The 279,821-nt window shown below is 32.1% G+C and overlaps 8 protein-coding genes across 9 annotated transcripts in view; 7 read left to right on the forward strand and 1 right to left on the reverse strand.

The window, feature by feature from the left end:
• The first annotated feature begins 24,932 nt into the window (after positions 1-24,932).
• Positions 24,933-51,103, forward strand: LOC129218468 (uncharacterized). Its single transcript, XM_054852747.1, has 4 exons — positions 24,933-25,080; positions 32,231-32,301; positions 39,679-39,860; positions 48,651-51,103. Exons 2-4 carry the CDS (start codon positions 32,232-32,234, stop codon positions 49,140-49,142), a joined length of 744 nt encoding a protein of 247 aa, XP_054708722.1. The 5' UTR covers positions 24,933-25,080; position 32,231; the 3' UTR covers positions 49,143-51,103.
• A 416-nt stretch (positions 51,104-51,519) lies between these two features.
• LOC129218470 (putative ferric-chelate reductase 1 homolog) lies at positions 51,520-133,926 on the reverse strand. 2 transcript variants are annotated; one of them, XM_054852749.1, is made up of 14 exons: positions 133,879-133,926; positions 81,750-81,932; positions 77,767-78,004; positions 77,575-77,686; positions 74,020-74,229; positions 72,821-72,916; positions 71,587-71,740; positions 68,728-68,832; positions 67,668-67,783; positions 65,471-65,557; positions 64,114-64,273; positions 59,122-59,262; positions 58,949-59,037; positions 51,520-53,962 (listed from the first exon to the last, which is right to left on the reverse strand). In XM_054852749.1, exons 1-14 carry the CDS (start codon positions 133,889-133,891, stop codon positions 53,870-53,872), a joined length of 1,797 nt encoding a protein of 598 aa, XP_054708724.1. In that variant the 5' UTR covers positions 133,892-133,926; the 3' UTR covers positions 51,520-53,869. The 2 variants fall into 2 exon arrangements, with proteins under 2 accessions (XP_054708724.1, XP_054708723.1); XM_054852748.1 differs by lacking the exon at positions 133,879-133,926 and adding an exon at positions 99,650-99,713.
• A 13,543-nt stretch (positions 133,927-147,469) lies between these two features.
• Positions 147,470-156,209, forward strand: LOC129218681 (uncharacterized). The gene is made up of 2 exons (XM_054853002.1): positions 147,470-147,537; positions 155,178-156,209. The coding sequence occupies exons 1-2, from the start codon at positions 147,474-147,476 to the stop codon at positions 155,987-155,989; spliced, it is 876 nt and encodes a 291-aa protein (XP_054708977.1). The 5' UTR covers positions 147,470-147,473; the 3' UTR covers positions 155,990-156,209.
• A 10,215-nt stretch (positions 156,210-166,424) lies between these two features.
• On the forward strand, positions 166,425-179,413 carry LOC129218684 (uncharacterized). The gene is made up of 3 exons (XM_054853006.1): positions 166,425-166,513; positions 173,992-174,047; positions 178,159-179,413. Exons 2-3 carry the CDS (start codon positions 173,993-173,995, stop codon positions 178,803-178,805), a joined length of 702 nt encoding a protein of 233 aa, XP_054708981.1. The 5' UTR covers positions 166,425-166,513; position 173,992; the 3' UTR covers positions 178,806-179,413.
• An 8,410-nt stretch (positions 179,414-187,823) lies between these two features.
• LOC129218680 (uncharacterized) lies at positions 187,824-197,239 on the forward strand. Its single transcript, XM_054853001.1, has 3 exons — positions 187,824-187,840; positions 191,547-191,635; positions 196,458-197,239. Exons 2-3 carry the CDS (start codon positions 191,557-191,559, stop codon positions 197,081-197,083), a joined length of 705 nt encoding a protein of 234 aa, XP_054708976.1. The 5' UTR covers positions 187,824-187,840; positions 191,547-191,556; the 3' UTR covers positions 197,084-197,239.
• Positions 197,240-206,754: 9,515 nt separating this feature from the next.
• LOC129218647 (uncharacterized) lies at positions 206,755-213,357 on the forward strand. Its single transcript, XM_054852967.1, has 3 exons — positions 206,755-206,820; positions 210,734-210,830; positions 212,665-213,357. Exons 2-3 carry the CDS (start codon positions 210,761-210,763, stop codon positions 213,261-213,263), a joined length of 669 nt encoding a protein of 222 aa, XP_054708942.1. The 5' UTR covers positions 206,755-206,820; positions 210,734-210,760; the 3' UTR covers positions 213,264-213,357.
• Positions 213,358-225,641: 12,284 nt separating this feature from the next.
• On the forward strand, positions 225,642-233,569 carry LOC129219255 (mite allergen Der p 7-like). The gene is made up of 3 exons (XM_054853582.1): positions 225,642-225,669; positions 229,629-229,711; positions 232,893-233,569. The coding sequence occupies exons 2-3, from the start codon at positions 229,648-229,650 to the stop codon at positions 233,489-233,491; spliced, it is 663 nt and encodes a 220-aa protein (XP_054709557.1). The 5' UTR covers positions 225,642-225,669; positions 229,629-229,647; the 3' UTR covers positions 233,492-233,569.
• A 19,569-nt stretch (positions 233,570-253,138) lies between these two features.
• Positions 253,139-279,821, forward strand: part of LOC129219102 (guided entry of tail-anchored proteins factor 1-like) — a 27,774-nt gene continuing 1,091 nt past the window's right edge. The window contains exons 1-4 of the mRNA XM_054853422.1: positions 253,139-253,162; positions 258,126-258,225; positions 267,109-267,274; positions 277,236-277,303. Coding sequence (XP_054709397.1) covers positions 258,139-258,225; positions 267,109-267,274; positions 277,236-277,303 — 321 coding nt within the window. The 5' untranslated portion in view covers positions 253,139-253,162; positions 258,126-258,138. The remainder of the gene's footprint in view (positions 253,163-258,125; positions 258,226-267,108; positions 267,275-277,235; positions 277,304-279,821) is intronic.

Below are 279,821 nucleotides of genomic sequence, written 5' to 3' on the forward strand. Positions count from 1 at the left end.
GCATGTTTCAATAAATATTTATTATTATTAAAACATTGAAAATAACGTGAAAAAGGCAGGTGTGTGTGTGTGTGTGTGAATTTTTGATGATAAAAACGACTTATTCTCCTTTTTTTCGTCATTCTGTGTAATTATCAGAAAGTTAAACATATGAATCTTTTTAATAGAATAGTCAAAATTTGAACTGTGGGTTTTTATTGAAATTTTTCTGCTACATTCCATAATTTAAAAAAATCTCTTATTGTAGATTAGTAAACGATTACAAAGTAGTTAAAAATGTGACATGACTACATTTCAATATCTTTAGATTTCTCTGAGGATTTTTGATGCTCTTAATTAAAATATCAGAAAAAACGAAAGAAAGCCAAATGCGCAATGAACAAAAAGTGCGAAAGTTCAAATATATAATTGGGGACATTTTCAGATCCGTTGCGTTTTTCGCCTGATGTGTTTTTAGAAGAAAAAACAAACTGGGTAATAAACCAACAAGCGTTTGTCGTCAAGTCCTCTAAGGAATACTATTTACCTTTAAAAACTCCGTATGTTTTCAAAAACAGCGACAGCTCTTTTTTATCAGTTAAGTAGGTTTGCTTTGCATATTTTCTTTAGAAATTTTTGCAAAAGAAAAGACATATTATCTTTTGCATAAAACATAAGCATAAAAACTTCCAGAAGACAACTAAACATAAAAATACATCGAATGTTGCATTTTAAACACATGAAGCCGCATGTGTAAGAAGATCAAATGAATTTAGTTTCTACTTTTGTTTTGCTTTGAGTAAACTAATAAGTTTTCTCTGGAGAAAAAAACACCGAAAAATGTTTTGTAGTAAAAAATAATGCTGTGATTAGATGATATTTTCTTTATAATTCCCACATCTTTGTGTAGACAAAAGAAGCAAAAGTTTTAGAAGGGTTCTCACAAAACATGTTTTATTTAACAAAAAGAGTAAAAATTTTGAACAACGAAAAACTATTTTATCTTTTGAATGCAATATGTTTGATTTAAATAAGGTCAGGTTACAATAAATACATGTGTTAGTTCAGTACTATTGTTTCAGGAAAAGCTAACGAACTGAAAAAGATGTTATAACCCATATACAAATAGAAATATTAGATGTATTGTCAAATGTTTAGAAAAATACTGGACTATTGATAAGTATTTTATTTTTTACTTGCTCCCATTAAAAATTAAAATGGTCATTTTTTTAAGGTACAAATTTACTGGCAAAAAGTAGCTTAATGGATATAAAAGTATTTAATGGAGCTTGCATCAGGATTATTGAAAATCTTTTGGATAAATGTATAAGCCACATATGTAATAGTTTATAAGTAACAGCTGTTTTAAAAAACCTCTCTAAATGTTTTCCAAGCATTACTGTAAAATATTACTGTAAAAGTTTTCCAAGATATCTTTCACCGAATCAGAAAAATTTTAGTTTCTTTTAAATGGTAACAAAAGAATTAGGAGTTTTCTCCAGATTGCTTCTTTTTAAAAACAATCGACATTAAGTCATTTGATGTAACATATCTCTGATAAATTTCAAATCAATTCCTTGCGAACTGTACAAAATCAGCACTGTACATTTTGACTTGTAAATTATCCAAAATAAATTTCGGTGATGGGGATTCCTAAACAATTAAGTTTTAAAAAAGAAAATGGAAGAAAAATGTGTCATAAAATGCGGAAAAACTATTTTCAGTACATTATATGTTTTTTCCCGAACAAAATGTTAAATACGTGAAATACACCGCCAGCTCAGTCATTTCCAGCCGAGGACTGCAGTTTCGTGCTTATTAGCACTCATCAGCCCGGCATAAGAAAGTGACTGAGCTGGAGATGGAAAACCTCTTAAGGAAGCCAAGAGTGCGAAACAAACTGGTAGCTAATATGGAATTAGCAGACCAGACGAGTGACCGAAACAATGGTTCAGTTCAACTCGAAGATTGAACGCGAGGCAAGGCATATACGTGACGCAAGTGAACGAACCATTGTTTCGGTCACTCGTCTGGTCTGCTAATTCTATATTAGCTACCAGTTTGTTTCGCACTCTTGGCTTCCTTAAGAGGTTTTCCATCTCCAGCTCAGTCACTTTCTTATGCCGGGCTGATGAGTGCTAATAAACACGAAACTGCAGTCCTCGGCTGGAAATGACTGAGCTGGCGGTGTATTTCACGTATTTCTGCTTTAGAACTGGCTAATGGGCGGTAATTTACTGAAAATGTTAAATACTTCGTACATGATGGATAGCGATATCCGGGGTTAGATATTTCCCATTTGAACAATCCTTTTTTTATAGTAAGAATTAAAAGCATGATAGCGCTAATTTCAATACTTTTCCGTCATATTAATAAACATCGCACTGGATAAATTTAAAAACAATACTACGACTGAAATGTTTGCTTTCTATGCCACTCTTCGTTTGATTTGAGTATGTAGCTGCTGGAAAATAGTTCTGTACCTTAGAAATTAAAAACATCACATTTCTCTACACAAAATCAAATATGCGTGTTACAGGCAAGAGAATGCTATCTGGAGATGATTGAGACAGAGTCTCTGAAAAGTTAAAATTTATTTTAAGCGTAATTATAAAAGAATAACTGAGCCAAAATATTTTTTAAGGCTGATATCTGTGTCAACGTGATAAAAAAATTTGTTTCTTATTTTGAATTCATAACACTTTCATCCCACTATTAGTTTGCGTTTACGTCTGGAAGTAGGAACGCACATAGGAGAGGGAGGATTTTTTTTTTTGTAACCACGTTCTACTGCTGAAATGTGACCCTTTTTCCCAGAAAAAAAAAAAAAAAAAAAACTGGTTACGTCACTGTCTGGAACTTACAAAAATCCGCGCAACTTTTACAGTCGTTTAAATAGCTCAAAACCAAAACTGTACTGTTAAGTGTTCCTTTTTTTTACAAGCTCTATGGCTCCTTTTGCGTGTGTATATTTTTAATCGCAAATACATATACAGTTGACTCTGTTTAACGACTTTCAATTCACCACAAAAAATCGTTCTAAAGTAGAATGCGTCCTTAAACAGAAAGCCAACAGTATTATATATATATATATCAGGGTGGTCCTTATTTATATGGGAAAAAAAAAAATTCGGAATTCAACAAGTGACGCCCCCTAGTTTTGTGACACTATAATAAAAAGTAACGTGTGCAAAATTTGAGCTCGATCGGTCAATAATAACACGTGCCCCTAGGCCGTTGAACTTTAACACTTTTGATAATTTTCCCACAAATCTTCGAGTTTTTACTTCAGACCCAGTACATCGTTTCTCCTAGGTTTGCAAAATATTTTTACAGTGAGGTAGCACTAAAATTGATCTTTTTAATTACTTTATATCATCTAAAGTTTTTACATTGAATAAGAATGAAATAATGCTTTAGAAACTTTCCTTAATCGTACGCTTTTCTCTATGTATCTCGATAGTGTGTATTTTTTCCCGATAGTCTTGGACAGTCTGTAAAATAAATTGCTTTGTGACTCATATTTGCTAAATTAGTTGTGAAATTCTTCGATTAATATATTGTGCTCCTCTTTCAGTTGTATCATTCACAATTTTCAGTATTTTAACGATCTGTCTTCCCTTCAAATAGCTTCCTTCATTTTGCCGTGAATCAGGATCAAATAGGAAAAAATCTTTTAATATTTGTAACTTATTAAACAGTTTTATTGACTTGTAATTGATTCTATAAAGAGGAAGATCTTTATTACGAAAGTATTCCAAATCATCTATTGTTATCTGAAATTTGTTAAACAGTCATCAGACACGTCTTCCTTATCACAAGCATTTTTTGGACTAGTCTTTTCCTATCTTATCCCCTAAATATCATAAGTGATTTATGAATTTTCCAATCACTGCTTCTGCTGCTTGTTTGTCGTCATTTTGAACGCTACTAGTTTTTCAGACTTATTACATTATTCAAAGGAGCTTCGATTGAGTTGCTGCGAAAATCCATATCTTCATACAGCATTTAATTGGGAAACTGTTTTGTAAAACAGCATTGAAGGGCTTTCTTTTCATGTAAGGTCAATTTAAATTGTTTCCTAAATGTAAAACTTTTCAAACAAAAATTCTTTTTGACACCCATGCGGCTCAAAGATAAGCTCCAGGAACAACATGTCCCTGTAGGAGGAAATTCACCAGGAAATATTATTACAAGTTATGAGAATTCTCTGTAATCTTTCTCAATTCTGCTTTTTACGAAAAATAATGTGTCATCAACTTCGTCTTTTAGAATTTATGTGGTATTTGTACTTGATTGTAATGTTATAAGTTCTGAATGATGGAGATCTTTTCATAAAATTTTGAAGCGCTTAAATAATTGAATATCTGATCTAGAACTAAGAAAGGCAAGAACTTCTTTAAGGATACACTCTGCAGTACGATTTCAAGTGCATAATGATGGCAATCCAAATGTAATATATCACCGTCAGTTTTTGCTCTAAAAAATTGCATACACAATTTATACGGTTGGTATTGCAAGTCGTTGTAGCAAACATTACAGCTAGAATAGTTAGCAATAAAGAGCTATCATCTAAGATATCATATACAACTAAAGAAATATATAAGGAATTCCGAGTAGCTGTTCAATATTAGGACCTGAAGCTATCACGGTAATCCTGTCGGCGTTCTTTTTCCAATTACATCTGGATGTACCTTTGTATCCCAGTGAATAACTACAAAATCTAAATTTAAATTCATGAAATTTAATTTTACCTCTCGAAGATTTTCTTTTGCTCTCTTAAGGAATGTACGATTGATCACTAGGTCATTTGAATTTAAATTTACTGCATCTACATAGGCTATAAATAAATGAACAACATCTTTATCCCTAATATGGCATTTGTCTAACAGTGATGAAAGGCGAGCAGGTATCAATAGTTGTCAAGCATTTTTGCATTGTGGTTGACCAGTTGTAGAAAACAAAAGTTCAACAGGTTAGGATAGATACCCATTATGGTTTCTAAATCTTGTGAATCGCAAGAAATTGATGATAATAAAGGACTATGTACTGAAATAGAAGAAAACTAATTTAAAGTATAGATTTCTACATTGTTCCGATCTATATATATATATTTTTATTTATATTTTAGCTATGGAAAATACAGTATATTTTTATGTTAGGAGTAATCGAGGAATTTTCGAAATTTATGTATAAAAAATTAATAATTGCATAAGCATTTAGGTATGTTTATAACTAAAGAACAGCAAATTGAAATATAATTGCAACTACTTATATTTATAGCATTGAAACCTTACCACTCTCTTTGTCACACCTATTACATACACAGGGAAATTTGTAAATCAACACCCCCAAAGCCTGGAGGAGGCAAATTGTTGTTGTCAAAGATCGTTCATTAAAGGCCTAGGCCATTCATTAATAGCCTATAGAATCCCTTGTGTCCATCTTGATGAGAAGAAACCTTGCCCTGTCGCTTGGTTGGAACAAGCGCAGGAGAGCGGTATGCTTGACTCAAGGCCATTGGTGTACATTTTATTCTCTGTAACATGTTAAATTTTACAGAATGAAAGTGAGAGAATGGTCGGTTTGGAAGTAGTAGCACCTATTGAGGTTCAAATTTACTTTAACTATAAAACATTAGAATATTGTTACATAAAGATGAGAAAATCCGCAAATTTTAATTCGAAACTCAAAGAAGGGGGCCCTAGGGGCACGTGTTAATATTCGTGGATTGACTTTAAATTTTGCAAGGATCATTTATTTGTACAATGGAACAAATTTAGGGGGCGTCGCGTAAAATATCTGCAACTTCAAAAATAAGGACCACCCTAATATATATATATATATATATATATATATATATATATATATATATATATATATATATATATATATATATATATATATATATATATATATACAAAAAACGCCCGATTATCGGCGGTCGGATTATCTGCGGTTTGGATTATCATCGGGACTTCTTGCATTTCTTCTTAACGGTGATGACTTACAATGAACTGACTTTTTTTGTAAAAATTTAAGATATGTACTAATATTATGGTCATTAAATGTTTTTTAAACTTATGATTGTGTTATTGTTCGTTTCTTAGCTCTTAAAACGCTTTTTTGCACTCAATTTTATCATTTTTAGCTGTAATTTAAATGTATGTGAGAGTGTTGTTCATATTCTTTAGCTGTTACATATACTAGTATCGTTTCTTATCTATTATTCGGACCATCCGGATAGTTAAATGGTAACTGTACCTTGCTACCTAATGGAAATAATACACATTTTAAAACCTTAAACTTAAAAACGATTTCAGTTTAAAGTTAAAAGGGCAATAGCACGCAACGGAACTCAAGGAATGTGCTAAACTAAATTCAGTAAAAACAAATCATTTCTACAAAATCAGAAACTAATTCAACTGCACCGGCACTCACTGCACAGAAAAAACGGCGTCTGAACTGCTAAAAAGACATCTCCGAAGAAAAATAGCAATGTAATAAGGCATGGTTGTAAAGATTTGGCGAGTAGAAAAATTAAATCACCATTTGAGATATGCATTCATATTAAGCCATCTTTGGAGCTAAGCCATGTTGGAAACCAATAAAATCTCCATTAACGAGGAATTTACGGTCTCGGCTTCAATTGCATGACGGAGGTTCAGCTTGTAAAATCATGTCCTTTGAGAATTAGCTCCCGACAGCTCTTCCTTGCCATAATGAGATAAACGACATTTTATATGGCCAGGCCCCACTACCCAGTCAACCAGCCAAGCCCGCCGTAGCCTCTAGTGAGCAATTTTACAATCACTGTTTTTGTGATCTGCTTGTCTTTGCTCACCCCTAGCCCATTATTCTTAACTCGGGAAAAGAAAAAGTCGCTGGATTTCGAAAACCTGGAACGATTTCATTATCGCGGGCAAACTGATTTGGAAGTTTCTACGCGAGAATAAAAATAATTTCAAATTAGTTTGATTTCTCCAGGGACAGCGTTTGCCAACGACTGCAGAGACTCACGTGGTTATTTTATCCACAGGTTCAGAAATGTTATTGAAAAAGAATTTGAACTCTTCGTAACGGAGCAACAGCGATCGACAAAAACGGTTTATTTGTTTTCCTGGAAAGGGAATTATTTTATTTTTAAAGTGAATTTTAAAATCCTTAATGTAACGTCTGATTGCAATTTCTAAATTCAAATTTCTTTTCCCACGAGTAACATCCACCTAGTTACGTATTCCTAGCTGTGGAATGCCAAATTTGAGCTAAAAAACAGAATACTGTTGCTGCTGTTTTGCGCATACTTTAAAGCTACTTCGTTTTATAAAGTTTCTTCAAACCTTTACATTGTAAGATCGGAATATTTTAGTTAAACTTAAAGTATTTCTCTCTTTTTGGCCTAAAAAAAGATAAGAGAAGACATAATGGATCGTTAAAATATTTCAAAAAAAAGTTTTAAATAAATTGAACTAATTAATAAATAATCAACAGTAAAAAAAATTAAAACTGCTGTTACGAGATGGAGAAATGGATACTTTCGGTCAGACAGAAACCTCTCAAGAAAAACAGCTCGAATAGAACAACAATGAAATGTCTACCTTTGCGCGATAAGTTAAAGATATAATAACTTTAGTTGGGCCTGTGACAAACACGTTTTGGATCTTTTAAGGAGTTCATTTGTCAATGCGAAAAGTGAGATTTAAGTAGGAAAAACCTCTGACATTTTGGGCATTTAAAAAGGGGTTCTATCCTCGAGATTGTTCACTGCAACTAATTGCAATTTGAACAATGTCTACTTAGTTATTATACTTTTACACTTTATTTAAAAGATATTGGTCAGAATTCTAAGCACTTTACTCTATTTTTCATTTGAGCAACTTTCTTTCAACTTAAAATGCAAAAAAAAAAAAAAAAAAACACAATACAGTTTATTTGAAAACTGAAACAGATATAAATACCGATCTTTGCTTCGAAAACCCATTCGACAGGTCTTTCGTTGTAAAGCAAGTTAAAAAGGAAGAAAAAAAAAGAGAATGAAAAAAGAACATGGGATCTTTCTGATTTGGCTGTTTTAAGGGTGAGCAATTAAAAATCTTATCATTAGCCTCTACGGAAAAAAAAGCAAATTATTTTAATATAAAAATCAATTGTTACTTTGTGATCTGCTTGTCTTTGCTCACATCAAAAAATCACAAAATTACAAATGATTTACGTATATATGTTTGAATTTTTTTTTAATTCAAAAAATAGGAATTTGTTTAAAAGATCAAAATGCATTTTTATTTAATATGCAACAGCCTTAACATTGACGAAAGTAAGAGCTTAATTGTATCAAATGGAAATGAATTCAATGTGTAAATGAATTTGTTACTCATATAAATTAATAATTAATGAGATGAAAGTGATTTAGTTTTGAAAATTATTCTTCTTTTTCTTATTTTTATTATTTGTTGAAAAATGAAAATAATCGAAATAAATTTATCCGCAGATTTAAAACTAACGAAGGTAAGCAAATTATTTAGGGTCATTCAATGTCAAATCATCCAGCGAAAACGTGATTTGACACCAGAGGTTCTCCGTTCTTGATAAAACTTCTTGAAGCTGTTATATACATGGAGATAAGAATAACTGGAAGTTTTTAACTTAATATGACAATTACTTTTTAAATGGCAGCACTTTAAAATTTTCCCTAATTTTTGTCGTTTAGCAAAAATCACATATCCAGCAACCGTTACATACGTACGCAGTTTTCTCTATAAAATAATTATTTTTCGAGATAGAAAGTTAATGTTTTTTGAATTAACATTATTAAAAATCTTAAAACAGCAAAATTGACTTCAATTTCGGACATTGACTTGTGCTCAGAAAGTGTTAAATAGCATTTTTAGCTCTCCAAAACTTCCAAAAACCAATATACTCTTGGAAACTAGATTAAAAATTGTACAAACTTATGCAATAATATTGGTGGGGTTGGGAGTTTTATTCAAGTTAGAGATGATCAAAAGTGTACTTTTAAAATGCACAAAAATCAACCAAAGGTTTTCTCTACTAGATTAAAAATGAAATCAGGCATTCAGCTCCATCAGGGTATGTTAATGAGTTAAATTAAAGTGAAAAATATTAATATATGAGCTTTTTTGATAATTATTTAAAACGACTGCTGAAGTTGGAGAGCTCTCAACTTTTGAGGTTGGATTCTTCTGTCACCCATCAGATATACAGGGAAATAGCCAGTTTCTAGGGGGAAGTGGATGCATTTATTAGCTCTTAGAGGTGCCAGTTTCATCTTCACGGGTTTTAATCATGTTATGAATTAAAATCTTATTTTAAGGCTCTGAGAAGTTTAACTCCGACTCTGACAACGTTTACCTCTGTTTCGGAAAATAGGGAGGGGTAATTGGCGCTAAGTTGAGTTGAGAAACTTTCTTAGCAGTTTTTCAAATATATTCCAACTAAAATCCGATGAGCCAATGACAAGTCTATTTTTCACTAAGCTCCCCTAAAATAGGTAAACATAATCAAGGTCACAATTCAACTAACCAGAGCTGCACTATACAATTATTTCACAGCGGTGTTTTGGAAGTCCAAGCTCTAGTCACCACTCAAAATCTGATCGAGTGAGAAATTTATATTTTTATTTTAGCAATATATTTTTAACTCGATCATCTGAAATTCTGAAATCAAAAACTGCTTTAATCAATGTCGGTTTACTTTTTGCTTTTTTTTCTTTTGTTAAGCAAGCAATATCAGTTTAACGTCACAATTATCAGTCAATTGTTCTGCAGGTGCCAAGATATCCGTGCAATTACATTTCACTTCAGATAATTTTCTCCCAAACCCACTGGTAATTTTTGGGACCCTAAATAATTCTATTTATGAAAGTGCCAGGCATTAATTTCGAACATTATCTAAAGTACGTAGCACATACTTATATTTAAAATTAAAAGTGTATTGTTTCGTAAATAAAATTATTACGATAAAGTGTACAAAATTCTGTTTAATTAATATTATTTTGTATTTTCTAACTTGTATTTCACTGTATATTTTTTAAAACAGTGTGATAAAGTAGAAAACATATGTAGAAGTCTATTTGTGAATGTAAACATTTTTTAGGCCTGAAATAGAATTTCTGTGGTCTTCTGACAAAACTTTTTAAGTACTCTTTTTTACACGGAATTTTAATTTTCGATTTACAGTCGCAAATGAAAGAGATCACCTGAAACTGGCTGTCCGAATGCCTCAGAAACTTATCTTAAGTCTTAAACGTGTTTCCACTTACAAATTTATTTCTGCGTACGGTGTTTTTAATTATATTACTGTAACAATAAAAAATATTTAATAAATGTCATTCAAGTCAGAAAATGCAAAGATAAATTAAAAAGACTAAATTTTGTGAACTTGAACCTTTATAGTTTAACAATATTATCCAAGGCACATTTTGTTTTTCAACTTTAAACATGAATACATAGTTACAAAATAATCACTTACTAAAAATTTTTTTTTCACCTTTAATCGATTTTTAATTTATTAGCAATTTGAACATTAGATTTCTTACTGACGACGTTAACTTTAAAGTGGCATTGTTTGTGTGGTAAAAAAATAAAGTTTCGGAAAGCCATCATAGAGGAAATAAATTTCCCATTGGAGGTTCAAGTGTATTAAAAAAACGAAAACATAAATTTGACACCCAGTCACATTTCGTAAGAAACTTTTGTCCGAAAAAAAAATTAATAGAAGAAAACAAGGGTCAAGCAAACAGTAATAAAGATACAGCTTTAGTCTAGCCACCTTTCACGTGGACAATTGGCAAGCAACCAGTGAAGACAAAACCAAGTGACTGAGTGCAGTAGAGGAGGAAAATGTTCTTGGTTCATAAGATAAAATATGGTTCTGAAATTTGTAAGTTGGTTTTATGACAATAAATTTCTAATAAAAAAATTTTGAAAAAAAAAAAATAGAACCGACTTCAAAATTGCTCTAAAAAGTGAAAAATAATTTTATTCTTTAAACACCATCGATAATGCTTTTAAACATAATTTTTGAAGTTGGCGCAAAAACAAAACGTAAAATCCAGTGTAACCATGCTTCGTTCATATTTTTTTTCAGAAAAGCATCCAAAGTTACGAACGAAACATTTATCTCGCTATTCAAATATGCTGTCATCAATGCATACTGTATGTGATAGTGAAGAAATTGGTCCTGGTTAAATTTATAGTTGTATTTGAGTTATGGCTGTGAATGATTTTATCTATCGTTTTTGCACCAACTTCAAAAATTATGTTTAAAAGCATTATCGATGGTGTTTAAAAAATAAAATTATTTTTCACTTTTTAGAGCAATTTTGAAGTCGGTTCTATTTTTTTTTTCAAAATTTTTTTATTTCATTCTTTTTAGTGTAAATGTAGGTATTTCAGAAATAATAAGAAGTTACCATCACGAAACTTCACATTTTTTCTTAAAAATGCTCTATACTAAAAAAAAAAAAAAAACTATTGACACGCGTTAAACTTTAAGCGATTGGCACTAAAAACTTATCTTTGTTCCTCTCTGGAAATCATGCGTAGTTAATTTAATTATAACCATTTAAGTATTACGTTTTTTCTAACTAAATTACATTCCACAGCATCTAAGTTGCTCATGATGCAATCCTGTATTTTCTTACTTAGCCCCGATCATCTGTTATCGGCATAGATGATAACGATAAAAATACTACAGAGTAGTTGAGTCAAACCTAATGATAGCATTGTGAAGGCTAAGCAGATCCTAATCACTGCATCACCTCGCTTCCAGGTTAGGTTTACCCCTACTATGGAGCAATAGCACTGAAGAAAGAAAGATTTTGATAATTCACATAGGGTTACTATAAATCAGAGGGTTACTAAAATAAAATTATTTACGCCAAAAATGAGACGACAGCGCCAGATTCCCCATTATCGAAATATCCCTTGAAGAAATTTGATGCTTGCTTCAGAGAAGCTATCATTCAAAATTATCATTACAATTAATGTTACTGTTATATGGCACCAAACTTTTATAACAATGAGTTTCATATTGTCGCGTAGATGAAGATAGCGAAGACAATGTGAAAGCAAAATGAAGCGAATACTCGTTAGTCTCAACTCGAGATCTTTATTCAGAACCACGAATGGACGTTACATCTCCTTATATACAACTTGAGAAAGTGCTGGAACTTTCCAGACTAGGAAAGATACAGAAATTAATAGAACATTCGAGAAAATACGGGAAACAGTAGAAACGAAATTTTAGTAAAATTCACTTTGTCCTAGTCGGGATTTGAAATCGGGTCGCTCGTGTGGGAGGCGAGAATTCTACCACTGAGCCACCGTTATCCATGGATAAAAAGTGCGAACTTCGCTACAATATCATTTTAATCATTTAATAGGGAAATTGCATAAAATTTACTGTTTTTTGCCCATAACCTTTTTTTAAAGAGCAAATATGGTCAAACAAAGTAATGGGACCTAAGTTGAGCCATCCCCTATCCATTAAAAAAAGAATCATCAAAATCGGTTCACTAGGTGAGACGCTATGAGTGGACAAACAAAAAAAAAAAACATACATACGGTATGAATTGATAACCGCCTCCTTTTTGAAGTCGGTTAAAAAAAAATTGTTGGGACTAACAAAATCCATTGTGAAAAAAATTGTAAGAATTTAAATTTATAACATGATTAAAACTAGTGAAGAAGAAGCTGACATCTCTAAGAGCTAATAAATGCATTCACTCCCCCCTGTAAATCTGATGAGTGATAGAAGAGCCCAACCTCAAAAGTTGAGAGTTCTCAACTTCAGCAGTCGTTCTAAATATTTAAAAAAAAAAAAAAAAAACCGCTCATATATTAATATCAATATTTTTTCTTCACTTTAGTGCATCTAACTAACATGTCCTGATGGTGCTGAATGACTGATTTTATTTATTAGTTTATTCTTTGATCTAGTAGAGAACATTTTTTGTTGATTTTTGTGGATTTCAAAAGTACACTTTTGATCATCTCTAACTTGAATAAAACTCCAAACCCCACCAATATTATCGCATAAGTTTGTACAATTTTTAATCTAGTTTCTGAGAATATATTGTGTTTTGGAAGTTTTGGAGGGCTAAAAACGCTATTTAGCACTTTCTGAGCACAAGTCAATGTCCGAAATTGAACTCAATTTTGCTGTTTCAAGATTTTTTTTAGTTATTTTAAATGATAAATCTTAACTCTAATTATAAATTTGACTTTACAGTACAATACCAATCAATATGCAAAATAAATAAATAAATAAATAACTCTCTATCTCGAAAAATAAATCTTCTATAGTGAAAACTGTATATGTACGGTTGCTGGATTTGCGGTTTTTGCTAAACGACAAGTTTTGGGGAAAATGTTAAAGTGCTGCCATTCAAAACTTAATTGTCATCTTAAGAAAAAAATTTCCAGTTATTCTTATATCCATATACAGAACAGCCTCACGAACTTCCATCGAGATCTGAGAACCTCGGGTGTCCACCTCTGGATGATTTGACACACCCATTATTATGCGATTTTAAGCAAAAATACTAAATTTTTGACCCAACAACTGCAAAAGAGTTCATTTGATACCAATAATTTATTCAGATGTAATTTTATTTTCATCCACTTTTTGAACATCATTTTTGGTAATAATAAAAAAATCAAATCGTGCTAAAAATTATCTGCCTTTGTATTTCATAAACGTTTGTCATACCTCATTTTCTTATTAACTTGTATACTTTTTACCTATTCACATTAAAAAAAAAATTCAATGTTGACTAAGTTTTGCAGCTTTTTTCTTCTACATTTACACGTTTTAATATTGGGAGAAAAATGCTTCTTGTAGTGGTTCGAGAAAATGACTAATTTCGTTTTCACAATGATAAAACGTTTTCGTTTTATATAAACGAGATGTTTTAGTTCTTTAGAAAAAAAAATCCAATGTCAGGATGGTATATTCCAAATAACATGCAGTTGAAGTCAATTGATCGAGAGAGAGAAGATTTAGTTAATATCTGAAAATTGATGAAGTTAAACAGGAAAATACGCTAGTTCAGTTTTAGATATACTTCTTGTTATGAACTGAAATATTCATGTTGAAAATACTTTTCAACATGATGATGATAAGATCTTCTTTCTGAGAATAAAAAAAGGTAATTTTAGTACATGATTTTTTCATTTAGATAAAAAAAATGGTTGGCGCTCCACTCATTTTTAACATTATTTCTCGTGAAAAAGAATAAAATCGGACTTGATGTATCCAAAACAGAGATAAAAGCAAAAAGTAAACATATTTAAAATATTGGGGGGGGGGGAGAGTTTATAGGAAGAGAAAACATGCCGATCGATTAGTTGTTTCTTCTGTATGTTACCCTTTTTCTTTTTAAACTTTTGAGGCAACAATCTAATTTGAAACAAGAACACCTCTTGCTCGAAAAATATAGACTAGTATGACTCGTACCCATCATTCATATTTTAATATAAACAACTTTTCATCCAATCATACAAAAAATATTTATTTAACTCGTGGATTTCCTTTAAACAATCTTTATCAGAAACAGTTTATGAATCAAACCATGAAAAGAAAGGATCAGCGGATTTGATATTTTAAAAGTATCCTTTGAACAATCAAATGAATTTTAACATCGATGCTCAAAAAAAAAGGGGGGGGGGGATATCCAAACATCTCTCTTTCTTTCTTTTTAATTCTAAAAAGCTGAGAAAGTTAGAGATTCTGAATGCATATTTTAATATGTTTTCTTTCTTTTTTCTAACGTAAAGAATGATATTATGAAAAATTGAACACTTTTCAGTAGACAACATCAGATTCTAGGGTGAACGTAGAAGTATATATCAATTCCGACTTAACAAGCAGTATGAAAGAGGACTGCCTGATTTAATTACTTTAAAGATCTATTTTTAAGGCTCAAAATTTTCTTTAAAATAAAAAGTGTCTTCGTGAAATTTGAGAATTTTATTTAAGAAACTACTAACGTTAAAAATTATTTTCTGGCACCAAAAAAAATCGAGAAAACAATAGAGATTCTGAATATTATTTTTTTTTTTTTTTGGAAAAAGTAGGGATGATTAGTTTTTTAAACCAAAACATATTTTCTTACAGACGAAACATTAGTGAAAACGAACCAGCCGTACAAACGCCGTGATTACTCATGTGGTACACCCGATTTTCTTTAAACATTCGCACCTATGAACGACGCACTTTTATCATTAATAATACCTCCGACTCATACCTCATGGACCTACCTGGATAGTCGATGATAAATTTCACTTGGTGTTTCTTCCTACTAGCGCGGGGAAAACGAATGATTACTCGTCGGTTTTGTAAAGTAAACTTAGCCATTTTAAGTAAATGAAAAATCGGTTACAGCAAAGTACATGGTATTTACGCCTTTAATGGAGTATAACTGCAATTTACGCTAAGATAGATGAAATATTTTCCGAAAATTTTAAATCCATCCTGATTTTTTCCACTTACCACAGATCAAAAGTTTTGAAGCCCTCATAACTGCAACGCACCTCGTATTTTTTCCCTCAAAAGAAAAAGCTACGAACGATTTTATTTTTGATATAAATGATTGAGATTTTTCATTAATTTTTTTTTCACTTAGAAACATTTGAAAATAAAGGAAAAATCTTATGAACAAGCTTTAACTGCCTTTTGCTTTGTACAACTAACTTCAGAAATTGTTCTTACTGTTTTTATTGATTTATTTTTTAAATATTCGAAATGTTACACTGAGAAAAATTTTTGCTGATCTTATCTTTGCAATTTTTCTGTTACATTTGCATATTGGAAATCAGATTACTTGCATTTTTGCAAGTAATCTGATTTTACTTGATTGTTCAAGTAAAATCAAATTTACTTGAATTTAAAAAATCTGATTAAGAGTTGATTAATAGTTGTCATTTATTAAAACATAATCCCTAATAGTTTGAGACAATACATTTTGTACCCCCTACTGATAATAATTAAGTCTTCGTTTTCCATGAAAGTGATCCATTTTGTTTTCAGAAAGTTCATTTATACTTGAAAATGGTATATCAATACCTGAAATAGTTTGCAGCTTAGACTAATCATGACCGACTTAGCAAATGCAATAAAATTTATGCTGCTATGTCGGAAAGTACGCTAGTTTAATTCTGGACTAGTTAGTCGTCAAAGCAGGATGATTGATCCAAATAAAAAAATATTTCTTATCACTCATTTTTAAAGTTCATTTTTAAAAAATGAACATTGGTTTAACTATAGCTACGCTTCATGTTTTACTCCAGCAAACACAAAATCGCGTCCAATGTGTATTTTTCTTGTTTTGACAATTCGAAGACCACATTTCTTTCAGGTAAAATTTCTTTCACTAAAATATTATACACTGTTAAAACTACAGGATGCATTCGGCACCTTTCAGGGGAGAAACTCTTGTTCACCAGCGGCACCCAATACGGAGCCGAAATCGCACCTCTAAATAGGGTGAAAAACAGGCACCTTTTAAAAACTAGACAGCCGGAGTGAAAAAAAGGATCCTTCGGAGAGAGAAATGGCACCCTTACTATAGATCCTCCTCCCCCCTCCCCCGTATTGTGTGCGTTTTTGAATACAGTTGTGTATTTTTTTTTTTTTTTAGTTTTGTTTTGATTTATGATATTCTACGTTTTGGACATTTTTCACATTGAACTCGGTATTGGAAATGATTAAAACATGTAATTACAGCATTTGATCATATTTCAGAGTTTTCAACATAGTTAAGAAGTGCTCATAGCGTTAATTCATCTGATCGTGCTCTAATTCAGTGTTTCTCAACCTCTTTTGACCCACGGGCGCGGTAAAAGCAAATGAAAAACTTTGCGGACCGGTGAAATCTTTATCGTTTTCTTAAAAAATCATAAAATAAATAATACGAATAATAACTCTGGTGTCGTTAAAAAACATGTGAAAAAATTCAGGGTTCTGATGTTTTTTTTTTTTTTTTTTTTTACAAAAAATAATGTTAAGAATTAATAAAACAATAAATATCTACCCCTTCACTTGGTATCAAAGATCTGTCACAAATACGTTATAATTTAAAAACGAGTAATTATTTAAAACATGTGAGAAATTATACATTTACTAAAACTTGACGTATTCCGAAAATGAAGCATAGCTGTACTTATGGATTATTTACATGATGAGCCAAAAATATTCAGGGATATTACAATTACGGAAAAACAAAATCGTTTCATAAACGTTAATCAAGAGTAACAAAATAAAATGCACATAAAGTTTTTCAACAGTTAAATAAAAAACCAAAAGAAAGTTCTAACGCTATCGAGGACCGCTAACAGGAAATGATTCTAACACTTGAATGAAAATGCAAAAAAAAAAAAAAAAAGAAAAAAAGAGCTAGACTGAGAGAGATTTTTTTTTTCGCTAGCTTTCTGTTATGATCTTCGAAGCACAAGAAACATTTTTATTAAGGTTCTTTTGGTGACTAATAAAAGCTGCTTATCGAGTATTCAAGAAAATAATGACAGATATTTTTAGTAGCGTTTTGAATGATGGAAATTCCACGATAGTAACGGTAAACGAGAACTAGAAGACTAACGGTTACTGAAAAGCAATAAATGCACTTTTAAACACTTAACTATGTTTGAAAGCCCTAAAAGCTACGAAGTGATCAAAAGCTGTACTTACTTGTAATTTCGGATAGTTAATCCTAGAAAAGTTGTGTTTTAATCCAATAGTGTACTTCATTCAATGTGAAAGACACACAAACGCAATCATCATTTGTCCGTTATATTGAGGTGGTTGAATGTATGTCTAAGGCAAAAAGCGCATGCGCAATGGGTCTTTCTGCGATTGCATGCTGTTTTGGCTCCTCTGCTCTATTTTCTGGCTTGCGTTGCACCTTCAGGCACTATGCTTTCACCTTAGAGGGAATATTTTCACTCGTCTGGAACCTCTCGTTTTAACAGTGTACTCACAATCTTAGAACGGATGACTATCGGAAATGATAAGTGTCAACAAAAGAAAAGTGTTCAACTTCAGTGACAACCATTTTCAGTTTAAGTGATTAAGTTTAAGTGAACTGGAGAGTCGAAGGAGAGAAGACAGACCCCAATGCCTGGAATGCTAAAGGTACTGATTCGGGCTCCTTAACAAAAATGCTTTTAACAATTTCATGTCAGGCAGACAGCTCTGAAGAGTTACATGATCATTATATAAATAGTATTTATATCGTTATTACAAGTAATGGACAAATACAATATTCTAAAGGAGATTTGCTTCATTTTTTTTTCTTATTTCAGCATTTTAATATTTCACACAAAATTGATCATTTTCAGAAAATCAGTAAAACACTCATTTTGAAATGCGTTTAAATCAATTTCAAAAATATTTAAACGATTTGATAATTTGTTTTTCTATGAACGACTGAAAAACAATATTTTGTTTCGAAATACATTTTGAAAGTTGAGTTAGATTTATTGATAAACGGGAAAAAAAATGTTAAAAAAAAAACGATTTTATGATTATTTGTCTTCCTTGCTCCGCCGAGGGAAAAAAACTGAACATAGATCTCAATCTTAATTCTTCTTATGAAAGATTCGTACCATATTTTATTTTTAAAATGCAAAATATAAATGTTTTAATAATTAATCATCAATCTCAGTGTAAAGACCGGATAAAATTATGAGGACAATGAAATTTTTTTGCAGAAACACGCTACATTTGGCTTACATATCCATTTTATTATTTTGACTTTTTAATGAAATCATATTTCTATTTGAATATAGTTAGGGTGAGGTTGCTATCATAGGGCCGGGGCTTGTTGATCAACCACCCTAGGAGATATTTACAAGGGCTACCCCCCCCCCCCTCCTCCTCACAAACACACAAAATCAACAAATAGAGCTTTGAAAAAATTGAACTTATTGTACGACGTCGTTTAAAAATGTATCGGCATAGTGTCTTGAAGTGTTTGAAGTACAATTTTAAGTTACGTTTGGTGGAAAGTTCTGGGTCTTTCTGCGGGAGTTTTCGACCCTGAAAATTTTTTGTTCGAAGGAGTCAATTTTAAGCCATAGTATGAGTGAATGTTGCAGTTAGCAATCGTTAATCACTTATCTTTGAAAATTAAGGGGGGGAAACTTTTTTTTCTTCTCACAAACTGAAATATTAAAAAAAAATCAATTAATCTTGTTACTTGATATTAAATTCAACATACCTTAGAATTATGTAAAATGATAAAATACGATTTGAAAAGTTGAGTAAATGGCTATTTTCTAAGCAACTGCCGTTTTAACATTTTCTTTAATTGTTTAAGGATAACTGTTTTACTGTCCGATGTCACGCTCAGATTCATTTGAGGCAGTGAGAAGCAAAAGGATGTAAGCGGCAAAATTAAAAAATTGGAGATAACCAGTACAAATGGTAGGTGACCCTTTCTTCTATTTTGGAGCAAGAGCTAGTAGCATTGATAGGTGCTGGTATACAGCGTGATTTAGAAAAACTTTTTAATGAAAGTCTACCCAGGACCGGAACTTTAAAGGCGTTTTATTCAAAACTGGAAAATGTCCCTTTACATTCCTTTGCTTGTCTCACCTGAGGTTTTTAAATGCATGATTTGTATTTTGTTGAGTCGGTATTTATTGTTATTTTTACTTAAGAATTTTTAAGGATCTTGAAATGCGAAGAGTTTCAACTCTTTACGAAATGACAAGTGGTAAAAAGTTACGCCCTTCCAAAATGTTTAGAATACCGAAAGCAAAATTTCTACTTTAAATAAATGCTTCCAAAAAGCAGGAAGAAAAAATCTCTTCTTCCCAGTCATGAAAAATCACTTAAGAAAAAATGTGTCGACAAATCTTCTAAAACTTAGGTATGGTGAAAAGTGACGGAATCAATCTGAATTTGATTGGTTGGAAGATATTATTGCTAAAAAAAGTCCTACATTCATTTAAACAGCAAATGGAGTATGCGAATCTTCGCATGAATATATTGGTTTAAAATTTTGACCAAATTTTGGAAAAATGCCTCTCTAATGGATTATATAGATGATAAATGCATTTGTCCATTTAAACAAAACCTGCTGAACCAATTCTCGCAAAACTTGACAAATATATTATTTTGGTCACCATTTAGTAGTTTAATGTAAAAATGCTGTTTCAAAAATATGTGCGCAGCATTCTTTTTATTAAAAAAAAATTGTATGAACTTGTAAACATTCAAAAAATGTTTCCATCTTCATTCGGTCAAACATATTTTCTTCTCAGTTCAATTAAAACACGATTTCCCCAAATAGCATATGCATTTTTTTTTTTTTTTACTTTTTAGTTCATTGAGTGAAGTGTGCCATCAAATCTTCCTAATAACCAGTGGTATAACTAAACAAACCATAATTTGGGTCTATAGATTAATTTCTTCTTTTTTTTAGTATCATTTGAAAAATTACCTGAAAGAAAAAACATTTTTTGAATTTACGATTCTTAAACATATTGCAAAATCAAAAACATTTTTCTATTTATTTTCTTTTGCACATTAGAAATAAACATTTTCAAATGTTTTTTTATCGATGTGTTTTGTACATACGTTTCTGAAAAAAGACTATCAGCAAAGCCTGATTTGTATTAAAAAGTAAATCTGGTTAAATTCAAGTCCAGAACTTTGACTTCTAGATTTTAATTAATTTTCTTCTTCTTCTCTTTTTTTTAGATAGAATGAAAACATTTATTTGCTGCGAAAGATTCTTGAACAAATATTACTTTTCGCACGCCTAGGTATAATAATTATATTTTTTGCTCAAGAATGTTAACATCTAAGTTCTACAATTGTTTTTCTTTTTATTATGAAAGGAATAGTTTCGCTGAAACTGCTTTGTAATTTTTTTTATTGATGCTGTTAGATGAATGTCTCATTTTTGAAAAAAAAAATATTTTTATTTTCAAAACTTGTTTCATCGAACAAATCAAAAGAGAAGGAGTAAAAGAATTTCATACTTATTATTTTGTTAATCACACATTGTGATGCCCTTATTCTAAACCAAATTGCTTAGTGATAACTGTCCTGCAAGTAAACTTTGGGTTGTTACTTGAAAAGGTTACAAAATGGTTAATGATCTGAAAGGTACACTTATACTTAGATAAGGATTGATTAAATATTTTTTTAGTATATAAGTTGAATATTAAAACATTTGAGAGGTTCTTGAATATGTTGCGGTTTTCAAAAAGATGTTTTTATTTTCTCAAATTTTTAGATATTAACACTTCAAAAGCACAGCAAAGAATTGCTTATAAATTTTACTGTGCTTCTTGAGGTAAAAATATAATTAAAATGATATAATAGACCAGAGGAAAAACACAAATGATTCAAGATTCCTTTGCAGCAAATAAATGTTTCCTGTAATAAAAAGAAATTGCATTTTTATTTAAAAAGTCCAATTAAATTCCAACTAATTTAGAGAATTACAACCGTATTCCTCTTAAAAACCTTAGTTAAAACTGTTCATTTATGAATTAGCAACAGCGTTTGAAGATGCATTTTGAAAAAAGAAAGTCTGAATGTATCCGATAACAGGAAGTTTTCGGGTTCGAAGGTAACGAGGACTTCCTCTTTATCAATATTCTTTATGATATATTTTTTTCCCATGTCTTAGCTTTTCTCCCCAGAGGCAACACTTTTTAAGGATTAGACAAATTAAAATGCTTAGTATTTTCAAATTGTGAATGTTTTTTCTTAAAGCGAGTGTCTGCTTTGGGCATCTATGTAATCAATGTTAAGCAATTAATGAACAATTAAAAGCTATGTAAGCCAAATAATTGACAATGTCTCATTTTTTCTTTGGCTGTTTGAAAACTGATGATTATTTGATTATTATGCTCTGATATGAATAGAGAATCCGTATAAAAATAAGTTGTTCCGAAATACATTGTACGGATATTTTATTTTCAAATTCAAATGAAATGTAATTAAATCTTTATAACAGAGCGAAAATTTAAAAATTTTTATGTGGCGTCATCTAGTAGGCAAGTTGAGAATGAAATGTTAAATTTTAGTAAATTGAAGTTAAATATTTTGAGGCAAATTTTATATAAACAGTCGTATAAGAAAGGAAATAAATAAATAATTCAAAAAATATTTTGAATGCGAAAACTCAAATTATTGTTAAGTATTGAACCAAAATTATATAAAATGCTATATTTTTACTTTATCGAAACCATTTATTTACAGATAAAGAGTGTTAAGACATGCTCCGCCATCTACTGGGGATATCAGTCACAAATCAAACATGTTTGTAAATGTAATTAATTTAAAGCAACCGCTTAAAATTACATTTTAAGAAACAATATTCATTAACAAAATACAAAATACTAATGAAAAAACCCTCAAGCTAAACTCCGTTGGCCAGAAGCGTTATGTGGGCAAGTTTATTAGTTTTCAGAACAAAGTTTTTCGAAAACATTCAAAAAAGTATTAACGTGAAATAAAAATTGTAAAAAAATTGAACAACTAGTTTTTCCAATCAGTTCATAGAAGTATGAGATGTTTTACGGGTATGGGGGGGGGGGTGTATTACTGGTAGTTTATAAGCCGCATAAATGCAAGTGTTATTATACGCTGTAGTGTACTGGATTTTCGTTGGCTACAGTTCCCACAATGCACTGCAGTGTCGGTTTTGACTCGCAGTAACGTCACATGAATACTGTCCATTGTAAACGCGCGCACAACATCTGTATCTTTTTAATGGTGGCTTTAAGCTTGGCCTAAAATCACGTGGAAATTTTTAAGGGCATTGAATTCTGCTGAAAGAGAAAAGTGCTGCGTTTCATGGAAAAAGTTCAACTAAATGACTCTTTACTATATTGGCTATCAAAAAAATTCACTATTTGCATTGCATTTTTTTTTTTTTTTTTGCTGTTCTGTTTTGCTGCTCACAAAATTCATTTTACGTTTTTCAATTTTTCATTCACCACAAAATTCGACTAAAATGTTAACAAGAGTAGACCAATCTGTAAATGAAAACATCCCAGAGAATAAACTTGTTTTTTTTTTCTTTTTAAATAGTAATTTAAAAAAAAATAATAATAAAGTTTGATTTTTTTTTCTTGGGTGAATATGCAATAGTAAGTTGAACACTTACTAAGAGAAAACATTTAAAAAACTGCTGGGTTTATTCCCTAGTTGGTCGTGTTATTTACTGGGTTGGTACCCGTTTTTGTATTTCAACAACCTTTAAAAAACCAGATGCTGAACCTTTATAGTTCTTAAAACTTTTAGAAACTAATTAAATAAAATCAAACAAACTATTTTTACTACTCTGTCTCAAATGCTACAGGTTTTATCGATGTTGATGATGTGCATTTTTGAAAATTGGTAAAACAAAAAATTTTACGTGGTGCCATCTAGTTCGCGAAACTAGAATGAGTTGTTAATTAATCCAAAAAAAGTATTTTTTGAAAAATTTCAATTTTTTCGAGTATCATTGGAAAATGTAAAAATTTATTTATTTATTTATTGTAAAGATTATTTATTAACAATTATTGCGCAAAATCTACTTAAAATATACATTATTGAAGTCATTTGTAAAAATATTATAGTAATATATAATGGTATTAGCTCCTCTCTCCCTCTTTTTTTATCACTTACAAATTTGAAGTTGGTCGGTCAATGACCATGATTGTTAAACGCTGAGATTCGTGAAATAATAACTACCATCTCTGAATGTAGCTTCATCAATTCAATTAGAGATTAAAATTTCATATGTGTCTACGCGTTCTGGTCCTGACAGTTCCCTTCTGCGTCCTTCGTGTGTTTTTACAGCTGAATCTTCCTGAAATGAACTATTATGCGGTGTCATTATTAACAACATTCAGAATAATAATATATACCATGAGTTCAACCAGAGAGGCACAGATGAGGGGGCATGTGATAAAATTGTATAATAAAACAAAATTGTGTATAAATTTATATATACATATATATCAATATATAGCCTAATTTTGCTGTTATTTTTTTTTATGAAGAGATTTTTTTCAATGAAACGATCGGCTCGAAAGATTCCTCAACGTATTGAAAGGTTGCGCACTTCTGCCCTGTATAACGCCATGCTATTTATTTATTTATTTATTGTTTATTTATTTATTAAAAACGCACACTAAAGCACATTACATTGCACACTACAGAGTCCAGTTACAGTGGCAACAATAATATAAAACTAGCAATCAAAACAGATCATACATTAAAAATATTAAAACAAAGACTAATTGCAAAATGACAAGTTAAAAATATCTATGTCACGACAATGAATGTTAAAAAGCTTGTAAAATTTAAAAAGACAAAAAATATACAGTCTCATTTAGTGTACCAGTATACAGGGGGGGGGGGGAGGAGAAGGGACACTTGTTAACAAGGTCCCAAGCCTGAAGGGGGCCCGAAATTTTTAAAATGAGGGGTAAAATATCTGTAGGAACGTAGGGGTAAACTACATGGCGGGGTAAAAGTCATTTGTGACGAGCCCCAAAATTTTTGTGCACGCCCTTGCCAGAAATAACTTGTCTATGTTATCACAAAATATTAATAGGGAGAGGACCATTTTCGGTTTACATTGGAATCCAGTTTTTGGGGTTTAGCTACTGCCCTAGAAAGATTAAATTAAAATTATAAAATAAATTAACGGAAACCTTAAGCTCTATTACGTGAGATGCGTTGATGAAAGCTCCAATAAAGTGAACCCCGACAAGTCTCTGAAATATGTAATCCAGAATGTAAACAAAATGTTGAAATTCCTCTTATTGATTCTAATCGAATATCGATCTACACAACTCCGTTATCGACTATCACTCGCCGCGCATTCAAAAATGACCGGCATTGCCGACGAAGGCATTTAGCAGGAAGTTTAGATATCTTAAGCAGGTACTTAACAGCAAGAAAAGATGGGTAAAAAGAAAAACATTCGTTTAAGACACTGATAAACATAGCTGTCACTACCAATCAATTGAAAAGTGCGTTTGCATCTAGTACCTAAAAGAAACGTCAGATAAGAAGGGAGAGATTGCTCCAGTGCTTAGCAATCAGAAGACTTCCCCGTCTTAAGTAAGCTGATTTTTTTCTGTATTTCGTCCATCTTCTGTTTTTGACGTGTAATTAAAAACATTACTTTTTTAAACCAAGTAATTTAAATTACCTATTTTAAAAACATTCAAAATTTGTTGGTATGGTAAATTTGATAGGATAACCATTGTGGAAAAAAATAATTGAATCATTTTTATGCCTCTGTCAATTTTTGCTACTATTAAAAAAGTGGCATAAGTTAACTGATTAGTTGTGAACACTAAAAGTATAAAGTGTCATTAATATGTATCACTAAGTTATCAAACCTCGATTAAAAATTTAATGTTAAAGCAACAAACAGCAGTACTTACTTTACGGTATGAAATTGTATTCAGTATTGAAAGTGCAAACAGTAGAGTAATAAAAAATGTATGAATTTTTAAAATGAATGACTTCTGTTTTGACAAACCTCTTAAACTCAGGGCGAATTTCATATTTAAAACAATCCTCCTTTCATTACATAAATAATTTTTTGGAGTTTAGTATTAAAGCTGAAACTATTGTAAGAACAAATTGTGCGTAATTTTTATGCAAAAAATTAAAGTATCGAGCTAGATTTTATTCTAGATATTTTGTTATGAGTTTTAATTAATTCAGGAGCTCTGTTTACGTTTCGTTTTGTTATTCATTCTTGATTTTCTAGATCAGCGTTTCTTAATTTCTTTGATCAGTGGAACCCTTTTAAATGCTCCCTTTTTTCGTGGAACTCTTAGCATTTTGTCAATAGTTTGTAGTGGCGTAGCCAAGATTCTGTTTGAGAGGGAGCGCAGGTTCTTATCTCAAAGAGACTATCACATTAACTATTTGCCGTTAAATTGATAATTAAATAAACTTCATTATAGATCATGGTAATTATTGCTAATTGCTGATTAATATTTGTTATTATAAAACACCAAAACACTCTTATTTGCATAGGCTGCGGTTGCCCCAAAAAAGTGGGGGGTGAAAGGAGGTGTGGGGGAGAGACGCAGGTTTGGTGGGCGACACACTCTTAAAGCTCTTAAGTTTTTTCTTCAAAAATTTGGCAATGGAATTTTTACGGCATTATTAATGAATTTACCTTCTTCCAAAAATTTGATAAACGGACTCAAAAAGCGGGACCAGATGGCCACAGAAGATTCCCTCCTACCCCCCCCCCAAAAAAAAAAAAAATCAAAGTTCCATTTTAATTTTTACGAAATAATAACATGAAAAAAGCATAAAAAACAAGCACTTATTAAGTTAGTTTTTTCTTCAAACACGTGAATAGGGAAGTTGCAACCTATTAAATGTTCATACTTTGGCTATTGGATATTGTTAATTGACCCTCAAAACTAAAAAATTCACCATCGCCGAACTTTAAAACACCGTGATTGATTTTTAATGAATTTTTAAAAATCCACGCGCAAAAGTGCGCTTTTCTGAAACGTCACGAGCTTACGTCACAGGGCACTAATGGGCAGCCTTCCGCCGAAGATCCCTTGTTTTCGCTAAGGACATTTTGAGCGCGCTGATATTTTTATTTTTTAGAAATTCAATAATCCTTTTGAACACACTATGGAGACCGGATTCGTTAAAGCACAATCTAAATAATCATCCTCAAGTAACACCAATGAGATATTCGAATATTTCCGAGAGGATGAGAGGTTTAATGTTTCAGAAACGCGAGGAGTTAAATGCGAGGAGAAAGCCTTTTACGTTTTGTCTTCGAAGCACGTCCTTCGGTTTCTCCCCTATCGGAAGAGCGCATGATGTCACTTCCTATGCCATTTGACGTCACAAGCGCTTGAACTTTAAAAAATAATTAAAAAAAACTACTTATCGTATCGCAAAATTTTTTTCACCTATGATGTTCATACATGTTACTCTATCATATAAAAATAAAATTGAAAAATCGAAAACGTCCCTAGGGCAAAATCCCTATGCTGTTGAAAGTGAGAGGGCCTTTGCCCCCTCGTACGAGCAGCCTATGCCTATTTGTGTTTCTGAGTAATTTTAAAAGGGATAAATGACCTCAGAATTTATGCATGAGTCATATGTTTTAAATATTTTCTTAGTTAGGGAAAGAAATACTGATGCATTTTACCTACAATAGCGTTAATAATTCACTAAAATTTACGAAGAAAATGTTTTTAAACTTAAAAACTAAAACGTCTCTTATTTTACAACAATTTTTAAAGTTCTTTATAAATCAGAGATTTTGATGTCATTGTATGTTATGTTGCCTTAAATTGGTCCTCACTCATTAAATGTTAAATTTGTGTTTTCAACTGCTGCCATAGATACTGGGAGAGTGACTAGTATTAATAGTAGAATATTTGAAATTTACCTTAAAAATCATAATTTTAGACAATATTTGTTAATGATGCAGGAAAGGGAATTTGGGGTGTCCCTCCATAAGTTTTTCAACATTGAAGTCACATTTAAACTATCTTTGGGGATATTAGGGAGCCAGTAGCTTCTTCCAAAATTTTTTAGAAATTGAGGTGTTTAAAAGTGAGATGCTTTATGACTGATCTTGGAAAAATTTCGAAGTTCAAACTCAAAGGCACAATTTCAGACGACAAATAAAAGTATTCCTATCGTTTCTAACCCTGATGGGTAATAAAGCTCAGATTAGTTACGAAAGTAAGTAATAATTAGTACACGAAAGTAAAAGTAAATTTATTTTTCATTTTGGGAAAGCGTTTTTATCGATTTTATAAGTGACAAATTTATGAAAGATGTGGAATGAAAACATACAAGTCTCATGGAACCCCTGAGAGAGCTTCGTGGAACCCTGGGGTTCCAGGGAACACAATTTAAGAAACGCTGTTCTAGATAATTAACCTTCGATATAATTTGGTTCACTTGTGAAACACATTTTGGGAAAGCTAAACAGATTTCTTTGCCATACAGGAGCAAAAAATATCCGAGATTACATAATTTCACTTATCATCGGGGAAATATAAAGCATTTTAAAAGAAAATTTTCAAAAAATTAGCGATATTTATGTATTTTAAAAATTAATTTTGTTTTATTTATTCTTTTATCTTTGCAGTTAACGCTATTAAAAATGAAAAGTCTTTAACAGAAAAAATATGAAAAATACATTGCACCAGCAATTACGTTATAATAAGAAACTATAAATAAAAAAAAAATCAATATTATACCACAGAAAAACTATTCAATAGTTTGTAGTATGAATACGGTATTTTTTAAAGTTTAACAACTGCTGACCGAAAGCAATATGACAAATATCTGAAAAAAAACAAGAAAAACCTTTTTTGCTGAACTTTGACAATTAGCTTTCATTCTTTATTTTATTACTATACTTAATGCAGCAGACTTTCTTTAAAGATTAATTACATAATATAAATATCTCTATTAATATATTTTTACCACAAACACATAATGCACTAGAACGTCGATTATCCAGAATTATTTTAACTGGAACCTCGTTTAACTGACGGCAATATCCTTGAATGATACTTTTCTGGTAACTAAACGATATCACTTTACGGTTGCCCAAGACAGCCATTCCTGCTAAAGCCTACGAATTATATGCGCATTTCTATCACTTTTGGATTTTTTTCAACACCACCAGTAAATTTTTGAGACGCTAAACAATTATAGTTTTTAAAATTTCTGTTTAAACTGAGAGTGATCGAATCTAGAAGTAAACTATTTTTTTTATTAAATAATTACTTTCTTAATAAAGCATTTATTGTTCATTGTCAAAGAACAAAAATTGGATTGATCTACATTATTAATAACACAATAATAAATGAAGATTTCTATATCAATGCCTTTTAAAATTTACCTTGCATTATCTTACTTGTGTAACAGTTATTGAACACATTTATTGCTTATAATTATAGTTAATAAGGTTAAAGACGCCGCATTTAGTGGTTGTTTTGTACATGTGCAAGCGTTCAAATCCAGAGTCAACTTTTTAAATGTCCTCATTAATCCAGAATTTTCGATAGACCGATAGAGATCTAGTCCCAATCACTTCAGTTAATTAAGGTTGTACTGTTTCAACTCTTTCTAAGACGAATGCAATAGCTTAGTTTTAAAGAACTATTCATCTGTCTTTTGAGTGATGTAAGACTACAATGAAGTGCATCCCAGTAAAAGCTTTTTTAATAGTGAGTTGTGTATCGTGTGAATTGTGTTCCTTTGTACATGCATCATTGAACATCAATGATAACTATTTATACTTTCGTTTTTACGTCACTCATCTTGTATTTATACTATACTTTACATTATGTTTATCACTTTAATATTAATCTGTTACATTGATGAGTTAATTTTTTTATTCACGGATACAATTGTTATAGAAATATTGATTTAAGACGGGGAATGCCCAGTTCACTCCAGGGTCCTCCGCACTTAAGCTACACGTGGTTTAACCGGTTAGATGGAGATATGAAGACAACTGTTTTTTGATCCAGACCCAGGACCCGTGCAACCCCTGATCCAGCATCCTCGGAGTTATTGGTTTGGAATATGAACTTGAAGGACTTTGTGACGACGTCTTATTAAAAGTGCCCCATTCATCATTGGCGAACACGAAGAACCTTCAACCGACTGGCATTGAACCCTCGACCCTCCAGTTACGAGTACAATACCTTACCGATCAGGTCGCTATAGCCCTCGTAAAATGAGCAAAAGCACGAAGTTGTGATTTACATTCAGATGCTAATCACAGCTAAAATACCTGTTATTAAACTTTTTATTCTACTCCTTCCATCAGTATTCTGTATATTTCTCCTCGTAACTCCATTTTATTGAAAGTTGTTATAGAGCATATTGATATGCACATCAATGAAGCTAATGTTGTCGTAATTTTGTTAAGTGAGGATCTTTTTCGAAAACTTCATAATATGAATAAGGAGCAAGTTTCTTCCGTACTGCATAATACAACTGTATGACGTTTTACGAAATTTCGTATATATTTTGTTTTAAGAAAATTGATTCAGCTTTTTACTTATTTTTGTCAGTATAATGAATAGTTTTAATGCTATTTCTAACCCCCCTATTACTCTGTTTGCATTAAGCATTTAGTATCAAAGCTGGTTCAATACATTTAACACCGGGAGAGCCAAGAAAAGTTTGACAAGCGCGCTCTTCCAACTTCATTGTAAAACTTGATTCTTGTTTTAGTTTTTAAATTATCAGCATTATTTAACTATTTACAAATAAACATTATTTGGATTCAACTGGTTTTGAAGTAAATCGATCTTCTCTTTTGACAGTTTTCGTTTTAAATTCCCTTCAACTATGGTATTGGTAAAGAGAATCGTCTTTACAATGGCCTTTAATTAAAATATTCATGGAACTGAGTTTGATGTGAACCGGATTTTTGGTGCTGGTTTTTGACTGTTAAGGACGGTTCACTTATCGACCGTCCGTCCCGTCCATCCCGTTTTTTGACGTGACGGACTGCCGACGAAAACAGTAGCATTCACACATGGTCGCCATACATCAATCGCGTAACTAAATTCACACACAAGAGAGAAGAGTGCGCTGCTGGCGGGAAAAAATGAAATGTTTTCCTACTTTTGACGGCCATCAGATATCAAGGTTCTTCTGATCGAAACGAGTCCCGTCCAAGATGGCTTGCTGTCATGGCAACCAGCAAAGAAAACCTGTTTCGGGTGGAAAAACTCGGCACGGACGTGACGGTCGGCCGACAAGTGAACAGCCCTTTATAAGTTCGATTCCTTCCAAGTTGCTTTGAGGCTGAGCAGTATCGACCAAGACCTGTAGAATTACGAAAAAAAAAAAAAAAATTCGAAAAATCATAAATTGAACTGATTTTGATACAAACCGCCTCATACATTCTCATACGCATTTTTTCATATTCTAAACCAGCAAATTTTTACTCAACATTGTATTACGAAATTTAATCATAAAAAGAAGATAAGCGGTTTAGTTCCAAATACTCGTATTTCAATGTTTTTAAGAAGCCATTCAAATGTTATTTAAAAACTCTCCAGTTAAAACAAATCCGTTTCATGATCCAAAATTGTTATTCAAAATATAAAACATGAAAATACGCTTGACAAATTTTTTAAGATGTATTATTGCTTTTTAATGCACGAAATTTGCTTGCAGAGGCGTTAAAAGTATGTTCAGCTAAGACAACATTTTTTACTACATTGTGTTGCTTTTGCATCACCTATATTTCGCGCATTAAGCCATGTCAAAGACACTCCTGAAGTTTAGTTCTGTGTAAGAAAATTTCTCGCGTAACTGCTCACTTTGAACTGCTACTATGAGAAAGTAGATTAACGAGATTTTTCTTAATACAGGTATCACGCAAGTACTATAGAGTGTACGGAAGAAGCTACGCAAATTATTTTCTTTCTTCGAATATCTTTGATGTAATAGCATTCCAGGGTCGATGAGTAAAAAATTCATACAGCTAAAAAATAAAATTTTATTTTTATTTTTTGAATTAATTTTTTATTGTAGAAAGTGGAAATACAAAGAAAACTTTTTGCTGTTTTCATTAGTTTTACACGCAACAGACCGTCTTATTGTAGGGAATACCCGATAAATTCCGTTTACATTGCAACCTGCCATTTAAAGCTTGACCGCGAAGAGAAGGTGGATGACCTTGAAACAAAACCTCATTTTGTATCGCTTGTAATAGGTAGAATCAGCCAGAAAGCACCTAAAAGTAAGAGTCGGAGCCTATATATCACAAAATAATAACAATCAACCTATTACAAACGATACGAATGATGTTTTTGATTCAAGGTCATCCGCCTTCTCTTCGCGGTCAAGCTTTACCAACACACACACACCTCCTTTTTCCAAAGGGAAATCCAATTTCCACCTGGTAAGGAGAAAGTCGAAAATATTACCTACTGTTGCACACTTGATAAACCGTCTTTTTGGTTAAGGAAAATGTTCTTTAATATTTGTAAAACCATTGACACATCAGTAAACAGTTCGGTGCTGCAGAATGTTTTTCTACTTCTTTACCGATAATTTCGAGTAAAATTATAAACGTAGAGTAAATTCTAACAAAAGTGTTTTAGTTATTAAGTATCATTGATATTACTGAAATTAAATAGAGCATTCCGCGAGTTCAAACTTTTCTTAATGTTCTCTCTTTTTTCAGAAGTTATGATTTTGAGTATTTCTTTTTCTTTTGTAGCATGTATGATAAGAAAAATCAAAGTTTGCTGATAGTATGTTTCTTTCTGCTTGGGACATTTTCAGTAATAGGTAAGTGCATTAAGGCTAAATTCTACTATAATCCTATCGTGACTTAACATTTTAAAACAAAAATTGCAAATTCATAAAAAGTAACACGAACTAGCTCATTGCTTGCAAAACGTGAATGGATTGTAACTGAACGAGACCACTTTTTGAAACACATTTTATTTTTCCCATACAGTACGAATCTTTGGTATGATGAGCCAATAACATATCCGAAATGAGTTATAAATGAGTAAAACTTGGGATAAAAATTAACGGCAATAAGATTCTTTCAACTTTAGAAAGCTCCCAAAAATATCATTTCAGTCATTTAGAGTTTTTTTGAGTCAATCCAGATAACTTCGCACCACTTCTCGATTTTTTTTCTAAGTCATCTAAACTAATTAAATAGTACCAGTGATGCTTTCTTCTGGCAAGGTAATAAAAATAACATTTCTACTTTTTAAGATTTCAAAATTTACTATAATATATAATATATAAAGTGGTGCTAAGATATACGAACAGGATAGAAGATGCCATGAGCGACTGTATTTGCTTATTTTGATAAAATAACTTTTATATGAACCGGTATGTTTAAAAAACTCGCTAACTCGTGAGGATAAGAAAATTACCTCGTTCGAGTTATTCTCATGAAAACAGTACACATGGCAGACATCGCAGAATTCTTTTAAAACAATTTAAATAACTTCGACCAATTACTCATTTGAAAAATTTGGTTTTCTATTTATTTATGTATAACAAAGTGTGCACAATTAGTACATACGTTATGAAGGGATTTTAAATGTTTTAACCACTTCGTGTAACAGAGTGAACAAGTCACAATTCAAAAACAAGCTTAAAACAAAATAATGAGTCTAACACTTATTTTGACAGTACTTACAGACAGAACTTACAAGACCCCCTCCCCCTTTTGCCATTAATACAAATGCAACAAAGTATATTCAACAGTTCAAATTAACTATCGGAAAGAATGAGTTCGATTTGCTTTGTTGACTAGAATTTAAAGTAACTAACGACACTACCCGATTAAACGTACTTGCTTACTTAATTTTCAAAATGGCTGTAACAAAAAGGAAAATGCGAAAGATAGAAATTGTTAGGATATTAATAAAAAACTATTTTTTTTCAGGATTTTTTTTTCAAGTTGGGTAGTAACTTTCTTTTTGGGATAAAGATATAGCGTAATTGATAATTTATATCTATGTTGCATTTAGCACAATCTCAAATCACATTTTTTAACTCCTGATTCCAAGGTCAGGCACACAGTACTCTTCTTGTTCCAGAGATAAATCTTTTTGAATCCTTTACGAATGACATATGTACAAAAATAGATATATGATTACACATAACTAAATTGAGAATCAATAAAATCTATGATTAATCGGGGATAATTATTAAAATTGATAGAAAAAATTCAGTTGTCTCGGCACAATTTGTACCATTTTCGCAAGAATGATCCTTATATTTTTATAGCAGTGAATTTAGCTTTAAGAAAACTTTTTGCATCCTCAAGAGCTAATTGTTTTTGCTTTTGTGTTTTTACATTTAACGCATGTGCTACTTCTTATAGCAGTACCATCTGTAAAATATGCTTTCTTCCCTCATTCAGGTGATTGGGTATATTTTCTTATTCTATCTAGTAAGATAACTAATTATTTTTGAAAAAAAAAAAAATTAAACGTATCTATGAGGCATTTATCACAGATACATACGTTTTGCGGTTACGTCAACCTTTTACGTTATGTTATTAAATTTGCTACAAGCTGAACAAGAAACTAAGAAAAAATGTCTGATCTGGATAAAGGATCATAGCGTTGAGATTCAAAAACAACAATTTTTAGCTTGGCTAAAAATCAATAAAATTATTGTCCGTTTTTCACTAGTTGAGACTTGGCCACGCCCCCAACACGTGGTATCGGAAGATTCTATATGCGTCTTTTGGGGAGGAGGCTTCAGACCAACACTGAGAAAGGTTGCAATTGGCCATCGTTATCGCGCTAAGACGAGTGTTCTATAATTTTCTAAGAAATTACCTCCCACCTACTTTCCCGAAAAAAAGGTGTGCTACTAAGACAATTGTTCGACTTAAAAGTATTTTAAGATTTGCAGTGTATTTCTATACGTTTTGGGTTAATTTATCATTGATTTTGCGAAGGAAATCCTAAACTTTCTGACTTTCATGCTAAGTAAACATTTTCTGAAAACACGGTGAACAGTTGCAGGTGAAATTGGAAGGAGAATTTTTCCTTCTATTCTGCTGAAACTTTCACAGCTCTCAAACGTGGGTTTTTCATAGGTATTCTAATTATAAATCTCTAATCGCATATTGTTAACTTTGCTGGTCAACCATTTCTCACCTTATTTTCGATCCGATTTTCTTCTTTAAAGCGTTTATTAAATATTACACAGTGCTTAGGGATAAATGAACTACTTTTGCAATATTTCGAACTGTTTTACTTCGAATATAATGAAGAATTAATGCGTTTTCGAATTGTGTTTGTTGTTACTTTGCGAATACGAGTCATTTTTAAAATAATAAGTAGATTTGTAAAGTGAACAAGCAAAAATTAATGCCAAAAGATTTTTTAATCATAACCGCATTGAAAAAATAACAAAAAAAAAAAAAAAAAAAGAAAGAAAGAAAGAAAACGACAGACGATAACTTTAATTTCGAATTTTTCTGAAAATATTTCTCTGTCACCTCATTTTTAGCCCATTTCAAACAGTCAATATTTTGTTAAAAAAAATGTTGAATTGATGTAATCATGTAGAGACAGTATGAAAAAGTATTGAACTACTATTTCGATTTCTAGGCACTTCATTTTTAACCATACACATTTAAAGCCTACGAACAATTTTGGAAGCCTCAGTAGGTAGGTTGCACTCTGTGTGACACATTTCAATACTTTAGTACTATTTTTTTTTCCAATATGGCTTTTATTCTTCAGAAATGAAAAAAGGAACAAAACAAAAATTAAAGCTTTTCACATGCCAATATGGTTATCTACAGAATAATTGAATAAGTGCCTGAAACAACGTTTTATGTTACTGTTTTAACCTATTTATTTTTGTAAATACGAAAAAATATACATGTTTTTTTTATTCAAGTTTTTTCGATTACTCTAAAAGTAATTCAGTTCTTCCAGTACTTTTACGGAACAGCGTTACGTGTGGGGATCATAAAATAGGCCAAAGTTTGTTGCCCGTATTCTAATACAGATCCGAACAAGGACGGACACAAGGGAGGGGCGATGGGGCGACCGCCCCTTCCTTGAGTCGAGATGCAGAACTCTTCCACGGCATGTCTTTGATACTGAAGTTGAAAATTGTTTTAGCCTATCTTCAATAGTTTGACGAAGCTCTTGCTGTCTGGAAAATGAAAGTGTAGCACATATCTTATTCTTAACACATTACTGATAGAGATCTGAACTTTGTATAGGAAGTATTTCAAAGTTCCAAAAACTCAATTTTAGAAGATTTTAGATGATATTAAATAGGGTTATAGGGTTCGAGGGCTCTTCTCAGGAAAGTTTGGAAAATTGAAGTCCCCCCCCCCCAAAAAAAAAGAGGAACTTTAATGGGACACCTTTGATGGCGTTAAGGTAAGGGATGGGGTTTGGTACACTCCTCCGCAATTTTGTAGAAAAGGAAGTCCCTTCTTTTCCCAAAATAACTGAAATGAGACGATCTTTCATGGTGTTTGGAAAGGGGGGGGGGGGCGGAGGTTTGCGAATTTATAAAAGGGTAAGGGTGTGAAATCAATCGCCCCCTCCTTGAATAGTTTCTGGATCCGTCCTTGGCTCTGAATGTAAAATGCGTTATTTTTATCAAGAAACGTTGCTATAGTCAACCTATTCAGTTGTTCAACATATCCCACACTGGCAAGGAAACTGACTCAACCACAAGAAAAAAAAAACAGCAATGGAGAAAATTAAGGTATGACGCAATCGTAATTTTAAGTGATTTAGTCTCAAACATTACAATATGCGCAGTCAACTTATTATGTGATGTTTATTAATTAGTTTTTGAAGTATAGATACATGATGTATACTTTAAGCTCGAAAAATATTCTTCCAAATTATGAAATTTTAATGATGTGTCATTATTGATGAAATTGTTTCTACGCCCCCCCCCCCCCCCCCCCGCACCATTTAGGTGAGCTAACTTTGCGGTTTTTGTGTCGAGAAAAAGCACTAAATTTAGATTTTAAATCAATAGCCGGTACGGTTTTCCCAGATTTTGAATTGTGACACTTTCCTTGCCGGAGTGCGATATGATTCTTTATTAAAAACATACATGATCATAAACAAATTGTGACTAGAGCTATCCAGGAAGGAGGGGGGGGGGACTGGTCTTTTCCTTTAAAACAATTGTTACTGCGATTTTGGTGACTTAGAGCAAACCTAAGGAGTCGATCACAAATGATGTCACGCTTGAAAGGGGTAGGGAGAGGGGGTTCGGGGTTCATGAACTTCGGACAGTTAGTCTCAAGGGGGAAGGAGGGGATTATAAGAAATATGACTTCACATATTTTGGTCCAAATACAAGCGTTCGTTATAGCAATATGTTCATCGAACATTGCGTGAGATGTGACGAGGGGAGAGGCTAAGGTGAAGTGTAACGTCCTTTATGGACAATCCGTGTTTACGTTAGGCTACTGTGTACTGAAGTGTTATAACGAACTTCGTTTCTGCCTCCCCCCCCCAGAAACGAAGTTGGTTACCTCCCCCTCCCCCGCCTTGAAAATACTCGCCCTGGGGTTAGTCGTCATCTCTTAAGCCGGACCCAACCGATGAACCTATAATTTTAAAACAGTATTCAAACCAAAGACACTTTTTATAGCGCATCGCAAATTATTACATATTTCTAAACATTAATATTCATGCAATACTTAGAGAAATAGCCTTGATTTTAATAGTCAATTGCTTTAAATATTTCAGATTGATTTTTTATTGTTTTCTTATTTACTTTTATTTCTCACATGTAAATCCTTTCTGGAACAATTGCCCAGTCCCCGCCTTTGGTTCAACCAAGTTTTTTTGGAGGAGGGGGGAGAGGGGGGGGGCAACTTTTGTTCGAATAATGTTGTCATCATTTTTCAAAAATAACTGCTACTGTAGATCTACTGACTGTATATCCGCTCTATATGATCTGAAATTTTGTACAATCCATACAGATGCATCAAAAAGACCCAACCCGTAAGAGCTACTGAGTCACCCCCCCCCCTCAAGAAAAGGGAGAGGGAGATGGAGAGAGATATTAAGTCTTCAAAACGAACGCAACCCTCAAGCATTTCAATGCCCCAGTCTATGTGGCAATGAAGTTTTCCTGTCCTTCCCCCCTTTTTTTTTTCATCAGCGCACTTGCAATTTCGAATATAGGACGTTAGTGTTCAAAATTCAGAAAGCCTATCCTTAATAGAAATGTTTCATTCGGAAAACAAAATACCTTACTTTTTTTTTGTAAATACAATATTTTTGTTCTGAAATTTTCAGTTTAAAAAGTATAGATTCCCCGTAGACGACAAATTTAGGGTTGTCTCAATTGAAAGCGGTAGCGATCACCCCCGCGCTAAACTTAGCTTTGCTTTCGGGAAGGCGTTCCGAAGTCTCTTCTCCTCATGAACGCACAATAATCGTCGTTCTTTTGAAATAACAGCACTGATAAACAATTCATTTCTTAGGAATTTTAAACAACTTCAAGTAGTAACCGTACCCATAGAAATTTCGAAAACATACATGAAAAGAGAATATGTTCTCCTTTCAGAGACATCCTTTTTTAAATGTATCACGCAATGCTATTTTTTGTCAAAGTCCTTTGTTTTTGCAGACAAAAGATGATGGAAGTGAAACAGTAAAATATTTTTACGTTTTATTTAGATGGGTTGGTTGGTTTATTTATTTTTAATGGCGTAAGAGTCCTTGAGGGCTATACTGCGCCAATTTATTTAGATGAATTTTGTATACATGCAAATATTACAAAACATTGTATGAGTTTATAGAAATCTTGAAATTTATATCGCAAAAGTATTTAAAGGCGAAATTACAAACTAACTACGTCATATAGAATTAAAATAATTATTTAAATATAAAATAACATTGATTACAGATTTTTTATGACTAAAAACTACAATGGGAAAAAATAATTCTTTTGGTAAAGGTGGGGTTTATTTCACACCAAAAAGTAAAATAGCCAACTGCTTTCAACTAACTTACACTGGTCACATCAGTCACATTCTAATTGGCGTAAGAAACGTATCTGGGTCTGGTGAAGAACTACCAGTATTTTAGAAGCTTGGTCGTAAGATATCTCAAATTACAAGTTAAGGTTTGATGTGATGAAAAACGGATTTTAAATGCATTTCAAATGCTTATTTTGAGACTAATTCATGAGCTCAACTCCCAAAAGAAATAACCTTGAAAAATAAAATTACCTATAAATATTATTTTAGATAACAAGTGTGTAGATGCCAGAGATCATTTAAAGGAAATCTATATTTGACTTACTGAAATTTATTTAACTATATAACTGCAAACGGAAGAAAAATGAGATGGGCTTAAGTTGAGGTTAAATAAGAAGGAAGAGACATTGCTCGGATGAATGCTTCCGTTGAGTAACATGTTGGCTAATAATAAACTTATTTTTAATACATGAATAATCTATCAGTTTTTATGAAAAATACGGTTAAATGTGTTTTTTCAACGCCATTCCAAGCACCGTAGAGTCTTTAGATCTTAGCCCAAAACCAAAAACTTCGAGTTTTCATTGATGTTTCTAAAGTGAGTTTAAAAGTAGTGCTCCTTCATATTGAAAATTAATATGATTCTATTCATGAAGTGCTGTAAGATTCCTGGTGTCTTACTACTCCAAAGAACAAAATTTCCCTGGAAAGCTAAAGCGTAGTATCTGAAACTTTCATTTTTTTTTTTTTTTTTGCATTTTGTCATTGTACTTTTGTTTTATTGCAAAAGCTTGCTTCCTTGGTTTCCGCTGAAAATAAAGCAAGAAAAAAAAATATGCCCAGTTCCAAAAGCTCCCTATTGCTAGTATGAAATTCAAAACGCGCTTTTTAAAATATACCCAAAACTAATTCTGCAGATACTGCGCTTTACATTCCCACGGTAGAATAATATATTTTATGCAAATATACTGCTGGTAAAATAAGTTTCATTGCACAATTTTTGGAATTGCTATTGAAATTACTTACAAATACATACACTCTGAAAAAAAAAAAAAACTAAAAAGTATTTTTCTCATTATTTTTATGTAACCGTGAATATTAGCTTTATATTTAAGCGAAAAAAATCGCAATAGAAATTGCAACTTTTCCTCATATATGTAATGAAAGACGTGTTTTCATTGAAATATCTCTTTTTTCTGCAGACTGTGTACAGCATGATCCAGATTTGGAAAAGTACTTGTTAGAAGTCATTGACAACTTTCGTAACCAGATGAAAGAAGGAATACCAGAAGTCAACATACCAGTTTTGGATCCATTACAGCTTGAAGATCTGAATTTGGACGTGCAAGAAAACCTTGCTACAATGAATCTGAAAATCCATCAGGTAACCTATTACGTTAGTAAAATAAAGTTAAAAGCCGTAATGATTAAAGGGCTCATTCAACTCGATCATGTTCCATTCGATCGAATTTATCTACCAGTAGCGTAGCAGCGCCTCTTTTGGTAGATAAAATTGATCGTGGTAAAGATACCAGAAACATTGTAATTTCTGTGCAACAATACGTTCATTCAATTTTAAAGTTTTGTTCATGTAGGCACGACGTTACTTACAAAGCACATCCATACCGAGAGAGAACAAAAGGTATTTTCTGTTTATGCCTTAACAGTCTTTTGCTTATAAGCCAAATGAAAAATGATCACTGAATGTCACGATTAGAAAAACTCATTTCAAATCAAATTTTGGGATACGAACATTCAAACATGTTGTTCAAAGGCAATCGATTTTATTTATATGTTATCAAATTTTACGTGCTAATTTGCTAACCGATTACTAAAAATAACCGAAAAGTTTAACTTTTATTTCGGTTGTGGTTAAATTACTATTAAAATGTGCACTACTTATAATAAAAAACTAAACGTAAGGATAAAAATGTACCGAGGAAAGTACGTAAGACTCTTTAACAAAAAACACGACTTCGCAAATTCTTTTTTCCTTTTTTTCATAGGACAAAATTTTAATATTTTTTTAAAAATATTTCTTTTCGGATCCAGATACGCTGTATTACTTCATTACTGTTAGAAATTTGAAATTAATGCGATAGTACTCAAATGTTTTTAAATATTCTCAATGAGATTGAGTTAGATGCATCGTTACTTTAGAAACTTTATGAAGTGAAATATCACTATTTTTAGTTAATACCGAAATAATAGCAATCATCTCGGTAAATTTTCAAGCAAATGTATTTTTTTTTTAATTTTAAAAATGAGAAATTACAAGTCTTTTTTCCTCTCCTTTTTCATAAAAAGCCTTCAAAAACAAATATTTCCTCAATCTGTTGTCAGATGCACGTGACTTGAAATAAATATCTTCAAATATACTTCTGTGTACTTGGCAACTTTAAGGTAAAATACAAGCTAGCAGCCACTACTATGTTAAGAAAATTGATCTGCAATAACATACCTAACATTATTTTAAAACTTGATACATCAACTCTGCGTACTTGAACAATAAACATACCTTTGCCTTTCTCTACTGCACAGGTCATCAACCTGGGCTCAGCAAACCAAGGGATCCCTGGAATTTTGACAGATGTTTCGCAACTGATCCCTATTTGCCAAATCAAATAGCCAAAATATTGCTAAGACTTTGGTTATTATGAAAAATCGAGTTATCAAATGGAGTTTGTTGCAAAATTAAATATAAAAATACATTTTATTTATAAAACATACTTTTTGTTGCCGTAAAAATATTTCGCAATAAAAAAATAATCACAACACCGTTCTTTTGAATAATTGAAAATGTTTTTATTAATTTGTTTTACTTTAAAGTATTGTTTTCATAATTCTCGTGAAATAAAATTTTTGGAAAAAAAAAAATCCCCCGTGAGCTACCTCAGCATTCATTATCTTATTCAGGTTCCTTATTGTGATTTAAAAAAAAGCATAATTTTTAAATTTTTTGTAGGGCCATGCTTTCGTATCATATTTTCTGCTCTTTGATCACGGAGGTTCTTTTACGAAAACTTTATTTAACTTTGACAATAATACATATATAATGACAATACGATGGATTGTTTTTGATTGCATCATGTGCAAATATGAATTCATGAACTGCTATTTTGTACCTATGTCTACTGGTCTTGAAATTAACTGCTATCTTTAGAAGCTTTCAATAGTGTATACTGCCATGAGCAGGAAAAAAGCAGTAACTGCATTTTTTTTTCTTTTTTGCATTTATGTCATCAATTAATTTAACTTTAACAAAATTGCAGAGGCTTGCTTATTCGGTTTCCGACGAAAAAAAAAAAAAAAAAAAAACGCAAAAAGAGCGTCTAATTCCAACATTTCCCTATTTCTAGTATTGAATCCAAAACGCGTTTCTTCCAGTATCTCGAAAACTCATATCTGCAGATACTGCCGTTTACCTACCCACTGCAATATAAAGGGTGTCCCAAAATTAACGCAAGATTTGAATTTGCCGCCATTTTTGCAATAAATTGTGGGCAATTTTTAAAAAAAGAACAATTTGGCAGCTGAGGGTCTAGGGTTATTACAAATGGAGCGTTTTCGATTCTGTAATGCATTTTCATTATCGAACAATTATTTGAAAAATAACGAAAGTTTGGGCGGGTCAAGCAGTTTACTGTTATTGGCGCTCGATATCGCAATTAGGTAATGCGCAGGTGGTTGTGGGATTGCTGACATAGACGTTTGACTTCAAATAACCCCATAGGGAGAAGTCTAATGATGTAAAATCACACGATCTAGGGTACAATTCATACCACCGAAACGAGAGAGTACACGAACAGGAAATTCCTTATGCAGTGATTGAATTGTTTCGCTGGCTGTATAATAGCATAACACTCCATTTTACTAACCCTAAACTCCCACCTGTCAAATTGTTCTTTTTCCGTGGCTGCCAACAATTCACAGCAAAAATTGTGGCAAATTCAAATTTTGCGTTAATTTTGGGACACCTTTTATAATTTCACACGTATAGAATTAGCTATAACTTAGTGCTCTTGAAATTATCTACAGCATGTACTGATTATAAACATATAAAAGTTCACAGAAATCATTCCTAATATTCAATAAAAATAAATGCAACACCAAGCACACTATGCTACTGAAAAGTGAAATTTAAAGAGGTCAAAATCGCATTGCAGACCTAGATATTTCTAACATTTTTATTCTTGATTTCATACATACCACGTATTTTTAATTAGCAAAGTTAAATTAGTTAACATACAAATAAAATCAAGTTAGTCAATTTAGAAATTAAAGAATTTCTTAAACTACCTTTCGGAGTTACTGCATTCTTTGCTATGACGTTTAAAACCATAAGACTACATTCAAAAAGTTTGCAGTCCTCTGTAGGCTAACTTAGCGTATCTAGTAAAATGTTTTAGCTCTGTACATGACCCAAATAGTTGAATGTGTGATTTATGTTAGATTTTTGATAGTTTCACTTATTTCACATATTACTTTGTAATATAAGAAGCGATAAATGAGTATTTGTCTTTTATATACAATGTTTTTACAAAGTAAATATTACCTCTCATGTTATGAAAACATTAAGTTGCAACTTTCTTTTTATAGTTAAAGGTAACTCATACAAAGCTGCTAGAAAGTGGTAATACATGCAAAGCTATATCTTCGACTAATTCATTATAAAAGTATCAACTCAGAATTCCATTAGATCCTAGATCATATACGTGAAATTGTTGCATACACTCTCATTATTCATAGTAAATAAACTTCTTATGCAAATTATACTTCCTCGAAATTAATGTTATATTTATCATCTGTATCTTTAAACGATTACATTCCTTATGAACTAATATGAAAAGTATCTAAAATCAAACTAGAAGACACATTTTGAAAATATTGCATTCCTTTTACTAACGTACAAATACTAATATTTGTTTTGGTTTCATTAATTTCAATAAACAAGAGATTCAAAAGCAAAATCATACCTTTTTCAATCATTTGATTACGTCATCAGTTTGATTAAAGTTCTTCAGTTTCAATAAATATACGCAAACCATTTAAATTTAAATGCACTATACAACTGTCTTTGTTCTATTCTTTTGATAAACACATAACTATTCAGACGCTTTTTATTTCAAGTTCAAATATTCACTTAAATGTATTCATCTGGTTGGAGGTAAACAACACAAATCTAATAAAGATACATCTTACACTTGGAGCTGCAGCTTAAATTTTGATACAGGTTAGAAATTGTGTCCAGGGTTTCAAATGAATGTCAGAGCTCAGTTGTAGGCTCACAGACACGTGATGCTTACGAAAACACTGTTTGGTCATCGATGCATTGCCAACCCGTATTTTGCATTCCTTACTTCGTCCGACTCTTTATAGAGTATTTCGACATACACCACAGACGCACTTCCGACAGGGTATGGAGTGCCTATCTGAATGACTGGGCGGCCTAAAGTTTTGGGCAGTGGCGAGTTTTTTTATTTGGGGGCTCGTCGCAAAGCATTTTTGGAGGCCCTTTTGTCTATCATAGAATTAGGTAACAATTTTCATTTGCATTTTTGAATCCTCTTCAGGGTCTTTATGATCTTGGGGGCAACTCGCAACTGCAACATGGTACATTCGACACTGGTATTAAGTATGCTTATTAGGTATGCTTTGAACCACTTGTGCATGATCGAAAGAAGAGCAGTACCTACAACTTTACCGAGACTCGAATTCAGGTTCAAAGAGTGGAACCGGTGTGCTCTTCCGCCTATGTCATTGGGGAAGCTTTTCTTGCATTGGATGCTATTGCAGTGCGTCGAATATTGATGTATGCTATGGATACTATTTATTCCACTCTATTTTTTATACATTTTATTGTATCAGTTTTGATCGATAGTATAATATTTGGCAGTAAGTAAAGTAATTTTTTCAAAAACTCAAAATATTAACATCATCACACTATTAATGGTATTAAACTATTGCATATAAACATTCGTTTAAGCTATCACATGGGAGTCTTTTTCGCATTTGTAAACAAAGAATGAGCTGTATGATGTCTTTAAGCGATAAGCTTGTAGCTTTAATACCCCAATTTGTTACACTTCCAATATTTTGCTTAATTCCTTGCAGGACAACACAGGAAGATTTATATCACAAAGAGAACGAAATGACATACTGGACATTAGCGGGAATCGAACCGGTGCACTCATTTAACTGCACGCAAGCAGCTCTCGGGTCTAGTATTTTGACCTCTTGGGCATTTTTTGGAGCTACTACTGCACTATCCCGCACCACACCATACTGGTTTTCTCCTTGTTTATATATATATATATATATATATATATATATATATATATATATATATATATATATATATATTTGCAATTTATCACGAAGGTTAGTGGGTGCTTTGGGCAATTACTTATCTCCTTATATTTTGATTAATAGGGATTTTAATCTTCCATTAATTGATTGGTCAAATGCCGATTATGGTATTAATTCCTCTGCTTGTGTCAACAGTATGTTTGATTTTATTAGTATGCATGATTTGTGTACTATATAATGTGGTAAATAGCTGTAAAAAACTACTTTGGTTTTGGTATTAGGGAATCTGAGAAATATCAGAATTTAATGTATGGTGAACAATGTTTTGACTCACAAAATTATCAGATTCCTTCATACACGTGTTTCGAAGTTTCAGGAAACCCCTTTTTCAATGCAAATAGTTAGCTTTTGGATGAAGAAACATCAGCATTTAAGTTTTTCATAAAGTTGTCCCGCTTTTAAATGATTAAAATCATCACGCAGATCTAATAATATCCGTGTAATTGGGTAACCTATTGATTGCGTTGACAGAAATCTTGTTCCGAAGGGGAATTCCACTGCTTTAAAATTACTATTAATTAGAAATTTTACAGTTGATTATCGAGGGGTGATTGAAATGCTTCAAATAATCACGTTGATCATTTTCATCATACTGTTTTTCTCAATATGATGAATGCTTCCCCAAAAACTGAAGGAAGAAAAATGAGTAACCACGGTAGTTTAGCAAGAAGTTCATCATGTGTATATTAAAAAGAAAAGAAAGCAGCAAAGGTATACGTGTAGGAATTGCGCAATTTATTTTTTAGAGTTTCAGGTACGCAAAGTGAAACCGTAATGCCCCAAGCATTTATTAAATACTATAGAGGAAACTAGGGAGGTTTAACCCATAGGGAGACTTGACCCATGATAATTTTTTCCATGAAAAGGATATTTAGGGAAAATTTTAGTCATACTATTGAATGACCAGTCACACAACAGCATTTTGCAGGGATAAGTCATTTCAGAAGAATTATCAGAGGTTTTCAAGAAATTCAGTGTTAAATAGTACTGCAACTAATAAGTAAATTTTGAATATTTTGGAATTTTTAGATTTTGTCCTCTAAGTTTGAGGGAAATGAATTTTAAAAGTACACATGTTTTTGTCAATTTTCTAGCAATCTATTGGTATATAGTAGTTTTAAACAACTTTTATCTAAGTTGCTAAAAATTTAAGGTAAACAAAAGAAAGCTAACTAGGGAGCTTTGACCCCAAGCTAAATAGAGAGATTTGACCCAAAGACTATTCCTATTCCTATTCCTATTCAAGAGTCACAACTGACTACAACTGTATTATGTCGAGGGATCTGCATACTAAGTGCCTTGCCTCCATTATTTTATATACCGATAGATGGCAGCACCATTACCGGATCGGACAGTTAATGAGAATTTAGAACTAGTCCAAGAGCTAATAGCTACCTAGTACTAGCACCCCCAGAGGTATCGTTTCACTTGGAGGACATTGAGACCACGAGCATATTTAACGTCGCCCAGTCCCCTTTAATGACGACGGTGGGTCTTCGACCAGCGGGGATCGAACCCGAGCCCCTCCGGCCCCACCCAAAGACTAATTTGATGTGTTTTCAATGATTTCTTTCTTTCTTCTTTTTTTGAATAGATAACATATTGTGATTTAGGTCTAATGATTTGATTTTATTCATCTAAGTTGCTAAAAATTTAAGGTGAACAAGAAAAAGCTACTTAGGAAGCTTTGACCCAAGCTAACTAGGGAGACTTGACGCAAAGAATAATTTGATGTTTTTTCAATGAATTTTTGTTTATCAAGAGCTAAAATATTGTGATTTAAACCTTAATGATTTGCAATTTTTTTTTAAGCAATAATTTTAATATTGTGAATATGAAGGGATATTTGTTTTTACGTAAAGAATAACTAAAATATGTTGGTTTAATAAATTGTTTCTATTTGACAATTAACTAAAATACTAATGATTTTTAAGCCCAATGATTTGTTTCTTAATAAAATAACTGAAATATTGTTTAGGTATTAGCTGATAAAGTTTTGAATTAGACTTCTGCTGTTGTGCAGTAAGATTAATTAAAAAAAACTGTAACACTTAACCTAAAGAGTGAACATTAATTCATTCACTACAAGTATTACTTATTAAAGCATAAAACACCATCAAACCTGCGTTTTTGAGTTCAATATCTATGAGTCTTCTTACATTCATGAGCGGAGTCATGTCTCCCTAGGTTCTCCCTAGCGCTAGGGACACTTGACCCATTTCCAGACGTGATGAATATAATTTTTTGTACCATTTCTACTTAAAATTATGCTATTATTTTTAGCCATAATAATGCGAAAAATGGCAAGCTATTTATGTATATTTTTTATTTCGTTTTGACTATTCTACAAAAAATAAATAAATAAATAAAATAAATAAAGAAAGAAAATAAAAAAACAAAAATTGGGTTAAGTCTCCCTAGTTTACCGAATAGACTTTAAGACTTATGGGGAAATTTTTTCTACATTAAAGGAATTTAATGCAGCTGATTCTGATGTGTACCACAACAATAGTTTATACAAATACAAATACAAAAGTGACGACCAGCAACAGGCTCTGGGCCCAGCTAGACTGGTCCTAGTCAATTTACAATCCCCAGTGAAGATCAATGGCCCTCTTAAAACTGTCTACTCCTTTGCTCATTACCACCTCTTCCGGTAAGCTGTTCCAAGGTTCCACTACCCTGCTAAAATAATAATTTTTCCTAATATCCATGTTAGCCTGAGATTTAAATAGCTTAAAACAATGACCCCTTGTCCTGTTTTTAGTGCTAAACTTTAACCCCGTAACATCTTTCGTTTTAATAAATTTAAACAGCTGAATCATGTCCCCTCGGTCTCTTCTTTGCTCAAGACTGCACATTTTTAGCCTTCTAAGCCTGGAATCATAATCTAAGTTGGAAAGTCCACTTATTAGCCTTGTAGCCCGCCTTTGAACCCTTTCCAATACATTAGTGTCTTTCTTAAGATAAGGAGACCAAAACTGAACAGCATACAACTAGGGTTGGAGCAATATTGAAAATAAAGAGTACAGGAAATGATGACGAGATGTCAATCTTTCTAGTCGTTTCAGAAAACCACATTTGAAAGTTATAAACCCTATCCTCCATTCACTGTACAGTAAACTTTGGGGTGATTTTTTTACCTTGGTTTTTCTCTTTTCTAATCTGTTTAATAAGATCAAATTCTACTGTTTGAACACTGAGTGTTTCAATACCGAAATGAGCTCGAACAAAAAATGACATTTTGCATTTTTTCTGTGCGCTCTTCAAATGCTTTTGTTTACATTTTAGAAAGTATTAAAATTCAAACTTATCGATATAATCATAACTACAGTGAAAAAAATAATAAAACTACTGAATTAGATGTATAAGAAAGTATTCGAAGTTTCAGCAAATCTAATGTGCTTGGTTTTCATTTCATATTAATGTATGTTATTAAAGCTTGTAGTGAGTAATGCAACTGCCCGCTTATTATTTTTTTTAATGTCTGTAGTTTTAAATAAGTTTATTACTAAGCAAACAAGAACGTTACCTATCCATTGAAAATATTATATGACGCTCTTTGTTCTTTAATGTTTAGTACCATAAATGGAAAACTGATTTAGTCAATGTTGTCAAGCACTAATTTCATGCTTAACCTCTGGAAAGAACTATAATAGTGATTTTCAAGTTTAGTGAAAAACTAGTTATGATATTATCACAATTTTCTTTTTGCATGATTAATTTAAAGATTTCACTATTATAAGTGATTATATTATGTCAGTATATCTTAACTTAAAAATGAAATTTATCTATTTTCTTTCAGCTTCAAGTTTTACATCTCTCCAAGTTCAACGTGACAAACTTAAAACCAGATTTAGAGAACTTTTACCTAGATTTGAATCTAACTCTTCCGGAGCTTATGGTAAACGGAAACTACAGTGTAAACGGAAGGTTGGTGAAAATATTTCCCATCTACGGTCAAGGGAAGTTCGAATTAAATGCGTCAAAAATTCATGTTTTTGGAATGGGACAACTTGGGTTTGCTGAAGACTCTTTGGAAATGAGGCTACTAAAATTGAATCTTCAGTGGGAGAGTTTATCCCTCTTCATGGAAAACTTTCTAGGAGGAGGAAATTTCTCGGAAACTCTGCAGCGAGTTATTACTGGTGTAGGTAAAGATGTCTTTGAAAGGTACAAACCAATTATATTGGAAAAATTAGAACAGGCTCTTACAAATATAATTAATGAAAAACTACAGGATCCATTGGCAAAAGATATAATCAAAGGAGTTTTTGAAGATCATTCAGCTGATTAGTTTCTTTATCACTTCACAGTTTGTATTTAATGGCACTTTTTGATATGCTTCTAATTAAAAAAGTTCGAATGAATCGGAAATGAATAAAATGAACATCAATGAATTATCTATCAGAAATCGAATTTAAAGTTTAATTTCAAACTTATAATGTAACGGTGAATTAAAAAAAACACATTAAATTATCAGAATAAAGACATAAAAACCGGTTACACATTACCAAAATAGCAAATAAATCCTCGTCGATGCTCGTTACAGGGTTCAGATTTCGATAAAATAAAGAGTTGTGTTAGACGCAATCGAAACGGAGTTTGATAAATGTTTTTAAAGTGTACTAGTAAGAATTATTGCAGCATTGAATGGCCAAAGTAGAAACATGCAGTATTTCGCACAACTAATGAATGATTCCCACTTATACTACCATTTAAAAAGTGGGTAAAAGTATTACATTCACTACTGCTGCGTACGAACAATTTATACCTTAGATGCTTGTCGATTTCATGAAATTTGTTGCGTAGCATCCATAGTTAAATAAACCACGAGAATTTCACATTCCTACTGATTTTATCACGATGCATCAAAACGTCTCACAGAAGTTAAAATCCGTTGATTTTCTTTAGATAATTAACTTTTTCTTTCATTCAATTCTACTAGGAAAATGACATCGAGAGTTCCTGAGCATATTTATAAGTACAATTCTTAACTGAGCACTTCTTAACTTGCAGTTTTTATCAGAATTAACCTTTACATGAAGGAGGGGCATTTGTCACTACTTCCGATACAAAACCGACATTTTTCAATGACTTCATTACCATTTTTTGCTTCGCTTTAAAAATTAGTTTTAATTACATTATTTAATGAAATTTTCATTCTACTTCAACAAATAAATGCACCAAAACGTATTTTGGAGAAATTTTACCTTTATGTTTTAATCCCCAAGCCCCACACAATACTTTTTGTTTATTAACAGTATTGGCTGCGACCACCGCAAGAAACTCCTTTACAGTCGTAAGCCGTCCATTTGCATTTAAAAAACGGTGACTGTTTTTTACTCGGCTTACCCTGTTACTAATTAGCGTGGTGCATTTGTTCTTGCTAAACATTCGAAGACGATAAGTCTACGAATACTATTGATTCGTAGACAATAAGATTTTATTAAAGTTCATTTTTGGTTCCGAGTGGATGCGCTTACGTTACAGCATTTTATAAAGTCTTATAACACAATACTTGCCGATTGTGAAGAAGGTATGTCGAGAACTATATCACTTTTAATTTATTTGGACGCTGAAAGTTTATACTGTTTTCTGTGTGGAAATATTCACTACATCGTCGAATGTCAAATGCAAATTACTTCTGTAGGTAATACGAACTTCAAATTGAAATTTTTTGTAATATGCAACGAACTGGTTGAGTATCGAAAATCAGTACTTGGTAACATTTCTCCACTTTGAAAGTATATTGCACTTAATGATTATCGAGTCCGAATGAAAATGACACATTATATGTAAAGTAATGTGTTCATAATTCCGATAGTATCTTTAATTGTTAATTAAAATTTTATCGTTGAAGTTTCTAGTTTAGCCCTAAATTAAGAAGTTAATGTTTTCCAACTTCTATTATAAAAACTTATCAGCTCTGAATGCATTGCTCGTTGCAAGAAATAAAAAAGAATGCTAAATTTTACTAAGTCTTTTTTTTTTTTTTTTTTGTTAAATTTAACTTTAAGGAATTTTGTGCAGAATGCTCCATACTAGTTTTGATACATGACCTAAAATTCCAAAAAAAGTAATGCAATATCATTATTTAACTGCAGAAATTGACATTACTGTGCCATCACTGTAAGTTCCATTTTATGAATATGTCATTGAAAATACATTTCTAAACATCATATGAAAACTGTCTCAAGACTAACATTATTAATGGATTTGTTGAAATGAATTGCATGTAAATAATAAAATTGTTTTAATCAGTAAACATTATCAGTATTATCTTTTAGTTCATTTAGTGCAATTAACATGAACCCGAGAAATCAACACTTAAGTAATTCCAGAAATAATTTTGCTAGTTAAATTCTTTAATGTTAGACACATAGTAAACCAAAAAAAATTTTTTGAGATGCAAACAAAACTCGACATTTCATCACTGTTGAGTTCGTCTTAACTTTAACCATTAGAAATTATTAACATGAAAAAAGAAAAACACTTTTTTACATTCACTAAACTTCCAATTGGTTATCAACAATAAAAAGGAAGCTTTCATTTCCTTCGGTTACACGAACATAATCGCTCAAAACTTCGCTTTCACCGGTTTTTAATGATATCCAGTTTTACCAGAAAACTATTCATATAAAAAAGAAAACAAGAAAGGTAACAATTTTTGTTTGAAAAGAGTTTATTTTATTGAAAATATACATGTTTTATGTATTTCGAGATCAGAATATTAAAATAACTGAAATAAAATAATGATATGAAAACATCAAGTACTAAAAACATTAATTGATGCAGCCTCACAATGCATTGAGTTATTTGACAATTTAACTTACAGAAAAGAAAATGCTGTTCAATACACTTTACAAAACTTTATTACTACTTATGAGATTGATTTGTTTTTCGAGACTTCTAACGAAAGTAAGCAGCTACGTTGAGAGAATGATAATTTCTTTAACAATTTTTCATTCTTCTAAATATACTTCAGCATTACCTAATTTTCGAAATTTCTATTTCAAGTTAAGTTTGCTACATAAAATCAGTATCTAAGTCCTTCATTACTATGTTCCATGCTTAAATATGATTTCGACACGATTTAAATTTATTATCAATTTAAATAACAATCATAGGTATAAAGCAAGAATAGGTAACAAAACCCTGTTAATTTGATGCTTTTGCTTGAATAAAAATATGTTTTCTTAAGAAGAAATATATAGCCTAACAGCGGTATATTAATGCACCCCACCTTTTTTTTTTAAACTGAAATCTTTTCTGAAAGCCAACATTACAGTGATTTTAAAATAGCATTAGCTTATGATTTAGTTTTGTTCATTAGCTCCAGCTTTCCTTCATTGAATTAAAGAAAACCAATGGCATTTTTAGAAAATACAATTTCGTGTTTAACCTATCACATATTTTAAAAAAAATCCGTTTATCAGCTTCCAATATTTAAATCTGAATCCCCCCTTTTCAAAACGAAAAGCAATACATTGTAAAGAGCAACGCAAACAAAAAATATACATCAGAAAAACAAATGATTTTTTAAAAGTCGCTAAAAACTTGATAAAATTGAAGGGGTTTTAGATGAAGATATGCAAAATAATAATAATGCTTTGCTTTTCTAGTAAAGAAAAGTTTAATAAATTTTTCAACCAACAAAAGAAAGCATTCACGGAATAAATTTTACGCAGAGATGAACTTTTTAGCTTATTTTTAATTTGCAAATAACAAGGCACATAAGAGCGAATATGTATGTATTACAGTAGCGGTAAAATACCTAGTTTTAATAGAAACTAAAACTATAATGTTACATTATTTCTTTTACGCCTTTGACGTTTAGTTTATTACTAAAATTTTGCAGATTTAGTCTAGAAAACAACAATTTAAATTGAGTCAAATTAAATAAATTTTAACACGTCATCAACACTACCTTAGAACAATAAATTGGACAGTCATAATACAGTTTTAAGCAACAAAACGATAAACTTTTACCACAAACACATGAATAACTAAATTAAAAATAATTTATTTACCTCAAAAAAGAAAAGACTGAACAGTAAATATTATTAAATAAATTAAGCGATCGTATCAAGCAAAGCAATCTTCCAATTCAACATGCTAAAATCTCATTTGCCGAATCTATATACTGAAATACCTCATTATCCTTAATGTGTAAAAGCCAGAATTTTGGTTAAATTCTCTTAAGTACAGATTTTCATTAAGTACAAATGCGTGTATCATTAATGGTAAAAAATTGTAATTAAAATCTAACCACATGACAAATATTAACATAGTTGAAACACTGAAATACATTAAAATGATCTCCATTAAGCGCAATTCCTTTAACCTTCTCGACGATCCTTCATTATGTATAATGCCATTGGAAAAGATGAAAATGGAAGGTGTTTTTTCATTGTGAAATATCAGTGAATTTATTATTTTGAAATCGTATCTTTCTTTTCCGCATTATTAATGAATATCACAATGGCTTAAATGTATAAATAAGGTTCAAATTGGACAAGTCATTGGCATACATCATATGCGTTTTCCCGTTGGTAATTTCATAATGGATTTTTAATGAATGAATACAAATTTCAATTGCTTTTTTAAGGATTTTAGAAAACAATTCTATTTTCACAAACACACAACTTATGACAAACTTTAATGTCTATATATACACGTGACAGAGATTCCTTTACATAAAATATTCATGATTCTTAAAATACATCAATTGCACTAAAATTTATATTAAAAGACTGCTCGAAATATTGACTGACTTCAGCAGTCAGAGATAATAAATCACATTCATAAGCAGAATATAAAATGTTTTCGGAATTTCTGCTTAAAAATAAATTTCGGCAAGTAAATGATTTAAAAAAAAGGCGTCTTTATGCTCACAAACACCACAATTTATGTAGTTGCACTGTTAAGAAATATTCCGTTCTTTGTTTGAAGAAAATACTTCGTATGCAAGAAACTCCTTTGGCATCAAATTTTGTTAAGAGTGGTTTGTCAACTTGAAGCTTACGCCACACCAATCAACGCATATAGAGCCAGCAGTATTACAGCTACAAATATGACAAATACTCCCAAGAGAAGCACACGGAACATGTTGGCCTAAAATATGGAATCAAATCAGTTATGCAAACTTGAACAAATTATAATAAGAGCTCACATCAAGTAAAAATTCTGTCAACAAAGCCCTTAAATCAAATAATATTAATGAGAAAATACTAGACTGACTGAATTTAATAACTATTAACAAAGAATTGAACTGGTAACTAGCTACCAATAGTAATATTACTAGCTAGTAATTAGAGTTAACTGAAGTGAATTAGATGAATTGAAGACTAAAAATGGAAAACGCAGTAAGTGCCATAATCCACCTGGAATCTTATTTTTGATGCCCTGTCAATTTTTTTTTATATGGGTTCATTATGAACTTGGGCCAACCAAAATAAGTTACCATCAATAACCTTTGATGGCACTTACTGCGCTCTCCACATGCGGACCCTAACACCGTTATTTTAACTACTCTTAGGAGGGGATAGGTCAATAAACAGTTGACCACAGTGAAACGCTTCGCATTTATTTAATTTTGACGAATATATATATATATATATATATATATATATATATATATATATATATATATATATATATATATATATATATAGGCACTAATGCGTTTTCCAATTTTAGTCTTCAATTATGGAACAGCAAAACTCAGTCAAAACTCAGATTCAGTATTATGCACGTGTAAAAATGCTTATTTTGTTCATTTTAGTAACTGGAAATATTAAACTGTTAAGGGCCTTGATCTTACAACTAAAATTATTTTCACTCGCCATTAACATTATACAGTACACGGCACCTTTTAAGCGTTTTGAAGGAAGATAATTCGCCAAATTACTTAAAATACTGAAATCATTAGCCCCATTTTTTTCTTTTAAAACCAGGCGTAAAAAACTGAATATTTAATAAGCATGCGAAAATTACACAGAATTAATCTTTTTTATTAGTGTAGCTACTACGCGACATGCTTGACCATCCTTCACTTTTGATTGAAGTATAGTCTGGCAGTGATTAGTTGAGGTGGCTTTAACAATGTGAAATTCCCTCTGGGGTAAATAAACGTGTATGTAATTGGAGTCGAGTCAAGTTGGGCTACTTTTGTGGTAGTTTTACGAAAGTTTTCCAACTGAAACCTGCGCCTATAACATGTCGCTAAACTTCTTAAAAAGAAGTAATTACTGTCAAGTTCATATCTCATTATTAGAGGCACACTATACCGATTCTTTTCGAGGGAGATACAAAATAGAAAAATTCAATGTAGTTAGAGAAGATTTTTTAACATTTGAATCAGAAATTATATGCTGCAAACATCTATTAGGGATTCGGAATGGATTTCTTCGTTTATAGTAACTTCTTTCTGGCATCGCTATCTAAATGATTATTAAAGATTTTAGACCAGTCGAACTCGAGTGTTCTAAATGAAAAAAGATTATATACTCTGCGCTGAACTATGATTAAAATGAAAAATAATGAATAAAACACAAATTGTCGAGAAAATCCAGCATGTTACAAATTAGAAATACTAATTAGAAATAATATATATATTGGAAATATATACATATTGTACTTTCTTGACTATTTTTCGTTTTTACTCATAATCCAAATGCTTACTATAACTATCATTTGAATATTGAGTAAAACCCGAAATAATTTAGGCTGAACTGAAAAAAACTTCTAAAAAACAGTGACCTGACCCCAATTTTTTTTAAACATCTAACTGATAAATTAACTGATCATACACCTGACGTTATTTCTGCATGCTATTAACATTACTACAGCCATAAGAGGTTTCTATTTAAGGATATTTTAAGCAAATTCGTTAGTCAAATTAACTTACGATTGAATACAGTAATTAGCTTTTTGCATATACTCCTCATTTTTCTTCAGTAAAATTCATCAATCGAGAAATTAGAATACATTGTAACCTAAATCGCAGCATAAGTGATCAAGTATCAAATGGCTCACTTAAGAAATAGAACACATAAATTTCATTTCTTAAACATATTTTTTTACACTCCCTGAGCAAATAATTTAAAATGAAAATAGCAGTCATGAGCAGGACAAGAAACATTTTAATGAAAATGAAAAAAAGCAATTAAAAAAAGTACACTTTTTCACTTAATTTATTATTTGAACATTTTAAAGAAGTATTTATCTAAACAAAATACTTGCATATCATGTAGTAAAGAATTATTAAATGAGCATAGCATCGAAAGAGAAAATTTCATTCGTTCACTAAAGTGTATCTTATTATTTTAGCGAGAGCAACTATTTTTCCTAAAGAAAATTAACATTGAAATATTTTTCAGTGTCTGTTAAATAGGAAAGTTTCTATTTAAAATCATTTACTAAATAGCTCGCTAATAAAGTAATTTTTTAATTGTTCTACAAAACGTAACAATGCTTCAAAACGAAAAAAGACCAAATACGGCAAGGTTTACCGACGAAAGAGTTTTGGTGTTTCGGTTGAAAAATAAGTTTCGTTTGCTACTACTAGGGGCAGAAGATTTGCCAAATCTTCCCAAAAGTGCCCTAGCGTCAACCCTTTTTGAGGTGCATTATAAAATTACCAGAATAGAAAACTAGGTAATTTGTCATTGCTTTAAAAACAGTAATAAAAGGTCCTTCACCTATGATTTTACAAGCAGATTTTATGCATAAAAAACTGATATTTCGTTCGCATAATCATACCATGAAACTAATTCTTAACAAATACACTGGTGTCCAAAAGTTAAGCATAATTCATAAAATGCGAGAAAAATCTGTAAATTTTCTTAAAATTATATAAAGTTACTTATGGAGATTCATTGATTAAAGAAGAAACAATATGTTTATGCAAAATAGTATAGTCGATGTTGTCATGCGCGAATTAGGTGCGTGTTTCGGAATGTGGATAAAACAGCTCGCACGCTTTAGAGAGTTCAGGCGCGTTTCATGCAATTGCTGAACCAAGAAACATTGGATCTGGTGAAACAGAACTAATAGTGGCACAAAGACGCCAATTGGACATGTTTGCGAAAGGAAGAATCGTTGGAATGCTAGAATCTGGACGATCACAAACTGAAGTGTCTCGTATTCTTAATGTGCCTCAGTGTGTAATCTCGAGACTGTGGCAGAGGTTTTCAAATACGGGAGATGTTACCCGCCGACCAGTACCAGGTCGACCAAGAGTCACAACCGCAAGCCAAGATCGTTTTCTGGCAATTTCTGCACGACGTCATAGGGACAGCTGTGCCAGAGAACTAGGTTCGGCGCTCAGTGCCGTCACAGGAATAACAATTTCGAGGCAAACTTTTTACAGGAGACTCAATCATGTCGGTCTGTATGCCAGAAGACCAGCAGTTTGCATTCCTCTCATATCAGCGCATAAACGCGCTCGTTTAAACTGGAGCTTGCAACATCGGCATTGGAGTATGGGACAGTGGGCTAATGCGATGTTCAGTGATGAGTCGCGCTTTACTCTACAGGGTGATTCTCGTCAGGTAACAATCTGGAGAGAAAAGGGGACTCGTTTCCAACCGCAAAACATAAGAGAAAGACATCACTTTGCGTCAGCAGGAGTAATGGTGTGTGCGGGCATTATGTTTGATAGCCGAACCGACGTCCATATTTTTGAAACAGGCTCAGTCACTGGTCAAAGATACAGAGACGACGTTCTTGAGCCTTATGTTCGCTTGTTTCTAGGTGCTGTTGGTCCTGAGTTCATATTCATGGACGATAACGCGCCATGTCACCAAACCGCTGTGGTCGAAGACTTCCTCGAATCAGAAAATATCCAGCGAATGACGTGGCCTGCGAACTCCCCTGACCTGAACCCTATCGAGCATGTCTGGGATATGCTCGGGAGAAAACTTTCAGTCCGTTCGCTCCCGCCAAGCTCCGCTTCGGAGCTAAAAAGAGTTCTCCAGCATGCTTGGAACTGTTTAAGCCCACAACTCGTTCACCATCTCATAGAAAGTATGAGTAATCGTTGTGCAGCGTGCCTGACAGTCAGAGGTGGCCATACACACTATTGAACTTCAGCATCATCTTTTAAAGAAAAATTTTTGTACAAAGAGTAAACTCCTCATATGCCTAATTTTCATTTAAACTATTTTTTGGGATGATAAAAGTAAATATTACCGTTTTTTTGAGTAGTTTTCTTATTTTGTAACCGTGTTGCACTCGCATATCACGTTTCCCCCTATTTCGATGTATATTTCTCACATTAATCACATAAATAACAATTATGCATAACTTTTGGACACCAGTGTAGTCCAGATGGTTGCTCGATAAGTTTGTGAAAACTCCGAGTTTATCCAAAACACTTTTTATAAGAGTCAATTTTATTATAGGTAATTCGAAAGGCAGTTCCTAGAAAAAACGTAGGCATTACTTTTTTAAATCATGCATATTAAGAGATACAATAATATGATCAAGTTATAAGTGATATGACATGATGTTACAAGATATGATGAAGTTTTAATCCTTTTTCGTAATCAGTTAAATTGGAAATTATACCCCAACACCTACTTCACAGAACACTTTCAAAATACTGCCATTACATTGGTTGAAAATGATTCGTCAGAGCGCATGCTCAAGGCGCAATTCAGTTTTTGAAGTGTCAAACTCATAATTAGCTCATAATTAACCTATAATTAGCTAATATTTAACTCCGAGCACCTACTGAAGTGATCAATAGGAACCCTAATCACATTTCCAAACCTCCATTGCGCCATAAGGTTCTAAATAGTATCGCTTGTTGACACTTGGGTCCCAAACGGCACCGGTGTTTTGCCTTCAGTTTTAACAGGTGTTCAGTCTTAACTGCTCAAGCGTAGCTGCAACTTCTGCCCGCAGATTGATCCTAGGCTCACTCATCTGAACAGTAGCTGTACTTGCACAGTGAAAATAGTAATGGTCTCTCATTTATTCACAGTCGTTTAGGCAATGTAACAGAAGTAATTCCAAGATATTATTTGTGAACCAAACTAAAATGTAAAAAAATCTAGAAGATTCCCATAATTCAAAATCGCATTCAATACTTACTGATGAATTTTTCTCTTGCGAGTTTCCTTGGATATTGTTGGTTGCTCCTCTTACATGGGTCATTTCATTCATTTTGATTTCATTATTTTCTAAAACAGTGATATTGGTTATTATTTCTTTGAAGAAGCACTTTACAATAGGACAAAAAATGAAGAAATAAGTAAAAAAATTACTCTTTTTATCAGATGTCCAGGAATGAAGTTGAAACAAGAAATGAAATATTAAATATACAATGACGAAAATTGCCATAACCCAGTAGAAACTCTCTTTCAATCCTGAAGCTTGCAGTGATCTTGCAAAGAAGATGGCTACCACTTAAAATATAAAAAAAGGTATTTCAGTATACAGGCAATATTTTGTTGCATTTGTGATATGAACGCAACGCAAAAAAGTGCATGTTTTAAAACATTCAGTTATCAATTTCCAATTTATGAAACACAGTGCACATCAGGGCTGTTGGCATTTTGTCCTTGGATAAATCGACTTCAAAATCGGCTCAAAACAAAAGCAAAGGTTGTCATAATCAAGTTTTGGCAATTTTTTTTTTCGAGAAACGTCGTTGTTTGCTTACAATGGTGAATAAAATTTACCTGAAAACTCGAGTCAAAGTCCTCATTAATGAGAGCAATGTGGAAGTCCTGGTTTATCGATAGTGTTTCGTTCCTCTCCCTTAATTTGATGTTTTCGACTCTTCACCGAGGGTTAACAATTTTAAGATGTACTATATCAAATTTTGTGCAAACAAATAATTGACACCACTTCATATCAAATCACAAAATATTTTAAAATTTTTTACTGCTTTGTCTGCGTTTATTGATAAGCTTAAAAAAAACCTTGAGTATTTTTTCAAATGTAAAAAAAAAAAAAAAAATAGAATGTTAAATATATTAATAAGTAAAACATATTTTTATTAATGCATATCGTTATGATTCATTAGAACGCAATTCATTTCTTCTTTTGCATTTTTTTATTTTTTATTTATTTATTTATTTTTTTGAAAACAGATTTAGGCAAAAAAAAAAAAAAAAAAGACAAAAACATGTCATGAAAATAGTTTTTTTTTTCGTCTAATGGGGGCTGCATTTTAGACTCTTTAGCAGACCTAGTGCGATGTCCCGATACGGCATCCAGTCTTTCATGTGCCGCCATTAAAGCATGGATGTCAATGGCACGGATAATTTGGACGCCCAGTTTCCACCAGAAGGAGGTACCTTTAATTTTGCCGAGGGAATTCTAAGCTAAACGAATACTGAAAGGATCTTAAACATGCCACATAATCATACGACACGAGCGCTGATGATTTTCTGCATCTCGAAAATCCACCGACTGGCCACCCCAGGTCAGATCCTGGGTCCACAGACGTAGAAGGCCAGCACCTAACCATCACACCACCAGCCGGCACACCAAAAACATAAAATATACAAAAGTGCAAGTCTCGTTTCCACCGTAAAAAGCTGTGATACCTCCAATAAAACCAAATCATTTGTCTTAGTACCTTGAGAAGTTCTTATTTAACAACTTTGTCATAAATTGTTTCCTATTAAATGATCTTGAAATATTTATAGTGACCATATTAATAAAAGAAATCTTTATTTCTATAAAAAATTTAGTGACTTGAAAATCCAATGCCAACATAATAGTTTTTTCCAAAGAACAGCGATTTGAGTGCTTAAATTTGTGCTTGCTTACGTATTGCTTAATTAGGCCTGCTAGCACTGCATATTACAGTAGTTGTACGTTAAATAGTAGACGAGGATGAAAAGACCATTAGTTATGAAAATAGTTAAAGGAAATTACATTTCATTTTATGTAACTAATTAAGCCTTGAAACCGTAAGAAAAGACTTTTCAAACAGTCAGGCCCGGCTCCCGGCGTAGGCGATAAGTGGAAGGGCTGGAAATTTCATACTGGCAAAATATAAGCAGACACAAGGAAAAAAAAAAGAAATTAAAAACTCAAATTTATTCTATAGTTTTTTACTTAGCAGTTATATTTGCAGCAATATGGGATAGTATGCTCAATGATTTAATATATATATATATATATATATATATATATATTATTAAGACTAAAGGGTGGAACTTGCCAACATTGCCTAGGGCGGCAAAACTACTAGACTCGGCCCTACAAACAGTTGACAAGAGATTGGGCTGCTGTTGCTTCGGTTTCTGAAGACCTCTTTATGCTGAGTTACCACTTTCGGTAAATGGCAACAAAATAAATCTGTTGCAATATTTTTCAGATATCTCATCAACAGCGAGGATTTGTAAGTATTCTACATTACGCTACAACGCAATCAACATATCACTGTCCTCTGAATAAAAGTATATGACAGAATAAGAGCAATAAGTCACATGAATAAGATATTGGCAGTACCACATCGTGTTGCTTAAATTATGCAGAATCAATGACGTGGGCTGAAAATCTGTGGCTAAAGTTTCGCAGCTGTTGCTGACAGATACAGATCAATTTGCCGTACCTATCTAAGAATTGGGGCACTAGACAGTGATAATAAAGCAAACTGACTGAATATGGAATGTCTCTGACGTAGAACAAAGCCATCTCCAACCGAAACTTTTCAGCTATGGCTACTTCAGAAAACATTTTAAATACAGTTGACGCTCGATTTTACGAGCCTCTAAATTATGAACACTCCAAATTTCATGAGCTATTCACTAGTCCCAAACATCTTCCATTTAAACAATGAAATATTTCATTCTTTTTTTTTCAAACTGGTATATTAAAAACTTTTTTTACGAACTCGTTGTAGCTCTTCCCCAAGTACCTCAGCACCAGGGGCAGGACGGAAAGGGCAACACCTTTTTACCCGACTGCGCGTGCGCGACGCAAAGGAGGTTAATGTGTTTATCAGTCTATGTATGTATGTTCCTATGTGGCGTTCTACAGGCTAAACGCCTTGGCCAATTTTGGTAATTTCTACGTCTATCGATTTGTCTTAACCTTGGGAGTGTCACTAAACAGATGACAGTAATCAAAATTCACCATATCAACAACCAGTTGCCATGTTTTGTCAGTTCGGGATCGGCTCATGTTGGGTGTTGCACACTGTGTCGCACCCTACCTGCGTGCGAAAAATGCAGTTAGTAAACAAAAAAATTCAGGCAGCGAAAACTAAATCTACTAATTGGGGTCTCAATGGCCGAGTGGTCTGAGCGATTGCTTCTTCCACTTCAGGCGGTGGGTCAAGGCACCCTCGCTCCGGATGTACTTTTCCCATGTAAATTCTTTCATGTGTTCTTTATATGTATTCTATACAGTATTAAAAAATATACTGTGCGTAACGAAGGAAAGACACTCAGGTTGTAGTCCTCATCCAAATAAACCCGTGCAATAAGCACCAAAAGAAAGAAAGTGTACTAATTCGATTTTCATCTCTAACATGTTGCCTTGATTCAAGGGTCTGAGATTCGCGACGTGTACTTTCTTGAGAGGCATTTTTAGTTTTGCGAGAAAGATTTGACTGACGACGTTTCCGATTTCGCGTCATCATGAGTTATACAGGCTGTTTATATAGCTGTGCTGAGGCTGACTTAAGTTCGCGCATTTTTGCCGAAGGTCAAGCACATGTAGCTTTAAGCAGAGTTACGTCCCCAGAGGGACTAATTATCAGTAGTTTAGACCATCGCAAGTTAGTTAATAAACCTCACGATACAAACTCTCTCAATGAAATGACAAGATTGCGAAATGTACCGTCCTTTTATCTTAAGAACTAAAGTCAATGAAAAATAACTAAAAAATGTAAAATAAAAAAAATATTAAATAAAAGCAAAAAACCAGACTGAGTAAAAACCAAAAAAACTAATACATTTTTCTTTTTAGTTTTTTTGGTTTTTACGCAGTCGGGTTTTTTGTTTTTATTTAATATTTTTTTTTACTAAATTGTAATCCCATATTCTACCTTTCCTGCGGTTTGAATTACTGAACCAAGACTTTTTTTTTCAATTTGGAATGAAACGAAAAATAAAATATCTATTAGAATTGATTGAACAAGCTATAAGAAATATGCGTACTATACATAGTGCATAGCTTTAAATGCATTTCGATTTTTCAAAATATCGTTTTTACGAACTTTTTCCCACATTCTCATTAAGTTCTTAAAGTCGAGAGTCAACTGAATTATACTTCGGGCAAGAATGAATAACGACTCGCACACTTTCAAAAGTTAATGGTTCTGCGCCTCCACTCTTTAAACAGAAGTATAGTGATCCAATTAAGTAATATAAAAATGCGAGTGTGAGGAATGATATTTTCAACGGCTTTGTTCTTCGTTCGACTCTTTCCGAAATTAAGGAGCATAGCATTGGAATCTGAATCTAAGCTGAGAAAATTATCCTACAAATTACGCTGGTTCTGTTTAAAAAGATGAAGGAGCCAGAAATCCCGGAAACATACTTTTTTATTGTTAAAAAATAATTGTAATATTTAGATTTTTATGTGCCTATATTTCAGTTGTTCAACTTGGAGTTAGTAAACTACATCGGGTGAGGTTACAAACGAATGAAATAAGTTAAATAGCTTAACCGATTCAAACTGTTTCGTCAAGTATTTAACGGACTACCAGGGATACCTTTTAATAAAATTATTCGTGTCATAAATTAGTGAAACGTATGAAGAAATTTATAACTAATGCCCGTTATTTAAGCATTTTTAAATCAATTATTCTCTCAGAATAATTGATTTAAACTCTTTTCTTGATTTTTTACTGATAAAAAGTCTCAAAAAATAATCTGCCATATTTAAAAATGGCCAATACAGCACTGACATGCCTAACAATTTTTAGCTGCAGGCTGTTTTATTTAAACAAATAGCAAACTTTCATACCAAAGTTACCACCATATGTTTCCTTAAACATAGCTCTTCCCAGTAACATTTTCATTAATAGAACCTGATTTAAAAAAAAAAAACGCAGTCTGCCCAGTTTTATGTTTGTGTAAACCCTTTATATGTTGACCCTTACAAACCTACACATACATGATGCTCAAATGCAACTTCTCCAGTGCTTATAAAAGTGTAATGAACCAAATATTTTACTGAACATACTTTTCATTTTTACTTTACTCAGTCTCATTAACTGCAAAATTTGATTTAAATAATTATTCAAGCATTGATGATAAAATTTATTTCTAAACATAAGTTATACAAACCTGCAATCAGTTGAGCGGAATTGCCAACAATCCAGTGCAGCCAGTTGAAAATAGGTCGTTTTGGATTATCTGGAGCTGGTCTAAAAGCCGCCATTATAGGCTGAAACAGTCCAAAAGCTGTAGCAATGCACCCTAATATTGCATGCGGATTTTTATTTTCCTATTTCCAAAGAATGGATGAATGAATATAAATTTCTTGTATTTAATTCCAAAACAATATAAAGAAAGCATTGATGATTAAAATAAAATTGCCAAAAAAGAAATATAAAATTTTTAGTTCGTACCATTTAAATTTGCTACTAAAAATAACCTTTTCGTTTTCCGTAAAAAGCACTAAGTAGTGTATAGAAGTTAATAGCTCTCTTAAACTTACACTAAACGAATGCACACATGCAGAAGGACAATGTCGCTAAAATTTGCAACAATATAGATGTCCAACTTTACAGATACCTTGCTTTGTACCCTTGTATTTTCAATTGAGTTTTATTATGTTTACTTATTGCTTAATATTGACACTTAAAAAAAACTATCGACGAATTTTCAGCTGTGATTTTCATTTACCAGGTTTTGTAATATTGTTCATAGGCAAAAGAAACACAGTAAAAATGAGATTCGTACATGAAACAATGCTTTTAAATAGAATATACATAATAGAACTATCCTAAAGGTTACATTGCATTAATATTGTGTGCTATGGCTGAACGACTTCAATCAAATGTAAACGAAATAAAATGAAAAAAAATAAAAATAAATAAAAACTAACATTTCCATTTCTATGCTAATAATAACACTAGGCCAAAATTAGGGGGTAAATATAATTGAAAATGCTAATTGACAATATTTTTAAGATCAAAGGCATATAATACTACTCACCTTGAAGGGAAATCAATATTAATAAGTTATGTCTGTTAAAAATTGTAATTGTTAATAACAACCAGAAACAAATGTACCGTTGAGAGCAAAAAAGATGTAAGGCAATAAAACAAGATTTTGAGTCACTGAATTGCATAGTAGCCACTTTTTGCCCAAAACACTACTGCAGTTCTTTCTTACGATTACTGTTTATTCGTCAATGGTTTAACATAGACTTACTTCGTTTTCTCATGAAGTAGAATGTCGTTAAAACTAATTTCTGATGGTGCAAATGCAAAATTATAGGAAAGATACATTTTTTCTCTCAACGGTAAAAACATTGTGTCTATTTTACTAATAGTACAGTAGTTTATAAGTGCAATTACATCAAATAAGAGCTTTAAGTTATTAGACGTCAAACAGGTTAATGCTGAAGCATTGATTTCCCTTTAGTTAATGGGAAAATTAGTTACTTATTTGATACGAAGGTTTCTGAATTACTTACATAGTTCCATCCGTCAAGATGAACAAAAATCACAATAAAAGCGATGACCACAAATGTTAAGGCTGCAATCATGAGGCCCCGGTGAAGCTGTAAAGTGAAAAATTCTTTTTGATCAAACATGTTTAGCAGTGATAAATAACATGTTCTCAAAAATCATTACATTTCAAAACAGTTTCCCGGTATTAGATAATATTTCTTTTTTTTAGCATTTGATACAATAAAAGGTCAATTATTAAAAAAAATTAATTTGAATTTTGACATCTTGAATTCAAATTATGTTTTTCGCAATCACGAGTGTGTGTATGTAGGCGTGTGTGTTTGTGTGTGGATGGTATGTGTGTTTGTGCGTAGGGATGTGTGTGTAGGCAAGGCATGTGTGTTTGTGTCTGTGTGCTGCATAAGTGTGTGGGTAGTTGTGTGTATGTGTTTGTGTATGTGTATGTGTGTAGGTGTATGTGTGTGCGTGTGTGTGTGTAGTTGTGTATGTATGCGCGTGTGTGTAGGACATGGATGCAACCTGGAGACGACTTTCGCTATAGGAGCAGCATCGTGAGGAGCCGGTCGACGGTGATGGTGCGCAGGGTGGCGGTGGGAAAATAAAATGATACCAAGTCAAAAACAGTCAAAAGAAAGCAATAAGCAATCGTGATTGCTCAAAAATATATGTAGAAGATTTGCTGTAACGTCCCACAAGTAGCATATTTTTTAAAATCCTATTGAAGAAACGTTGGAAAAAGGTTATGCAGAATACTTAGACAAAAAACAACGCTAACACATTTCAAGAAACTTTCGTGAGCTAGTAAAATTGATGTTTTCAACGGAAAGCAAACACTAGATCTTAGTCAGAATGAAAAATAATTTCATGCCGTGTTTTTCTAATCAAAGTGAATTAAAACTTTTATTTAAAAAATATAGTTTCGTTTAATTAAATTATATTCGAAACATAGCCACGCTTTCTTGCTACCCTACTCGTGTCGAGTCCTTTCATACTACGAAATACATTTTTTTTTTCGTTTTGATTCGAGTATTAGACAATTTCTTTCTGTGCTGGGGTGTTACTTTTGTTTGGAGGTAAAAACATAAATAGTATGTGCTTCTTGAAACATCCTGGAAAGATTTTGTTTTAAGAGAGCAGAGAAAAAAAAATGTTTCAGAGATCATTTCAATAAACATCAAATCATTCGTAGAAATGTCATAACTAAAAATCTAATTTTTGCTTTAAAGCGGCTGATGTTCAAGTATGCTTCACAAGGAAAAGAGTAGGCATAAAATTGAATTTTGAATTCCCAAAGCTACTTTTGCCTGGTATTTCTCCTAGAACTAAAACAAATATTCACAGTAGGCATTCAGGATTGTTCTGACTTGATTTAGTTGATCAATGCTTTCAAAACTGATCAAAGGATCAAAACTATTGCTTTTATTTTAAATAATAGATACACATACGAAAAACCCATTAAACAAGAAAAAAAAGTATATTTTAGAAGTAGTGTAACAGCATTAAGAATTTGAAGAACAAAGACGTTTTATTCAAAAAACTGATTACTTCTCCAATTTTTCTAACAATCATTTAGCTTTACAATTTTTAAAACATGAAACAAAGAAAATTTTTATTTAAACTTCTTTTTCTCTTCTGTTTTTTCCGGTTTGTCCCATTGTAACAATGCATGTAAGCGACCCTACTGAACACATTGTGTAAACAAAAATGAAATTCTTACACAGAACCGTATTTTTTCCAAACTGTCAAATAAATCGTTTTTCTTGGGAGTAGGAAAGCTTTGCTTTCGAATTACGAAAATCATTTTTCAATAACATTAAATTCGAACCTTAGGAATATTGTGAAATGAATCACCACTCTTTAAAAAAGACAAAATTAAATTTAACACGACAAACGTCAGAAATACATTTTTTTTTAATTCAGCAAGCATCTTGGCTATGATGGAGTCAGGTGCGAATTAAAAGAACTACACAGGAAGTTAAAAAAAAATATCACGGTATATTTTATCACAAGTAGCACACTTCATTTCAGAAGCGTTTTAAAACGAGCGTCAACGATGTGACAACTATTTGAAAACGTTTATGAAACGTTTAGCGCATTACGCGTACTGCTTGGAATACTACAACAGTTCAATCCTCTACGCGGGAATTAAACTAATTTCTGGAAGGATAAAACTTATTAAAAATTAAACGAAGATCTTACAGCAAACCATATTTTTACTCCACACATAGTTTTCGTCTCCCAAGCAGACTTAAAGTGACGAGCGAGAAGAATGGCAACACTCACAAATCCAACCCATGCTGTGACCATGAATGTACCTGCAGAGAGAAATCACTATTTTTAAATTTAACTAAAAGCAGAACAAAAGCTTTGACCTCGCGAAAACAGTTTTTTAAATGCATAAAACATTTTTTTAAAAATCGTATATACGTCAGAACAATACAATATCGTGCAAAAATGCTTTAAATTTTACTAAAGTGAAAGTTATTTCCAAACTCAAAAAGCTACAGTTAAGGATTTTTTTTACGTAACAGCTTAAAAGTGTCGTGGATGAAAATGTGATTTAATAAATAAGCACATTTGGTAAAATTAATATCTTGTTTTGGTCTCATTTCACTTAAATATTGACACATATCGTTATGACTTTAAACCTGGATAAAGTTCAAGAAACTTGTTTTTAAAATTTCGTCACTTTAAAAGTCTAACTACGCCTGTGTTGGTAGAATCAGAAGAAATAACTATTCCGTTTTTGTACTATTTTTTTTTAAACTTGGAGCATTAATAGTAATAAATCTCAAAAATCTGTAATGAAACCATTTTAAATAGCTAAATTATTGTAATCGAAAATTGCCATTTTTTTCCTTTCAACAATAATATGATTGATACGGCAGATAAATATTTTGTACTAAGAGCAAATTATATTACCCTCCCCCTTTTAAAAGCCTTGAACAATTTTAAATCTAGAAAATATCTGACCGAACTTGAAAGTTGTTAAAAACATTTAATAGATTCTTCCCGTTAGAGTTGGGTGAACTCGAACTGTTTTCGATCTGACTAATATTCGCAACCATGTTTGAAAAAATATCGACCCGTATGCAACAAACCTATTTTTAAAAATAACTTTAAGGTACACAAAACTGATAGGTTATGAAATCTGGATCTTGAAACAGAGCAACTACTATTTTACCCATATTTAAAACAAAACGCTCGAGAAGTTTTGTTAATTTTCAACTAATCAAGTTATTTTTCAAAGCGAACTTACCATGGATTTTAACTGCATCATGGGCTTTTCCTCCTTCAAGCCCTTCAAATGCACTGAAGTTTACTGGTGATTGAGTAAAAATTTTTCCCGAGTGGTAGCTGATTTCTGTAAAACGCATAATTGATATACTTACTACATATTAGGAAAGCTCTTTTTTTTAAAAAATAACATTAAAAAATTAAAAATTCACTATAAATCAAGTATAATCGAATCTCTTGAAATTCTCACAATACTTATATGTTATGAATTGTTATCTACTGATAAACATTATAAACAATCGCTCCATCGTTTCAAAACCGAAGCCTCCGAATACTCATTGAGCACAATGCGGAGCACATACTCGTTATCTCTTAGGATCCGAAAGTCTGTGGTTTATCTCCAGCAGTTGTCATTGTTACTGTAGACGTTCCCTCTCCTCCAGAACTATGTCTAAACTGAGGATGTGGAGCTGCCACCTATAGAAGTCAAAGTCGGATACCATCTCATTTAGGGACTTCATTTTTTAGGAGCAGTTCTCTTCTGCCATCATTTATGAATGAGGCTTGGAGTTTGGCCTTATGTGGCATTAACAACAACTTTTAAAATTTATATTGTTTCCTATTTTCTCTCCGTTGTTCAAGTATTTAAAATTTTCCTTTCGTTAGATTCTTAAGAAATTGTTCCCTGATTTATGCTTAGCCCCTTCAGACCTGGCGTCCGGTATTTCGGATAAACTTTATACAGATGCTAATCATTTAATAATTGATTAAATTACTTTATTTTTTTTAGTTGACCATTTACATTCTGCTTATTATCTGTGCAAGAATTTTTCGCTTTCGGATAGACAACTGTAACAAATAGGGGCTCCGATATGGAGAGTGACTCATTTTTAAAACCGTGAGTTCTCATCCAAAGGCGAGGTTTTTTGTTTGTTTTTTGAAAAATTTATAGTTTTTTATTGATCATTTAAAATGCTTATGTTTTGATATTATTTGGAGAAAATTTTACAATGGAGTTTGATGTTTTCATCATTCTTTTATCTTAAACATGTATTTTTAAAAACGCGTGGTCTAGCCAATTTTACGTGCTGGTCTTTAGCCATTTTTACGTGCTGGTCTTTAGCCAATTTTACGTGCTGGTCTTTAGCCAATTTTACGTGCTGGTCTTTAGCCAATTTTACGTGCTGGTCTTTAGCCAATTTTACGTGCTGGTCTTTAGCCAATTTTACGTGCTGGTCTTTAGCCAATTTTACGTGCTGGTCTTTAGCCAATTTTACGTGCTGGTCTTTAGCCAATTTTACGTGCTGGTCTTTAGCCAATTTTACGTGCTGGTCTTTAGCCAATTTTACGTGCTGGTCTTTAGCCAATTTTACGTGCTGGTCTTTAGCCAATTTTACGTGCTGGTCTTTAGCCAATTTTACGTGCTGGTCTTTAGCCAATTTTACGTGCTGGTCTTTAGCCAATTTCACGTGCTGGTCTTTAGCCAATTTCACGTGCTGGTCTTTAGCCAATTTTACGTGCTGGTCTTTAGCCAATTTTACGTGCTGGTCTTTAGCCAATTTTACGTGCTGGTCTTTAGCCAATTTTACGTGCTGGTCTTTAGCCAATTTTACGTGCTGGTCTTTAGCCAATTTTACGTGCTGGTCTTTAGCCAATTTTACGTGCTGGTCTTTAGCCAATTTCACGTGCTGGTCTTTAGCCAATTTCACGTGCTGGTCTTTAGCCAATTTCACGTGCTGGTCTTTAGCCAATTTCACGTGCTGGTCTTTAGCCAATTTCACGTGCTGGTCTTTAGCCAATTTCACGTGCTGGTCTTTAGCCAATTTCACGTGCTGGTCTTTAGCCAATTTCACGTGCTGGTCTTTAGCCAATTTCACGTGCTGGTCTTTAGCCAATTTCACGTGCTGGTCTTTAGCCAATTTCACGTGCTGGTCTTTAGCCAATTTCACGTGCTGGTCTTTAGCCAATTTTACGTGCTGGTCTTTAGCCAATTTTACGTGCTGGTCTTTAGCCAATTTTACGTGCTGGTCTTTAGCCAATTTTACGTGCTGGTCTTTAGCCAATTTTACGTGCTGGTCTTTAGCCAATTTTACGTGCTGGTCTTTAGCCAATTTTACGTGCTGGTCTTTAGCCAATTTTACGTGCTGGTCTTTAGCCAATTTTACGTGCTGGTCTTTAGCCAATTTTACGTGCTGGTCTTTAGCCAATTTTACGTGCTGGTCTTTAGCCAATTTTACGTGCTGGTCTTTAGCCAATTTTACGTGCTGGTCTTTAGCCAATTTTACGTGCTGGTCTTTAGCCAATTTTACGTGCTGGTCTTTAGCCAATTTCATATGCTGGTCTTGACCAATTTTTTGTCCTCCAAGCAAGATTTTCATGTGAGCGACAAAATGGAAATTAGAAAGAACATGACGGCCTTTGCTTGATGGTGTTATTGATGACTATCTAAGTCTTTCTTCAAAATTGCATCACGATTTCGCTCGTTGTTGTTACTCAAGAAAACTGCCATACACATTACTTATTTGTATGTTAATTTTTGTAACATTGCACCCATTATTAAGCAGGAATTGAATGAGAGTATACAGGCTGAAGGATATTGTTCTAGGTGTGTTTTACTCGCTTATTGCGCGCTCAGCAATGGCAACTGTGACCTGACGTGATAAATAGGTATACTTTGAAACACTGCACAACATATCTTCGAGCAGCACCGTTGGCTTTTTATGGTACTTTTGTTTCACGACTGTTCGGATATCAGAAAATAAAAGATAGCTCTCGTACAAAGGGACCTAAAACTTTATCAGGAAGCCCTGTTTTTTTTATATATTTTTCATAATCAATATGATCGAATTAAGAAACTTGACTTTGGTATACATTTACTTACTTCCGTTACTCATAGGTCCTTTGGCAAGTAGAAGGTAGTAAGTTGTATTGTCCAAGTTGAAGGTTCCTTTATGGGTCCGTATTATGGGATCTGAATTCCACTCGCATGTTATTTGGCCATCAGATATTTCGGATGTGTAAATATCTCTTGGAACCTAAAAAAGTCCTCAATGTCAGTTAAAACTTGCTAAACGTTATCAAAACTTCAAAGAAATGTTTAGGATCAAACTGACAACTTGTTTATATTAATAAATAAAATAATCTGGGCTAGCAGAATTACAGAAAAGTGTTAAATGCATGAAATGCAATACATTAAATCCGAAAAAGAGAATTAACTCTTTACGCATTAACGGTTAAATGCGACTAGTGAACACGGAACATTTTTCTCGCTTTTCCACGAGTCAGAGAAACGTTATAATCTATTTATCTATCCATTATGGCCGTTTCTAGATCAGATTTGAAGCATAACAATCGGAAAAGTTTAAAAAAAAGTCGGATCTACAATAGAAAACTAACATATAGAAGAGACTATAGCGTATGACCTGATGTTACTTTTGAATGCAGCACCATGAGAACATTCTATGCCAGCAGAGAAACAAACTAAATGCCTAGTCATGGTTAATTAATACCACTGAATACTACATAAACTTAAAGTTAATTATGATGAATATTTTAGTAACTATACGAACATTTTTTGCGAAAGTCAGAGCTGATTTTTTTTTTCTGTTTAAAATCATACCAAAACAAAAAAAAAAAAAAAAAAAAAAATCTAAAAAGATAAATGCAACTAACGCCGGTTGTATGATCAAGTTTCTGGGAATATTTCAAACAATATCGATATACTTTAACTGTGAATTAGTCACTTCTAAAATTTAGAACGAATATTTCGTAGTTGAGTCTCGACAACTCGGATCTCGATAAACCGAGCGACTTCAGTAAACTCTGGCAGGCCGCGCGAAAAACTTGTTGCTCGAGCATTCCCCAAGAACCAAGAGTTTACACAAACTCTCCCTTTCTGATCCACAATAAGTAGGGTTTTCCAGTTTCTACTGTAGTAGAATATTATCAATATAATATATTACAATCAGATAAGATCAAAGAATTGTTTTAAAATTGGTGGGGACTAGAATTTTAGCAGAAAAATCAAACAACATTAAAATAAAACACAATCATTTACATTATCAGACGTTCAAAAACTAATAGATAGATTAAATGAAAAGATAATTATAAACTACCTCTCTTGTTCTATTATTCCTTTTGCCTTCATTCCAAGACTGTCTCAAAATAGCATAATTTCCTTCTTCGACACACTCCATTACAGCATCGTCACCCTAAGAAGAATGTGTAGTTCATGAACTGTATACATGCAGTCATTTTCATAGCATGAAAAAGTGTCATGTTTGATGTTTTAAATACTTAATAAATTCCTTCACTCATAATAGCAATGAAGTTTTCAGCACCGTTGGCACATAGTATCTAGTCTGATCTCAAAAGGAATAACCTACATTCTACAGTAGGATTTGTTTTACACGAAAGTTCATAACGGTCAAATGCGGCACATTGATGTTTGTGCATTTGATTTTAAAGCACTGCTGTGATCCATTATTAGGTTATATGTTCTATTATTTACATGAAAATACGTACTTTTATGAGTGAGAAATATTAATCGTTGTTCAATGTTCTAAAATCTAAATAAAAACGCACTGGAAATCTAATTAATAAGAAAAAGAATAGGATTAATTAACTCCCATTGGTGTTTAGTATTAGTATCGAAAATAAGCCGGAATTTTTTTTTACATATGTTACAGAAAAACGTCAGAAAATTGATCATTAAGTGATTAAAGTCTTTTTTTTTCAGAACTTTAGGTGACGTAAGACTAGCGCAAAGGGGCAAAAAATGTTGGGTAAGATTTAAACTAAATTGCACAAGGCGGATTAAGTGTGAGTGAATAAAACTCCTTGTAAATAGTTGGGTAAAAAATGGCTAAAATGCACTTAGACACTTAAGTGCTCAGATTTTAAAATATTTGTCTTATGCTTCCTAATGTTGCCAGAACACAAACTATCTACTCAATGATAAGCAGATCCAAGTCAACCAAACAATCTGCAAGAAAAATATTTAAAAATGCAAATTATTTTTGATATATTAAGATATTTCTTGTACTTTGTACACAAAAGTTCTTTTTGTTATGTACTTTCTGTATTATTTAGGAATTTCAAGTTTTAAACATTTACTCATTTAACTCCTAACGAAGTCCCCAACGTTCTCTTATTTTTTGAACTGTCTAATTGAGAGTAAATTATTTGAGCATTCTCCAAGTTTCCTCTTAAAGTACTATGTAGTAGTATTTTGCGCCAAGTGCATGGCATGCACAAAAGCAATGAATAAATGTTATCCTAAAGCCAAACTTGTGCAGAAAGATTGTTCACATACCATTCTCTGATCCCAGGAAAGTGCCATAGCTACATATGAGTCTGGAGAATTCAGGACTCCTTTCAGTCTAAATAATATCCCGCCGTTGCTCAAAGAATATCCGAGCAGCACTTGACAATCTTCTGAAGGAATACAATCAGATGGATATCCGAAGCAACCTTGTGAGCTGAAGCAATCTTGATACATGGTAGACGAATCCATTTTTTGAGACTGGAAAAAAAAAACATTCAAATCAATTTTTACAGCCTCGCAACGGAAAGGTTTTTCATAAAAATCTTTGTTTTTAATTTTTCTGTAGTATCTTAGAGAGTTTTTATAATAAGATTATTTATAATAAACATACACATATATTTAAAGGGTGCCTCAAAATGCCGTGTAAAAACTTGGCACAGTAAGGTAGAGAAAACGATAAAATGCAAAAATTATAGTGGAACTTTTGGTCGCAAATGTAATGCTGACGCACTACGTGTACACAAAACCAAAAGCTGATGGTTGTGAAACAGGTAACAAATTTATTACACTAAGATGATTTCACACAACATTTAAGTTTAAAAAAGAGTTTTAACGCTATTTATGAAACTGGCGGCCTTTGGCTCTTTATATAAGCGACACAACAATGCAGAAATCGATAAAAGCTTGTGAAAATGGCTCGCCATTGCGACGGCTCGTGCATTGTGACTTATGTGGTACTGCTGCATGCCGTAAATTTTATCGGCAGATTTAGACCTTTGTTACAGACTAAAATTTGTTGCAGATTAAAATAATGTGTGAAATTGTGTTTGTAATAAATTTTTAACCTGTTTGACATCATTCTGTTCCTGGTTTCACGTGCATGTAGCACGTCAGCTTTATGTTTGCGGCCATATGTCCTTATATAATTTTTGCTTGTCATCATGCTTTCTACTCTCCCTCCAAGTTTGTGCATGGCATTCAGGGACACCTTATAATATAAAGTTCAATTTAAAAAAAATGTTCTACTTCAGTGATTTTTTTCTGAAAGATAACCTAAGCACATTTTACGTTCATACTTTTCTTTAACTTTCAACCATCATAACTGTAATGTTAAAAAGGCAGATAATAGGCACTCTTAAATGTTCTGCTTAAAAACTAAATTACTAATGTATCATCAATATCGTTTTTTTTATTTTAGTTGAACAAATGTTTATGTTCTAGGTTGTGAGAAGTGTTATAAAACTATATTAAAAAAATAAAAAATCCTATCAACTGAGAAAGTGCAACTTAAAAAAAAACATTAAAAGTTTCATAATTATTCCATTATTTAGGTTTATTAGGTTTGTTTTTTCATTAAAATATGATAAGCTCGGTGCAAAATTTTGAATTGAATTTCTTGGTACATTTACACGCTTTGTATTGCCTTGTACACCAATCGACTATTTTAAGACAAGTGTTATTAAAATAGTATCAATGTGTGACATATATTTCTAACTCTCTATAATTTATGAATTATAGCATGACCTTCATGAAACTTTGCATCTTGTTGAACTATGATGTAATACAAACATTATAATGCAGTATAATGTAGCACTTTAAATTAAAGAAAGTCACTAAGGTTAAAAATATTTTATAACAGTCACATCAGAAAAATCCTTTGTTTTTCTTCTAGGCTAGCAGTGAATGGTTCGTAATTGTTAGAAAGATGAGAACGTTGAAAAGAACGAAAGCAATTCAGAACAGTACAGTTTGTCTTCGTTGTTTCAAACATTTGAAGGTAGTAAACCCGGTGAGAAAAGACGCAATTAACTGTGTGCAAACGTGTTTTTATTACTGGACACATTATATTTTAAATTTGCACGCATTGTAATGATGAAACGATACTAAGGGAGGCGGTAATTTAATTTATGAATTAAAAGCGTTTAAAATTATTGTAGTTACTGTTTTTGATTTCTTTTGCTCGCCCGTTTTAACGTGACATCGTTAAGAAATGGTGTATGAAGAAAATTTTATTTTGGATAAGTCACTTTTGTTATTGGTACGAAAAAGTACACAAAATGCCCATTTATTCAACTTCTAAACAAAATATTAAATAAATGACGCGAGCCAATTATCCCGCAATTAGGACACATTGGCTCAAGTGATGAAGTGTCAATATTTACCTCTTAAATAATACTTGTTCTTATAATTATCAAATTTTGCAATGAAACTATCTAAAAAGTATGCAGATAGTGTTCTCTTAAAAATGTTTCCTAAATGTTTAGTTCTAACTTTTTAAAAATCAGTCAAGAAAAAAATTGAGCCAACTGACGTCGGTCTATCCTAATACTTAAATTGAAGAGTTACATGTCTCTTGTTTGCAGAAGCTTTTAGAAATTTATAACGTTACTAGGTGAAGCCGTTATAATATTATACCGCCTTGAAAGGGTAAAGAGCAGTATCTACAGAAATGAGTTTTTGATCTATCGGAAGAAACACGTTTTGGATTCCCCGCTAACAATTGTTAAATGAAAGTATTCGATGTTTTTTCCGTGCTTTTCAGCGATAACCAAATACGTCGCCTTGTCTAGGGGTCAGAAATCTGACTGCGATGGGGTTGTCCTAGGTTCGAATCCCGGCTCTAACATGGATGTACTTTTTATCTCCTGTCCTTGTCCTTTCTTTGTGTAAATGTGTTGTGAATGGTTGCCTACCCTATGAAAACGGTACAGTTGGAAAAGTGAAGCAGCGCACCTCAAATTGCCAGCCTAGCTGGCACAAGACAGCAACAGCAACCAAATAAGCAAGCTTTCAAAGATATAGTATAATACTGCCGAGGGAAAGTAAAGCGCAGAACCTGCAAATTTTTCAATTTTACTTTTTTTTGCCTTTCTGTCATCTTTGGTTCTTCAGCTTCACGAGTTTAGAAGAGAAGCCAGAGCGTACTTTAGCTTCACAGTACAAGCTTGCTTATTTGGTTTCCTCTGAAAGTATTGCACGAAAAAAACGTCAAATTCCAACTTTTCCTCATTATTAGAATGAGATCCACAAAATAGTTTCTTCAACTATCTCAAAAACTAATTTCTGTAGATATTACACTTTGCCTTCCCACAGCAAAATAGATAACAAAAATGCAAAAAAAAAAAAAAGAGAGAAAGATAAAAATTACATTTTTACGGCAGAATACATAAATACAAATAAGGACTGATATTTTGAATATGTTAGTGCGAAAATAGCAAAACTTCAAATTTTCACACGTTTAAAAAATGTACTGGCCATTCTTAACTAGTATTTTATAAAATAAATCTGATCAATAATTAGCAAGATATCTGTTCTTTAGTCAAGAAAATATTTATATGTAGTTAAACTTTAATAGAAAGCATCAAATTTCATTAAATAAAATACAGTTTAAAACAAAGGTGTCTACTTTTAACCTCATATTTTAACGCATCATAATGTTAAACTACAAATATCGGTTATTACTATTAATCAGTTATACATCCGAAATAAAAAAATGATCTTTTTAAAACAACAGCGTAATAAAATTAAGTCTTGATAGCTAATAGGCGAAAAACATAAAATATCTTAAAATGTGCGTGCAATGGCTAAGGAACTTCCCCAAACCTGCTTTCGCTCCTTGCTGACCCCTTGTTGGTAATTGGATTCAGCTTTCACCCTTGTCGATGATGAATCGATTTCTGTCCAAAATAAGGCATAAGTTTTTGCGACAGTGGCCCTAGAAACGAATGTCAATTCAATGTTAAGTCCTTAGAAATGAAAGCGTTCAAACGAAATGAATATGACAAATCAGTTTACCTAAAAATTACATCTTCATTTACTCCATTTGCAGGCATCCATTCCGTTACTATTTTACTCTTGGGGTTTGTGTTCACTTGGGTTAATGTATTTTCTTTTCCTTTCAAACAATCGATAGTTTTGGACACTCCGTTCCTGGCAGTAAATTTTCCTTCGACAAGTTTTCTTTTGTCTCTGCTTGATCTTGCTTGGAGGACAAAACCTTCGAACTCTTCACCGACAGGTGACGATATTGTAACTATAAAATATCAATGCGATTTAATTTTTTAAACACAATGCAATTCTACATTAAAAAAGTTCAGTACATATTGGATTAAGGGGTCATAGTACCTTAAAATTATTATTTTTTTTAAATTTAAGTAAATCCTATTTTTCGTTGAAACCATAACATGCTTACTTATTTTGTAACCAATAATTTATTTTAAAATTTTTAAAATATTGCCTACTTTTTTTAGAATTTAAAAAATTTAGGAAATTTTCAACATTTTAAAAACAAAACAAAAAAAAAACCTAAGGGATTTTTAAACTAATATAAAAAAAGCTTTCTGCTAAACGATCACAATCATCATCTCTAAAAAATCTGTGCATTCATTTGCTTTTGTGTTTATTAGAAAATTTCCTGTGATAAAAATGTAAAAAATTCTAATTTTTTTCAAAATTTTGGTTTTTCTAAGTATAACATGCTCTAAACAATTGAGTGATTTTTAGACGCTTATCCAATGCACAGTTTTGTTAAATATACTATCCTAATTGCAAAAAATATTACTTTAAAGCTGTATCTTTATTAGAAAAGAATCCTAAGACTTATGACATGAAAACACAATAAAACGATGATCGAGATAAATCAATTTAAGTTTTTCTTTTGCATAAAAACACATAGCGAGCATGACCTAAAACTACTCATAACTTTTTAAATATTTGAAATAAAGCAATAAAACTTTTCCCCTGTGTTTAGACTAGTGTTTAGTTTTGAAATACGCAATAATTTGTTTTTGATTGTTTGATCATTTTTGAGGTACTGTGTGACCCTTTAAAGTTCTTAAAAGATGTTTTGACTATTTTAACACGTTCAGCACGACAATAAAATGTTTTATTCTCTATGTTCAGACGTACTTAGTACTGAATTTCAGAAAGATTGTTCAGTCACCAGAAACTGGCGCGATTGAACAAAACGCTTGCTCTCCATCCTCCCCAGGGACTGAAGACCGTTAAAGAAACAGGGAACCTAATCCTAAAATGTTCTACCAGTCTCTAGGAACTGACGTAGCCAGAATGGAAAGGATTGGCGTGTTCGACGTGTTCTCTAACAAACCCTAGGTAACTACCAATCAGATTGCAATGCAATCCAAGAGTTGAAGAACACATTGCGGAAATGTACTGTCTAACAAAAGGATATCTGTTAAACCTAGACCACGGAGACATGACGGATGATCTTGAAGCGGAAACATCATTTGTATCATTTGTAATTGGTAGAATTAGCCAGAAAGCGCCGAGTAGTAAGAGGTGGGTTCTCGCTGATCCTATGTATTACAAAATAGTAACAAACAACCTCTTACAAATGATACAAATGCTTTCGCTCCAAGGTCATCCGCCATCTCTCCATGGTTAAGCTTTACCACTCTTTTTAATGATGATGGTAAACACGATGTCGAGGTCCTCCTCAATCTAAATATAAGTCTAGTGTAGAGTACCTCTCTGTTAGAAATATATTGCTATTTTCATAGGGAAAATGATGCAAATAATACTTACGTAAAAAAAAACCTATTTCAGTATCGTAGAAGGCAATTAGAAATACCAGTAAAAACTAAAGTTGAATATATTGTAGTCTCATTTAAAAAGTAATACATAATTATTTTGAATTGAAAACAATCGGAGGAGTTGTAAACAATTTTACGATTTCCAAGAACAGCATGCTTGAGATTTTTCGCGATAATACTTGAGTCATTAAAAAGAAACTGAAATTTTATCATCAAGTCATTTGCTTTTTTCATGATAAATACCAGTCAAAATAGATTTAAATAAGCTATGCATTTAATACTGATTAGATGAGGACAACTGGATAGAACAAAGACAAAATAAACATCTATAATTCCAAAACTAACATTACTATACAGATGTACAAGTCATACTAAAAATAGCCTATAACATAAAATTAAAAATGAACCAAATAATTTAAATTAGACAGCACCTTTTGTTTCAAATATCTTTACTATTTATATAGTAAATATATTATACAATCCTCATATATATATAATAGCTAATTCACTGATCGAGTAACGCTCTTGAAGTCACTAGTAATGAAACTCGCCCCATAAAATGATAATTTGGTAGTATTTTTTGGTAATGCTTGACATGCAGGGAAACGTTTTATTTTGACAAGGCTGAACGGAATCCAGTAACTTGACTGTTTTACTGGTAAGACTATAATTTTAGGAAAATTGAAGAAACAAAAAAATGGTCAACAATGAACGCTATCCACCGGAGTTTAGAGTTAATCCACTGAAATTAGGGTTAAAATTTCAACTACCAAGGAACAAACAGGCTATTGCTTCGTTCAAATGTAGAAGAAGTTTTCACCCGTCATACTTGAGACGGATAATTTTCTAGTATCAAATATCTTCAAGATTCATATTTGCTAACACTTTAAAAAAATAGCTGATATTTCTTCTCAATGATTTCCTGGTGTTAATTAAAACTGAGCTCACGCAGATGATAGATTTCCGGTTTAAAACTGATTTTATGATTTCTTAAAAATGCTTTTAACCATTTCCTTTTTTAATTTAGGCATTCGAAGGTATTGAATACCAAAGCATAAAATATTTAGAGAGGATATTTTACACAGTCTTCCCAATAATTGAGATGATACAATAATTATTTAAAGTAGAAAGAGCTTCTTTGTATGCCAAAAAAAAACCTAAAATTAAAATTTGAAAGGTTCTCGGTTGGTTTTTCAGATTCCTGATGTTCTATTCTGCACCCCTGACAATGAGTATACAAACTTTTATGATGATTCGGGTGAGCAGTTAAGGCGTGAAAAGGTTATAAACAAGCAAACAAACTCGCTTTCTCATTTATAACATTAATTTTATTCATAACACATAATATTTTCACTAAAATATAGTTTTGGCTTAAGCAGTCTAAAGTGCACATGCTTTTTCTTTTAAGTTGCTTGGATACAAAAAATAATGTATAACTTTCCTGCAAATCTTGTACTATCTGTATAATTGTATCAACTCAAGACGTTACCAAAAGCTTTGCTTTTCTTTTTGCAGTCGACTCTTTTTGCAACGCTTAAGAAATTGTTCCGAAGAAATAACAATTTAGTGATCAATTTTAGTACTTATTATCACAAATTCACACTATCATTTTTAAGATTAATAAATGTTCAACGACAATAGTAATGACTACAAAAAAAAGTAAATTATTCTTATTTACAAGATTTTTGATTTTCTTCCTCTATCTTAGAAATTGTATAAGCCAAATCTTGGAATTTTCAAAAAAATCCCAATGACAGACCTGTAGGGGATACATAGAGTTCTGGCTCTGCTAGTCGTTTACGCCAAGCGCACATATGAGTTTCCCGGAAAAATTGACGGTTTATGCAAAACGCATATGTGCGGCAGTAGTCCACGCAAAGGGTTAAAACCATTGAGAAGGGATGAAATGGAGAGAGTGAAGACTTTCTTTATTCAACCAAAGACCCCGAGTCACATGATAAAATTTTAAAGCAAAGCACGGGAAGAAATAAGGTTTCTTTCGTTAGTTTCACGCAAAACTTGTCAACCATTTGTCGTAGTCGATTCACGTGACTTGGAGTCTTAGCCTCAGCTTTTACCACACCAATGATTCTACTTGCTCCCTCCATTTTGTAATTCCTGCCCTAAGGTTAAAACTTCTCAGGTTTCAAATGATTGCAGTGTTCCTGTAAAGTCGACCAGGTACTTTTATTAAAAGTCCATTTAAAGATAAAAGGAAATATGTACCTCTAATCTTGTCCCCAATTTTGGTGGCTGTAACATCATACGGAGGATTACTGCCTTGAACTCCTATACCACTGTGAGACGGCGTCAGGGAGCGACAAGCAGAGAGAGGTGCTCCATCAGGGCGTGCCATTCCATACCAAGGAAGCATCATCAGCACAACCAGTAAAACCGGCATTTTCCAACCTAAAATAAGAAATTAGATTTATTAAAACACGATGAAAATCCAGAAATTTTGTTCAAGCTACGATCTTGCTATGTTCGGTCATACGCAGAGTGGAATTTAAAATAACACTAATTACCAACTCAACCTCTCTTTTCATTTTTTCTCCGTTCTTTTTCTTTTTATTTCTTAATCTCTGAACTAACATCAATGTGCGAAGTCTAGAACGAACTAAAATAACTGTTAAAGCTATGGATATCTTGCACAAAAAAAAAAAAAACTTATTCCAATGTTATTCATATTAAAAGTACATCTGCCCATTTATCAGGAATAATGCACAACCGATTATAAATGTATTAATCACGAATAATGCACAGCCAAATATCTGTATCTCAGAGCCAGACTAACTAAATCACAAAAAAGAAACTTTACAGTAGAGAGGTAAAATGTTTTCCTGGTGTATACAAAAGATGGTACTCCCGCTCTTTTAACACAGGTAAATAATTACAAAGGATTTTTTTTTTAGAATTACGTTCATATAGCTCGATGAGGAAAAGAATTCTATATACAATGCACTATTAAACGGAAAATCACAATTTTTGGACTTACGCTTGTCTGGCTCTGAGGTGCAGATATATGCAAATTGCCAAATGCAAAATTAGTTAAAGGACAGTCTTCCATTAAAATGAGTATCAACCAACTTAAATTCCCCCCCCCCCGAAAGACAACCCCTTTTACAATTAGTTTTGTAATAAGCATTAAAATTAACATAGTATATCAATTTTTGTTTAATACAGGTGAGCCGACACTTTATAATCAAAATGAGAAACATTCAACTAGTAATATTAAAATGTTCCTACTATTTCTGCTTATGTAATCTATACTACCGTGCTAACGACACTGTTTTTGTCAATTAAATTAAAAAAAAAAACATGTTTTATATAGTTGAAAATATTTTTGTTATGAATTTTAAAATTATTATTTAAAAAGCATTTGATCTGAGGCGGCTTTATGCTTCAACGAAAAATAAGGAAAACAAATTTACCCAAGGGTGCTTTCATACACATATTGCAAATTTTAACTAAGAATATTCAATGTTTTTTTTTTCTACAATACAGGGTCGGGCATATCTACCACACTGCATTTGGAGAGGGTGCTGTGTGAGTTGTGGAGGGGATAGGTGGTGTAGCCATGCGTTTTTCATTTTTTCTTTTTTCAATGCAGTAATTTGTAACAAGATAATCTCAGCCAAATGGGAACCAAACGTGAAATTCTTATTGCGCAGTAATAAAAAAAACACCATATCGAATATGCTCCTCCACAACACATTACGATGCTTATTGAGTCATGCCGTCGCTACTAATCGCACATATGCTGCTAATATCACTTTCCACCACCGAAGCCCCACCACAACTTTCACGGCGCCCTCTCAAACAACCAGAGATTTATATGACGAACCCTGTATATTTTGCTGACATTCTAGGAGCCACATACCATTGATAAATAAAAAACCAATAAAAATAAGAAACTTTAAAAAAAAATAATAATTTGAATTCTGAAATTTTGAATTCAAATTATGTTTTTCGCAATCACGAGTTGCAACAGGACCCTACTCATTGGTTACTACCCTACTCGTTTCTAGACACGGCTCTTGTCCCTCCAAGCCTACTTCTAATCTTGAACGGAGACGTGTGTGTTAGTTGTGTATGTGAAGGCTTTTGCGTGTGCGTAGACCTGTGTGTACGCACGTTGGCATGTGTGTGAGTGCGTATGTGTATGAGAGTGCATGAGTGTAGGATATGTGCAAAATAATAATAATTTGAATTCTGAAATTTTGAATTCAAATTATGTTTTTCGCAATCACGAGTTGCAACAGGACCCTACTAATTGGTTACTACCCTACTCGTTTCTAGACACGGCTCTTGTCCCTCCAAGCCTACTTCTAATCTTGAACGGAGACGTGTGTATTAGTTGTGTATGTGAAGGCTTTTGCGTGTGCGTAGACCTGTGTGTATGTACGTTGGCATGTGTGTGAGTGTATGAGAGTGCATGAGTGTAGGATATGTGCAACGCCGACCGGGAGCGGCTACCGGGGGACGGAGTCGCGCCTGCAGGTGATGGTGGGGAGACGGTCAGATGAGAACAATAAGCAATCGTGATTGCTCAAAAACTACAGTATTTCGAAAGGATTAAGTTAAATTTATGTGACGAATATTATAAGTCTTCTCTCCTTAAAACTCCTTGATATGTTTTTAATGCTTCATAAGCATTGATCCACAAACTAACAAATTAAAAATGTTGATATTTCTCACTGTGAATAACTTCATTCTAACAATCGGAAGGTAATTAAATTTAGTTTTATATTAATTCAAGCCCTCTGAATGAATTTTATTTATAAAATTACAAGTACAAATACATCATTTATATTTTAAAAATGGATCCAAATGTCGCGAGACTTTTTTTATTTATTTATTATTATTATTATTATTATTATTATTGAATGAAAACTGATCTGTAGCTTGTTTGATCCGTTTTTATATTGGGCTTTAAATTTCTAGTAGCGTTTAGTTAGATGATGTTTAAGAAGTCAGTATTTTCAATTGAAGAAAAATAAAGGAAGAAAATGCCCGAATTATAATTACAATTATATTGTGCAAACGAATATGAGGATCTTTCTGACTAATCCCCCCCTCCCCCCCATCTGTAAAGAAAATTCTGGCTACTCTAGTTATGGACAATAATTTGACCGCATGAAACACCAAATTGTAAAATTGTAAAAATATTGTTGAAAAAAAAAAGCATGAATCCTAGTCAGTTTTAATGAAACGAAGATTTAGCTATCTGATGCATTTCAAATTAATATGAATCATTTGTTTATGGGCAAAATCAAACCATTCATAAAACGTGGGAAAATTTTTATTTCAATCTATTTTATGTTAATACAGCTCACCGCTAACTTTAAATGTTTCGTTTCTGTGTTTAAATTATTTACAGAAGCATTACAGGAAATTAGAATTTAACGTAATTCACAAACTTCGAGTTCATTGCACTTCTTCGACATTAACAAATTTTTAATTATCTATTTACTGGTTGACGGTAGCTTTCAATATTCGGTGTTAAGCAAGAAAGATTTCATTTGCAAAAAGAAAAAAAAAATCATTTGTTTCAATATTTTGAGCCTTTTTCTCAGCAGCTATCAAGGAATATTTCCTTCCTTGCAGGAAATCAGTTAGTTACTCTGTACAGGAAAAGAGGAAGAAACTACTATGATCGTTAAGTTTTATTTCGCACAACATTTTCCTAAAACTCCACATAACAAAAGTCATTTTGCTCTCAAAGTTTTCATTCATTAAATACATTTATTCAAATTTTGAAAACGAGTTCAAGGGATTGTTTCCAAATGGCGTTAAATCCATTTTTTTCCAATCTTGGAGATACGCGATTTTGTTGCATAAGGTTCATTACTGAATTTAAAAAAATAAATAAATAATTTCTGAGTAACCTATGAATAATAAAAAACTAAACCTCACGGTTGAAAAATCCTGACAGTGAAGCAGAAAAAAGAAAAATTGACTAACTGTTTTGGAACAAAATTGTATGACTTGCGCTCTTTTGGCACAAACAAATAACAAGTAATGCTCTACTTCTGTTCAAACTTCTGTTTTTCTTTCATTTAAATTCGAAAAACTTTAGGTACATAATTTTGAAAACAAATCTTTATTTAAATGCCATTCCTTGATTGTTATAATTTTCGCGTATTTTAGCGTTTAGTTTAATGTTGCAAGATTGCTCATTTTTTCTTTTTCTTTCGAAAAATTTTTAATGAGAACTTCCGCGCAACATATTCCTTCCCGAAGCTTCAACTAATTTCAAAAATACCAGAATTTTTGCATGCCTCATATAGTATATTTATAGAAGGAACGCGCAGGGTATTTTTTCCCGTGCGTTTTTTAACGTGCCCGTAATTTTTTCACGTGCACCCCACGTGAGACATCACGTGATTTTAAGGCATGTTGAGATTGGTTAAACTAGATTTTATACAATTTGGCACAAAACTTACTTGTGATAGTCCTTTCAAAAAGAAAAAACCCCTCGAATTTCACCCTGTTTTCCCAACTTCTACTAATAGCAAATACATCGTTAGACATTTCCTGCACCGGAAAGTCAACTTTTGAAAACTTTGACTTAACACCTTTTGGGGAAAAAAATCTTCATTCAAAGTTTCTAACCATTGCGTATTAATTTCAGAAGGCTTCTAAATACTATTCAATGAAAAACACTTCTTTTTTTCAAAGGTGTAAGAAACGTTATTCGGAAAATATTTCGTAGTATAAAATTTTCAACATGCTCATTACACTATAACAATGAAAAAGTTCAAAATTATTAATTTTCGAACTATCTCTAATGACATCTGCTGATATCGTGCCTGCATGTGCTGGTTAAAAACATTATATATCAGGCATGTCTACTGGTACATTGCTTGAAGTTAGCGAACTGCTTGAAAGCAAAAAATATTTCCGTTCTTATATTTATTTGTGTCTACAGATTAAATTTTATTATGTTTATTACATGTAGGAAAATGCGGAGCAAAGTGAAATGGTTAAGATCACTTACTTTTTTTCAAAATGAACAAATTGGAAATTTGTTTTGAAAATTACAGTGCATAAAGAAAGAACACTATATTAGATAATAAAACTTTAACTGAAACATTTTTTATTTTTGGCACTAAAATTGTACCTTAAAAAAAAGGTAGAAAATGCTCCCTTTTTTTTCATGGGGCAAAGTGAAAAATAAAATATTTTCCTCATGAGATATTTTCTTTTCGATTGTTAGAAATATTTTTGATAGAATAAATAAGTAAATTAAAGAATGGAGGAAGAAATGAGAGTAAAATGAAACAATAAATGAATAAATAAATGCATAAATAAGTTATACATGAGAAAAATTAAATGAATGAATAAAATAGCGAATGAAGTAGAAAATAAGTGAATGAAGGAACAAATAAAGGAATTTTTTAATGAAAGAATATGAATGGAACTAATTAACTAATACGTAAATGATTTTATAAACCTTTTGAATAAGTAAATGGAATGGACTATATTTCACTTTGCCCCGCATGCATTTGACTAACTACACAAAGCATTTGAAATACAAATAAGCTTAATATTAAGCAAATAAATACTGCACCGTATATTAGTAGGTCTCAGTTATAATATTAAAAATATTAATAACAATAACTTTATCATTTAATAATAAAAAAATAATTTTTGACTTACAACGAAATTTTACAATATGATTATCAATTTTTGAAAATTATTTGTATTATGTCATTCTTTAATTTTCAGAGGTAATTTTTTCTTGACTGGAATAGACTACATGTGTTACTACATTGTTAAAATATTAATAGGCAAGTGGCGCTAAAAGCAGAATAAATATTTGAACATTTCACTTTGCCCCGATATTTCACTTTGCCCCATATTCCCCTATTATATTTTATTACTGTTATTTTTAGAATTTTGTAAACTACGAGCTCCTCCCCTTCTTTTTGCCACATTAAGTTGACTCGAATATTTTTTTTTTTTTTCACTTTTCTCTGAAATTTCTACAAAGTTTGGAATCATTATACTAACATAAAATACGAAATAGGTCCCCGCTCTACAAGTTCAACAACAGCACAAGCTACATTACTAGTATATACTTCTTAACACATTCAAACCTGAAACTCTGGTTGAAAAATCCGAATCAAAGGTTGTATGTAAATGCAATACGTTTCTTAACCTTCAACCAGTTGCTGGCACAATAAAAATGGACGCATCAGTTACTAGAGAGCTTAACGCAGATTGGATACTTTAAGCAAGAAGTTTGTCCACGACAAAAGAAATTATTTTCACGCATACGATCATAGATTTTCTAACATCAGCTAAGTCTCTTTCGCAAGTGTGGTTCGGACTGCAAATTACTTCAAATATACTAGTAATTAGCGTCCTAGTGCATTGCGACATAGTAATTTGCGTCCTTGTGCTAGTTGCGTACTAGTAATAGGCGTCTAAAACAGATTTTTGAAGACAAAATATGTCTAACACAAAAAGTAAGCTGTTAGTTAACATAAAAGTGATAAGCTATTCATTAAACTGCTAGGAGTTATTGCAATCAATTGCATTTTTTTTCTTGCCTTATTCTCAAGCTTAAACGTGTATGAGAAATAAAGAATGAAGCGAAACTACAACACTAATTTTCCTTCAAATATATTAAAGGAATTTGTTCCCAAGAGAATCAGCAATTCAAATGGTCAATACATGAAACAAAAGTAGGGAAAAGTTCAAGATGAAGCGCTTAGTATCAAACATATTTAAAAAATATATATATACAATTTTATTTCTTTATTCGTCTTCTCTATAAAACTACAAAAGGTTGTTGAGTTAGACACTATTAATCAGGTCGAAAACCGCTACCAAAACCCCATTTTACTTCAAAACCAACTCAACGCTTTTACTATATAGCCTTCGTAAAGGCGTATGGATAATACCAACATTATTACTATAAATTGCTAATTATTTTTTATTGCACAGGCTGGTTCATGACATACAAGTGAGAAACGCATTTAATTTGAATTGAATAGAAGTGGAAATTTAACAAAAAGTCCTAATAGCTCAAAAACGAGAACAATCCATATTATTTTTTTGGGAATAATACTTAGAAGTTACAGATAACTTTAAAAAGAAAACAAAAATTTAGTAGTACACCAAATGTTACTTACGAAAAACAAATCTTTTGGAAAAATAAAAGGCAAAGAGTGAAAATAGTTTTGTTTCTTCTGTATTTTTTAATAATGGATCGAGCTGGTTTTTATGATAAAAGCCAGAAGTATTGCACTAGAGAAAAAATAGAAAGATTGGGTAGTTAGTTTAAAAACAGATTACTACAAAGTTTCTAAAAAAAAAAAAAAAGCATGTGCGTGGACTAAGTTGACTTTTTATGCGACACATATTAGTGTCATTCTCATAAAGAGTCATTTTGAGCTTTTTAAGTTCAGAAAAATAAAAATATTTTTTAAATAGTTAGCATTATCCCCTCACTAACGAGAGAGTGACGAATTCATTGAAATTTGATTCTACTAATTACGTCAGATATTGGAGTTTATTAGCATACAAATATTCTCAAACGAGAAAGAAACTTATGATTATTCAGTTTTCGTGCATTATTTTACTTTACTTTTGTATAGAAACAGATGTGAGGGAATGATGGATGCAAAAAAACTTTTCTGGTTTTATGCTTTCATATAGATTCCCAAGAATAAATTACCAACAACTTCCAAGGCGAAAATACGCTGCAAGATTTTTCTAATACTATGTCATCAACTTCGTCTTTTAGAATTTAAGTAGTATGTGAACTTGATTGAAATGTTATAAGTTCTGAATGATGGAGATCTTTCCACAAAATTTTAAAGCGCTTAAATAATGGAACATCGGGTCTAGAACTAAGAAAGGGAAGAACTTCTTTAAAGACACACTCTGCAATACGATTTTAAGGGCATGATGATGGCAATCCGAATGTAATATATCACAGTCCAGTTTTTGCTCTAAAAAATTGCATGCAGAACTTATACGACCGGTATCGCAGGTCGTTGTATCAAACACTACAGTTAGCAATAAAGAGCAATAATCTAAGAATACAACTGAAGAAATGTCTCAGGAATTCCGAATAGCTGCTCAACGTTGGGACTTGTAACTACTGTAAGCCTATCGGTTTTTTTCCAGTTACATCTGGATGTAGCTTTGTACTACATCTGATGTAGCAGTGTTAATAAATGAACAGCATCTTTGTCACTTATATGGCATTTGTGTAACAGAGCCAGAGAAAAGCGAGCAGATATCAATAGTTGTCAAGCTTTTTTGCGTTGTGGTTGACCAGATATAGAAAAAAGGTTCAACAGGTTAGGACAGATACCCATTTTGGTTTCTAACTCTTGTAAATTGCAAGAAGAATTTGATAATGAAGGACTGTGTACTGAAATAGAAGAAAATTAATTTAAAGTATAGATTTTTAAATTATTACGATCTGGAACTTTTTTTAAAGTTACATTTTAGGTACGGAAAATACAGTATATTTTTATGTTAGAGTAATCGCAGATTTTTCAAAATTTGTATTTTAAGAATTAAAAATTGCATAAACACTTATGTATAATTATAACTAAAGAACAGCGAATTAAAATATAATTGCCATTACTTATATTTATAGCATTGAAACCTAGCGACCCTATTTGCCACACCTATTACATAGACAAGAAATTTTGTAAATAAACACCCCCAAAGCCGGGAGGAGGCAATTTGTTGTTGTCAAAGATCATTCATTAATGGCCTTTAGAATCCCTTGTGTCCATCTTGGTGGAAAAAAAATGTTCCCCTGCCGCTTAGTTTCAAACGAGCGCAAGATAGCGGTATGCCTGACCCAAGGCCATTGGTGTACATGAACCCTCCGTAAAATTTAAAATTTTACAGAATGAAAGTGAGAGAACAGTCCGTCTGGAAGTAGCAACAACTATTGAGGCTCAAAATTACTTGAAATATGAAACGTAAGAATATTTTCATATAAAAATGAGACAATCCGCAATTTTTCTAATTGGTCAATATTCATGGATTGACTTAAAATTTTCCAAAGACCATTCATTTGTATAATGGAATAAATTGAGGGGGCGTCGTGTAAAATATCTACAACTTCAAAAATAAGGAACACCCATATATATATATATATATATATATATACACAGTCGAATCCCGACTTACGCGAGGGATGCGTTCCAAGAATCCTCGCGTAAGTTGAAATTTCGTGTTGTGGAAAAATATATGCATACAAATTTTTTAAAGCATACCAAACACTTTTATGCACTTATAAACACCCCTCAAACTGCTCTAAAGCATTCCTTAACCATTACAGTTTCTTCCATAAAGAACTGAACTTTTACTGTATTTAAAAAATAAAAAACTGTTATTCAACATGAAATGCTTAAGATGCACAAAATGAATGACCAATGGGAATAAAAGTACGCACTGCATATAGTGAAATTAAAATGGTGCACAAAATAGTACTGTACAGTTAAATACAGTCGCAATATTTACTAGTTAAAAAATGAGGATACTAGTGATGATTTATGCTCCAAGATCAGATCGTTATTTTTATCTAATACATTTTTAAATACGCTTCACCTTTTATTTAAAACGTTTCAATTTGTGGCTACATCTCCTCTACCTGATCTTTTTATTTATTTACAATGCAAGAGCGCGTGTAGCTTCCATTTTCATAATTTTTACATTGCTAGACTGCACTGCAAGCTTCAATATTGAAACCGAGTTCTAAACTTTGACGGACATCTTTTTGTTTTGACTTATAATTGTACATATGGAAGATTCACTCATACTTATTGTCGCGCTACCTTCGACGTTTTGTAATTGTTCAAGCATATCGAGAATCTCAGCCTTTTTAATTTTTTTATCAGAAACTTTCTTTTTCTTCACATTTTCAAACATAAGATGAAGGTGACACTAAGGTGCCATTATGGTTATTTGATGCACTAGACTAGTTTGGCGTGAGAACTTTGGCTGTCAGTGATGCTCAAAGGGACGTAATAACATTCACGAAATCAATATTTAGTAGCCAAAAACGAAGCTGATACTTCCTTATAAAAAAATTCATGTTGTGGGCGAAAAATTCGCGTTAGCTCTAAAATTCGTTACTCGTGAAAAATTCGCGTTATAGCCATTTCGCGTAAGTCGGATCGCGTTGTAGCGGGATCCGACTGTGTGTATATATATATATATATAATATATATATATATATATATATACATATATATATATATATATATATATATATATATATATATACATATATATATATATACATATATATATATATATATATATATATATATATATATATATATATTGATGCGATTCTGGGAAGGAAATTGACTGCTGTGAGAGAATGACATTACCCGCTGGGAACTTAATTTTGTGAAGTAATGTTGAATGAAAATCTAATTTTGAATTAGCATTTTTACATAAATAATTTAACGTTTTTGTATAAAAATCACATAAACGTGAACTTACTGTTTATTTTGCTTATAAATTATTTTTACTTATTTTTTTTACAACAGTGTGGACAGGTGAGGAAATACAAAGTATTTAAACACCTAAAAATACGTACGTGAGTCGTAAAACATTCATTAGTTATAACAAGGATATGAAAATGGCAGTTTCTGTGAGACTGACAAATAAGCTTTAGATTTTCTACGCGAAATAATATCCATTGAGGCTGTGAGAAGCAAAAGGATCTAGGTAGACATTTTCAAGTTTTGAGTAAAACGCATTTCAAGATAAGCTCCTAAGTCAACTTTCATTGATTTTTTTTGTTGTAAATAATGCTGTATAACAGAACCCACCAGGGCCACTAGTACTACCTCTTGCCCCAAGACAGAGAGGAGGTTCACCTAGCATTTGCACTGGTTATCTCCAAATTTTAAATTTTGCCACTTACATCCCTTTGCTTCTCACTGCCTCAATTCAACCTTAGGAGTAAGAAACTGAGAGCATGTTCCAGCAATAAAAACACAAAATACACATTGAAATCTAGATTTTAAAACGTGCTTAAAAATATCAAAATTAGGTCTAAGGAAAAAAACCAAGAAAGATAAATATCAACTTAAAGTTACATTCTAAGTCTGACTTCATCTAGATGACCAGATGAAACTAATCATAATTGCACGATTAGAGCGAAGAACCACAATATCACTTCAATCGTGCTCGCTGATCCGTGATGGTATGGTGAGCTATCAGTTCTTTCGAAGCATCTAGTTCGGTTTTCATTTCATATACAATGCAGTCTATGAATAAACTCTGGCCATTTACTTGATGCGTCTGATTGAATTGTTTCCGAATGAGGACGGGTTATTTCAATAAGATTACATTTCAGAACATACATCTCGACGTGTATCCCTGACGAATGACATACAATTTGACACAACTGAGAAACGAAACGGTAACATTTCTTCGATTCTTGGTTGTGTTTAGATATGAAACTATTTGTATAAACTTGTGTTTTTTGTTGGAATTTATTTCACAAATATGTGAAACATGTACAGCAGAGCTCCTATTATTCGAGCCCTTATTATCTGAATCTCTGACTATCCGAACAACTTTCGAATTTTAGACGAAAGAGAAATGAGACGGAAATTTATTACGATTCCAAAAAAAATGCTTCTGTCTACGTGCTGTTCCCTCCACGAAACTAAACAAACAGTTTACTTTGAAAGAGATATTCAGCAAGTAATGACTTATTTAAAGTACGGGGCTTACATTCTGTTCTAATTTGCAGCACTGGTAAGACCGCTTAGCGAGTAAAAGCGTTGCCTTTTCATTTGATTAATTTAGTGCTCTCCTTCTCTTTAAAAATAGTTTCTTTTCCCCCATTTTCCACATACATTCAATAATTAAACTAGACCCTTTTTCAGCAAAAATCCAATTATCCTATTTTTTAATCATCCGAATGGGCTCCGATACCAATTGATTCGGATAATTGAAGATGTACTGTATATGAAATCATTACCTTGCTAATTCTTGCCTTGAAATATGTATACTGTGTGAAAAAGTTTTCACTAACTCGTAGTACATTTTCTCTCAGCGTAAATTTTATAGTTTAGGTTGACATAAAGTGTGTAACGCTTTAGTAAAAATCGACGACAGGTATTTTATATAACATTAATTTTGCATACATTTATCTTTTTGGGGATGTTTGTAGAAAAATTATATTAAAAAATATTTTACCATACTATATTTTTTCTTTACACTGCTCCAACTTCTAGTTTTTAAGAAATCATGGATCTACATTTTGCTACATGTTTCTATTTCTCACTAAGTAGCATTTTTGCTTTTATCTGAGAAGACACTTCTAATAGGACAAGCTGCTCGTAAGAAATACATCAAAATTAGTTTAAAAACTTGAGGTTGGTATGAGTTTCAGACATATAATGTTATAGATTGTTTAAAGGATAATCTTTTTTAGATTTGATTTACAACTTTCTAGAGTGTGTTATAAAATTACTGCCGTTAGTTGATGCATGCAAAAGAGATTGAACATAAACTGAAGCACCGGTAGCTCTCAAAGCAAGTGCTTTTGACCTCCAAGCCAGAGATCTTGTTTTGCTTTTACTTTTAGTTTATTCTAAACTGCATTTTTATACTTTAAAATCGACAAGTTCTCGCAAAACTCAGAAGAAAAAAATCTTTACAATTTAGAAGGAGTCTGCAGACCTCAAGAATCTGTGACGAGTGTCGCTAAGTCACAATGTTTCTGCCCCCCCCCCCCCCACTCCTAAAAATGTTTTAAATTGTTATTTAAGTTTTTGAACGTTTAATTTTGGATTAAGCCGATAAACTGTTCAAAATGTGCTTTTAAAAACAATTAAATATTTATTAATTGACTCCCATTATAGGATGAATGAGACACTACAGTTAGGTAGAAGTGTTTACGAAGTCTTTCGAAGTTTAGCAGTTGTATACTTAGCATAAAATCAGCCACAAATGAAAATATTCAAAAACTATTTAGTCAGGTACGACCATTTAGAGCCGATAAGAACTTGACGAAAAATATAAGAGATTGCAGAGTGTTACCGCCGTCTTAAACTAGTTCTCGTTGACAGTCAATTGGAATAGCACGAAAATCGCTAAGTTTCTCTGTGACTTGTCTAAAATTATTATACACAGTAAGCAACAAGAGAAATGGTAAGTATGTATCTTAAGAAATATTGGAGGTAATTTAGTGCTTTCTTCGATCGTTTTCGTTTCCTGTTTTAAGTAGTGGTTGACTCACAAGTTCCTTGTATTGAACAAAGGAAAAGTGACTGCTAATTAAAATAAAAGAAATAGAAAATCAAGGCATTACGCAATATTAGATTTAACTGGTTTACTCTCAAATATTACAATACGCTCAAGCCAATCACGACACTTTTATGTTTACTGGTTACGTTTATGACACGTTGTGTTACATGTTTATTGGTTGGTTTATGTAGATTAAAGTAATAATGTATACTTAAAATTTCGAAAATTTTTGTTCAAAATTATAATGATGTACCACTGTTGGTTCTATTGGTTATGCGCCACCACGCACCAGTTCGTGAGAGTTTTGTAGAGATGAAAAAGTATTATAGATTTCAAATCAGTACTTTGTTTTTGTTTTTTTTTTCTTTTAATTTTTAAGTGGTGTCTTCTGTTGCGGAGATGCGATACAGTTGTAATAGCACAATGGTTTAATGTTTACAACCCGTGTCCTAAATTATTGATTTAAAGCAAATAATCATAAATAAGAAAAAAAAAGCAATGCTGCGCTCATTTTTTTTTAAATCTTAAGTTATGATTTTTTTCATTAATTTTCAACCTTTTCATGAAAATGCGCTTTAAATCGAACTTTCTGCAATCAAAGATGTGGTCAATAATAGTTTTAAAAAAAAATGATTAATATAGCTGTTACTTTCAAAGACTCACAACCGAAAGAATACGGACTAGTTCAATTAATTTTTACCAATGAAACGTTTAAAATACACAACAAATCATCTGTTTAAACCTACATTTAACTCCTGTTAAAAGCAGCTTACGCATGAGAAGATATTGTCGCTGCATTTCAAAATACAAATGAATGTGTCGGTCTTGCAACACCGATTATGTCAAATTGAAAGCAAATGGTGTTTCATGCTTTTTTCTGCTTAATGGTTTTGCCGAGATCTTCAGCTGCTCGTTAAAATGCAATTGACTACATTATTCTGAATTCCCTAAATAAGTAACTGTTTCGAGCATTACACCATTTTCATGTCAGTTGCATATCAATCCATTGAAGAATTTTTATTCATATTTTCGTTGACGAAATTATTTTAAAGCTAGATTCTTATCTTTTTACTCTGGATGGATTCTACCTAATGTTTTTTAAATATGTATATTAGAAGAGAAACGTTCCTAAGGTTATTAGGTTATTGAGATGCATCGGAAATTGTTGCCTTGAGTCTCTCGATAGGTTTTGAGCATATTCCTCCCGTTATAAATCCAGCAATCTAAAATTTTAAACCGTTATCTGTGAACTTTAAAGCAACTCTCGGAAAAACTACCAATCCGAAAGAAAATATGGGGCCATTCAACGAAAAAGTTTCCGTTTTTTATCGCACGTGACAGCTCACATATTTCACTAAAAAGTTATTTCTTAAAAGGTATGAATAAAATTTTTGCGTGGAATGGTCCAATCTTAACTTCAATACAGTAGAATTCCAACTATCCGAGCTCAGACTGTCCGAAACATTAACATCCGAATCGCTTTCAAAATTTAAGAAAAAAAAAATAGACAGACTTTTAAAAAGATTAGACTACGAGGCTAGCGTAGCCGCAGCACGAATATTATTGGGATGATGCTGCACTGTTTCATAGTGCAGTTCTATTATTGACTTTTAATGTCCAACACTTGTAAGTACATGTAAAATGTAAAAGTGAACACTTTTCGATAGATTACATATAAGCTGTTTTTCTTCAAAGAGTCGTTTCTCCTATTTTCTACACACACAGTAATCAAAATAGATTAATTAATATCCAGTTATCCGAATTTTTGATTGGATAATTGGATTTCTACTGTAGTCAATGTTTGACTCATGCACACGTGTTCAGAACAGTTCAATTAGTACAATTAGTTAGTATTTCATGCGTATTTCAATGGTAAGTTTTGATTAAGAATAAAAATGAACGAATTTGCTAATAAATCCGCAAGTTACATTTGTAAATCAGCAGATGTATCAGCCGTCTTTTTTGTCCCTGTTTTTGCCTTATATTTTTATTAGTTACAACCGCCCTCACTGGTAGTAAAGCATAATTATATCCAGAAAATTTAGTTTATATCGCTTTCAGAAAAAATCTTGTCGTAATTCGGAACACCAAGTTAATGTATACAAAAGCTTTGGATTACAGTAAGTTAAGATTTTAAAGGATTTTTTTGTTCTTCTAAAAGTTGTCTATCGTTTACATAATAGCTACAATACAATCATATGCATAAACTGAAACAATTCGAAATAATATTTGCGTGTATAAATTAACTTGAAGTAATGTTTTCCGGCGTAAAATTGATATGCAGCAAGTTATTTGATATTAGCAACTTATTTCGAAGTCAATATGAAGCTTTCAGAACAATCAGTTGCATAGTTTAGAACTGCGTTCTAAACAAAACCTCATGTCATACGTACGAAAAATACGGGCTTTGTACATATTTGTAAACAAAATCGAAACATTTTCAGTTGAATACAGTTTACGAACATCACACAAATAAGTCAAATAAAATGAACTCCACACTTAGAAGCTGATCTATTATGCATACGTTTTCATAATAAAATGGAGATAACTCATTGTAAAAGGTACTACATTGTAAAAAGTGAAATTATGCACATAGTTTCAGCTTACCTCAATATATTTCAAATGAATCGATCGGAAAAGTGTTTTTTAAATTGTTAAAATGAGGTATATTTTGCATAATTCGACAGCAATAGTCATTTCCAAGATTTCCGAAACATATTTACAGCCTGAAACTGTAAAACAATTTTGCCAGTCATTACCATATTACCATGACATTTTAACATGTTTATCTGCAACGAATATAAGAACGATTTTCAACAAAAGTTTACGCAATCTCTCTGATGTTTCATGAAGTTTAAAACTAATTTGCTTCATTAAAAAATGTCCCCGATTTAAATCTATGCGTGATTAAGAACATTATTAGAGAAAGCTTTTATAAAAAATGACAAGTGAAACGTAATTTTAACAATGAGTTTCTATTAGATAAAAAAATGAATAGTTTCGCTAAGTTGGAAAGTCCTAGCGCAAAGACAAGACATTTTTCCATACGAAAAGTAATAAAAAATGATGAAGCATATAGCAAGAGTTTGCAGCTGTAGAATACGAGTGTTCTAGTTTTATGCATGCTATATTGACTTCCTACGTGCATTGCGCAACATTTTCAGTGTGACAATGGTTGAGTCAATGCAAATGTCAGGAACTGTCAACTTCGAGTTTTCCAATTATTAATATGCTATATTTTTAAGTGCATTATGCAATAATTTCGAGAGATATTGCGATTTTCTATGCAAGTGTGTAGGTTGAGTTTCGTTTTCAAGCTCGTAGGTTAAATTTTAAATTTCTTTCATATCGTTGTTGCAATATGTCAGTTACGTACGCCTCAGTTTCTTTTCGTTTACTACCTTCATTTTTATTGTACTACCCTTTACAAATTAGAAAATCTAATGCGTTTAAGCTTTAAGGTAAATATTCATCTTAATTGCTGATGTTAGTAAGAAGTAAAATTACTTTTCCTTGTATATTTACTGAACTAACGAACTTGTGGTTTAAACAGTCTTCGTTCCCCTTTTGGTTTTAACAAAGCATTTAGGACACGAATTTATTCGCCTAAAATGAAATATACCGTAAAGTCAATGCCGTTAAGATTTCTTGAAGAAAAGAAACATTAAAATTGTTTGGCTTTCACATTTTTCAAGTTTTTAAACTGATTTTAAATTCAAAAATTTTTTACTAGTTTCTAGTTTCCCTTCACTCGGTAAGGCAACGAAAGATTTTCACATAACTTATATCGCGAGATTCCCGGAACCTATTTTAGAAGTCAACAACCTTGACTCTTAAAAATGTTGACTCAACATTTTGAAGGGTATCGAAATACAAATTAAAACCAAACATAAGAGCCAAAATTTAGCTTTTTTTTTGTTTTTTTACTTATCAACACCAGGATATTTTTAAAAGCTAAGAAAATAAACAAATAAAGGATTTCCACTTGATCCTCATATTTATCGTAACAGGTTGAGGGAGAAAGTTTTTAGCATTGATAACGCAGGCCTTAATTTGAAATAAATAAATAAATAAATAAAAACCGTTGGAGCCTTGTATTCTCTGAAAATTATATCAATGGGTACATGGAGTAAAATTCTGCCGATTATGTAAAAATACAGCAAAAAAGCTGAGCTCGCGTGAGCTGTCATGAATCTAATCACACTGGTTGATTTTATAACATATTTATTATAATTTAATCACTTTTCTTCCGACTTAGGGAACGAATGAAAGTTTTAGCATTGCTAATTCGGGTTGGTAATTTCTAACAAAAAAGTAAACTTTTTTTTTTTTTTAAACTTTTATTAATCACTAATTAGTGCAAAATTCGGACTGTTATGTAAAAATACAGTAAAAATGAAAAGTACGGGAGTTGATCTCACGTGAGCTGCCATGCAAATTAAAGCCTGATTGATAGGGCCGCCAAGAGCCAGGGTGGTAAGTTTAATCTTCCCCTCACCCAGAAAAATTATGAAATTATACTTCTCGAGTTCCGAGTCTGGCCATCATAAGGTCCAGGCCCCTAGTTTCCGACTTGATTGACATGGCCCCTTATCGAGCCTGCTGGTGAATTGTATACCATCAAATTTCTGACAAAGTAAGAATCGTTTTGAAATATAATTAATAGAAACGTAGTTATGCTTGCATTTTTATCGTTCTGTACTGGTAGTAAAATCAGGCAATAATTAAAATTTAAGAAAAAGCAGCACCCACGAACAAAAATCATTTGACAGCAGCAAAAACTCAGCGCGGAGCCACTGTGTACGAATCGGTACAACACAGAAAAGTAAACAGAAGCAAATAGATTTGCCGGAAGGGCGTCTACTCACCGAAACGGGCCGGCATCGTGAGTATCATTTCGCCACCTGTGAGAATGTGCTTGCCGCCACTAGCCAGAGAAGAGTTTGAAGCTGGAGACGGTAGTGACGTCAAATGATGGCTAAAAGGTGGAAGGAAGTCAGTCACTGTCCTTGAGAGTCGGTTACAGTCAGGTGGGAAAGCCGAGTTCCGAATTCGATTGCATCACAATAGCATAGCGAAGGCCGACTCCTTTCAGGGAGGGAGGCCTCTTGAATCGGCAACAGCTTGAAAAACCCGTCGTCTGTTCACTACCGCGTCCTACATAAAGGAATTTTTAGGCGTTGCTCTGAACTGGTTCTAGTAAACCAAGTGGGTGGGAGGGATGTAGTTCCTCATAAGGTCCAGCTGACCGATCGGATGCAGATCGAAAAGTAATTAGTAGCGAGATCGGAATAACTATCCGCACGTGGAGACAGGAATTCCTTGTTTCATTCTGTTGTTGATTTTCTCGGAAAGGTTATGAGATTTTTGTCCGTTGCATTTCCTTTCATTATTCCATGAGTACTTTGACAGAGCCTGCTGCTTTTTGCTCAATGTTTTCCTGCTACGCTTCCGTTGAAAAACTTTAACGCAACAGTGGCCTATCTTCATCCGATATTTCAATTAACTACTCGTTCTTCTATTGTTGTAAGCCTTTGAAGGCGGTGTCAAGTCAATAACGAGTCGCGAAAGGGAAAACATAAGTTAAAAGGTTGTTTTCTCGCAAGGACTGTTTCACAAGAAACAACCAGCGTTGAGTTGAAGAACAAAACAATTACAAATTTTACACAAAACTACGACTCCTCCTTTCATCGCTATAAGATAATATGGTGCTGAAACGGATCAAATGGATGGCAAGAGAGTTTTTTCTCCCATCCTGATCGATAAATTAATTTTAGAGAGAAAAATTAAAAAAAAAGAACTTCCTGGAAAACAAATTCAAATGCATTTCATCCAACCATGCAGTGAATGACGATACTTATCCGCTAATCAACCAGAAAAGCCTTTCCCAACCTGAACCCTTTGACTACTAACCTGGCGTTGAAACTCTTCTCGTGAGCAGCGTTCAGCTGGTGGTAGCAATTGCTGAAGACTGAAACCTTTTCCCTGCAAAATTGATCTTGTCTACAACGTTTTTACACATGATTAGGACACACTCGCGTGGCAAGAATAACCCATCGGGGGAGGGGGGGGGCATTGAATTTTTTTTCCTGTATACTGTATGGGTTACCACCAAGTGGGTTATTAACTTTATGGCTTAACACCAAGGACACTAGGTTTGACCCCCCAACCCCCTATTTCTTCACTCTGTGTTTGTTAAGGGCGAGCGCGGCACGTAAAATATGTCGGAATCAATAAGTCCTCCAAGTTAATCAATACCTCTGTTGATACTGTACCATGAATTGTTCGGCTTCTGGTCTGGATCAACAACACAGCAGTCTTCAGGTCCCCATCCAACCGAATAAAAATAGAGGTAGATACTAGAACCCTGGAATGTGATATGGAATTCTCTACGCAACTGGTACACAATCCAGATATGTACTATTATTTTGTCTACTCCGGAAGGATCCAAAGTGCTTTTAATATAAATACATGTAAATTATTTTTTCACCAATGGTCAAGTTTTAAAATGTCATCATTTGGAATTTATGAAGAAAGCGAGTTTTCTTTTCTCGTTGCTAAGCACCGACGTATAAGATTTCTGCAAGTGTTGGACATCTACGACAGAAGCAATTTTCGAACAATACACATGAGATAATAGTAACAGATCCTTCACCGAACAGGAGTTTGCGTCCATAGACTGGACTGCACTGCTGTTTTCCGCCTAACGCACATACGAGCCCATATTCCACACAGATAGTTTTCGCTGGACGAGGCATCCAAAGAGTTCAGGTTCAATGTATTTCTCCAAAAAAAAAAGTTGCAACTTGCTCGGTCAATTCTCAAAGACGGAGAGAGGAGGCAATTGCCCTGCCTGAAATGACGAGTTTGACACCAAAATAACATCGTTTTTGGATTTTGATAATCATGTAGTTTAGGGGGCAAACATTTAGAAATGCAAATAATAGTTTGCGTTTAAAATCTTGACTAGAGGTAGCTTTTAACATACGGATACAATATCATTTTGTGTTTTCCAGGAAAAATGCATACTTGAAGTTTTCTGTAAAAGGACTAACCCTAAAAATAAGTCAAATGGTTAATAAGTTGATAGTAGAATAGTTAACTTTGGTACCCACGTGTGCATTGTGCAATCAAGCAAGAAACATAGGTTGATTCACAACTAATGACTAGGCTTTATTTATTAATGATAGATTTTCCATTTATCAATCTGAAATTTGAGGCATCTTAAAAACTGAATTAGTTGATGGGATGGTACAAAAGACGCTAGATGGATTTATTTATTTTTATTAAGATCAGCAAATACGCAAGTATTAATGTTATTCTTTCCGTTTTCATTATAGTCAAATTGTAAAGAAAAGATAACAAGACGAATCAAAGCCACATGAACTGGATGATATCAGTAACTTAAACAAGTCATTCTGTAGCAAACCAGAGCTGAATAATATTGCGCTTATTTTAAATTTAAACCTTTAATCATATTCATACAGTCATTCGTCGCAAACGCACTATGAACTTAGAACTTTGGGTTCAAAACTCTGCATTTCAAAAGCTTTTTGAAAGAAAGAGTTAAATATGAAGTAACTAATATTTAGTTGCATAAAAGTTGCTTTTTCGAGTAGAAATAGAATAACAGGACTTCCTTTTCTTAAAAAGTCCTCAAGAAGGACACTTTGGGCTGTAAGACATGAGCGCGTTTACAACTTGAACCATGAACTGGTTTAGTCCCACCAAATAGGAATAAACGATTATACCCGCTCTGCTTTCACCTGATAAGGAGTGGGATGAAAATTTCCCTGCATGATGATTTTTTCTTATCAAGGCTTGAAAAGACTAGCAATGGTCCAACTTTTTGTCAGTGTAAATTACCTCGACTCGAAATGGGGTTCTACTCAAGTAAATTTTACCTAACATCATTATTTGCATGGACTTGAGGAGAACATGAATTTGCTCTTAGTATGAAGGTTTGAAAAAAAAGTAATGGCAACTCTATAGTTTTAAAGCTTAAGCAACCAATTTAACCCCTGGATATACTAATGAAATCACATACAGTTGAAATAACTTTAGAATTACTTCTACCTGTTGAAAAACAATGAAGGCTGATGACTTCATTCATTTCATGCACATATGAAATTATTTGAAGTCTCATTGGCGTTACTCCTACCTTTCAGTTTTTCAAAAGTCGAATATCACTCATAAAAAATTATAGATATTTAGTTTATACATTTATTGAATGATAGAATTTTACAAGATCTATTGAACAGTTTGAATGAGAGAAATATTATTATCTTGAACTATTTAGAGCAAATGTAGTTTGTGTTTCCTTATTAAATCGTTTAAAAGTAGAGCAATCGTTAAGTAAATTTTGAAACAACAAAATGGAACTAATTTTTTTTTTTAATAGTGCGTTAATTTCTGAATTAAGAAGTATTTATAAAATTCCCAATCTCAGTAAAAAATGTACCACATTTAACATAAATTGAATGAAATCAAAAAAGTTTTTTATAACTTAAGTGTAAAGATTGAACTCATAGAAACTCTTTTCCTGTGATGTTTCTAAACACTAACTTGATTGTGTTTTCACTTATTTACAAAAAAGAAAGAGAGAAAGTTTTAAGTTTTATTTTAAAACGGCGATTTCATTTCAGTACTTAGTGTTCCGAGTTAAAACATATAGTGCAGTTTTTAAATGTATAACTTAATGTTGAGTAGACGACAAATACTAAATCTTTCTGATCAAGATTCTGCGCAAATGATTAGATAACATATTTGTTATCTCTCCATCAACATCAATCAACTCCATCGAAAAATTCAAAATAATTTTACGCAACGATATTTAATTTTAAAATTATTCATTTTTGCAAAAAATAATTGCAACATATTTTGTCTGTCAAACAGAAAATCAATGGAAAATAATATTGAAATTTTTTATTTTTGTTAGTTCATAAACCGCTGGTCTTAAGAAATATTTCCCCGATTTAACGTAAGAGCGTGAAAATAAGAATCCTTCTCAAGTATTTCAAGCAAAAGGGTGGTTTTTGGATGCGAAATCTTTCTAAGATTTAAATATCCTGACAAAGTGGCTGCAGAAGCCATGGACCCACCTTGCTCGAACAGCAATCGCCACAATTTGGCGAAGTGGAGCATGAAGTTACAGAAGCAATGCACTTTCAAGAAAGCAGTGACCCACTTTATGTCACGTGTCATTCATAAAAAGCTAATAAATGATGAAAAATGACCTCTAGACGATTGAATGTTGCGAATTTGTAATCTGAATGCGAGCAAACGTTTTTAGATAGAATCAATTCTCTTTGAGGGACAAATCTGCGACTCCTGAAATGTATTAATCAATTATATATTCATTTACGTTTTCGATACTTCAATTTTGACCGTGTTTAGACGGAATAAAAAAACGATAAAAAAAGCATAGAAGCATTTGAGAACAATTTTCTCTTAAATTATTTCTAGCGTTTTTCAAGCAAAATGTGCTGCATGTTAAAACCTTAATTTTCTTTGGAGTGTAGTTAGTTGTTCGAGTTAACTTGTTATTGAACAAAAAAGGATGAGCATTTCAAGTTTAAATGAAGTATTTTAATGTGTTAAATAAGAAAAAGTTTTGTCTTCTTTTTCATTTCAGAAGTCCGCTTTTAACAATGTTATTATAGTAGGTCGAAAAACACTTCAATTTTGAAGAAGTATTGTAATTAATAAGAAACTAATTTAAGTTAAAGAATATAAAATTTTCAATTTCCTGATAAAATTTATTCCTATTACTCCAAATTTTCAATCTCAAAAACTTAAGCCAAAAAAAAAAAAAAAGCTTAAAAGTTTCAGCGTATTTTTAGAATTACGATTATTAGGATCCGCCCCCTTCTTGTCTTCTTGTATCACTTGCCAAACTCCGTACGTCGCCATTGCTGCGGATTTCCGAGGCTTTGTCCGATCTGCGCTGCCGAAAACTCTTAAGTTAGAGTAAGAGCTTTAATTGACATTTTAATAAATGTATCTGCTAATTAAGATCGTGAAAAGATAAGACCGTACTGAATGAGTTCCCAGCAAAATCTCGAATTATTCGGTACCTCGTCCGACTCAACTCCCATTGGTTCTAAAGATGACGTGGCTTCACTCAGACACAGAAGCGCCCAGCCTTTAACAGAATGGTTCCAGAACATTTAAAAAGACAGATAAATTTTTTTTTACCACTAGCATTACTAGTAAAAACAATCAAAATCTCGAATTTCGTCACCAACTCAAGATCGTTTCAATTGGAATTCGCCAAGCTTTTGGATTGCACCATAAAATGCATAAAAATTGCAGCCTCAAAATAAAACCATTTTTCAGTAGAAGACCTAAAATTAACTTCCTTCAAAGTGAGCAACATTTCAGATAATATATCTGATACTGTGAATATAGTCACGCTTTTTTTAATAGAAAACAAAAGAAAAAAAAAACATCAAAGTAATTCTTGTCTCATCATTTTATCAATGTACTAATGTTGAAAAGTAAATTAAAGACCTCGGTATAAGAAGGGAGCAGCTCCATTTTAAAAACTTTCAAGAATCGTAAAACTGAAAAAAAGAAAAGAAAAAACGTTTTAAAAATTCATTTCTAAGGACTTTGACTTTATATTCACTATTATGTTAAAATTTGCCATTACGAAACTAATTTCAATGATATTTTAATAAAATATATTACCTATACATAATACAGTTGAATCTCGATAACTCGAAGCTCATAACTAAAATGTTCTTTTATCTCGAAGTTTTTATTAGATCCCAAACTCTTGAGACTGTTGTGGAAACTTTCTATAACTCGAACTACCAATAACTCGAACGTTTTAGCCGGTCCCTTGGGACTTCGCGTTATTGAGAATTGACTGTACATTGTTATGCATTCGAGTTCTCAATTTCAAAAAAAAAAAAGGAAAAAAAATGGAGTTGTCCTTTTCTTGCGCTGAGATCTTCAATGCCATCCTCAGTCAAAGATGCAAAGAGTAAAAAAAAATTGACCAGTCAAAGTCAGCCTTTTAAATTTTGATTAAAAATAAACGTCCAATCCAACTAAGTCGATCTACTTGGTTTGCTTAGCTTCGTAGAAAAAATATTCAGTTCCAAATAATACTTCTTCAAAAGATCTCCAATGCGAATATCTGGCATGATTATCCCATCAAATAGAAAACGCTCCGGCTTAAAGCAATTGTTTAGGTACGACTTTTCAGATAATCTAGTCGTGCGTTCTATGGAATGGTCAAGCACTGCAATTGGCCTACTTCTTGGGATAAACAATACCTCCATTACACCTTGTAAATTTATTTTCGGTAGCTCGTGAATGTGATTAGGACTGTTTTAAAGCAACTTCCGAAGTGTTTGTTTTTTCACCTCGAAAATGTTTTAGAAGTGGCTTAAGTCTCCAGCATTTGATAGCTCGTTGCGAAATATTACATGGTCCAGCTGTTCTGCTACGAAAACATCATTATGTCCGGTAATGATTTCAGGAATCAAGAAGAAATTAGTGTGATTTATACTGCTTTCTTGGTACTTATTTTTCCCTATTATGAAAAAATAAACAAATCAAAATGTCTGAAATACACACGCATACGTGATTATTAAAAAAAAAAGTATTATTATATTTTGTAATTAAGAACCTTTTTGTAACAAAACTTCTCACAGAAAGCTGCATATACGATAGAATCTTGATTACTCAGGAGGAATTGGCTAGGAGAAATCTTGAATAATAAAACCTAGTTAAAACGAGGTTGCATTGCGCATAATATAGTAAAAGGGATATCAACTTGAACTTTCGTAATTAAAAGAACCTTGAAAATAACAGACTGTGTTTCTGAAGAACTCACTTCCTTTCGATAGTGCCAAGCAAAGAATAGAAAAAATAATAGTTTAAAAAACTAAAAAAACACGCTTTAGTGGCAATATGAACTAAAAAGGTAAAAATAATCTTCGGATGATAAGTATATAAACTAATTGACAAAACACTTAATTTTACTGTAATAAAAAAAAAGCGTGGGGGACTTCTTATCAGTTGTCTTACATTTCGTCCACTTGTTATCCATGCAAAATTGTAAATAGGCAGTGCTCCACGCTTTTTTTTTTTCATTACAGTAAAATTAAGTGTTTGGTCAATTACTTTATATACTTGTCATCCAAAGATTATTTTTAACTTTTTATTTTATTTTGCTACTAAAGCGTTTTTTTTTTTTTTAGTTTTTTAAACTATTATTTTATTTTATACTTTTCAGTTCATTTTGCTACAAAAGCGTGTTTTTTTAGTTTTTTAAACTATTTTTTTTTTCAAATAAGATTTAGATACTAAATATTGTTAACACTTGTAACTCTTAAATGAAATCTTTGTGCGTGTGTTCGATTTTTATAATGGAATGTATCTTAGTATTATATTGCAATATTTTCATCAGGCATTTTGAATGCTTTCTGGTAAATTCATGTGCAAACATTGTTACACTCCGCAGCTCTAATTTGTACGTTGTGAGTAATTCTAATAAGCCACTGACTATTAGTCCAAAGGAAAGTTGGACCAACAAACATACAAGTCAAGCTAATAAAAGCGTGTTAATTAAAATAAACTAACAACTTATCGTTAATAAATTAATTTGATTATAGAATATTGCATTTGTCATCGGGTCTGAGGTTGCATTCCAAATTTTAAAAGAATCCGATCACAAAAAGTGGGCTAAAATTGAGTTGCAAGATTATAAATTTAATTTCCGTGTAGACGGGATTAGAACGTAAGCCCAATGATTCCCGGAGGTGGACGTCAGCGAAGACCCGCGCCTTAGACCGCTCGACCACGAACGCTCATAAAGCGGTGGAATGTACTAGCAGTAATGAGCCACTAGCTTTTAGTCAAAAGGAGAGTTACTCACAAACATACAAGTAAAGCTAATAAAAGGCGTGTTAAAAAATGAAGAACACTATAACAATTGTTCAAATACTATAAAGACGGCTCCAAAACCAATTAGGATTTAGTATTTGAAAAACCCTAGTTGTCCGGAGAGATTAAAAAATGTAACTTATGCACCATTTACTATAAGAGGAGAAATATGTGAGACTGCAATAGAATCATGTCTTAGAACCATATCTGTTCCATTGAACCGAGTTGACTAGGGAGATTCGACAGCACAAATTCAATATCATTTAGAACAGGAGGGACAATACGTCGGACTGCAATAGAGCCATGTCCATCCTACTGACCTTAGCTAGCCGGAGAGGTGTTGGGAAATGCAAATTCAATACTATTTAGTATAAGGGAAGAAATATGCTGGACTGCACTTGAACTATGTCCCATGCATCCTAGTCGATCGGAGGGGTTTTGAAAGGTGTAAATTCTATACTATTTGGTATAAGAGGAGAAATATGTGTAACAGGTGTAAAATCATTACACATTCTGTTAAGTTCTTTGTGCACATGAAAAGCTTCCAAGGAGTCCAAATTCCCGGCAGAGGAAGCTTGGCAAAAGATTTTAGTTATGGAAAATTTAAATTCGTTATCCATGTCCGAAGAATGTTTAGTATTGTAGAATTTTTTGTGTTTTGTTTTCAACGCATCCTTACTATTGCAAATTCTCATAAAATTATCTCAGCGCTATAAAACGCTAAGACAATGAAGCTTTATTCTACGCGTGTGCTAACCTTGCGATATCTGCGTGGAGATAATTATCAAATCGAAAAAGTCGGAGGTTTAAACGTGGGGTCTTTTTTCTTTTCTTTTTTTTTTTTTTTTTTTGTAAAATGGCATCCAATACGTCTCTTGCAGAAACATTAACACCTAAACGACAATACGGAAGATATCTGTGCTGAAACAAATTTTAGAATATTTTATGAGTATTGAGAGTAAAAAGCAAGGATCTGAAAGAGATTTTTTTTTTTATAAATTTTCTGAATCCATGAAAATACTATTTTTTAATCATTACAGGTAAAACAGACAACTTGCCACACGTGACAGCTGTATATTTCATTAAAAATAATTGAATAGATAACTAATATTTTGCTTTAGAAATGGTGCATGATTTCTCAAGCGAACAATTTTTCCTTATAATTTTTCAACTGTTTTTAAAACAAAAATTGGTGTTTAGTGCCACGTCTCCCGATAAATGTCCACTTGAAAGATATTTCCTCAAATTTTTCTTGTGACTTAGTAAGAAAACGGTTGTATATTGTACATCGTATGTTGAAATATAGTTAGATTATGTCCATGACCATTGTTCTTAAATTATTAGTAACAAAAAATTAAGTTAATGCATTTCTAACCCCATCGACGCCACAATTTGTTCTTTCTGAAAAATCTTAAAAGTAGGTAGAAATTATTTTACCTTAATCCTTCACTTCTGAAGTAGGGTGTCTTACACCCCGCAAGAATTGAGCTCTTGCATCCAAATGATTTGTAATGTTTCCATATAGTCGCCTAGGATACCTTACTGTTATTCCAGGAATTAAATGCCTCACTGATGCTCTGAGGGGACGATATATGGCTTTATATGTACATCACTTACGGATTTTTTTAAAAGTTGCAATTGTATACGTAAATAATATAAAAATCATTTTAAAATTTTCAATTTCAATATGCTAACTTTAATCGAGTGCACAAGAAATCTAATGTTGGGATGACATGTACCCATGTCGTCACTTACGTTGTAAAGAAAAGGGGGGGGGGGTCTGTAAAATCAACGGGAAAAAATTAAAAAGCATCATTAAGCCTAATGGAACTGTATTTTCACATCGTAAAATTACCGTTTGCGCGGTCTCATTTTAAATTAGCGTGGGGAAAGTTTCAGAAGGTTTCCACTTTTTTTTCTCCACTGCGACGAAATAAAATTTTGTTTTGAGGTAAAAATTTCTTCTTTTGATTATTATTTGGCGATTTATCTTTTTTTTTATTTTTATTTATTTATTTATTCATTTTTTTTTTTTTTTTTTTGCACCGCCAGCAGAACAGCAGAAGATAATCAGGAAATTTGCGTTTAATTTGTTCGGGAATTTTTGATTTGACGTTTTCTTTCTTTCAGAATGATTGTTTGGGGGTAAATTTTAGTTTTTTTCTCTCTAATTGAAATCTGATTGTTGAACATAACTTTTATTTTTGAGGTAGACCGTGCAAAGCCGTTCAACGCAGCTAGGGGTTGAATAAAGTTGGCTATATTTTGGCAAGACTTAGTTTAAATCGTATTTCCCGAAAAATCTTGAGATATCCCATTTGAAACCCACAATGTCTATAAATTTGCTTTTAGAAATAGAATCATCCCCACGCACAACATATCTGAACCATGCCAATACCGCAAGCGAAGGACGTTTTTCTCATTTTAATCATCTTTTGTATTGTAGAACAAAGAATTGTCCTTTTGATCCTTCTTTGATAGGGGTTAAATAAGGTGACTTAAAGCTACCTTGAGCATTGAAGAAAGAATAACAAATGAAGATCACGATATCGCTTCCTTCTAAATGAAAGAGGTTTAACTACACGTTTACGTCACACAAAACTACAAACATTGCTCAGCGACCTAAAAACCTGGCATTCTCCCACTCCCTCATTCAGCGATTATCACTTTTGCTTTATTCATATTTTAAAAAAAGAAAGAAAAGAAATATACTTTTAGCAAAGATGTGTGAAGATTAGCGGTCACCGCTTCTCAAATGGCTTCTAAAGAAAAGAAAAAAGTGGCGGCTAAAATGCAAGCAGTTTGCCACCTAGTCAACACTTTTCTTAGCTCCACCCGTTTTACTGATGATCAGCAATGCATTTAATTACTTTTACTTTCCGAAAGCTTTCGTTTAACTGATAATTTTTATGCTAATTTTCAATTTGAAATATAATTTGGTCATTGATTTCAGTAATGAAGAAAATAATAATTTAACTTCAGTCTTTAATGAATTGGGCAAACATGACTGATGGAAATGTTTAAGAATTATCAGTTGTAAACAGGGTTGGCAAAAAACCGGGTTTTTTTAAAAAAGCCCATGGACCCAGGGTTTTTTGGGTTTTTTTAAATAAAACCCAAAAAAACCCAACTAAAGCTGGGTTTTTTAAAAGAAATGTGTTTTTTTTTTGTCTTTTTTAGGGGAAAGGTGGGGTACTCATAGCATATTGTAGCATAAGTATATGGACAACGCACAAAAATTGTCTTGATAAAAAAAGCTGGAAAATTCAGCGTTTTCTGAAGAAAGGTATAAAAGACGACAAAATTCAAGAATGGTGAAGTTTCAGATTTTTTTAGTTTCCATGATTACCAACAGTTAAGGCAAAGTTACTTCTTGAGTGATAAAATCTATTGTTTATTTGTTCGTTTTTAATTTCGACATTTTTTTTTTTTTGTATTTTACTTTATTGTATTTCATTTTGTTATGTAAAACTACTGTAGAACCTCAAGTAGTTTAAATCCCTTTTTACTGAATTCCAGCTTAATCAAGACATTTCTTTGAATTTTATGTTGCCTGTTTTTCTATTTCTGTGTACAGAGTAAGAAATATTAAACTTTTTCGTAAGATAATGAAAATACTGTACATCCTATTCCGTTTTCTGTCCGACCATTTGTAAAACCTGTTAATTTCTAAAAAATATACCTTGTTTATTCGAGTTTTGTGACGTGTTGGTTTGCAGAAAATAATTTACATGAGAACCTTTTAGCTAAAGTAGTATCCTTTGTACAATCTGCAAATATTGAGAAAATCTGACGTGACAGGACTTAGTCAAGATAATTTGAGTTCCTTATTGACCAGTTGAATAAAAAAAGTTAAATATATTTATTTAAAATCTTTGAAGCATTTTTTAATGCCCTTAAGAGTTAAGAAATACTATTAAAGTTCAAAATTCACTTTTTATGTCCATTGCCTATTGTGAAGAAGAAATAAAAAAGTTTAAATTGTCAAAGTATTAAAATTAATTATTTAAAAAAAAAAGTTCTCAGAAAATTTTTAAAAACCCAAAAGTGGGCTAAATAATGAGTTTTTTTAAATGGGTTTTTTCAAAAAAACCCATTGGGTCCAACCCAATTGGGTCCAGTCTGGCCAACCCTGGTTGTAAATTAAATCAAGAATTAGAATAAACATTTTAAGTTTGAAAATGTTTATTCTAAGCTATGAAAATTTAAGGAAGTGTCGTTAAGCATGTATTTAATTGTACTGGTTTTTATATTTGCTCATTTCTTATTAAAAAAAGTAAGTTTATTAAAATTTCGCCGAGTCCCTGATTTTTTCTTCACCGCTAGTGCCTAGACTGCCTCGTCGTAAATCAGATTCCTTTGCTTTTTGCGACTGTTTTAAAAATAAACTGGTTTCATTTTGTATTCCAGCTGTAATTTTTAAATAACATAAATTTTATTTAAATGCAACTTTTGCAATCAGTTTGGAAACCAGAATGAAGGGAATATTGTTCTTTTGAATGTACAACTTTTACTTGGTTTTAATTACCATTCAAGCGCACTAGAAAGACATAAGTGCGTTGAGTTTTACCGCTTATCACATATTTTAAACATTGTTCAGCAATTTTGGTTCGATTGCTTTAAACAGATTAAATGGAACTGGAGACTTCGGATGAAATTCCTCAAGAAGGTATTACTTTACTTAACGTTTACTGTCAGTTTTGCATTGAAATGGTATGACTCAGAAGTATAAGGGAGAAGGGACACACTTGAACATTTTTCATGTATTTTGTTACTAATTTTGCTTATATTTAGTTCTTATTTGAGATTTTTAGTTTTCATTGCAATTTTGTTCAAAAATTATCTTCATCAAATCTTATGTAAAAAAAAGTAATTTTCAGAAGTTAACCAAATTGTCCTCCACTGTGCCCTAAAAGGGACAAATTCTATTTGTCCCAATGTGCTACCCTTTCCCTTACTTACGATAAAAAAACAGCACCCAGAATTCATTTAGTATTTTAGAAGATATTTCCATGTTTGAGTTTTATATAGCTTGCATTTGAAAAGTAAAAGTGCGCTTGAAAAAATTCCTTATTTTTACGCCGGTAAAATGATTAGCCTTGGTGATTTTCAACTACTCGTTACACTGTAGACGAAAAATTGACGTTATTTATTAAGTTCTTATTTCCCGGGGACTGTATCAAAAATATGGCCATTAGTTTGAGCGGCAGTTAATAATTTTGGAATACCCTATTATACAAATAAACACCTGCTCATACGAAGAGTTAGGTTATCACTTCTGATCTGTATTTCACTTTTGCAGCTTTATGCTGCAATGATAAATTTACAAAGAAAAGAAAACCTGCTCGTGCTAGTTTTACAAACAAAAGAACGAATTTGCAAGATTTAACGGAATTTCCTCATGAAGTTTAAAAAATAATATTTTTTTATAAATATGTATAATTAAAGTATCAACATTTCTTTTCGAAAAATAGAAAACTATCAATTACGTTGGAAACATATGAGACGTTGAGAATAAAAACTGTGTAAGTCAATTTTTTTATAATTTTCGTTTACACCGTCACAAATGATTTTTAATCGCATTCTACTTCATGTGATGAAAGTGTAAGTCTAAGTTCAACTATTTGCCGATAAACAGTAATCGTAACATTTAACAGCAGTTGTGTTTTGGGCAAAAAGTGGCTACTATACAATTCAGTGGCTCAAAATCATACTTTTTTGAGCTACACCATTAATTATCTCAAGAGTTTTTCAAATGTGATAAAATATTCGTTTCAGAAAATCTAATCAATTATAAATTCAAGCGGAACGAAAACTGATTTTTAGGTCAACTCTTTGCCAAGAGATTTATAATCGGTGGAAAAAGTTTCGTAAGAACATTAATTAAAGATCAAGATAACGTTCAGTAAATTAGCAGTTCTCACGAATGATTTTTTTTTTCTCAATTTTGAACGGTCAGAATGCAAAGTGTGGGAAATCATTTAACTTTAAACTACGAACATTTTCATCTATAAATTTCAGTTTCGTGTTAAAATGAATTTTTCTGTACATAATTGATTGCATTTGATAGGTAAACATTTAAATTTGCTGGTCTAAATTTTTGCGTTGTTCAATGTAAAAGTGATGTATCTCCATATTGCCATCAAGCGGCTCATTTTTCAAAATATAAATACCTAATGACAAGTAGTAATTGAACACTTGTATTTGTTTCACAAGAAAAAAATTTCGAAAGGTTTTATATAATATGGCCTCGTAAAATTATCCACAAGGAAATACACGACTTTTACAATGAATGACACATCTATAGGAAAACAATGTATAAAAGTTGTAATAATATAAATTTAATAAGTGAAATGAAAAATAGTATGAAAGATTTGCTTGTATGAAAAGAGTCAATGCGCTAGATAAGAGGATATGCAAAATAATAATAATAATAATAAATTTAAAAAAAATGGTCATGCGTATGCGTTGTGATAATTCCAAAGGGAGTATGCGGGGTGCTTACAGTACACAAAGACAGAACATTGCATTTTACAATACAACTTGTATTGAAACATCTTTTATTTTTGGCAGTAAATTTGAGTCTTCAAAAAAAGTGGAAAACTTTTACTTTTTTTTAATGGGGAAAATTAAATATTTTTCTAATGAAATATTTTCTATTCGATTATAAAACATATTTTTTTATTAAAAGAATTAATAAATAAAAGGTTGACTGAATAAATGAAAAGATAAACAAACGAATAAATCAATGAATAAATGAAGAAAAATAAATGAGCGTGTAAACGAATGAATGAATAAGAAAAATAAGAGAATAAATTAATAAATAAGTGAATTATTAAATGAAAGAATGTATACGAATTAATAAATGAAATCGTCAGTGATTTATATTAAATTATTGAGTGTGTAAATGCAACACACTATTTCCCTTTGTCCAATCCACTTTTCCCCGCATGTACTTGACTGATTGAACAATTTATTTAAAATACAAATAAGCTTAATATTAAAGAAATTAATGTTGCATTGAATATTAGGAGGTCTCAATACTTAAAATGTTAATAACAAGAACTGTATCATTTTATAGTATCAAAAATAATTTTTGACTTACAACAAAATATTACGAGTACCAATTTTTTAAATTGTCTATATTACCAAATGCTTTAATCTTCGGCGGTATTTTTTTCCTGACTGGAATAGACTACATATGGCACTATATAGTTAAAATAATACCGGATAGGAGAAGCTAAAAGCAGAGTACACCATTTCACTTTGCCCCATGTTCCCCTACATTTCAATAATATTTAATATAGCTATTGTGCTGGAAGGTTCAAACTGGGCGTTTTTTTTTTTAATCTTATAATTACAAATTTGGTTTATAATACAGTTATAAGCTTATTTATTTCAGCAAAATAAGAGTATATAATAGAGATTGCTAAGAAAAAAGAAGTAATTACAGTAAAGTTCTGTTACAACGAACTTCAAGGGATCGAAAATTGTGTTCGTTGTAACGAGAATTTCGTTCTAATGGAATTAGTATAGCATTGTATGGAAATTTATTGGAACTGAAAATTTACTCCAAACGGATATTTCGTTCCATTGGTATTCGTTGTAACGGGATTTTACTGTGTGTGTATATATATATATATATATATATATATATATATATATATATATATATATATATATATATATATTACACGCGTAGAAGTCAGCTCCCATAGCTAAGTGGAGAGCAATGACGTTTTCTAGCTGCCCACATTGTTTGCTAATTCGTGAACTAACAAGAGTTGGCCTAATTGAATCCTTTAAGCTATGTAGTAGTTTTCCATGTGAATAAAGTTGAGTGTTCAATTCATTTTTCACAAAGTTGAAGCGCATTTTATGATTCTTTAACAGTTGCAAGTAGATTTTCAATGTCAGTTCAAATTCGCAACTAAGAATCCGACTATCTTCTCAAAATATTTCTTACCCGAATTTCCGTGTTTAGATTTTGAGATAACCACTTAATAGACTGGATTTTTCATCCCTGCTTGATCAAAATCTTTTGTTGTTTTCTTAGAGTCAACAAAACAATCCTTTCCCTCCCTTTCTGAATATCTCTCTAACTAATCGGCTTTTCTAGAACCAAAAGAGAAATAATTTGAATAGCTTAACTTCAAAACATTAGAATACATAGCACACACAGCAAATTGATGACCTTCATTTACAAGAACAAAAGGGAAACAAACGAAATGTATTTTTTTCACTTATCAGAAGATATATTTAACTAAATAGAATGCATAACGGCATTACGAGTAAGAAGGCAAAGTATTTTCTTTCTGAAGTTTTTTAAATACTTGAAGGGAATTGCCTGTTTTTCTTACTATTGCTGCAAAACCACTTGAAGAATTGCAGTAGTTTTCGCACTGGACGTCACATCAAATCCGACATTATCTTAAAATCGGTAAATCTGCGATCAACGTAGCACGTGATCGACATAAATATTCTGAGCGCGAACTCTTTACACAGAGATGGTTCCGAAGGGGAGAGAAGAGTAATTATTTACTAAAAGCCGACTGGGACACACCCTCATACTTTTCACATTGTTACTGATGGAATACAAAGTGTTTTGTTTAATACGTTAATGAGCACTCAACCGAAGTATGAAAAGTTCCCCTGTAATTTTCGTATGTTACTGGTTTTAAGTGTTGAGGCACGTGGAGCAAAGTAGTTAAGATAAATTATATTTTTTTAGAATGAACGAATAAGAAATTTAATTTGAAAATTACAGTGCGCGAAGAAGAAACAATGTTTAAAGAATAATTCATGTTGTAACTTTTTTTATTTATTTATTTATTTTTTGCAGAAAACTTGTACCTTCAACGAAAAGTGGAAAATTACCCCTTTGCCCCATATTGTGGGCATATATGTACATGTACCGTCTTATAGCACTATTTATTTATTTATTTTTTTCATTAATATGCAAAAATCATCTGATATTTTTCAACTTTGATTAATAAAATTTATGGAATCCACAACAAATATAGTGTTGGGGTTGCATATCCTCCCCCTACGAAACAAAAAACGCACCTCACCATTAAGGGGTTAAGTTTCCTATATACACTCGTGCTTGTCCACGCAAAGTTGAGAGTGAGTTAGATCCTGCCCCCCCCCCCCCCAAAAAAAAAAAAGTGGTTCGTGTGCAAAACCTTTTTACAAGTTTACGTTTGCTCGTACAAGCTAGCTTGCGTGTAGACACTAGTCGGAAAATAATTGTATGTAGTTTTACTAGCCCACATATCAAGTGTGTATGCAGTCTTTGTGTCTTTGTTTGGAACAGATGAAGCTCTTATGAAATTGATTCTTTTCCCTTTTGCCCTTTCCATGACAATTACCATTCCTTTTCATTATAGATGTTGTATCATCATTCATCCAAATTGATTTCTTAAGCTAAGAGGCTTTTTGAACTGGAAAGTTTTATTTCTCACACCGTTCTTCCGATTGTTAAACGATCATTGTTAATTATTCGTTATTCTTTGGCCCATCAGAATCTATAGTGGCTCCCAAAAGTGTTCGCACACTTTGAAAATTTATAGTAAAACCAAAATAACGTGAAACTGAGTTCGAATACGAGGTCCAATACTTTTTCACATCATTCTTATGTCATTATAAATAAAACCCAGTAGTTTTTTCAAAATATTGGCTGATTTTCTTTTCAAAATGGGTCAAAAAACGAAGACATGGAGAAATAACATGCCACAAAAGTCATCGTAAGCTAAAATATTTTAGAATAAATTCATGATTAAAACTTTCATATGTCGTCCTTTCTTGCTATTTTTCATTGTGTTGACACTAAAAAGCCATTCGGCTCTAATTTTTTTGTTTATTTATTCCACAATATCCTGCTCATTTTTAAATGGCTGGTATTCGTATAAAACAACAACCACCCTTCGAAATTTGATTTTTTTTTCATAATAGTAGCGGAAAATCGGGTCGAAATATCACTAAATCAGTTAATTTATATCATCCTATAGTGAAGTGCGTGAAAAACTGCTTAAAAGAAAAGAATCGGATCGAAAACAAGGTAAGAAAAGGTCAAATAGCAAAGTTAACAAAACATGATCAGAGATTTACAATTAAAAACTTTATGAAAAATACACATTTCAGTGCTGTAAATGATTTTGCAAAAAATTATGCATTTTAACTTTACCTAAAACTGTTTGCCGTGTTCTCTGAGGAGCTGGATTAAATGGGAGCTCTTCAGGCAGAAAATTTTTTGTTTGGGCGAAAAACAGAAAGTTTACGCTTTCCGTCGCAAAATCAATGATAAATAAGCTAGAAATGTTTTGGAATAACGTCTATTTACAGGTGGAAAGACCTTCAACATATTTGGTTCCAATAATGTACAATTGTAAAGAGAAGAAAACAAATGCGGAATTTAATTTTAAAAAACTTAGTTGGATCAGTTCATCAAAACGATGAATGTACTCTTATGTGAGGGGTGCATATCAGCATCAGGACTTGGTAGTTCGGAATTTACTGATGAAATAATGAATCATGATGTTAATTTAAATTATTTTCAAAGACACTTTTAAACTTTTAGTCAAACATTTTTTATCGGAAACAACTTTGTTTTTTATGAATAAAACAATAAAAAGCACACGGTTTTCAACGTTCGCGTCTGGTGCCTCGAAAATTGCCCTCAAGTTTGGAAAATATCTCCTCAATCGCCAGATTTAAACTTAATGTAACATATTTATAGGTATCGGGAGGCTAGGTTACGAAAATATATCATTGAAACGAAAAGAGAGATAGAAACAGTAAGACTCAAAATGTAGTTGAACTCTTACTTATATAGAAATTGCACAAAAAAAAAAAAAAAAAAAAAAAACTGAAAATTTATTCCCAGGCGTTCAAAAGCTGTTGTGGATGTTGAATGATAGTCTAGTAAATAAGAACTTAATAAAAAGCTAGATTATTCAATAATTATATACCCAATTTTTAAAGTGTACAAATACTTTGTGAGGTAAAGTTTCCGGCAATTTTTGATTTTTTAAAAATTAAGTTTTATTATGTTATCAAAATTTTTCATGCAGTTTTGTTAAAAATAAATCTCGTAATTAAATAGGTGTTCCGAAATATTAATTTCAACCAATGGGATAGGGGCTTATTTCATTGAAAATCGTAGGTGTACGAACACTTTTGAGAGCCATTGTATATCGATTCCTTTCAAAAATAAGCTCCTAAATTTTAGAAAAGTTTCTATTTTTACCTAAATGAACTTTTTTTCTCGCCTTATTTATGGTTTTACTTAGTCACAACTATTTAAAAAATAATTAAAAAATATATATACAATATAACAGGAAAATATTCAAAATAACTGTTAAAGAAAAAATAAAATGCATATCCCAGAAGAACTCGACAGGAAACAAGAAAAAAAAAACGTTCTTAAAGGACACGAATTGAACTCATTTTAAAAGTCAAGGAAGCGGAGAGAAATCTTTCAAATATAATTTTTAAAACATTGCATTTTTGTTGTCATTAGAACTACTACGTAACTTTAAAAATGAAGGAATAATCCTTTAACCCCTTTTGCAAAAAACTTCTTTCACACATAAATAGCCGCTTCGCTTTATCAACACACGATCAGGGTTTTTCCTCTGAAGACATTTAAGAAGAGATCTTCATAAAGAACCTCTTATTCTGATAAGATTAATGGAGCTAAATCTTCTTACGGAGTGCATGCTGTCTGCTAGCTACCACGTTAACAGCTAAATGAATGGCAAAAAGAATAAATCAGGTTCGAAGAATGGAACATCACGATAGTTTTTTGACGATTATCTTAGAAACTGCAATATGAAGACCGTTTTTTAATCTCTTGAATTTTGCAGTACGTTTGCAAATCTTAAAAATACTACAATTGTTATATAAATGCGTAGGTATTTTACTGACTACCAAACGGCGTGACCTTGAGGATCTCAGATCTTGATAAAATTCTGGAAATTTCGTTAATTCGCACTACATGTGAGCTCAGGTACAGCGGTTGGCTGCACAGGCCCTAGTTCGGCAGCAACCGGAGTCCAAAATGGCTAGTTTAGCTCTAGAAGAGCAATGGTTTTACCTCTGAAATTAAATTTTTTACACTTTTTTGAAATTGCATTGCAGTGCCCATTGAAAGCATTTACAATTTTAAATGAATCCCCCCCCCCATTGTACTGACAATAGGCGTCAAATGTTTTCAGTACCTCAAAAATGATGAAACGATCAAAAAAAATTTTATTGCTTATTTCAAAACAAAAAACTACTCTGAACACAGGGGAAAAGTTTCAATGCTTTTAGTTCAAATATTTAAAAAGTTATGAGTGGTTTTAGGCCATGCTCCTTATGTGTTCTTATGCAAAAGAAAAACTTCAAATTGCTTTTTCTCGATGATGTTTTTTTTTGTGTTTTCATGTCATTAGAATCCCTAAGGATTTTTTTCTATTAAAGATACAGCTTTAAAGTAATACGTTTTGCAATTGGGATAACATATTTGACAAAACTGTGCATTAGATAAGCATTTTATAAATTACTCTAATGTTTAGAGCATGTTAAACCTTTAAAAACCAAATTAAAAAAAAAATTGATTTTTTACATAATTAATCACAGAAAATTTCGAATGAACTCATAAGCAAATGAATGCACAGATTTTTAGAGATGATTATAGTGATCGTTTTTCAAAAAACGTTTTTTAAATTAGTGCAAAAATAAAAAAGCCTTAAAGATTTTAAAAAGTTGAAATTTTCCTCAATTTTTTGAATTTTCAAAAAAAAATAGGCAATATTTTTAAATTTTGAAAATAAATTATTGATTATGAATTAAGTATGCATGCAATGGTTTCAAAGAAATATAAAATTTATATAAATGGAAAGAAATTGCTTGAAAGGTACTGTGACCCCTTAAGAGAGCAAATACTGTGCCAAAGGTTCAAATTCCGATAAGAGTGTCATTGCCATTCTGGAGTCCTGGAAATTCGTCTTGTCCCGATTTTGAGAGTCACGGATCTAAAAATTTCCAGATTTAGGTCAATTCTCTCGCACTGGATATGAGCCTAGGTAAAGTGGATTGAGTGCATATAGGCTTTTGTTCCCTTGCTAATAGGGTTTAAATTTGCTTCTCTGGCTCCGGAAATGCAATAGTGTTTTCTTTGGAATTGGAAGCTTTGGCACAATATTTGCACTCTCATCACATTTGGTGTCACTTGTCAGTACAGCTCAGGGAATGAGGATTTTCTACCTTTTAGAGAATGTATTTAGTTGGCCCATAAAATGCAAAGCAATGGTAAGAAAAAAGTAAAAAGTAAGTTTAATTCCAAAGGAAAAACTTTCTTCTCTTGAGCAAACTAGTAACTTTAGACCCCTGTTGCAGTCAAACTAGGGTCTATGCAGTCACAGCAATTGACCTGGGTTCATATCTAGTGTGAACTAACCTAAATTCAGAATTTTCCATACACGTCACCTTCAAGGTTTGGTAGTGAATTATTTTGGGTATCACTAATATATTTTAAAAAAGAATGCAATTGCAATATAAATCAAAAATTAAGGTCCTACTAATGTTCTTCCATAAAAAATATTTTGAATTAAATATTAGATATTATATTTCCTCTTATTTTAGGTAGGGGTCTAATAAGACATGTCCCATTAGAACCCATACCACTTTTCTCAAGCATTATGCCCATTTTAGGTTTCAAATTTAAAACACAAAATCAGAAGTGCAACGGAACATATCACTATGTCATAAAGCACCAAAATAGCAGGTGTTAATGCTCTGAAAAAAAGAGAGAGATTAAAGTGGACAGAAAAGACTATTTAAAAAAATTTATAAAACCACTGCCTTAAATCTTGAACAAAAGTTCTCCTTTGCTGTCCAAACAGCTAATGAAAATTAAGTGGTTCATATATAGTCATGTGAATTACATACTACCCTAGCGCCATGTACTAGCAAATTTCCAAACTATAAATTAAATAATTTCATCAGAAAATCCACTAGTCCCATTAGCCCCCAGTCTCCCCAAGTGCTTTTTTTCTCTCTCTCTCTCTCAAAAAAAAAAAAAAAAAAAAACAATGTTATAGTATAAAAAGTAGCTTTTAATTAATTTTCTTTTTTAAGAGAAATCTTTGTCCATAGATTTTCTTCAAATGTGTTTTCTTAACGTTTAGTATGAATGAAAGTTTACAACTTTGAGTATAAATTAAATGCCTACGAATAAAATAATGTAAAGTAAAACCACTAATAGTTGACACTTATTTAAAAAAAAGCACAAAACAAGCGAAATACATGCGCCAAAAGATTAGATAAACATTAGCTGAAAATTAAACAATGCAGATTTAAACCAATTTTTATAATTTTTGTACAATTTTACTATAGCTCTTGTTGATTTATTTTCTTCTTTAAAGTGTCAACTACTAGTGCGGGTGTCAACTATTGGCTGTTTCACTCCAAATATTTTATTCGTATATAATTTTCTTACATGAGGAAAAAAAACTTCGATGCTAATATGTTTTTTTTTAAATCTCAACGCGTCATAGATTTGAGCTGCACATTTAATAGAGTTAATGTATCTCATAACAACAATACTACAACTGCTTCAATTTGAATAACATCCTGGGGTTTTTCTTCCTGGTAATGCATGTTCAATATTGAGTAGTCTGTGTCATTTTTTGCCGTTTCTCAGTATGCATTTCATGTTTCACGAAAATATTCACTTTCGAGATAAAGCAATCAGATGTAGAACTTTTGTTCAGTTTTTCTCACCGATCGTAGGCATACAAAATCATTCATATCGGAAAAGAAATGTAATTAACAGGGGAGAAAATAATGCTGAATATGTTGAAAACCGGAAGGCGATCATGTACAACAAAGCGAATCGTTGAAATTCAGCGTAATGGTTAAGTACGTGGTGATTAGTTATTTTAAATTCTATACACGTACGTCGAAAGCGCTGAATGTGAAAGTGGATTAAGTGATGCTTCTTTTAAAATAATAAAAAAACAAAATATATTTCATGCTAATTTTGTACCATATTTCCTTATTGTAATTGCCATCCTTTTTCCTTAAGCACACAATCAAGAACCTATAATTTTAGGAAATTATTGTATTGCATCAACTTCCTTTAACACTTTCTCCTCACCGAAATAGAAATGGCAAAAGTGGTTTTTTTCTCAGAAAGGGAACCATTTATTTGCCGTTAAGCAGAGCTAACCGAAATTTAAAATTAAGTACATAAATCAAACTTTTGTATTTTTACGAAGGTTAACTAAACGTAGTTACATCCAGAACAGAGGCGGATACAGAAATAGTTTTTGGAGGGGGCACCAGAGAGTGAAGTAAAAAGCGCATCCTCATTCAATTTTTCACAATAACTTTCACTAAGTTCTTTTTTTTTTTTTTTTGGCTCATTTACAGTTATTTAGGTCTATCAAAGACGAACTATTGGACGAGGCGTGATTTTATGTACCTTTGAATGATAAGCCATTAAATAAGGCCAATTAAATATGCTTATCTTTCACTTTGACTTTCATTATTATTCCTATCGGAAGCAAAAGTTGTTTTATTCAAATATGCTGTAGTAATTTTGCTGTGGTTTTTTTTAAATAGTTCAAAGAATTTGATTTGTGCTGTATAGAAATACATTAAAGAATACTTTTTGGGAATAGTTAAATTAATTTTATTTCTTTCGAAGGGACATGGGCCGTTTCGGCTCCACCTAAAATCCATTACTGATCGGGAAAGTTAAAAAAAAAAATTCAAGCATGAATAGTGATGTGGATCGGGTAAATACCCAGTGGGTAGGTAAATATTTTTTGGGTATTTACCCGGGTATTTACCCAAGGCCTGGGTAAATACCCAAAAAACTGGGTATTTTACAAAAAAATGCAAAAAGTGAGTCAGAATTTTAAAAAAAAATCTAAATATGAAATAATTGGTAAAACTGATACATACATATGTATTATACAGCTTATAATATTTTTTATTGGAAGTCTTGATGAAATTTTAAAAGAAACATATCATGAATCAAAGAATCTTTCTTTTCAATGTCATAATTGGACAAGTATAAGCAATTCAATGATGAGCTTCAGGATTTCAAAATCACAATCTAGGTTAGTCACATCCAAAATGAAAAAAAAAAAGGAAGCATGAGGGATGCTTGGAAGAATTTACTGAGAAGTTATTAAGACTATGATGTTAATTATTTATTTATTTTATTGCTGTTGAAGTGATAACGTTGCAAATATAGAAACAGTTTTCACATTAATAAGCAAAAAAAAAAAAAAAAAAAAATCAAAATATTGTGTTCTGTTGCCTTGCTTATTTGCATTTGCTCTCCGGTACTTCATGATGAAAATTTATTTGAACTATTTTTAATACACGCAATTAGTGATGTTGGGTGGGAAGGTAAATATTTTTTGGGTAATTCCCCTCAGGGTTAATCTTCTAGTAATTGCGCATTTTGCCAAAAAAAAAAAAAAAAAAAAAAAAAATTAGGTGGTATCAAAAGGGATGATTTTCTTTTTGAAACATAAACTGTAAAATAAAAGATTAAAAATATAAAAATTATATATTATAGTTTTTTTAATTAAAGGCGTAATGAAATCTTATCAAAAAATCTGTCAGAATTTAGAATGAACTATTCTAAAATTTAAATAGGATGGCGTTATAATTTAATTTTTTTATGGGGTAAAGCAAAGAGATTTTGTCACATAGATGGCATTAGCACATGTTATCATCTTTTATTTTTCATAATATCACGCTATTAGTTAGTTTTGGCTTTGATTTGTGATCATTTTGTCCAAAGCCGCCTAAATACTAAATGCCAATCACATTTGCTTTAAAAGTCATCCTCCGCCGGTACGCAAACAATGCTACCTGATGGCAATACATGGATGGTGCTCATATGATGACAGATCCAAACAATTCAACTTGTTTTGGTTAATTTTAAAATTTAAATTTAGAAGTTAACCAATTGTTTTCTCCGCTTTTAATTCTAATGCTTTCGACCTTCGTTAGTTGGCAGTAGCCAGAAGACCGAAATTATACTTACTGGGATCATTTTGCTCTGTGTTAAGAGGGAAAACGCGATAGACATTTAGTATTTAGGAGGCATTAGTTTGTCACTCTTTTTGTATTTATACTGGTAAAACTTTAAATTTTGCTTTGAAAAGTGAAAAAAAAAAAAAAAAAAGAAAGATGGGGACACATTGATTAGGCATATCCAACACATTTAATGTGAATATCATATTAGATTACCTAGTTGTTTCACGCAATAATTCTTTAAATATGTAATCAAAATACAATTTTTGGACAAAAATTTATTGCTTTGTGTATGGTTGGTTATATATATACATAGTGGAATACATACAGAAAAGTATTTTAGTTGAATATAAATTTTTGAAATAAATACCCGGGTAAATACCCAGTTTGGGTATTTACCCGGGTATATACCCTGGGTATTTACCCCTAAAAATAAATACCCAGGTATTTTACATCACTAAGCATGAATAAAATCACCGAATAATTGCAACTACTTTCAGGGCTTTATACCATTCTTTACTTGTTTTTTCGATCACCTGATTGAAGTTCAGTGAAAGTTGCTCTTAGTCACAAATGGAAGGACTATAGCTACTTAGAAAAAGTATTTTTATTTGCGAAAATGGCAAAATGTAATGAAATATTACTCTGCGCTTTTTTTTTTTTTTTTTGCTCTATATTTTGATAAGTTAGAAAGTTTTTTCAACTTTACTACGTAATATAGCGAAGGATGGCCCACAGCTCGTAGTCGCCTAAATCGGGTAGGCCTTTGTATGCCTCCCCCTCATGGCGTGTAAGCAGCGATGCATACGTATGTCGTGTTTACATGAACACCCCCGAGTTTTAATCAGTCCCAACGAAGCGGCATGGCGCGACCAGGATTAAAATATTAAAAAAAAAAAATGTTACATTGCTAAAAATAAAGTTTTGTAACTTGTGATTAGTCGAAGACCGACTTATTTTTTGATTTTCAATACTATTACGTTATTCTGACACCATCCACCTACAAACTACGATAGTCATTTCGTTTGTTTCTTTTTTAAAATTTAATTTTATAATTATTGAAATACAAAACGTGCCTTCGGGCAAAGCAGGAATAGGATTTAATCATATATTTATTTATAATTTCTTGACTCGTGCGCTTGACTTAGATTTTATATTTCAATAGGACACGTATTACTTTAAAAAGTTATTTTTTATGATGGCAATTATTTGTCTATTAATTTAATCAATTATTTCTTAAGATTTATAAACAAATGTGCCGACTTTAAATGGGATAAATACAACTTTTTCATATTTTTCTTTATAAGGGCAGGTAGCTAATCAATTATTTTAATCATTTATAACTTCATAATTGATTGGCAAATGTACCAAATCACAATTAGTTAAGCTTACCCGCTTTGGGCTCCCTGGTACGGCAAAGCGGGTTTTTCAAATGTTTGTAAAGTTTGATAAATAAATAAATATTGGGTTTGAAACAATACAAAAATCACTTTTTATTTTGAAGTTCAAGAGAACCCTGCTGGAAATAAAACCGAAAATGTTTCGATAAAAATACAAAAACTAGTTTTCGAGCGTTCTTCGAAAACCTACCCGCTTTGGGGAACCTCCCGTTGACTTCTTTTTTTTTTTTTTTTTTTTTTTTAACTTCGTAATTTGTGTTTGTTTAAAATCTGTTTTCGTAATCTAATTCGTAAACAAAGCAAAAAATCCAGATATTTGTGTATTTTACATTTTTTGTTATTATTTCGAATAAAAATCAAATGAATTCCAGCTTCTGAATGATGGAGGATTAATATAAATATTAGTTTTAAATAGAAGTTTCAAAATGTGTACATTAGCATACTAAGTCAGTAATATTTTCATATCTGGCTTTATACGTCTATGTATGTACACTTACAATACGGTTTCAATTGTATTAGTATAAATAAATAACAAAAGTAATAGGAAATTTTCCTTTTTTAATTCGCTAACTTGTGTGGAATCAATCCACAAGAAATATGATGTTCGGGTTGCATACACCCCACCTCACCACTACCGTTGCAAAAAAAAAAAAAAAAAAACTCTCATCAGTTAAAGATTAACTTAGCACAGCATCACAACCTCAGCATAAAAAAAATCATTGTTTTTAGAGAACATAAACACCAAAAAGTTTAATGATGTTGTTTAAGTTACGCTTATTAGAACGGTAGTAAAATAAGAGTTAAAATAAGTAGGGTAAGTAATCACTTGTTGACTATATCAGTTTTTCTTATCCACCTAGAAGTAAGTGGATTACGATTGTCAATTTATTCCCTTCTTTATTTTACTATCTAAATACCCTTGTTTATGTTTTCAAAAATTAAGAGTGTGTTTAATGTTATGCATAAAAAGTTAAAAAAAACTATTAACTATTGTTTCAGTTTTTATTCATAACTTAAATTGGAAAAGTATCACATAACCTTAGAATAGAAAGTCAATGTTTTAGAAATCGTAATCATCAAAAAGTTTAGTTATATTGTTTACGATACACCTATTGAAACAGACGTAGAATAAGTAAGTAGGTTAGTAATGATTTGTTGAATAGTTCGGACTTTTTCCTATCGATTTAGAAATGGGTTTATTATGATCGTCAATTTATTCCCATGTTTATATTACAGTGTTCTCTAATACTGGAGCAAAGAAATAGGCCAAATACTGTGCATTAGATTCGGCTGTTTGTATTTCGTTACCATGGATACTACTCGCTTCCGTGTTTCAGCGAATTCGTATTATTAAAAGTATGTGTCACAAAAAGCTATTTCAATCTTCATCATTATCGTTCCTCTTTTGCATCAGAGCGAAATCGGAACAAGAAGAAAAGCAGAGCTATTTGTCAAACACGTTTCTCCAATGATGGCAGTTATTATATGCGGGATGGCTTTTGCTTGAAAATGTACTGCACTTTTCTAATTGAGATTTCTTTTTGGGGAGAAACAAAGTATTCTCAGAAAATATTTCATGTAATTTGAAACGAAAGATAAAAAAAACCCCAGCAAAACACTAAAATCATAAAACTACAAATCAAGCTAAAAAAAAAAAACCTTTGTGTATAAAAAAATAAAATAAGAAATCACAACACCAAATAGCACACATTGCAGATTACTGCATTCACGTATCTGGTGATACAAGGAACGCCTTTTTCATTGTAAAAGAAATGAGCTTACAGGTGAAAAGACATTCGGCAAAGCTACAATCAAACTATATTTGCATGAATGTGCTCACATCGTTTATAGTAAAAAAAAAGCAATTTTGGATATGCAGGGATTGTAAAAATATTATTTAACATTTTGGAAAAGCATGGATTGTTTTACGCATGCGCAATGAATATTTATCTGTTTTCCCAACTCATTCTCTTTTCAACTTAATATTTTCTTTTCAAATCACAGCACGTGGTTTAAATTAGGTATAAAAGTTTTCCCGAAAGTTTTTTTACTTTCAAACTGAAAAACTTTCGAAACCACAAGCAAAAAATCGTATGAAAAATAATTAAATTTTTTAAAAAATATTTATATTTATGGATCTGAGTGAAATTTCTATAAAAATACATACACAAAGTTAAACATAGTAACAAAAAAAATCATTGTCAGATTTCCACACTCGACGATGTAAGGTGACTCAAGGAATAAACACAATGTAGAGTGTAGCACAAGATTTTTTTTTAATCCGAGTTTTTGCATGTTTTAACAGCCAAAGTTTCAAAAACATTCGCTCACCAGGGTTACGGTACAGACGTTTACTCTGGGGAAAAAATGAAGCATGGTTCTTAATGTGTCCAAGAAACTGAATTCTGTGGCGGGGATGTAATTTTCCGCAACTCTCAAGTTTTTGAGATTTGCACGACTCGACCATTGCATATAATGCTACACAAGACGGTGTATGGAACAGATTCAGAAATTTTTCATGTAACTTTTAAAGAGTAGGGCTAAAATGGAATTATTTTATGCATGTAAACAGAACTTAATATAGAAACTGAAGACTAATACGCTAGAGAATGACCAATGACTTGTGGACAAACTCATAATTATTGTATAATTAACGAAAACTGAAAAGTTTCGAAAAATTAGACCTTCACCATTAGACTCGGCGCAATCGATATATATAACACTCTTGTTCAAAAAAATGGATGTCCATTGTCCCCTTGTCAATATTTAAGTAATTCTATATTTTCTTAAAATGTTCCTTTTATTTTGCGATTCTGTATAAGAATTAGTTTTCAGTTAAAAATGAATGTTAAAAAAATGCCATCCTTAGATACATCTTTTTGCTGTTTTCTCGAAACGAAAATACATGTGTTACTCTTCTTTTAATGTGAAACTTTAGTTTTTAAGATTTAAGTCTGTTTTAAACGCTCCAACCACAACTCGTATTTGAGAACTTTACGAATTGTAAACTTTCTCTTGTGTATCATACTAATAATCCATAATATTAACTCAGTCTCCTACACACGAGGCGGTTAGTTAAATCGACTTTTCGAAAAAGGTACCTGTCAACTAGTAAACTTGCGTTTGTCGTTGTGTTCACACGAAGCAACTAAATTGAATCTGCGTTTCTTATCGAAAGAAAAGGGTGTTTTAATAATGTAATGTCTCAAACCAATGAACTAAGTCGAATTTATTCGAGCAGCTGCTCCACCAACGCTGTTTAAACTGAACAGAGTTGACTCAAATAGTTGACTGGTGTTTATAGTGAGCTTGACAATGTCTTTTAATTGTTTGCGGACATCTCGGAGGACGGCACATGTCTGACATGCCTGACGAGTTGACTGTCGTGTATGCAGGGGGATTCCTTCACTTTTCTACCTCGTTAAACTTCCTATTACCCGCCCGTTCGAAAGTTGATTCAACTAAGTTACCTCGTGTGAAGGAGACCTTAACTAGTGAGGTGACTTTAACATTAGTGATAAGTAATGAAGGCGGCCTTAACTAGTAAGGTGACTTTAACATTAGTGATGAGCTGTGAAGGAGGCATTAACTACTGAGGTGACTTTGTAACATTAGTGATGAGTCGGGGGTAAATATAACCTCAACATTATATTTCTTGCGCACTCCTCAAAATGTAGGATATTAAGTCGAAAATGTTCACTGATTTTGAGATTTAAGTCGAAAATGTACGTTGTCTAACTGAAACCAAATAGCAGTAATAATATTTCTTCATCAGACACCTCGTATCTGTGAACAGTCCTGCGTAATGTATCTACAAACACTAAGAATGATGCAAAACAGTTTCACCAAGAGATGCTGAACATAATACTTCAAAAGTTATGATTTTTCAAGGTAATAGCAATAACTATGCTGTTAAATGGAGGCTGATATTTGGGAGAAGGCCTATAATGAAAGTGAAACGAAACACGAATGAGGCAGTTTTAAAGTAGGTGGTTGTGTGCTAGTTAAGGAGAAACTAGGAACTCTTGACCCAATTTTTGATTTTTTATTTCCCATTTTTTTGTATAATAGTTAGAACGAAATAAAAAAAAATTCATAAAGTTTGTCATTTTGCATATTGTTATGGCTAAAAATAATAGCATAATTCAAAGTAGAAATGGTGCAAAAAAATTATTTTCATCAAGTCTGCAAATGGGTCAAGTGTCCCTAGATCTAGCGAGACTTGACCTAACACTTAGGCAGACCATGGACACCCTCCCCCCCCCTCCTGAATGTAAGAAGACTCATAGATATTTAAATTAAAGACGCAGGTTTGATGCTGTTTTTTGTTTACAAAAGTGATACTTGAAAGTGAATATACAAAATGTTCACTCTTTAGGTGAAGTGTTGCATTTTTTTTTAAATCATTATTATTAATCTTACTCCATATCAGGAGAAGAGTTGAAGTCAATTGAAACTTTATCAGATCAAACCTAAGCAATATTTCAGTTATTTTAGTAAGTAACAACTCATTCGACTCAAAAATTATTAGTATTTTAGTTATTTGACAAATAAAAAGTTTTTAGACCAAAATGTTATTATAAGTTATTCATACAAAAAAAAAAAAAAAAAATCAGGTCTTCATTTCACAATATTAGAGATATTGCTTAGATAAAATTTAAATAATTACGCCTAAATCACAATATTTTATCGATTAAAAAAGAAAAAAATCATTGAAAAAACTTCAAATTAAACAAAAACATCAAATTAGTCTTTGAGTCAAGTCTCCCTCGTTAGCTCGGGTCAAAGCTCCCTAGTTAGCTTTCTTTTGTTTATCTTAAATTTTTAGCAACTTAGTTTAAAGTTATATAAAACTACTGTATATCAATAGATAGCTAGAAAAGTGACTAAAACATGTATACTTTTGAAATTCATTTCCCTCAAAACCGGAGGTTAAAATCTAAAAAATTCCAAAATCTTTAAACATTACTTTTAAGGTGCAGTATCATTAACACTGAATTTCTTGAAAACCACTGATCATTCTGAAATTGCTTGTCTCTGCAAAATACTGTTTAAGACTGGTCAACCAATAATGTGACTAAAATTTTCCCTAAATATCCTTTTCATGGAAACAATCCTCATGGGTCAAACCTCCCTAGTTTCCCCCAATTTTGAAACAAACACAAAATAGTTTGTTACTTAATAGAAATAGCAGAAATCAACAACGCAGCCATTTTAAGTGAACTGTTTTAAACTGAAAGTGAAACAAATTTGTTTTGTGCCAATGAAGAAATTTTTGAGGTTCATGAAACTCGACGCGAGTTACTAAAATCCTCTGAAATCGAGTATCACGCGCAGCCAAAGACAACAGCTCGTTTTTAATAAATTTCTACAATAACTAGCTGTAATTTTAAATAAATAAAGGAATTTATAATGTTAAAGCTTAAAAAGTTTTTTCTTTTTTTTTTTTTTTTTGGTTTTTGACAACTTTTCTCATGCTTAGGTTTAGTTTTAATTCATTACAAGGAGAATTTCTTTCTTACATTTTTAATGTGCTACGTAAAGTACATAACTTTTAGTTTTTCTTTAAGCTTACTTACTTTTACACCATGTTTTCATTGGTACACAATGCTGTGTTCAAATAATCATAATGAATCTGATTTTCGTTTCTTTTCTTTTTTTTCAAAATCTGTTTTTATGAAAAAGATTTTTTCTATTCATACTGAAGAAATGGTTTGATGCTTAATGTTAACTTTGGTAATAAAGTACTTTAAAATGCATAAAATACTTTATTTGTATACATAAAATGTGCCAACTGTGTTTCAAACTCAGAACAGTCTCCCCATTGCATTCTTGTATGATAGAAAAAGATTATGCGTAAAAAAAAGTGAAAATCAAAACTTTAATCCAAATTGTAGGAAATGCCAACTATTGCAATTTTTCATTGCATTTCTCTAGTTAAATGTCGAAGTTTTGTATTTACGCTGACGTGCTGTGCTTGATAAAAACTAGCCTTTTTAACAGCTATTTCTTTTTAATTCTTATATGGATTAGGTTTATTTTAAGCTAGCTGCGTCGCCCGACTTTGCATGGTCTACCTCGAAAATAAAAGTTAGGTCAAGTTGCACGTGTTCAACAATTAGGCTTAAATAGAAAATTTCCCGTCAAAATAATGATTCTAAATAATGACTATAACCCTTGATTATCATCTGCTAGCAGCACAAAAAAAAAAGAAAAAATATATATAAAAAAGGAAGTTTTTAGGAATTTTATTTGTTCACAGTAGAGAAAAAAAATGGCAGCAGATGAAAAATGATTTTATTCACTTTAATTTAAACTCAGCTCGTTGACAAGCGATAAATTTAAGATTTGATAAGCGGATGTTCCATTAGGCTTAAAGATGCTTATAACTTTCTTCCCGGTGATTTTACAGCTTTGTTTTTTTTTTCTTTAATTCGAAGGAAGAAAACTAACATTAGGGAAAATTTTAGCGGGCTTTCGAATAAAGAAAATTGGATAATTATTTCGGGCTGAAAGAGCCATTTAATGCCATCTTCGGGTCCTAAAATTAAAATTCGAACGGTTTGGTTCCTTTTTGGCGTTTGAAAACCTCCCTTCATTCTTACTCAGGTGCCCAAGTACCTCCCTGCCAAATTTGGTCCAGATCCGACGTAAACTTTGGATTTGTATAGAGAATATACGCTCACACATACACACATATATTCTTTGTTTTATTTATATCGATTCGTGAATTAGCTTAATTTTAAACTTCACTGGTTGTTTAACCCGTTGTTTATTAATAAATACTTTATTATTAAGTATATTTTTAAAGCTACATTTTTATATATCGTGTAAGTTTTCTTCATTTTACAATAATCTATGCATAACAAAATGGAGGTTATTTCTAACTACAATACTCCAACAAATATGTGTTCCGGAATTGCTTGAGGTCCGACGACAGTTTTTCAGAAAAAAATTAATATCAGCAAGAAATGTAGCAGAAATATTTAAAAAAAAACGACTTTTCCAATGATGCGACATCCATTCTGCAACTCTTCAAACTAGATGGGATTGAGCTATGTTATTTAAATCTCCTTTACAAACAATTTCTTAGTTATATCTTTAAAACATGAAAGAGCAAGCGTAACTCAGGAATGTAATGTAAAAATTCTCTTTTTTTTTTAAATGTCAGAATTTTAAGTTTTTGAAAATTCAAATTATTCGAAACTGTAGATACAAATACACCTATATACAGTAACTAAATTTTTAGGTACAGCATTGTTTTGGCAAAAGTCATTAAACCCACAAAAATAGATAAATTACTGCAATTAATTATACTTAACAGTCATTTATTTCATGCTGTAAATCAATCGTACAATTTCAAAGTTACACGAATAAACTTATTAGTGTAAGAGTAGTTGGCGGTAAGTAAAATGTTTTTTGCTGTATTTCAAAAACATTTAAAAGTTTAAATTGGCAATGTCTCCAAACTGAAGATCTAGACAAAGTGATTTTTACCGGAATGCCGGTAATATAAGACAGATATCAAGCATTAAAATAAATGTCAGCTGTTTCAAAATTCCAAAATAGAAAAAGTAAATAATGTGTAAGGGAAAATAAGGCGGCTGGAAAAAAAAAATAACTAGAACGAAAAACTAATAAGGGGATTTCGGCATGCTTTATGAATCACAGACTTCCAGAAAAATTGCATTTAGGGAGAATATAAATCAGTGTCGGAATGACCAGAGCGGAAGAAAAAAAGAAAGCCTTACCTGGGAGACGCATGTTCGCAACCAGGTGAAAAGAATGGTTTCGCGGTCGCTGGCGGACACTTACCTTGAAACCGAGTGCTCTGACAGTTCTCTGCCAGAGCCTGACAGTCAGTGCTCGTAGTAGGTCAGTCTTGGGTCACATGACTCCCGAGGGCGCGACGTCACACTTCGTTGCCAAACCATGTGGCTGTGTTTACGAGTTTGTCAGAAATGACAAGAGAATTGCTGCACGAAGCGAAAAGATCATCGCACTCGTATTTACTAACGGTTCGCCACTAGTTCGTCACCACTATTCTTCCAATTACATAATTGCATTTTACGTAACTTTACTAATGATCGAGGCTTCTATAGACCAAGCTGGTTCATCGGCTCTTTTGCTTCTGCCTTAGTTGCAGAAACGAGAGTTTTTATGGATGTTAAAAACATTTGTCAGTGATCCAGCAACGTTTTATATGTGTATGTGAGGACTAGTCGCCAAGGTATTTTTTAGTCTCCCGGGTGACCTGACCCCTAGAATTTGTCGACCCTTGTATGTCACTTACGTAATTTCCCTACTTTAATTTGCTAAACTTATGAAGGACACAAGAACAAGAAATAAGAGGTCGTTGTACCTCTTAACCTACACCCTACCTCGCAATATACATTACAAAAAAAAAAAAAAAAAAAAACACCGCACTAGTTAAGGGTTAAAATCTTTTGAAAGAAAGATGCATGCTAGTCTTCAATGTTATGATGTAATTGCTAAATACTACATAGCATATTACAAAGACTATTCTAGTCATTTCAATGCTACCCGATCTGTTTACTGACATAAATGCAAAGTTTCTCAATTTCCATTTCAAATTACTGCTGTGTGTCATAGAAATTAAGTACCAGTTTTATTTTTTCCAAATACATTTATCCACTATTCTAATGTTTGCTTCCAATATACCATTTCTCACCTTTTCCTGCTCGTTTGACTAGTTGCAAACAAAGAGAAAAAGCAAAGATAATTGAAAAAGTTTTCTTTTACCTTAACTTCTATACTTCAAAATACACAATTTTTAACACTCTTCCCACAACGATCAGAGTAATTTTGAGGCATATCCTAGTCCAAGTCCCCTTTTTTACGTTAACTAGAAAGGATTTCTGAAAACCAGAACTTTTATTTATTTGTTTTTTTTTTTTTTGTTTGTTTGTTCACGATGATGAAATAAAAATATAAATTATCACGTAATTGTGCATTGATGCTCATTGTTTGCTCCCGCACCTCTGCGATGAAACTCTTCAGCGATCAAATATAGCTAAGCAACAAATTATTTTGATTCACATTCTATGTGTTACACGAAATACGCCGCCAGCTCAGTCAATTCCAGCAGAGGACTGCAGTTTCGTGCTTATTAGCACTCATCAGCCCGGCATAAGAGTGACTGAGCTGGAGGTGGAAAACCTCTTAAAGAAGCCAAGAGTGCCAAACAAACTGATAGCTAATACAGAATTAACACTGATAGTCCAGTCAATAGGTAGAAAAAAATGGGCTTGCCTTACAAAAAATGGGGTCAAAGATTTTACTTTTTAAATTTGTGTATACTAGTGCCAATATGAAAAAACCAAGTTATCCAACACGAAAGACCTCGGGAGAAGTTTTGGGGGCCGAAACCCCCCCAAAATTTGTGACTTTTTGTAGTATTTTCAAAATATCTCAAAAGTGGTTAAACTTACAGAAAACTTCCAATGCAAATGTTAAAGAGGATTAAATTTCCTTCAACTTTTGTCATAACAACATTTTTGTAGCATGAAAAGCAAGCGATTTACAACTTCTTGAAAATCACACTTTTTCTGAACCCCTCAGCAAAGTGCGTGAAAGCGCATCGGATAACGGAGGAAAAAAGGAGATACGACGGCAGTCTTAACCTTGGAAATGATTTGTCTTACTCTCAGCTGAGGGTAAATGCCTCCGTTCCTTTTAACTTAAACAAAACACCCCCATTCTACCCCCCCCCCCTTTTTCTGTCCAAATGAGATGAATCGACTCAATAGCTACTCATATTGGTCACTTCAGAGTTCGAGCGAGAGTATGTTTTATCAATCTGTGCGTTCTGTATTACAATTTTTTTTCTAGAAATGATTACGCCTGACCAAGGTGTTCTTTTTTTTTTCTTTTTTTTTAAATTGCGAAATCAGTTTGAATGAATGCGAAACATATTTCGAAGAGTTTGACATTGAAGTCAGGCAGACTCAAGAAGATGCCGACTTACTTACTACTCTTTCAAAAGCGAAGGAAATTGAAAAGGTTCTTATAGTGGGCGAGAGGATATAGATGAGATCTGTTGGTGCTGATGACAGCTTTAGGACAGCCTTTCAGCAACTTGTTCTTTTTAAAACCTGGAAGAGGGAATGCTTGTGATTTGATTTTTTCCCCCACTAAATCTTTTAAGTTTGACCCCAGCAATATTCTTTTCATCCATGCGTTTAGTGGGTGTGACTTCGGCAATCTTTGGCCAAGGCAAAATTAAGTTGTACAAAATAGTCAAAAAAACTCCTGAATTAAGGGAAGCTATTGAAGCATTTATGGACCCAATCAGTAATCATGATGCCGTAGCTGCAGCTGGAGAAAACATTTTGAAAATATTATACACAGGTGACGTAAAGTATTTAAACCTATCTTTGGATACTTTGCGATATAATCTTTTCATAAAACTAGTACACAGTTCTAAAATAAATCTTGCAGGGCTACCTCCAACGTGCGGGGTGGGTGGGGGGGCGGATGCTGGGCGTTACCACTTATATCGGTGCTACCACCAAATTCAAAGTTGGTTGGGCAACATAATTGATCCAGAGAAATGGGGTTGGGAACGCAGAACGCGAGATCCAATGTCTGTTGACACGAAAAGAGATTCAGTTACTCAGAATCGTTTGAAGATTGTACTTTGTACCTCAAGAAAAATGGTACAAGTGCTTGTTCTTGTCACAAGGCAGGTTTAAAATGCTCCAGCACGTGCAAACACTGCAGTGGCACAAAATGTGAAAATGTTTCAGAAATTTCATCTTTGGATGAGACTGCCGAAGGAGATGATTTGTACCAGGAGCTTTTGGAATCACCGCAACATCAAGGAGATGAATAATTAAAGAACCACAGCTTCTTTCTGCGCCCTACAGATGGTGAATCGGGAGAACCTGGGCCTTCAAAACGGCTTCAAAGAAGATAAACAACGTATTTTGTTGTCCTTTCTCTATTTGCTTTAAGGCCGAATGAATCTCCCTGTAATGTAGATGTATGTATTAAAGCTTCTACAGTTGGACTTTCATTTTGAAAGGTAATTCTTTTGGGTTTTTCATGCCTCAAAAAAATCAGTTTCTGCAGGATTTTTTCAAACTGTTCATCACGTATTACTATTGTACCTTCATTTATGCATTATTATGTCTATTGTTTGCTTATTAGCACCCTAATATTTATTCATTCACATTTATATTCAAATATCGCATTTTTGCTTGTAATAGAATAGATGGTACGAAATTATGTGCTTTAAATGAATGTGAAGATTATGTATTTCAATCACAAACTGCAATATAAATCATATGTTATTGAAGTCTGATGAAGACTACCTCTGTCAGACCAGAAATATTGGTTCGTGAGCGGTGGGGGAGTGTTTATTATTATTATTGTATCAGCAAAGGAAGCATGATTGTGTTTGCTTATTAGCTGCCTGATATTCGTTCCTTCACACTAATATTTAAAAATCGCATCTTTGTTTGCAATAATTAGACTAGAATGTACGAATTATATGCCTCAAATGAATGTATATATTGTGTAATCCAGTTACAAACTGCAATATATCATCTGTTATTGGAGTCCGATGAAGACTACCTCTGTCAGACCAAAAATGTTAGTCCGTGAGCAGTGGGGAAGGGTTTTTTTTTATTATTGCATCGTCGTATGTGCTTTAAATGAATGTGCATATATGTATTTCAGTTTCATATTACATCGTATGTTTTTCGAGTCTAGTGGGAACTAATCTGTCAGCCAGAACTGCTACTCTGTGTCCGGCAGGGGGGGGGGAGCAAGAAACTCAAACTGTCGATAAACTCCCTGAAACTGAAACTTCTATTCAAGTTCTAATAATTGTGACGCCTTGCTTTCGGTGTGAAAGCTTTTTATTTCGGAGTGGAGGAAAACTGCCTATTTTCAAGGAGGTATAGCAAGCTTGCTATTTGTGCTACAAAAAAGTTGTGAATACGAAAAATGTAGGAAATTTAATGTTCTTTAAACTTTATATTTAATACTTTTTTCTAAGTTGAACCATTTCGGAGATATTTTGAAAAAAATAAAAAAAGTCATTAATTTTTGTGGTTTTTTGTCCCCCAAATGTTCTCCCGGGATCTTTCGTGTTGGATAACTTGGTTTTTCCATGTCGGCACCAATATGTACAAATTTAAAAAATAAAATCTTTGACCCCATTTTTTGCAAGGTAAAATGTATCTATTGACTGGACTATGACCAGACAAGTGACCGAAGCAAAGGTTCAGTTCAACTCGAATATTGAAGGCAAGGCAGGTATATTCAGTAAGTATAAGCTGGCGGCGTATTTCATGTATTTCTGCCTTAGCCCTGGCTATAGGGCGGTAACTTACTGAATATTCTGTGTGTTGTTTCGTTTTCCTACCACATCACTTATTCAGGTTTTAAGAAAATCTCAATGATACAATTGAACTTTTTCGTGCCCAGTATTCATTAAACCTTTAAGGATTATGAGACATATCGCAACGCACACACACACGGCAAAGAAAGTAACACTACTCAAAATTCTGGAAAAACGCACCCCTAAATATTTATCTAAAATATAAACTTAAAGCTCTTAGTTGACACAAAACTGCGCAAAGGTAGCTTACATAACTGGTGCGTGGGCACGTAAAAACAATGTCATCAATAGTTTATACATCATTAAAATTTCATAACTTAGAAGAAACACATTGAGCATGCACTATTAAGTTAGACAACAAAACACTAACTTCTAAACATCAAATCTATAATGTTTTTGCCACTAAAGTAATATTTGAGACTAGATTACTCAAAACTACTATTGCGTAAAACCTTGATTTTCTCCAATGCTGTTTTTTGAGTGTTTTCACTTTCTTGCCTGGGTGCGATATGTGTCCTCTATGGGCAAAATTAATATTTTAAATTATAGAATACAAATAATTTATAATCTATGTATTTTTCATGTCGTGCAAAAATTAACCTTTATGTTAGTATAATATGTGTCTACATATGTTCAAATAAATAAGTTCCCCCTCCCCCCCCCAAAAAAATATATCTATCGTAAATGAAAGCATCTTCATTCATTACGTCATATTCCACATTTATTTAAGGTTAATATATTAGAATTAGGTTGTATCATCAACTATTCAAATACTTCTGAGTTGAACAAAAAATAATCAAACTTAATAAAATACTTGTAGCTATTTTTTTTAAGAGCGAACTTTAGGGCAGAAAAATAAAATTTCTAAGCGTTTAAAAATTCCCTATTTGTACTTCACAACATCACAAGATTTCTGTCAATACTACAATGTAAGAAGACCAATTTCAATAACTTCAAAACCAGATTAAAATCAGTAACGTCAGAACGATTAAATGGTGCAATGAGCTGTATACAACATTGGCAACTTCTTTATATTTACTAATAATATAGCTGAAAGTCTCTCTGGATGTCTGGATCTCTGTGACGCGCATAGCGTCTAGACCGTTCGGCCGATTTTCATGAAATTTGGCACGAAGTTAGTTTGTAGCATGGTGGTGTGCACCTCGAAGCAATTTTATTTAATTCGATTTTGTTCTTTTTCTATTACAATTTTAAGAGCATTTTCCCGAGAAAAATTATCGTAAAAATGGACGAGTAAATTACCAAGTTATCATGACGTGGAACAGTAACATGGGTAAGCCAATTGGCGAGAAATTCACCATACATTATTTGTAAATATACAGGCGAACCAAAAGACTTTTTAAGTTTTCTACTACGGGCAAAGCCGTGCGGGTACCACTAGTATTTTATAAAATAAACTCATTTACTAACATTGTAAGAGCATTGAGTGCAGCATTGAGCCTTCTAGTTTTTATTAGCATTAAGTCAAATACGCTAAAAAAAATTCAAGTTAATCGATATGTCTTAAATACAACTTAAATGACTATCACTACTGCTTGGAGAGTGAATTAACCTTTTACATTTGGCTAGAACTTATGTTTTACTTGCACTTTTCCTTAAGTTATGTTTGGAATTTAGCTCTATAATTATTTTTTTTAATTAAGTTTGTCGTTCGTTTTTCCTATTCCTATTCAGAGTCACAACTGACTACAACTGTATTTATGTCGAGGACAGCATACTAAGTGCCTTGCCTCCATTATTTTATATATCGATAGATGGCAGCACCATCACCGGATCGAACAGGTTATGAGAATTTAGAACTAGTCCAGGTGCTAATAGCTACCTGGTGCTAGCACCCCCCAGAGGTATCGCTTCACTTGGAGGACATTGAGACCATGAGCATATTTAACGTCGCCCAGTCCCCTTTAATGACGACGGTGGGTCTTCGACCATCGAGGTTCGAACCCAGGACCCTCCGGCCCCGAATCCGACACTCTACCGATCGGGATACCACGGCCCTCGTTCGTTTTTGTTGAAAGAAAAATTTATCCTTTACATAATGGAAGATTTTAAAAAGAAAGATTGCGCTAACATTTTCATGGATTGGACAAGATGCGGGACAAAATCGTACATAAGTAAGATGAATTAATTTAAACATTTCACCTTTTTTTTTCAAAATAGAAGAAAAACGTGTCACCTTGCTTTAGGACATGTTGCACGGTTATCTAGATGAAATGGTTTGCGGTAATATAAGTTCGATGTTGAGATCACATTTCATAAATAATTTTTCCTCCACTTTTTTCGCTTTCCAAGAACAAAAATATTCCGAGATAGAGAAATTATTTTCGTCTGATTCAGAGAGGAAAAACTCGTTTATCTTCGCTAGTAAAAGAAAATTTTGATGAATAGAATCCAAGAAAGTATTCGTGTGATTGATTTGCTTACCTTCAGAGAAAACCACAAAATGCATGTGCAATTCTATCACACCCAAGTTGCGGGTTTTGGGAAAATGTTTAGTTTTTATCCTTAAGTTGGACATATTTGGGTCAAAGACATGTAAACTCATGCGGTTATTAGTTTAAAAGATTCAAGATAAAGATTCATTTACCTCTGAATTAAATTAATTAATGTTGAACGAAGAAAGATAATTCCAACAGATGAACTATTTCATGAACACTTCTGCATAAGAGTAATGTCATATAGCATACGTTGTACAGTTCGAAGAAGAAACGTTCCAAATTTTCGAGGTGATTTTCAAAAAGAGTTTAATAAACAAAAATGTTGTGTATGTTGGTTATTCTTAGCTAGTGAAAAGTCACAGTATTAAATAGTTTGCACTCACAAAAAAAGTCTCTAAAATCACGCAGAAATGTCTGCGTACAAAGAAAGTTCTGACAGTTCGAAGAAAAAAAGAAACGTTCCGAATTTAAGAGGTGTCTTTCAAAAGGAGTTTAATAAAAAAAAAAGTTATCTACGTTGGTTATTCTTAGCTAATGAAAAGTCACAGTATTAAATATTTTGTACTCACAAAAAAAGTGTTGTTATGTCCTTCGTTTTAGTTCATCATAGTAGTTATTCGTTAGAAATAGTAGTAGTTTTAACGTACAAAACTTCATTCACTCATTACGAGCCCAATAAATTATTATTTAATCCTATCAAATCAACCAAAACCATTTTTCCCAGCATTTAAAGTTCAATAACTAAATTATTGCGAATAATTTAGCAGAAATAAATAAATTAGCAGAAACTAAAATGAGTTGCAAAATTCTTCATTATTATTGCTTATTCGCTAGAGACAGTTATTTGCTCGTGCCAAAAATTGTTGGGCTAGTAATTTAACTCTTTTTGAAAGAGTTCTTTCCTCCTCAATTACTAAGATAATAAGTAAGGTGAGAAGCGACATCAAGTGCCCTTTTCAACTGTTGAAATAAGTTTCATAACGAAACGTATTCATACTGAACTAAACATTCACTTTACAGTTCTGGCAGGATGTCCTAATTTGGACAACAAAAACGAATTTAGAGATTCAAAATAAGCTTGAATGGGAAAATTGATTGTTTTCTGACCATTAACAGTTTACGTTGAATGTATCAACATAATACATTCATAATTTTTGACATGCTAGTCGACAGGTCAAGGTTTATGATGTATCAAAAACAAACACAAAGGTAAAATTAAAATTAATGTGAAAAATACACAAGATAAAAATAAAAAATATCACGTGTCACGGGATACAAGGAGTACTTTTTAACGCAGGAGTTTATGAATGTAAAATGTTGACAAAAGCAACGTAGCGATAGTAAGAATAGAGGATTAACCAAACAGTCAATGAAAATGTTATTTAAACCACCAAAGAATCAATAGGTTTTCTAGTTGGTTCTTTGGTGGTTTTTAACTTTATCACTGGTATTTTGGTTTATCCCCTTTGGCTCATAGTTTTATAGAAGAAAAAAAAATAGTGGAAAAAAAAACCATAACCCTTAGTAGTTTAGATCTTATAACTAAAAATACCGGATAAGGTTCAAACATTACGAGGTTGATTTTTCATGATTTCATTCAAAAGCAACGGCGAAACCAAATTTAACAAACATTTGTACGCAAAGTTAAATTTAGTGTTAATTACAAGGTTACCCATTCAAATTTGGAGAAGTTTATATTCATGATAATGTTAAGACAACCCTTTTGCAAGATTTTATCAATTACAAAATGTCTTTCGTATTGGAGCTTGATTGTTTAGCAAGTTATACCGATTAACTCATATGTTCTAAAAATGTAATGGTAACATTATTGAAATGTGTTTGTGATAAAACTGTTTGAATGACGTTTGAAGCAATGTATCAAGTTGTCGATCCACCATTAGTTTTCTCTACCACATGCATCTTTCTCAAACAAAAAAAAAAAAAACTTCATTAAGCTATTACGACGTCGATACGAAATATGATAGCAAAACACGCTAACATGCACAATGGAATTGAGCAAAAAACTAATTTCAACTTAATAACATTCATACATTTTTCGATTAATTTTGAATAAACCGTATAAAGGATGTAATTGTAGTACTATTTAATTTTAAAAAACGAATATTTGGAAATCATTTTCTTTCATCAGCTATGTCACTAAGCAAATCAACGAAACAAATGAAACGAACAAATAAAAAATTCAATTACAATTTGTGACCTGTTTAGTAGGTTGTTTTACGTATTGCTTGATGTTCATTAATATATGGTTCAATAGTTTTATTCAAAATATATTAACAAACTTGGAACAATTTTTTCTGTTATTTTTGTTTTGAATGAAAGTAATATGCTTTAACGTTATTAAGGCTACACAGTACCCTTTTTACAAAAATGTTTGTATTATTGAGAGTAATACAAACATTATTATTGAAAGTAATTAATGAATAGTTTTCATCTAATAATTTAAACAAATTCTTAAAAATAGGTCAATTTTCCAAACATTTATTTATAACTATCGAAATTTTTTTGAAGCTTCTAAAAACTTCCATAAAATGCTTAATTTTTGATATCTTCTCAAAATTTGTATTGATCTTGATTTATTAAGCTGTAGATATCAAAAGTTAGAATGGAATTAAAAATCCGACTCTGCACTGAAATTTAAGAATGATTTTATAAATCAGCTTCGGAAAAAGTAAAATTCCATAAATATTGACTTTGATTTAAAAAAAATACCAATATATGACCTAAAGTCATACTAACTTTTATTGCACACACATATGGAAACATCTTCAAAGAATTTCAATATCTTAAACAGAAAAAAAGCCTTCTGATTAGTGGATCAACAAAAGCAGAAGTCTGAGAAAAACGTATGTAAAAAGTGTAATGGTAAGAAAACCAACACCAATAATGCTTGTAAATTTCTAGGTTTCTTGACATCTCATTTTCCAACTTATAAAATGCAATAAAGTCGATACTCTCCGTCCACTCTTAGCTGTCAAGTATTTGGATGACAAAGCTTAGGATACTTTGAATATCTCTAAAACAAATTTATTTCAGATCATAAATTTAGAACCATTAGTGACTAAAAAATGCAAAAGAAAAAAGAAAGAAAAAAGAAATGATATTTTTTAGAAGCTGTGCAGCTTATTATCATTATTTATTTTTTTAAATTTCAGATATAATATAATAATTTTACTTGACTTGTTGAAACCTTTTTTAGCAAGAGTCTGTAAAAAATGTCCAATTATACTTGGTTTCACATGAAATGTTCAAATCGCATCATAAATTTAGATCCATTAGTAACTAAAAAATGCAAAAAGGAAAAAGAAATGACATTTTTTGGAAACTGTGCAGTTTAATTTTCTTTTTTTTTTTTTAAATTTCAGGTATAATAATTTTACTTGACTTATTTAAACCTTTTAAGCAATAGTCTGGAAAAAAATGTCCAATTATATTTGTTTTCACATGAAATGTTCAATTCCCATTTTTAAAGAACATGGTAGACTATTTCACATTTCCGATTTAATATAGTACAACATCGCTTTTCCATGGATGTCGCTAATCATCGATTCTGTGCCGCCAAGATTATTTTTTTAAGTTCTAACGGAAATAGTCTTCTCATCATAGAAGATGCAAAACGACAACTGCTTTTTTTCTCACGCTTGCGGATTAAATGAAATCAAAATTTAGAAACAATTACAAAAGATAAGAAAGCACAACGATATCCAGATGCTACAGATATTCACATTTTACCCGATTCCGACACAGGTAAGAAAGATTAAATTTTCTTCTTTTATGGAAGTATTATTGTTAGTATGCATTGCCTAGAAGTATTTTATTTCATGATCAGAAAAATAATTAATCTCTTTTATTGTTTTAATAATTTGGATTAAGAGTTATAAAAAAATAACGACGTTACTCTGGAAAATTAATCTTTAAATTGTTCCGATATTTTGTCTTATTAGTTGGATAAAAATGCTATTTATTTTTAAAAGTTAGAGTATTGCCTTTCTTAAAATAAATTTCCCTTTAGACTGCTTGTTTCACGTGGTGTTACTTGTGTTCAATTTGAACCATTACTGGTCAAACTTGATTTTTAAATATTTAAATTGCTCCACAATGCCTTTATAGATGCATTTACGAAGTAGTTATATTTTTAAAAATTGCTTCGAATAAATAAGTTACATATTTTTTTTAGAAATGCCCCCCCCCCCCCCCCCTTCAAAGAGTCATTGTCTCTGATAAAAAGGTCAGAGCTGCAAAATTTCTTCGTTTCAAGTGTTATTATTTTCTTTTCAAACGGAGTAAAAGGGGAATTTTAGTTTTATATTTTCTAATATGTCTGTAATATTTTATTAAAAATTATTATTTTTCTTTTTTTATATGTAACACAGGGAACAGTGGATTGTTTTTTCCCTTCAGTTATAATTGCACTCAATATATAATAATAATAATATAAATATATTAATAATAATAATAATGAGCAAATGCTTCAAATTATGAATTTTTATGCGGTTTGTAAAAGTAGTCTTGAGTATTAGTTTGACTTTGAATCAGGGCCATAGGCAAGGGGTTGGTTTATAGGGTTCAAACCCCCTCCGAAATTTTTCATCCAAAGAAATGCTTTCCCTTATTTATTTATTTTATTTTATTTTTATTTGTGAAATTAAATTAGTGTGACATAAAAATTGTTTCAACTCATTGTGTGTTTACGGTAGTTATTGAGCAATTCATTTATTATATAACAATATGGCGTTTTGTAAAAACAGCCCCTCCTTCCGTTTAAATAGTCTACAGTAACAAAAATCAATAAAGAATACACATTAAACAAAATTTAATAGACCCTATAAATGTTTCAAAGAATGTGCTTGGTAAAACCATCTCCGAAACAAAAGTCTGGTTACGGCCCTACTTTGAATACTCACGGCAAAGCCCTAGTGCAGGGGTTGTCAAACTTTAGATATTGCAACACCCTTTTCAGACTAAGTATTTTGCTCCCCCTCCCAGTTTTAACTCTGTCTAAACCCTAAAATAACCCTAATTAAAAACTACACATATGGTTAAGTAGTTAGAAACACAAGTAACTATTAAAATAAACATGATTTTTTGTCTCTTGAATTATTTTATAATAAGAGACAGCAGTAGATTCTACTGATTTTAAAATTTTGGAGAAGTTTTATGACAGCAATAAATTAATTTTCCAAAATTAATTAAATTAATAAAAATACATCAATAAATTAATTTTCTTTAAACTTTTCTTCCATACCTCGTGACCCCCCAGGAGGTCACGACTCACCGTTTGAGAACCTCTGCCCTAGTGCAATTTCGCATCGACGAGATTCCAGATGCCTCCATCTGGTGCGAAACTGGGCGTCAAAACTATGTGTGCCATTAACATCCGCGCTTTAACTGTGGTACGTGAAAGTCTAAATATCGTATCGGGGAATCGCAATGGTTCTACAAAAGGCTAAGTATAGCCTAGGGCAGCCCCATTATAAAGAAAAATTAATTATATATTAAGCAGATGATTTCCCTTTCCATACATTTCTTAATGTTTTGTTTTGAAAATCTTCCTTTTCAGAACATACGCTCTTAAATAAAGGGAAAATTTATGCTATCATTAAACTAATCTCATTCATAAATCATAAGACAAAAAAATTACCTTGACTGATAAAAAAAAACAGTAATAAGTAAAAAACAGCACACGTTTGCTTGAATATTGATTTGCATTTATAAATGAAATTGCTAATATGGCACAAAATGATTATCGTAGATTTAAAAATCTACCCGATATTTAAAAAAAAAATCTTTATTTCTGGAGTTTTTAAGGATTAACTAGCTTTTTCATACAACTACAATAAATCACCCCTTAGCCGGAGCTTAGACATAATTACAAGTAAAAAACCACGCAGATTGTCACAGCATTCAGAGGTTGGTATTGGAACTTCGGATAAGAGACAATTACAGGAAAAAAACTTAACTTTTACCTTCACTTTCCGAGGACTGGTTGAAAGCACTTTTACAGACCCCTCACTAGTACTGAATACTTTTAACTACCAGGATGAAGGTAACCGCGGTTTACATGAAAGGTTTACTGCCTTCAGTTCCATTATGAATATTCTATACTAATAATCCCCATCAGGGGCGAAACTGGAGTTGTGGATGACAGGACTAGATGATGGAAACTGGATGACGTAACGAGTTGTTTAGTACTGTAGTATTAGTGTAGTTTAGTACTGTACTGTAATTATGTTTTAGAAACTATCGGAGAAAATTTGAACAGTAAGTTAGTTAATAACTGTCGGACGAAAAAACTTGTCTTATTGTTGATCAAGTTTTCGTATCAAATAATAAGCTTTATGTCCAATGAACTCCACATGAAACTTTGCAAATGTTCATGAGGTTTAAAGTTTTTCAAGAAAAAATAATCACTATCCAAAACTTTCAACACTATTTGCTTACCTATTATTTTGTAATTGTATTATTTTTACTCAACAACATTTTTTTTTTCAGGTCCAAAATGTTGTCCTTACGAAAAGTTATTTTGATCATTGCATTTGCAACAATTTCAACTTTCGCACAAGGTAAATATGACTTTCCGTTCTTCAATAGTTTAATACTTGAGAAAATTGCAATGTTCATTAATATCAAAGAGGTGGATTAAACTTTAAGCATGATGTTACGTTTTAACTACTATCGTTTTAGTTACATGAAAATAGACTATAATATATATATATATGAGAATATATATATTATAATAAGAATATAGATTTTGAAAAAAAGAAAGACAGGTATTTATACAGGGTGTATCAGTACAGCGTTTACAGACTTTCAGGGCAGATAAAGTACACCTAGACTATGAGAAATCACATAACAATGCTTGGTCGGATACGCTTTCCTGACACGATAGTGACGACACAATGCACAAGAAAGACAGGACACGAATAAGGAGAAAACAAGTTTAGTATTTTTAATGCAGCAAAAATACTGGTAAATTTTTGTCTGGTGTACACGATAGATGTTGCTACGTAAACCGAAGCATCAGATGACGGTGCAAGCGCACACGCGGTTTTTGACACACTCGGAAGTCTGCAAATGTCCCTTCGATAAATCAGCTTCTGCCAGATTTGTTAACATGTTTCCATAGATTAAATGAACTGCAGTGCACACTTTGTAAAGGATGAAGTGCGCATTCCGCTACTTCTTGCATCCATTTCTGATTTAAAATCAAGAATATGCTCTGCAATTAATTTGATTGACGGAAGCATGCTGACGAATCTGTTACAATAACTGTTTTACCGATGGTATATTTGCAAACTAACGAAAGGAAATGACGTCAAATATTTGTAAAAGTAAACTTGGACATTTTTCTCCATCTCGCATCAATAGGTAATTACACTTTTTTTTCTTGAAAATTGCATTCAATAAATCATTCCTTTTAGCCAACTAGTTTGTGAAAACCTTGTATAATGATGGAATTACATACAACCCACCTCAACCCTTACGATGCAAAGAAATCATCTAACCAGTTAAAAGTGAAACAAATCGCTGAAAATCTGATTACACTCGGGAGTCAATAACGCCTGCATGAAATTTAGCAACGCCTGCATGAAGCTTATTAACAATTTCCCGGTTCCTAAAAGTGCCCCACGTGCAGGATCAAAGAATTCCTCATTTTCCCACACATGCAGGGAGTCATTCAGCTATGCAACCTGATCTGGCCTCCAAATTACCTTTAAATGATATTCGAAGCAGGGACGGTGTGCAGGGAAAATACGTGAGTTGCGTAATAACGAATTAGTTTTCTCGCTTTTTTGACTCAACGAACGTTTTTACACCGCATTTACTGAAAGAACATGATGTGCCACAATTTGGATAGGCGATTAAAAGAAAGAAGTTCATTCAAGACTGTACTTCCCTATGCATTAATATCATTTCCTGATGAATATTTTCCTTCCTATGTATCTTCCGAAGAGATTCTTTATGTGCTAAAGTCGCAATTGTTCCAGTTGATTATTTTATTTTTTCTCTTCTTTCTTTTTTAAATAAAGAAGCATTTCTTCAGTATTTTTCCATTTTTGACTTTCATTTATTTACCTGTGTAAAACCTTTTTACGTTCAATTTAAGATTGTGAAAAGTGCATTAAAATTTCAAGCACGCTTAAAAATTAATTCGTTTTTTATTTTCATTTTCTGTCACCTATAATAATTAAATTAATCAATTATTAACTGAAATGCTGAATTTTCAGCATATGGCATTGAAATCAAGTGCAAAATATTAGTAATTTCTATATACACACTATACAAAATCGCATCGGACAGAAGTTAAAATGCTAAATTGTAGGTAATAAAGGGAAGCTTAAAGCAAAAAATTAAAAGCAGGGATTTTAACTCAATTATTAGAAGCCAACCGGCTATTAATAGTAGTTTTCCACAAAGACGGACATAAAAAAATGCCAGTAAAAACATTGAATCATAAAAAAACTCATAGGGGAAGCTGCTGTACCCACGGACAAAATTTACTTTTCGATTTTTGCTGGTCTCTGGGAATGGATAATCGATCAGTAAAATTTTCTGACAGAATCTACAACTTATCATATAATTTGGAAATTTTTGTCAGGTGAAAATCTCAAAACTTTCAACTTCAAAATTTTTTTCTTAAAAACCATCTTTTTTGTCCATGGGTACAACACCCCGTTCAACCCGCGGAGAAGTGTCTTTGTACCCATGGACATATAAAAAAATAATATGTAAATAGGTCAGAGGAACTCAATTATACTCAATACATTTTCATATGCCATTTTATATTGAGATACTTCAAACATCCATTGAAAATAACAGTAAACAAAATATCCAACAGAAATTAAACTTTGAAAATTAATCGAAGGTTTTTTTCCCCTTATTTAATTTTTCTTAATTTTTAACATCAATGAACTCTTTAAAAAAATTATTACTCTAAAGGGAGTTAATGATGTTTTGAATAATTAATATGTTTTTAAACAAAAAAATTAACTAGATTCATGATAGTATGGCTCTCTCTGTACCTGCATAATACAGTAAAACCTGTAAAGTTGACCACCCTTGTAAGTTGACCACCTGTCTATGTTGACCGCTTTTGTCGGGAACGGAATGAGTCCTATCTCGTATAATGAAGGAAAACCTCTGTAAGTTGACCACCTCTCTATCTTGACCACCTGTCTATCTTGACCACTAATGTTCGCCAAATTTGGTTTGGAGTATTGTAAAATGCCCTTTGTAAGTCGACCACTTGGTTTATTTTTTTTAACTTTCTTCAGCAAATTATTTCATTTTATTAGTTATTTTTTTTTAATTTTTATTATTATTATTTTCATAGCTTTCCAAGAATGTTTTTAATGCTGTGATGACAGAACAGCATTTTACTAACTAAACAGCAGCATAAAGCTTAATGCTGCTCTTTATTCTCCAAACTTGTTTTTCATTTGTTGTTCTATTTGAGATATAGCTTTTTGTACTCTGTTCAATGAAAATAGATGTCAGTAGAAAAGTTCAAAGTCTTTCCTTTCCGTTATAATATGTTGTGACACAGGAATTGTGCTAAAAAGAGCAGGCCCGGATCTATACATTTTGATTCTCCTGCACAAAATATGTAGGGCCCCTCCCTAGTGGCCAGCAGTGTCTATTAGTAAAGTGAATAAGCCTTAATGCTAGATTTTTTTTTTCTATTTTTTCTTCATTTTCTAGGGCCGTTAGCCCCTTTTAGGACGCGGGCCTCTCGCACTGCGGGTTCGCAGATCTGGGCTTGCTAATGAGTAAAGTTACATGTTTCTGGTGCAAGGGATTAAGAGATAGACATTTTGATTTTGCCTTTATGAACTGGGAGAGTCGAACTTGTTGCTCTTTGTGCTATAAGTTTTACATAAAAAGGTTTCAAAAAGAAAGTTAGCTGAACTTGAGATTAATAAAAAGTATAAAACATTAAAATTAACTGAAAACGGAAAAAGCCAGAGAATATTAGCTGGCATATATGGAATTTCTAAAACTAAAGTGTCTAATATAGTTAAAAACAAGGAAAAACTAACAAAATTATTTGAATAGTATTTTTAATTATTGTTTCACTTTCAGTAATGTTAAACAATGAAAGTGAGTTGAACAGCAAGAGTAAGGGTGAATTCCTCAAAAAATGAATACATGGTGCAAGAAATGACAAAAAAAAATATTACCGCCCTTTATAAGTTGACCACCTGTCTAAGTTGATCGCCAAAGTACTGCACCGCGAGTGGTCAACTTACACAGGCTTCATTGTAACTTCAATTTATATGCAAATTAAAACCTTTAACAAAATTAACCCATTACAAAAAACTTAGTTTAGAATAAACCAACAAAAATCTAGAAACGTTCACTTCATATGAAAACAGGTGGGATTGACGGTCTGAAGATCCTATAACAGGTGGGGGTTACTTCAACACTATATCTTCAAGCCCGACTTCAAATTCATCATCATTGTTGAAAGCAAATTTCGGACGTTGATGACAAGGCACCATTTTGAGGTACTTCACATTGGAAGACTCAGGTGTGACCCAGGGAGACTAAAAATTGCCGTCCGTGGGTAAACATGTTTATGTGTCCTTGGGTACAAAGGTACGCCATTTTGGTTTTGCAAGCCACTCACATCGGCAGGACTAGTTTCACAACTTTAAAAATCAGAAACAAAACCTTCAAAATATAGGGAAACATGATACCAACAACAAAAATTAATAATACAATCCAAGACGGACGAAAAAAAAATATTGCTCATGGTTTTTTTTTTACTTAGATCCTACTAAAACCGAAAATATGATAGAATCTTAGATGCTCGTTTGATGGCGTTGAAACTTCCTGAGGTACTGGAGAGGACGATACCCGGAATTTCTCGACCAACGTCCGTGGGTACAACAGCTTCCCCTAACGCATAAAGCGTGCCAGTTGAGGCGAAGGTCGAAAATTCAAATATTTTAATAATGCCGCAAAATAACTCACGAGATTGACGGGACACTTACGCTTCACACCTACTAAAGGCCATTCTTAAGAAAATGTTCTTAACTCGATTTTTGAAAAAATATTCTCATAAAGCTTATTCTTAAGCAGCGAGATTTCATAGTTAAAAGCAGTGGTTGTATTACATATTCTTTTGATTCTGATAGCTTGAGAAATAGTAATGCCAATAAAAACCCTTCTACTAAGGCAATATGAAAAATCTTGCAGGCTGCCTTTTATCATGAGTTTTAATATTGCAATTGGAACCAACTTTAATGTTTATGTCCGAGAAATTAATATTTTTTAGTTTATTTATTTATTTATTTATTTATTTATGAGTGTTGCATAATAATTGTCATAAATTTTTCACTAATTTAAGAAAAATTCGAAAAATACATTTAATAGGTCATCAATCAATCCAGCAACAATGAGTTGCACAAGAGTTAATTTCGTTATAAAACTTCCTTTCATAGTGTAACCAAAAATATTTTGGTAATATAGAGTCACAATTGTTTCCCATTGCAATACCATTTATTTGTTGAAAACATGAATTATAATTTTTGAAAAAAATAGGCTCATAATTTAAAAAGATTAAAGATTGATTCCTCATTAAAATTGAGGGAGTCATTAAGATGGGCGTGAACAAGGAGGAGGGAGAAAGGACACCTGTTGGCCCGGGCCCGAACCTGAAGGGGGCCCGACTTTTTTAAAATGAGGGGTGAACTATATGTAGGGATATAGAGTAAACAATATGGAGGGGGCTCGCATTAGTCATCTGTGACGAGCCCCAAACTTCTGGGCACGCCCCTCATCATTAACAAATTTGAAAAGTTCAGAAACAGTGAAAAAAAAAAAAAAATCAAGTGGGATATTGGTAAAAAGGTGTCCAAAATCAAATGTTTCTAAAATGTTAATCATGCAAATTGAGTAGATTAATGACTTCAACACTATTATCAATAATCCCAAACTTTTTTTTTCTGCAATTTTGAAATTAGGGCAAAATGTTTTGAAAGATACTCTTTTCTTTTGCAACTTCTTTCTCTTATAATTAGTTCCAAGAATAATTTCATGCACTACTGCTTCTTACTTTGTTTTAGGATAGACATCTGCACACACATTACAGATTTACTATTTTAAACTTCGACCTGAAAATATTTTAAGCATAATTTTGTAACTACTTACTTACCGTGATATGACTTTTTTCAAGGTAGTCATGCTTAAAATTCTCTCCAAATTCTGCACCTCTTTCCGGATGAACGTAAGTTCAAAAATAGTGATTTTCAAGTAATTATTGTAATGTATGCAGAACCCTATTACGCATTGAGCCATAACAATGTAATTCTAGATTTAAAAAAAATAATATTGAAATTATTTACCAGTGCTATGAAAGCACAAGCTCGAACCTTTGTATGCACCACACAACCGTTTTTACGCTCTCCTGCAAAGTAGTGATAATGTGACTTACGTTAGCATGGCTTTGAGATACAGAATAGGGGAACCTTTTTACATTTTTTAAAAGTTTATAAATAAATTGATCGTGAAGAACTTGAAAAAAAAAACCTTAGGTTTGATTCATTTACCCTAATGAAATTCTGTTTTTATATGAGGTTAAAACAAAAACATTTTATAATACATAGATTTAGTAATATATTTCGGTAAATTTTTATCCCGAGAATGACAGGTAGTTGTACGCACCAATGGATTTTTATTTGTTAGAGAGAAATATGTAAGATAGACTTGAAATTTCGTTGCATGTTCATTAATTATGTATGAATGTGAACTTTTATTTAGATGCTATTCTCTTTTCATTTAATTAAAAACTGCTTAGTTTTTTTTTAAGAGGTTGGAGATTTATGACTTGCCTCGCAGGGTAGCTTAGATCCCGGCAGTTATAGCACAACAAAGTTAATTGATATACAAGACAGAACAAGAAAAAAATACGGCACTAAGAGAGGAAAACACATCCACGGCACTGGCAGGAATCGAACCCTCGGCCTCCGGCTTAGAAGATGTAGCTTCTACCACATAGTCACAGAGGCCCTACGAAGAGTAATAAACTGAAAACGCCAGGCGATATTAACACACGGTAGCAAAACAAGTAAAACGTCACATGATTTAGCACTCACACAGTGGTGATTCTCGACAGTGTTGCCAACAAGATTAAAACTGTCTGCATACTCTTTTTCGCTACTCGAGTAGTATTACATTTCTTTCTCGTACTATATTTTCTCTGTTTTCATATGTGCATTTTGTTTCTAATTTTTCCATTCATCACAAAGCGTGTTCCATCAAATATAAGAAACCTCGTTCAAACTACCTTTATCAGTAACCAATCAAACTAACGGGATTAAACTTTCAACTGCAGTATTACTATCAAATATCATTTCTTTTCTCATGCGTCCACAGGATTTTTTTTCTGTAAAATATATGAGTCGGTTAGTATCAAAACCAGCTCAATCCATGAATTTTCAAAGTTTTTTTTTCATTTGTTTTTTTTATACGTAATGTGAAAATACGATGCTTCGTTGTCTATACTATGACGGGATTAAGCAATTTAGAATGAATTCTTCTCAAGAAGTTCGAAATCCGTTGCCAAAAACACGTTTTCAAAATCGGCTCAAGCCATGCATTTTACCATATCGCCAGTCTAATTCAGATGAGTAAAATCAATATCATTATTATAATACATTAAACAACTCACATTTTTAACTGTAGAGGTTAGTTATGTGATAAAAGTGAGAAATCACATGAATTTAAATATAGTTTCAATGGAAACCAAAAGTAACAAAAATAAACTAAGGCCAATTTGTTTCAAAACTAGCTCAATCCAAATTATTTTTACCTGCAAATAATTAGACAATGCCGCTAATTTAAAAAAAGAAAGCAAAAATGAAGTGGCACACCAAATTTTTTTCTAACGGGAAAAAAGTCTTTTGAAAAATTGTAGATGACAAAGTGTTGAATGGTTTTTGTTTATCATATAAAAGTTCTGATCCTAAACGCTTCTTGTGTATTTTAATTTAATTTTATTATTATATTTTTTATTATAAACTGAAGATCCAGATTATGTAATCTACTTCACAATCCATCAATAATGATTATTTGAAAAGTAACAGTACTAATTAATCGACTGGAAATTGTACGTTTAGTATTAATGAAGTGTTTTTTGTGTTTAATGATACACATTGTTTTTCACGGTCTGAAAACCTGAATTTGCTTACTTTTTCAGCTGAGTATTCGGATGAAGAAATTGAACGAGGCGATAAATATGTAGATAAACTCCTGTATCAGATGTTCGTTGATTCAGATGAGGAATATGATCCATACAGGATTGATGACAGCAGAATTGGATTCCACAGACAAGTCGCTTTTGTCAATGTAAGTGGCGAAGCTAAACTTTATGATGGATATATTAAAAATTTAAAAACCTTGCATCGTCCAGAACATTGCAAACTTCGGGAAGAAGGTGATCGATTAAATGTAGCTGCTGATTTGGGAGCTGGGGTGTTACATTTTCACTACTCTGGAACTGTTAAATTCATGAATTGGGGTCCATCGGTTAGCGTCGAAGGCGAATTAGCTTACATAGAAGTGCACATGGAGTTTAGTGTTGATTCGAAAACTGGCCGCAAAGGAAGACTTGAGAAATTTGTGATTGATGATATGCGAGGCATGGAAACGAGAATTACAGGTCTAGGGCCTCTGACTTGGGCAATGTCACCGATTGTTAATGGCGTAGCAAAACTTTTTAAGGGATATCTTCAGAATTTCCTGGAGAAGAAAGTAAAAAATCACTTGGCTAAATATATACCTAACTATCAGTTTCCTGTTGAAGGAATAGTTACCGAAAACCCAACGACTGTAACTGAACCAACGGAGCCAGAGCCGGAACCAGAAACAGAAACTCCAGAGCCGGAACCAGAACCAGAAACAGAAAGTCCAGAAACTGAAGAGCCTGTGGAAGAAACAGAAAACCCTATTGAAGAAGATGAAGATCTAGAACGTAAAAGTTTACATTTTATGAAACGAGCAAGACAATGAAACACAAGCGCATCTGAAAATTAGCTTCATTCGAAAAATTATTTACAAAGACAAAAAAAAGGAACAATTTTCATTTTTGCTCAATATTTATATTCATTTAAATGAGAGTTAAACTTACCAAAAAATGATAAAAATAGATGTTTTACTACTTAAGTATTTCTATTTAGTTATGAAACTCTATTGGTAAATATGCAAATTATTAAAAATTCAATAAAGTTATTACTGAAAAATAATTTTGTACTACGTTCCTTTATGTCCTCCTATTCATCTACATAAACTTTTATCAAACTATCCGTATTAGGCTAGTTTGATAACGGTTTAAATCCACACACCTGCGCTAAGTTTGTGCACAGTGTACACCGCGGTTCCCATGAAGTACATCGCCTAAGACAGGGTTAAAACTAGCAAGTTAGCAAAATAATGTCAGTTGGTGTTTCGAACTAATGTCTCTGCGAGCTAAAATCACATAAAAACGACACCGGACGAATTAAATTCCCGGGGAACTTATACATTTTTTAGTATTTTGTTCTACTTTTAACTCTCAGCTGCTCTCGATAGATACGCAGATTTTAATAGGATATATTAATTCATTGACAAAAGATTCTCGATGTTTTGCATAGCTACTACTGGCAGCTACTATTTGCAGGTAAAACAACTGCAAATATGCAGTAGTCAAATAGATTTCGTTTCAAAAGCTCTTTATCTTTCCTGATTTCAACTGGAAAACTTGTTGAACAGTTGTTTCCCTAAACGACTTCCTTGAAACTATTTATAGTATCTATATTTCTCAGAATAACAGTGGTTCGTAAAATGCTTATTGTATAACTATGTTCTCACTAATTTCTTAGCTATAATTGATTACACCACGTTTTTCAACTACTAGACGTTCTTAAAATAAGAGAATGGGCAAAAAAAAATGTTTTCATACGAGCCAAGAGACAATTGTTTCAAACATTGCTTCAGAATGCGAATTGTAAATTCAAGGGGGTAGGGCGATCTCGAAATACAAAAAGTAGACGTCGGAATGAAAGGAATATCAGAAACAAGTAAATCCAACTCCTCCTCATTATTTCACATTACAAACAAACCACATTGTTGTACAAAATATTATGACTGACACAAATGAAGCTGACAAGCACAAACTTGTTGAGACCAAATACCTCAAATGTGCAATGTTTCTTCTGTATCAAGAGAATTGCTTAAAACATTCAAACACGGCTGTTTCTCACAAAACACTTTCCGCTAATCTCCAAACTTAATTGTTCTAAACATATCGCAGCCCCGCAAGGTGACACAACTTAAAATTTGGGATAAACGTACTAACTATTTATTTAAAAACTAAATTTAATGCATTTTCTTGCTTTAAAACTCGATCTAAGTTAGCTTTCATAGCTGGTACGTAGTGGCGTAAAAACAATGTAATCATAAATGACATATAATTAGATTTTCCTAATTTAGAAGAGAATCTTCGAACTTGAAGTATGCATTATCAATTTAGACAACAAAAACTGACCATTAAACGTCTCATCAAAATAATTCTGCGCGAATTTTAATGTTTGTGAAACTTTGATTTCCTCGAATGCTGATTTGTTTTTTGATTTGTGTCACTCTCCTTGCCGGGGTGCGATTGGTTCACTTTTTTTTACATTTCATAGATAAAAGTTTACGATCATGAACTTTTTGAAAATTTTCCTAAAAATTACACAAAATTTTAATTTCAATAGTTCACGTACATATTGCAAGTGCACAATTTTCTATATCATATTATGAAGTAGATCATAAGAAGACTGAATTTAGAGTGAAACCGCTTTAAACATTTACATGCGTCTGAAAAAACTATGCATCTCAAAAATATGTTATGAATCTCTACGCCTTCTAAAAAATCAGACAGAGTTTTTCATGTGCATTTGGGAAGACAATTTTTGACGTCGTATCAGATCGTTTGAGATGAGATAGCAAATATTTATTGTGTCACTCAACCTAGAAATTCATCTTATCCCTGACAAAACTCCCTTCCCCTTACCAAACGACATTTGCACAAAGTATATACCAGAAAAAGCATTCTTTATACGCGGTTAAAGCTAATATTCGGATTGACTGCTGAACTCAGCTTGGACCATACTGCAGTGAGAATGTAAAGCTGCAAATTTTTCATTCTTTTGCACTTTTGTCATCTATTGCTTTTTAGCTTTATTATGAACGTTTGCTTATTCGGCTTCCTCTAAAAATTAAGCACGGAGAAAACGTCCAATTCAAACTTTTCCCTGTTGTTGATATTGAATTCAAAATGCGTTTCTTCAAATTATCTCAAAACCTCACTTCTGCAGATACTGCACTTTACCTTCTATTACAGTTTCTCAGATCTCGTGAATACTGGTAAAGTAAAAATGAAAAAAAAAAAAAAAAAAGAATTATTTTATTTTGCTTATATGAGTAATGCGGTGACCGGAAATTGTAAAGTTATATTTAACTACCTAATCAAAGGAAATCTATGTTGGGTGTTTACCTTCAACTTTTAAACAATAAGTTCAAATACCATGCATCTCATGAAAATATTTTAGTTTCATCATGCTCATAGATTATTCTAGAAACTTCGGAAAAATTCAATCAGGGCTAAAAAAAAAAAAAAAAAGAGAGAGAGAGAGAGATAGATCTTGTGAAGTGATTTTATCTACATAATTCTTTTACACTTCACGCTCCCAAGGGAATTTTTTTACTAAAAAAAATCATCTTCTTACACACAGGTATAAAGATGTATTATTTATAAACAAATAATTATAAGTTTCTTCTCAAAAGCAAAACTGGATTACCAATGTTAATACATTTTTCTAGCTAGCTAAAAGTACTTTAATAAAGACTGCTACAAATAAGTGTCTCAGAAAAACACTATTAACGTTAACATTTTCAATATTCTCCTGGATTTTGTGTAAAACACTAACATAAAAGAATTTTCATCAAGCAACAAAAGTTAACTAGGTTTTACAGACGAGCACGCTTAATGAAATAGGCAATTTACAAAAAAAAAAAAAAAACTATTCTAATAAGCGGAATATTCCATTATCCGGGATAATAATGTTACGCATCAACGGTGTAGTCCACTGAAATTTTATTACATTAAGGGGGTACGGGACACAAAAATCGTCAAATTTTGCAATTTTTTTTTATCATGTGAAAAATTACTCCGTTTTTTTCCGTTTAAGAAGACGTTTGAATCTTGTTTCTGTCTTAAATAGAACGAAAGATATATTTATTTATGTTGCATGCACCTAACTAATGTGTACTTAACTTTAAAACTTTAAACGCGTTTTTCTCCATGATGCAATTTTTCCCGATTTCTAGCATTCAAACTCTTATAAGTCAGGAACCGATAAAGAAAAAGTAATGAAACTTGGAGCATATCTTTTTCAAACAGTTTACTTTAATTTTTATTCGGCGAATTTGAAAAAAACGTTTACAGCAAAAATTATGATTTTTTAAAAAAAAAGTATCTTTGAATTTTTCGAAGTTTTTCTTCAAATATTTTTTATTTTTTATTGAATCAATATTTTTAATATCGCCGAATAAAAATTAAAGCTTAGATATTTGTGCGCAATTTATTTTTAAAAAATTGAAAATTTATCAAGAATATTTTGAGTTATAGAAATTTAAAACAACCCCATTTTAAAAAAAAAAACTAATTAAATTTAAATAATTTTTTTTTCATATTTATGTTATAATTTTGCTTATTAAATAAATGGTGAATCAGTGCAAAAAATTTCAAAACTCTAAAGTATATAATAAAAAAAATTTCAAAATGTGTCCCGGATCCCCTTAAGCAGGATATTCATTTATCCGATATTTCAATAAGCGGGCTCGACTGTACTTAAAATTCATCATGGGGACTACAATACTATTGACCCTTAATTGCTGACACTTCTAGATTTCAAGGAAAATATGCAAAAGAATTTTCACTTTTATCTTGTTTATTTTTATTCTAACGATGCCATTGCGAAAAAAAATCAAGCAAAATTTAAGAAGCACTTTGCTACCAAACAAAATTACTTAAAAGAATAGCTACTCTCTGAAAAAAAACTATTTTGTAAAAAAAACAATAAAATATTTTTGCAAAGTATATACTTCTCGTTTTCACTGAAATCAATTTAGTTTAAAATATACGTAAAAGTATATTTTACACTACGTTTATAAAGAATTTAAAAAAAATCTTTTTTTTTTTTTTTTGACGAAATGGTACTGGTTGTTGATGAACGATATTATGAAGAAAAACTTATTGTAGATGAGAACAGTTTGTAATCCAACGTTTTGAAGCACAAAAATTGCAAAATTATTGCAGACACGTGTTTCGGTGTTACAAGGAACACCTTTTTCAATGCTAAGAAGTGTGAGCTGTTGTTGTGTACTGCAATTTAAATCTGTATTTAGAAATAATAAATATTGTGAGAAAATAGCTAATTCTAATTGTGCATTTCTCGATTTGTGCATTCTTGTGTCTCACTGTACCATAAACCCTGTCCCACTGTGGTTCCACATGGGGCACAGTAGGTCCTTTTAACAACCTTTCGAAATTTATTTTTTTCAAATAGAAACGAAAGAGGATAAATTATGTAAAAATCACAGTGATAGCTAAAGAGTTCTACGATCATGCCCTGCAATTACAATTTATTTAAAACTACATTTAAAGAAATTACAACAAATCAAAAGAAAACTCTCCCATTGTGCCTAGCTCACCCCTAAAGCTACGCTGAACAATGTATACTATGTTTGTTAAAATTTTAAATGTCGGAACCAATTCGTTAGTCAATAATATAGTAAGCGTGCCTAATATGGCAGATCTAAGGGTTGAAGGTCTAATATCTCACTTATTTTTGACACAATTGGCTCCAGTTTTCGCACATTCATCATAAGAAATACTCATAAAACACAAGCAAAAAATCTTTCCATGTGAAAATGTAAGTTTAAATTAAGTTTGACAGTATTTTGTAAAAATATCGAATTGTCTTTATCACGAACAGGGGTCCCTAATAAAGCCATCTCCGATAAAACGCCAAAAAAGACTTTCAAACTAAATAATTTTACAAAATCTTTATTGCCATTAAAAAAAATACACTAGCCCACATTCGAAAAACTCAAAATATTGTCAAAAAATCCGTATTTACTTCAATGGATGTAAGAAACTTCAATCGTCACATTTGGGGACTACTTTGTCGTTATTTTATGTTTTCTGTCCCTCCTCTGCAGCATATGCAACACTGGATCTTATGCTCCACCCGACCCTATGCAAATCATGACCTTTCTGAGCTACACAGTGGCATTTTTCTTTTTGAATTCGTCAACTACATAAATAAAGCTTTCTAGAACAAATAAAACTATTTTTCCATTACTAAACTACTGCTAACCATAAACAAACTAAAATTACTGTTAAATGAAATCTGGAAATTTTAACAGAACTCTTTTGTAACAACTGTTCCTATACTTTTGCCGTTTTGATTACAAACTGATTATTGATATCGCTTTATCATCAATTAGGCTTTCTGATGACTATAAAGTCACGATCTAGCGATCTTTTGCTATCCTACACGGAAAAATAATGGGTTGGCCATTTTGGTCTACATATCCTTACTTGGACTCGCCCTTATTATATTTTAGTACGACAGATAAAGATAAAAATGATGCATCATTTGCCCGTTTTTAAAAAGTACTCGTGAAAAATTATCTATACAATTCAGCAACAGTATGTTGAAAAGACTCATCAAGATGTGGCTATGTATGCAACTTTTTACCTCAATAGACGTTTATTTTTTTTTTCTTTTGTAAAGTGTAAGTACCATAATTCTTTAGTTTATGGCATATGCAGTTTTGTTAAAGAGCATTGAAACGCTTTTTAACGATTTCGTCCTCATTCATGTTTTTAGTAGATTACAACACATTTACTGCTTGTCTATTAAAATGTTAAAGCATGAGATTCGCCAATAGGTTGCACATCAACACATTTTACTTTCAGCAAATGTTTTGAAGGAAGCAAAAATCGTGTTGAAATTGTTATACGGTGATAAAAAGTAAGCATTACCGACGAATAAAAACAAATGTCTTTTACAACCATCTTATTTTTTTAAAAAGACGAAGCAACTCATCTTGAATGGATATGGTAATAGAATATGAATGAATCATTATATTTGAGTTTATTTTAGCATAAAAAACAACTTTTTGTGTGAAAAGTTGTGTGCTTAAATTCTCGTTGTGCAACATTTTCTCTCAAATTTCAATCCATCACAGTTGTGTATAACTTCTCACATTGTCTTATTTAAAAAGAAATCCTTTTTTAAATTATGCCTGCAAAAATATTTTAACTAATGTTACCTAGCTAGTAAATATTCTTACTTTCATCACTAACTTTCCTTTTTTTAGGTTCTCAAGGAACTTTGACACAATATGAAGTACAAAGTTTAATGCACTAAGCAAGAAACGGAAATGTAAGAAATATCTCGTCAAACAAATTTAATAATGCTAATGTTGTAAAACAAAATATCAGGAGTCCTAACATAGAACGAAACACGTTAGATAAGATAAGCCTATTCCATCTATAACTTAACTTTATAGCTACATGATCGATGCAAATGATGGTACTCAATAAGATTGCAATTTCTGAAAAGATAAATAATCTCTGAAATCGGTAAATTGCGTGTTTGATACCCAGATGTATTTTTTTGAGTTGTGTCAAGAAAATGTCGCTTTGTGTGCCGTTTGTGATAAGAAACATATTTATTAATTCCCTTAGGTTTCTGATACTTGGCTTTCCTCATTTCCTAGTTGTACGGGAACCTATGTTCTGTTTCTTTTTTAAATTATTATTTCTAGTTATGTACAGTTAATACCATGTAAAAATACTGATCCTTAAGTCCTCGTCATTTTATGTTGATTCATTTCGGAAAGGTTTTTTTTTTTCTTTTTTGATACATTATATATCTTTAGCTATATGTAATTTAAACTATTAACTTATATATTTATATATCTTTTATCATTAAAATAATTTTTTTCGTTAAATAGTTGTCCCGTACATGTTACATGTCCAGTACCATAGATTTAGGGCTCATATTTGGCAAAAGCTAGGCATAAACTGATTGAAGATCTCAGCTTCATTTCTTGCAACTAAATATAGACTGAGGTGACAAATGTCATGGCTAACAACATAAAATACACAGATGGTATTTGCTTCACGTACAAAATGTTTACATACATGGGGGTTCATTGCTAGTGTTTTCATTGATAATATATTTTTTTTATTTGACCCTATTTGCTACATCTATTACATACACAGAAAATTTTGCATATCAACACCCCCAAAGCCTGGAGAAGGCAATTTGTTGTAGTCAAATATCATTCATTAATGGCCTAGGCCATTCATTATTGGTCTTTATGATCCCATGTGTCCATTTTGGTAAAAGGAAATGCTCTCCCGCCGCCCGGTTTGGAACGAGCGCAGAAGAGCGGTTTACCTGACCCAATTTGTGTACATGTACCCTGTGTAACATCTAAAACTTAACAGAATGAAAGTGAGAGAATGGTTTATCTGGAAGTAGTAGCATCTATTGAGGCTCAAAATTACTTAAAAGGTAAGGAGATTTTTTATATTTTTACATAAAAATGAAAAAATTCGCGTATTTTTCTTCCAAACTCAAAAAACGAAGCTTTGGGGCACGGGTTAATATCCATGAATTGACTTAAAATTCTGCAAGGATCATTTCTTTGTATAATGGAACAAATTGAGGGGGCGTCGCATAATATATATATATATATATATATATATATATATATATAAAGAACATTTATCATTTAATAAGTATCAAACTACTTCATCTCAAAAATAAGTGTACTATCCATAGGACTTTTAATATTCCAAATACTTGGAAGTAGTTTTTTTCCCTTAGAAAATTTGTTTAAAGAACAGCAACGTTACTGAAAAAAAAGAGCATTTTAGCTTGTTCGTTCGGATGCAAGTAGCAAATCGACAACATGCACTAATTTTGTTTTATGTCACACTTAACTTGTTACGTGTATTTATTTACAATCGTTCATTAACGTGGCTTACAGAAGACTAGTCAAATGTAAGTACACTATAAATAAATATCAAAAATATAGGCAACAAGAAGGAGTCGTTGGAATGAAACGAAATTTTACACACGGGAGAACAATATTGATATAGGATCGATTACAGAACGGAAGCAAAGTAATCATTTATTTCTGGAAAATCCCAAATGAATGGAGATTTTAGTACCCTGTTGGGCCACTTCTAGCGGGAATGTAAGAGGTAGTATATATGATGAGCATTATACGGACGAGCATTACGACATAATAGTCTCGTCTGATGTCCTACGTCATCTCATCTTTTCCACATCTCAACTTTTCCATATTTCCTGTAAAGGTGCCACTATTGCGATCAAACTCGTAGAACTTCCAACTTTCCGTCCAATGACAGGGCTCCATGGAACCATTTTTAACTGGGTAATGTATTGCTCTGACACACAAGGGTGTTCACATTTTCTCTTTCACATTTTTATCCTCTTTGTATTGCTCGAAACACTGAACAGTCTCAGACAGAGCATATCTGAAATTGCTTTTAAAGCTAAGTTGATTAAATTTGTGGCGCGTTTACAGTAACTGAAGTACGAGATGACGTAGCACATCGTACGAGATTGTCATTCGTCAATACTTGCCTGTATCACTTTGTATATCCATGCTAGAGGTGGCTCAACAGGGTACTAAAACTCCATTCGCTCAAGATTTTCACAGTACTAGACGATAATTTTGTTTTCATTTTATGATCGCTTTCTTACATCAGTACATTGTCCTTACTTATGTAAAACTTCGTTAAATTATAACAAATTCTTTTAGGTGTATCGATTACTTTGTTATAGAGTGTATAGTCAAATATTTTGTAAAGTCAGGGGCTAAATTTTCGATAACATACCTTTCAATTGTGAGTTCTCAACAACACTTATGCCTAAATCACTGCGAAAATGACTTGTTGAGATTTATATTAACAATATTATCTTATATGCATGCCTCATTTAAATAATTCAAGAAGGTCTAATGCGGTTAACCCTGGTATATGCTCACCTGTAAGCTCATGCAAAAATTAAGTTTATCAATATTTTTTATAGTACAAAAATGATGATTTTAAACAAAAAGTTGCTCAAAATCATCATTTATTACTTGAAACATCACATGAATACTTCTTATACTGTCATTTACATTAGGTTATTACAGTTTTACTAGCTGATCCGTGCGAAACATTCGCACTCAACAGGAGAAATTTAAAACAAAGTTTTAAAAATATTTTTTGGAATAACAACAAACATGTATCTTTTTTTGCTTACATTTCGCTGATAGCGCTGAAAAAAAATTGAAAATGATGCCTTGCTTTTTAAAAATTTGATGAAGTATTAAAGAAGTTATGGCACACCCACGAAACCCCACTTTGAAAATATTTACCGTTACTTCGATTTACCCCGGGTTAAAATAAAGGTTTTTTTTTTTTTTAATTTCAATGCAACAACGTAACTGTGGGCTAAAATTCTGACCCCCCCTCCCCCCATTGAGTCAGATTATAGATTCATGGAAAATTGGATTAAGTTTCAGGGCTCTGGAAAATTAGTCGTTCAGGAACTACATTTTCTGTTCCATGGGAGGATCAATCGCATTATATTTGCGTTTTATACACTAAAGCAATGCATAATAAAGCAAAATAAATAAATAAATAAATAAATTGAAATTGACGCCTTTACTTTGTATAATAATCTTTATATCGTCAAACTGCGGTATATCATGTTAAAATTCTATGGTTTTTTTTTTTTTTTTTTGTAATTTTAATAATAACAGAACTATAGCTCAGAATGTTGCAATGAGTTTAGATTACATATTACTGGGAATTAGGATTTGAATTCTGCTGACGAAATTAAATCATTAAAACTATAGTCTTCGACCCATCATGGTGCTTCAAACTCATGACTTTCGCATTATTAGTACGACGCTCTAATCAACTGAACTAATGTGTTTGTTTATTTTTCGCCAAAAGCAGTGAAAAAAGCCTTGAAAATGATGAGTTACTTATGAAGTTTGTTCAAGTATTGAAGTTATGTTGTTGTAACAAAGAATCACCTTTGAGAAATAATATGTATAATTATTATCATTGTTATTACTTGAACGCCACAGTTCTTTTTTCGTAGACTTTAAGTAAGATTGCTCAACAGTGTTTGCCATACATACTTTATAATTTTACATTTTTAACTTTTCTTCTTTCCTTTTCTTACTCTAACTAGGGAACTAGAACGTAAGATAGCTGTTTCAAGAGAAGCTTTGTATGAGCTCACTTCATCCAATATCTACAACGCACCTGTTATATTACGCAAATCTTAAGTCTTATCTCCTTTTAAAAAATGAAAAATGCATTGATAATTGAATAGATTTAAAACTGCCAAACTGCACAGCATCATTCTTGAAGATTTCACATCTCGTGCAATATTTAAGGAGGTTAGTGTACTTTTTTTATAGCTGTACGCTGAAAATACTGTTGACTAATATTTTGCATGAATTTATCAGTATTCATGTGAAGGAAAAAAAATCAACGTGTAAATTTTATTAAAGACAAACCAAATTTATTAAAACACATTTGCGTTGAGTCTAAGTAAGGAGTTTCAGCAGTAGTGTCGTATTCACGTAGGCTGCTTTTAGTAATTTTAAATGCATTGTTTATTGATACTTTTTTTTTAAATAAAGAAATTTATTCAGCAAACTCTGACACGGACGATATTTTCTCAAAAATAAAAATGGTGAGATTACTAGTAGGGAGAATGTGGAGCAAAGTGAAATCTTGGAATATTTCACACATTTTGCAGCGCCACTTATATAAAGCTTCACCACGGAGAGATGGCGCGTGAACTCGAAGCGGAAACGGACTTCTTCATTTTGTAATAGGTTGGATAGCGAGGACATGAGACTTGGCTACATTTCCTGGCTACCTATTCAGTTTGGTGTTATAATTGTGCGACTTTAATTGGCGGAGATATTAATTTTAAACTTAATATTTTTTCGATTCTTGAACTTCTGTTAGCTGGCTTTCCCGTCAAGCCATTCGCATTTTCCCCATAGAGAAAGCGGAAGTAACACGCTGAAACGAAGGTCATGCAGAAAGAGACGAAAGTTTTTCGAGTGGCGTATGACGAAGCGCGATTTCCGATGCGCAAAAAAAAAATAAATAAATAAATAAATAAAATAATAATAATAATAATAATAATAATAATAATTCAAATGGCTTGCTTAAGTACAACACGTTTTTAATGCGAATATTTTTTCTTCTTTTATTTTAAAGGAATGTAATTTACGTCCCAAAAATATCAACTTAAATTCTTTCACTTGCTAAAGCTGTCTCAGGGGGCAAGTACGGGACGAAGTCCCATAAGTACCCCTGAGGTACTTTCATGTAATGGGGTGCTGCACAAACCTTCTACTGGTGGGTCGGGCGAGGTCGATGCTGCGCTGTAAGCTCCTGTTAAAAAGTGGTGAAGCCCCCGAGTACACCTCCGGAGGTGGTTTACAACAACCCGCCGCAGGTGGATTGCACGAACCGCCGAAGGCGGCGAGGTCGACCCGGACGTCAAAAAGGTGGCGAAGCCCCAGAGGTACACCTCCGAAAGTGGTGTATACCAACCCGCCGAAGGCGGCTAATCTAGCCCATTTATTATTTAATCATTTATATACTTATTCATTATCTACTTCATTTGCATTCCTTCATTTATTCTTTCTGTTATTTACAGATTCACTTAAACTTATTTCGATTCTCTGTTTCATTATACCTTTAACTTAATAAGCTTATGTTACTGAATAAAAGCAAATCTTCTGTCTGTCAGTTCCGCGACTGCTTTTTTTTTTTTTTCTTTTCTATAGCAATTTGAATTAATGTGTCAAAACAAAAACTGATTAAATTTTTACTACTTCAATCAACTACTAGAATGCGTAGAGCCTCTTCAGATTTTCTTCAGAGGGTCTTTTCGTATGATCGATTCATCACGATCACAATTCGCACATCGAATAGTGACTTCTTTTTCATATCTGTTTGACTAATAAATTATTTTCAAATAAAAAAAGAACCGACTTCAAAAAACAAAGAGGAACTAAAAAGTAAAAAATAACGGGTCATACTTATATGCGCTTTCCTACCCAAACGTATAAATGAGTCGAGGTTCGAACTCAGGACCCTCCGGCCCCGAATCCGACACTCTACCGACCGGGCTACCACGGCCCTGGCCCCGACTTCAAAAGGTTATTCAAAATTAAGAGATCGTATATAATTAGTTAGGTATTAAAATAATTCATGGTATAGTAATTAAAATTAGTGTTGATTTTACAATTGGGTGTTCAGTTTATTTGATTTTTGTAGTGGAATTGTAAAATAAATTTGATTTATACGTTTGGGTAAGAAAGCGTATATAAGTATGACCCGTTATTTTTACTTTTTAGTTCCTCTTTGTTTTTTGAAATCGGTTCTTTTTTTATTTGAAAATAATTTATTTTTTGCTTTTTTTGGTGTAAGTATAAAATAAGTACGTTGGATAGAGTATGTGGTGCATTCCTTACTTGCATCTCGAGTGAGAAAGTGAGAGTTTTCCGAATTGGTCTATGCACGTTTGAGTTTACGGGGACATACATAAAAAAAATCCGACGAAATGAGAACGTTTTTTTTTTTTTTGAAGTTAGTTAAAGAAAAAATCTTAATTCGAATTGAAAACTGATCTTTGTTCCTCTCCAGGATTTATTTTTGCGCTAATTTAGTTAGAACTATTTAAATGTCAATGGTTTTCCTAACTATTTTATCTTTCACAATAATGCGTGTCACGTAACTCGTAAAAAAAGTCACAGATCAACACCACACTAGAAACAGAGTATCTACTGTGATGTTGTGTATATGAAGAGATCAAAATACTACTAGAGCAATGATACTAAATGAATTTCCCGTTTGTTTCAAAGAAGTCTTTATTCACAATTTACGATATGACTACTAATGATTAATACAGGGGAAATATTTAGGGGGGGGGGGGACTTCCCCAAAACAAAAGCCCCCTAAAAAGGAAAAATACCCCTCAAAACACCCCCCCCCCGCATTTAAGGGGGTACCCCTGATTAATATTAATGTTTTATGGTACTTTCTTTAACACTGAGTAAAGAAAGTTCCTTTGTTTTATGGTATTTTCTTTAACACTGGATTTTATATTTAATCGTTTGATATTAAAATTAAATTAAGTTTATTGTTTTTTGCCCATAACTTTTTTCTAAAGAACAAATATGGAGAAGCAAATGTTTGAATCTAAGTTAGATCACTCCTATCCATTAAACAAAAAAACTATAAAAATCGCTTTTTTAAGTGAGACGCTATGAATTTACAAACAACAAAGCGCGAGTATGAAATTTGAAAAGTTCCCTCGATTGCTCCAGGATCCCTTATACCTGGACTGGAAGATCACTAGAAAACTGGGAGAAGTATACCGTTTCAAACACAAAAAGAATTTTCCTAATCGGTCCAGGCGTCTTCTAGTAATCGAGGAGCATCTATATATATATAAATGAATGTTTGTCTGTATGTCATCCATGAACTCAAAAACTACCCGGCAAATTTGGATGAAACTTTCACCGTTTGTTATTTTTGGTACTGGGAATGTTTATAGATCAGTTCGAAAAAAATCCGATCGACAGTTTCTTTTTTATTCCAATTTAAGTCACAATCCATTGGATAAATACGAATAAAATTATCGGCTGCAGAAATTAATGCGCGTGAAAGATCTCATTGATAAGAAGTTAGCTGTTGCCATTTTTCTTGAGTTTGAACAAATAAATTCTTTCTTTATTGTTTTATGGCTTTTCATGCAACGAGGGGATTTAAAACTTTTTCTATTTGATATTTTTAGCTATTGATTGTTTTTTCAAACTGCGTGAGTACAAAATTTGAGTATAGTCACGGCTTCACTTGATACCTGGACCGATTATTATGAAAATTTCTATATATATGTATTTATCCACGGAGAAGGTGCATAATATGCTCATTGAAGCCACTCGCCACCAGGTGGCCCTGCAGAGTAGCAACTTCTGCCCCGTTCAACCGATTGTCATGAAAATCAGTATAATGATGTATTTTTTTGTTGGCGTAGCAACGCGCGTCGGGTACAGCTAGTAGTACATAAAAATTTCCAACGAAGTCTGTTAAATAGTATCGCCATAACTGTAAATTAAACTGACACCGTCATGAAATATTAAATCTAAAATACTTGTCAAACTTCAGAAATCGGACACCAGTTACGATATATTTATTAAGGAATATAACTTTAATCGTCTCTCGATTTTTTTCTACAATTCCCCTTGAGTTGAACACTAAATATATTTCAAAACTGAAATATAAAAAAAAAACTTTAATGACTAAATGAAATTATTTATTACCAAAAATAATTTTATATTAAATTCATTAATTCAACTATTTTCGTAGCAAAATACATTTAATTTACTGATTTACTACATAAGTAATAAATACATTGGTAAGACTATAATTAAAATCAACAGTCATGCAGTCGCCGTGAAAATCAAACATCCCGATGCGTGAAAATTAAATAAGTCAAGATTCCTTCTTCGAAAAAATGCACCGATCATTACAAAACCACGTGACCTCCTGTGACGTATCACAGGGCTGACAAAAGCTGGTCTACGTAGCCACAACGTATGAAATTTAAAGTTTCTTAGATTTCTCCGAAGCCCCGTCATCAGATCCATACAAAATTTACATGGAACCATCTGGAAAGCATACTCTTCAAAACAAAAAAAAAAAAAGAATTTTTCAAATCGGTCCAGTATTCTTGAAGCAATATGAAAACACACATAAAAAGCCGCAATACGAAATCATAACCTCCTTTTTTGAAGTCGGTTAAAAATAAAGGCCACATTTCAAACCTCCCTCTCCTAAATAAACATACGTTATATAAAGCACCTTGCAAATAATAGAAGAAGATCACGGAAATTTCCTGACTCGAAAGCCTGTTTCGCATTCAAGCAAAACGGCATTTTTTAAAGCAAATTACAAAAATTGATATTTTTGGAGATTCGTGTAATATTTTGGCACAAATTTAATGTGTGCGTTGATTACAGTATACATTTAAATTTTCAAGTACATCAGATGGGCTTTAATCACTAAACTTCTGGTTAACAGCCTAGAGCGCAGATCAATTGTGCAACGGAAACTTCACTATCGACGAATTGCTAAACAAGTTAACTTTAAATGTGTAACTCTTTTTTATATCGTTTCTTCCGGTTCACTGCGGCGCCAACTTGTGATAAGAAGAATAGCGCCAAAAAATATTTTAATAACAATTTTGCTTCTTTTATGGAGCAAAGTAACACTTGTAGTTTTCCACTTATTTGAAGCTGCAAATTTGTAACTTAAAGTTAAAACATATAGTTTCAATACAAGCCTTATTGTAAAATATAATGGTCTTTCTTTACGTACTGTCATTTAGCAAAACAAATTTACAATTTGCTCATTTTGAAAAATGTAAGTTATCCTAACTATTTCACTTTGCCCTTTGCTCCATATTCCATTACTCCTATTTTTCAAAAACTCAATGGTAAAAATGTTTTCACGGTGTTTAGAAATGGTATTTGTACATACGTATACGAAATTTATCACATATTTTTGTCTTATACATGAAAATAACCTGTCACTTTATTAAGTAAAACATATACTTAAAGAAAGACAATATTTTAATAGATAATTTCAGTTTTTACATTCTATTCTTATATACATTATTTTCAGTTAACTTAATAAGGAACCCTAATATCTCACAAACTAATAGGCAAATATTTGATTAATTTACGCCAAAGATAATTCAATGCCAGTTCAAATTTACTATTCATTAAATGATTTAATTATCATAGGGAAGTCAACATTTATTTGATACCATCTCAATATTGCCTTAGTGGATATCTTGTTAAATGTTTAATTTCTCTTAAAATAAACTGAAGGTTCTCTTAGTAGTCACTCGAATTCTGTATATTTAACTGTTTGTTGTTCCGATATAATTAGTTGAAGACGAATCACGTTGCACGTTAAATGCTTAAAAATACCCTTCTTTTGAAGATTAAAAAGAAAACGAATACACTCTATAACAAAAAAAAAAAAAAAAAATGGACGCACCAAGAAGGAATGGTCCACATTGAGACGAAAATTAGTAGACAGGTAGACAATGCACAGAATAGTAAATGATTAAATTCTCAGAACAATTGAATAATTTTTGTCAGAGTTACAGTAACAAGTTCAACAAGGTGTTGACCCGCCTCTAGCCTGGATATAAGCTGAAGCACGATTTGGCGAAGACCGATAAAGCTCCCGGAGGATGTCTTGCTGTATTTCCGGCCAAATGCGCTCCAATTGTTGAACGAGGTTATCAACATTCCTCGCCAGATGCAATCGCCATCCCATCATATCCCAGACATGCTTGATGGGAGAGAGATCTGGCGATCTGGCAGGCAACGAAAGAGTTTGACAAGCTGGCAGACAGTTCATAGCAACACGTGCCGTATGTTATCTAGCATTGTCCTGCTGAAAACCAGCCGAGGGTACAGCAAAAGAAACGGCAGGAAAACAGGTCTTAGGGTGTCGTCGACGTACTGCTTTGCAGTAAGTGTGCCACTAATTGCGACCAAAAGGTTCCAGCTATCAAAGGAAATGGCACCCCAGACCATAATGCCTTATTGAGGGCCAGTGTGGCGTGCAAAAGTGAAGCTAGGATCCCCCTCTGCCCTGGGTGTCTCCAAACACGTCTTCGATGATCGTCATGACACAGTTGGAAGTGGGATTAATCGCTAAAGACTATACGTCCCCAGTCGGTATCATTCCAACCTTATTGAGCTATGCACCACTGTAATCTGGCTTGGCAGTGTGTAGGCGTCAGTGGCAGGTGGCGTAACGATCGGCGCGTACGTAGATTTCGCTGTCTCATCCGTCTGAAAATGGTCATGATGAACACTGGTGTTTGGTCTGAGCGGTTCATAGAGATGAAGAAAGCGCTGTGACTGCTGATCTAACAATCACTCTGTCATCACGATCTGTTGTGACCCTAGGTCGACCGCTACCATCCTAACGCTGAGCTCTGCCATTTTCCACCCATCCTTACCAGCATCTTCGAATCACCACACCGCTTCAGCTCAAATGACGAGCGATTCTTCGATTTGACTAACCGGCCTCTTTCAATACAATGATACGAACTCTTTTAAACTCTGACAGTTGCTCGTAATGAACACAAACCACGCGGCGAGGCATTTTTAAGTTCTTGAAAGGTAATATGAATCGCATCAAACCGAAAGTTTTAACAACTGTTGAAAAACTGCTCGTTATATAGATCTGCTGGATGCGCAGTTTCGATGCGTTGGAGATCAAACTATTCTTTCATTGGACACCACATTTTAATCATTGACATATCTGGTCAAAACACTCATGCATACAAAATTTCAAAGCAATTGGATGATTGCTTCTTGATCCGTCGATTTTTTTTTTACAGAGTGTATATAGGAAATGTTCCTTTAACGCCGATTCTGGTTTTCGTTGCATTACAAAATGACAATGTTTTGTGTCTAAAGCATTGAAAAAATAAACTTGTTTTTTCTCATTATTTTGCGAGTGATGTTTTTCGTAGAAACTATTATTCAAATTTCTTACGTGAACATTGCACTTTTTAAACATTAAAATTAATTACTTTGTAACTAAATGGTTGTTAACGTTGAGCCAAAGTAAGAATTTCAAATCCTTCAATCCAAACATATATGGACTTGCGAAGCATCATGATATTAGAGTCAGACTATAGTGCAGCTTCTGTATCTCAAGATATAGTTTTTATGTAATTTTGTAACATACTATAAGAGAAAAGTTAGATATTAGCTCTTAAATTTATTCATAGCTCATTTCTTTTTAATTTCAGGATGAAAGCAGCAATGACAACGAAGATTTTACTGTTGATGCTTTTTGCTCTTCATGGTACGTGCAAAAGTTTGATTTTTGCATAGTAACTAAAATATTCATTAATTATATGAATTATCATTTAAATGAAACCATCGACAAGTATTGTAAGGAAAAAATTCTTTAACTAATATACTCTATCTACGAAATAAAAAAAAAAACGAATACTCTATAAATGAGTGTATTTAATTTATTAAATATTTACACACTCAATATCATTTCAATTTTAAAGTAATGCAAAACTATTCTCTAAATTTAAATCCTTAAATGATTGAATCTCTAAGAGCACAAGTAATGTAAGTGAAGTTTATTATAATTTGAAGTAAATAGTTTTTAACCTCATTCTACTTAATCTGAAAGTGGTGTAAGTAAAGTTTCAACCATTTGTCAATAGACTAATCGTGAAACGGAGCAGTAGCAGTATTTTGGGCAGAGATAGCTACTAAACCATTCAATGAGAGACAATCTTGTTTAATTTACCTACACAGCTTTTGCTCTCAACGGCTCAATTTTATACAATTCTCAAACTATTTTTGGGATGAGAAAAAAAGACAATATAAACTTCGATACAGCTAGCGTTTAAAAAAATTGATTAACATAATATGAGAAATGTTAGTACCCACGAAGTAAGTGAGTATTTACTAGAGAAAAAGCATTGCGTTGAATGACAACTTTGAGCCGAGTTTTAAAACTAAATGTCTAAGTTGTCGACCTTGTAACAAAAATATTCCATTTATTCATATGCTACCTAATCTTACATTTATTTAGAGTAAAAAATGGAAAGAGGCTATTAACTCTTTGAAGTACAGTGACTTCAGTTAAGGAGACATACGTTTTTCATTTCAGCCATTTGTTAAAGCAACTGCGCCAGTCACCCAAAGAAAAAAGTTACACAGAACTCGACACACTCTAAAACATATTAAATTACATTTTATAGTTTATTTTAAGCAATAACACGTTGTATTACCACTTACATTATTAATTAATAAAATAACATGGAATAAAGAAAAACAAGATTCGTGAACCCAACCACATTTTATATTTTATCAGCAGTTTTTAAGCGCAAAATATGCGCACTGATCTTTGAATTGTTATAAAGTCTATGTATGTAAAATAACTAACACAAAAAATCTTTAAGTAAATATTTTGAAACAGCACCTTACTAAAATCCGCATGAGCTTTTCATCGGCGGATTTCAAACAATGTTCCTTACAAATAACAGGTAAAGGTTATTTGTTTTTAAATGTAATGTTTTAGTTATAGAGTTGTTATACATAAAATTTTAATACAAAATGTTCGTTAGTAAACGTTCTGAGGTGCATTTGCATTGAAAAGAAAAACTTTGTCTCAACTCCATAATTTAAGCTGGGAACAAAATACTAAAAGCATTCATGCCAAAATGTGATCGAAATAGCTAAGTAGCATAATTGTACCTGAATAGTCATTACGTTTATTGAAGCCATAAAAGTACTTTTCAAAATTTTATGCCTTGCAGTGATAAATTAGCTCCATAATGTCCTTTAAACACCTGCTTGTTTTACTTATTTGGCAATTCGGGCACTATTTACGTAATTCATACAATTTTTCTGCTTTAATATCGTACTAAAGTGGTTCTTAAATTTATCACATGGATTTAAAAGAGTATTTATGTAAATTAAAATATTTAACTATGGATTTACTATAGATTGCAAAGATATTATATGCATAATTTACGTCCACCAGTGTATTTCAAATCTACAGTCGGTTGAAAAATTGATGTGTACACTCTAAAAATTTCATAATTTGATAAAGCAGTAATGAATTTTGCTTCAAAAATCTTATCAGTTCAGAATATTTTACTTTGATTGTGATCCATATGTATCGAGCGAAGGAAATACTTTGATTTTGTTTTTTTTTTAAAAGGATGAAAAAATTTAATAAAAAATTAATAGGCCACTATATCAATTTTTGGTCAACTTTTCTTTGGCCCAAGTTAACGCCTTAACTTTCTTAGACACACTTTCTATACTATTTTTGTACATCATTTTCCAAGGAAATAAGGATACCCTACATTCATTAAGTTTTTGATTAAATATCTTTTTGTTGTGGTATTTTCTATGGAAATTTGGTTCACTACAGCTTTCTGTAAAGTTGCATTGGCTACATATCCAGAAAATTTCTCGACAAGCGTAAAACTAGAGTACAGTCAAGTGCCCATACTTGAGACAGTTTTGAAATTTTACCTTTAGTAGCATATCAATCATGTTTTTACAACTTAAACAAAGTATTCTTTTTTTAGGAAGAGCCATTGTACTTCAGCCATAGTTACTAGCCTCAGGACAAGATACGTAAATATTTCTCTTAAGAAGCAAAACAAAAAATATTCACTGTCCTAAGTTAGGGATCTTCCTCTTTAACTTGAGACACTTAGCATTTCGATTTTTGTTACCTATGCAGCAAATAGATAATACCTTAGGACACCAATTATCATTTCAAATGAGTTTATTTCTCAACTAAGTAAAGAAAAAATAACGTAAGATAGAAGTAATAGGGTCTTGTAAACTTTCACAGATTTCAGAATTGTCATCCCAGTTTTATTTATTCTTTTGAGTGTAATGCAACCGCGCTCCTCTCTATATTTGGAAGCAAATAAGTATTTAGCATTTCCTTCTGTGCAGCTGATTTTTAGTTCTTTATTTTAATCATTTCACTTCTTTTCAAGTTCGTTTTCATTCATTCCCTGCGCATGAAATTCCCAACAAATAAATTTTTCTCATCTATAATTTAAGACTCATTTGCATTAGTAAAACAAGCATTTGTAATACTTTGGCAAAACATGTTTTGTTTGTTGATAGATTAAAAGTTTTTACCAATGACAAATTTTCTGTCCTGTAACGGTATGACAAATTTATTGTCATCTGAATAGTCATAATTTTTATTTTTCTCTCAATACAGTTGTACAATTTATTTTTCCGAATTTCTTTAAAGACACTTTTTGTGTCGCTGTACCCAAACTTATAATAGTGTCCAAAGTTTGGAGCGTATTTGCAGTGTCTCAAATTTATGAATAAGTAAGTTAAACTGATTTAGTTAAGTGAAATTAATGTACACAAATAGGGCACACAAGAGCCAAAAAGATGTAAGACGAAAATTCAAACAAATGCGGCTCAGTTGATGTAAGGGGCTATTCATTAATTACGTAAGGGTCCCGAGGGGGAGGGGGGTTGGAAAAATCTCTACACACCCTTACTTGGAGGGGGGGTCAAACAAAGTCTTATGTAATATTTTCCAAGTCGATATTTTACATTAGAAATCGCGCGGTCAAGTAGTTTGGCAGGGATCATATTTCATTTGCGTCTGGAAGGTAAAAAACATATTAGGATGAGTTGATTTTTATTTGTTTTACAAAGAATGAATAGCGTAAAATATAACAAAAGAATCGCACTATGATTGGCATGTTTTATTTTTAATTAGTATCGCATCATATACAAAAAAATGTCGAAAAAACATTCAGCCTAGAAATAAATATTTCTTTACGCAAAAAAGTTTAGTTTTATAATAGTGAATTGAATAACAATTTTAAGGATGTAACATTCGTTATTTTATTATTTTGAAAACCGAAATGGAATCTTACGTAAGGATAGGGGGAGAGCTTTGAAAATTTTTATGTACCCTTACATGGGGGAGGGGGGGGGGGTCAAATTTTGCCAAACTCATCCTTACGTAATTAATGAATGGCCCCTAAGTAACCAAAGTTATTTCCAAACTTAAAAATCGCACATTTTTATAACTGTCAACTATTTGTGCCATGTCCTTTATTAGTGCGGGTGTCAGCTACTGGTGCTTTAATCTTATATTATATTATATTACATTGAATTATGTTTTAAAAAGTACAAGATTCTTTATAAATTCAAGCATATACAGTGGCCACCGCTTATGTGAATCACGTCTGTTCTAAATAGTTTTGATTCCATAAAGCGGCTGATTCAATAAAGCGACTAATTCAATAAAACTGGATTTTATTCTGTTTTTGACAATTTGATTCATTAAAGCGGTTGATTCAATTAACCACTGATTCAATTAACCAGCGTCCACTGTAATAAAAATGTATTGAGCCCAAAAAGCTATAATTATGTTTTATCTTTTGCAGCTCAGGTGTCTAAGGCAAACAGCAAAGAAAGTACCGACAGTTACATGGATGAAGTTGCGTCAGTTTACATTCCAAGTGCAGTTGAGGGTTCGGGCCTCGAGCTTTATGAAATGCCAGACTTTTCTCACAACTTCCAGAACCGATCCGATGATGGGACCATGATCAGGCACAAGATATCTTACCATTCCGGAAATCTGACTGGTCTTGAAAAGGTAAAGAGAAAATCATGTGAGCAGCCTTTCTATTCCTCGGCAAACATCACTTTCTCCTGTATCTTGACTTTGCCAGAAATTCTCGTATCGTATGAAGGGAGAGTGATGAAGATTACGTCTACATCAACATCAGCTAGATTTCAAGAATTTCCTTTTGGTGTTTCCGCAAGATTTATCGATGTAGAGTTTGAAATGACAGTGACTACATCGCCTAACAGCAAAATTTCAAGCGTAAAACATTTAAAGATTCAAAATCAAGGAACGCCATTCCTAAGTTTTAGCTCCACTGCAGAAAATATGTCTTATGAAATCCTAAGCAAGCATTTTTTCCACAAGTATCAAGAAATTTTCCAAGAACTTTTTGAAAACGATTACAGAGATGCTTTGGAAACAGCTGTAAGCAGTGCTTCATACCCAGTGGAAAGGGTTTATTAACTAACCTAATTTCTTTCTTGATAAAGTTGTTCGAATCTTCTTCCAAATAAGTTCTCTTGACTCGACAAGAAGGATAGTAATTCAATTATTTTTTCCAGCCAACTAACTGTTAATGACTCAGTAGCTATAATATGATTTAACCATACTTTCTTTTGGAGTTGTCCCTTAAAAAAAATAAATAATGTTGCTTTAAAAGTTTTTGAAATATTTAATAAATGAAGAATATTTTACGCAGCTGTGAGATGTTGTTTTATAAAAACCAGTTTGAAAATACTCCCACTCACACAAAAATCAATAAGGGGATGGATATGAAATGTTTGATTTGTTTTTATGAAATGAAGATTTGAACTAAAATTTCAATTACATGGTTCTATTTAAAGTGTAATATGAAGAAATTGTTATTGAAAGCGATAGAAGGGGATATTAATCAAATATCTATTTTTTATCATATTTATTTTATGTTCATACTTTAAATTAGATTCCAAACCTAACTGCTGAGTTAGTTGACGCATTTCAAGTAAGTGCTTTAAAAAGTGACATTGGAACAGTTGAAAAAATTGTTTATAGATAAACTCTAAAAATTACATGAACTTTGTTGACCTATTTTAATGTTAGAAGAATAAGTAACTATTTTCCTCAGTCAAAAAGAGATTTGTAACCCCCCCCCCTTCCCCCCAAAAAAAACGTTATCGGAGAAAAAAATTAAGAAAAACTGTGAAGAGATCTAAATATTTTTTTGTATTTCAATTTACATAAAATTTTCAAAAAGTGTTCCACACCATTTGTCCTTAATTTTTCACATTCAAAATGCCATAGACGTCCAAAAACTAGTATTACCAAGCGTCTGAATCTGAATAATCGAAGTATGACTATTTTTTTCCACGATTTGTAGGGAATGTGAAGACTTGAATTAAATATGGTTAAACTGCCATTTTTGAACTTTATTTAATAATAAGTGCTTGTGCCTTCTTTCGAACAGAGAATTTCAACAAATGAATTGAAACATTCTATGTATTCCAAATTTGCAGTTACCTAGCTTTAGTACGAATCTCAGTCGACGATATTAAAGCATTTTTCCCCATACAGTTGTATCACGCCTTTGGAAAGCGGGGAAAGAGACAATTATTTCACTAAGAGCGGGATATTGTCAAAACATTTAAAAAATTGTATTTAAAAAATGATTTTTTTCTGCCAAAAAATCAACCACCCCTCTCCGACTCTTTTTTGCAACGAATTTATCATTGTAGAAGGAGCATTTTGCAGCTGATTTCCCAATCCCAAGAATGTTTCAGTTAACCTCAATTGTTACATCATGTTATCTCCTCAATCATGATTTGCATTTTTATACCAAAATAAAAATAATTAATTAAACTAAGTGTATTGATGGCTAGTACGTTAATAAATATTGACTTAAGAATTAACTTTTTACTCATCACTTAACTAAATCACTTTTTATAACGAAATAAAATTGAAATATTGCAAATTTAAATAATTTTCAAATTTCAACCTGAGACTGCTTGCAGGCGTTTGATACACTTAATTCTAATATAAATTAATATATTTTTATAATGTGAATAGCTCATAACAAGTTTATATAGTAGAAAGTCCTTAATTCGAACATGTCGAAGTCCGGAGCACAACCAAATAAATTTGTAATTGCTGAAAGTGATCCTCTGCCATCTAGTATTTTACTGTTTATGCTGTGAGAACTTCTATAGATGGTTCTTGCAAAGATGATAACTACCTCGCCGCAAAGCTAACAGTTAGCTTAAAGTCAGATGAGGAAAAAAAAGTTGGCGGTTTGAAACAAAAGTTCGGCATTCAACGAAATGAGTCTCGGAAAGGTACAAAGAAGAAGGGTCCCCAAACGCAGACACAGTCCACTTCTAAACAAAAGACGACGAAAAGAAGAAAACGTTTGGCGAAACTATCTGAAAACTCAAACTTTGGTTCCTCCTCTTCATATGAGGGAAATCAACAAACTTAAACTCAGCTGATGAAGAAAATATTTCTCTGAAACAAAAATCTGCCGTTAAAAAAAAAGGACCTCAAAAAACTAAAGAAAATGGATTCTAATGCCGCTATTCGTTTTAGAAAAATTAAAGATTTTTTCTATTCAAAATAAAAGTTTGATGAACAAATAAATGATTTCTGGTTCGTAAAAAAAAATTCTATAGTTTTTTTCGTGTGATACTCCACGATTGTGCCATCCCGTGTAAACAAAACTTTTTCGGATTTTTGAAGAAATAAAAATTTATAACTAAAATGTTTGGTTTAAGCTTTTAAACTCAAATGTTACTAATCCCAGATTCCAGAATTGTTTTGCAATTAGAAATATTATTATTTTTTCAAGCAGATTAGTTGTGAGAATCACAAAATGGACACCATATTCGGTGCTTTTTCCCCATGAATAAATGAATACAGTAACTCTATTTCCCATTTCTTTCCCAACTACGTTAAAAATTGGATTTTCAACAATCGGTTCACAAAAATAGTTCTCTAGTGCATTTAGTTCAAGATCTGGTGCAAAATATGCTAAAAATAACGTAAAACGGGAATCAACTTAGTAATGTAATTGATTTATCGAAAACCCAGGTAGGTTCACAACTTTGGCAAAACCACATTTCTGCGCATTTTTTTTTTCTTTTTGTTTCTGTGCTTTCCCGTTTTTTAAGGAAAAGCAACTGAAAACAAACTTCTTATTTTATTATTACTGCAGATTTTTAATTACAAAAGGTCAAATTCTCCTGTATTTTTCACTATTCAATAAAAAAAAAAAAAACACCTGCTTACTTCACTCATCTGAATGAGAAAAAATAGTCACCAAAAATGATGCCATCTTCTTCGTTATATCAAAAAAATAGGGAGAATTATTCTCCAACCTGACAATGTCTCTCCAAATTTAAAAGTCACACACTTAGCAATCATATATAAAGCCAACTTTGACATCAACCATTATCAGTTTGGCATAATTGCAACATACACAGGCAGACAAAAAGCGTACATATTTTAATATAGCATAAAAGTATCTAACAACTAAAATAGGGACAAAAAGAGAGAACAAATGCTAGCAACTTTTACTACGGGTTATTGCTACATAATACGATGTTTTACTTAAATTCATCATTTCTCGCGGATGTATAAAAGTACAATAGGTATTCTAATTTCATTGGAAAAGTATTTTTAGATACAGCCACTTGAACTCATTTCCAACATGAAGTATTTCAACTTCTGGTGTGATATAAATTTCACCTAACTTGTCTTCAAGGTTTCACAGTTAGAATAACGTCATTTCCAAGCCAACGAGAATATGTTTGAAAAGTACGGAGAAAAGTTTTGCTCATTTTCACATAAAATGAATCGTTAATGGCTTTTAGTTTATCACGAAGGAAGCGCACGCTATTATTTTCTATGCTTAAACACTTTGTATACATATCATTAGCCAGGACAAAAGCTTTTCCGCACTTGTGCAACGTCAGGGTGGTTTTTCACATTTTTTTCCCTTTAAATTTATTTCCATGGGTCACTGATGTTTTCCCCCCTAAAGATTTTATATGTATCACTGGACTTTTTGCTGCATTCATTTTTGTCTGGAAGCAAACTCAGGAATGTAATTGTAACAGCAAATGATTATATGTAATGATCGGTATTTGTTTATATAATCTTTTAATCCGCATTTTCTGTATTATTACATTTGTTAGTTCAGCATTGTACACTGGTGACCAATTGCTAAGGGCAGATTCCAATGGGCTGTATAGTGGGTAAAAAAGTAAGTGTAATTCGATGCTAAGTGAAATAAACTAATGCCAGAACTCTAGAACATTGCAATGACGATAGTTTATTGTGCTTTAAAATCTAGAAGGCGTTGAAAAGTGTTCAAAGGACAAAATGGTCATTTTGGGCTGAATACGTAAAAGTGAATAAATGAAATTACCGCCCCCAAGAGTTCCGACATAAGATGTCAACATGAGATATGGCTAACATGGAGAGCTATGCAAGTTTCCACACGTCATGTGATGCTTTACACAACATTATTCAGCAGCTGTTGGTGTAACTTATCCCATTTCTCTGTCAGTCCCGAATAAGGGTGTTCCTGTTTACTGAAGGATGTTGTCGACCAGTAAGACTGCTCCCCAAAGCATCCCAAACATTTTCAATATGATTCAAATCTATAGAACGTGCTGGCCATCCGATGGGTTAAATAGTTTGAGTGAGCTAGACATTCCTGGACGGCGATTGTTAATGACATGTTACGTTGCCATCCACGAAAAGGAATTAATCGCCCACAGCACCACAGAACACGTGAACATGAGGCTGTAGAACAACATTAATGTATCACTAGCCGTCATAGTCATGGTTGGAAGCACACAAGCGACGTACGGCCATTGATCCATTATTCCAATTGATTAATCCTACCAATACCATGACACAACTTGTAAGATACTAGTCCTTTTCTTTTATGATTGCCGGCTTGTATGATGTGCCATTCTCATGCCATATTAGTTGTCGTCCACAATTAGAGTACAGAGGCAGACTGTATCTGCTTTCATTGGAGAATAGTACACAAGTCCAGTTGACTTTTCTCCAAATGCGATGCTGAAGACATCATTACGAACGAGCAAAACACTGACTTACAGACAGTGGGATGTACAAAACAAGTTGACAGACGTAAAGTCTTACTACATTCAAACGTCTGGCTACAGTTTTTCGGGTTATTTGCTTGCTAGTAGCGGCAGGAAACTGCTTTGCTACCTCAGTAGCTGTGTTGCGCTAGTTCCTTTTTGTTGCTATCACTAAGTATCAATCTTCTGCTGACGTCATATTGCATACATGACCTCCCTCGTGACATTTGCTGGATCCCAAACTCTCGAAATAACCCTGTTGCTGACGTCGAACACCGTGGCAACATCGAAATTTTTCTGCCCTTCTTAGATGTTGCCAACCACACGGCCACCCTTAAAATCATCTAAGGGATGTCGGGAAGATATACCGAAAAATGCAAGTTCGTCAATTGATTCTTTCCCGTCAAACTTTGCTTTTGAACAGCAATAGTCATAACGCGTCCAATCCTTTATATCGCTTATCAGCGCTATTACGTCACCAGCAACGTCGTGAGTCTAAAATTTGCATACTAAAACACGTCTTACTATGTCCCGAACTTATGCTAATTTTCATATTTCCATGCCTTCCATTTTGTGGTTGCTAACGCTGCTATTTCCATCCGTCCTTAGCAATTGTTCACCAGTGTATATACAGCTAATTTTATTGAAAACAACACACAGTTACAACCCCCTTTTTTTTCAAAAAATACTTTTGGAAGCATTAATACTAAAAGTAACTAATGGAGCATATTCAGAGCATAATGTTTAACAGATTTTTAAAAAAATGTCCATCGTTATTTAAAAAAAAAAAAATTACATTTTTGAAATCTTTAATAACTGTCATGAAATATTTTATCTTTTAAATGGTTCTTTCAAAATTTGAAATATTTACATTTTTTTTAGTTTAGGGCTGTCCAACTGGCGGCCCGAGGTTAGAATGTTAATGCGGCCCGCGGGCCGCATACGGCCCGCTTGCACACATTGTGCGGCCCGCCAACTTCTTATTTAACATATTTCTTTTTTCTACATTGTATGGTATCAAGAAGCATTCTTGGTCAAGCCGGGATTCCCGAAATTTTTCCTAGATCGCTTTTTTACTCCTTTCATTGTATTGGAAGAAAAAGGTACAGGACATCTACAGGTCAAGATCAAGCAGTCCTACCCTGCACGATGGTGTTCAAACGAATTCCTAGAAATAATATTGCCTTTCGTTAGCGGGGGGGGGGGGGGCGAGACAGGTAGGGAAGAGAGAAACATTACAGATAAGCAAACACTGCCTGCAATTGGTTAAAAATAAAGACTCCCCTTACAGAATCTACGACCTTTGTTGATTTCTGAAAATAAGTTGAAAGCTTGCTCTCGTCAACTCTTCGTTGATGATATTGATCTGACTGGTTTTCCCATTAAAATGTGTGAAAATTGTTTTATAATCCTTCTGTTTCATTGTTTTATAATTGATAATTCAACTATTAATTGTTATTGTATACGGGGTAGGAGGTTATTGTTCAACCTTTTCAAACTGTGGCCCGTCAGGTGATCAGTGATCGTAATTCTGGCCCATGGGCTCTTTGCAGTTGGACAGCCCTGTTTTAGTTAATAGAATCAAAAGTTAATATAGAATTAAAAATCTGACTCTGCTGAATTTTAAAAATATTTTTATCGATAAACTTCGAGAAAGGAAGAAAGTTCTATAAATATATATCTTGTTAAAATATGTCTATGCATGTATGACCTTATTCCATTCTAACTTTTGTTGCGCACAAGAAACATCAAAAAAAAAAATCAACACTGTCTCGAACAGAAAAAGTCTTACACATTAAAAAGCACTTATATCGACAGAAACAGACGTTTTTGTAACCATAACGTAGTGAAACCAACTGCAATAATACATGCAATGTACCTACTGCCGGTTATGACATCCAAACACTGCAGTTTTGTCCTTGTTATGCACTGATCAGTATGACATAAACCAATAACCTAGATGGAGGTAGATGTTCTCCCATTGTATCTGAAATAACTTTCACACTGGTGTTGCTTCCAAAAACATTTTTCGGAAAAGGGTATTACTGGGTGTTCTAACATTAATTAAGCACAACAGGGAGAATCCGCAAGCAATGGTGAGTTTTAACTCGTAAAACATGCAGTATCTGGATGTTATAACCGGAAAATCTGCATATTACATGTAGTTCTGCCTTAGCTAACTAACAACGCTTTTAAAGATCTAGTTTTTTTTAATCTTATTTCCAGATGTATAAAATTAAATCAAACGCCATTTGGACTGAACGTGATTGAATCTATTTTTTCTTTTTCAAAATAATATGTTTTCGTAAAAAATCAATACTCGCGCCTCTCACTCGCAGTTGTCAAGTACACTGTAAAAAAAAATCCGTAAAATTTATGTTTTTTTCCGGCAGCTGGGTTGGTTGTGCAAAACCGTAAAAGTTGCGGAGAAAATCCGTCAACATAACGGTCTTTTACCATACAAGGACAAATTTATGGTTTTAAACCGTTCATAGCTGAAGCGTAGAACGGGAAAAAATCGTTTTTCAACGAAACGGGTTTAAACCGTCAAATCTACGGGAAAAACCAGTTGAAAGTACGGGTATTTTTTACAGCGTACTTTGGCTGACAATGCTCAGGAATCTTCAAACATCTCCAACATTATTTGTATTTCAGATATAAAATTCAGAACCGAGATTATTAATCATACGGGCTACCGGAAAATGCAAAGAATTAATACCTTTGGCATTTTACTTGTGGTGTGCTGACTTAATACTATCACACACTTGATTTAGCGAAATTTCCTTTTTTAGAATTTTGCCATCTCGAAGATATGTATAAATATATATCGGCATTTACCGTCAAATGGGGTGACTTTGTTACAGCACGGGGTAATATTGTGCCACATTATATGTATTTACACTAATAGAAAGAGTTTAAATTAAATTACGCTAAAGATAAAGCTGATTGCAGAAAATGTCAAACCATCCATCTGTTGTAAAAACATCATCCTAACTTTTATATATGCCACAATCTATCTGGCACATTCTAACCCCGGCTGTTATTTAATCACCCCATTCGACAGTAAAAAATTTTGAACTTCCACAGTAACACACACTCACACGCGAACACATAGATACCTTTGTGTGTATCCATTTATGTATATATATATATATATATATATATATATATATAAATAGAAAGATGGTTTACTTTGAAAGCAAACCTTAATTAATAGAATGAAAAAAAAAACGGAACTTAGTCAAAATACAAAATAAGGAACTCTTTAAAATACATAAATGGAACTTGATAAATATATTTATTGATAGAAAAGTAATCCTATTAGAAAAAGCTATATATTTAATTATGTAGTATTAATCTCATAAGCAAACTTTCTTTTTATAGCGAAGTTAATAAACTTTGTGCCGTGGGCGGGTAAACGGCAGTATCTGCAAAAATGAGGTTTTTGAGATATTTGAAGACACGCGTTTTGGATTCAATGCTAACGATTGGGAAATGCTAAACGTTTTTTTCGCGCCCTTTTTAAATCGGAAACCAAATAAGCAAGCTTCTACAGGAAAGCTAACTTAGAGTAGATCGCAAAAATGCAAAAAAAAAAAAAAAGGAAAATAAAAAATTTGCAACTACTGCCCTTTACCTGCCCACGGCAGCTTGCATCCGTAGCTGCATTTTAACGTAATATGGAACCCTTCTCGGGGACCTACTTGAAAAAGCCATCTGTGATTTTTTTTTTTTTTTTTTCAAATGAAACTAACCTTACATTAACAACGCAACAGGATTATGAACGCAAAATCAGTAATAGAATGTCAGTCGGTCAGAAACTAATGTTGTCAATGATAATCTTTGGCAACAGGAGTTTCTTCTTTTTCAGAGTTATATTTTCAAACAATATATAGCAAGATATGAAAGCAGAAATAAAATAAAGTAATATTTTTGCATGTACAACATTTTTATTTCAAGTACCAGTCTTTATGTTTTCCACTTGATATTCATTTTTCGACTGATTTTTTTTTTTTTTTTTTTTTTGCAAAAGAAAATAAAATTCCCGAAATGCATCAAATCCAAACGTGAGTATAGTATTAGGACTCAAAAATCGAGTAAATCCTATAGATATCCAAACACTCAATCGATTTAAATATCTTTTGTTGTTCTTATACAATGGAATAAAGTGTTCAACTATCAAAAGATATGCATTTCACGTCATTAAATGTGTTCGCTGCCTATACTTGAAACGTTCTCACGGATACTTGTTTACACGTGCTTTCTTGAATAGACACTATATAGTTTCAAGGGGGGTTTCACTACTTTCAGATACAAATCTGAAAAAAGACAGATGCTGTGTTTCTAGCTCGCATTATCGTTAAAAACTTCGCCCTACATTCTCGGCTGCGGAAGTTTTTTTTTTTTCCAAAGGTAAGATCAAAGCTACATATTCCAGAAATGTTTTAAATCTAAAAAAAATATATATATGCTTGATTTTAAACAAATTTATTTTTTCTCTATATTTCATTCGTTTGAATATTTTTCTTTTTGTAAAATGTTTATGTATAACTAAGCCGTTGAGAGCAAAAGTGGTACAAGTCATTTTTTTTTTTTGTAATTTGTTTACATCAAAAAAAAAAAGCTTTTTAACCTCTTTCTATTTTTTGCGCAAGTAGTGTAAGTCTAGGTTCAAACATTTTCCGATAGGCAGTCATCAGAAAATGTCATAGCAGTAGTGTTTTGTGTAAAATAGCTTACTAAACCGCAAAGTTAATACAAATATTGTTTAGTTGACTTGCACTACTTTTGGATTCCACGTTTCCAAGAAAAAGCCAAAGTTTTTTTACTGCACGTAACAGCTCTATATTACATTTCACAACGTGAAGTAAACAAAAATATTTGTTCTAAGTAGTCGCACAATGTGTGCGATTTCTTAGACTAAATTATTTTCTTGTTACATATTTTTGAAGATATTTTAAGACGAAATATAGAGTGTCACGTGTGGGACAAAATGTCTGTTTTTTTGTGGAATGGCACATTATCTACTTCTTTTTAAAGCTAACGCTAAAAAAAATTAGTAGGAAAGAAAAATGCATGTATTAGAATTGCAACAATAGATTCGGGTGATATATTACTATAATTGAGAACTCTTAAATCTTATGTCCAAAAGTGTGTCCCTCACGCGACCCAGGTAAAAATCACTTTAAAAATAACAATATAAAAATTTTAGGAATTTTTTTTTTAAGAAATCACTCATGTAATTTCATAGTTGCCAAACTTTCGATTTCAGATAAAGTTTTTAATTCGTATACGAAAGTGTAAGAAAAATCGAGTGCATATTGTCCCACATACGACTGTGTGTAATCACCCTTTTGCCCCCCCCCCCCCCTCTCCCCATTAAAGGTTCAATTATTAATCTTCAGATGAAAACGCAAGCCATGTAAGATTTTATAGGCAAAATTTTCCCATTTTCTATCAAGAACGGATTTGAAGAAAATCGGGTCTGATGGAGAAGTGCAACAAATAAAGGGTTATATCGTTAGAAAAAAATAGAAGTATGAGTAAAATTTTTATTTTCATTTTAACAATTAGGAATTTTAACTACTGGCAATACCATATTTAGTGAAAAAAGTCGTTTTGCTTGCTCATGAAACTTTTCAAAATATGAAGACCTCTTTTAGTTTCTCTGAAATTTTTTTTCCTAGAATTTTTATCAGATTTACTGTACAAAAAGCTTCTCTCATGTCCTCATTAACAGCTAAGCGGAATAAATCTTATACTACATTTTAGAGCAACTTAAGTAAGATGGGGTTAAGACCTCCTAGGTTAGGCTCAGCATACATCCTTCTTTTGAAATTACTCAATCTTAATAATAAGGCAGATATTAGTTATATACTAATTTCAATAAACATTCATTGTTTCTAAGGTAAATGATATTGAATGCCATTGAGCTTAAGAGCAATATATAGATTGAAATTAGTGCATGGTTAATTTTTAATAAATTCTCAGCACTTTTAATGCAACCACAGCCTTTTACTTATTCTAGTAGAATAAATTTTCCAAAGAGTAACTGTTAAACAGTAATAAAAACTAGAAGCTTCGATTGAGAAGCATTTTCTATAAGATTAAACGTAATTAAAATATGCTTTTTTTATTTCCTTTTACAAAAAAGGAAGTATTGTATTCGCGATTTTTTTTTCTCGTGACGTCTGTATGTACGTATGTATGTGCGTATGTGCGGATGTATGTCGCATAACTCAAGAACGGAATGTCCTAGAAAAATGAAATTTGGTACGTAGACTCCTAGTGGGTCTAGTTGTGCACCTTCCCTTTTCGTTGCGTTCGGGTGTTTCTAAAGGGGTCTTTTGACCCTTTTTGGGGGGAAATCATTGTCAATTTCGATGTAAACTCAAGTGGTGTTATAATTTGGCGGACACTTGGCGATATATTGCCAGTCTTTTGGTCGCCTAGTTTTGTTGCCAAACTGGCGACAAATTTGGCGATTTTTTTTTAAAAATCTGTTTTAATTTGGCCACTGTTGGTGATATTTAGAGAGTAGACAGTTGAATCTCATTAAAATTGCCAGTAATGGGGAAATGACATTAAATTGGAGTAAAAGGAAGTTTTGTGACGCACACATCAGCTCGTTTCATAATAAAGTTGCATTTCTTTTCAGAACTCTCTTTATAAATAATATTTTTATAATTTAAGTAATTTAGATGCAATGCAGATGCTATCTTTAATAAAAATTCCTGGAAGTATTTTTCAAAATTATGGTTAGACCATAGACTAATAATAAGAGTAGACCGAGCTATGGCAACCCTTTTGCTGCTCATAAACCAAACCATGTGACTGGTGGATATCCTAGCAACAGCGGGCGTTAATCGTAGCAGACGATCAACGCCAGCGCGAAATAAAATAAATAGAATTGATGGAACACGGAAGAATGATCTTTTATGGAGTCCGATTTGTAAATTTGTTATTCTAAGTTGTAAATATTTTGTTAATATAGTGAGTTTTTCGTTTAGATAGTATTGTGCATTTTCTTTAGTCAATTGCAATAACTCTCTAAGCAATGCAAGCGACCAAGAAGAATCAGCAAACGGTAAGATTTTTACCTACAGTTTCAATTTAAGATACCGATTAGTACATTTTTGCGTTAACGCAAAACGTTTACGCCATTTCGTTCACGCCAACGCTGACAGCTCCAAATGAAATAAAAGTTACCGAAAACTGATCAAAAACTATTACTAATGTCAAAATAATGCATAACTAAAAGAAAAACAGATCAATCTCTGCACCTGGAAGTTTTTTTTAATGAAAACACATTGTCTTAAAATACATGTCGAGTGCCAAACTATAGATAATGCTGCCATCTAGCAACCATGCTGCCAAAGTCTTCGCCAAGCCCTTCCACTAGTCACATGATACATCTATGAACAAATTTTCTTTATCAGCAAGAATGAGAAAGCTCGGTCTACTCTTATTATTAGTCTATGGGTTAGACAAACATTGTGAAGTTTCACACCTTTCGTAATGACATTGATGAAATAATGGAGTGAAATATGATTAAACTTAATGGTGAGCCAACTTTGGATCATATTTGTCTATCCCAAATTTGCAATTTATTTTTAAAAAGTTATCTTCTTTAAGAACATTTTGTACTAATAATGAAAAAGTACGCTGTGGTTTTAACTGTTTAGTACCCAGTTATTTTAAAAATATGTGTCTGCAATGTTTGAAATTATCTTTCTTATTGTACCAAACTGCATTCTCTCATTAGATTGAGCGAATGTAGCGTATGTACGTAATGCAGTTAGTGTATTACTTTTCTTTTGCATCACTTGCGTATTTGAGCAATTAATGTTACGATTATCTGGGTACAAATTATATGAGTAATTTCCCCTTATATTTTTTGTTCATGTTTATTTATCCGCTTTAATTATTTTTATTTTTTTACACTTTTTTTTTTATTTGCAATCCTAAAAAACCTTTTCAAAATACTTAGAAACAATAAATAACTTTAATATTTGTTTTGTCACAGATTTTAATTATCTGAGGAAGTAAATTGCTAAAATGTGAGTATAAACGCTTTTTAATGCTATGTTTTGAATCAACAGGAATTTTTCTTTCTCAGTTCTACAGTCATGCATTTCGGCAAGATGGAGTTCCTAGTCTTTGGACTTACCCTATGGGCAGCTAGCTTGTATGAAATTACTGCTGCAGGTATTGATAATGCTTTTATTAAATAGGTTTCTGAAATTAATATAAAGAAGAACAGTTAAGAAAGTACCTTAAAGTACCTTAGTATACGAGACCAATTTGTTAAATATTTGAATAAAAAAATAGCCTTAAAGAAAGGAAAATACTTTTTGTCATGATTCGTGTATTTATGTGATGAAAAATTATTATAAACTAGCAAACATACCCAGCGTTGCCTGGGTCAGTAATAATATTGAGAAACACTTTCCCTTATTTATTTTTAGCTGTGCCCCCGCGGTTTCACCCGATTTAATAAGACAACAATATATAGAAAAACTATTTTATGTACATCACGCTATGATATATACATGCTATATATGTGGTAAAAAATACACTCTCTTCCACATCGATGTTTTCCGCTAAATAAGAAATTCGAAAAAAAAATCAATAAAAAATAATCGAAAACCCTTGAGTTTTAAATTAATTAATTTTTAAATGAGCCGCGTGAAAATGGCTGCAAATTTTCCGCCTGCAGCCGGTTTCGAACTCGAGACCCTGCTATTGCTGGTCAAGCGCTGTACCTACTGAGCTAGTAGAGCAGCAACATTTAGAGCTATCGATGCAATAAAAAATGCATCATAATTATTATTTATATAATTTCAATTTATCACTGCTCCACTCCTATTAGTCATATATCGTGATGTTATACAGCCTATAGGCTTCCTCAATAAATTAACGATTCAACACAAAAAGAATTTTGCAATTCGAACCAAGTTCCTGAGATTAGCGAGTTCAAACAAACTCTTCAGCTTTATATTATTAATATAGAAAAATAAATTTAATGAAATATTAAGCTAGATATACTGCTAAGTATTTTGAGTTTAATTTTATTGCTCTTTAATAATAACTTCCAAATATACAGAATGAAACAGAAAGATGATAAATAAGAACGAATATTTTTCATGATATAATCCATTATAGCTCTGACTAAGATGATATAATTTACGCATAATTGGCCCAATTTCGTAACTATCACTTTTATAACATGTTCAAAACCTAATAAAAGTGGATTTTAAGGAATATTTTTTTTTTTAATTTCACTATCGGTTATTGGTAAAAAATATTTATGTATCTTCTTTCTGACTGAAGACAGTTTTGAGATTTTTAAGGCAATTTAGTTGTTACAAAACAATTTTTACTCGTTTACATAAAAATGCCAATAATGAAATATTTGAAGGTAAGACAAAAACAATACTATTTAAAACTGAAGACTATTATTTACACTTCTAATCGTTGCTGAGATTATCAGTATTAAAATTTGTCATGTTATAAATATCTCTCCCGATGAAACTAGATCGCTTAAGAGTTATAAATAATTACATTCATATCCCAGCGGAAATCGCAGACAAAAGTCGCTAATCGAAATCATTGCAGTCGTTAGATTTGATAATGAACCAGCAAGCAATGTTACAAATCAGCTGTTTAATTTTATAAAGCTCGAATTTTAATAACAAAGCATGATTTTACTTAAATTTCACATAAAAAATAAAAATTACCGACAGGTGTTTCGGAGTTACAGGAAACCCTCTTTTCAAAGAAAAATAAACGAGTTTAAGGTTGAAAAGGTTTCTGATCCCAAAACACGTGTCTACAATTTTTACTGTTTATTGTGCAATTTTAACATTGTGCCTTCGATTTCAACCTTAACATTTACTAAACGTTTGTTCTGTGGCATCCCTTTTTCCATGCTCTTGAGTACAAAGTATGTGACGCAGTGATTGTTCAGAATGTAATTTTTATATGTAAATGTAATTAAATATATAAATAGTATACTGAAATCTATTAGTTTGAAATCATTTCAAACTTAATTAGCGTGAGATCAATTGACATAATAAAAATGAGATTTAACCAAAGTTGACAATAATATATGCTATTTTAGTCGTTATTTTGAAGATACCAGTCTTATAGAAGGATATTCATTACTTGCCTAATTTTTAAGTCTGTATGTGATATAATAGGTATAGTTAATAATTGATGAACAAAGAAAGAAGTATTGAAATTGACTGTCAAAACATTATATGAAAACGCTTCCATTTTTGAAAACAACTCAAACTTCCAAACCTCAACCCACAAAAATAATTCACTTGGCATATTTTCATCTTCAAAGCTCTATGTTATATTTGAAACAACAATACATGCAAAAATTATTTAACAGCTCTGAATCTTTATTTCAAATTATAATTGATATATTTGCAGTTATTTTATTTAATTCATATCATTAAATATATATATTTACACCTAACAGATTCAACGTTCATAAGCTTTACCTAAAAGGTCAGGTGAACAAAATTTTGAATTTATGACATGGTTGATATGGTATTAGTAGTGCAAACACTTAAATCACAGCCGCTGTAAGTTGTGAAAGTGGAAAACACCATCTTCAAAGGAAATAATAATAATAATAAAACAATAATACAAAACAAAGAGTAATTTGTTTAGGAATGTACAGTAAACTCCCGATTATCTGAACAAAGAGTAATTTGTTTAGGAATGTACAGTAAACTCCCGATTATCGGTGGTCGGGTTATCCGCGGGTCTTTTCACTGGTTTTTTTTTTTTTTTTTGAAACTTGTGATTGTGTTGTTGTTCGCTTTTAGATTTTACACATATTTTTTTTATTCAATGTTAGTAGATGCAATGTAGCAATGTTTTTAGTTATAATTTGAAAGAATGTGTGAGTGTCATTAATATTTTTTTATCTATTGCATACACTACGTATCGTTTTTTACCTATTATTCGGATTATCCGCGGTTTGGCTTATCCGTGGTTATCGTGCCACCCTATCCCGCGGATAATCGGGAGTTTACTGTATTTGACCTCAGATTAATAAGACACTGATAGGATAATTTATATTTTTTAAATTCTCATTGATAATTGATTATGTAGTTGTTAGTCATATGTTCCAGTAATCACTGTTTTATTCAAAAAAAAAAAAATATTGAGGAACTTTCCAAAGAAATTTTTAACTTAAATTGAATGATATTGAAGAACTGCATTGCTTATGCTAAAATTTTTAACTAGTTTCAGAAGAACAGAACACCCAATAAAAAACATTGCTCCCTTTATTGACTCGGTAACGCATAACTTCAACAAAAACTGGTGAAGTGCAAAGCATTTAATGAAAAAATTGGTTCAACTTGTAACAAAGTACCAACAATGTAGTAAATACCTTCTGATGGACGAAATGATGAGCAGATTATGCATCATCTATGCTCATTAATAGTTAATTAAGAATTTTAAAAACATACTTATAAAGCCTTGAGTATCTCCAAGATGTTGCTTCATTTTTTTTTTTTTTTTTTTTTTGAAATGTTAATAAGGTTATTTCAAATTAACTCTTAGCTGGTAAACTGATGGTGTGAGTGTAACCCCAACAATGCATTCTTGTGGACTCCACAGTATTTAGCAATTTAAGTTGGAAATTTTAAACTGAAATATCCATGTAAGTGACACACATATACATATAACGCTTATATAAACAGTACTGAACGCTTGATAGCAAGAGTCCAATGCTTCTGATGTGTGAGACACCCCTTCTCACCAAAGTGTGGGATTATGCTAAGTTCCGTAACTTCAAACGTGATTTGAGTTTTCAGTTTAGGAAGTGTAGACTACTTTAGAGGAGTTATACTTTTGTGGATTTACTTATAAACAAAGTAAATCCAAAACAGCATCACAAATTTCGCGATAAAGATCGCTTTTTTTTATTATAAAACATTCTTCAATGAATGGATTTTCATTAACTAAGTTAACAATAAGCCATAAAGTTTATAAAGTGCTTATAAATTGGGAACTTTTAATTAAAAAATAAATTTGATACATAAATTTCACGTCAAGCAAAATGTATACAAAATAATGATTATAGAATTTTTGAAATGATATATATAAGTCATCAAACAGATATTTGTACGCGTGTCTGTGTGCGCGTCTCGTTGAAAAATATTCGATGCTGCATTTTTCACGAAATACATGCTTGTAACATATAGACTATATTTAAAGAATGCTCTATTTTTTTTCAATTTATTTATTCATAACGATCAGTTTTTAGCTAATCATTTGTTCTATGATGAGTCTGTTAAAAAATAATCAAATCTAAAAAAGAAGAATAATACCTTACCTTATTTTATCAGAAGTGATGTGATGTATTTCACAAGATTAATATAAAAATGATACTTGTTCTAACTTTTAAAACCAAAGGCTTCTTCATACTGAATACTACATACCAAATAAAATTTTTTTGGGTAAATAATGCTTATGGAGGAGAGTTTATTGAAAAATTCAAAAGCTTTATTAGATTGAGAATGCAAACATTTATGAAATGAAAATTATATTTTTCTAATAAAATTTAAAAGCTGACAATTTCTCTTTTGAGTTTGTTTGTTCATTTATTTATTAATAATTTCAAACAAGTCAGTAATAAGAACCCAAAAGGTAATTAATAAGCCTTATCCGTCCTCAAGCATTAATGATTCAATTTGATATTTACTTGCTTCACTCACCAACATCTTTTTTTTTTCATTCCATATATTTTTAACATAATTTCATTTGCTTTCAATGAAAAAAACGCATGTAAAGTTAATCGCCAACCAATTATAAGCTTAGCGTGTAGTAGGATGGTTTAATTTTGGAAAATAAAGCTGAAGGTATTTTGAGAAAATTATTATTTTTTATACATAAAAGCTGTTTCCTTGTGACATGATGCTATGTTTTTTTTTTTTTTTTTTCAATTTCACAAGTGGCAAGGATATATTTTATTTTAAAAACAATGAATTTAATTTATTTTTAGGAGAAGCATGCAATGAATATGTTGATGGTATCCTACGAGATATGAAGGAAGACACAGAAGTTTTCCGCGATCCTTACGAAATACCAACCAAGACGATAGAGGTTCACAAACAGCTTCTGCTAATTAACTATACAGGAGAAGCGAGTATCTACGATGGCCACATCTATGGCTTGAGGACAGTCAATCGAGATGGAGATGTCGTGGTAGATCGCATGAAGCAAACTCATTTGAAAATCTTCTTGGGGGCTGGAGAATTGCAGATGAAATGCAGTGGAAAGGTGAAACTAATGGGCCATGGTCCGCAAGCTAAAGTTGAAGCAAAAATATCTTACGTCAGTATGAAACTTGATGTTGTTCCTTCAGCTAAGGACTCAAACCCCAAAATTCAGAACTTCAAGGTCGACGATGTTAAAGGGTCAGAGGTTAAAGTTTCTGGCTTAGGGCCTTTAAATTTCTTCATGAATGCTTACATACGCATTATAGGTAAATTTTTCAGAAATATTGTTCTCTCTGCCGTTGAAGGTAGAATGAAAACCTTTTTGAACAAGAAAGTGAACAAGTACCCTATTCCAGAAGAATGTCTCAACGATGCCTTTAAACGCAGTGCAAAATATATCGGACTCTGATCACTTGACTAAGCCTACAGTTTTAATGGAATAAAATTTTCAAAAAGCATATTAATTATCTGCAATACTTTTGTAAAATATATCATTGCGTTGATGGTATCCTGTAGAAGATATTGAATAAACATTGTTAAAACATTTCAGACCTTTAACTGCCTGATTTATTTCAATAATAATGAAAAATATTTTTATCCCAGCCGGAAACTTGATGTTCGAAACTTGCATACTTTTTTACAGTTTATCTAATTTTCAAATAAAGTTCTGTTTGAAAATATTTTCTACATTCTGTGTATTTAAGTAATGTGGTGCAGAGTTTATACGTGATAATCACAGTGATCCTAGTATCAGAGCACACGCATGCTAAATTACTTACGTTATTTTATCTGGCCCAATGATGTTTACTATAAAGAAATTCAACTATAGTTACAGCTTGCACTGTCTGCACAAAATTCATTAAAATTTAAATATCGAAAAAAACTTTTAGAATCACAGAACTGGCAACTTCTTCTGGTTTTAGAATCAACAACTGGCATTGTACCGACTGCGCTTAGTTTTTATTCGCTTACAATATTTTTTTTACCGTCCAGGGAAAAGTAACTGTCACTAGGTTTGACCTTACAACTTATAGTTTATTTACATCCTCAGATTTATTTCGGTACATTTGAGGGAAAATGTTGTTAGGATAATCAAGAAAAATAAGTAAAATAAGTTGCTCTAAATTCCTTGAAATTTATTTTAAGGAAAACTTAGATAAAAGTTCCAAGATAAAAGAAAAAATATGCAAAACATTCAAATGTTTGAATAACTTTCTTCGAATAAAGTTCACGATCACTACATTTTTGGCACTAAAACGACATTGAAAGTCCCATTCGTATCACAGTAGCAATAATGTATTTCACGTAAAGATTTAAAATATGTTTCTGCTAAAGAGTCTAGAAAAATTAATCTTACGATTAAAGAAGTGAAACTATTAAAATCAACTGCAGGTTTATCTGTTTTTGACTTAATTCAAATTCCTGGGTTTTTTATATGAGGGGCTCTTTCGATTCTCCATTTATTTTTAAAATTATGTGTAGTTTTTTTGTATTTTATGTTCACGTTAGATTTTGCGTGCGTTCCATCAGTTCAATACGCCTTCATGACCTGGTAAGAACAGTACTGGATAAAATTATTATCTCATTAAGAATTTCAAACTTTCATGCAGAAAATCTATGTTCAAGGGCAAAAACGCTATTATTTACTTTAATGCTTCAACAATAAATTATTTTAAAAACTAGAAAAAAGACAACAACTAACATCACATTAATGTGGTCCATATTTTTGAAATCGTATCTATATTATGCACGCCTCTTATTGTTTTTCCATCATGCGAATAAATGATTCATGTAAAAAAGTTTATTTTAATAATATTAATCCGTTACCATTATTTAAATTTAATAAGTAAATAAAACAATATGGATTCCTCATTTTGTGATAAAATCTAATTCTTACATATCCCGAAAGTAACTTCGAACTTCCATATACATATGTCCCTATTCCTCTTCTCTTGCTAACCAACCACACTTAACTCTTCGTTCTATGGAACGCTACAGTCTGCACCTACACTTGCCTGTACGCCCGACCAGGGACATAAGTCAGATATTTAGTGAACGCAACACTAGAATTACGGGAGGAGTCATTTTAACCCCAAGCAAACTTTTTTTTGCTAACTGCTCCTCTGTATTTTCATAAATAGCTTAATCATCCTTGACTTTTCCTTGATCATCGTACTGTGTAATAATATAAACATTTCAAAAAAAACGATATTTTTTAAAACTCAAACAAAAGGGTTATGCTCAAAAGTGTTGGCAGGTGTCATTTTAACCCTTTTGAGGATAAAAAGAAATGAAAATACAGTAACTGAAACTATAACAGAGCAGAAACTCAAAAATGCGTCTTGGGACATATATTGCAAGAACTTGAAGCATTCATAATGTTTTTGTACATAAAAGGGATCATTTGTCGCTAGTTTCTGAAATGCAACTGAAACAGTACTGGTTATTTTCAGAGTATATTTATTTTCTAAAATACTGCATTTTGTATTCTTAAAATCCTTTAAATAATTCCTTCCTTTAAATAAACTTTATTATAATAAATATGTTTATTTTAAATTACTTATGACAATTATATAGTATTATGTAGGCAAATAAACGGCCTATGCAGATTACTTCTCAGAGTGTCAAAATAATCAACCTCCGTAATTCTAGTGTTAATATTAAGTGCATGCATAAGAGAATTTTAGATCATCAATTAAATCGTATATTTTAGACAAAGTAGGAACTCAGACTGACCGCAGAAATACCAAAGCTTTTGTTCCATCATCATTTTTCCCTAATAAAGTAGATGTTGAAGTTAAGAAACAAGATATCATGAAATTATGTATCGTTTTGTGAAAAAAACTAGACAAATTACAATTTTTACTGTGTACTTTAATTTTAAACTATTTTTAACATTTCCTCCTATTTACCATTACTTGCCACTGTTATCTATTTCACTCTACTTATGAGACAAGGAGCAGAATTTTTTTCATCAGTCAGCGTCAGCGATTGAAAATAAAAAAACTACGAGGTAAATCGACATTAGATTGATGGTAAAATCAGCACAGAGAACGGCTTTAAAATGAGAGTCAATGAAAGTGCATGGTACATGCGGATTAAACCCAGAAAATACGGTACAAATCTTCGTTAACTGAAATTTAAGATTGTTTTCTTTAAAAAATTACGGTTTTCTTCTCCCTTAACTGAGAAATAGTGTGCAGACTTTCTTAAGAATCTGCGACGCATGTCGCAGCGTCACGCAGTTTCTGCTACCGGGCTTGTGAGATGGAAGGGGTGTAAAAATATGCAATAAAACAGTAAAAGTTTTACCGAGAAGTAAGATTTTTTCTTTTTAATTATAACTGGAAATGTGAAAAGCGTTTTTTTTTTTTTTTTTTTTTTTTTTTTTTTAATGTAAAAACTCAATTGTTGGGTTTTGCTCGCTGGGTATAAAATTATATAAGGCTAAGATTTTGTTCAAAACTGCCTGTTTCTTACCCTCTGAACACCCCCCCCCCTTATTTATTTATTTATTTTTATTTTTTTTTTTTTTTTTTGTCTTTTACGTTTATTCTAAAAATAACGAGAACTTTGAATTGTATGGTGATAGGTAATTTAACTGACTCATACTTTTTAACTAGAAATTCGCATTTGATATTTTATATTTTTCTATCGACTTATTCAGTGTTAAGGAACTTTTTTCTCTAAATATAATAAAATTGAGTTGGAAGCTAAAAGAAACATAAGATAAGTCATTTAATTTCAACCTCAAAGACATCTGTATTTATTAAAATAAATCATAAATAACATAAATCGACAATAAAATAGAATGTAAAACTGCAATGTCACTGAAAGTATGAAAAAGCGATGGTTAATTTGAATACATTTTTTCTCATTTAAAATGCAATGTAGAAATCTTCAGTTATAGCGGTTTTAATATTTTAATGATGGGATCATTTTTCATCAATTTTCTAGTGCCGCAAAATGGGGTAACTTTGGGACACTTCAAAGTTTTACTTTGTTCCCATTATTATTTTTAAGTAAAATAGTTTGAAAAATCATTTATATGTCAGTTTAGTATTTCTCTGATAAGATATGGAAAAGTAATAACTCTATATTTTTTATTTGTCCCAATCTTACCCCATTAATTGAGTTAACATTAGGCCAATGCTTTATCACCATTAAACACAGTAGGGTAGACCGACCAGTGAATGAACAGTTAAGCACTATTTCATTTTTTAAAAATCCTAATAATTTTAAATTCTATACTATATAGATTGTGATAGCTAAGACATTTTAATTGATCTATGTAAATATCTCTAAAAAATCGCGGGAACTTAAATGGTTCCGCTTCCGACTTTTTTAAGTGTTTAAAGAAAAAATGGCACAAAGACCCAGTGAATGAACACCTCGAACCAGTAAATGAACACAAATTGGTCCAGTCAATGAACATGATAAATTTTGATTCAAAAAGAAACTAAGTTTCTTTGAGATCTATCTATCTATCTATCTATCACTATCTATATCTATTTATCTAACTATTTATATAACTATTTATAGCTATCCATATATATATCTACTTATCTATCTATATATCTATCTATTTATATATCGTATCTATCTATCTCTATGTCTATTTACCTATTTATCAACGTACTTATCTATTTTTCTATCTATCTATCTACTTATCTATCTATCTACTTATCTCTCTACTTGTCTACTTATCTATACATATATCTACTTATCTATCTGTCTATCTACCTATTTATCTGTCTGTACATCTAAATATCTACCAATCTATTATCCTAATCAATCTATTTATCTATCTATCTCCCTGCTTTTTTACCTGTCTGTCTACCTATCTATATCTATCCACCAATCTATATCTATTGATCTATCTACCTGTCTATATATATTTAACTACTATCTATCTCTATATCAGTCTCTCTACCTAGTTATCTATCTCTATATTAGTCTCTCTATCTACCTATCTATATATTAACCACTACCTATCTAAGATAAATAAATACCTTTGTGCTGAACAGTAAAGTAAGACAAAACAACGTAAGTAGAAGCACAAATTTGTACGTTGTTTTGTCTTACTTTACACTACCTATTTATCTATCAATAAATCTATCGATCTATCTATCTACCAACCTATTCTATCTCTATATTTATCTAGCTATATATCTATTTACCTCTTATTTTTTATATATCTATCTCTATATCTTCCTCTATCTATTTATCTATCTATATACAAACATACATACATATCTACCTATCTATTCTCTCTCTTTGTATATATATTTCTATTTCTCTATCTCTCTATCTATGTGTCTATCTATCAAGAGAGATAAAGATAAAGAAAGATAGATGTAGGTAGGTAGGTTAATATACAGATAGAGATAGATAAAAGATAAAACTCAGTGAAAAGTGCATTGTTTACAAAGACAAAAATAAAGAAATTATAAAATATATAATGAAATCTTTACTAATAATAAAGCTGAAAGTCTCTGTCTGTCAGGATCTCAGTGACGCGCATAGCGCCCAGACCGTGCGGCCGATTTTCATGAAATTTGGCACAAAGTTAGTTTGTAGCATAGGGGCGTGCACCTCGAAGCGATTTTTCGAAAATTCGATGTGGTTCTTTTTCTATTCCAATTTTAAGAGCATTTTCCCGAGAAAAATTATCGTAAAATGGACGAGTAAATTACCAAGTTATCATGACGTGGAACAGTAACATGGGCAAGCCAACTGGCGAGAAATTCACCATACATTATTTGTAAATATACATGCGAACCAAAAGACTTTTTAAGTTTTCTACTACGGCAAAGCCGTGCGGGTACCACTAGTATTTTATAAAATAAACTCATTCACTAACATTGTAAGAGCATTGAGTGCAGCATTGAGCCTTCTAGTTTTTATTAGTATTAAGTCAAATACGCTAAAAAAAAATTCAAGTTAATCGATATGTCTTAAATACAACTTGAATGACTATCACTACTGCTTGGAGAGTGAATTAACCTTTTACATTTGGCTAGAATTTATGTTTTACTTGCACTTTTCCTTAAGTTATGTTTGGAATTTAGCTCTATAATTATTTTTTTTAATTAAGTTTCTCGTTCGTTTTTCCTATTCCTATTCAGAGCCACAACTGACTACAACTGTATTTATGTCGAGGACTGCATACTAAGTGCCTTGCCTCCATTATTTTATATACCGATAGATGGCAGCACCATCACCGGATCGAACAGTTTATGAGAATTTAGAACTAGTACAGGTGCTAATAGCTACCTGGTGCTAGCACCCCCAGAGGTATCGTTTCACTTGGAGGACATTGAGACCATGAGCATATTTAACGTCGCCCAGTCCCCTTTACTGACGACGGTGGGTCTTCGACCATCGAGGTTCGAACCCAGGACCCTCCAGCCCCGAATCCGACACTCTACCGATCGGGCTACCACGGCCATCATAAGATGAACGAATAAATTACGAAATCATCATAACGTGGAACCGTAACATGGGCACAAGCCAATTGGCGAGATACGAAATTATCATAACGTGGAATCGTAACTTGAGTACAAGCCGACTGGTGAGAGAATTTACCATACATTATTTGTAAATATACAGACGAACCAAAAGACCTTTTAATTTTTCTATTACGGGCAAAGCCGTGCGGGTACCACTAGTACATAAATAAATAAGCATATAAATCTATCTGCATTACAAAAAAGTACGAAAATTAAAATATCTCAAAGAAACTTCAAATTTCTTTTTAAATCAAAAGACATTTTGCCATTGTTCATTCACTGGGTTTTCGCAATTTTTTGGACCCAGTGGCTGAACACCCCTCTACCTGAAAATCTACGCATTCTGCATTGACTGAAACAATTTAAATCCATAGCCTAAATATGTATACTTAATTTTTTTTCGTAAAGTTAAAAAATAAAATTTTTCAATAAAAATAATATTTATCAAAATAATTGCTAGCATGAAACCAGCCTTATTATTTTGAAAGAGAAAAGGAACGATTCACGGCAGTAAAACTTTCAAATTTTTTTCAGGAAAAAAATACGTATCCAAAGTAACCAATCAGGTGTCAGATAGCTTAGAATATCAATAAAGAACACTTTTGTAGTAAATTTATTTAGAAAAAAAATTTTGGAAGCTTATTACTTCCTTTTACAAAAAAGGAAGTATTGTATTCGCGAAAAAATTTTCACTCAAAAATCGCCCTTAATTTCCATTTTGCTCACCCCCAAATGAATGTTGAGTTTTTTTTTTCGATTCGACCACATGCGGAAAAGTGCCTAAGAATGTATAGACACGCGAAATATCCATTTTGACCATCACCGAGGTAATTACAACGACTTTTCTCGTGACGTCTGTATGTATGTGCGTATGTGCGTATGTATCTCGCATAACTCAAAAATGGTATGTCCTAGAAAGTTGAAATTTGGTACATAGACTCGTAGTGGGGTCTAGTTGTGCACCTCCCCTTTTGGTTGCTTTCGGATGTTACTAAGGGGGTCTTTTGCACCTTTTTGGGGGGAAATCATTGTTAATTTCGATGTAAACTCAAGTGGCGTTATAATTTGTCGGACACTTGGCGATATATCGCCAGTCTTTTGGTTGCCAAGTTTTGTCGCCAACTTGGCGAAAAATTTGGCAATTTTTTTTTTTTTTTAAATCTGCTTTCAATGTGGCCATTGCTAGTGATATTTAAAGAGTTAGAGAGAGAATCCCATTAAAATTGCAATAATAGGGAAATAGCATTAAATTGGTGTAAAAGGAAGTCATGTGATGCACACATCAGCTCGTTTTTTTTTAAAACAATGACGCGCTGTTCATTCACTGGGTGGTGTTCACTCACTGGTCGGTCTACCCTAGTAAACATGACTTTGTGTCAATGTTATCCCACTATTATTATATCTGTGCATTATCTACATTAGAAACAACAAGGGAAATGAGTTTGTATCAATCCTAGAATATTATATTTAGCAGGTCATATGAACAATACACTCCAATTAATGGGTAAAACTCAAGATCACATTATTTTTAACTGTGCTTTGAATTTTTTCTAAACAAGCAGATAGTGTAACTTTGTAAAGTTTAGTTTTTGTCAACTAAAGTCAAAATATCACTGTAAACTTTAACTTTGAAGGTGTCCCAGTCCCAGAGTTACCCAGTGAAAAGATGAAAGTTTACAAGATAGAGGTTATAAAACATAAAATTTATCACAGCATGGTTACTTTTGTATAAATCACTTCAGGAAATATTTATTGATGTGTATACAGACCTGAATGTAATTTGGTGCGAGCAGCTCTTGAGGCACAAGTGAAAGTTTCACGAAGACAAGAATTTTGAAAAGCAAACAGCGAGAATAAATTTGCTGCCACAACAAGTACAGACTAGGACAGGGTGGACTAGGGTTCTGACAACTGCCGTCACCGTCAGCTAGTTACACAATACAGGTCTAATTCAACAGACGATTGATTGCAGACTAATCGAAAGGAGTGTGTCTCACGGAGAACCCCGTAAACTAAAACATACCCACTGTCCCAAAGTAAGTCACTCAGTCCCGAAGTTACGCCATTTTAAGGTATTTAGAAAAGCTTTTAAATGCAATTGGTTTGACGTTATTTCTAACTTTAAAATGGTGTTAATTTTCTGGTAGAGTTAAACCAGCTATGAGAACAACCTGCAAACCTCAAAATGTATATGTTCCTATTGAAATGAGCAACGTAAAGAGCACTTTCATTTATAAATTCAACGTAAATTTTACTTTCGGTTTTATTTTACTACGATTTTGATACTTTTTGAAAATTGAATCTAGGTTATAAATCTAGTATATATATATATATATATATATATATATATATATATATATATATATATATATATATAGTAATATATATATATATATATATATATATATATATATATATATATATATATATATATATATATATATATATATAGTATATATATAGTATTTTGTACAATATTTAATAAAACCTTTTGCTGAAAAAAAAACTATTTTAAATGAACACAGTTTACACTAAATAACGAATAAATATGTGCTGAAAATTAAAATAATCAGTTATCCAGCGTTTTGAAGACCAAAACAAATGCAAATTACTGCAGACACGTGTTTCGGTGTTACAAGGAACACGTTTTTCAATGCAAAGCAGTGTGAGCTTCTAGATGAAAAGTCTTCCGAGAAAAGCCAAACTGATTATTTTAACAGTTTACACTGTTTCTGAGATTGCGCTGGAGAACAGAGATTTTAGGGACTTAGATACGTGACTTGCTTCTGACTAACTTTTGACTCTTAAGTCTAAAAACATTCTCAATTTGTTTCCTTCTCGTCAAGCATTTACGCTACATTTTATGCTATGTTTTTTTTTCTCGAATATTACCTCGCATCAGAAGTCTCAATTTGATCATGCTTAGCAGCTAAAAACGAGACCTAAAGTTGGCAAAGAATTCTAAATTTCCAAATTGGAAACGTATTTTGGATGTTTTTCCTTTCCTTACGGACAGCAAATGAAAGCAAAGAATGTTCGAAGCAAAACTTTACATCTTAAATAAATTATCTAGACGCAATTCAACCATTGTTTTCATTTGGTATAATTCGTGTTCTTACATTAAACTTTAACAAATTGAAAAATTTTACAAATTGAAAGAAACTTCTAAACTACAATATCATTCTTAAAAAAGTCTAATAAACACTGCAAAATTAATTTATTTTCAACAAGCCTTGTTTCATTTATTGAATTAGTTAATTACTTCTATTAATTTTCATTTTTTGATTACGATACATGACTATTACTGAATTTTCTCGCATAAACATTTAATATTTCTCGAAACAAATCTTAGACTGCCCAATTATCTTAACTTTTACTTTTAAATCTTTGTAACATATGTTACATATCAGTTTGATGATTATTAATAAAATCACAGTTTCAACTTTATCTATGAAAACTACGGCTTACTTTCTCACGAATTATCTAAGCACAGAAAATCCACATGGGAAACCAGATTTCATTAAGCTGATATTGTATTATCTATATGCATAAAAAGGGTGGAGACAAATTTTATGTCTCTTTGAAATTTCAGGAAAGCATTAGGCAATCCCTGGCATTTAGAAGTTTGACTCCGGTAAGATATTAAAACTTATATGAATAGAATACAATTTCCTTCATCTGCGCATCTATTCTTAAATTTCACACTAAAATTTTATTCATAGCCTAAATGAGAGTATTTTTAGTGTCCTTTAATTCTAGTTTGATGAAAATATTTTATGGAAAATATAGGTGTACTAAAGATATGCAGGAGAGACGTAGGAGTCAATACCGAGTTCGGGGATCAATAGTAGGATTACCAATACGTTGTGTTATAGCAATGTTGAATACATAGTATGAGATTAAATGTTGAAGATGAATGTTTTTTTAATGAAAGTACTGCAACCTCAATTAATAATTTTATAAGAATGAGTTTATTCACTGTTTAGTTACCTATTTCAATCTGAATGAATTAAAAAACTCTGCACAAAAGGTTTTTAAATTCATAAGAATTTTTGTTCGATTCAAGCGTATTAGTAATGAGATTATATTATAATATTTCATATATATGTGGGAGTGGGTGTGTATGCACTACATACACATGCCGAAGTTTGATATTTATTTTTGGTACCTATCTTTATCTAATAACATTTTTGGAAGATAAAGAAAATTGATGTTTGATATGCAATTTATTACTATTTTATTCATAAAATATTAAGATAGTTTCTTTAGGATTTAAATGTTTAGTAATACTAATCATCCGCTGGAAGTGTAATTATTTTAATTAACTTGGAAGTATTTACTTTTTGTTAGCACTATCTTTCAAATTCCCTAGTAATTTGACATTTTCTGTAAAACACTCGTTTCGTTCTTTGGCTAATTTTATTATTTATTAACTTTCTTTAAATTAAAAACTGCATGCAAATGAGGACACTGAAAATGGAGCATTTCCTATCATTTATCGCATTATAATAAATCGAAATCGAACGCCTACATTAAAATAAAATTAATATATCGAGCCAATTACTGCAGATGACATACTAGAAAAGTACTGTAAGTGACAAAAACTGAATTAGTTTTAAGCCGGTTCTGGAATGCGTGTCCCCCCCCCCCTTTTTTTTTGTCCCTGAGAAATAGGGTTTTTGCACGGAAGAAAACAGAACTAGAGATTACGCCTACCGTAATAAAGGAAATTGGCAATTAATTTATGAAACGTTGAGAAGTATAAAGCAGCTTTTAATAATTTTATTTTAATATCAGAAACTTCAAAGTGAAAAATATGTCATTAAGATTTTATATTTTTTGGTACTGTTATATTTGCATAAAACTATAGCACATTTTTATGCTAGATAAGGACGTTTTATGGAGTTTTGATTATAACATTTCAATATTGGCTAATAGCATGTAGGGGGAGCTATCATCGAATGAAAATTGCGTGCATGAAAGAAAAAGCTCGCTGGGGCGCCATGAGGAGTGTGCTAAATATCTCAACACCGTTGGTTTAAAAAACACATTGTCAGTCCTAATGTGATATTTTATATTCATATAAAAACTATTATGACCAAAGCTAACAACCCAAAAAGGTAAATGTGGCTGCGCAAATGTTTGGCATGAAGTTGAAAATCATCTAAATCCAACGAATGGAAGATGCATACGTAGAACTGTTGCACTAAAAAAACCTTTTTGAGATAATGATCAAGATTTAAAAAAAAAAAAAAAAAAAAAAAAACTTTTTTTTTAATGAATTGTCTTTATCAGTGCAAGTCTTTATAAACACACTGCACGGTATTACTATTTCAAAGACTACTTTTTGAGATCAGCTATAATAAGTAATATTCGTTTTATTTTCTGGATAGGTTACCTATTGAAATGGAATTTTTTTTAATCTTATTTTTTACGAAAGTATCAACTGATATAAATTACATTCCTTCAAAATGCTCTTCTAATGGTTGAAATTAACTATGGAGAACCACAATGTGCAAACACTTTAATTTAAAAGCCTAGTTGAATAGAAAATTATATCGATCCTTACGTTTTCAAAAGATATAAAGACTAAAGAATTCCCTCTTAATACGGGTATTTTAAGTCTCTAAAATATAAATTGATTCAAAAACATGCAATTTTAATGCAACAAATTACTTAAGAGTTCAATTCCGTAACTGGTAGTTAAAAGGCACCATGTCACAAAAACAAAATTCTCCTAGGGGTGTGTTTAAAATTATTTTGCGTCAAAACCAGAATGTGAAATGTGCCAGCAAGTGCTGTTTTCCATTACCTATCTAGTTTAATATTTTCCCAATCCATTTAGTCGCGTACGACACTTTTGAACATATTTTTGCATTTTATTCCGGAACTTCAAGAGCTTGGTTTTTAATTGTCACATATTTGAATGTAAGGAACTATTCTGCCGTGTGCAGGTAAAGGGCAGTAACTGCAAAAAAAAATTTTTTTTTTTTTTTTTTTGCATTTTTGTCATTTATTGTACGTTATCTTTATTGTCCAAGCTCACTTATTTGGATTCCGCTGAAAAAAAGGCGTGAAAAAGACTTCTAATTCCAACGTTTCCCTATTGTTAGTGTTGAATCCTAAACGCGTTTCTTCAAATATCTCGAAAACGCATTTCTGCAGATACTGCCGATTACCTGCACACAGCAGTATTATGTACGACAATATGAATTATCAACTCTTTAATATAGTTTTTGCTCTTGAAAAATAATGGTTTTTATGTGTTGCGGGTGTAGGGAAGAGTGTTGTATCTAGGGTCGCTTGTATCTTGGGACACTCCTAATTTCTAAGAATCTATTTTTAGCAGCCATGTTTTTTTGTAATCTCTAATAGTAACTTTTACCATTAAATGGTCCCATAGTAGCAATCAGCATTAAATGAGTTAACTTTCTGGTTTTGTGAGATAAATAAAATTTCATGATTCCAAAGCAAATATTTTCTTCATATTTATTTTATTTTCAATCTTTGTATTCATAAAACTAATCAATTGAATTTTATTTTGTTGTAAAAAAGAAGTACTTCCAATTATTTTGGTTATAGAAAATAATGATAGTGCATCTAGATATTGACCATAAATTTGGTCTTTCGTAAACCACGTGGTGATTGTATCTTGGGACAGCCAAACATATTGTACCTTAAGACACGTCCCAAGATACAACATATGCATGGTTTTTAAAAACTAAGAGATGTTGAGGAAAATATGGAAAGAAGTTTCAATCTGATGTAGTCTTTTAAACACATTTAATGTTAGATACTAATTCATTAATTCATTATTCATAATTCATTATTCATTATTTAATTCATTACCTTGAAAAAAATTATTTATCATTACTTTATTTATTTATTTATTTATTTTTGTTTTTGGTGAAAATTGGTTTAAGTATTTGCCTGTTTCCTGAATCATGAAGATTTTCCTATGGTACAGCAGGATGTGTCCCAAGGTACAACAGGATGTTGTACCTGACCTTTGGACAGTTTGGAACTCTTACTTTAAATGGCTGGCAATATTTTAGTTTCAAACTGTCTGAATTTAAAAAAATAAACTGCAGAGATATATGTTGGGGTATTGTAATGTGACTTATAGATTTTAAATTTGATTTAAATAATTGACGTTAAAAATTAAAACATGAAAAGCGTCCTGAGGTACAACACTTTCTCCTACAGTCACACACACAACATTTTTTAAAGTGAAAAATTTATTATTATTTTTTAAGTTGAAACATTTTATTACGATACATAATGACTTCTTATATTTACATCTATGAAAATAAAAACATGTTTGAAGTTACGAGAATAAAATACAAATGTATACATAAAAGTGTCATACCCGTGGAAATGGGATTGAACGAATTTATTGTGGTACTTTATAACTTCTTAATAGATAACAAAAAAATAAGTAAATTTGAAACACAAAAGTGGTTATTGCACCCATACCTCCCAGGTGCTGACCGATTACTATGCTTTTAACTTTATATTTACTCACTATTTCCTTTTTTTCCCTTAAGGTCCCTGTTTGGTCAAGAGTTATCGAAATGCACTTCCAACTGTTTGGCTGCGTTCTCGTAGCGGTTCTTCTGCAAGCTGTATATGTTTCAGCAGCAGGTACTTAAAAAAATTAAACTACTTCTACATTTATTTAGTAATTTAATCTTTTTAAAGTATAAATTCTCAGTTGCTATCAAGTTGCTGAGAACATATTAGCATCAGGTACAAGCAAAATATTTTTGTCAACAATAAATTTTTAGCTTTAATGATTAAAATAAGTTTAATTTGGTTACTAAAAGCTATTAATGTAGTGTGTACGTTTAAGAATCTTCTCTAATGAAATTATGAAAAATAACAAACATATTGCTCTAATAACATAAAATATTATTGGGCAGGGGTTGTAACTGTTTCAGTGGATGTGCCGTGAAACCCTCTTCAGACTGTTGACTTCTAATTTGATTCAAAAGCTTAAAACAATCAAACTAAATTATAATATTTAACAATATGGTTTCAAATATTAAGTTGTAAATTTTAAAAAGTCCACTAATATGAATGATTAAGGAAGGGTAGGGCCTTTTAAGCTCTGACACGGAGAAGTTTTGGTGACAACAATGTAAAAACTTTTGAGTACACCAAAATAATGGTGCTTATTTGCTAGATTTAACGGATTGTGCATAATTTGACTACACTTTGGTGCAACATATGGAAGAAAATACCAAAACTCGGATATGTTTAACACAACTATTGCACCACTTTCTGTAGCCAGCAAACTGGCACAATCTTTTGGAGCAACATGCCACTTTTTTTTAGTGTATGCTTAACTAGCTATATTAAACTGCGGCCTCTAAATCCGTAAAAAAATTCTTGCATTGAAAACGGCCATGAACGCCTTTGTTCTTAAAAAAGTAAGTGGCGTACTGTAATGAACTTTACAGTTTCACGGGAAACTTTGCCGTTATAAAGCGCTAATGACAACACTAGAGTTTTGAATAATTTTGCATAATTTACATGGTTAATCACTCGTTGAAGCACTAATCGCAGAACAGGGTAACTTGTCGCAGCGTAACTTTAGTTGTAGAACAGTGCATTACCCTTGTAGAAAAACTTTCAACATGCTTTGTGAAAAGGATATTTCGTTCAGAGGTTCGAATGTGCCAATGAGCAAATTTTGTCATGCTCATCGTTTCAGCGGCATTTAGGGTTGTGCAGTCAATTTGCACCTCGAATTCCATTCACAAATTTCAAAGTTATCGCACTGTAACAGTCAGCTGTACGTTGTTTAAAATCATCACAATCTTCAGCACATACCTTCTAACAACGAAATGTACAAATTTGATTTGATTGGTTCCGCGGATTGGTAGCTCGGATTTCATAGGTAGGAGGAGTTTTTTTTGGACTACTAATGCATGCTATTATTTTTTAGCACACGTTTTGCCACTTCATTAAAATGAATTTATTTCTAACGGATGTTTCAGTGAAAATCTGATGTGGACACTACATTACTTTCTTGTACGCACAATAAAGAATATACTTTTAATAAAATATTTACGTACAGCTCTCAAAATCAAAATACTTCGCTATAGTAAAACATCCGTGTAAAAAGTATTAATAAGAAAATGATGAGTATGCCTCCGAGAAATGGAGCAAAATATCCATTTAAATGTAGAGATAGATTAAGTGAAATTTCGGAGAACATAACTTCAATCAAAAACGAGTTGAAATTACCACGAAAACAACAAAAAAAAAAAAAATAGAACCGTTGATTGCAACCAAAACTGAAAGCGCCCAACAGGACTCTATACAGGTCTTTCTTCGAAATTTCAACCTTATGTGACTGATCATTTTTGATCTATGTCAAAATAATACACAAGCATAAAAGTACGTAAAAACATACGGGCGTTAGATTGCCAGAACACCACAGACTAACCACTGGCTTTATTTTTGATTTCAGAGGATGCTTGCAACGAATATGTAGATGCCGTCATTGGTGCACTGAAGGAAGATGATGAACATTTCCGAGACCCTTACCCCATGCCAGATATGTCCATCGAAATCTGGAGAAAGATGCTTTTTGTCAACCATTCAGGAATCATTGGTATAACAGACGGTAAAATCTACGGTCTTAAAACCCTCCACCGAAGTGGTGACGTCATGGCTAACCGTAAGGGACATTTCCGTCTCAGAATCCCTCTCGGAGCTGGAGAAGTCAAAATGAACACCTCTGCTAAGATCCAGATTTTGGGCTTAGGACCTGTGGTAAAAATCACCGCCAAGCACACTTTCGTGGCCATGACTCTTGACATGGTACAGACGGATCCAACCAACAACCCCAGTGTGGAAAATTTCAGAATTGACAGGACTGAAGGATCCAAAGTAGATGTCAAAGGCATGGGACCCCTCAGTTTCCTCCTTGCCCAAGTCACCAAGATCATTCTCGCTCTGTTTGGTAAACAAATTCGACAAGGAATTGAAGGCAGAATGGGAGAGTTCCTCGCTGAGAAACTTCAACAGTTCGTCATCCCAGAGGAATGCGTTAATGGACTTTTCTAAACAAGCCAGGATTTGTATTTCACGATTGACTTCTACCGATTGTTGATCGGATGTTAATGTAAGAAAATTATAAAAATAAAAGGATCAAACCTTTTGAATGCTTTCATTTTATTATTATTTGCTGTACACTTGAAAACAATTGGAAGAAAATTACATACATAATTATGTATGTGTTAGACTGAAAGATCGAAATTTGAGAATGTCAATATTCTTTGGTGTGCAAACGGACCGGTGAATAAACTATTCGTTCTTTCGCTAATGCCTTTGCTGTGTGAATGTTGACATTCACCGGCGAGTGTCGACATTTAGAATTTTAGTTTTTCTCAATAACGCTATATATATATATATATATATATATATATATATATATATATATATATATATATATATATATATATGTGTGTGTGTGTGTGTGTGTGTGTGTACACTGCCCTACAGAAACACTGCATCATCAGAAAAAAAAATCACATTTTATTTGTTCCGTAACATTTGCCACATAGATGGTAAGCTTCAGCTAACATGGTTCAGTAAACATTAAATCTCCATTGCATTTACGGGACTAGCAAAAATTGATGAAACAATAGCAATTTCTGATCATTCTTCATCGTAAATAGATGGGATAAGCTGTAAATTTCAGCAATTAGTTAACTTACGATGAGCAGTAGTTTTATTTTCGCGAAAGTATCACTTATATTAACGAAGATATTAGGATTTCTTTTAAAAAATCAGTTTCGTCCGCCAGTTTGTGGCTCATAACAAGTAGAGTTTTTTGTCCTGGCTTACCACATTTTCAGAAAACCTGATAGCATACAAGAGAATCATTATTCTGAAGTTTGAAAATTTGATGAACTATAAACATTGAAAGCAATTAATTTTTCATTGAGCATGCGCAAAAAAGATAGCAATTTATAACTTTCAAAATTTCTTTGGCAATAGCTTTGGCAGCTTATAAAAGTACTTCAGTTTAATGTCATAAAAACTTAAAATATATCGGCGACCTAATGAACCGAATTTCAATCATTCTCGGGTGGGTGACGAACCGTAAGGGATCGTTCACAAATAACCTGATTTTTTTTCACGAATCGCCCTGAATGACTGCGGACAGTTGTTTAAAATTTATGAACAATCCCTTACGATCCCTTAGCGAATGTTAATTGACGTTTTAATTAATATTTCTGCTAAAGTAACTATGAAAGAAAAAAAAGGAAGCTACATTCCTTCAAACGGAATGTTTAAATGTGGAGCATCGCTTTAAATACTCGATTGACTTAATCCATTTTTGCTCAAACCAAACACTATAACCAAGTGGCGTACTGCTGTATAACTTTTGGAATGGGGCAACATTGCTAGAAATCGACATTTCAGTTAATAACTCTACTAATTGAAGTCGTATGCAGTTGAGACTAGGGCTGTTCATGATCCTCGAAAATTTTCAAATTTTTTGATACCTGGTTTATTCTTCTAGCCACTACGGTTCTCGAGGAGTCGAGGGGGAAGTCCCATGGATAAATAGATAGATAGGTGCTGCCGGATATTAATGTATAAGATTTATAGTTAGAAATTTCTTATGGTGCAATTAAGTACGATGTCTAGCATCTGGCATCACTAACATAATTTAATGAGAAACATTATCCGAACGTGTATTTCTAATTTTATTTTAGTGAAGTTGAATGTTATAATATCAGTGTTATTAAGCACACATTTAAAAAACATATTGCGTAGACTGTTGAAACTGCGGGTTGCATCTAGCACCTTTTAAAGTGAAACGCTTGAAGCACCAGCGGCACCCCTTTAAGGTTACCATTTTGTCTTCCTATGGCACTCTATGGACCCTTATGGCACCTCATAGCCACAAATGGCACCATTAAAGGGTTTTTGTTTTATCTTGGCTCGCTGTGGGGCACTGCTGGTACTACCAGCCTTTCTCCATTAATAATTGTCATATGCAACCCGCAATTTCAATAGTTTACATGTGTTTTGGATAAGAAAGGAATCTCTTATCTCAATGTTTTCTGCTTCTGATGGTAAGCAAGCAGTCACAAAAAGGTTTGTATTCTTTATGATTGTTCTTTGTTCAAACAACTGAAGGTCTGTTGCGAAACATTGAGAAACAATCTGCTGCCGAGATAGACTATTTGGGACAGGGAAAAGAGCAAAAATTTTGAAAAGATCCGAGACCGTTCATCCAGCACAAAGAAACAAAAATATGTTTACCTCATCTATCTTTACCTATTATTCCCATAAAATCTAATACCACAAAAAGATGCCAAAGAGATATCTGAAAAAAGCAAGGCAGGGTACATAACAAACCCATATGCATGTTCTGTTTTGACCTACAAGATGTTTATTTTCGCAACCGTTAGTCCTAGATGTATGCTTCCAATTGCAAAAATGTTCGAAATCAGATGCAGAGTTAAGACATTGAAAGTTTGAAGTAAAAATAAAAATAAGTCAAAAAATACAAAATTTTACTTTTTATACGGGCCCCAGGTCCCCTTATGTATATTAACGGAAATAATCTGCATTAAAAAATAATTCCAACACAGAAAGTTTGAAATTAGTATTACCAATATTCACCGAGATATGAAACGCAGCGTTTTGTGACTTACACCACTTTTCACTTGCTGTCAATAACACCTTTTGGGGGGAAATATAGCAGTTAACAAGTGTTTAAAATTACATTTCTGCATAGAGTGTGGTATTTCAAGTTAATCGAGGTTTTGTAGTGTGTTTTTGCATATCACGACACAACATTTGCATTTATTTTTGAATAGCAATGGAAAAAAACCAAGTACCTTGTTTTTCTTACTTTGACGACCTGTCATTCTTCTGAAAGAGCGATAAGTTCCTATCTCATTTTCTGTATGGTCCCTTAAAACTTTGAACTGGAATATCTCCTTGCGTTTTGGTAGCACAAGTGCCAAGTTTTTTGTGTCAGTAATAGTTTTCAATGGATATTATTTCTTTAAATACTAGTTAGGGGACCTAGGACCCGTAAAAAAAGTTAAATTTTGTATTTTTGGTTCATTTTTATTTTTGCTTCAAGCTTTCAATTTCTTAACTCTAGCTGATTTTGAAAAAAATTTCAATTGGAAGTATACATCTAGGACTAACGGTTGCGGAAATAAAGGTCTTGCAGGTTAAAACGAAACACCCTGTATATATATATATATATATATATATATATATATATATATATATATATATATATATATATATATATATATATATTATATATTATGTATAATAAAATAAGATGTTTGTGTGTGTGTGTGTGGCGCGCTTCCCGGGAAAACGGTAAGGCCTAGAAAGATGAAATTTGGTATACAGGTACAGTTTTGGCCGAAGATGTGCACCTCGGGCTTCGATTTTTGATATTTTGATTAGAAAAAAAGTTATTTAATGTTTTATGTGTTTTTTTGCACTTTTTAGTACTTTTTACCTCACAGACCCCGAAGCAATCGTAACACACAAATATTTTTTGTACTATAGTGTAGAAAATTTATTTTTAAATATGTTAAATGAAAAATTTTTGAAGATTGAGCAATTTTTGTATTTTTTATGAATTTTTGAAAAAACCTTTAATTTGCATTTTTTTCTGGGTTTTATTTTTTTCTAATATCATCCTGCGAGAAGAATCAAAGTCTCATTTCTGAAATTTAAGTTGGTAATAGTAAAAACATTTCGCCCTCTTCAGAAAAAAAAATGTTCTTAAAAATACGCAATAGGTTTTTTTTTTACAATTTTTTTAATGATGAACACATCATGTCTTTACACGCATCGGGCGAAAAAAGCGTTCTTCAATCTTTTATGCTTGTGACGTCACTACTTGGATTTCGATTCGATATTTACGATGGAATCTCAATCGCAAGCAATGTTAATCTTTTTTTTTACTATTAAGCTGACTTATACATTTTATGACGTGATGACCACGTGTTTTTCCGGCAGCGTTTGCTTTTTTTCTTTCCTTTTTTTTTATTTAGGGATTGCATTTATTTCTTTTTCCATCCCCCCCCCCCAGCTGGATCTTTTGCTGTTTCTGTATTACGTTACATTTCATAGTTGTGCGCATTTAATTCAATAAAAGCAGCGAGATTTTTTTATCTTTGTCAAACGCTACTTTTTGCACACTACGGGAAATTTGAGCTTTTTTTTTTTTTTTTTTGCTTTACTTAAGTTAAAAAAAAGCGGTTTTTTGAGTGATCTTTGTTTTTATTAGGAGATGGGCGGGGAGGTTAAAATAAATCGAGATGGATAAAAAAAATTTAGAGATAGATCGTAAAGGTAGATAGCCGCCGAAGGCGGCAATCTTGGCGTAAAAATGTGAATGGCACAAAGAAAGATAGAGATAGATTGATTAATACTGCTACCGATTTTATTTAAACAGCCGCCGAAGGAGGCAAACTTGAAGTAAAAAGGTAAATGACAAGTTAGCCAAACATCCGCCGTAGGTGGCTGCTTGCACAGAAAGGCGAATGGCGTAAGAAGTCGAACCAGCTGGTCGCCGCAGGCGGCTAGTATATATATATTCTGAGTGATACGCTGCAGAAAGTATTTTTTCCTCCAGTATAAATTCCTACTTTCTGAATCAATTTCTTATCTGCACTCATAATACAAGGGCAAACATTTAATAATAAGCTTAATACATTAGACATATAGAAATCGATTGTAACACACGAGTATAGCATATAGCTAAGTGTAAGGGCCGGCTGAAGGGAAAGGTAGGAAAGATCTCTCCTTACGGTGCTATGTATTTAGGCAGCAACTAATTACTAGCGACTTACTGATAAATTTATTAGTTACCCAATTGGAAATAATTTTATCGCAATTTATGTTTATTATTACACGAAAACTTGTATACCATCTAAAAGTTCAAAATCTACAACTATTTTTCTGTACTTGAAACATGAAAGTACTATATTTTTATCCATAATCAACAGCATATGCTGTAATACACTTAGTGTAGGTTTTGTTCATGCTCATTCTCGCTTGTAGTTTTGTAAAAAAAAACACACACACAATTTAAAACTTGTCAACAAATAAACTATCTAGCTTCCATTTTATTTTTAGTACTGTATTTCTTTGAATAAGTTTTATTTTCATAAAATAAATATTTTTGCTTCTTAAACGCAACGGTACAGCTAGAATTGTGAAAAAGCTACATAAATAAGCACTTTCATAAATTTCAAACCCATTTATCTCTGTTATTTTCACACGTCAACCTCTTAAAGGGGGAAATTTACTTAAAGGAGACAATCCTGTTTTCATTTCTCTATCGAATTGCGACATATTGCGGAACAACCATAAAGAAACTGATTTCTCTATAAATGAAATCAATGACGACAGCATCAACAGCCACTAAATAGTTGAATGCCGCAAACAGCGGAAACTGTTCAGCACTTTTACAACGTTTCAGATTTGCTAATATGAGCATGCACAAGCAGTGCAACCTTATTTTTCGTTGAAAGGTTATAACTGTGTCCGGTGTTGAATAAATGAAATGATGATCAAGTTTTAGCAATATATTGCTTTATTTCAGAATAGTTAAAGAAATAAATCAGAAAATTGTGTACACTGCTATGCTAAGCACAAAAGTCGTATCTGCTTTTTTTTTTTTTTTTTTTTTTTAAATTGAGTAACTGTCATAAGGCGGTTCTTTGTAACATATTTTACCAAAATACCATAACACCATAACACATTGCGAATGTAAAGTGTTATGGTCTTTGGTGAATAGGAAACATATTTTTTTTTTTAATTTTAAAAAGTGAAACCTGAATTAAATATAAGGAGACATAAAACTTTAAAGAGGTGTTTCTCATTTTGAGCTGAACTGTAGATACGACTTTTGTGCTTAGTACGGCAGTAAAGTAAGAAGTACTGTTTTGCTGCATAAAAAATGCAACATAGAAAATAGCCTAAAATTTCACTACGTAGTTACGAATTACCCCCCAACCCCCCTCCAGGCAGGTCAGAAAATAATCTACACGTGGGAACATTTTTAAATAACTTTCCCGTAAAAATAGTAACATTTTTTTTATAAAAGGCTCGTAGATATACTTCCTGCATAAATAAAACAAAAATAAATTATCAAATACAATAAGTTTTAATTATTTCTCAAAGGTGCGTTTTGTGGGAACGCCCAAACTCCCTCAATATTTTGTCAAACTTCATAAGTAATGTATAATTTTAAAGATTTTTTTTTTCAATTCTTTCGGTGTAAAATAAAGAGACAATTCATTTTTTGGTTGTTTTGCCGATAAAAATAATTTATCCTGTTTTTTCATAACACATTGCATCAATGCATAGCATCTCGAAATGGAGGCCTATTGGCTCAATTGATTAGAGTGTCATGTTAATAATTCGAAGGTCGTAATAGTGAGTTCGAATCCCCATTATTTTTTCAGCAGAATTCTGATTCAATTTTCCATGAATATATAATCTAAACTCATTGCAGGGAGCTACAGTGCTTTTGTTAAAATCAGGAAACAAGGCATTGCTTTTAAGATGATAAAAAAGTAGCACAACTTTTTTAAAAAATTTTACAAAATAGAGGATTGGTTTCAGTTTCATTTGCTGCTATATTACGTATTGCTTTAGGGTATAGCATATTGAGGTGGAGGCCCATTAGCGCGGTAGGAGCTAATAACGCGAAAGTCGTGGAATCAATTCTCTCATAGGCCAGAAAATGTATCTTTTGAAAGCTAAATTTTCCTCCGCAGAATTCCGATCCAAATTTCCATGAATATACTATAATCTAAACTCAGTGGTTGGAAGTAGCACGCTACAAGTAGCTACGCTACTGTAGTAGCTACATTTTTTTAGCAGTTTATAGTGTAGCGCACTACTTTTTAAAAAAAAAGTAGTGTAGTGAGTAGTTCGATACAAAAATATAGTAGTTTGTAGCGATTCCTGGAAACTTCTTTAAAATAAATTAAAAAAAAAAGAATATCAATTTTCAAACGAATTTGATTGGCGCAAATTTAACACAAGTGCATCAGCGGATACAATGATAAATAAGACTCATAATTATGCGACCTGACCTCAGGCATCACATTTTGACGCCATACGTTCTATCTGATTGATGCCATTAGTTAGTTTGCCATCCTAATTTTCACATTTCTAAAATCTTTGTATTGAATAGAACTTGACTTAAAAAGAAAGTATATGAATAAGCGATAATCGCCAATTTAGTCACTCCTTTGTTTTTTCTGGCTGCCGAGAATGAATGCCCGTGGATGAGCGTTTAAGATTTCAAAGAGATTCTAGTTCGAATACTGCAAAAGCACTTATTTTAGCGAATATGGAGATATTGGTAGTTTTTCAAGTTGAAAATTTCGTGAATTTTATATGAACAGACTGAAAGTTGAAAAACAAAAACGTTTCGCGAGGCTTAAGTTTTCGTGATTACGACGGGCCCGTGAAAACCGCAAAAATTAAAGTCTCACGAAAAAATGTACTTTTACAGTATTCACCAAATAAAGAAGCTACTGTAAATGTTATAATAAATAATTTTTGATTTCAAAACGTTATCATTTTTTTTTTTTTTGAACTATAAAATAATTTGAGTAATAGCGTTTATGTGGGAAATTTAAAGTTATTTATCTAATACAAAAAACAGTGAAACACCAAAAAGTAGAAACAACTGAAGTAATTGCTATCGTATTTTCCGAATCTCATTTTCCCCAAAAAATTCAGAAAACGTCATTGATAAAAATTGGAAAATATTTCTCCACAAGCTCTACGGGAAAGTTTTATCCATTATAAATCCTGACAAAGAGGAATAACGGAACGGATAACAATATAGAAGACATTAATGCATTTTCCATAAAAAATTAACATTGAGAGAGGTGATGGGTTGATCGTTTAGTTCAATTAAGTTGAAGCGTTTTTTTTTTTTTACCCCACAAGAAATATCTGCAAACGATTCTGTTTTTGCTGTAAATGATTTATTACGATGTTTTTTTTCTTTAGTCTAAATTTTTATCTTAATCTTTTTTTTCTCCTTTTGTTGGGAGGGGGGGGGTAGGGGAGGGATTAACGATTTAAAAGCTAAATATTTTCTTTCGAAACAGCTTTTCATTGAGTGTCTAAGTAAAGCATATTTATCATTATTTTTCATCCATTCAGATTAGAATTTTTTTCCTGAAGTTATTTTTTGCGGTGATTCAGTTCTGTAATTTGTTTCTTTTTCGTTTTGTACAATTTTTTTTATTATTTTTTTTTTAATGTTTGAATGTTCTTAGTTCCTAATGAAATAATAATTCATTAATATATTGATTGAAATTGTAGTTCAAACACAAAAAATTAGTAATTTAACTGTACTTAACCGATTAATCATCTGTTAAAAGACGTAATAACTTATTTGCAATAAATTGTTCCCTTTTGAAAAGGAAAATACCTTTGAAGTTTTTTCCCGTGGTACCTAGAACGTACGAGGAAAAGACTCTTAAAAATTGCTCATAGAAAATGTCGCCAATGGTTTAACATGAGATTCTATGTAAGACTCCGCGAGCTCGATTTGAAATGTCATTTTTGGCATTATTTTTTTTTAAGACAACGCAAATAGGCGCCAGATGCGTCCTTTAGCCAAGTAGTATAAGTCTTGGTCAGTTTCTACTTCATGAGCAGAGTGTGTTTCAGGAATGAAAAAACTACGTAAGAATATCAACCCAAAGTTTTAAGTCATAGTAGGTTTTAGAGTGAGTTTTTGAGCTAATTCTGTGTGAGCCATTTATTTCTGTTTAGAGACATTTGCGCTACACTGAAAGTATTGCAGTTTTGTCAGCTGCTGTTGTTGTATAGTGTAGTTGAATATCTGCGTACGAGTATCTCTGCGATTAATTTTCTAAATGTAAAGAAAGTTTTTCAAACTCCTTTCCAGAGACTAAAATATATTACTTCGGAATTATGTATTATACTATTGGAAACTACTTATTTAGTTCGTTTCACGATGACCTGTATGATATTCAGGGGTACTCATCCAGGAGATGGCGCACTCCCCTCAAATGCTAGGGAGCAGCCCCTAAAAGGAGATAAAGCCCTGTAAATTCATTCCCCCTTCAGCTAAAATTTTCAATGGCGCAGTCCGCTCCATGAACTTTTCCTCTCCCCATCGTAGGCATCTTTGCGAGGTTTTTAGATGAAAAAAATAACTGGATGTTAGTTTTGCTTCCTTACACTGTTAAAACTACAGGATGCATTCGGCACCTTTCAGGGGTGAAACGCTTGTTCACCAGCGGCACCCAATACGGAGCCGAAATCGCACCTCTAAATAGGGTGAAAAACAGGCACCTTTTAAAAAATAGGCAGCCGGGGTGAAAAGAATGAACCTTCGGAGAGAGAAATGGCACCCTTACTGTAGATCTCCCCCCCCCCCTTCCCCGTATTGTGTGCGTTTTTGAATACAGTTGTGTATTTTTCTTTTTTTAATAGTTTTGTTTTGATTCATGATAGTCTACGTTTTGCACACTTTTCACATTGCATGAATTCAGTACTGGAAATGATTAAAACTTGTAATTACAGCATTTGACCATATTTCAGAGTTTTCAACATAGTTAAGAAGTGCTCACGGCTTTAATTCATCTGATCGTTCTCTACATCAGTGTTTCTCAACCTCTTTTGACCCACGGGTCGGTAAAAACAAATGAAAAACATTGCGGACCTGTGAAATTTTTATCCTTTTCTTAAAAATAAATAAAATAAATAATAATAATTATAATAACTCTCGGAGCGGTAAAAAACTTGTGAAAAAATTCTGCGTACTGATGAGTTTTTTTTTTTTTTGTTTTACAAAGTAATATTAAAAATGAATAAAACAATAAATATCTAAAGACTTTATTTGGTATCAAAGAGTTGTCACAAATATATTTAAAGTTAAAGACGAGTAATTATTTGAATAATCATAGTTAAGTTAATGATCATTTGTGAGAAATAACCGCACCGAAAGTAAAGTGTAGATGTACTTATGAATTATTTACATGAACAGCCAAAAATATTCTGGGATATTAAAGTTACGGAAAAACAAAATCGTTTCTCAAACGTTCAAAATTTCAATCAAAATAACAATAAAATAAAATGCGCATAAAATTTTTCGACAGTTAAAAATTTAAAGAAATTCCTAACACTATCGAATAACCGCTAACAGGAAATGATTCAAACACTTGAACGAAAAAGCAAAAGAAAAAGATAGACGGAGAGAGATTTCTTTTTTATTTTTTGCGCTCGCTACACGAAACACAAGAATCATTTTTATTTAGGCTCTCACTTGTTGATTATTGCAAATATCATTGCGGTTACTATTTCGGTGATTAAATGTTGCTTATCGAGTACTCTAGAAAATAATGATATATACATTTAGTAGCGTTTTGAATGATGGAATTTTCACGACAGTAACGGTAACCTGAAAATAAACAACTAACGGTACTACGGTATAGTAACGGACTAACGGTAACTAAAAACCATTAAACGTACTTTTAACTATGTTTGAAAGCCCTAAAAGCTACAAAGTGATCAAAAGCTGTACTTACTTGTTATTTTAAAGAATTATCCTACAAAAGTTGAGATTTAATCCAATAGTGTACTTCATTCAATGTGAAAGACGTAGAAGCCACGCGTAGTGCAATCTATCATTCGTCCGCCATATTGAAGTGGTTGAATGGTGAATGTATGCCGGAAGCGCATGCGCCAGCAAGTCATTTAGCGATTGCTTGCTGTTTTGGCACCCCTGTCTACGACTGTCTGCTACTTTCGCACCTCTGCTTTACTTCCTGGCCAGTATGGCACCCTTGGTCACCATGCTTTCACCTTAGGGGGAATATATTCACTCGTCTGGAACCTCTGGTTATAACAGTGTAGAGAATTCTTATTTGTGTATAATATTCTGGAAATAAATACAACGAAATCCCGTTACAACGAATTCTAATACAACGATTTATCCGTTTCGACGAATTATTATTTCAGCCCCGATTTAATTTCCATTACATTACTTGATTTTCATTGCAACGAAATTCTCTTTACAATGAACAAAATTTGCTGTCCGTTAAAATTCTTAATAACGGGATTTCACTGTACGTCTTTAAACGTTTTCCCTCATTATCAATACCGAACATTGCTACAGTTTTAGATTACTGATATGTAACATCTAACAGTTTAGAACAAGCAATTCCACATCGTTTCTAATTTTTACTAATAGCTTTCCTTTTAAATACAGGAAATATTTCATTTTGAGAAACTTGTTTTAAGAACAATTTTCTGAATAATCAAGTAATCGCACAAAGAAGCGTGTTCAAAATAATTTTCTGCATAAGCTAACAGAGGGTAATATTTTACTGATATTGGTTTTGAAAATATGAGGTAGTATAACCGGAAAGTAGGCTAGTTTAAAAAAAAATTTTATAGTTGTTATTTCTCTTCCACGTTTTGCAACTTTTTTCAAAATTTTATCTCCTTAAAAATGTTTTTAACAAACTTTCAAACTTTACAGCTCATTTCATTTCATAAATTTACAATGAGTTACTGATTTTTAGATCACATAATTATTTCTTATCATTCCGTAAATGTCTTTGAATTTCTTACTCTAGTGTTTCTAAAATTTATTATAATTTTTAGAAGCATAAAAGTCATCTTTATCACATTTTACATGAAAAGTTGTTTACGCATTTACTCCCGGTTTTTTCGTACTGACTGTTAACCACTAGATGGCGACATTGAAATCTTCTTTTAAATGGCATGTTTCAAAAACGATAGCTGAGAATCGATGTAAGTAAGATCCCTCGAAATAAAATTATAATTTCGCAGTTAAAATATTTTAAAGAAAATTAACATAAACATGAATTGTTTGAATTGAAGAAAATCAACCACATTCAAACAAGAAATGTTCTCATGTTCTAGAAAGGCGGTAAGATCATAATGATCTGCAAAACGCACCAATTTTTCAATAATTACTTTTCATGCTTAGAGTACCCAGAAAACTTTTTTAGGGTACCGGAACCAAGCATTCGTGGTGTTGATTTTCTTTTTTTTAAATACAGAACAGCTTTTTCTAAACATAGTACTAAATTCCTTGAAATCTTTTATCTTTAAAATTACGTTCACTTTTCGAATTCGTTATCTCGTGCTCCTCTCCCTATCTATTTCGCGGAATGAATTTATTTCTTAAAATAATATCAACAAAAAGAAGTTAATTGTTGCTTCGATCTCAAGTGTGTTCTTAAGTGTCGGAGTGATGTTTACAACTCTAGAAAAACGTATGAAGGCAGAATGAAACACGACAGATGTTTTCTTGGGATTGCACTGCTGAAAGATTACATTTCCCATTCAAAATGATAGGTTTTTGAGATTATGAAATAAGCAAATAAAATAGCACGGTCCGATAAAATAGTGCAATTGAATTTAGCATCCTTTTCGGGTAAGAAACTTTTCACCCCTAAGCTCAAGTAAGGTCTTTCATTTCTATGAATTAGTGGAGAAATTTTTTTGAGTAAATTTAACAATCCTAAGTGTTAGATAACTTAGTTTCTTAGTGAGCTAAAGATGATGTAAATATTTTAATAGAGAAGTTACACAATCTCAAAATGTCTTTTTTTTTAACGTGATGTTATCACAGTTTTTCAATATCTCCCATATCATTTCTCCCAATAAATACAAATCATCCAATAAATAATGAGTTGAGGTATGATAGTACTAATTACAAACAAATTGAAATATAAAAGGGTTTTAATGCCATCCTGCAAAGTTTCCATTTCTGACTCTGCAGGTTTTATACCTTCTCCATCGATGCTATTGTATTCTGTGAGATGATTTTAAACATGTAAATAAAATACGTGCCGCTCTTCAAGGCTATTTTCTAGTTTTAACAGCCCCATTAATGTTTTAATAGTGTTATTGCATCTATTGACATAACACTGAAGACAAGCTCTCAAAATCTTTGACAATTATCCAAAATTATAAAAGAATAATTATAAAAGCCATTGAAAAAGAATAAATAGCCTGGTACAAAATCATTCTGCCACTCGATGTCAATTTAAACCGCGTCAGAAATATGATCTAAAATAAATTATTTTAACAAAAGTAGTGTGACTTTGAACTGCAAAAACTAAACTTCGAAACGCTTAAAACTGTCTTTTTTTATTTCATATTATCGCTCGATTTATATTATTTGTTGTATTGCATAGAACATTACAAAATAGGACGAGAGATTTCAAAAGCTTCAAATCAGCATTCAAAAATAGTTGCCAGACAGCAACTTCCTAATTTGTGGATTATGAAACGAACAGTGTATATTGTTGCCAACTTTTTTTTTTGTAAAATAAGAAGTAGAAAACTGGTATTATAACTTTTCCAGCAGAGGGCCTCTAGCCTTGGGCTTTCTATAACTTTTATAAAGTCAGATATACTGAAAATTTTGAAGGGATGAAGAGTTATTTCATGTGGTTCAAAGTTAATCCAAATGACTTCAAATCTGCTTATATTCATTATTATACCTTAAAACAAAAATAGTCAAAGCACTTATACTTTTAGACTTAGTGGCTTTCATTTCGAAAACGTTTATTTAAATGTAATCTCTTGAAATGTACAACTTTGATTCAATAAGAGCCATGCCCAAAAACTTTCTGTGCATAAATTGACATTTTAAATAAGATTACTTGCGTTTCAGTCTGAAAATCATGTTATTCATAGGAAATTAAATTAAAGGCACCCAGATTGGATTTATTGATTTATTTCCATGCAGCTAATTCTGAAAGAAATGAAACACTTTTTTTTCTTTTTTTTTCTGTTCAATATCACTTTGCACGATCGTTAAACACGTGTAAAATTACGGTCTTGAGTTTTTGATCAGTTTTATCATAAATATCAACGAGAGGAAGGATAGTTTGGGAAAAAATTTGGATTTAATAGACTTAATTTACTTTACAAAAAGTTTTATGCGATGGAATTACCTCTTACATTTCGAAGGCGTTGCTTGATTTGATTCAAAAACAGGAGCCAGTTTAATTTTTGAAGTATTATTTTTTTCAAAAATAGTATCAAAAGAGGAGGATTTAAAATTTAAGGCTTTCATTGTTAGTTTATTAACAGCAATGAGTGAACAATTTTCTTCAGGCCCTTGAATATAACCATTTTATCTAGTGAAGTTAAATTAAGAAGTTCCAGGATATTTTTTAATTAATTACTCCATAGAAAATGGGGTGGTGTAACTGTTACACGTTTACGTGGTCTTTTTTTTTTTTTAATGTCAAATGTGGAAAGGTAGAGAGTCTAATCTAGTCGTACTATCTACGTGGAAGAGAAGTATTTGCAGAACCCAAATTTTCAGTACACTCATAACTCAAAAGCGCTATTTTTCAGTACTCAAATGAAGCAATTCTGCTAAGAACTTAACAGTTAATTCACTTTTTCTCTTGTATTAAAGATTCTTAGATTGACCAAATATTCCAGATTTCTGGTGAAAAACCGCTCATTTACAAACGGGGATATTATTTTTGATATTTACACCCATTGTCAAATCTTCAACGGCATATTCCTTTTGTATTTTGAAGCGTTTTACAACTCTTAACAGTACTCGTAAATTTATGTACTGGGTGGAAACCATATTCAAACCATGTAAAAATGCAGATATAATTATCTATTTAGGAATATTTAAACATAACAATATGTTGTATAATACTTTTGTCACTTATATTTATTGAACTTTTGTTTATCTACACTTTGTGAAAAGGAAACCTAATTACCTGCCCCCCCCTCTCCCGTTGATTTTAAATAATCTTGAATTCTAAACTCGTTAAAGTGTCAATGCATATTGCTATTTCGACAGCCATGTTTAAATCTTTGTGGAGAATGTTGTAGTAAGATACAGGGGTGTTCCCATAGGGTATACCCATACTCACAAACATTTTTTAGACACATGGAGTATGCCCTCAAGCTTCGAAAAATTTCATAATCTTACATATTATGTACCTTATCAACGTACACATATTGTGCATAATGGATAACTGGGAGTATACCCTCAGAAAAATTGATGGGAACATCAGTGGTAAGATAGAAGTTAGAAACGTTCTTACTTAATCTGAAGAAAAATTGTGCAGCTCACCTATTTCACTGTCGTGCATAGGAGAGTGAAATACTTTTATTTGAATTCTAATTCATAATTTTGGATATCTAGTGTCACATGGTTGACTTCTACCTAGATAATGCAGAAACAGAATGTGATTGTAGATAGAACTACAATCACGTTCATTATTTTATGATTCTATTAAAAAATGTTTTGGTGACAGATGGAACAAAATTATCTTAATTAGCTAAGTATTTTAACTCAATCAAGGCTTTGCTTCGTTGGATGGTATTGAAATGATATGAGCTTATATTTTGCTCCGTAACTTTTAGAGGCGTGGATTCGCAAAAAAATATATAAAATATCTGCTATAGTGTATTATTCTTGTTATTCAGAAACTATTATTCTCATTGCCAGAATTTCACAATTCATTTTAGAAAGCAAGCAAAAACTGTAGTCACTAGTGTCCCCGTTGAAAAAAAAAAAAAACAGTCCTCAATTTTGTTATCAAATTTCCTGAATGATCATAAAACTCAGTCACTGAGAAAATATTTAATTAAAGAAGTTGAAATATTTTTTTTTTTTTTTTTTGAAAATATTATTTCTTTTTAACAAATATATGAGAATGAAGTTAATCTTGGAAGTAGAGACATTCAGGATAATTTTGAGCCACAATTACCCTATTTTATACTGCCCTACTCATATTTTAATATAGTATTATAGTTTTTTTTTTAGTATAAAACGGAAGAAACTCTCCTAAAGGGGTTGTCTACAAACGATGTCACACATAGAAGTGGAAAGGGGGAGGGTGAAATTGTGACAGTTTGTGACAAGTGGGCGGGAGGGGGAAGCAAGAAGCGTGATATCACGCATTTTTTGTATGAACATGTTATTAAAAAATAGCGTGAAATGTGACAAAGAGGGAGAGGGGGGGGGGGGTCAAAGAGGTTTAAAAAAAAGTGTGACATCATACAGCCCTAAACAAAACAAATGGATGCCAAATAAGCCATTTAAATAAAAGTAGTGCAACTTTAATGTAGCAATATAATATGTTGCACTGTTTTTCACTTCTTCCCATTGCAAATGATATAGAACTCTTTTACTCTCTTTATTATGTTCTGCTTTATTTTATTTTACTATTTTTAATTATCTTATCTTTGTCTTTTTTCTTCAAATTCTTAATAACACCAAGTTTGTTTGTTTTTTAATAAACCTGGTAAAACATTTTTAAACATAGTTACTTACTTTCCAGTATATTTTCAGAAATTAAAAGACCCCAAAAATTTACTGATTAAATTTTCTTATCTATGTTTTAGATTATTCAATCAGCAAATAATGAAAGGCCTGTGCGTGGTTTTAGTAATTGCTGTTTTGGCATGTGTACGAGCAGAGGACGATGGTAAGTTCATCATAGAGTTTTAGATTTATCATTTGGGGAAACTAGGGAGACTTGACCCAATTTTTGGTTTTCCTTTTCCTTTTTTTTTTTTTTTTTGGCAGAATAGTTAGAACGAAATAAAAATATGCATAAATAGATTGTCATCGTGCACATTATTATGACTAAAAATAATAACATAATTTTATGTATAAATAGTTCGAAAAAATTACATTTCGCAAGTCTGCAAATGGGTCAAGTGTCCCTAGAGCTAGATGGACTGGACCCAGCACTTAGAGACATGACCCCCCCCCCTCATGAATGTAAGAAAACTCATAGATATTTAAATTATAAACGCAGGTTTGATGGTATTTTTTGTTTAAAAACGTAATACTTGAAGTGAATGTACAGAATGTTCACTCTTTAGGTGAAGTGTTATATTTAAAAAAAAAATATTATTATTATTCTTACTCCATATCAGTAAGAAAGCAGAAGTCGAATTCAAAACTTTCTCAGATCAGAAATATGCAATATTTCGGTTATTTTACTAAGTATCAATTCATTGGGCTCAAAGATTATTAGTGTTTTAGTTATTTGTCAAATAAAAATAATTTTTAGACCAAAATATTATACATTAGTTATTTATTTGAAAAAAATCAGGCCTTCATATTCACAATACTAAAGTTATTACTTACATAAAATCAAATCTTTAGGCCTAAATCACAATATTTTGTGTGTTCAAAAGTAAAAATTTATTGAAAAAACATCAAATTAAACAAAAACATCAAATTAGTCTTTGGGTCAAGTCTCCCTAGTTTGCTTGGGGGTCAATGCTTCCTAGGTAGCTTTCTTTTGTTTACCTTAAATTTTTGGCAACTTAGATTAAAGTTATATAAAATTACTGTATATCAATAGATGGCTAAAAAAGTAACTAAAACATGCATACTTTTAAAATTCATTTCCCTAAAAACTGGAGGTTAAAATCTAAAAAATTCTAAAATCTTCAGACTTTAATTTTAAGGTGCTGTATCATTTAACACTGACTTTCTTGAAAACCACTGATAATTCTGAAATGGCTTGTCCCTGCAAAATACTATTGTGTGACTAGTTAACGAATAATATGGCTAAAATTTCCCTTAATATCCTTTTCATGGAAAAAATCCTCATGGGTCAAGTCTCCCTATGGGTCAAACATCCCTAGTTTCCCCTAGCACAGAAAATGTAATAATTTTGATTTCGAAATAAGCACACTTAAAGTAAAACAATTTTCATATTTGCATGTTTTTTCACCGATGGTTTTTCGCACAAATTAACGTTGAGCTTTTGATTATCATTTAAACTGGATTGCTTACTAACATGCATTGAGTTTCACATATGTGGTACATACCTGCACTGGTTTATCTATCTAACCAGGCTGTAAAAATCTGTTAAAACGAAGCAGCGAAGTTGACTTGCCAATAGTTTTTAATTTTTAAGCTAGCTGAACTATAAAGGAAGGGCAATGACAATTGATGCTCGAGTCATCAACTGATCATATTGCGTTTTGACAAACTTACAGTAAAAATTGAATATATAAATAAAAAGTATGTAAATTCAATCCCAAATACACTGTGCTGCTTGAAATACAAAGAAGTTTTGCATTAATATACTTATTTTGACTTCTTTTACCAAGCAATCATTTTCAACTTACTACATTTAATCTGCATTTTCCTAACTTCGCCGTGGATGTCGGATGCATGTATGAAAATTAAAACATGGATACCCCCTTATTAAGAGGTACCTTCATATTGAGTGACATTGCAGAAGTATCTAACCATTACATATGCGTAACCTTAAAACCAATTTAATATCATAACCCAGTTTCTTCCAGATTTTCGTTAGCTTTGTCTTGCATTTAATCTACTGTGTTATTTCATAATCTCAGTTACAAAAACTTGCAGAATTTATTTACGGGTAAAATGTTCTGAGATGAAATTGATATCTTATTCCTGACAGTATTTCTCACAAACTGTACAACATGTCATCTAGAGCATTACTTTCAAAGTTTATTTATAAAAATATGACTTGCCGCCCAGTGTTGTATTCTGTAAAGCAAAAAGGATCTCGCGTGTTTGGACCAAGTTCGAACCTCGGTTGGGACATGAATGAAATTTAATTGGTAAAGCGCTTCATCGGAATATTTCCTGTGCTTTGGTAATCCGATTTGAAACTATTTTACTTTAAAATCTATTAGAATTACTGAATTTACTTTTAATTATTTCAACTAATAATATGTTTATGATGCTTGAACCTTTTTAACTTAAAAATAGGTTGTTAGCAGGATTTTCCGTTTAGGAAATAGAGCTCAATAATAATTTTTAAAAAAAGCTAAATATTTCAAAGTTGCATGTATTATTTCTTTTTGCCTAAACCCATTCTATTCAAATCATTCAAAGACGTGCATTAAATACCTTATATTGTCTTATTTTTAACGAAAGCAATGGATTATTAATGCATATTTTTTTATTTTCCGTTTGAAACACATAGTTGTCAACTAGAACGCCGTATTCTGATGTTGTTTCTCAGCAAGAACGATGTAGAATTTTCGTTCCACATTCTCTACACTTTACACATTCCAAAACAAACTTTATAAATTTAATTGTAAAGTGATTGAGAATATTAATGATTACGAAATGTGTGTGTGGTTGATAGCTTTTTCAAATTCAGATTTAAAAATATCTACTTCAGAAATTTATAGATTAAATTGCAAATCAGAGAAATTTAGCTTACAAGTATGAGGATGCACACTATTGAAAATTTAATTTTAACTATAAATTTTCTTTCCATGTTCATTGTTGAAGTATACTTTCAATGATAAAAGTACAAATTTTAAAGTTTGCTTTGTTTCCCATTTCTTTAGTAGAAACATGATCATTAAATGAGTCACAATTGACATAAATGTAAGTAGAACCATGAGTACAACTTCAGAACGCATTGTTTTGCACGATTAATATTAAAAAGCAGCACAATGAACACACACATAAAAAGATTAATCTGATAAAATCTGCATTCACAGTCAAAACTAATGCAAAGTGTAGTGCAATAGTACTTTCTTATGCACACTAGCAGTTTTAATTTCCCTAATTAGTTTTCTCTACTTTACTAGTTCACTTACCTCAGAATCAGTAAATGCTTCAATTTTCATCTTTCTCCATTTATGTTGCAGAATTGATACAAAGAATCAATGGTTGGGCTGACGAGTTTATAGAAAAAGCCACCAACGACAGCGGTGGATTCATCGATCCTCTTCCTTTGGATAATCTAGGAAAAAGTTTTGAACGAGAAGTTGGATTCGTAAAAGTTAAAGGTGAAGCCAAACTTTACGACGGCAAAATCTTCGGCCTTTCATCCTTAAAAAGAGTAGGAGACGCTGTAGCTATTGACCTCGAAGATTTTTACATCATTTCAACCACCCTCACCTTCAAAAAGATTCATGCTACTTACAAAGGTACGGTAACAGTGAATAACATTGGTCCTCAAGTCACTCTGGATGCTAAAGTTGGCCGATCCAAGGTATCGATGTTCTTGACAGCTCCAGCAGAAGGAGGGAAAGCTGAGTTGATGTCTTTTACTATTCATGAAATGAAAGATATTCGTGTCAATATCAAAGGTTTAGGTCCCATGGGATGGTCGGCTAGTATCATTAGTACGTTGGTTCTGAACGCTATGGAAAAACAGGTCGCAAAAGCAGCTTCAGTTGCAGTCTTTGAACATTTCAGCAAAGAAATTGACAAAGTACCATTCCCCGGGCCTACTGAACAATAAAATTACTTATGTTCTCTGTGATTTGAAAGTACAGTATATGTATATTGAAAGACGCCGTTATAAATAAAATCTGATTTAGATAAAATATCTATATATTTACTGCTATTGTGAAATGTTTAGCAGCTTTCATGCTGCAGAACTTTTTAAATGCTATGTCAATCTAATGCAAAGCTACGAATCAAAAAATGCCATGCATTTAAATCTTGGATTATGAAGCAATCAATACAGGTAAGCCCCAAAAAGCACTATCAATTGTTTCCATGTTCTTTGAAACTTTCTCAAGACAGAAAAAAAAAAAAAAATCGGGATTCTCCGTTTCAAGTGTGAAAATAGAAATAAACAACGATACAATTTTTCTTTTGATTAAAACTTTGTTTTATCAAACAAATGACATACTTGGAGATACTTTTATTTCAAATAACATAAGCGTGTTATTCTTTTCCAAAAGAAATACTCGAAAATTGCAATTTGAAACAGTGTAGTTCGGAGGAAGGTATCCGTGTTTTTTGAAACTCGTGTTTTTGGGTCTCAGTTTAAAAAGAAAGCAATATAGTACTTCCACTCCCCCCCCCCCCAATGTTTTTAGCCCTGCGGAAGGTAATAATTAACTATTTTCAACTGTATTTTGTACTTCAAAAATAACACTAAGGAAGCTGATCTTTCGTCGGAATGTTTCCCAGAAATGAAGCACATATTCTACGGTTATAAGGAACTCCTTTTCCAAAGAAGAAAAAAACTATCTTCTGGATGAAAAGGCGTTCAACAGAAACCAATGTCGGAAAAAGCACATTACAGACTTAATAAATTTTGAACTAAATAGGCTGTTGTTGTTTCTTACGCCTTTCGCAAAACCAAGCCCTATACTCCACGGCTTTCGCGTTTGGACATGAGTCTTCAAGGGTAGAAGTTCGACATTGCTCTGACAACACACGATAGATGGGAGCACCATCTATTAATATTTTGGCATTTTTTCATTCAGTCCAGGAGTCGAACAAACCTTGATCCATCACCCTCAAAGGTTTTAATGGGAGGACTTCGTAACCATGACAGATGAAATGTGTATCAGTCACCATTTGCATACGCTGATGGTCTTAGATCGGTTAGTATCAAACCTGCGATCCCGGTTAGGTCACTCATTTCGGGTTCAGGTCGGAAATCTCATTTTTCGATTGATACCGACTTGAACTTCCGAGGGCTAATTTATTCCGCATTTTCATCCTAATGCTGTGATAAAATTTTTTAAAAAAGTTGCCCTTACTTCGTTTGCCTTCACTACTACCCCGATGAAGGGTAATCAACGGAAGGGAATAAACAACGCAAATAATGGATATAAACAAAATAGATGGGGACATGACCAAAATGGATATAAACAAAAAAATGGATATAAACAAAATGGATGGATATAAACAAAAAAAGACCTGTTGAACTCCTTCAAAAGAACAAGTCATCAGATATTTTTTCGCATATAACATGAATGAATGTACCGGCATTTGAAGCAACGAAAGAAAAAAAATTAAAACTCCGAGTACTGAAAAATGTTGCTATTTTTAAACGTGATTTTTGTAAGACTTCAGAAAGGTTAATCAAGTGTTGCAATATGAAGATTAATCAATGTAGAACCAAACAGGAATCAAAGGAGAATTATTTCTGTAAGTAGTAAGCAGCAAGCTCAAAACAGTCTTGTTATCTTAAATTTGTCGTCTCGTAGCACCATTTCTTTCCTTAAAAAACGCAGTAGTTCCATAGTATTTTGTTGTGAAATGTCCCATATGTGACGCTAAATTATAAAATAGGGGGAAAAACACCAAGGGTAGGCCTTTTAAGAGCTCAATTGTTGATTTTTGTTAACCTGTTACTTTCATCAATCATTAAAGCAAGAAAAATATTATAAAACTAGACTGAATACCTTTCTGATAGTATTTCATTTAATTGTTAAGAAACGACATTTTTATTTTAAAAATCAAGATAATTTTAATAGGAGCAAAGTCTCCAGTATTCAGCCTTTAAAATTCACTTCATCTTGCATGAGTCCAGGGATCGGTCGTTTCATTTTCGTAAATCTTATAGGAGATATTAGTAAATGAATATTCAAAATTTAATACTAAACTTATAACGTATCACTATTTTTACACAACTAGTTATTGTAGTAAGATAAATAAATACCATTTTGCTGAAAAGTAAAGTAAGAAATAACAATGTCAAAAAGCACAAATTGCAGATTACTGCAGACACGTGTTTCAGTGTTACAAGGAACGCCTTTTTCAATGCAAAAGAAATGAGCTTATGGATGGTCTTTTCATCAATAAGCTCAATTCTTTTGCATTGAAAAAGGAGTTCCTTGTAACGCCGAAACACGTATCTGCAGTAATCTGCAATTTGTGCTTTCTGACGTTGTTATTTCTTACTTTAGTTATTGTATATGTATGAAATAATCATATACATTCGTGATATCTCTATAATTTTTTTCTTTACACTCAAAAAAACAATGAACTAAATATTTGTCCGGAAGTAGTAGTTAAAAGCAGTGGCGGCGATTGGGGCTTATAGGGGGAGGGTCGAAAAAAGCATAGGACTTTTAGCGGCAGCAAAAAATTTGAAAAAAGGAAAAAAAAAATGAAAAAAGTACAAAATTTTGAAACATTTAGAGACGTTACAAACACTTGGTAATAATTTCATTAATCAAGTGGAACAATTGATACATAGACTAAAAGTTACTGCTAGTGCTAAATAATGTTTCGTAAACATATATACAAAGTAAAACAATTATGTTCTGAAAATTTTGACATTTCTGCTTTTATTACAATTTTTAGTTTTGGTTTCTATATTGGAAAATAAAATAAGTAAATTAACCATAAACATTGAGAGGACAGTTGCCCCTCCCCCCCCCCTTGCCTTCCCCACCCCTCCCGAATTGCCACCACTGATTAGATATTAGATGCAGTAGAAATATTTGAAACAAATAGTCGAAATGCAATAACGGCATTTTGAACATTTGGTAAAGCGTAAAAACAGCATAATGAGCAATAGAACGAAAAACTACAGGATTACATACATACCACATACCTACTTGATACTCAATGGAGTAATTTGGGGTTAACGTAATTATAGTTGTAATACTTCTTATTTCTTTATCGCTGGAATATTTACTAATTTTCTAATATGGAATATCGGAAATCAAAAGGCTTGATTTAAAACATGAGAATAGTTGTTAGTAAAAACGATTGAACCAACACTTTCAGCTTCGGTGTTAAAAATGTTAACAAATGGTGTAAAAAATTGGTCAGTCAATGTGTCAATAATTAGATTTAAAATTATTGGCACATTGGCTGACCAAACTTGCAAAATCTGTTTTAAAAATTCCTAATTTTAAATCAGCATTATAAGAAGCAAAGTTTCGAAGTAACTCCTTTCGAGACAATATTAAGACACTAAATTTTAACTTTTCTTCAGAAGAAAATTTTACTCATCACAGTTAAACTTTCATTATATCTCAATACTGTAATTAACATATTATTTGACGACTATTAGAAAAAGTGATAAACGTGACTGACTACAGTCGAGTGCCCACACTTGGGATAGTTTCAAACATTTACCATTAGTATAATGTTTTCAAAGTGAACAAATTATTTTATTTTTAGGAAGAACCTTAGTATTATACTTCAGAACAAAGTTATAGATGCGTAGATATGTTCATTCGTCTTTTACGTATTAAAAGCAATACATAATAGCTTGGGACACCAAGTGTCATTTTTAAAAAAGTTTATTTTACTACTAGATAAAGTAAAAATATTTGACGGAAATAATAGTCTTTTCAACTTTCAGAAACTTCAGAATGTATACTTGCCCTTGGAAGCATTGATTGTATTCCCCAGCCTTTCTAATTCTTTTAAATGTAATTTTTTGTGCTCGCCTCTATCTTTGGAAACATAAAAGTATTTGGTGAACCTAAATAATTTCTTACGCAGCAGATTATTTGATCTCTGTGTGTCTTATTTCTCTGTTTTCATTTATTTCCATTCCTTCGTTATAAAGCTTCTCCGCTGAGAACAGCTCAAGACTTCAATGTGGGTTTTCAAATCAAATCAAATCTTTCGTTACACGGGACATTCACAGCAAATAAGTTGTTCTCATCTATATTTTAAAACTCGTTTTCATAAGTAGAACTTAACACATTTGTAATAATCAGGCAAAACGTCTTTTGTTCATCCATAGATTCATGAGTTTTTAACAATGATAAAGTTTCGCTCCTGTAACGGTATGACACTTTTATGTCATCAGAATAGTTGTCATTTTTTTAATTTTTTAACTGTATTTTTTTTTCAATACAATTATACAATTTATTTTTTCAGTATTCCTCGTTGGGACTTTTATGTCTTTTTATCCAAACTTGGAACAGTGTCTCAAGTTTGGAGGGTATTTGCAAACTCTCAAATTTATGAATAAATAAGTTGAACTGAATAAGTAAGTGGAAATGAATCTGCACAAATAAGGCACAAATACATAGCCGAGATGAAGTGAGAAGAAAATTCTAACTAATGCTGCTCACACACACACAGTTAACGAAAGTAACCAGAGTTATTTCCATACGTAAAAATCGCATGCTTTGTCGAATTTTTCAAAGTAAAACTTTCCCATAAAGCTGAAACATGTAAGTTTAACTCATATTACAACTATTCATTCATCCTGTAATATGTTTCATTTCTTACTGGAGGAATACTGACAGGCGTGCCAGTACTCAAAACCAAATTCGTCAAAACGTCCCAAGTTAGGGTACTGTCCCAAGTTGACAGTACTTGGTAATCAACCAAACAGCTCAGTATCAATGCATTCAAGTACCCATACATGGGACAATACCCTAACTTGGGACATTTTGCTGAATTTTGTTTTGAGGGCTGGTGCACCTGTCAGTATTCCATTAGTAAGAAATAAATGGTATTACATAATAAATATTTTAAATCATCCCGTAAATAATATTAAACTTACTCATTATAATACAAATACTTTTTCATGACTAAAATTTTGCAGGCCTGTGTAGCAGGGCCGTAGCTAGGAGCTGACATAAGGTATGGCACTGGACTTGCATGAGAGGGCACTCAAAAAAATTTCTCACCGGGATAAATTTTAGGCATCATAGTCATGTCTCAGGGCTGTCATAAGCCCAGAAAATAGTGTACGACTTTGCCGATCCCCCTTCCCCCTTTTTTCAAACGTATACATATGAAAAGAGACACAGCAGAACTTGCTTCTGATTAAAGGATGGGTTCATTATAGGGCGAGATTCTACTAGGCTTGACCTACCCCTCATCGAGTTTCCTAAAATTGTTACTAAGGATTGCAAAATCGGACCAAAAATTCAATACCGGCATTCGGTATTTTTAAAACGTAATACCGGAATACCTGTGTTAATACCGGTATTTGAAATTTCTCTAAAAATGCTTGAAAACATACTATTTCGGTGCCACATTTCATGATTTTGTAAAAAAAAATCTATTATTTATGACGACGTATCGTGAAAAAATATAAAATGAAGGAACAAATGTCATAATAAAAAATCAAGAATTGTAAAAAATATAATGCATCTATTGAATTATATCTAAGCCTCTTTTAGAGCTCAACTTTCCTACAGTTGAAAATACTCTTTCTGAATTCACTCAGGTCGTCAGTAGTTAATTAACAATGCGCGATGCACTTCCTCTAATTCGGTCTCTTGCGTGTTCTTTTTGCAAAAATCCTTTTGTGTGTGTGCGTTTCTTTTGTATTGTGTATATTATTATTCTAATTTTTTTAGATTTATAGCTAGTTGTAATTTCTTTCCAAGAGACGATACTTTTCCATTATGAACATCATTTTCTCTTAATCAGGAGAGGTTTGTGTTTGATTTTTATTATTAGCCCTTTGGTTTGAAATTAACGATAAAGTGGGCTAAATTTAATCTCGTTAGTTTCTTTTATTCGTTTTCGCGTTCTTTTCAAAAACCTTTACAATTATAATTTAGTTAATATCTGAAAATATGTTTCAAATGATTATGCTTAACCTCTATGCAAATTTTCAAGGCACTATATAACTTCTAAATATTATCTTGCCAGGTATAATGCGAGATATGACAGCAAACCATTATCGGTGACAACAAATTACCACAAGACTTTTGTTTTGCTCACAAGAAAAAGTTTTTTGCCAAACACAGTACAGTGGAGACAAATATTTAAAGAAAATATCATAACGTATTACTGCAATTGATGGTTGTAATAAATTATTCATATCAGGGAAACAGAAAAAATAAAAACCTAGTGCACAAAAACGCGATTCATCTCTCCATCTAGTAATGAAAATATCATTTTGTTTAATGTTATTCTATTAGTTCGTGCTTTTGAAGCCAAATTTTTAAAGTTAAATTGAAAATTCTTTAATTGAAACTATTTATTATTTTCAGCTAATACCGAAAATACCGGTATTTTATCTCAGCAAATACCGGTATTACGAAATTGCAAAATTTCTATAAATACCGGCGTTCGGTATACTGGTATTGCAATCACTAATTGTTATCATAGATGAAGATTAAAAGTTGTAAATAAAACCTCGAAAGTAAGAATTTCTATCCCTTTCTCGTGAACTAATCAGGGTTGCCAGGGGTTGAAAGGTGTCTAAAAATAAGTAATTTACCCTCCTCGAGTTTCCGAAATTTTTTAACATAAATGAAGAGTAAAATATGGAAATAAAACGCTTAAGTATAAGGTTGCCTACCTTTTTTGGGGCCCTAATCAGGGTTGTCAGGGGACAAAAGGTTTCCAAAGATTTAGATAATTTACCCCTCATCGAGTTTCCGGAAATTGCTGTCATAAATGAAGAGTGAAAGCTTTAAATAAAACGCTAACAAAATGTTGTCTACCTTTTTCCGGTACCTAAAATGGGTTGCCAGAGGCTAAAAAGTGCCCAAAAATGAATATCCTCATTGAGTTTCCAAAAGTTGTTGTAAATGAAGAGTAAAAGCTATAAAGAAAACGTTAAAGCAAGGTTGCCTACCTGTTGCGTGTGAACTAATCAGTGTTGCCACGGGCTTAAATGTACCCTAAAATGAGGGATTTACCCTCATCATTTTCCACATAAGTTATATAAAAAATTGTTATTGTGGTTAAAAATATTACAAAACCGATGGTACAGGGTTGCTCAAGCAAAAGTGGTCCAAGCAAAGGGTTGTCGCTATTCGAAGTTTCATTACTGAAACTTATTAAATTGGTTAGTTTTTAATATAAGTACAAGCTCTAGCGCCTAGCCCTTTTTATAAAAGTTTGTTCTAGAAGAAAAAGATCTATATATATTGTTTGAGTTTATTTCTGATCACAATATTTAGATTTATATTTGTTTCAGGACAACAAATTATGTGGTCTAAATTGTTATACGGCCGTTACACGGAAAACGGTCATTCTATGCCGCACTTGACGCCTTATATATTTCATTAGAATAATAAAATATTAGAATAATAATTTCAAAGGGTAATGAACAAAATTTCGTGGCTAAAGAAATCACAAACGAATTTGTGATTTCTTTAGCAAAGCATTTCGTTATTTTCTTTTTAAATTCTACTTTTTTGATGAAATGTATAAACTGTCACGTGCAGACAAAATGATCGTTTTTTCGTGGAATGGTCCTATACATAATTTTTTTTCGACGTTTTAAATTATTATTTTTCAACAAATGAGATATGTTTCTATTATATTGAACCTAGCTTTTGAACCTACAATTTGTTCGTCATTGCTATATTAATAGTGCAAAAATATTATTTACTTCATACAGAAAAAAAAAACAATGTGTTTTTCGGTGTCCCAGACATGACGCATACAAATAAATAAAATTTTAAATAACAAAATTATTTGATAAAATATTAGTCCGTCGAACTTATCTCTGTATCAAATGTACGGTTTCAAGAAGATGCTTACTCCAGTTTAATTAAAATATTGAGATCTAGAACAAAATGTTGGTGAAATTAAAGAGTCTGATTGTACCGCACGTGACTGTGGAAGGGCCTCATAGAGCAATTTTGTGGAAATTTGTGTTTATTCATGACATAAATTTGATTTTAAGCACTTTTATCTCAAAAACCAATTTTTAAATTTCAAAACAATTTTTAAAGCCTACAGAATTTGCTGGGATACTTAATTAATTAGTTAAAAATTAATGATAGAATACTTGGTCTATCATTCCGTGATACGTTTTACTCATTCCAATGATCAAATTCTGCTAAGATAAATTGCATTTCAAAAGTGTTTTAAATTAAAACATATTTAAATGTAAAGTCCAGTTACATCTTTATAAAAAAAATGAGTCAATGAAAATAAATGATAATTTTAAAAAATCATGTACACTATACTACAAAAACAGTTTTCATTCCTTATTCTTTATATTCCTTCCAAGAAATGTAGCCATTTCAATCTGCAGAAAGATCATTTTCATTTCAATGGAAGAGATAAAAGCAAAAAATGTTTTACATGTTCTAATAAAATTATATTACAACGTGCAGTGATATTATACTAAGTACACAGTGAAAAAATGGTGATATATCAAGAATTCGAAGAAGAAAAGAAATAAAAAAGTATTGACGTTTCTTAGCAGTTTCCCACAATTATTTTTTCTTTCTCGTAGTCGTTTTGGAGGGAGGGCAGTTCGCTCGCCACTCCAGTCGTGCCGTAGGCTACGGTCGTGAGGAAACTTGATGAGTGAGCTACGCCCTCAGAGGGATGCCAATCAAAACTAAGGGAAAGTACTCGATTTGCAAGATTGGGCTAGAAACGGGATTTTTAATTTCCCTCTCTAAGTCATATGTTGGCTGCGGTCATTTTTTCAGTTGGCCATTTTTCTTCGTTTTCTCGTTTTCCCTTGCTATTGCTTGCAAGAAGCAGGTTACTTATTAACTTACTTAAACTTGAATGTAAGTTTTATTTCGTCAGAACAAGGATGTGTACAATAGGTTGGAGTGAAAAAAATCAAAATTTGATAAACGCTAAGTAATAGTGCGGAAAAGTTGCCTTTTGTAGAGATATTTGGTCATGCAAAAAGATTTCGAAAGCAAAAAATATCTTGAGGGTCACTCGCGCCTTGAAGTTGACCATTATTGCATAAAAACTGGAAAAATAATTTCATCAAAAATATAAATTTGATAAATTTGCTGTAATGTCACTTAAGAGTAGGCTTTTTGTGTAGATTACATACCGCATGGATCATTTTGATAATAAACTGTATTTTACAGTTCCAAACATACTTTGAATTTGACCAATATAGCGTCAAAATTGCCTAACATCGTAAGGCTCCGTACTTTGAGAAAAAAATATCAGAAGTTATTATTTGCAAAAATTGGCTCTCAGATTAATCAATTCTTACATTGATACCGAAAAAAATAAGTAATAAAAGTATATTTTGCATGGGAAAAGAAAAAGTTAATTTTCCACTTAGCGCATAAATTTGGCGAAAAAAGTAAAATTTACGTGTGATAACGAACGTCAGTTTAGTATAAAAGTTTTAAAATAAATATGTAGCTTGCAACAGCTCACCACATAAGTCACACCTCGAAACGAAAGAAGTTTCTAAATAAATTTTAATGATTTTTGAGCACTCAAAATGTTACTACACTGCTTGACAATTGCTAAGGAACAATTACGTTTTTTAGAATGGTTAAGAATATATAATGATTAAAGAAATAGAACGAAATATATAGTTAGTAGGGAGGATGTGCCTTTATTATAAGTACAAAATAATACAGATATTACTGCATCAATGAAGTAAAAACTTAAAAATAAAAAAGTTATCCTACTTAGATAATTTTCATACAACCACAAAAAATGATCTAGGTCAGAATGATGGAGACATGAGTACCTTAATATGATGTATGATTACCAGGGACACTGATGCACAATTTACATCTGTTTTCCATACTCCCCACTAATTATTGAGGAGTGCTTGGGGGATGTTTTCTCACTCCTCTCTCAATGCGGATTTGAGTTCTTGTACTGCTGTGGGAGGGACGGTTCTTCGCGCAACACGTCTCCCAAGAGCCTCCCAGGCAAGTTCAATTGGATTTAAGTCGGGAAAGTAAGCAGGCCACTGAATATAGAAAATGTTTTCACTTTGCAGTGTGTCTGACCCTTCAATGCTCCAGTGTGGCCGTTTATCGTCGTCCGTAAAGAGAAAGTCTGGACCTATAGCCCCCCTAAAAAGACGAACATGGTTCAGCATAACATATCTGCAATACATTTGCGACGTATCGTTTTCTTATTAAAAAATGTGAAGCATTGTTCTGCCATTGTGCATGATGCCTGCCCACACCAAGACGCCTGGGCCGCACCGATCACGTTCGCAAACAAATTTTTGTGCATAACGTGTTCCACGTTCTCTTCACAGTAGTTGGTGACCAGAATCACTTGTCACACAGAAACGAGATTTGTCAGAGAACAACACTTTGAAAAATTTTGATAATCCCACCAACATGTTCCTTACACCAGCGTAATCTCTCTCGATGATGGCGTGGTTGAACTTGGATGCAACTTACGGACTTCCGTGCATACAAACCGACATTATTTACTCGCCGTGAGATGGTTCTTGCAGAAACATGAGTATCGGTAGCGGTTGTTAGATTTGCAGCTATCTGTCCAAGAGTGAAATTTCTGTTCCTTTTTGCCACGAGGGCTACATAGCGATGCTCTGAAGGTGTGGTGCTCCTACCACGACCCCCGACATGCTTTTGCAAAACATTTTCACCTTCAGCGGCATTCTTTAATGCGGAGACGGCATTTTTGATACACCCATTGCAACAGCTACAGTGGTGACATTTTGACCTGCTTCCAGTCGTCCAACCGCTTGTCCACGATCATAGATACTCAAATGATGTCTTGCTGACATTTTACTCTTAAGTATTTTAAGAACCAAACAGAATTTCAGAGAAAAACCTTTTTTAACATCCAGCACTATTTTTGTTAAAAACCAAACAGTGAATTTTCGTACGAATCTTGAGCGTGTATGCACTGTCTTTTATACAGATAACGAGTTTTGGTCTACCACGTCATCTGAACTTGAATTGATTTCCATTAGCCAGGCGGTTGAGGTTCAAATTTGCATAAATCACTTGTTCCTTAACAATTGTCAAGCAGTGTACATTTCATACAAAAAAACATAGTTTGTTTGCGAGTCTCACTATTATCATGACTCCTGACAAAATTTGGCCTTAGTGATACGTTATGGGTAAGATTTCTAGATTCTAATCTGACTCTAAGAAATCCATCTCTCTTGAGGTTAGACAACAAACTGTGGTTGACGCTTCTTTGTCTAATTTTGCGCACCGTCTTTCGTCTGACTACTTTAGTGTAACGTGAGGTTTTAGAAATCATATAATTCAGTAAGTGTGCCATCAAGCAACATTTCCTATAAAGTTTTATCTGAAATTCCTTTTTTAAATGGAGGGTCCGAGTTTTCCCACTTCCGCCTTCGAGTTTTCTCAAATTTTTAAAATCTAATGTAGAGCACGAAAAAAAAAAAAAAACATTCATTTTAAAGAAAGTAAAAGAAAAAAGATTTATTATTTGGAGAAAAAATAAAGCAATTTATGGATACTTTATTAGTATTTCTCTCATTTAGTAAATTTAACTGAGTCAAAAAGATTTATTTCTTGAGAATTTCAAAAAAATAAATATAGGGACTTTCGAATCGTTTAGTGAACGGCCTATTGTGACGGTGCTAGGCGTATGCAAACAGTGCGACTGCACGCAGGGGCGTGCAAAGGGGAAAAGAAGGACACCTTTTTGTCCAGGCCCGAAACTGGAGTGGGCCCAATATTTTTAAAATAAGGAGAGAAATATAGGAGTAAACAGTATGGGCCCGTATAAGTCATTTCGGACGGAGCCCAAAATTTCTGTTCACGCCCCTGACTGTACGGGGCCCAGTGGCGCTGTATATAGAAGGGTTCAGCAAGGACTAACACTTAAACTGCGTTAAAAAGTTTAACACTTCTTTGCGCTGACTTAAAGAATAGAGGGGGGTCCTCCAAACTATTGTGGGCCTTGGGTCTCACTTTCAGTTAGTCGGGCCTTGGGCCTTTCGTCGGCCCTGAGTGTATTTCAGGGCCGTGTTCAAAGAGGTATAGAGGGTGCTACCCCCCCCCCCCCCCCACCGTTTTTCAGAATTCCATTCCAATTATATTTTAGCAATGAACAAAAAAAGAAAGGTCTTCGCAGTCTTATAGAATTGAAATAGTAATACTAAATAAACAAATTGGTATAAAAGTAACAAACAGTATTTATTCTGCCAAACATTAAAAGATAATGTAATCTTAATATAGAATCATCCAAAATTCTGCATTATTAAGATTACCTAATTAAAGGTCATGAATGTAGTACGTTTCAAACTTTTTTCAGCGGAAAAAAAAATGTAGTGTAAATTCGTGGCAAGCTTCAGTTTAAAAAAAAAAAAAAAGAAGAAAAGATAAATAAAATTCATAGCTTCATAAGAGCCGCCGACATATGTACACTGTTAAAAAAAACCTGAAAGTTCAGGTAGTTTTCTGACTGATTTTAACAGAATATTTCCGTAATGCTTCAAAACGTATTTTTTCCTTACAACAACAAAAATATCACGAAAGGAAGTAATGAAAACAGAATTTTTCCATCTCTAGGGTTGCCGCTGTGCTGTATTTTGTCAGTATTCTGATTAGCCTTCAAGTTATGATAAACATCGCTTTTTGATAGTGCTTATTAAATAGCACTGTTACATTTTGTTAATTAAAAGCTTATTTAGAATAACAACTCAGATGTCGTAGACAAAATAGATAGCTTGCCATTTCATGTCTGGAAAGTAATATACTCGTATGTCGAAATTGTTTTTACGCCTTTCGGCTTTGTAGGTTTGGAAAAATGTTTGCGCCATTTTCAGACAGGCAGATGTGTTTTGATCGCCCTGGTGATTTGATGTGGGTTTTACTGAGTCAGTATTAGAATATTATTGCGGTGTTTTATTTTGCTCAATACTTCGAAATTCTATTCGTTAGACGACGTTCGTCGTCGTCGACTACAATTCTATTCGTTAGTCATATTGTATGTTCTAGCGGAGGAATAGTTTTAGGATCTCGTGTTATCCATTTAAAATAAAGGCTATTGGATTACTTGTGTCCAGATGCAATGGAGACACTTAAATTTAGCACCGCTGGTCACATGTAAGTATTGTTGAATATCTTTGTACATGTTAATATACAAATGCATTTTTCTTGTTAATATGCATTTGATAGAATTCCGATGGTAGCTGATTTAGAATTATTAGAACTATTATAAAGTTACTGTTTTTGCTCTAACGCGTTGTATTCTTGAAAGTCATTAAAACGTTAAATAGACAACATTTCGTATCAACCGGAGATTATCGTGGTATGCGAGCAAGACAGAAAAAATCACTCAGTTTTTTTTTTTTTTTTTGACAGATTGAAAGTAAACATTTTGAATATCTAAATAAAAGTATTTCTCGCTGTTATATTTTTTGCGAAAAGGCATAGCAGATTGCTAATCTTTGAAAATACTGAAAATGGCGCAAACATTTTTCCAAACCTACAAAGCCCAAAGGCGTAAAAACAATTTCGACATACGAGTATATTACTTTCCAGACATGAAATAGCAAGCTATCTATTTTCTCTACGACATCTGAGTTGTTTTTCTAAATAAGCTTTTAATTAACAAAATGTAACTGTGCGATTTAATAAGCACTATCAAAAAGCGATGTTTATCATAACTTGAAGGCTAATCAAAATACTAACAAAGTACAGCACATCGGCAACCCTAGGAATGGAAAAATTATGTTTTCGTTACTTCCTTTCGTGATATTTCTGTAGTTGTAAGGAAAAAATACGTTTTGAAGCATTACAGAAATATTCTGTTAAAGTCAGTCAGAAAACTACCTGAACCTTCAGGTTTTTTTTTTTTTTTTAAACAGGTGTATGATCCAAAATGTTACTTGGACCACTTTTCATTGGTTAGTTTTGTATCAATGTGCATAGAATGTTTAGAAAAATTTCTCCAAAGAAAAAGTAGGGGCCCAAAATGAGGCCGAGCTTCCCCTAACTTCCGAGGTTAATCGGGCCCTGCCCGTAAGACGGGCTTCGTGGGCTTATAGGTAAATCAGTGTTTATTTGAAATTTGATTATTACCGCGCACTTTTAAAAGTTTTAACATAAATTGATTTTCACTGCAAAATGTTTCATGGAATAAAAATGACATGCAATTTTGCGTGCCATGGGGTCGTTTCTGAAATTTTAAAAGTATTTTTTTCTGAAAGAGCATGTTTAAAACATTGGACTTTACCATTTTTTAAATAATTTGAAAAAGTTTAATATTTTTAGCATTTTTTTATATCGGTGTGCAGATTCAATTTCATTTTTTACGCATCTGCACATGACACCACAAGTGATGAAATGCCATTCACGTATGCCATTAGCGCAGAGCGCAATATTTAATTCGCTTCTTAATTATCGCAATCTGGAAGCCCGGCAGACAGCAAGCGTAAGCACTGAGGCGCCAGTGGAGTAGCGCGTCAAAGTTCATTACTTGTGACATCATAAAGAACACGCCTTGTTACAATAAATGGACATTTAACAAAAAATTAAATTAAACGTTTTGAAAATAAAAATTTTTCCTCGCTCCATGTTATTTTATTTATTTATTTTTTATTCATTTATTTATTTATTTATTTATTTTTTGTTCATTCTATCAACAAGTAATACTTTTGACTGACTGAAACAACCCTATTATAACCAGCTAAGTTAAATGTTTGAAAGTAATTTTTAATTTAAAGCTTGAGTAATCGTAAAAGTGTTGTTCGTAAGTTATTATTAAGCCCATTAAGAAAATTTTTTTTTTAACCAACTGTCTTTCACAGTCAAATCAGTTAACAAAATACTACTTTTTCACCCAACGGCCAAGATCATTTTCTGGTAAGATTGGTGATGATGATTGATTACCAAATTCTGTACTACTGATACCCCTCACAAAATCAGTCATAACTAAGTAACAGCTCTAATCTTAAAGATTTCATTTATGTCTCATTCTAAAGATCTTTATATGCGTTTCATATGATGTGGAATCAAATTAAATAATAATTAAATAAAGTTTCTTAAAAACACTATTTTCGAGCTTTTTCAAAGATTTTTTTCGTTTACCGGTCAGGCATATAAGTTTTATGATGGAGAAATGATCGAGGTTTAAGAAATTAATTTTTTTATGAGAATGATAAATTGCAAACTGAGAATGCAAAAAAAAAAAAAAAAAAAAGCCGTCACTCAGAATAAGAAAAAATAAATTAAAAAAAAAAGATCTCCAAACATCCAAAAGCTCGCATCTTTATAAACACTTTTATTATACTTGGCATATTGGTCACGGACATTCTGAGGCCTGCTTTTGCTTATATCTAGGCAACTAGACCACTTAGAGGATTCGGGATTTCACTAAATGATTTGTTTAATCTTAAGGTACAACCTAACGCTAAAAAATTAAGTTCTAAAATAAAATTAATGTTTTTTTCGGTCTTTATGGAAAACAGTAAATTTCATGTAATTTCCCCATTAAATGATTAAATATAATACCCATTGTTACAGAAATTCGTTGCTTTACAACAGCAATATTAATAGTAGTCATAATGAAAATTCTGAATGATGGCTTCTCTGGAGGAAGCATGAAATATATTCCCTATCATTGCTCTCATCTATGCCAAAAATCGATAACGGGGCTAACTAAAGAGACATTTTAATACCTTTATCGGGATTAATTTATATGTTGTCAAACGTAAATTAGTTTGGGAAACCTTTAATATTTTAATGGTTCTAATCTAATTAGCACATAAATTCTAGAGAGGAACAAGGACCTATATATAATGTACACTGTTAAAAAAAACCCTGAAAGTTCAGGTAGTTTTCAGACAGATTTTAACAGAATATTTCCGTAATGCTTCAAAACGTATTTTTTCCTTACAACAACAGAAATATCACGAAAGGAAGTAACGAAAACATAATTTTTCCATTCCTAGGGTTGCCGCTGTGCTGTACTTTGCTAGTATTCTGATTAGCATTCAAGTTATGATAAACATCGCTTTTTGCTAGTGCTTATTAAATCGCACAGTTACATTTTGTTAATTAAAAGCTTATTTAGAATAACAACTCAGATGTCGTAGACAAAATAGATAGCTTGCTATTTCATGTCTGGAAAGTAATATACTAGTATGTCGAAATTGTTTTTACTCCTTTGGGCTTTGTAGGTTTGGAAAAATGTTTGCGCCATTTTCAGACAGGCAGATGTGTTTTGATCGCCCTGGTGATTTGATGTGGGTTTTACTGAGTCAGTATTAGAATATTATTGCGGTGTATTATTTTGCTCAATACTTCGAACAATTCTATTGTGTGTTCTAGCGGTGAGAATAGTTTTAGGATCTCGTGTTATCCATTTAAAATAAAGGCTATTGGATTACTTGTGGTTCATTGTATCCAGATGCAATGGAGATACTTAAATTTAGCACCGCTGGTCACATGTAAGTATTGTTGAATATCTTTGTTACATGTTAATATACAAATGTATTTTTCTTGTTAATATGCATTTGCTAGAATTCCGATGGTAGCTGATTTAGAATTTACAGAACTATTCTAAAGTTACTGTTTTTGCTCTAACACGTTGTATTCTTGAAAGTCATTAAAACGTTAAATGCCAACATTTCGATTTCGTATCAACCGGAGATTATCGTGGTGTGCGAGCAAGAGGGAAAAAATCACTGTTTTTTTTTTTTTTTTTTTTTTTTTTTTTTTTTTTTTTTTTGACAGATTGAAAGTAAACATTTTGAATCGCTAAATAAAAGTATTTCTTGCTGTTATATTTTTTGCGAAAAGGCACAGCAGACTGTTAATCTTTGAAAGTACAATTACAATTTTGACAAGAATAAGTTTTCTTGACTACCTAGAAATCTGGAAACATTCATTACTATTTTCGGGATTTCATTTATAATAAAAAATATAAATTATCTAATTTATTTCCTTAGGATCTCATCCAACAACTTATTTGAGATTATTGCAAGTTTCTTATAAAAACATTTTGGGGTAAAACGAACTGATTGATATGTTTAGCCTAAGTATAATGCTCATGCACTAAAAATCTGTGTTACTATTCCAATGAGTGAAAAATGCGGAAATCACGGGGGGGGGGGGGGGGGTATACATCATCTGAGCAAAAAATTCTTCACGTGTATGTCAATGATTCTGTTTTTAAACACAGTAAATTGGTATGCGGTACTCTCCATCAGGTATTTTATTCCATGATAAAGTCAACCGGTTTTTAATGGTATTTTATTAGACTCATTCTGCAAATAAAAATATTCCATTTTTCCATGTATGCTTTTCCATGCCACGCCAGAATATGTACGAGGGGATTTCGAAGGAAATATCGAACAGTATCAGCATCAAAAATTAGTGTTATATTCGAATCCACTAATTTCCTTGTTGGTACTTTTCGATTATTTTTATTCATCGGAAGGTGCAAATTTCGAGATAGATGCTTGAAAGGTGAGTTATCAAGCAAAAATTTCACTTAAGTTATATTTGAGTAATAAATACAAATTAAAAAAATAATAGTTTTTGAATAGTTAACTATTTTTCTATTATATATCATTTTAAACATATGATAGAAAAACGAGAATGAAATTTCAGTAAAATATGTGAAAATGAGAAACGAAAAAATAGCGCAACGAAAAATCAAGAACTGAAAGTTCTGTAAAGACACAGAAAATTTAAAAACAGAAAAATAGATGAACGGAAAATTTAAAAACGGAAAAATAGATCAACGGAAAGAAGAGAAATGGAATTTTCGTTAAATCACGGGAAATTTATAAATGGAAGAACGGAACTAAACGGAGAAATGAGAAATGGAACTTCTGTTAAGTCACGGAAAATAATTTAACGGAAACGTAATATTTACGGCAACTTTGCTGCCGGTACTTTATCCGTTATTTTCAGGAAATTTTTTTAACAGTGTACATCTTTAGTTATTTACATAAAATATCATCACGAAAATCACAACGAAATGGAAAAAAACATAAAGAAGCCACCATAATATGCTTTGAATAGAAAAAATAGGTTTCTCGATAGTACCATCATACGATTTCTGAAATACATTTACACTAAAAAGAATAAAATAACAGAATTTTTTAAAAAATACTAAGCACTTTTCATAATGCACTCAAAAGGACAAAATAACTTTTCTGGAGTAGAATGGACAATTTAAGTATCATCTGTCGTTTTCAACTGTTCCATGAAAATGACACCACAAATGAAGAAAAGTGCGACTCAAGTCAGGTAGGGAATTTGTTATCATTACCTAGCTTTCAATCATAAATTTGAGTGTTAAAATATGCATATTTTTCTGGGAAAGTTTGGTGTGAAATATGACTTGAGCCGCACTTTTCTTCGTTTGTATTGTCATTTTCTTGGAATAATTGAAAACTACAGGAATACTTTCTTTGTCCATTCTGCCCCAGAAAAATTATTTTGTCCTTTTGAGTGCATTATGAAAAGTGCTTAGTATTTTTTGGAAATTTTTTTTATTTTATTTTATTTATTTATTTATTTATTTATTTTAGTTGAAGAAAGAGTTTTATTTAACTCCGAAACAGAGGTGTCTACGGGGGAGGGGGTTCAAGACTGTGCCATTGAAATGTTTAGGGTGTGTGTGTGTTTTAAGGGGCATTTTTCTCTCTTTTTCGGATTCACAGCAATTCCTAGATTTCTCAGATTGAGAACAATTTTGCGTACCATTCCCATTGAAAATGATATTACCTAATATGCTAAATATCATAACTTTAATACTTGAAACTAAATCATATAAGCTTAACAAACTTGTAGTACTAGCACACCAGTTGTCAAAAATTACAATAGATTTATATTTATTACAAATGAATTTTTAGTTTAACATCATTTGAAACACGCTAAAATATTTAATGACTGTCAAGTGATTAATTTTTTGAAACTGAGTCTTTTATTCTCAAAAAAAAAAAAAAAAAGCCTCTATAAAACAAACAAATAATACTGAAATCTGACGTCGAAATCCAGTTCATACCATTCATGTATAACACCCATCCACTTTGAGAGAAAAAAAAAGGGGATTTTTCAAAAAATATCCATGAACTGAAGCAAGAAATAGAAATATAATTCAAGTTACATATTAAAAAAAAGTCTGCTGCTAATACTACGTCTGCGAAATAAATATATAAGAAAACAAGTTACGACAATTATTTCTTTAAACAATTCCCGTGAAAAAGTGAAAAAAATATTTTATTCAAATTCGATGCTTTTCTCAAAGTTCTACATGAAGAAAAAAGAAATATAAACACTGGAGTCGAACAAGAACCAATTTATCAATAATGATGTAACAGACATTTTCCAAGCAGAAAAGTATTGGAAGGAAAAAATAATCCCGCAAAGGTCTAGAAATTTTCCCCAAAGAGAAAATGGACAAGCTTTCGTTTTGAAAGCAGACCGAATCTTTTATGAAGATTGTCTCCGATTGGCTGCATTGGCTTATCCATTCGGAGAAACACCACGCATCTCGCCAATCAGAAACGCAATGCTTGACGGCTTAGTAGTGTACGAACAAAACTACAAGTAATAACAACGTGCAATGGGTATGTTTTTGATTTGAATTTGGGGATTATTTGTTTGAAATTTGTATTTATATTTTGTGATTTGTTCTGGAATAAGTGTAAAAATGATGCGATTGTTTGTTCTGAAAATTAAGAATGTTTGATTTACGATGCTGTGCATTTCATGATCAATGTTGCCGGTGTACTGAGTCTTGAATTGCTTTTGTGAACGTTTCACCAACATTTGAATTGAAAATGTACGTTTACATTTTCAAGAAAAACGAACTGAAAGTTTCAGAACTTATTGCATAGAATTTGGATAATTTAATTACGGAAGATGTATCGGAAAGTAAGCATTTCTGGTTTGTTTTGATACTTACATGGTAATTCGGATCATAATTTCGAATAACTAAACAGTGCAAGAGCCCCATATCCATATAAACTCCAATTTTAGTTCAGTAATTTAAACTTAAAGGGAAAAATAAGAGCTAATATTTCCAGGGGTTCTTTGCATCTAAAGTATAAATAGCCTCTAAGTCTTTCATTACCATAACTTTTTTTTTGCTAAAAATGCTAGATATTTATCTCCTAATGCTAAAAAAATAGGGGGATAAAAAAAAATGTTTTGTGCAGGTATGTTGGATTTTGGTTTACAAAATTCTTGGCGTTCTAGATATATTTCTTAGTTTGAGAAAGTTTCATTTTAAAAAAATGCTGATTCCACTTTGTTACTATTTATTTTGCCCATCAGTTTGCTTCAATGGTACTTCTGAATTTTTTGTGTTTTTCCAGTATTTCAATTAAAACTCCAGTATGTAAATAAAATTCAGTGTATTTCAAACATTTTCAGTGACTCTGCAGACATACAAGGTGTATGTAGTACACAAAAGTAATTAGACCAACAACACTGAAAATTGGCAATGCTGTTTTTCTGCTTGTCTTGACAGGTATGTTTATCCCTTCTGGAACAAGTTAAATTTTTAGCCCTGTAATTTTGAGAGTTTTATCAGTTAAGTTGTGTTTGGAAAATGGAACTGTAAAATGTAGAGCAATGTTATACCATCAAGTTTTGTGTTAAACTTGAGGAACCCGTGAGTGTGACTTTTGAATGGTTTAAACAGGACTATAGGGAACTTTCTTTATCATGAGCATGCTTATACAAATCATCTTTGGCAGTTCAAGAGTACACAAAGATGAAACTTCCTTGCTCAGGAAGACCTTCCACTTCAAAAAACTGGTGAAAAGTAAAACCTGTATGGGCTCTTATGAAGTAGACTGCCATATAACAATGCAAATGATGTGTGACCAATTAAACTTAATCATTTTTCCCATACATCAGATTTCAACAAAAAATTTGCACTTACATGTCGCACGGCCTTTTGAATTAAGGATATTTTGTCCTCAAAAATCATTCCTGTTATTCTCTAGTCTCTCTTTTCACCTGATCGGAGTCCTTGTCACTTTTTCCTTCCCTGAAATTGAAAAATATCTTATTATAAAATTTAAGTGTCTTATAAAAAGGACATTATTTTGGGACTTTAAAGTATCCAAAAGAATTGGACCTACATATAAAATGCTTTCAGTTCAAAGCTTTTCAGTGCTGCTACCAAGAATGGGAACAATGACTGGGCCGGTCGTGTATAGCTGCCTAAGGGCACTACTTTGAAGGGTACAATATTGCTGCTTGAAAATACAGTAGACCCTCGTTTTACCCGGGGGGTTACAATCCACGGAAATGACGCCTAAATCGAAACCGCGTAAATTGAGACCTAAAACTAGTGTTAAAATAGCGGTTTGGTGCTGTAAATAACAAAATACCTACTTCATTCTGTGATGACTAATCTATATATATAAAACGATTATGCGTGGCGCAAAACGAGTCGTTATTTCTTTCTCTCCGTTGGCAACGATCCGCTTTGTTTGCGATCGTTGTTTACAAGTGCTGCAGACTCGCTGCTAGCGTTAGAATTTTGGTTTTTGAATGAGTGTTTTCGATCACTTGAATATAATTAACAAAGAAAAGAGCAGTGTGCTTGGGAGTATTTAGATGAAAGATTTAAACTCTGATCGGTAAGAAATGCTGCCGATAGGATTAGGCGGGCAAACGCACGCCGTGAACCGCGAATTGCAAATCCAGTGAGTTCTGTAAGTGTTTTCAAACATATTTCCGGTATAATCATGCACTTTACTGGAGAAAAGAGTTGAAATGACAGTGATAGTATTGAAACTGGAGAAAAATATTATTTTATTTAAAAAAATGCTAATAATAACACTGATACTTATCCTCGAATACTACTTATTTTATCCGATAGTAACGTGCCTTTTAAATTCAAACGTGAACAAGTTCCTGTTAGATTAGCCTTCCTAATAACTATAAATAATACACAGAGTCAAACTTTTGATAAATTTTTTTTAGATTTGACAAAACCACTTTTCAGTCACAGACGTGTCATATGTAAGGCATTCAAGAATCATAGTGTATCTGAAAACCCAGAAATTTTCTATCATGTATGCAGAGAAGTATTATGAGTTTCTTCTTTTTTTTAAAAATCCTTTGCAAAGTTAATGTTGATGTCGAAAGGTTTTTCCCTTAACCATAGTGCTTACAAAAAATGAAGTTCCCTACTTACGAGGGCTGCAGAGTCAGAGGAAAAATGTCCCACTCCGACTACAGGATTTTTAGAGACTACGACTCCTTTGCACAAAAATAGTCCGACTCCGGAGTGACTCCTGAAATATTGGGAGAGCTGCGAATTTTGAGAGAAAATTACTGACTCCGTCTCTTGAAATTTTAGACCTTCGACTCCGACTCCTTTCCCATAAAACCTGTCGGACTCCACAGCCCTGCTACAGCTTACCACGAAAAGAAGGTGGCAAGTTAATGCAAAAACATCATTTATAATAGGTTGTTTGTTATTATTTTGGAATAGATAGGATTAGCGAGACTATGCCTCTTACTATTTGGTGCTTTCTGGAAGATTCTACCTATTACAAATGTTTCCCTTCAAGGTCATCCGCTTTCTTTTCGTGGTCAAGCTTAACTAACTGCAACCTGTAAATACTGAATTTTTTTTTCCAGCCACATTTTTTTATATACAGTGAAGCACTGCTTATACATTTTTGAAGGGACTATGAATAAAGCGTACAAAAGAAAAAAATGTATCATTGGTAAAGAAAATGTATATTAGACCCTCCAGGGACAATTTAAAAAACGAATAGAAGAGAAACATATAAACAGTGCTTCACTGTATTATGTTATTCCACATAGACTAAATGAATTTATTGGACAATTCTCATTGCAAAACATGTCACTTAGTTTTGCAATGCATTGAAGTTAAGAACTGAACAACAATGACAAAGTAAAGCAACAAATTGAATTGTGAAGACCTGAAGAGCGAAACATTTCACATACTTTTGCAATGGCATTGATGTTAAGAACTGAGTCACAGTGGCAAAATAAAGCAACAAATTGAATCAGGAAACCTGATTTTACTGTTAATATGTTTTCACAAAATCATTTTGACCCTCTGCGTTATTTATAGTCATTAGGAAGGCTAATCTAACAGGAAATTGTTTACGTTTGAATTTAAAAGGCATATTGCTATCGAATGAAATAAATGGTATCCGAGGTATGACAAATATTAGTGTTATATAATAATCATTAATTTTTTTTTTTTTTGCTACAATAATATTTTTCTCCAGTTTTTTTATTAGTCTTAGGCCAACCCTTTTTCTCCAGTAAAGTGTATGATTAGTCCGTAAATGTATTCGGAAACACTTGCAAAATTCTCCCAATTTGAAGACGGTGTAAATTTGTGCCCCTTAGCCCCTTCAGTAAATGTAGGAAAGAAATATTATATTATGTTTGTAAATTTTAGTACAAAAATGTTCCTTTGCATGCTTTTCTCAAAAGATAATGGAATTGCAAACTTTTGCTTTATAATAATCCAATGCACGAGTTGCATGTCAAAGTAATTGTTCCCTTTTAAATGTATGAAAATCATAAGTGTTATGTATGATATTCATATTAAGAAAAGAAAAAACTACCTTTTTTTTTAATACAGATAAAGCTAGACCAATATTTGGTGACCAGTGAGCGAGCGTAGCGAGCTCGGATCGCGAAGCGATCCGAAGGAACTGCGTAAGCAGTTCCGGGGGTTGGCGAGCGTTAGCGAGCAGGGGGCGATAGCCCCCTAGTTGTATAATAAGTTTAATGTGTACTTATATCAATTTTTATGCACAACATGCATAATTTAATTTTGTGTTCTGTTTATAAAGAGGAGCTGCTATGATAGTCTTTTGGCAGTCATTAAGAATTTTTCTCTGGAATTCTTTACAGGGCATTATCACATCCATGATCACTTGCGTTATTTCCATGATAGAATCTTCCTTCACTAACAAATCAGAAAGATCATTTCTATTGTCTAAGAATGGTTTAAAATTTTCAATGTGAACGTTTTTGGTTGTGCGTCGCCGACGTCAGTATCCTCATAGGATTTTGGCCTCCTTTGTCACTCCTGAAAGCTCTTCTTCCAGTGAGCTCTGAACTGTGTATTTTATAACTTTACTTCTGGAAAGAGCTGTGGAACTAATTGCATAAAACGTCTCCTGTTGCCCAAGCTCAATTTTTTTTCCCACGCCAAAATGCAGTTAATTACGCGTAATCTGCAATCTTTAGGAGTTTGGATTTCGAAAGAGGGGAAATTTTCATCTGTTTGCATTGCCGCATCCGCGTAAAACCAAAACTCATCCGCGTAGAATAAAATAAAGCTGTCAAATCTTAAACCGCATATAATCAAAACTGCGTAAAATAAACCCGCATAAAACGAAGATCTACTGTAATAAGTTTTGGTTAAAAAAGTCTCATTACTTTTTTAACACAGCTTTTACATGTAAAATAATGTACATGAGTAAATATGCTGTATAATATTTCTTGAGTGCCTCCTAATCTGTCCCTTAATATTTTTCTTCTAATTTGTTATTTATTAATGTACTTCATTTTCAGATCAAATTCAGTTATGACTCTGACGTTTGATACTACTTTGTTTTGGATGGCAACAGCCTTGGGAATTTCTGGAGCTTTTGTCCCAGTTTTCATTCAAATGGTAATATCTTTTCTATATAAGTACATAAGTTGTAAACAAAGAAAAGACACCTAACCATTCCTTGGATTAGATGTAAAAGTGACTTTTATTTTTTGTGCAGATTAATATTTGTACGTTTATAAAATTCAAATGAAAAAAATTATGCATCTGAAACAAAGCGGAGTCAATTTAGATTTTCATTTCTTTTTCAATAAATTTATTTTAATGCGTTTTTTCTCTGGATGCTTCATTTAACTAAATTAAAGACTCAGACCTGTCAATGACTGTATACTCCTCCTTTGACATAGTATAAGTGTAATTTGATCTGATTTGAAATCATACCAGTTAATTTTATTCTAACTCATATTATTTTAAGCACTAATTTCAACTAGATTCTATTACTAAATTTGTATTTTATCACATTCAAAGTTTTGCCATGGTTCAATAATGCTCAATTTTAAGAAGGACCAAATTGTAAAAATATATTGTAAGTCTTGTTAGGAGGCAAGAAAATACTAAAGATGCCAATATTCAAGTGAACATGGTATCTGAAATTTTTTTGTTTTGATAGGATAGTTGGCAAGGATTTTTTTTTTGTATTACCTTGGATTTGTCAAACTCAGTTTATTGTAATTTATTAATCTTCATTACTTAAAATTATGCACTTCTGTCACTTTTATTATAACAATGTACCAATCTTCTTCCTATGGTCTAATTGTTCTTAGAAGACAACCTGCTTAATAGTTACCTGTTCATCCCTGACAGAAATGCTTAGCAAGTTATTCCCTAATCTTTGATGGAAATTTTGCTAGAGAGTTCTTGCATTACATATGAATTAATTGAATTTATTTGAAAAAATGTTATTTAATATGTTTCTGTTTTAAGTAAGATAATGTACTTTTTAAGTAAAAACTAAACTGTTGAAAAAGAAAGGCTCCAAGAACTAGATCTGAACTTTTTAAAATTGTGAATGTTACTTGTTATTGTAGTGAAATAATGTTTTTAACTGCTTTATCTCTCTTGCTGTGCATCCCGTGATTTCCAGACAACATAGAAGCAAAGCAGCTAAACTTGCATAGTATGCAATTTCCATGGGGATGCAATTTTATTGTATATTTAACTGTGCATCCCGCTTTATTAAGATGTGGGCTAACAGATGGCATTAGTTGTCCACATTTCTACAAAATATACAAGCATATGAATTTTTTGTAGCATTCTGCGTGCACTGATTAAAGCTCAAAGATGTCTAGCTGAAAAATACTAAGAGTTTTTTTTCTATTTTAACTCTAAAATATATGTAGATTTGAAATATATATAAAAAATATGTATTTTTTGAACCTATTTTGATTTTTAAACTATGCAGGGAGAGGGTTAATTTAATCTGTCATTGCTTTTTCATAGGAGATTAGTAGCAACAACAAAACTTTTTTTTTTTTTTGCACAGTTAAGGTTCATTGACCTGCTTTTAATTGAGAATTACTCAAAACCAAGTTCATTCAAAAATAATAATGTACAGTATAACCCCAATTTGAAGATTGTCAGGAGACTGAAAAAAGTTATCGTTAAATCAAGGATATTGTTGAATCAAGGAGCATATTCCTTCCTTCCTCAGTGACATGACAGCCCTGGGTGGGCCCTGACCTTCTCAACAATTTTTTTCCACACCTCTCTCTTTTTGGCCATGGCTTGCCAATTTTTTACTCTTATGGTTGACAAATCCTTTTCAACGCAATCAACCCATCTGAGGTTAGATCGACCCCTTGTTCTAACCCCTGTAGGTTTAGCCAAAAAAAATTTTTTTTTTATTGTTCTTTATTTAATCTTATAACGTGACCTGCCCATTTGAATCTTTGGATTTTTATGAATTTGACCATATCAGGTTCTTTAAAAGCATCACACAGCTCTAAATTAGAGCGCCTGTGCCAAATTCCATCAATCTCCTTTCCTTCAAAGGTGCACCTTAAAATGTGGCATTCAAACACACCAAGGGCATTTTCATTGTTTTGTGTCAATGTTCAGGTTTCTGAGGAGTATGCGAGTACAGGTCTGATAAGAGATTTATAGACTGAAAGTTTAGTATACACAGGGGTCTGGCCAGAGGATATTTGGGTCTGTTAATGGACCCTTCACAAAAATCCGATCAACCAAAACGGACCTTTCACAAAATCCCGATCAAACAAAACGGACCTTTCACAAAATCCCGATCAACCAAAACAGACCCTTCACAAAATTCTGATAAACAAGAATGGATCTTTCACAAATTGTTTTTTGACGGAACAAATCTGAAATCAAAATAACGCATATTAAACGGATAGTTTTTGGAACCTTTTTTAAAGTCAAATTAGAGGGATCAGCTTATACAAAATCTGCTAATTTTGCAAAGAAAAAAAATCGGCACTTTTGTGATGCTCCTGCAAGCGATAAATTGCTACTGCCAAATAAATATAATGCTTGTTGTTTGCTTCTTGGAAAGAAATTAACAGCTAGAAATGTTTGGTTTCAAATAATTTTGTTTGTTTTATCACAGCTAATTAGCAGCCCCCGCTGATGATTTAATAAACAATAATAATATATATCAGCGAAATCAACTTAGAACTGCAAAGGGATAGTAAGGGAGGGGAAAAAATGTGATCGCTTCAGATAGGATTACCAACTTTAAAATTATCGCCATTTAGTGTCTGGCGTTAAACCTTTATAATGACTTGATTAGAAAATATTCTCATCATTTTACCAGCTTGTCAATATTTGCGTTTTTATGGTGCAGTGCGATGTTCAACTGTTATTTTGGGAGAAAATTATATGGGTTTGATTTTTCGATGTTAACAAGGATGATTAGCTTTAAATAAACTGTTTTACTTGCCCTTTTTTTTTTCTTTAGATGTCTACATTTTGAAAGATACAATCTTTTAACATCCGATATAAGAATCATATTTTGTTCTTTTTTCAAGCTTTGTTTTATTAGGATGCAAATAAATGAAAAGTATATTTTTGTTAGAACACTTCAGTTTTTAGCACTTCAAGTTTTTAAAGCGAAATTCCGTTTTCTTTTATGAGTCAAAAATTAAAATGCTGAATCAATGGTTTAATTTTATTTTTGCTTTAGCTGTGTCCACAGATATTAATGATATGTTTATCATAGGACTCTAAAATGCAATTTAAAAATAATTTTATCAAAAATATTTCTTTTACAAGCCGTTTTTATACCTTTGATGCCTTCACTTTGAGAATTGCGATCTCTTTGCATCCGCTATGGGATTCCGATTTTTTTAATTTTTGATGTTTAGTACGCTTTGTTAAGAAGTAAACAAATAAAATATCTTTTTATTTTTGTTAAAATCACGGAATTTATATGTTTTAAACGAAATTCTGTGCTTTTTTAAGAGTGTCTTGGGTCAAAAAGTTAAATGCTGAACCCCCTCGTCTGAATTTTATTTATTGATTTATTTGTTACAATTATTTTAAATGCTGTACAGAAATATTTCTAGTGTAATTTAACATAATGTAGAATGGTAGATAAATATTGCTACTTCAGGGAGCGATGCCGCCCCCCCCCCCCCGCTAAATACTAGAAAAACACCCCAGAATGATATTCTCAACATAGAAGAGGAAAACACTCTACTTTAAGTTTAAATGATGTAGTTTGTGCCTGCTCTAAATTCTAAAATTTCGATTTAACAAAAAAAAAATTTTTTTTTTGCGAAATTATTTTATTTTTCACAAAAAACGGACCCTGTGAAAAATCCTGGACTGACCCCTGATACATTCAATGCAGTTAAATCTGGACCAGTGAAATGTATCATTAAATTGAGGAAATCGTAAAATCGGGTATCATTAAATCAAAGTTATGGTGTCTATAAAACTACAGTATAACCTCAATTTAACAATTGTCAAGAAACTGGAAAAAGTTATATTTAAATCAGTGATATCCTTTAATTGAGGAGCATAGATATTTTATGCAGTCAAACACGGACCAGTGAAATGTATCGTTAAATTGAGGGAATGGTTAAATCAAAGTTAAACTGTACTTACTATTACTGAGTGATGCATTGGTGTATCACCAAACACCAGTGTATGCATAACATCAAAATATCAGTTTAAATTTTTTTTTCTTCAAATTGGATAGTTGCATACTTGTCTAAATATTTTAATGTATACCAGGGAAAAATTGCGAAAAAACTATTTTCTGGTATGCCAGCCCATTATTTAATAACTATTTAATCAAACCTTGTGCAAATGGGTGTTTTAAAAACAGCACTTCTGCACATAATGTTGTCTGTGTCTCCTGTATTGAATAGTGGTATGTAACCAGATGTATATTAATTAATTAATTTTATAAAAAGCTCTTATTATTACTATTTTACGATAATTGTGATAGCTCATTGCTTGGGGGAGAAAAGTTATTTGTACGAAATAAACAGTTAAGAAACAAAGAAAGATTATTCTTCCAGAATGGAGGTTGCATGATCTTTATTTGTTGAAAGCAGTCAATTTAGCTATGTTTAATTTTTTCTACTGCACACGTTCTTAATTTTTAAGTATGTAATATAAATCAATAAGATGGCTTGTATACAAAAAGTTTGGAACAAAAATCTTGATATTAAGCCTCAAAATTAAAAATAAAATCTAAGTCAAGCATCTTCCACCACTGCACCAAATTCCAACCCACAATTTTGTGGTTGAAAGTTGGGGAGACTGGAGTTGGTTTACATTTGTTCCTTGTTATGTCTCACTTTTACTTAAATTAAACTAGATTTTAAATTATTGCTTGTAATGTTTGATTTTCTTCTTTATTTGTTTATTTTTAGATAATAAGAACAATGACTGCTTTCAATTTAATTATGGTTGTAAGTAAATCCACTATAATATTAAAATCTGTTCGCGTCCGTCTGTCTGTCTGTCTGAAGATCAATCTTCTCGAGAACCACTGCGCATCGGGAGTCAAACGAGATACCGATCAATTCGAAATTTTCCAAAGAAAACAATAGGACCAATCTCATAATTGTACGACTTTAATTAGCGGATATATTAATTAAAACATTAATTAACATAACGCTATTCAGGAATTTTTATTTCTTTCCTGTTGCCATTTTGCATATGGGTGAGCAAATAAAATTCTAATAATTGTGTCAAAAGAGATTTTTTTGGCTGCTGTCCAAATCTTAAAACAACGTTTCCATCTAGAATTTATTTTTAATTAGTTTAAAATTGGTTGCTCTATTCGGACATTTATCGTCTGTCCTTTCTTTTTTTTCACATTCAACGTTCTTAACTCTTTTCAGCATATGAAAAATGTTTCTTTAGTAATGTTAATTGATTGAAGTGTAAGTTTATCATTCACCGGCCTCATATTTGGGTACATTTAGGATGTGTGACTAATTATGTTTATTTTGTTGGACTTTTTTCCGTCACATGGGTGAGTTTTCGAATTGTAATAAATCTCTTTTTCCTTCCTGTTTCGATTTTTGCAATACAGTTTGTATCGTTAAAAGAACACGTTAAATTAAGATCGTTTGGATTTCTTTAAGTGAAACAGAGTTGAACAAAAAAGATTGTTTTTCAGGATTTTAACCAAAGCTTAATTGGAATCTGATGGCTTGATATTAAATTAATGCTTATTGGTATTTAATAAGTCTTGGTGCTTTAGTTTCACGTAATCAACAAAAAAGTGAGTGTCATTTTATGTAAAAAGCTGGTTGTAATTGTACATAAATATTTCAGATATATTCTATCAGATTTAATTCAGTTTAAAGTGAGCACATATTATAGTTGAGAATGCATATATTTTCATCTTTTGTGCTAATTGAAAATACTCATAACTTCTATTATTGATAAATATGATTAACGTTAAAGAGGTTTTTGCCAAAAATATGCTCTACTGGTGTTTTGCAAACCTTGCATTACGCATAATTATTTACTCCTTAGCGCTTTAGAAACTGATGTCAGAATAATACAAAAACATCAATTGAACAGCTCTTTCATTTTTTAAGTAGCCCGTGCAACGCCGGGCACGCAGGCTAGTGATACTAATAAAATGTGTTGTTAACTTATTTAAAAGTTCTAAAATGCTCAGTGAAGGTTTTTTTTCTTTGGAAAAAAAAAAGGACAAAACACTGGTTTCTGAATACTTTTTTTACAAAATTTTACCTGCGGATAGCCCAAAAGAGGTTAAGAAATGCTGCTTTATTGTTTCCCATATATTTTATACTCATCATATTTTAGGACAATACTACTGCTATATTTTTAATCAAAAATTTAAAAATCCCAAGGCAAACTTGTTTAAAACATTCCAAATTATTTTTATAGAAATGATTTAAAAAATTAAATTGATCCTTGTCCTATTTAATAGTATATTTATATTTTTGGTCTTAAGATTCTATCTCTTTGAGATTTACTGCAAGTGAAATCTTAACTTTTAAAAATTATATAAAAAGTATTGAGGTGACTTTTGAGGTGCTGTTGGTCATGAATTCATATAATGGTTGAATGTAGCTCGTTTGACCCTGAACCAAGACTTTCTTAAAAAATTAAAAACAGCACATGCAGTATCCCTTCCACTCTCCTGATCTTAATCCTAATAAGCATTTGTAGGAAATCCTTGGGAGACAGGTATGCAACCCTTCTGTGCCCAGCAAACTCCTATCAAAAACTGAACTAGCTCTTGGTATTTGTGGGAAGACTTTGTATCTGAAATTCTTTTACATTCTCATAGCACTTATGAGCAAACGTCATGCAGCATACATTGCTACTAAAGGCACCCCTTATTGAACCAATCAATGAACCTTTTATAGCACCAAATTATCTTTACACTCAATTCTTTCGAGTATAAACTTTATTTTCACAATTTTTTTCACTCGTTTTCTGGATAATAAAAGTAATTGATATCCTTACTTTCTATGGTTTTTCTCTGATATGCTTGTATTAATCTCACATACAGTGAAATATATTGAACACAAAAAAGCTTAACATGAAAAATTGGTTTACTCAAACTGGTATAGCAATCCAGACTGTATATTGTGCACTTACATATAAATCTTTTAACACAAAATTCGTTTAACATAAAAAAAATTTCGGTCTTTTCAGCTTCATGTTAAACGTTTTCCACTGTATCATATTTCCTGCAATTCTGGCATTGATTTCCTTAAATATCCACATAATCATCAGCTATACAGTCTTCCCCACTTAATCGGGTAACCCCGCTTATAGGAGTAGAAATTTGTAGAACAAAAAAAAAAAAAAAATCCTGTAGCAAAAATGTTAAAATTTCCCTACTAGAAGAAATATTTTTTTCATTGATACCCCGCTTAATCACATACATATTCAAAGTTTCTGTAGCAAAACTCTTTATTTCAAGTCAATTTTTTAGTCTCTTTCTTGCAAAAGGTCACTTTTAACAAAGAACAAAAGGAGCTAACCATAATTTTAGTTGGCGTCTAGCTGTAATCTTATCTAAGGCTGTAAAATGCATCAGAGGTTGGTTATTAGAAGAGTTGGAAGAATTGGATCACGTGCAGTGAGAGGGGATTCTTTGCTTGGCTCTCTCTGTCTCTGGTCTTGTCTGGTCCCGTCCCCTCTGATGCCTCAAGGAAGTTGGCTTTTTTCTGTATAGAAAACTGGTTCCCAGGGCTATTTATTAGTTTTAGTTCTTGAAAGAGATATTTATCAATGACATTGTTGGACTTCGTTGGACTTTTGATGAGTTTCTGTAGCTGAGAATAAAGAAAAACTTTTTCATGAATCGGTTGATTGTTGATTTTTCTCTATTGTTTTGCACTGATTGTGTGGTAAATTCAACGCTAAAAGGAATGATGTAAGCAAATGCGTTGTTAAGTCAAAAGTTTTGGAAGCTATTAAAAATTAGAAAAGACAGACAGATATTGCAAAAGAATTAAAAGAATTTGGGATTTCTTACACTCAGGTTTCAAGAGTAAACCAAAACGCAGGTAAAACTGAGGAAGAGGTCTTTCAGAAAATATGAAACTAAGTAAATACAATATTTTTATGTATTCATTTAGGTAATACCTATGTGTATTTTTTTAAATATAATTTACATAAAAATATTAAATATTTTAATGTTTGTGAAATGCATGTCAATATTCAAGAAACGAAGAATCATTTATCATTTATTGTAGTAATAATGAATATAATATCAGATAAAATACCTCAAAAGATGGGTTTCTTGTATTCCCCATATAATCGTACATCCCGCTCAATCAAATGAGGCGTGTTAAATCCGTTGATATTCGTTTCAGCGGGGCTGACTCTACATAGCTTATGGATCCCAATTTATGTGGGTATATATATTTATAAATTCGTTAGAACTTATCACATATTGCCTCAATTGCAAAATTGATTTACTCCACTTTAAAAAAAAATCCTCATTTCTGCTTTAATAGTGCTTTATCAAAGCTTAGCATGTGAATTTATATCAAAGTTTTGGTTCAGTACATTTCTGACCATTTGATGACAGAAAATGTAACACAAGGGCCTATTTACTCCTATAGATAACACCATCTTCTTCAGAACTATTCTCTACTTTTTGTTTTATCTAGTTAGTCCATTTGGCAAGTGAAACATCCATATATATAGAAATTTCAATGCAATGAAGTCTTTAAGTCCTCATTATGAAACTAAAGATGTCTGATATTTTTCTTTTATAAATAAAATAATTATGTAAATGTAAAAAAATAATGAAAATCCAACCAAGCAAATGTCTTGAACTGAATATAACTCATACTCATTGTGGAATTTTTCTGGGTTGGATTTCTTAAAGTTTGAAAGTTCTGTTACTAGATTTATTTGTTGCTCATAAACTTTTTATGCAATAGCACATCATATTTTTTCTGAATGTCATATTTGATGAAGTATTACATTATACTCATGATATTCTTTTGTTTTGTTTTGTAGTTTCTTCATATCTTCATGGGAGAAACAGATATAGAAGCTAATTTACGCCGGCAAAAGTGTGATTTAGAAGCTGAACTTGGAGGCATTAGTATGGTTGATGAGTTTGCCAAATATGCCAAAATAAAGAGAAAATTAAATAAAGTTACAGATGAACTATCTCACCAAGGTATAAATAACTAAATTGAACTTAGATGGTTTTTTTCCCTTTTTTTTTTTTTGTAATTGTGAAGTTTATGAAACTTTGTTTTTAGTTATGATTTTTGAAACTTGATTTGACATTTTGTCGACAATTCAAATACCTTATTACCTGGTATGGCACAAAATTCGGATTTCAGATTTTCACTAACCCTTGCCTGATCCTTTCGAGCATGCTGTGAAACACAAGGTTATAGATTGTTATATTTTTTTGATATTCATTGTTATATTGGGTAAATGACTAGCTATTGACATGGTTAAGGGTTTTTTGTTTTAAAATTTGGATTGTTGTTGAATTGTGATGTTGCAGTTCTAGTTCATGCAAAAAACTAACTCTCGCAGTGTTACAAGTTTGAAATTAAACTTTTATGGCTTTTCATTAGTTTGCAACAATGATATATATATATATACAGTGCAGAACCTTTTATCCGGGGACCAAAAAACCGGGAAACCAGAAAACCGGCAACTTTTTGCCGATTTTCCCACCATTTTTTAAAAAATACGCATTTTCGGCAATTTTTGAAAAATTAAGCATTTTTTTTTTGAAATATCTAAAAGAATATGAACTGTTTCTTAATAATACCAAAAAATGTTTACAGAAACAAACTTCAAAGGGTTATCCTTTACGCGGGGCAAAATTTCTGACATATTTTTTTGAATTAAGAAGTACACTCGTAAGTCGGAAATTTTCGTGTTTTACTTCAACTGAAAACTAAAGAAATAAATATTGTCGCATTCTAATGCAATATTTTATTGAACGGCCTTTAAAATTAAAGCCGTTTAGGGCTTAAGTGACGCCGCAAAATTGCTGGAAACGTCGAAAACCAGATTTGCGAATTTTCTGGATAGTTGGTTGATGGTGAAATCTAGAAATCGTTAAAAGCAAGGCTGTAATAAGGCTGCAAGAACTCATAAATCAAATTCCTATTGATATTGCAAAAAACAATAGTAATCAATAACCATAGTAATCGCAAACACAAAAACTTTATAAAATTAGAAAAAAAAAAACGCGTTCATGAAAACATTCTTTCATACACTATAGCAGGAAAATCACACATTTACGTTCAAAAACTTGTTTCTAGCCCTCCCCTTCATTTTTTTTCGTTTTAAAGCATCGAAAAGTGGTGTGTTTTTTCTTTTTCAGATTGAGAGAGAGAATGTGAGGGTCTCAGGTCTTATGAATAACTTGAAGTTTTTTGGTGTTTAAATTATTCTTTCACTAGTAGTTTTTAATATGTCTGATAGTATTTATAATCATTTTTGAACTGTTTTCTTCTTATTTTAATATGTATTACTATTTATTATAGTAATTTAAGTTTTATAAACAATTGGCTTACAGAGATTTTTAGCGATCCAGAAAACCGGGAAATTCAGATATCCGTGATAGCGATGGTCCCGAACTTCCCAGATAATTGGTTCTCTACTGTATATAATATTGATATAAATTTGAATACACTGGTTTTAGTAGTTACGGTTGCATTCGCTTAGTGATGAGCATACGAAAATCTGATATTTAAGAATACTGAAACAATTATTTTTCTTACGATATAATCAAATTGCAACTTGCCAATTTGAGCAGCGTTGAAATTAAAAAAAGGATAACAGACAAATCGCTTTTAAAAAGTTTCTCTAAACGACAAAAATAAATGAAATAGAACTATTGTGCTCCTGCATTTTTATTTATCAACTACCAAATTTAGCTTCTGTTTCATTAGCAATTCTGAATAACTTGAGGAAGGATGGCAAAAATAAACCAATTATGGCCATATGTGACCATAACTGAATTGCTTAATTTAACTTCACCTTTTATGGGCACATCAGCTAAAAGGATCTTAAGTAGCTTAATGGCAGAAACATTCTTATATGATAGAAAAACATGATAAGGAATAAGTCCATGCCAATAAAACTGAAGAACTTAAATGCAAAAAAGTTGCTTTTTTTCCTTTTTGATTTTTTTTTCTAACTAAGAGAATAAATACTTAGGTTGGACAAAAATGTGGAAGGGATGTTTTTTGAAGATGCTATTTAGAGAATAAACTGGTGCTGTTCCTTGAATATTAAATAAAATCTTGAACTTGACAGTGGAAGACAAACCTAAAGCAGAATAGAAGGTATTCGACCTTCATGTACAGGCATCAGTGTCTTATTTGGGCCTTTCATTAGGATAGATTTATTAATGTAAACAAACAGTGACTCATTGCTCTGTGCATATGATTTTTAGGTCTCAACTGCTCTTGTTTATATCTTTGCTTCTTTTTTTGTTATGAGTAATTGAAAGAGATATACATCTAGCTGAATAAATTATGGGGAAAGGGAGGATAGTTAGAATATTTTTGCTTGTGTGTTCTAGACTATTGGAATTCTGCCGCTCAATGAAAGTACACGAATGACTTAAAGGGGCATTGAAGTTCATGATTTTTTTTAAATCCTTTTTAATTTTGTTCTTTTTAATCTATTCTTTTTCATTTGAAGACTGGAAAACTGCAGTAAAAATGATTAGCAAAGTGAGTTAAGTGGAATGTTTTCGAGTGCGGCTATGAAGCGGTTTTGAGACTTGTCACGTGGGAATTTACCTAGTTTAAATTCATTGACCTAAGTTCTTTTAATTAAAATTAAATAACGTACAGATTAATATAGCTACATTTCTTTTTCTTTGATTCCACACTCACAATGTCTAACTTTGTTTTTGTGTGCATATCATTTAGTTTTGTGCGCATAGTTAAAATTTTAGAATTCTACTTATTTCACTCCCTTCTAATAATGTCGTATTTTTTATATTAATAACTAGTGATCAGTAGTACATTGTTTACGCAACTTAAAAATTTGAAGTCATTATTTTGAGACACTGATTTTATATGAATATTTTTGTAAAGTTAGGCTTAACTGCTGTAAATGCACGGCCGATGGCGGCATTCCATTTCGAAATGCTCGGTTCCCGTGGCTGCACTTCGTTTTCTGTGCGCTGTTCCTCAAAAGGTTAAGAGACTTATGACTAATTCAAGACTCAGAAAGGTTTCTGATCATTCTGCATTAAAAAAGGCTAGGAACAAGCTGTCAATTTCACAAATAGTTTTACTTGTTATGTTCAATTATTTTTTAAGATTATCATAAAAAATTTTACTTATAGTTGCAAGGGTTTAAGCATGTCTTTTAAAAATATCAATTTCCTTTTCAAGTTGTTAGCTCATAACATTCAGAATTTTCCAGTAAACTTTACCAAACTTTCCATAGGTAGTAATAAAGTAGCAATATGTGGCAATTTATATTAAAAAAAAATTATTGTTAATTATTACTAAAATGTAAAAATATATCAAGTCTTGTGGGTTGTATATTAGCCAGTTCCTTATAAGTGATGAATCTTAAGGGGCTTATTTCAAATGTAGTTTTTTAATACATTTTTATTATTTAAAAGTTTATAAGCAATTAACTTCTTTAATGTCATTTTAAATCACAATTTCTTGGGAATTTCTGAAAACTTACCAGCCAAGAGCATTTTAAATCACAGGGGTCTGGCCAGAGGATATTTGGGTCCGTTAACGGACCCTTCACAAAAATCCGATCAACCAAAACGGACCCTTCACAAAAATCCGATCAACCAAAACGGACCTTTCACAAAATCCCGATCAAACAAAACGGACCCTTCACAAAATTCTGATAAACAAGATCGGATCTTTCACAAATTGTTTATTGAAAGAGCAAATCTGAAAGTAAAATAACGCATATTTCTGTGTATAAACCGCTAATTTTTTTAACCTTTTTTAAAGTCAAATTAGAGGGATCAGATTATACAAAATCGGCTAATTTTGAAAAAAAAAAAAAAAAAGGCACTCTTGCGATGCTCTTTCAAGCGATAAATAATTGCTACTGCCAAATAAATATAATGGTTGTTTGTTTTATCACAGCTAATTAGCAGCGGTGTTTTTGTAAACTTTTTTGAAAAGTCATTGGTAAGCACTTTTCTCCACTCATGATTTAATAAACAATAATAATATCTGCGAAATGAACTTAGAACTGCAAAGGGATAGTAAGGGTAAGGAAAAAATATGATCGCTTCAGATAGGGTTACCAACTTCAAAAAATATCACCACTTAGCGTCTGGCGTTGAACCTTTATAATGACTTGATTAGAAAATATTCTCATCATTTTGCCAGCTTGTCAATATTTGCGTTTTTACGGTGCGGTGCGATGTTTAATTGTTATTTTGGGAGAAAATTATATGGGTTTTGATTTTTCGATGCTAACAAGGATGATTAACTTTAAATAAACTCTTTTAATTACCGTTTCTTTTTTCTTTAGATGTCTACATTTTAAAATGCAATCTTTTAACATCCGATATGAAAATCATATTTTGTTCTTTTTTCAAGCTAACTTCGCTTTATTAGGATGAAAATAAATGAAAAGGTCTTTTTATTTCTGTTAGAACTCTCATTTCAAGTTTTTAAAGCAAAATTCCATTTTCTGTTATTAAGTCAAAAATTAAAATGCTGAATAGATGGTTTATTTTATTTATTTATTTATTTATTTATTTATTTATTTTATTTTTTTTTTTGCTTCAACTGTGTCCACAGATATTAATGAAATGTTTATCATAGGACTCTAAAATGCAATTTTAAAATAATTTTATCAAAAATATTTCTTTCACAAGCCGTTTTTATACTTTTGATGCCTTCACCTTGAGAATTGCGATCTCTTTGCATCCGCTACGGGAATCCGATTTTTAGAATTTTTGATGATTGTTACGCTTTGTTAAGAGGTAAACAATTAAAATATCTTTTTATTTTTGTTAAAATCACGGAATTTATAAGTTTTAAACGAAATTCTGTGCTTTTTAAGAGTGTCTTGGTTCAAAAAGTTAAATGCTGAACCCTATTCTGAATTTTATTTTATTAATTTATTTTTTGTTACAATTATTTTAAATACTGTACCGAAATATTTCTAGTATAATTTAACATAATGTAGAATGGTATATAAATATTGATACTTGAGAGAGCGATGTCCCCCCCCCCCCCCCCGCCAAATATCAGACCACTCCAGAATGATTTTCTCGACATAGAAGAGGCAAACACTCAACTTTAAGTTTAATTGATGCAGTTTGTGCCATCTCTACATTCTAAAATTTCATTTTAACAAAAAAAAAAATTTTTTTTTTTTGCGAAATTATTTGATTTTTCACAAAATTAATAAATTTTTCACAAAATTATTTGATTTTTCACAAAAAAACGGACCCTGTGAAAAATCCTGGACAGACCCCCTGAATCACCAATATCCAATCACCAACATCCAACAATATGTAATTAGTCATTCTAAAAGAAAAAGTATCACTGTTTGGTGAACTAATAGTTGTTACTGTTAGATCATATTAAAAATAACTTTATTTGCTATTCTATTTTTAATATTCTTAATTAGAATTCATAATGTAATGGATATGAATTTTGCTGGATACTGGGTTCCAGATATGCAACCTCTTTTTTTTAGATGAATTAGTCATAGTTGGTACTTCGTTTTATTATTCAATTTTCCCATTAACTTTAATTTTCATTGTAATTTTGAGTGTACAATAGCCCAGCTGATACTGCCTTATACTAATTTTAAAATCATACTCATAAGTTTTATAATGTTATTGAACCACTATGACTTAAGTTGATACAGATAACTGTTATCATGCTGGCGAATTATTTTTTTTTTCCGGGAGTTAGGAAACCAGATATTAAAAAAATAAATAAATAAAGCTTGTCAACTAAATTGTTAGCAAATCAATTCAGCTAATTTCCCAACTTCATCCAAATTAGTCCACAAATACCGTTATTCAGCAGTGTGTACTGCAAGTGATTGTTTCAAAAGCAGAGTTGATATATAAAGAAAAGTGCTACTGATTTCTTCTAAAGTGCTGAAAAATTACTGTTTTCATACAAGAATTTGAGTTTTATAAAACAAAAGTGCATAACATATTATTCAATTTTTTTAATCTTTACAATGCAAGACCCTATTATGAAAGCAGTAAACATACATGTAATCTCTTCTTTAAACTTTTTTTTCAACTTATTTTATTTTGCTTTTTGTATATTGTTTCATATTACATATTGCATATTTTATTGTATTTCTCAGTAATATAACTCAAAAAAGGTGTACTGCTAGAGAATTGCCACACCCAGTTTTGCCAACTATCCAGTTATCTGCCACATATGCTGAATGTAGTATATTAACTGTATATCTGTTGCATCCCTCATTAAAGCTTTTTTTTTGTCCTCAAAAAATCCATATAAATGGCCATAGCAAAGAGAGCCATTAAAAAATGGACATGATAAATTAAATTTAAATGTGTAGTTAATTATGCTAGTAAGTTGAAAAAAAAAGCTATACTTTGTGATGGGATTCAGTCAATATACACACTGGTTTTCATGAACCATTTCTGAAGTTCCACAAACTGGCAGATGAAGTTTAAAAGAATTTAAAAATATTTGCGATTCCTTTTAAAATCCAAAAGAAAAAAAAAATTATTTTTTAGCAAACATTTTACTCTAAACATTACTTCTTTTTAAAATGTACGTAGAATTCTATTGAAGCATGTGTACAAAGCAAAAGTGAGGTGCAATTTTAATTGAAGTTCAGAATGTTCAACACACAGTATGAAGGATATTATGTAAAGCTGTATGTTAAATTTGTTGTAAAAAATGATCCAGAACTTAATAAAACCCAAGAGAAAAAAAAATATGCAATTTTAATTGAAGTTCAGAATGTTCAACACACAGTATGAAGGATATTATGTAAAGCTGTATGTTAAATTTGTTGTAAAAAATGATCCAGAACTTAATAAAACCCAAGAGAAAAAAAAAATATAAATATGGTAAATTTTCATGTATATAAAAATAAGGGTTAATTTTTTTAAGCAGTGCCTTTAAATGGAAATTACAGTATATTCACTTATGCCTTTTAACATGTTTATTGCCTCCTTCAAAATACCATTTATCAGTGTAGACTTAGCTGGAATGAGTCAAATTGTTAAGGTTTCCTTTTAAAAGAATTAAATCTTAGTTTTATTTCTGTTGTTTGCACTCTATTTACACAAGAACTTCCTGTTTTGAAAATGAAATAAGAAATTTTACTTACCTAAAATTCTTTATTATCTTTTTCCTGTCACACATAATATGAGATTATGCTTTACGCTGTTTTGAAAACTATCTTGTAAGTGTTGCCCTCCCTTGTCAATGCACTGATTCAGTCAAACTAGGAAGTTTTGGTCAACTCTTTGGAACATGTCAACTGGTATATCGGCAGCTTCAGCTCAGATGCGGTGCTTCAGTTCCTCCAGGGTTCGTGGATGATCGTTATAAACCCGCAACTTCAGATACCCCACAGGAAAGAGTGACAGGGGGCTAAATCAGGCGAGGGTGCAGGCCAGTTTAAGTACCCATTCCAATCAAGCAACTGTTAGAAAAATATGCCTCCACAGTAAAAGGACGATACTCTCTCCACCAAAGCATGATGGCAAGCATTATGCAAAAAAAAACTTCCTATTCAGATCTTCTTGTTGAGCCTCTCCACACCACTCTGTAATGCTCCACACTTTTTGAATGCAAATTCAAAAAAAAAAACAATTTCCTTCTCCCCACCCTCTATTGCTCTCATTTACTAATTGGTTGTGTGCATAGTTTTACTATAAGCCCTTGACAATTTTAGAACTCCTTTCATTTTCTTAAGACTGTACAAATCCTAAATAAAATAAATTTCCAACAAAATATCTTAAATTGTTGTTGTTTTCTGTTTTTTAATTTCCAGTTTATAAATTAAAATGTAATTGTTATTTCCATTTCACATAAAGATGTGCATAAAATCGATTAAAATATTAATCCTTTACTAATTTCATGTTTCATTGTTTTTCTACATTAAAGTATTTTATAGTACCTAAATTTAAAATTTTGAATTGCTACTAAGTAGACTAAAATCAATTTGAATTCTATTGCTGAATGTACAATTTTGCAAAATAATGTTCAAACTATTGTTTTGCTTTGCTTCTATTGATGTAACTAATTACTAATGGGTGAGGCCACAGTATTTGTAGTCTGATATGCTGAAAACAAAATTTCATAAAAAAGCAATGGTATTATACATTAAGTTAAAGGTAATTAAATATAGTTTATGAATATGAAATTTTTTTTGTCAAATAAATGAAACAAATTTCGAGTTTAAAAGTTGCAGACATGACAAACAAAAGTTTTTTTTTTTTTTTTTTTTGGCCATGACAATTAATCTTTCTAATTAAACATGACATATTAAAACAAATATTGTATTTGCATAATTTATGAATAAGCAAACTGCATATTTAGTTTTTAATATGGGATGCATTTAGAAGAAAATGTTACTATTTCAATAAAAAATGTTCTAATTGTTACTACTGTGTTGCAATTATTTTAATAAATTTTCTTCAAAATTGTATTTCTCCTACCTATTTGGTATGTTATAGCCATGTGATGAAAAAAAAATCATTTTTTCTATTTAGTATTTTTTTCTTTTTTTAAATTTTTTTTAAATTGGTCATGTTTGCAACGTTGCGGACATGTCAAACAGAAGATTTTTTTCGGGCATTATAACATTTAATACTTCTTATTAAACAAAATACACTAGAGCAAATATTATAACTATATAATGGATGACTAAAAAACTATATATTTAGCTTTTGTGTTTTAATATGAGGTGCTTGTAGAAGAAAATGTTGTCTTTTTAATTTAAAATTTTAAACTCTTCGTTACAGCGTGAAATTAACTGGTGCATTTTCTTCAAAATTGTTTTTTTTTTCAATCATTTACTATATTATAGCCATGTGATAAAAAGAAAATTATCATTGTTATATATATTTTTTTAAATTGATTTAAATTTGTCATATCTACCAAGTTGGGAACGTGACTAACCATAACGCATTTATTCAACCAATAATATCACTCTCAATTGAAGCTCCTTTTCAATTTTCAAGTTCCCAAAGCATTTATTAGGCTGCATCATTTTCTAAAATACCATCACAGCATGAACATCGTTTTTGAAGAAAGATGATAGATTGCTGTACTTTTATGACCAATATTGCACTGGGCAAAAAATTTCAGTTAAAAAGGAAAGCATGACACTAAAAGCATCATTTAAAACTAATAGCAGAAAACGAGTTCAAGTAATTGGAAATCCCTCAGTATGAAACAATTTCAGTTACTACATAATAATCGACTTCATTATGTGATCCTTCACATGACCACTCTGTATGTATATTTTCACATGAAACAAAAATTGCTTTAAAGATAAATGATATTATAAATAAATTGTAATGTAACTAAATCTGTATTTTTTTCGTTTGCTTATAAAATATCAAGATGTCATTTCATAAAAAAGTTTAAATGCTGGAAGTGATTCAAAATGAAAACAAGTCAATACATTACAAATTATAAAATATTTAAAGTTATATGTAGAAATATATAATGTATCAATTGATGTATGCCCAAGAAAAATGTCATAGGAAACAGAAAATCAAGAGGTAAACTTTTTGTCACATGTGCAACACACTGATTACTTTTAATTTGGTAATTCTTTGAAAAGTCCTTATACTTACATAAAATAAAAAAAAAATGTCAGATAAATATACACTGAACTAGTCGCTTAAGAGAAATTCTAATCTGTTTATAAAATTAAAAGTATTTGCCAAATGCGTGTGGACACATTTAAGTGCAAGGTTTTTTGTCATGTCCGCAACGCTGCAATTTTTTAAAAAAAATAGAAGTTTATATTATTTTTATCACTTAAATATAATTTGGGTTATGAAGGGTAATGTGTTCTGATTTTAAAAAGGAAAATGCATCCATATTGTTTAATTTTTTACTGAGTTATGGTTATTCTAAGTTTGCAAATGTCATTTCCGCAATACTGTGGAATAACCCAATTTCTTTGTACTATAGCTGATATGAGATCATCATGTGCAATGAAAACAAATTTGATTTCCTCTGCAATTCTTTATTCATTAGTGGTAAGTATGTAATGATTTTTGAGATTTTTTTTTTTTTTTTTTTGGTTAGATTTATTAAACCTTGCTTTTAAACAATGGCAAACAGAAAAAAGTGTGGCCTAACTGCACGATTCATCTTTGAAGTAAAATTAAAAGACTCTTAGAGATATTTCTAGGACAAACTTTAGTCAGCGTATTTCCTTATTAATTTGAGAAACAATATTCTGAGATTGGTAGCGTTTATGTATATAGTTATCTTCTTATTGATTTTCTGTTGCTGCTTTTACAAAATGACTGGTAGGTGGGGCAAAACTGTCATACCAGTGCCTCCTAACTTCAATTGAAAAAGAAAGCTTATTCAAAAGGTTTCTTCAAAATGTAGGAAAAAAAGGAGAAAATACAATGGAAACTATAAAAAATACTGCAAAATAATGTTGCTTACATGACTATATATATATTAAAAAGTTATTATAAGCAAGAAGTCAGAAACAAAGTCTCTCATCTCCTTCCTCATAATTCAAACAAATATCGTGGGCTCATCCTTGGCATTTAAAGCATTGAATCAATATTTAAATGCCAAGCCTCTTTGTTTGCAATTTTTTTGTTTATCAAGTTTCATCATGCTTATCATCAATTGAACCATCACATTCAGCAGACATTCTTCCAGGAAATATTGGCTTTATTGTGTTTGACTTTAATACTGTTTTTGGCGTTATTGTTGTTTTTTTTTTCATTTTGCTTAGTTCATGTATATGTAAGTTTCCATATTAGTGCTTTTAGTATGTTCTTTTTACTTACAGTGTATTTTCTGTCCCCTCTTGATTTATGTTTTTCTAGTATATTATTTTATCCTCATTCTGCTTCAATTTCCAGTTACACTTTCCCCACACAGTTGTGTTTTGTTAATATATAAATAATAACTTAAAATAATATCTCATGAGATATGTGCATTACTGAACCGAAACATCAGACTTGAATATTGTTTCTTTAAATCTTCAAAATTTAGTTGATTCAGTGTTCTTAAAGTTCATGCAATGAAGTGAGGATCTAACTTGTTTGGAGTCTTTGTAGGGTATTTTGTGTAACAATTGATATGTCTATTACAGTTATTGCCTTGACAGGAGGAGGTTGACAATAGTTATTTAAAACTGATGGAAATATTGACCTTCTTATTGTTGAGGATTTTATGTTTTTATACAATAAAACGTTGTTATGGACATTTTTAAAAGTAATTATAGAATGACCACTCTAAGAAATTCTATTAGTGAAATACATCTTCTACTAAATTATCGAGTCACCAAGTTAAGTAGTTAGTAGAGCAAAAGGCTCCCACACCGTGACCTCAAATTCAAACAAGGGCATTTCTGTTGATCCTCTCCTCTTGGTTTGGGTTCCACTTTAAGTAAGAATTTTCAAACTTTCCCACTGTTTAGTCCACATCAGGTCAGGTTTTGGGGGCTCCACTATATCTCTTTTTCCTTTTTTATTTACTTAATTATTTTTTTTAATTATAAATGTGAAAATGTTTTATTCATAGGAATAAAAAAAAACTGAAATGTAATACTAATGTATGGTATGAGCTACTGAGATTTTGTTTCTTTATAGTAGTTTTATGAATATTCATTTTAAAAAGCATATCTTTAAAAACTAAAACACCGTTTTAGATCATGCTTAATCATTCAGTAAGTTACCGCCCTATAACCAGGGCTAAGGCAGAAATACATGAAATACAACGCCAGCTCAGTCGATTCCAGCCGAGGACTGCAGTTTTGTGCTTATTAGCAACCATCAGCCTGGCATAGGAGTGACTGAGCTGAAGAGGGAAAACCTCTTAAGGAAGCCTAGAGTGCCAAACAAACTGGTAACTAATATAAAATTAGCACTGACCAGAAAAGTGACCGATTTGGTCACTCTTAGCACTGACCAGACGAGTGACCATTTTGGTCACTCATCTGGTCAGTGCTAATTCTATATTAGCTACCAGTTTGTTTGGCACTCTAGGCTTCCTTAAGAGGTTTTCCATCTTCAGCTCAGTCACTCCTATGCCGGGCTGATAATTGCTAATAAGCACGAAACTGCAATCCTCGGCTGGAATTTGGCTGAGCTGGCGGTGTATTTCATGCATGCTTAGTCACGTTTAAAAAGAAGGGCAAAAGGTTTCTTCTGGAAAGTTTGAAATTGTAGGGGAGAAGTGATAGAGGAAGTAAACAAAGAGGGTTCCTGCCATCCACCATTGCCATTTTCATCAATTACCTGCTGGATTGGAGATTCTACTTATGAACATTTCGCTTATCTGATTGGCGCTGTTTTCTACATCCTAGCGCCAAGCAGACAATTATAACGCCAAATGTTAGGTTGATTTGTTTACTTCTACTACAAGCTCTTCCTGAATTCATTATAAAGGCATAATTTTAATCTCTGTTTGGTATTGGTAATAAGGATTATTGTCCTGTATGTTTGATCCGCCCATGAGCACCATAATTGAATTTGACAGTTGCCTTGCTTTTAGTCTTCCATAAGTCTATAATAATTTTTGTTC

The sequence above is a fragment of the Uloborus diversus genome, chromosome 3 (assembly GCF_026930045.1).
Source record: "Uloborus diversus isolate 005 chromosome 3, Udiv.v.3.1, whole genome shotgun sequence".
NCBI lineage: Eukaryota > Metazoa > Arthropoda > Arachnida > Araneae > Uloboridae > Uloborus > Uloborus diversus.

Excerpts from the sequence above, each read along its gene's own strand:
- LOC129218468 (XM_054852747.1), top strand. The coding sequence starts at position 32,232 with ATGTATGATAAGAAAAATCAAAGTTTGCTGATAGTATGTTTCTTTCTG. Across the intron at positions 32,302-39,678 it reads TGGGACATTTTCAGTAATAG|ACTGTGTACAGCATGATCCA; the intron begins GTAAGTGCATTA and ends TTTTTTCTGCAG. Across the intron at positions 39,861-48,650 it reads TGAATCTGAAAATCCATCAG|CTTCAAGTTTTACATCTCTC; the intron begins GTAACCTATTAC and ends ATTTTCTTTCAG.
- LOC129218470 (XM_054852748.1), bottom strand. The coding sequence starts at position 99,677 with ATGATACTCACGATGCCGGCCCGTTTCG. Across the intron at positions 78,005-81,749 it reads AATTGGGGACAAGATTAGAG|TTACAATATCGTCACCTGTC; the intron begins GTACATATTTCC and ends GATATTTTATAG. Across the intron at positions 53,963-58,948 it reads CGCAAGAGAAAAATTCATCA|GCCAACATGTTCCGTGTGCT; the intron begins GTAAGTATTGAA and ends TCCATATTTTAG.
- LOC129218681 (XM_054853002.1), top strand. The coding sequence starts at position 147,474 with ATGTTGTCCTTACGAAAAGTTATTTTGATCATTGCATTTGCAACAATT. Across the intron at positions 147,538-155,177 it reads AATTTCAACTTTCGCACAAG|CTGAGTATTCGGATGAAGAA; the intron begins GTAAATATGACT and ends TTACTTTTTCAG.
- LOC129218684 (XM_054853006.1), top strand. The coding sequence starts at position 173,993 with ATGAAAGCAGCAATGACAACGAAGATTTTACTGTTGATGCTTTTTGCT. Across the intron at positions 174,048-178,158 it reads GATGCTTTTTGCTCTTCATG|CTCAGGTGTCTAAGGCAAAC; the intron begins GTACGTGCAAAA and ends TATCTTTTGCAG.
- LOC129218680 (XM_054853001.1), top strand. The coding sequence starts at position 191,557 with ATGCATTTCGGCAAGATGGAGTTCCTAGTCTTTGGACTTACCCTATGG. Across the intron at positions 191,636-196,457 it reads GTATGAAATTACTGCTGCAG|GAGAAGCATGCAATGAATAT; the intron begins GTATTGATAATG and ends ATTTATTTTTAG.
- LOC129218647 (XM_054852967.1), top strand. The coding sequence starts at position 210,761 with ATGCACTTCCAACTGTTTGGCTGCGTTCTCGTAGCGGTTCTTCTGCAA. Across the intron at positions 210,831-212,664 it reads TGTATATGTTTCAGCAGCAG|AGGATGCTTGCAACGAATAT; the intron begins GTACTTAAAAAA and ends TTTTGATTTCAG.
- LOC129219255 (XM_054853582.1), top strand. The coding sequence starts at position 229,648 with ATGAAAGGCCTGTGCGTGGTTTTAGTAATTGCTGTTTTGGCATGTGTA. Across the intron at positions 229,712-232,892 it reads TGTACGAGCAGAGGACGATG|AATTGATACAAAGAATCAAT; the intron begins GTAAGTTCATCA and ends TTTATGTTGCAG.